This window comes from Rhyacophila brunnea, unplaced genomic scaffold, assembly GCF_057557595.1.
Source record: "Rhyacophila brunnea isolate RB1 unplaced genomic scaffold, BYU_Rbru_1.0 scaffold_15, whole genome shotgun sequence".
NCBI classification, from domain to species: domain Eukaryota; kingdom Metazoa; phylum Arthropoda; class Insecta; order Trichoptera; family Rhyacophilidae; genus Rhyacophila; species Rhyacophila brunnea.
In genome coordinates, this window is record NW_028232806.1 from 3,459,055 (window position 1) to 3,747,412 (window position 288,358).

Below are 288,358 nucleotides of genomic sequence, written 5' to 3' on the forward strand. Positions count from 1 at the left end.
ACTTTGAAATGATATAGTATACCTAATAATCATAGTATTAATTACGCACGTACAATGTTAACATTGGATTTATCTATATTCTCTGAATTTTATCTTACAGAATATGACACCGTTAATGTTTGTAATTAGTCAAGTTGGTAGTCTTTTTGTTTTAATTTACACAAAGATTTCCCGCGCTGAAAACATCACGTTATTTCAATACTGAGAAATTTTCAGAGATAATTACTTAATTTAATATGTGGAAAGAAAAACTTTACAATATTTCTACGGGGAAATCTGAATTTTCAGAACGACAGTATTTTCTGCATCATATTATCAATTTTTTTCCGACCATGTCCGATCCTAATAGGATCATAATATGGGCCTCCACAGAGTAGAGGTTTGTATTAACAGATTTTGTTTTTTACGAGAAATGGATGTCAGCCACTTGCTCAACCTATTAGGTCCATACCCTGACTCACACACAAATTGAAAAACAATATGTGTACTTGCCAGACCCAGGATTCGAACCCACGGCGTGATAGTCCAACGCTTAAGCCGAGCGGCCACCGTCCGTGTCAACTTATATATTATATAAAATAATTTCATATTATCAATAGACAGAGGAAACGGATAGATCAATAATAATGAAAAACAACAAATATAGTATTTTTAATGAGTATAAACGTGTTAATAAATTATTTGTATAATCAAAAGATAATTAAAGTTTAATACAAAATATTTTAATGTTTTACTGTCAATTCTTGGTGGACAATTTGACTGTAGACAGAAAAAAAGGGCGTAACCCTCGGTTTTTTCAAAATATGTTTTATTGCATCATTACATGATAACGTTGCACACGACTAAAGGAGCGCCTAGTTTCAAATCCCCTTAAAACGGTTTTTGAACATTTTTGAGGTAGATAATAATATGTATTTAGACGGATATTTTTGTTACCCATATGATGATGGCCAAATATTGAACTTTAAAAAAACGCCAAAAACCGTCAATACGTATGATTAAAAATTATGGTGAATTTCAAAACCCGCTAAAATTGTTAGGTGTGCTTTTAAAATACCCCTAAAACGGATAAGCCAAAATACTCTTTAAAATGTACGAATAAATAATAAATGGATACATAAAGTTCACAGATTTAATAGATATGAGTTTTTTCTCATTTTTCTCAAAACTACCTAAAATTGGGGTTTTATTAAATTTAATACACGTTGTGTCCACAGGATGTAAGCTGCAAATGCCGATTTGTTATCTAAATATAGCTAGCATTTTAAAAACAAAAAGAAGGAAGTGAAGTAGGAAAACCGACTTAACCATAATTTTTTAAAATTAGCTCAATAATTAATATCAGATTAAAGATATAAAAACCAAGTTATTAATTGTCATGCACTTCAAGGTTGTCTATTTTGTATTTTAACTTTTGCCCGAAAACCATAACGAAAACGTTTTTGTGCCTTCTGTAAAATTTGATTTGTGTCGATTACGCCCTTTTTCCTTTCCAAAGTCGACATACATTGTATAGTTAGGGTAAAACACAATATTATATTTATTATGTATTAATTCCACTAACTTGTTTAATAATAACTGAACCCACCGAGGATACACCTCACCAGTTGGCAGTGCCCCTTTGGAGCGGATAAAACCATTTCGAATTATTATATTAAACTAAGAGAAATACAATTAGTAATACATATTGTGTATATTTTTATTAATTAAAGATATTCCACAATGAAAATAAAATAGTAATCCATTAATAAAATGTCGTAAACTATGTACGTGGAAAAGTGCATAATTCTCCAAGAGCAACGTTCGAGTTCAATGGACCAGATCAAAAGCCCTTGAAATTCATAACAAAATTCGCTATATTACATCATTAAATCTAGCTCAAAATGGACTCGTTCTTTTCACTTTTATGCGTTATGGGATCTTCCCGTATCGTCTCTGGACCCGTCGACTTGATTTCAAGACTACCCGTTGAGATAGCATCCAATATATTCAGGATGTTGGACCCCAGAAGCCTTTTCACTGCTTCTGAAGTCGATCATGCCTGGAGTAATGTCATCAAAGGCGACAAAGTCTTGCGGACCAGAATGCGCAAGCATGTGAAGATTGCTAGATATGATCCACTGATTGCCCGAATCAAAAATTCAAACAGTCGACATGTTTCCTCCAAGGAATGTAACAATGGCGGAATTCCCATGTCCTTCTTTGCAAAGAAGACTTTCGTTATTGAAAAGGGTTTTCAAAAAACTGCGGTCGTCAATTTTTGCAGACCTGCAAAGAGAATGAGATCTGAAGAAACTGATTTCGTCGCTCCCAAGAGGAAGTTGATTAGGTTTTAATATCCAATTTTATTGTTTTTATTTGTGTATTATTATTTGTATTTATGGTGACAATAAACTTCTATATTATAATATGATAATCTGTATTTTCTTATCAACATTATTTTTATGACACTACAACCCTTGGCCTCCTTCAAAAACTTCCTCCATCCTTGACGATCCAGCGTTTTAAATCTCCCGTGGCACAGCCATCTCGGTTTCCTTTCTAGTATTTTCTTATATAAACCTTTTATTAAGTCATTCTTTACACTTACAAAATTGTATTTTCTCGTGTCCAACCCGATAAAATACAATTTATTTCGATAAATGGGATATTAGTAAGGACCGTGATTATTTTGCTGTCGAACATCGTTTTCAACTCCGGTTGCTGACACGTGAGGCCTGAGAGACAAATCAGCGCGAACGACACTAACGATCCTAATAAGTATGGCCTAATAATTAGTAAATAATAATTAAAAAATATAAATTATTAAGCATGGAAGCACACCAAGTGGACCCTATTTTAAAAATTTATAAAACAATGTCCACCTATGCTCATCCTCACGTGGGTGGAATATATCAACATCTGAAGTGATTTGGTTGAACAGAGTTATTGCCCTCCCAATTGGCTGATGCCAATGGCAGGTTAGTTCTGCTCCTCGACAGAACTAAGAACTGATACTTAGTTTCAGGGACACACAAGTCAATACTACCAAGAATGGCAGAGTTCTCATTTACATCACGCATAAGTCGAAAAAAATTCGTGGCCAAATATTGATATTATCTTACTACAGTATGTAAGCATACCTAAGAGAAAGTCAGTTGATTAAATATAATAATATAAATATACTATAATAGTATCCATATAACCTCAAATAAAGGAGTCTCAAAAATTTCTTTTCAACTCGCTCCACCATACAAGATAATATTTCAACTGATGCGGGGCCCAAACAATCTACCCACTATCAAGCCGGCTTCTAACTAAGGAATTATGAAGATTTTTTAATACAGTAACATCCGAAAAGACCCGGGAAGGAGAGGACTATCTGGGTATGTATGTACATGGAAGTACACGCGGGGTAAACAAGGAAATCAGTAGCTACTGTTAGGTTAGGTTAGGTTACAATGCACAAGTCATTGTAAACATTACATACCCCCTTATTAATTATTTGTGTAGAAATATGCAATAGGTAAATATTAATTATACGTAGGTTATTTAATCCATTCACAAATAAAGTAGGTAAATAAATGTTCTTTGCAAAATTACTTTTGTAGTAATGTTAAAACATGTGGTGTAAAAAAGCTCTGACCTCTCGATTTTAGATGGAATTATTTTGTTCGAAAGTGATAGAAGTTAACCTTACAACAATAAACTATTGGCACGCCACGCATTATAACATTTTTTTTTGTTTTTTTTGGCACCTAAGCATAAAAAGCTTTATTCTAGTATAATGATGAATGATGATATAACGATGGCTGCGCGGCTTAAGCGTCGGCGTTTAGCGTTGTGGGTCCCCGGTTAGAATTCCGAGTCTGGCAAGTACACGTCATATTGTCTCTCAATTTGTGTATGAGTCAGAGTATGGACCTAATCGGTTGAGCAAGTGGCTGACATCCATTTCTCGTAAAAACGAAATCTGTTATCACAAACCTCTACTCTGTGGAGGCCCACATGATCTTATTAGGATCGGACATGATCGGAAAACATTAAATACCCACGTCAAAAATTATAAATCTTTACCTGTGTAGACTGTAGAACATTGCTCGAAATGGATTTTATTGTTGTTATTATTAATTTAAAAAGTTAAGTTTATAATAAATATTACGATGAAATTTCATAAATATTGTGCTACAGTGCATTTATTCTATACACAAGACTGCTTACGGCCTCTACGGCAGCTATCTAGGGTAGGTTTTTATCGAAGTGTTATCACTAAATTGTAACAATTACATTACGTTAGTTGTAACTGTTACAATAAGTGCTATGTTTTAATAGCACCTCTATTGGATATGGTAAATTTTACTGCGAGATAGACAGTTTTGACTGCTAACTTATTGTAATTGTTACAATAAGTGTTTATACTTCGATAAAACCTACCCTAGATAGGTTCCGTAGCCGCCGAAAGCAGTCTTACGTTTAGAATAGGTGCGCAGGTAGAGGTTTTGATTTTCTTCGAGATCTGAGAATTCTCGTCTCGAAATCAAAAATAGTTGTCTTCGAGATTATTTTTTCGATTTCTCTAGAAAATTAACAAATTCCATTCACAATAAAAGTCGAGATTTTTAGTTCTTTCGGCCGAAAAATGTTTTAGGGATTTGAAAAAAACGGATACCTAATAACTATATAATCAAATATCGCGATACCTAATAACTGTTTACACGTAAAAGTGCTGACTGTCTCGTCAATCTCAGTCTTCAAGAGTAAGCAAAACGTGATGTTGTCATTGTATGGTACTTGCTGATAAAACCATTTCGGATTATTATTAAACTAAGAGAAATTAGTGATGCATATTATTGTGTATATTTTTATTAATTGATGATAATAAAAATATTCCATAATGAACATAAATAATTACAAGATAAAAAGCACTTTTTATATACAACGTTTTTAATTTTTCTGCTGAATCATATAAACTTGACTTGACTAGCTTAAACTACACTAATATTAATTTCCATAGTAACGCACGTATACTAATTAATTAATAATTTAGTTGTTAGGACCTAGCAACCAATAATAGTGGATTGGATTACGGATTTCTTCTGAAATAACTTTATGTTTGTATTAAATAAATTATGTACGTGTAAAAGTGCATAATTCTCCAAGAGCAGCGTTCGAGTTCAATGGACCAGATCAAAAACCCTTAAAATTCATAACAAAATTCGCTATATTACATAATTCAATCTAGCTAATTTTACAGACATCTCAAAATGGACTCGTTCTTTTCACTTTTATGCGTTATGGGATCTTCCCGTATCGTCTCTGGACCCGTCGACTTGATTTCAAGACTACCCGTTGAGATAGCATCCAACATATTCCGGATGTTGGACCCCAGAAGCCTTTTCACTGCTTCTGAAGTCGATCACGCGTGGAGTAATGTCATCAAAGGCGATAAAATCTTGCGGACCAGAATGCGCAAGCATGTGAAGATTGCTAGATATGATCCGCTGATTGCCCGTATCAAAAATTCAAACAGTCGACATGTTTCCTCCAAGAAATGTACCAATGGCGGAATTCCCCTTTCTTTCTTTGCAAAGAAGACTTTCGTTATTGAAAAGGGTTTTCAAAAAACTACGGTCGTAAATTTTTGCAGACCTGCAAAGAGAATGAGATCTGAAGAAACTGATTTCGTCGCTCCCAAGAGGAAATTGATTAGGTTTTAATACCCAATTGTATTGTTTTTAATTTGTGTATTTTTTTTTACTTGTATTTATGTGTGATAATAAACTTCTATATTATATAATCTGTATTTTCTTATCAACATCATTTTTACACAACCCTTGGTGGGTCTTGGCCTCCTTCGAAAACTTCCTCCATCCAGCGTTTTAAATCTCCCGTGGCACAGTCCAGCCATCTCAGTTTCTTTTCTAGTATTTTTCTTATGTGGACCTTTTATTAAGTCATTCTTTATGTGGGACCCGAAAAAATGCAATTTATTTCGATAAATGGGATAATAGTAAGGACCCTGACGATTTTGCTGTCGAACAACCTTCTCAACTCTAGTTGCATTCTACGACACGCGAGGCCTGAGACAAAACAGCGTGGACGACACTAACGATCCTAATAAGTATGACCCAATAATTAGGCCACGCGCATTTGATAACTACTTGTGAATGTTCGAATTTATTTATTTTAGATACCGTGAATATTACAAATTATAAATTTAAGACGTTTACGACATGACATTTAAGAACGCAGTGTCACAAAAACAGTATGAAAAGTAAAGTAATAGGTACACAAATTATGAATTATAAAGCATGGAAGCGCAGCGATTGGACCCTTTTTTAGGAATTTATAAAACAACGTCCGCCTATACTCATTCTCACGTAGGTGGAATATATCAATATCCGAAGCGATTTGGTTGAACAGAGTTATTGCCCTCTCAATTGGCATCACCACAGGCAGGTGAGTTCTGCTCCTCGGGAGAACAAACAACTGATGCTCCCGATTTCTAAGTTTCCAGGAATGGCAGAGTTCTCATTTACACCACGTATAGGAAGTCGAAAAAAATACGTGGCCAGATAATGATATTATCTTCTAGCATTTAAACTACAGTATGTAAGCATACGTAAGAGAAAATCGGTTAAATAAAGCCAGGGATTGTATCCATATAACCTCAAATAAAGGAGTCGAGAATATTTTCTTTTAACTCGCTTCACCATAAAAGGTCATATTTCCACTGATGCAGGAATTATAAAGATTTTTTAATACAGTAACATCCGAAAAGACCCGGGAAGGAGAGGACTATCTGGGTATGTACATGGAAGTACACGCGGGGTAAACAAGGAAGTCAGTAGCTACTGCCAGGATTTCCCACTTCCCACTTTAAAAAAATCAATACCTAATAAATTATTATGGATAATTTTTCGAAATGGATCCCCCCATACCATTTTTGTGTGTGCGCCTGATTGCAATATATGAACGAAAATAAAATAGCATTTCATTTTTAAAAACACATTTAGGGATCTTGCATAGGGTCCTAATATTTCTAGCTACGCTACTGAACAATGCACAAGTCATTGTTAATATTACATACCGCCTTATTAATTATTTGTGTAGAAATATGCAATAGGTAAATATTATGTATACGTAGGTTATTTAATCCATGCACAAATAAAGTAAGTAAATAAATTTAATGTTCTTTGCAAAATTATTTTTATCGTAGTAATGTTAAAGCATGTGGTGTAATAAATATATTATAAGATAGTGTAGTTCAGCGGCAGTGAACCTACGGCACCGGTGCCACGTTTGGCACGTCCGAAATTTCTGTTAAAATTATCAAACTTTAAAGGACACCGAGTACCTACCGCCGATAGGTAACAAACGTTGGAAATTGACTCGAATTCTGGTCGAAAACAATTTTCGTTGATGAAATGAGAAAACTCTTTTTGAAAACAAAAATACCTCTCAACCTGGATGTATTTTATGAAAAATTGTTTAGAGCATCAGAGGAGAGAAAGCTTAAAAAATAAAAAGCTCTGACCTCTCGATTTTAGATGGAATTATTTTGTTCGAAAGTGATAGAAGTTAACCTTACAACAATAAATCTATTGGCACGCCACGCATTATAACATTTTTTTTTAACTTTTTTTGCACCTAAGCATAAAAAGGTTTATTCTGGTGTAATGATGAATGATGATATTACGATGGCTGCGCGGCTTAAGCGTTGTGGGTTCCAGGTTAGAATTCTGAGTCTGGCAAGTACACATATTGTCTTTAAATTTGTGTAATCAGAGTATGGACCTAATCGGTTGAGCAAGTGGCCGACACTCGTAAAAACGAAATCTGTTATCACAAACCTCTACTGTGTGGAGGCCCATATGATCTTATTAGGATCGGACATGATCGGAAAACATTAAATACCCACGTCAATAATTATAAATCTTTACCTGTGTAGACTGTAGAACATTGCTCGAAATGGATTTTATTGTTGTTATTATTAATTTAAAAAGTTAAGTTTATAATAAATATTACGATGAAATTTCATAAATATTGTGCTACAGTGCATTTATTCTATACACAAGACTGCTTACGGCCTCTACGGCAGCTATCTAGGGTAGGTTTTTATCGAAGTGTTATCACTAAATTGTAACAATAATTACATTACGTTAGTTGTAACTGTTACAATAAGTGCTATGTTTTAACAGCACCTATTTTAGCTAGAAAGTTTTGACTATGTTACTAACTTATTTGTAATTGTTACAATAAGTGTTTATACTTCGATAAAACCTACCCTAGATAACTGCCGTAGCGGCCGAAAGCAGTCTTATGTATAGAATAGGCGCGCAGGTAGAGGTTTTGATTTTCTTCGAGATCGAGAATTCTCGTCTCGAAATCAAAAATAGTTGTTTTCTTCGAGATTATTTTTTCGATTTCTCTAGAAATTTAACAAATTTCGTTCACAATAAAAGTCGAGATCTTTAGCTCTTTCGGCCAAAAAATGTTTTAACCGAGGGATTTGAAAAAAACGGCCAAAGTAACCAAGATATCAAATATCGCGATACCTAATAACTGTTTACACGTAAAAGTGCTGACTGTCTCGCCAATCTCATTCTTCAAGAGTAAGCAAAACGTGATGTTATCATTGTTTGGTACTATTTGACAGGTCGTGAATATCGGTTAACCTCAAAATGAATCTCTGCGCGGTGTAGTTTGTTTTTTAACCGGTAGGTTCGCCACTATCTTTCTACTGCGCAGACACAGATATAGCTCAGTCCAATTGACGTGTGAAACGATAATCCGTATTTACACGTGCATTTTTTTGTTATGGCTGTGATAATACGTAAATTCATGCACGTGTAAACGGGGTATTAAAGCCAAGAGAATCTATAAGTAAAAGGTGGGGTAAATGTGGAAGTCAATTGCACCTGCCCCCTCTCGCTGACTTAAAAATCAATAAAAAAATATTATGGCTATTTTTTCAAAATGAACCCCCAAAACCATTTTTTCTGTATGGGCGCCTGCTTATATTGGTTTTTGGAAAAAAAACAACTGTATTATTTATTCAAGTATTGAAACAATAGACTAAAAAAACAAAATATTAGATTAGATATATTTTTATTCAATGATAATATTAGGCATTTACACAAAAAGCATAGGTATTATACACAGAGTATAGAATAATATATTTTGTAATATATGGAGGCAATCTAATAATAAATAAATATATTTATTATGTATAAGATATTATATTATATTATATATTATGTACTTAAAAAAGTTAAGGGGGGACATGCTCGTCGTAGGTCAAAATTGAGTTTTTATTGTATTTTCAAACCATGATCCTGGACACTCCTTAAACGTTGTAGATAATCTATTTATATAATTTTGAAGCCTTATTATCATTTATATTAATTTGAAACATTTGATGACTGCATAAAGTATTTTTGTTACATAAAATAGTATTATTTTAAACCTCTCGCTCTACTGTTTTAGAATATAGTCATATTTTGGTACATCGATGTGCAGTGGTGTTACGATTTTGTACATTTATTAATTTTTAAACGCATTTATAAAACCATTAGTATAATTTATGACGAGATAATTTTAGTAAAATATTCACGATAAAAAATTATATTGATAATCTCTGTGATCCCAAATTTGACAAGAATTAGGCATTTTATTATTCAAAAAATCGGCAATATTAACACATTTGAAGATAATTCTAAAGATAGCCATTATAAGCTATGTCCTTGACTATTCAAGTGTGATAAACATCCTACGAATAATGATTGCTTTATAATAATTATTGACCCAAGTATAAGGTAGTGTTTTTTTAAAATACGCCATTTCTTTTGTCATCTCCCAGTGGTTAAGCTACAACATACAGCCGTAGCCATAAATTGACAAACTAAAACTAAAGTAGGGAGTAAGATCATGTTAACGCGCGTGTTTGAGCATTCTCATTTTTCTCAAAACTACCTAAAATTGGGGTATTATTAAATTTAATACACGTTGTGTCCACAGGATGTAAGCTGCAAATGCCGATTTGTTATCTAAATATAGCTAGCATTTTAAAAACAAAAAGAAGGAAGTGAAGTAGGAAAAACGTTAAGTCGTTAATAATTTTTTAAAATTAGCTCAATAATTAATATCAGATTAAAGATATAAAAACCAAGTTATTAATTGTCATGCACTTCAAGGTTGTCTATTTTGTATTTAAACTTTTGACCGAAAACCATAACGAAAACGTTTTTGTGCCTTCTATAAAATTTGATTTGTGTGGATTACGCCCTTTTTCCTTTCCAAAGTCGACATACATTGTATAGTTAAGGTAAAACACAATATTATATTTATTATGTATTAATTCCACTTGTTTAATAATAACTGAACCCGCCGAGGATACACCTCACCAGTTGGCAGTGCCCCTTTGGAGCGGATAAAACCATTTCGAATTATTATATTAAACTAAGAGAAATACAATTAGTAATACATATTGTGTATATTTTTATTAATTAAAGATATTCCACAATGAAAATAAAATAGTAATCCATTAATAAAATGTCGTAAACTATGTACGTGTAAAAGTGCATAGTTCTCCAAGAGCAGCGTTCGAGTTCAATAGACTAGATCAAAAACCCTTAAAATTCATAACAAAATTCGCTATATTACATCATTAAATCTAGCTAATTTTACAGACATCTCAAAATGGACTCGTTCTTTTCACTTTTATGCGTTATGGGATCTTCCCGTATCGTCTCTGAACCAGTCGACTTGATTTCAAGACTACCCGTTGAGATAGCATCCAATATATTCAGGATGTTGGACCTCAGAAGCCTTTTCACTGCGTCTGAAGTCGATCATGCGTGGAGTAATGTCATCAAAGGCGACAAAGTCTTGCGGACCAGAATGCGCAAGCATGTGAAGATTGCTAGATATGATCCACTGATTGCCCGAATCAAAAATTCAAACAGTCGACATGTTTCCTGTAACAAGGTCGGAATTCCCATGTCTTTCTTTACAAAGAAGACTTTCGTAATTGAAAAGGGTTTTCAAAAAACTGCGGTCGTAAATTTTTGCAGACCTGCAAAGAGAATGAGATCTGAAGAAACTGATTTCATCGCTCCCAAGAGGAAGTTGATTAGGTTTTAATATCCAATTGTATTGTTTTTAATTTGTGTATTATTATTTGTATTTATGTGTGACAATAAACTTCTATATTATATAATAATCTGTATTTCCTTATCAACATCATTTTTATGACACTACAACCCTTGGCCTGCCTGGTTGCTTTCTACGACACGCGAGGCCTGAGAGACAAAACAGCGCGGACGACACTAACGATCCTAATAAGTATGGCCTAATAATTAGTAAATAATAATTAAAAAATATAAATTATTAAGCATGGAAGCACACCAAGTGGGCCCTATTTTAAGAATTTATAAAACAATGTCCACCTATGCTCATCCTCACGTAGGTGGAATATATCAACGTCCGAAGTGATTTGGTTGTACAGAGTAATTGGCATCACCAATGGCAGGTTAGTTCTGCTCCTCGGGAGAACAAACAACTGATGCTCCCGATTTCTAAGATAGTTATCAGAGACACACAAGTCAATACTACCAAGAATGGCAGAGTTCTCATTTACATCACGCATAAGTCGAAAAAAATACGTGGCCAGATAATGATATTATCTTCAGGCATTTAAACTACAGTATGTAAGCATACGTAAGAGAAAATCGGTTAAATAAAGCCAGGGATTGTATCCATATAACCGTAAATAAGGGAGTCGAGAAAATTTTCTTTTCAACTCGCTCCACCATAAAAGATAATATTTCAACTGATGCGGGGCCCAAACAATCTACCCACTATCAAGCCGGCTTCTAACTAAGGAATTATAAAGATTTTTTAATACAGTAACATCCGAAAAGACCCGGGAAGGAGAGGACTATCTGGGTATGTATGTACATGGAAGTACACGCGGGGTAAACAAGGAAATCAGTAGCTACTGTTAGGATTTCCCACTTCCCACTTTAAAAAAATCAATACCTAATTATGGATAATTTTTCGAAATGGATCCCCCCATACCATTTTTGTGTGTGCGCCTGATTGCAATATATGAACGAAAATAAAATAGCATTTCATTTTTAAAAACACATTTAGGGATCTTGCATATGGTCCAAATATTTCTAGCTACGCTACTGAACAATGCACATGTCATTGTTAACATTACATCAATGACATTATTCATTGCATTACATACCCCCCTTATTAATTATTTGTGTAGAAATATGCAATAGGTAAATATTATTTGTACGTAGGTTATTTAATCCATGCACAAATAAAGTAAATAAATGTTCTTTGCAAAATTATTTTTATTGTAGTAATGTTAGCATGTGGTGTAATAAATATATTATAATATAGTGTAGTTCGGCGGTAGTGAACCTACGGCACCGGTGCCACGTTTGGCACGTCCGAAATTTCTGTTAAAATTATCAAACTTTAAAGGACACAGAGTACCTACCGCCGATAGGTAACAAATGTTGGAAATTGACTCGAATTCTGGTCGAAAACAATAATTTTCGTTGATGGAATGAGAAAAATCCTTTTGAAAACAAAAATACCTCTCAACCTGGATGTATTTTATGAAAAATTGTTTAGAGCATCAGAGGAGAGAAAGCTTAAAAAATAAAAAGCTCTGACCTCTCGATTTTAGATGGAATTATTTTGTTCGAAAGTTATAGAAGTTAACCTTACAACAATAAACTCTTGGCACGCCACGCATTATAACATTTTTTTTTGTTTTTTTGGCACCTAAGCATAAAAAGCTTTATTCTAGTATAATGATGAATGATGATATTACGATGGCTGCGCGGCTTAAGCGTCGTCCTTTAGCGTTGTGGGTTCCAGGTTAGAATTCTGAGTCTGGCAAGTACACATATTGTCTTTCAATTTGTGTAGTCAGAGTATGGACCTAATCGGTTGAGCAAGTGGCTGACATCCATTTCTCGTAAAAACGAAATCTGTTATCACAAACCTCTACTGTGTGGAAGCCCATATGATCGTATTAGGATCGGACATGATCGGAAAACATTAAATACCTACGTCAATAATAATTATAAATCTTTACCTGTGTAGAAAATTGCTCGAAATGGATTTTATTGTGATTATTAATTTAAAAAGTTAAGTTTATAATAAATATTACGATGAAATTTCATAATTATTGTGCTACAGCGCATCTATTCTATACACAAGACTGTTTTCGTCTGCTACAACAGCTATCTTTGGTAGGAAAGTATCATAATATTAGCACTTATTGTTAACAATTACAATACGTTAGTTGTAATTGTTACAATAAGTGCTGTTTCAACAGCACCTCTCTTGCCTGTGATAAATTTCAGAGCGAGATAGTCAGTTTTGACTGTTTAGACGGCTAACTTATTAACATAATTCGATACTTTCCTACCCTATTTAACTGCCGTAGCGGACCGAAAGCAGGCTTTTGTATAGTATAGACCCGAAGGTAGGGGTTTTGATTTTTTTTTTGATTTCTCGAGAAATTTAACAAATTCCGTTCACAATGAATGTCGAGATCTTTAGATCTTTCGGCCAAAAAATGTTTTAACCGAGGAATTTGAAAAAATCGGCCAATGTAACCAAGATATCAAATTTTTTTGGGCAGCTGGGCACACATTCTCGAGAATCTCATTGATGATTTCGCCGGATTCGAGATTGGCCTTTACTGAATATTTCTCTAGACATTTCTCAACCACAACCTAGTCTATTTTCAGGGTTTCATAAGTTCATTGTACCTATTCAATGTATTGATAATAAAACAAACAATGGCGTATGCCCTATCTATATGTACCATGACAACGTATGAAAATGATTTAAGAATGTGCACCTAAAAAAATATTGTTGGGAAAGATTTTTTATGAGTTTATGACTTTATAGCGCCTGTACACGTGCATGGATTTACTAGCAACAATAGTGTGTATTTTAAACTATCGCGATAATAACTGTGTACACGTAAAAGTGCTAACTGTCTCGCCAATCTCATTCTTCAAGAGTAAGCGAGATGCGATTTTGTCATTGAATGGTACTATTTGACAGGTTGTGAAAATCGGTTAACCTCAAAATGAGTCTGCGGTGTAGTTCGTTTTTTTACTGGCAGGTTCGCCACGATCGTTCTATTGCTCAGTCCAATTGTCGCGTGAAACGAAAATATGTGTTTACACATGCATTTTTTTGTTATAGCCGTGATAATACGTACTGTCAGCAGTAAATACATGCACGTGTAAACGAGGTATTAAAGTGACGAGAATCTATAAGTAAAAGGCGGGGTAAATGTGGAAATCAAGTGCACCTGCCCCCTCTCGCTGGCTTAAAAATCAATAAAAAAATATTATGGCTAATTTTTCAAAATGAATCCCTCCCCAAACTGTTTTTCTGAATGAGCGCCTGCTTATCTGGGTTTTTGGAAAAAAACAACACTGTATTGTTAATTCAAGTATTGAAACAATAGACTAAAAAAAACAAAATATTAGATTAGAAATATTTTTATTCAATGATAATATTAGGCATTTACACAAAAAGCATATTATACACAGAGTATAGAATAATATATTTTATAATATATCTAGGCAATCTAATAATAAATAAATATATTTATTATGTATAAGGTATTATATTATATACTACCATTAAAAGAATATATTATATATTATGTACTTAAAAAAGTTAAAAACCTTCTTCTAAAAAATTTTTTGGCAGTTGGTTGTTGAAAGGCATTTAATTTAATCGAATTTTTGTATCCAAATATTAAGTTGAAAAATACATAATATTTTTTTTTAATGTAGAAAATTAAAGGCCTCTTTTTAATATCAGATATCTTCAGACGTGAAGTCTTTCTTTGTAAGGCCCCAATTAAAATTTTGACGAAGATTAAATTGTTTTTTTTTTTATTTTTATTCGAATTCGAATAAAAAATTCAAATTACGAATTACGAATTTTAGGAGTTATACTTTAGTGACAAACTGACTTGATTTCATGAAACAAAAATCGAATTTTGAAGATGGATGTTGTCAATGTATTAATATTGAACAGAACATACAAATAAAATATTATATAACATTTACATATATGAATAAAAATTACCTAATTGTCACGAAGGAGAGATATAAATAGGAAATGGAAGGTGGATAAGGTTTCAATTATATTTTGCTAGGAGTATTGTATGGAGAGTTAAGATGTAAATTGTTGCAAGTTAATGTTCACTAAATGTTGCATTGACTGCATTGACGTCAGAGACACATTAGCTATTCAGTGGCTGCCATAGCTCTGCAATGTCGAGTGGCTGGACACTTTGATGTCTAGACACCGGTATCCCGTGTGAAACGGGCCTATATATAAACATCTATTCTCTTATGGTAGATATATGAAGTATCCATCATATATCGTGGGTATTCTGCGAATAAGCATTAAGTCAAAAATACTAGTTTTGAGATAATCGAGTTTGAAAGTTTGGACGGTCTTAACTTTTTTTATATATATAAAAGGCAAATTCCTTTCTGCGATATTGCTTTGAGTATGACTTAGTGCAGTTTCACACGCAGAATTTTGTGAATATAGCCTGAGAATGAGAGAAGCAAATGCACTAAGTCTATTTAGTGCTTTTTCTCTGAATAGATGTATGTCTTTTTGACTTATAACATAAATTATCTTCGCCAGTTTTATAGATATAACTGTGTGTTTTTGTGACTATAGAGCGTACTCTTAATAAGATTACCTCATCATTAAGTCAAAACAGCAAAATTTTGACTTAGTGCTTTTTCGCAGAATACCCACGATATCATAACTGTGAAATTTTTGATATATTACATTATGTATATAGAATACTAATGAGTGTAGGGAGAAACAAATTGTAGCAGTTGGATGGTATAACTCCAGATCTTAAGAAATCCAGGTTACACAATGAGTGACGTGATGGTAATTAAATCATATTATATTCATCACATTATTTTAGACATGACAATTATTTATTTTTACAATATGAATAAAAGATGACTTGCATTCTTTCATCCTATTATGTGCGTTTATATTTTTAATACAATTAATCTTGTTTACCGTTATATTTAATCTTTTAAACTTATAATATATAAACAGTAGAAAAGCCAATGTAAATATTATAAATATAAATGGATTATGTAACGCATATCATAATACTAAATACTATAATGAATCGTTAGAATACAATAATGTTTGTTGATAAGTAACATAACCTAACTTTTATATAATAGAGTAGTAGTATATGGGGGGGATTAAATAATTTCTTTTTACAAATTGGTGTTCCTGTACCTATGACAGTGGACGAATAAGTTTCGTTAACGAGAAACAAAAGGTATCATTATGAGTTCGTAGAACCAGAGTGATCAAAACCTACGCACAAAGACGGCTTTAGAGCGATCTAATTATTGTGCTTTTTTTTAACTTTTAAAACATTAAACAGGAACCTAAAAAACTATCTCATCATAATATGAATACATGTATTAATTAAGGCGCTAAGTACTAAAAAGTAGTATTGCCTGTGGTTACAAAATACAGAGTTATTGCAGTAAAATTGCATGAAGCAGACATTTTGAAAAATGTGGTTTCAAAGTGTGAAGAACTCGCATGTGTCAACACACCGTCGTTAGCCATTTTATATTGAATGCTGTTGACCACTGCAGTGTTACTTACACCATTATAAATAAAACACGCCAGCGGACTTACGTCGCAAGATTTTAATATTTTGCTGTATTTTTTTGACTTGCTTGAGGCACATAGGCCATAGTTGACATTATTGACGTTCGTACATAGAACTTTATTTTAAAAAAATGTCAAGTTTTAATTTTTTTGGTACTTGGCGCCTTAATTAATACACATATTCATATGTAATGACGTAATGTCGAAAGGACATTATCTTCTTGAGATTATAACTTGTGTTAAGTATATGATTTTAATGAATTTTATTTTATTGTGTCGTAAAACATTAGTAAACAAGTCTGCTTTGATCCTCTGATGCTTAGAACTTCATATTATATATTATAATAAATAAATAAAAAACATATTAGAGGGTAGATATAACACTAAATATTAATAAGATAAATAACTAAACCATAGTTTAGGGTTTAATTTCATTCATTATGAAAAAAATCTTCACTTTTAAATAATGTAAATTATACTTTATAATTATTGTTTGGTTACTAATAGATTCCAATATACATAATATTATCAATAATTTACCTTCTCAGATTCCTAATAATGTATTTGAGAAGACCCTCATCCTAAACCGGATAGCGGCTAATAAGAATATTTCTACAGTTTTTAAAAAATTATTAATATACTTATATGGTTTAATTTTATGTACTTTGAGAATTATGAATTCGTGCAAGTAGGCACTAAACCAATCTGGATAATGTCGTTTTCCAAACTTTCCTGAAAAATAAAATTTACACAAAATATTAATAAATAATAAAAAATAAATTGCGTACATAAACAAGTGTGGAATAAATGTCATTGTGTTTGCTCATAAGTTAATGTGTATAAAAAAATAGTACCTATGTCGTATATACCAATATACAGTAAAGTCCGTTAATACGAACACGGTTAATTCAAAATTTACTGTAAATCAAAATATTTGCTAAAATTCACCAAATCTATTTATATCCATTTCCATTAATTTCGGCGAATTAACCATATAAGAAATTGTATCGGAAATATTAACAGTTTTACTGTGTTTTTTGCCATACATTTTGTATACTGTAATTCAATTTTCAGTCCCATCGATTTCGAATTAACGAGGTTTTACTGTAGTTATTTTTTTAAATCTCTTTACGGCTTTTATTTTATGTATTCTCAAATTCTTGAAATCCTGGCACATGACCCTTTTTAAACGGTATTGTATAAATAACCGAATTCCTTACTTAATTGAATTGCATGACAAATAATACGTTGTAAATCAACACGATTTCCATAGGACTTATTGCATTTGAAGAAACTGCAAGGAGCCAAAAAATTAAGTATTCTCAGCTAATGACAGATGTTATAACATTCATATTACTTTAAAAGATTGCTATACACAGCGAACCTTTTATATCATGTTTTGTTAATAACAACATACACAAGATACATTAGGGACACTAGGACCCATTCAATCCACCTACGCATCGGAAACCTGGACATTAACTCTGCGAAATGAACGAGCTCTGAACATCTTTGAAAGAAAAATTCTCCGCCGTATATATGGACCGATCAGGGATGGCACCAATTGGAGGAGAAGATATAATGCTGAGCTCTACGGGCTGTACGAAGATTGCAGCGCAGTTCAATCAATTAAGATTGGGAGACTGCGATGGCTAGGTTATGTGCACCGTATGAATGACAATGACCGGCAAAGAGAGTGATGTCCAGCAATCCAATAGGACATAGAAGAAGAGGGAGGCCAAAGATTCCCAGATGCCAGTGACTGCCGTATTGTGGGGGTACCAAATTGGAAAGCGGCCACACTGGATAGGGACAGGTGGAGGGAGCTGTTGGAGGAGGCCAGGACCCACACCGGGTTGTCGCGCCCCTGATGATGATGAGGACCCATTCAATCAATTCTACAGGATAAGATTTGTAAATTACTAATAATAATTCGTTGTCCACCAAAAATAATGATCTCTAACATCGTCATGAAAGTTTTAATTGATTGAAAATAATATAAAACGATATAAATGTATTGTGTACCTACATAATATTCTTTCTGGTTCGGCGCGGTGTTCTGTTATGGTAAAAATAAAAAGAAAATAAAAAAACCAAAGATATTTTAAACACATTTTATAATTAATAATATAGCAACATTTAAGAATATATTCCATATTTTTTGGTTATAAAATGATTAGATTTTGTTAAAATTATTTCATCAGAATTAATTATTATTTTCGTGTACATGAATAATTTTGGTTCTAATATACAGGTTTATTATAACTAAAGTCATAATCATACAATATTATTTAAAATCGTTACCATTGTCGTAAAAGAGTTAAATTGTTAAATGGGTTATATTAATAATAAAGCACATATTTTTTGTAATGATTTTACAAAACAAAAACATACCAATTTACGTCAATATATATAATATTATTTTACTATAATTTATACAAGGCAATAAGGGTTTATATTAATATAAAATTCAACTACAAAAGGCAATATCGGCAATCTGTATAACATTAATATTACTTAACAGAGAACAATTTATTATTATAACATGTATTTTCGGTAAATTAATTTCAAATTATGAATTATAATTATTGAATATATAAGAATTCTCACTAAGAACCAATTTTATTTTAATATAACCTCATGGCACTGTCGAGGGATGGAGTTTGGCTGTGGAGATCCAACATAAATATTGCACACTAAACTTTGTCAGTCATACTTATTTGTTTTTAAAATTCAATTAAACCCTGCCTAAACCAACTATATAATATTATGGTTTGCTTTAGGCAGAGTTTAATTGAATTTTAAAAATAACCAATACATCTGCAATTTGTGCTCATAGCTATTTATGTCAGATCTCCACAGCTTACCTTTACTCTTCGCGACAGCTTTATTTATGGTAGTGGTAGAACAGAGACCATTTGAATGCAAAAGGTTGTAAATAATACCCATGAGTACACATAGGTCCTTTAGCATATAAAGATTTCATTTTAAAAAGTTCATATCTTTACACAATTCAATTTAATATATCCACTTTTGATTATAAGTGTATACCAAATACTACATAGTTATTTTTTACAATTCTTCCATAAAACTAAGAATCAATATACAATAATTCATCGAGATTGTTTAAAATGTATAAATATGTAATTTAACCCCCGATTATATTGGCGATGTAAAAAATGCTAAGAACTGGCAGTAACTAAATTTATTACAATTAATATTGCTGTTTCACCATTTAAAAAAAATTAAAAGTATGAAAAGAATCACTCTGCGACAAAGGAAACCGGCGTAAAAATGTAATAAAATAATTTCCCTTGATGCATTGTGACATTTTTTTACATACGATAAAGTGTGTCATCAAAAAATATAGGTACATTAAAATATTACAAAATATCAATTATTGGCATCTGCAAATAAAATATAAAAAAAATACATTATATGGACATAATTCTATTTCAATTAAGCACATTATTTTAAGCTGGACGAAACACTACATGGATTTTTCCACACAAGTCAAGTTAGCACCACAAAATCGGAGATACAGCATTTTTACAACTGCAATCATTACGTTATAATTCAGAACCGATAACGATTAAACTGATTTACATAGTGTCTCGTAGCATGACAATACATCAAAGTGAATATAATTTCTTTTCCAATTAAGTAATGTATAAAAAATATTTAATTTCTGAATATTAAGAAGCATGACTAACATATTTATAACACATAATATACCTAAACATAACAAGAATTTTTAAAAATTCAAACAAATAATTTTATATTTTTCACATTTTATAAAGATTTTTTTAAAGAATGTTCAAACAGATTTTCGAATTAATATTTGGACCGTTCCACTTCTAAAGGGTGTCAACATGTACTACGTAATAGCATGCTGACTTACAACATTTTACGATTAGTGTGGTTCATTAATTGTTTGTCATCGTGGCACTATCGGATTATAAACATTTATACATAAAAACATAATAAAGACCAAATGTCTTTGGCACATATTGACTTTTGCATTTTGTATCATTTGTAAGTGTGGCACTAGGTGTATTCAACGAGTGAAATAATTATCAAATATGATAATAAAAATATTCTAATAATATATAAATGAAGATTCAGAAGCAAAAGTCACTATAGTAACATACCGCTTTTTGTCAATATCCAAAATCATTGCTAAATTACAGTATATTATTTACATGTTAGGTTACATAGTAAATTCTGTTTAAACTTTCAAAAAAAAAAATGTTTATAGAAGGGGAAAAGTCATTAGTATGATTTACATTAAATGGCATGGCACAAGTTTTGCCTGCGAAGGCATAAGAAGAGTTTTGTTTCATCGGAAACAAAAAATAAAACAATTATTATTAGAATTGATGGCAACATTAAATTGATGGGTTCAAATTAAGAAATACATATTTCAATGAAAAAAATTCGTCGTTTAATTTTTAACATTTATAAAATTATGGATGGAGAATTTAAAGGCGAAATTTATTTCATTTTATATCTTGTGTAATCGTCAATCGATTAAATCTATATCTAAGGCATACGGAGAGACGTAATAACTATTGATTTACCATTTTAGGCACATAAAACTTGAAAGAATTCTTCCGAATACCCAAAATTCCAATTGCACTTAGATACTTACATGGATATTAAAAAGGCATTTAGGAAAACGAAAATACAAATTAAAATGAACCCTTCAAAGACTGATATTCACATCTACACATTGGAAAAAGTCAAGCTCATTTTTCATTACGTAAGCGGTCAAAGAAATATGATATACATCTCTATTTCACATAGAATTCAGATAAAATATTATTTCACTTTGAAGAATGAAGACAGTGTGACTAAAAAAACTTGAGATTTAATATAATTCAGTCACATTCATACTTCTTCATGTATAAAGTAGATAAAACTGTATAGGAGCATGACCGATTCCATAAAATGTAGACGGCAATTGATGAAAATTTATACAAAAAAATGACAATATCATCTACTGTTTAGAAATTGCCAAACTTTTTCGTGGTCGTAGAACTTGATTCAGATTTGCTGGATGTCGTCATAACTGTTTTCTTTTCAAATACCTCCGAAGAAATTGTCTGCTTTAAAAGTTTCCTTTCCATATTATCCAATTCCTTCGTCAGATCCGCCGGTGATTTTAAACTCTTCGAGACGGTGGTGGAACTCTGATATTCGCTGCCCTGCTTATAGTCGGTAGGCTTCAAGAAAGCCTTGCGGGCTTCGTCCGTATTGGAACTGGCCTGAGAAGTGAAGCTTTTCATCGTGTCTGTAGCCTGAGAGCCGTAATTCGAATTGAGAGTGTTATAATTCGAATCGCTATTACCGAATTCCCTTGTGAATTCATTCAAACTGTCAAAATTCGGTCGAACTGGAGCAGCAGTGGGAGAACTCTCATATTTTGTATTGGTACTCGTAATTTTCATCGGTGTAGAGCTGTAAATCTTAGTTGTTGTAACCTTTTGCGTTCCGTTCGGTATGTCTTTTACTTCTGTCATAGTTTCCTGCGAGTAATTTGGTCCGCCGTACGTGTAAACTTCTTTACCAAACATCTGTACGTTTTCGGTTTTGGGCGATTGCACAGAAGTTATCCTCGACAGCTCATTGCTCACCGGAATTTTTGTTCCCTTGTTTGCTGTCTCCGATCGGAAGCTGTATGATTGGTTGGTTTCAGAAAAGCCAGGCTGCGTATTAAACGACGGAGACTTGGGTGACTTGACCTCGTAGCGCGGCGAATACGTTGACCCTAAAGTAGAATACGGCGATTGTACGGTATACAGCTGTGACGGGTCTGACACAAAGGGTTTCGGTGAAACCGGACTCTTAGGAGCAAACTTCTGCTGATAATCGTTCTTTTTCAATGAACTATAGGTATTAGAATCTTGAACAGTGGAAGAAGAAAGAATATTTTGGCTGTAGTTATTTCTGGATAAATCGGACGATTCGAATTCTCTTTTCAGGTCGAATTTCGCATTAAATTTGGGACTTAAAGGAGAGCCGACTGGTTTGGGTTTCTCGAGCCCGCTCATAATCCTCGGTTGGTCTTTGGCGTACGAGCTAAAAGCGCTTGAATTGCTCTCGGTGAATGTCTTGTGCTCTTCTTCCAGCTTGTTTGAATAGTAATCGGGCGTGGTAATGATGTTGAGAGGGCGTGGCACTTCAAAGCTCCGAGTTTCATAGCTGCAACGAGACAGGTTAATTGTTAGGTTAATGTTGATTATTTTGTTGATTAAAAAGTGTGCTCTCCGAATATTAAAATTGTGTAGTTTAAATATATACAGGGGTTTTTAATTATTGTTGTTGAATTAAAAATACCAATCCGTTTTTATTCAAATTGTACAGAAAAAACTAAGTTAAAAAATATAAGGAATTAATTAAGAATCAAATTTCAATATTTAAATTACAGTATACCTAATACTGTTTAAACTATGTATTTTAAAAAGGGTTCGAGCCTTTATATCAATACGTAAAATGTTTATTATAAAATTAAATTCTTGTGTTGTGATTTGAAATAATATATTATTGTAGAAGGACACTTAATATAAATATGTAATTCTAAATAAATAATTGGTGTCTTTTATGGTGGTCACTGTCAATTCATGGTGGAAATGCATTGTATTATTAATTGATTCATAAGTGATGTCAACACTAAAAATTTTGGTTGATTTTTTTATTATTTTTGGTTCTTTCTATACATTTATAATATAAATGTGGAAAAAGTACTAATTATAAGAAATATAACTAACATGATAATTGGTGTTTGTCACTTCTTTTAATATTATGTCTTTCCACCAAGAAATAACAGTAAAAAAAAATTGAATCAAAATGAACTCAATTTTCCGGTATCATAAAGTCGTAAACTCACAAATCAGTTTTAAAATATCCATAAAATTATCAATTTAATTTTTTTTTGTGGTGATGGAATTGCAAACAATACCATTGAAACAGAAGTAAAACTCAGTAAGTACAATAGTATTACAATGCACTTAATGCGTTTTACCTCTGATACAATGTTCATGTATTTTTTAATTTTAAGACTGTCTCAAAACTGATCATTTGTACATCCTCGACTTACGTAAGAAGTCATTAAGTAACAAAATGATTATTTTTTTTACTTCGATACAATAATTCTTTAATGGCCTTTAAAGTAAGTCTATCTATCGTGTAATATATATTATATGCTCAAAAAACTCATGTATAGCCAAATGTCACTTAATGACTTCTTACGCCAAGTCGACGTAACTTTTTCTGAAGACACCGATATCAATGTTAATGCTTGTTGTGTTTTAGTCTCTCAAGTTATTGATCAACAGGTGTAAATATTATGATGTATTAATATTGATGTCTCAATTTGTGTTGTAATAAATATGATATGAAAAACCAAATAAAAAATTATAACATAATAAAAGCCATGCAGTTGTTACATATGTTCCCACTAATAAACCAACAGCCACCAAAAACATGCAAATATTAGTGAAACGAAAATAAATATTGAAAGTTAATAAAAAATAAAAAAACTTTTATAAAAAAATCACAGATGTCGACTTACTCCATGTAGTTTAACTTACGTCGACAAATATTTAATCAATACCTTGAACAATAAACTATTCAGGGTTCAAGGCAATACGAATCATGTTTCACCGTCGGTATTGTCCATAAATAATTTATTTTAACAGTCATCGTTCTCAATTTTTATTTAAATATTCAAGATTCGAACCATATTTTTAACTTTATTTGGAGGCATCTGGTTTTTGGTGTAGGACGTATTACATAAATTTAGACAAGAAACCCTTTGTAATGGTTTGCAAATCAAATCACTATTGCATTAATTTCTATGCGCGTATAAATAATCATTTATCAGTTGTGAGCGGAGCATGTATAAACTTCCACTGAGTAGAGGTGATATTAGCATACTCTCTAATAAGAATGGTTATTAGCCAATTGCCCAATCCATTAGGACTTTGGTGTAGATCAAATACACCATGTATTTTTCCCTAATTAGAACCGGACAACTTCAGAAACGGCCACTTTACCAACTTAGTGAATATAATTTAGGTAACTCGCGAACGTAATACTACAAGGTTCAAAGTGTTCATCCTTGAGAGGACAAACCGTCCCCTAACAATGAAGTAGTATTCCAAGCTGCCTCATTGTTGCTTTTGTTTCGCCAGGGAAAAACGTTTGGAAACTTTTAGTTCTCCACTCTCGAACTATATTATAAACAGGTTCTAAGTGTTTTTTGTCAATACACTGGCACATAATGCAAAACTCTCTAAACATAGATCATTATTTTTGACAATTATTTTTATTAAATTATACTGAAGTGTTTAGTAACTTATATGTCGATACCATGAATATAACGATAAGGAATAAAATATTCTGGTATAATTTGATTTAATTACTTACCAGAGACAAAATATTTGATTTGCAAACCATAGATAACCACATAGACCCCGACAGATAACAAAGATTAACAATTACTATTGAAAGAAAACCAATACATTACAGTGCTAGCTATTTGACGGCTTCTTAATAGAGGCGTCCCGTGGAGGTGGTTTGGGCTTTTGGAGGCTCCCGATTTTGGCACCCTGCGATAGCCGAGCCCTCAGGGCTTCCACCGCGGACTCATCTCCGGACTGGCCTTCCACGATCACAGCCGTGGGAACCACTCGAGAATAGACTGTGGTCTTGTAGACTACCGTTTCGAAGTCTTCAGTTTTACTTGTATTCTCTTCGGTTGTCACGGTTCTATTTATTTCAAACGGCATTTTCAATACGTTGAAATAAGATTTGTACATTATTACATGTATTGTAGTATTTTTCCATTAGTTTCATTCAATACATCATTTTTATTATAAAAAGATGTCAAATTTTATAGTTGCCATTTTGAATTATTTTAAATCAGCCATTTTGTCAAACAATCAGCCATTTTGTGATATCGATCATTTCGTGTTTATTCAATCACCACAGTGTAATACAATACATCCAATGAGATGAAGGCGCCAAATCCAAGTCGAGTTCCCAGCCGATGATTTGTCAAGAGAGACAGAATTGAGTAAAAGAGAGAGGTGAGAAGTGTTTTGATAGTCGGAGATAGGATAGAAAGAGAAAATAAAATAAAATAATTAGTCAAACGTTCTACAATACGACTGAGCATGCAATGCGTATGTTATTACGCTCCCGCCGCTTTTGGATACATAAAAGGCAATCATTTTAATAAGCAACTAAAATGCTAATTTTTTTAATCTATATCCAAATGCGTCAGAATACATTAAAATATTATATTAATTAGTTCAAAAACTAATATATTTATGCACGTATATCAAATAGATACTAATATACATATAATAAACACAAAATAAAGTAGACAACATTGATTACAAAAAGTACTAATGACACTACAACTAACATTATTACAATAAAATAAAAAATACCAGTTATTAATATTTTTAATGTCTAACTAAAGATTTTACATGACTAGTGACATCTAGTAACGGAATTACGATACAATTTAATACAATTCACCAGTCTTTTGAGTTAATCAATGGTAAAAACAAAAGGAATAGATATTTCTAAAATTCAAAAATAAATTTAAGCCTTCCGCTCATGAAGATACTCAAAGAAGACATGACCGGTTGGAAATTGATGAGACATAATTAGTGCACACTAAATTTTGTCAGTCATACTTATTTGTTTTCATTGACCTATGAATTCAAATTGCAGTTGGTGCTGGTTAGTTTTTAAAACTTAATTAAACTGCGCCTCACAGTGGAGGTAGGCTATGGAGATTTGACAAAATTAATTTACACATTGTCAGTCATATTTAATTGTTTTCGTACTGCTGCCTAAACTAAACCATAATAGATAAAAAATATTCTACTATCTATATGTTTGATTTAATAGAATACTTTTAGATATTTTATAGAATATTTTTTGATTATTATCTATTATGACTTGGTTACTAAATTTTAAAAACTAACCAACACAATCTGCAATTTATAGTCTTAGTAAAATGAAAACAAATACCTATGACTGACAAAGTTTAGCCTGCAAAATTTATGTCAGATGTTAACATCCTACCTCTACCCTTCGCCATGAGTCTGAACTTATACCATAAGTTACGTATTTCAATGTTTTCCTTTGATGTTTGATTGGCTTTCGGTTCGGTATTGCCACAAGAACATTGATTCAGTTTGTAACTGGTAACCCTGCGATTAGCATGTCGCATCTCTAGTGATAAATCATATATGAATGCATATTGCACGTTCCGTAATTCCTTCACTAGACATCTCTACTGGTACTACAGTATCATTCGAACATCGACGTGAGAAAGGAATCTATTGGTTTAATTTAAATTTGACATAATCGACATCATAAAAATTCGAATTCCCATTTTTATTGAAATAATCCAATGATTCTATTTTATTTTGTGGTTTAATTAAAATTTTGTATTACGTTGCGTAAACCCAAATCATATAGAAATCTATTCATGTGACAGCACGCAAAATATCTAACTTCGGTATAATTATTTAGGTAGAAATCTGTTGTTACCGTTTTTAGATTGTGAATGTTATTTTTAAGGCATAGATGACAGTATAGTTTATAATTATTATAAAAATTTCGCTACTCAAAACTAGATGGCAATGGCAGCAAAAAATAATAACAGGTGGTTTTTCTCAGTGAAACCACTAAGCAACAAGGTGTTAAGTAATTAATAAAGTTATGTAGGTAATTAACCCGGTGTATGGTATCACGTTGATTAATGTAACAGAAGGCCGACAAACAATATATTGGCATCTTTATTCCACCATTTTATACACATTGTTTTTAATCTCCCCTGGCCTATCAGACCAATGAAAGAGTATTGCTAGTGAGCTTCCTGCCTATCAGGGCGGGAGTGCAGCTTTGCGAGTGCATCTTTACCTATGTAATCTTTTTTCTCTACGTGTAATACAGGATTTGGGTATACACAACGTGGTAAATAATTAAACATCCATTCACCAAACCGAACACTAAAACAATAATAAAAAAAAAAAAAAAAAAAAACAAATTGAATGGCTGCTGATGCAGAGGAACAATAACTGGAAAAAAAAACAACAAAAAAACATACAGAAAAACCATGCTGAAAACAAAAATTGAACTTATAAACTTAAATACAGACAAAATGCATTTAATAAATGTAAGCAGTCGCTTAGTGATAAATTATTGGAAAGGCGACAAATCCGGACATTGTCGGTTTGAGTCCGCGTCCGACTTTCACTTACTTTTTGTTAGGTGGGTTAGGCGATCTGCGCATGGAAAGAGAAAAAAAAAAGAAAAAAAACAATAAAGCACAACAACCAGAGACAAAATCTTCTTTTTGTTCAAAAAAAAAAAAGCATAGACACAAAAATAAAGTCAAAAGTAAAGTGAGACCTTGCAATTCAACAGAAAATAACATCAAGATAACCACATTCGCGTGATGTAATATTTAAAACTAAAAACTACAATACAAATTAGGCATTTGAGTTTAATTAACAGTTAATAATGATAACAATAAAATTAACTTACAAAGAGAAGCAAAAGATTAATCTGTTACTAGGATAACTTGACTTTTTTAAAACGAATTACGAATTATTTCAGTTGACATTACCTTATACTTAATATATGTTTAACAAAAACAGAATTCTGTGTTGTTTACATACGGGAATATGGTTATGTATTTGTTCTATATTACGACATTGAATAAAATTAATACGACTACAGAATATAAAAAAACAATGTCAAACCTTATGAGTTGTGTTTTTTTTCTTTAATTGAAATTTCAATAACATAGAAGACAGAGACGTTTCGACAAGAATTGCTCTTATGCAAGGTTTTTTTTAAAGATATGAGAGTAACATTTCCAATGTTGACAGCAACAGTGGTCAAAAACAAAATACAGTAAAATTTTGAGTTACGTCACTGTCGCTTTCACGGTTTAAATTTTCGACGAAATGATTTTTTTGCATGACAACATTTATCAATCACCACATAAAAATGAAACACCAATCAAACAAAGGGGAGGAAAAAAACAATCAGATTTGTTTTGTTTTTAAATAAGCATGCATACATACATAAGCACAGAGAACAACATACATAGTTATTAAGCACAGTAGTTGAGACACACATCATAAGGCATCTGTAAACTCAAAGATATAGTACCTATTCCATTTAGAATTGTTTTGAAAAAGATGTTTAATTAACTATCTTTCTTATTCAACGAATAATTCACAAGATTTAAGAATGTAACATTCTAATTATTGAAATTACATAACTTTGAAAACACTTCTGAGAAAATATATTATAACTAATAGAAAAAATCTTTTTGGAAAAAGTAAGACACCCCACCCCGCAGGAATTGAACCTGCATCTCTCGGGTATCGCGCCCATGCACGTAGTCCACTATGCTAAAGGAGTCATACTTAATTATGACAAATTTTAACTAATGGCTTTTAATACTCACTGAAGCGCTTTCCAAATTGAGCTACTATTGGCGATCGGCTTTTGTATTTTAAATCAAAGTAGGTATCACTTTAATTACTAACCGATGTCACGGATCACTCAAAGATTTTTTGTTGTAACTTACTAGAACTTGCTAATAATTTTTAATTAACCATTTTTTTTATTCAACGAATAATTCACAAGATATAAGAATGTCGAAAAGCCAATCGCCACCTATTCAACATATTTTATAGATAAATGCATATTTTTTGACTGTTATCTACTACAGCTTGGATTAGGCAGGGTTTAATTGAATTTTATAAACTGACGAAACACTATCTACACATTGTGGACATGGAAACAAAAATGTTTGACTGATAAAGTTTAGTATGCACTATTTATGTCCACCCTTCGCCGCCAACATGCATTGAATTGAATGCGTTCAAATGAATTTAACTGAATTTTGAATATTTCCAACACAAATTGCGGGAAATAAAAATGTAAAACAGAGAATTAAATATATTAAGATGTATTAAAATGAAACAGGACTTTAGTAACTACACGTATATAGCGGGGGAAACGTGAATTCCGGGCAAGTAAAATCGTGGTTCCACTGTAGAGTGACGATACTAAGGTGTTATTATACACTATAGTAATTAAATCCTTTGAGTTTACAGATAGCCATTCACAAAATTCAACATGAACAATAAATACCTACTGCAACATAGAGGTACAAAACAGTAAAATCATAAATATTATAAAAATACATAAAACAAACCACCTGATAGAAATAAAATATAAGTTGCCTGGTGTCAAAGATAAGACTACTCTAAATATTGTATATATATATGAAATAGCAGAAAAATATATAATTATTTTAATGTAATGATTCCGACGATGAGTTAATCATTAACCTTAGATAATATTTTTTGCGACAGGTAACGTCTTGAAGTTGACAATAAAGACATGCTGTAAAGTAAATTATTGACAAATAAAAATTTATGTGTATAAATAATTATGTTCCGCTTCTCAATGAGATATTGTAAAGCAAAATTTTTGTTTACTGTGAAATGAACAATACCGTGTCCGGAAACTTGTCCGTATGCAGTTCGCCGTATCACACTTCACCGTGAAATGTTGTATCGGAAATATATGGCCGTATATTAAAGACCGTCCAACCTCTTTACTGGATTACAGTAAAACCTTGTTAATACGAATTCCATGGGACCGAAAATCGAAAAAAAAATCGAATTACGAAATATGAAATGTATGGGGGAAAAATATAAAAATTTAGAATTTTTTTTTGTTTCCGATCATAAATGTGCCTACCAAATTTCCTATACAATTCTTTCAAATTAAAATCTGTGCAAATACCATGTGTCATTAATCCATAAATTGAAATTACCAAGTAGCTAGAATTATAGAAAAATATGAAATATTTTTTATTTTTCTAATTTGTCAACACATTTTTCCGATTTACTGAATATTTTTGTATGCCAGGACTCTGAAATCATTTCGAATTACGAAATTCGAATTAAAGTTATGGTTTTATATGAAAATAATGTTCAAGGGACTTTTTTTTCGCGAAAATGTCGAATTACGCGAATTTCAAATTATCAGTGTTCTTACTAACGAGGTTTTACTGTATTTGTTAGGTTAGGTTTTCATTCTTGAATTCATAAATTTTGCCAAAATCAGCTATGAAAATTGAATTAATGTTCATATTGAATCTAATAAAATTGGAGACCGTATAGTATACGGTCATCTCTTTTTGATAGAAAGCTCACGGCGAACTGTGCCACGGTGAAATGTTTTACGTACAATTTACATGTAACCGAAAAATACAAATTAATGTTTCTAAATTTCTATTAAATAATAGTATATGTATTATGTAAGACAAACATTTATGCAACGGAAAACGATAACAACACATTTAAAAAATCTAAACATATTGTTAAAACATACACACACCTTGTTGTTAATGTTAATTTCCTGCAGCCAATCACGTGTTAGGTTCACATATTATTCAGTTATTCACTGTGTGTAAGTTTTGTGTTTTTATTTGTGTTATATTTTTATTGTCCGCCTACAAATCAGTTAGTCGTACAATGTTAGGCACTTTATGGATAAGTCGTGTTCAAAAGGGGACAACTCCAAAATGTTACAATGCATTAAAGACACATATGTGCAGTGTGGTAAAAAAAAATATTTAATTTGTGCGAGACAAAAATAGAGAATCAAAAATTCATTTTTTTGTTAACGAATTTCGAAAAGTTTAAATTCCATACTAAAAATGGACGTTAAGGCCATTAAAATTGACGAATAAAAGACACAATGTTTATTTATCGTAAAAAATTTAAGGCAATTTTTCAATATAGAAAATTGATTTAGACATTATTACGAAATTTCTCTCAGAAAAGAAATGTATCGTCAGATAATTTTCATACAAAAGTGTATAAAACGTAGCGCATCTTATATATTTTAGACGGCGTCTTTAAATGTGTAAAAGTAAGTGTATTTTGAAAGTTCATCTCATCTGTCGTAACATAAGTTATTTGTAAGGTATTTTGTAATGAGTCGTTTTAATGAAATTATCGTACAATCCCACCCAAAGCAGCATTCCAAGGAAAAAACAAGACAAAATGAGAAAATGGTGACATTATTATGTTATGTTGTCTTTTTTTTTTCAAAAAAAGGAATCGTAAATTGAAATATAACACTCTCCGACACAAAAATTAATAATTTTCCGACTGCCACTGGAATACAGTGGTGTACTAAAATATTTTATTGTAAAATAACATAATATTATATCCTCATGACATACCTACTACTATAAAATTAATTAAAGTACATAATATTGTGTCAGAGAATGTTAAAATAAAATTAATGTTTGTTATTCACAGTATTTTGTAATATTTTTAAACAGCAATCTGTCATGATTTAAAAAAAAAAACATACTAAAGCCAACTACAGGTGAAACTGCATACTCGGTCAGTGTACTTGCATAATTTTTTGTATAAACGATATCAGTTTACGATTGTACCACATCTTTAAAATCAACAATGAAAAATATGTGACAGGTTCAAAAACTTACGCAAATCTCTGCTGCACACATTCAGTTAAGCCGCATTTAGACCAAGCGAGCGTATGTTTGTTCTTCCCTCACTCCAGCGAAATTCTCTTGACTTAGGACTCTTTTTGTTGAGCGAGCATAAGAATTTCGCTGGAGTGGGGGAAGAACAAACATTCGCTCGCTTGGTCTAAATGCGGCTTTACATCTGTGCATGTATACAATATAGAAAATTGAACATTTTCATGTCGCTTACACAGTCAAATGACTTAATATCGTTCTAATGCATACTTGTGTAAAAAAATTGTACAAGTATCCCCGCTCAAGTATGCAGTTCCGTCTGTAACCAGCTTTATAGATTTGAAACAACATAATATATTTTAAATACAGTAAATAACAAACGGTCGACATTAAAAAATAATTAAAAATGTATTTAAAAAAATAGACGATTCCGATGATGCCATGTCTCGTCCATACTGTCAAAATATGATTAAGTAAATATATATTAATTAATAAAAATGTAATTAATCAACACCATCTGTCCGCAATAATCTAAATTAACATATTAATAGCATAATTAATTTTGTAAATACCATCTCTGGGTCAATGGAAAAAGTAAAACTCACCGAGTCGTAAACGCCTCGTAATTCTGTGCGGGGATAGTGGTTGTGGACGTTTTGCTATAGTCGTCGTTTTGTCCCGAGTTTGAGACGTTGGTGTTAATACTCCTGGTGAAAGTGGACAGGTTGGTAGTCATTGGTGGCGGCGGATTGGGAGGAGGCGGCGACGGCTGCTTCACTTGCATACCCTTGTCGGTCATGGTAGAAGACGAGACAGTCTTTGTAAAGCTAGTATTGTTTTGTCCGAAGCTTGGATTGTTCTGTCCGAAACTGGTATTGTTTTGTCCAAAGCTCGTGCTGTTCTGTCCAAAGCTAGTATTATTCTGCCCAAAGGTTGTATTATTTTGCAAGTAACTGTTATCAAAACTGGAGTCGGTCATCCCGGATGTATTATTGGCGCCGAAACTGGATCTGTTTTGTCCAAAAGAACTATTGTTCTGTCCGAAGCTTGTAGTGGTGTTGTTTTGTCCAAATGAGGTCATATTTTGTCCAAAACTCGTAGTATTCTGTCCAAAGTTGCTCGAGTTTCTAGCGCCTTGAGTCGGAGAATCGGATGTGTACCCGTCTTGTCTCATGGATTGCCTGCTCGAATGCAAGATTAATTCGTTATCGGTCTCATCTCCAGACGTGTCTCCGCCCTTAAGTTTGTACTTTGCCTGACGTATGGCAGCCAAACGGCCTCTGGCTTCGTCCAGCTGTTTTTCCATTCGTAGAACATCAGATCTAAGCATGAAATAAAACGAAAAGCATTTTAATAGAATGATTCGTTGGTCGATTAAAAACAAATGATTTTTAAATAAGTTTCCAAATATTCTGTTTGTCGATTGCTCACCTAGCGTTAATCTCCTGGGCGATTCCTCCAACCATTCGCCTGTTGAGGACAAGACACCTATCATCCTCATGAGAAATGGCATTCTGGGCAGCCTGCACCAGATTGTCGGTGGACTTGATGACTGCATTACCAGCCGCTTGCAAACGGCGGGTGGATTCCGAGTTGGGATCAGCCTTTACCTGCATATTACAAATTACAAAATCGTTAAAGCTTGTTTCCAAAAAAACTGTGGTAATATCAGAAAATTTGATAAAAAAAACAAACGTAAATATGTCTTGCATGGCAAAACCGATGCATACATCGGCCAGGCCAGGGAAAGGACAGCTGAATTTCTCTATGAAGTGATCACATGGAAACAGTGACAAGATCAGAAACAGCTGGATATTTTTAAATGAATAGCTAACCACAATAAAGGGCATAAAACAAACCTTGCATGCGACCAACAGCTGAGCAGTAGAAGCGGCGACCTGCTTGGCGCTGGACACCAGCCTCTCCTCGGTTGCCAGACCCTGGACCAGAGCGTTGGCACTCTCCGCCAGAGAATGGGCGGCGGCTGCGGCTAAACGGGCTGCAGATATTAATCCCTCCGACCACTGACCGTCGTCAGAGGAATACAATGGCCGACGCGCCACTTTACCCTGGAATAAAACATTTCAATAATTAGGTACCGTAAAACCTCGTAAATTCAAAATCTACAAGACTAAAAATCGAAAGGCAATGCAGTTACTGTCAATGGAGAACGCTACAGAAACATGATTACTAATTTTTTCTGGCATGAATTAGATGATTTTGATCTGGACGATATGTGGTTCCAACAAGATAGTGCAACATGCCATACAGCTCATGATACAATCAACTTATTGAGATATATCTCTTATTTGATAACCATATACATTAAAAATTGCAGTGACAAATACACTCTTTTATATCCACACAATCTTTAACATGTCCATTCGATATCAACCAGAAAAATATAACTGTATGTTTGCTACTTTTTGATACAATCGTCAGTCTTTTATATTTTGTGTGCGTTCGCTTTGAGTCTCATGCATTGTTACCTGATCGATAAGTTCCCTCTGTGCGCCACTCGCGGCCTTGACCAAAGCGGATGTCGCCGCAATGATGGACTTAGCAGCTTCCAAGATCGCCTCGTCAAAGTTCATTGTCTCGTCCGCCTCCTGGTAACAAATATAATATAATAATTAAACGATTTGATTATTACGATACGATTTTCCACAACAATACAATATCGCCATTTACTTTGACACCTTGTTAACTGTCAAAATTACAATTTACAACATTTTTTAATGTCAGATAGACCACATTATGTGTAACAATATATCTTACGATCGCAGCACTCAGGAAGGTTAGTTGTTAGCATTGCCCACTGTAGGAATATGCTTGATTCCTGGTTGATTATAAAAAAACAACCAAGAATATCAAACATATCTCACAGTATGACGACAGATTTCTTCTTCATCCACGTTCACCACGTTCAGCATATAATATAGTCACCACGAGGCATCTTCAAGTCTTCTGGAAGCATTCATATATCAACAGGATACACCATTCCGTATATTATATAAAAAGAAATATGGGTACTTTTCCCAGAAAGGATTATAGACATCTGTAATGTACGTAGAGTATAGTAAGTACATATCGTCACTGTTCTGGCAGAAGACACTTATTCGAAAAAATGACATATATTATACCAAAGGGTTCCTTATTTCAAACTTTAAAGTCATCCTTTTTACGATTACTTAATAAACTCACATAATAGACCATTTCAAACATTTTAACAACTTCAAAGTCAAATTACTCAAAACTAGTATTCTCCAGTTAGTGTGTTCTGCCAGAACAGAGACGATATATGTATTTATAAGATGAAAATCTGATGTTATGACAGACGCAAAAAACCATAATGGTATATACATATTAACGAAGTGTAGAAACTGACTCTTATTACATTGCTGATAGAGTTCATTCTGACGTCACTTTCTTTTTCATCCCCTTCATCTAAATAATAATACGTTAATGTTTGGAAGCACCACTGAATACATCTAATGATTTTTTCCGTTCTTCAAGGACGCTAGGATGTGACACACATCCGAAAACCAGGTCTCATGTCGCATACAATACAATTTATCTCTCGCCTTCAGACACAGGCATATCCACTCGCAAAGGTCAATATAAACATTATCTTTTTTTACGAACAGTATTGGTAATCCTATCTATTCCTGCAGCATCCTTCGGAGGAGCCAATATAATAATACTCCAGTCAGATCGCCGCTGGATTGTTTGAATTGGTGTAATAATTACCTTGACGCTTCTCCTCGGCCTAAGAGCGGCCAGTTTATTGGCAGCCGCATCAATGGAAGCAGCGGCTCCCAGCAGTTCATTCTCAGCAATTACCGTTGGGTCGTCTGGGTCCACCCAGTCGGAGCCTATGAGACAACAAAATTTAATAAAAACAACATTGAAATACATACACAATTTTCTTTATGAATTATTTTTAATACTTTAAAAAAGATGTACATATCTCAACTTAAATCAATTTTATTGAAGAAAGTGTTAAAACAGGTGGCTAACGTATAGAAGAAGAAGAAAAGGTGGCAAAGAGGTAACAAAGAGTAAAAAGAGATAAATAATAGAAAAAGAGATCAAAAACGATCTAAACGATTATAGAAGAAAAATTGTGAATATAAACAGTTTCAAAGTAACGCTTTTTCTCTTGAAAGTGCATTGAACATAAAAGAGAATATCAAGCAACATAATATTGTAGCAAAGACAAAAAAAAATTAAAAATAGGTATTAAGTACATGTGTGGAATAGAAAAAGGACCCAACTGACAATTTAACCGAACTCATTGTTTTATAAGTTGGATTCTTTTTCCAGGCAATGTAAAAATTACACAAAATAAAAATCCTTTACACTTATAAATATACATATTAAACAATTAATTTTGGGTGCCATATTGGAATAAGGTATGTATAGTGTGAAAAAGAGGGACGTGTGTACGCAATTCGTTGCGTCTTACTTTGTGCTATGGAAAATATTTTTCCGTTTTGGCAACAGCTGCACCGTCAGAGAGTGACGCACCCTCGACGTTTCACAATCACTGAGGGATTTAAAAACAATGGAAATCGCCTTTATTTCTAACATATTAATTACGCATGCTATTGTTAATGCAAACATTTCTTCTAAGAAGTGGGCATACAATGCTACTACCATTCCTACATATCGATACGCAGCGGAACCCTGATTTTACATGACCGGAATTCGTTTTTCATTTTAGGACATTTTAGTACATTTAATTCCCAGTTTTACATTTTCATTTTCCTGTAAATTACGTCTAAAATATTTTATTATGAAACAATTTATTTAAACACATTAAATTCAATGCTTTGAAATGAATTTTAGATGCATAAGTGCATTTATATTTATAGACGTGGCTCCAATACCCAAGACCAAGTTATTTGTTGTTTTTTATTGTCTGAGTAAAGAAAAATATAGTCAATTACAAAAAATAAACATTCTCGAAAAGCGGTGAAGAAACAAGTTGACATTATATGCTCCAAACAAATTTGCACGATTTTTAATTAAAAATATATATTTTTTAAACTTCTAATACCACACCAGTGGCGAAGGGTGGAGGTAGGCTGCTAATATCCACCATAAATAGTACACACTAAACTTTGTCAATCATACGTATGTGTTTTCATTGAAATAAGACTTAAATTTACAGATGCTGTTGGTTAGTTTTAAAACCTGCGAAAACCAAGCCATAATAGATAACAGTCAAAAAATATTCATCCATCTATAAAATATTTAAAATTATGCAATTAATCATACATAATTTTGGATATTTTATAGATAGAATAATATTTTTTATCTATTATAGTTTGGTTCAGGCAGGGCTTAATGAATTTTAAAAAGATAACCAACAATACCTATGTGTAATATTATGTATTCTTAAGGGCGGACGTGCTCAGCGTGGGTCAAAATGGAGCTTTTTTTCTATTTTAAAAGCATGATCCTGGACATACCTTAAGTAGTCATATTTCAGTATAATAATGTCGATATAAATTATACTGATGGTTTTATAAATGCGTTTAAAAATTAATAAATGTAAAAAATTTTAACACCACTGCACATTTGTGTACTGAAATATGACTATATTCTAAAACATCAGAGCGAGAGGTTTAAAAGAATACTATTTTATGTAATAAAAATATTTTATGCAGTCATCAAATGTTTAAAATAAATATAACGGATAATAAAGCTTCAAAATTATATAAATAGATTATCTACAACGTTTAAGGTATGTCCAGGATCATGCTTTGAAAATAGAAAAAAAAGCTCCATTTTGACCCACGCTGAGCACGTCCGCCCTTAATCAACGAAGTATGAATGAAAAATTGTGCACAGTCATATCGTCCAAAATATACCAAAACTATTATGGTTTAAAAACTAACCAACACCATCTGTAAATTGTAGTCTTAGTTCAATGAAAATAAATACGCATGACTGACAAAGTTCATTGTAGACTATTTATGTCGAATCTTAACAGCCTACCTCCACCCTTCGCCACTGTACCACGCCTATAATTTCTATCTACGTTTTTTTTTGTTAGCCCCATCGTAAACGTAAAATCAGGATTACACTATATCACAATAGAAAGACATAACTAAAGATATAAAATGCTACATTTGACAAATTACATTACAACTAATCATTCTTATATGAATGTGACGTATCTAGTGATTTCATGATATCATAATATATCACTTTATTTCACTTGCACTAGTTACTAAATTAATGTTTTGTGTTAAAAATAAATCTCATGATAATATTATAGAAAACTGTATCTCTTCGCTCTATGAAGAACTTAAAATTTGATGTTGGTTTTTACATAATCATAAGTACATAGTTTCAAAACAATGTTTAATTTTATAGACTAAAAATAACCAATTATTCACTTCAATACACAAGTCATATGTTTGAAAGAGAGTTGTATGTAATAATAAAGTAGTGATCACAAACCTTTGAGGGCTTCAGCGGCTGCGACAATATCAGCAGCAGCTTGGGCCACCGCTCTGCCGAGATCGGGGAAGGATTGCCTGGCGGCAGTCTGACCCTGGACTGATTTCAACACGGCTATGAGGAGTTCTCTGTATGAAGAAGCAGCATCGTTACCTGCTTTCAAGGTCCTGGCTTTGAGTTCTTGGGTTTCGGCGCATTTAAATGCGGCACCCTGTGGAAAGTGTCATTAAAAATATGTTTTCATAAGGTTCTCAATCAGTTATATTATATACTATTAAATAAATATTACTAAATATATTATATGGTTGATTTATCATAAGTGCAATACTGATCATTTTCATCACAAGAGTTTGAACCTTTATTTTCGCCATTGCAATTCAATGGGATTGCATTGGGATTCGAACCCGGGACCCTTGACATTATAAGTCGACGCGGTAACCGCTCAACCATCGTGGGCGTCATTCATTGCAAAAAAAAAAAAATTACTTATACTGACAGAACGCATTATTTCAGTTATTGCTGTTTTTCTGTTTTAAATGGCAAAATGTATACAATTTTACGCTCTACATCCTGGTAAAACGCACAAAGGCATAGGATATAATGGTGATAAAATAGAAACATTATTAAATTATATTGTTATTTTTTTATTCTGATAGAAAGCATGATAATGACCTAATGCGTTCTGCGTATACGAAATAGAGGTCTTGTAACATGTCATATATTGTGTTTACTATAAAGGTTAGTCTTTATAATGTAGAAAAAATGTTTTTAAATCATAAAAAAATCTACGTGGGAGAATGCTTTGAAAAAAAAATTAAAGTCCTTTTTGCGATTACCTCAGAACTTGTTTTAATGAGTTAATGCTTTCTGTCAGTATACCCTCGAAATATTAAAGTAGGTACACAAATATTATATTCTGCAAACATTCAAACAATATTGTGTCATACATATACATAATTGAAAACCATATTTTTGGAAACAAGCCAAAGAATTTGAACTCTAGATAGAAAACAAATTTCGAGTGTATTGTGTATTCTGGCTTATTGGTATTTTTCAGTGTGGTTCCCAATGGCCAGTGTGAGGGAATATTACCTTGCATATGGCCAACATATCTCCGATGGCCCTGCGTCCAATATTAGCCGCAGCGATGACATCGTCCTGCTTGGCGGAGTTTCCGGCGGCCACCGCCTTGGCAGTTGCCACGGTGATGGCTTTAGTGCATCTCACAAGTTCTTCGGGAGTCGCTGTGAGTTTTGGAGCTCCAGGAGACAGTAGCACCTGCAATTAAGCAAAACACAAATCAATATTAAAGATCATTCAATTTATTGTGTGTGCTCGCTCACGCAGTGAAAAAGGGTTATAGTATTTTATCAAGGTATACTTGTATCAAAGGATATTGAATCCATAAATAATATTTTGAACATAGCCAAACCTGCAGAACATAAAAATTCTTATAGAAAATACATAGTGCCAACCACTAAAAACACGCGATTTTTTTGAAATGTGTCTGAAATGTGTAGGCATGTAGAAAATGATAAAAAACGTTCATTGAGTCATGCGGGTGTCGATGCTGATCGGCAGATTTTGCTGACAATGTTCGTTTAAACCTCAAAAGGGGTTCTCAACCTTTTTCTGACAGCAACACATCTCAGAATTTGTATAATACATAATAATGAATATTACCAAATATAAATTGGGAGTTTATACAATTACTAGGTATAACATGGGAGTACGTTTCTCGCCCTATTGGCTCTACAATTTGATGTGAATCTTTGCGTCTCCCTTTTAGGGTTAGGTTTTTAGCACATTCTTATTTATGAGAAATCGGTGTTGGTCACTTGCTCAACCTATTAGCTTGATACTATGGATTCAAATACACATTGAAAAACAACACGGAGTCACTTCAATTCAAATTATATATAGTTGCTATGAAAATAATAATAATTATAATCAAAAATAAAAAGATATAATCAAATTGAGCTTTGCCAACACCTCAGTGAGTAAAAATTATTCCATACAAAAATAAATATTAACTTACATTAATTTCTTGTGCTATAGCCTCAATGGTGGACTCCAAAGCCCTGGTTCCTCGGGTGTGCTCATCTTCAACGGCCTTCACGGTCTTCAGCAGCGAGGTGACATTCGTGACCATCACCTGCGGAAATTCAAAACAGACATCGGTTAGATACTCGGCAATTTTCATTTTACACAACTGACAATTACAATAATCATTCGATAGTATTCAGATACCGACGACAGAAGACCAGGCTGCTAATCGATATACAGTAGAGTCCCGGTTACCCGATCTCAGATTATTCAACATTTTGGATTATTTGACCATAGTCAAAATGTAAAAAAATACATATAATAACGATTATAAGAATATGTTGTCATTGGCAAAAGTATAAACAGTTTAAAAACTGCAATCACAATGTTTGAATTATTAAAACAACATATTTTCAATGTAATAATACTATTTTATTTTGTTCTACAAAACTTCATAAGTTGTTTACAGCGGTTCTGGATTATCTGTCGTTCTAGATTATCCGATCCTTTCATATTGCCGTTTAGATCAGATAATCGAGGCTCTATTGTATATTTATGGAAATTAATATCTTTTCACGTTAATCACTATAGGATGGAGGCATTCCACAGTATCAAAGTTATTACATAAGGACACTGATTCAAACTGACAACTGACGCAACGCATGAATCAACCATTACTAAATACAGAAAAAACTAATTGACTGATTTAAATATAAACAGAATAGACAATATATCAATGGGCTAGTGCACATAATATGTCCAGTTTTCTATGTTTTGGATCAATAGAAGATCGAAGGAATATATACTATTTCTTTTATTCAACGAATAATTTGACAAAAGATTTGAGAATGTAAGATTCTTTATATCGAACATTCACAATTTGAAAATACCTCAGATAATATGAATTATTAGTAAGTGGAAGTATGTTATAACTAAAATTTAATACACGATTGCCAAAATTAACGCAAGATATGTAAAAAGTACTAGTTAATTTAGTCATAGTTAGATAGGACACCTGTGGCTTAATAGGTAAAGTACAATTGGCGTAAATCCAGTGGATAAGGGTTCAAGTCCCACCGGGTGTCATAGTTAAGATTTTTTTCAAGTAGGTATAATATATCTGAGATGTTTACAAATTATGTAAGTACGTTTGAACGGGATATGTATGAAAATGAGACAACATCCTATTTAGACAAACAATATTTTAACAGTATAACGATATAATGCAGACTGGTGTTGGTCATAATGCACTAACCTATCAACACTATCATAATATGTTCGTTAAGTGATACCTAGTACACAAATATTAATTACGGTCAAACGTCTACTTCAAGAAATTTTTTTATGTTATCAAATCTGATGAACCACACTAAATTATTATGAAAAATAAATAAATAATTTATTTAAAAATGAAATCCCGATTGGAAAGTCTATCTTCACAGTGAATCAACGAAAATGGAAATTATCACGATTAAATTACATTTATTTTTTAAATAGAGTTAAATCCTTTTGCCTATTATACCAAATATTTGTCAAAAAATAGGTATTATGATAACTTTACATGGTTCAATAAATCTGTGGTCCTTGTTTAGTTTATGATGATAAATGAAAAACTGATAATCTCCATTAAAAAAATTTGAATCTTTAATTTCTTCCCGCAAACCGAGAAAAGAAACTGCAACTATTATTGAAATTATTTTGGATTGACAAATTTCGAAATTACAACAGATATCGCCATGGTAATACGAATAACGATTGTACAGCCTGTCTTCTGTAACGGCATGTCACGACACCACACCGCAAGCCCTCGCGACATTCAAAAACACGTACCTTCCAAAGAAAGCCATACTCTTTTGTTTCAGGTTTCCATAAATTTAACAATTTTTTTTATGTATCAATTCATTAAGAAAATGTGAAATACCTTAAGTCTATAAAACATTGTCAAAACCTACGCAAAGGAGATTTTATATGTCAATGTTCCATTATAAGTTCCATTATAATATACTAAGCAAATTTGGGGTTATGTCAAAAGGGTCTATCTACAAAAACAGTTTTGATTCTAAAAAACACTAGACAATAAATTTTGTGGCTCATGGATGTAAAAATAAACCAAACTGCGAACAGTATTTTTTCAGTATGCCCTTAAGAGCACAAAAATGACACGTTTGATATAGTAATTAATTCAACGGCTTGTTTTAACAAAACGGATAATATAAGTTATATCAAATTATTCTACAGTTTGTTTTATTAGTTGACAACTGTTTCTGATGTCACAACATTATCAAGACTTAGATATCGGTATGGAATTCTACTAAGTAAATTAATAAATATCTATTTTAAGTTTACTATACAATTTCAGGGGACTATCAAGATATTCTCAATATGATCTAATGTTACAAATAAAGTAACCAAATCCTTTCTAATAAATAAAAAAACTATATTATGTAGAGTTTTGACAACATTTCTCAACTTAAGGCAAATATTATATATTTTGTTTCATTTAATTGAAGCTAGTGCTTGGAGAGAGACAGAGACAACGAGAGATAGAAATGCAAAGGGTGCGTCTTTTAAAAAAATATCAGCATCAATGGTGTACATATAAAATACAATACAGAAAAAAAAATACATATATATTTGTAGAGATATGTGCAAATGTAGCCCCATAGAATATATTATTTTAGCCAAATGGCAATATGCATTAAGTCTTTCCACCTCATTCAGTGCAAAAAAAATCAACCATATCGTAATACATACATATTATTCAATAAGGCATATAAGCCAAATGGGACATAATAATCTCATTTTCATATTGGCCTATGTCCATCCAAAAGTGACGCCTTGACTAAAACATGGGATATTTATAATATAATTATCACCTATCAATCATGCATTATCCTTATGCTCAATTGTATTGCCAACACGAAGGATAAATTAAATCTTTTACACGATAAATTCAGAGCTAGCAAAATATTTCAATTGACACCATTGATTTTGACAATATTTCATTTTTATATTATTTATAACGCAACATGGTGATATGTCACATTATAAAACAACGTCCCATGCGGCAGTGTTGTCCCTTTGCATTAAACTCTCGGTACGTTATTTGTGATGCGATACCCACTGCGTAATAGCGTTATATGTACCGCACGATAAGCCACAAACTCGGTAAAGCGAAGTGTGTAAATATCTGATGATGCGGCCGCGATACGAGCTAGCTCCGTAGCACCAATTATTCGCAAAACAAACACAATGTCTTCCGTTAAGCGTTTTATTAATCAACTATTTTGGAATTATATGATATAATATGTATTAAAATAAATTATATTACTAATCTGACAATGATTTCAAGGTCGTAGAGCTCAACAAAGTGCACGATTGAAAATAAATACACCTTCCTTGAACAATATTGTAATGCATATTCTGATTTAAAAACATGCAGGTAAGGACCTACAAACTTATCTGAAGAATCGGATGGGGGAGCCACTGCCGAAAACTACCCAATCGAGACTCGTAACTGGACAAAATCTGACATACAAATGGCGTCATATGGTAGTTCGTAGTTTGATTTTTGACCATTCTACAGATAAGTTTGTAGGTCAGTAACTGAAATTGATTCCATTTTTGAATACCAACAAAAAATCTTATAGCGGTTTTATATTTGGACTAATGTAGAATTACAACATTGTTTGACACGAAGGTATAAATATATATGTATATATTTATTTTACAAATTGCAGATATTATCCATCACTGTTACATAGAAAATGACAAATAATAAACAATGGGAAACAAATGAAATGACAATGCCATTTATTTCTTACATCAACATGTTCAGTCGACGTGTAAATTCAAAATTTTTTTTTTAATATTCTCAATATTATATAGTTTATTGTTACAATCGTGAATACAACATACTTGTTGAGCTCTAATAAAATTAATATATATAAATAATATGTGGATGATCTGCGTACATTAAAAAAAAAACTTAAAACACCTCATCGGTCATTCCAGTTCAAAGCAAAATAAATATTTACTTATTCATTTTATTGAATTTAAACTTTTGACATTTTATGTGCCCTTTTCGTGCAAAATTGTCACATTGATTGCAAAAAAAAATGGCACATCTACGCCAAAATTGGCGTATTGCATTTTAGTCAACATTCCTGAAAAACTTTGAACGGAAATGACAATAATATCATAATAATAATAATATGTAGGCAGTAAAAATATATAAAATAATTCAAAGCTGAAACGAAACATAATCAACCTTTCGACCCGTTACAAAACATACTTAAAATAAAATTAAACAAATGAATAATTGAAATCATTTTTTTTATGCACGCAGACCTATAAAATTCTCGATAATAAATAAAATAATAAATACTTTTAATCAATATTGGACTCTCACAATACATTATTAATTAGATTTCAGATTTATGAATGAAAAAAAAAAACATAGTGCTTGTTAGTTATTTTGATGTACAGAGGGGTCACAAAAGCCAAGCAATGAATGACATGGCGGTTTTAATTCATGAATATTATTAAAATGATTTATGAATGAGTTAACAAACTATCACATCTAATGACGACCAAAACACTTCGTAAAATCTATTGAAACATGTGATTCAGTTCGACGAATTATCAATATATGGTCAAACAATTAGGTTATTTATCTATTTACTAAATCTACAAACAAATAAATTTGATACAAATTTATAATTTTTCTAAATTTAAATCCTTATAGCCTGTTTACACTTGCATGGATTTACTGGTGGCAGTACATATTGTCGCAACCATAACATTAAAATGCATATGTAAACTGCATACAATGGATCAAGAGTTTAGCGACTTCTGAATTACCACTCGATAGTTCTAACTTGCATGATGTATCCGCAATACAACGAACTATGCACAGTGCATTTTGACATTTAACAATTTTCACTCTGTCAAATAGCACCATACAATAACAACAACGCGTCTCGTTTAACGTTTGAAGAATGAGATTGGCGAGACATTCGGCACTTTTGTGTGTAAAAAATTATTATCACGATAGCATAATTTACAGACTATTGGTACCAGTAAATCCATTCACGTGTACAAGTGCTATTATTTTTATAAATTTTGTTTTTTGATTAATTCTTCTTTTCTGCGGAGTGTAATTACGACAACGTGACACCAATACAATAACATTCGTTTTGTGTTAGTACACAACACCTATAGGAAACAAAACGTGAGTTTGTATGTGTGTAAATAAGTCCTCTGCGTGTGTTTGTAATAGAGTAAATCCACGGCACATATTTTATAAGATATTACAAAATGTCCCAATTCTTTGAAAATTTTACATAACTCCACTGCTGGAGAAATTCTACTGTTCTGTGATTGTCGTAACATTGTGATAATTTGACTGACAGGCAGTGCTATGTGAAATGTTGGCATTCCTGCTACCACAACCGTAAATGTGATACGTGATGATTTGTTTAAGAATTAGGAAATATTAGAAAAACGCCACCAGATTATAAAATGAATGAAACCATTTTTAACTATCGACAAAGCAATGAATTATCATGCTGATTTGATTCCAAATTGGAGGGTACCAAAATTTTAAAATTAATGAATGAATCCCAATGAATTTAAATGTGCGAAATAGACCCAAAAATATAATATGTCACATTGATGACTGAAATGAAGACAAAGAATGAATAATAGATATCCATCTAATTTTGTCATAAAAAGGATTGTACCAAATTTATATATCAATAACTTTAACATGTGCCAAGATTGACATCATATTTATATGATTAATAATTTAGCCTCACCGTATGTGTGGTGAACTTTTTGGTAAACTTAATATCCCAATTTTGATATGAAAAGTTGTGCCAAAATTGCACATCATATGACAAGTTGGCACAAAATGGCACATGAACAGGAAAGGATCAAAATGACTATCTAATTTCCAGTAGCGAAGGGTGGAGGTAGGCTGTTAAGATCTGCCATAAATAGTGCACATTAAACTTTGTCAGTAATACGTATTGGTTTTTATTGAACCTAAGACTACAATTTACAGATGGTGTTTGTTAAATTTTAAAAATCAATTAACCCCTGCCTAAACCAAACCATAATAATTTTGGTATACTTTGGGCGATACGATAAAATCGTGCACACTTTTTCATTCATACTTATTTATTTTCCTTGAATTAAGAATACAGATGACTGACACATGTTGTTGGTTAATTTGTTTAAATTCATCAAGTCCTGCCTAAACCAAACTATAATAGATAAAAATATTGTTCTATCTATATAAAATATCCAAAGTTATGTATCAGTTAATTGCATAATTTTAGGTATTTTATAGATAGACGAGTATTTTTTGACTATTATCTATTATGGTTTGGTTTTCGCAGGGTTTAATCGAATTTTAAAAACTAACCCACACCATCTGTAAATTGTAGTCTTATTTCAATGAAAACAAGCATGTATGGTATGACTAACAAAGTTTAGTGTGCACTACTTGTGGCGGATCTTAACAGCCTACCTCCGCTCTTCGCCACTGCTAATTTCTAATACCACTCATAATAATAAAAAGACTTGTTCTTTTGACAAAATGTAATTGAAAAAAAAAAGTATTTTGAAGAAAAACTAAGAAAGAAGTAATGAAGTGAAGGTGTTGGTGTTGGTGTATGAGAGTTACGTCTGCTCGGTGAAAAGATGAAAACTAAAACACGAGTAATTGAAAAATTAATAGATAAATAACAGAAGGATAGGGAGAAAAATACAAAAACACCCAGCAAGCATCAGCGTCTGTAAAAATTAGCAGAACCAAATCGTGAATGATTTCTTAGACTATTATCAAACCGGCTCATGTCGCGTGACGGTGTGTTCGACCCATCCCCTCGTCCTGCTCTCCTTCAGATCCTTGCCTTCCGATTGGTGATGACTGCCAACCCTTTTGTTACTAGTGTCCTGCATGTATCGTCGTATTATATTCTCCCGGTGATTAGTGGTCATCTCCTTTTGGCTGTGGACCCTAGAAATCTCGCTCCTTCTCTGATCACATCTGTTTTGCGGTTGCGAGTAACCCCTGACTTGCCGGGTGATAGTCTCGTCGTTGTTGTGAGATCTGGCGGCGTTTTCATAGTGACTCCACCAACGATCCAAAGATCCGAATTGTTTAGCTCTGTTATTGACGATATCACCATAAATCGACCACCAGTTATTGGCGTAAAATTGCATGGGGTAATTCATGCTACCGTCATATTTAATAGGTTCACCGTACTGATTCTCCAAATATCTATTGGTGGTGTTGTAACTATTATTGATAACGTTTTCAGAATTAGTAACAATGTTTCTAATAATATTGGTATTATTTTCAACGTTTGTTACAATATCTTTTCTGTCTTCAAACCGAGACGTGAGATTCTTTAATACCTCCAATGTCAACCGATCGTCCACACTGGTGTCTTTGTAAACATCATCGGTTTGCGTGGATCTTTCGACATCGACGACGATACGTTTAACTTTTTTGTCTTTGACTATTTTTTCAGGAGGCTTATCTAGTTTTTCCAATTTGACTCGCTTAAGAGACCCTTTGGTATTATTGTTGGACCTACTAGATACTCTACCGGTGCTAATTTCTTCTTCGTAGTATTCTCGATACAGTCGTTCAATCTCTTCGTAATGGTCCTCCATTTTGCACAACTGTTCAAAAGTCAAATCGGCATTTTCGATATCTGAAGCATCAGCGTAAATATTATCAAACGCTTCAGCGACGGAATTATCCGGTATTTTTTTGTGCTTCAAACGCAGAGCTCCTATCTTCAACAATTCTTCAATCAACGGATCGAAGCCTTTATAATTAAAACTCCTCTTGGAAATATCTTCCAAATTGTGAATGACGTCGTTAAACGCACCGTCTAGCACGATTTTACGAACTTCAATGACGCTTCCCAGCGGTTCGGTTTCAATAAACTTCGGTCTCTTTTCCGGAGAAAGCACTTCTTCGATTTTCAGCTCGCCGCTGAACTGATCCAGCTTTCGTTTAGTCTCCATCTCCCGCTCGTGGTTCTTAATCATCAATGCTTTCCAAATTTCTGCTTCCACGCTAAACATCTGCCAGAATTCTTCCTGTGTTCGTATAATATCGTAATAATTCTCCACGTTGACATTATACTGTTCGTTTCTGATATTATACTGTTCGTTTCTCATTGGCGAAAGTGACACGCGTTTCCTTCTATCGACCTTCAAATCTATGACATTCCTAACAGTCGGCACATCATCAGCGTCAATAAAATCAATCTCATTCTCGATCTCATTCAAAGTCATGACAATATTCTGCATTTCCGAATCCAATTTCTTCAAAGTGTCGAAATTTTCTGACACATTAACAGGCGTCTTTCTCATCTCCTGTTCATTCAACTTGGCTACGACTTCTTCCAGAGCCCTGATCTCATTCAGAACAATCATCTCTGCGTAACCCAAGATCCTGAACTCCATATTATCTTTCCACATGATCCTGGAAGAATAACTCTCCTGATTGATAGCGTTTTCTTCGTCTGCGGATTCTTCTGGAGCAATTCTATAACTCCACTGTGTGTGACTACTGTTCAAGCTGACAACCGAATTATCTTTGTTCTTATTGAGGTTTCCTAACTTATCGACGTTAGTAACTTCCAATTCGTCTTGGCTGGAGTCTTCTTGGAGTATCTTGATCAATTCTTCTTCTTGATCAGATATAAACCAGTCTGTCTCCGAATCGCAATTCGATAAGCTTGTCTTAACGTTTTTGTGCCTGCTTTCGGGGCCCAATGACAGGCTACGGATGCCCGGCGAATCGTTTGCGCCGTATCGGTCGTGATTTGGAAGGCTCCACCTCCTCAAATCGTCACATCTGCCGACCTATTCCGTCACACAAAATTGTCTGGTTAAATAGAACAGAGCCAACTTTTGCTACCATTCTCTCTCTTAACTAACGCGTCAAAACAACAAGATACTAACGCCCTGATTTCGAAATTCAACAATAATCTTTTAAAAACCTTATATCGTTAAGATGTTACGAAGCTTAGTTTCGAAAATATATAAGTTTATATAAATATAACAGTTAGAATATATAGTAAAGCAATCGACAGGACTCAAATCTCAAAAAATTTGAATTACGAAATACAAAATGTATGGCAGTAAAACTTTGAAAAAAAAAAATTGTTGCAATTTCTTTGTGGTGGCTATTATGGTCCATTCATCAAATTACTGTAAATCACAATAAATAGATTTAATAGTAAAAATTTCGATTTACGGCGAATTTCGAATTAACGTTGTCGGTTTTACGGGGTTTTACTGTATTATCCAAATCAAAATGATTGGATCAACAATATCAAAAGTAGGAAACAACTAAGATTTATTTAATATAAAAATGGTTACATAGAACGAACTTTTATATAATTTTACAAAACTGCTTCGGATTCTGGCAATCTATTTATATACAAAATAAACAAAATTAGAAACGACTAAAATAATTTGGAAATCAGGGCTGCGTACCGTTTATTGGTTTGTTTCTTTTTAATATTCACAACATAAACAATCGGAGCACCATGCCGGACCATCGTTTCGTCCAAAAATCAAGATGTCAGCGGCACCGCGCGCGCGGCAAACGGTCGTTTTAAAAAATACATTCAGAAGATTAGAAAAAGTCATTACAAAAGAAATAATAATATTTAATAATCATATGTTTGGTGAAGCAGCATATTAATGTCGTTACATAAAAGAGACAGTCCAATATTGATGTGGTTTTTTTTTTGTTTTTGTTTGCGAGAATTTATAAAATTGTTTTCTAATAAACAAACAACAAAAAAAGAAAAAAAAAGAAACAATACATAATAACAATATCAAAAATAAAAGACAATAGTTCATTCATTCCGTATCCTTTGTATACCCTACAGAACATAACACAAAAAGTCAAAACAAATCAAAGCGAATCTATCTACTTTAAATTAATATAGTAATGTGTGAATTATTTTTACATGAATGAAAAATTTGTTGACAACTGTAGAAAAAAAAATTAACAATTAGTAAATAAAACATCAAAAAAAACTAAAATATTTGCATCAGCAGAATGTCAATGTGTCATATGACTGGTATAATAATATATATTATAGTAGATTCCAATACTAGTAGAAATTTTATATTTATCAAATTAGCTGGACAATGAAGGCGAAATCACTCTAATAAATACACATTTCCTTATATGAATTTTGTCCAGAAAAACTGAAGTAAATAGTAGGGCTGAAAATACAAATAGACTAGTCCACTTTTCGTCAAAAATTGGTTAAGTTCCGGTATTCCTCGAGATACGACCACCTCGACTTATGAAATTTCATACTTACGATGGATGCTTTACAGTTGCAACACACGCAGGCGTAAAAATAATACATTTTTGCACTCAATGTGACAATTGAGATGACGGATGCAGTATTTCAAACCGTATAAAATATGTACATTGTAATTGAAAATATTTGTTGATTTGTATAATCAATATCTTGTATGTGAAAATTCTTTACACTCGAATTTTCTTTAGAATGACAGATCGGAAGACAGTATTGCCAACGATGTATGGAATTTGAAGGTTATGAAGATGTCAACAAATTTATTTTTCCCAAAGTTAAGAGTGATATTAAAACACCAAAAACGGAGTTTCTGGGAAAAAGTGAACTTCCTATACAGAAAATTTACCCAAAAAGTGCATACATATTTTGAATGATTTTTTGGCTTTTTGATTACTTGTACTCAGCAACATTCCGACCATGTCCGATCCTAATAAGATCATATGGGCCTCCACGGAGTGGAGGTTTGTATTAACAGATTTTGTTTTTACGATAAATGGATGTCAGCCACTTGCTCAACCTATTAGGTCCATAATACCCTGACTCAAACACAAATTGAAAAACAATATGTGTATTTGCCAGATCCTGGGACCCACGACGCTATAGACCGACGCTTAAGCCGCGCAGCCATCGTGGGTGTTAATATTACAACATTACATTATTAAAAATGCACTTGGTCTAAATATTTCCTCATGTAAACTTGGTACGGAATGAATTTTTTTTAAGATAATATTAATATTGACTTGTCAAAATATCTGTGACAAATGAAATTTTGGATACACAGTTGAATCTAAATTAAGGCGATGGCGATCCGGTACGGCTGGCCGGAGATAGGAAGATGTATGGCAATTTGGTCACCAACCGTAGGTAGAAGATGACACCAAAAGAAGAAGAAAATAAATGTATTTAAATAAAGCTCGCAAATGCATTTGCCCTTTAAATATGTGTAGTTTTAAAGCCATTAACTTCCTTTGAAATGAAAATGAAATTAAAAAGATATTACAAAATAAAATTTGTGTTTAAGTACATCAATCACGTTTTATAAAAATCATTTTCATAAGTAACTTTTTGGCACATGGTCTACTTGTATTTTCAGCCCTTAAAAATTCAAGTGCAAATATGTCAACACTAATTCTAACACCTGTGGCCCAATGTCGGCCGATTGTAAAGAGTCTTGCAAAGAAACCATAGATTAACAAATTGTGATAGTACAGGAATTCCTTCAAACAGACGGTCACTCAACATTCATATATGTGATATCGCAAAGCATTTCACACGATAATACATATCATACACCTTCAGTCTTGACGAGAATTACAGTACACATTTTCTACGTTAATACCTACTCATTTATTTCTCTAAATACATCGCTTATAATATTGTATTGTATCGTAAATAAGTTACTTGGCGTGTCATAAATATCTAGTTACTTGGTGTGTCATGAGTAGTTACCGTACCAGATTGAACCGAACCCTGGAACCCCTTAATTATTTTTGACCCAGAACAAGAGTACTTGATTCTGAATATCGAGAACTCCGAATCAGAACCCTTTAAAAAACATGAATCCAGAGGTTCTCGTTTATTAATTTTATAATATTTTAATTTCTCATGTAATTATTTTTTTTACTAATATATTTACAAATTGTGGTATCCATATAATACTCCATCTGATAAGGATATCTTAAAAAATTATTAAAGATATCTACTTGTTTAGTATCTATGACCAAACATTGAACAAATCGGTGGTTCGGACAACTATGGTAGCTCATAATAGGTATGTATGTCACAAGTGGTTACTTAGTGTGTCATGAGTTTCTGGGTGTGTCATTAGTAGTTACTGTATGTGTCATCAGTTTGTAATTACTATGTGTGTCATAAGTAGTTACTAGTTGTGTCACAAGAATATTCTCAAAAAAATTAACGTTGATTGGACTTAATATCAATGATATCATTGATTAAAATAGCTGATATTTCTAGTGGACTAAGAATTCATCAAATTCATTCGATGTATACCCCAATATTTTTTTTCGTCTGTCCATAAAGGACATGACTCTGAGTGGTCTAATCATACATGGAAGTATAATTGGCTAAAAATGAATATTGTAATTCTCTTCACGACACCTTTACCGGTCTTCTCCAAGCACAAACCGGTGACAGAAATAAATGAGAGACAATGTGTGAAAATTCTCCTACCTTGGCCGAGTCCTTGAGGCGCGCCATGGCGGGATCGCCGATGTGCTTCCCACTGGCGTCCTTGGTGGCCTGGATGAGGTCTCGCAGAGCAGCCGCCACGTCTCGCACCGAGTGGATCAGCATCACTTGCGAGTCGGGGTTTCCACTACCCAGCGACATAGCACCTTGCTTCACCACTGATGACAGTTGCACTGTACCAAGAAATCATTCATTAGTATGGTATTTCATAAATAAAGACACTTATTGGGTGAAGTAAGTGAATTGTAGAACTGTGATTATAAATTAGACTTACCGATAGTGGAAACAGCATTCTGCGCAGCACTGGCCAGCTGTTCCTGGCTGCTAGCCGCCCCTCCAACCAAAGTCTTGGTATCCTCCACCAGAGCCTTTGCCGTTTTCAAGATGGACTCCCGGTGCAAAGCGAATATATCATTTTCATCATCGGCATGGAGTGTACCTATAACACAAATCAATGAGCCATTTTGATACTCCCAAAGAAATCTTATATGTATATAAATCATATTTATCAAAATTCTACATCATAATGTCGAGGAATTTGGGCTATAAAAATTATTCTATGATATTAAGGTTATTTCCTGTGTATTAAAGGGAAAGACCTATTTTCTTTCTGTTATGACATTTGATATTATTTTGCAAGCACGTAAACTATGGTTAAGTTGGTCAACTCCACAAATATGAATATTGTTCGGTTGCCTTTTCGATTTTCTTATTCATGCATTATCTACTCATCGTGACGAATTGTCTTTTTATAGGTCCTTCAAATTAATAAATAAATGTCATAATAGAAGTGTGAAGTTCTCTTCAAATGAGCTTGCAATGCGAAGTCACTTGTAGCTAACTTCATATGTAGACAAATGGTTCTTTTTTGCTTCAATTTCATACATTTAGGCTCCATCTTTTTATAGGAGGTTTTCAACATCTTTGGTTAATGTAATCTTTCTGTAAGTCATTAATTATTTTTATATGCATATATACCATATGCTTTTGAAATGTTTTGAAAGTAATACATCATTGCATATTGGATGAAATCACACGTAGAATATGTATATTTTGTTAGATTTTGACAATTTGCAGACTTCAGATCGGTTTTTAGAAATACACGCCTAATAATATAACATTGATTTTGCTTCGTAACATTGATCAGAATAAGTGAAATACTAACCAGCGCTTGCAAAGAGTATAGTAGTGTCGAGATCTCCAATAATGGCTGCCACAGTAGCCGCTGCGTCGATGCAAGCCTGAGTTCCCTTGGAGCCAGCTTGGAGTGCCGACAGGACTGATCCAACCTGAACAAAGGTTAGTAGCTTACTTAGATCAGCTTTATAAGGAGGCAAGCAGATATTATGTTGATTATGATGTAACACCATGATCATTGTAATAATTACATAAACATTCCTGAAAGACTCTATTTTGATAGATTGAATGATAATCATAATTACCTTTTCCGAAACTTGCTTGGAACTGTTGGCCACTTGGGACTGTGCCGTGGAATCCTTGCTGACCTGGCAGAGACCGCCAGATTTTACCAGCGATATCACCGAATTTCCCAACTCCACCACTGTACTACGGATTCTAAAAACATAAAATAAATTCATTGTTTACATTCAATCGGGTTTGCTCCCTAATATTCTCTAGATGGCGCAATCACAAATCGCAGGAAGTCACAGGTTTCATATATAATATGCAATTATTGTACATCTCTCAATCTGGTGATGGAAGGATGCTCAAGGTATGAAGGGTATAGCTGACCTCACATTACGAACCACGACATTGACGCAACACGTGATCGGCAAAACTGCGATTTGTGATTGTGTCTAGCTGTCCTACTTCTGTTAGTAATGCAAATAGTATTTAACATCGTTCCAAGAAGGAATAGGTATAGTTGAGACTCCTCAGTGTATGTAGCATATTATATTATGATAATCATGGCAAGAAACAAGATAAATGGATCAAATCGATGCTTTGCGTTAGGAGAAATTTAACCGGTTCTCTGCCTTCAGCGAGTTTTCTCGCTCTATGGGGCCTTGATCGACAGGCCACACATACAAATTTCGTGAGTTATCTCGTCCGACTTTATACTAAAATTACTAGCCACTGTCGATTGATTTGCAAAAAATTAAACACAAAGTGACATCTGTTTGAATAATTAAGAAATACTAGGCCACAAATTATCGGTATTACAGCGATTTTAGTAAAGTTTCACTCTACATTCAACGTGTGTCGTTAAAAATCTGCGGCCTGTCAGATATTGCCATAGTAATATCGTGAGGTATAAAAAAGGTAAGGGTATTTTTTACTAACCTTTGAGCGATGTCATTGTTAGTTGTAGTAGCGGCAGCCCCGATAGAGTCCTGAGCCAACTGGTTGTAGCGATGCGTCAGGTCACCGGCCAGAGTTGCTAACTTCGAGACGTCTGTTCCAGATTTGGCGGTCTACAATGAAAATATTAACAATAATTCATTCTATGGTAATTGATTGATATACATTAAATTTGAAAAAATTAAAAAGGAGGAAAAAAAACTCACCATTTCAGTGGCCAATCGCGCAATCTCCTTGGCGGCACCGACCATTCTGGTCTGATAATCGACAAATGAATCGGATTCATTGAACGAACCAATCAGAGACATCCTGCAACAATAATAACAAGAATTCCAGTTTTAGTTAACATAGTATAAGAGCTACAAATATTTTGCAAACTCTCTTTTCTGAATAATCCTGCAAAATTAAGAGCTTTTTTTAATATATCTAGTATTACGATATTTGTGTGACACTTGTAGATATATATAATATGACTTAATCAAAGAGTCTTGACTATAATTGAATAGCTTACTTTCAAAAGCCACTAAAACGGAGTATTTTGAGTTGGATATATATTTTGATAAGTATATAAATGGTCTGAGTTTTAATTTAAAAACTCAGCTAAATACGTCAATATTAATTATTAAAAATCTAGCTTAGTTTCAAAATCGGCTAAAACGGTAGTAAAAGATATATGTTATTTCAATTTATCTCAAAATTGCATAATACCGTTTTAGCCGCATTACAAAGTAAACGCTTCAATTGGTAGCCATAGAAAAATTAATATTCTAAACATTGGCACATTGAAAAATGTTAGTCATAGACATTTGTGGCTAGATTTGATGTTTCATTATTAGAATAAGCCCCACCCCGTTAATATGAACACGATTAATTCTAAATTCACCGTAAATCGAAATATTCACTAAAATTCATAAAATCTGTATATGCGTAGTGAAATTTAAAATAATTTGACGAATGAAACATAATAGCAACAACTGTTTCTGAAAGAAATTGTATCAGAATCGGAACCAATGTTACAAGATCGCAATAAAAAAAAAAGTAAAAGCAAACCCGTCGCCCTGGACCAAGGTTTTGAAGCAGGGTATTTTATAAGTCAGGCAATGACATTAATATGGACGAAGCATCTGGGAAAAAAAATGACACTCACTTTTTTGTCGGGTCTGCCGAATGGCATAATCTGTTCTAACGCCATTACAATAAAGGTGATATTGCTATAAATTCCCGATGCTTTTTGTTGGGTCTGCCGAATGGTTCGGTTCGAACGGGTTCGCTCAAACGAACATTGATACTAGAAACACTGTTCTAACGCCATTACAATAAAGGTGATATTGCTATAAATTCCCGATGCGTGATATCGCATAATGGATATTGCGTGACGTCTACCTATGCACGTGCGAATGTCGCTATGAGTAAATTCACTTGCTAGCTACTGTACTGAGTGCGTCGTCCATTAATAATGTCATTGCAGTCAGGTCATAAAACCCAAGTAAAACAAAGCATGTTGATTTTCCTCAAATATTGAATGTAAGCTACATAATAACTCAATAGAAGAATTCTTCATTTGTATAACATAATAAAATCATTCATTCGCAAGACAATAACCTGTGATCGGTGATCCTGGTGACAGATCTGGAGATGGAATCCAGCAGTCCGGAAACGATTCCTCGCTGAGCAGCCAGAGACTCGGCACTGGCGAGCAGATCTGCGGCAGCGTCACGCACGCTCTGACTGTATTCGTCAACATCCGGGTGGATTGATGTTGCCTGGAAAAAAATTACAAATTATGAAGATATGTATATAAGAAACTAGCGACACTATTAAATACTATGAAATTATTAGGTGGGAAATTATGTTAGCTGAAAAAATTGCCTCGCGTTACTATATACTACAGGCATATTATAGCACGTTAATCACTGTCTGTTTTCGTTTAATCGACATGCCAACGTAATAACAAATGGGTACAATATTATTATATAAGAAGATAGCAGCACTGACCCCTGGATTTCCGCCCGCATCCTTGGAAGCTAGCACCAGCTGAGTGCATCCCTCGAGGACGGTCTTGGTCTGGTCCAGCACCTTCATTTGCTGCTGGGTGTCCACCATGTTGGAAGCCACGCCGATCGAAGAGCAGGTCAGCGGTTCAATGTAAGAGACCTGAAAGTCCAATTAGTACTCATGATTATGTAAGGAATATCAAGTTATCTTATATTTACAAGTTATCTTATATTTACAAGTTATCTTATATTTACAAGTTATCTTATATTTACTTGTTAGGATAGCTCATAACACCATGTGCAGCTATATAATTATATGCGATGTAAATGAGAACTCTATCATTCCTCACAGTGTTGATCTGTGTCGCCGTGATAACTATTGTAAAGATCGGGAACACCAGTTGTTTTTTCTCCCAACATGCAGAATTAACCTGCCATTGGTAATGCCAATTGGGCAGGCAATAACTGTGTTCAACCAAATCGCTACTGATATTGATATATTCCACGTGTGAGGAGGAATTTAAGTGGATGTTGTTTTATAAATTATTAAAATAGGGTTTACGTTGCTCACTTGCTGAATATGTATTCTAATACTGTTTCTATCTCAGTTTACTCATGTCAAGTTGTAAACATCTTGAATTCGTAATTTGTAAAGTTCACGACGGGTAAATAACTAAATTTTAATTTCAATACTGAGGATTTGACATTGTTTCGCAGAAGAATTAGTTTGAGGAAACATAAACAAAAGCCTCCGCACCGTTCTTTTGATTATATGCAATTTAGAAATTGGGTTTTAAATCACAGATAATTCCAGTAAACATGTCCGCCCCGCTTTACGATGGCTCGTAACCAAAAGAGAATAAATAGATTACGGTAACGGAAAAATGGAAATTTGCTATCGTACAATACCATCTACGTTTTCCATTTGTAAACCTGTCGCAGTGTTCCCCACATAGACTAAAAAAAATCTATTATAATATGCACAAACCATTTGGTTGACTGAATGTCCCAAGTTTTCTGCCTCAAACTTAGCGGCGGCTCGCAGTGGCTCGAGTTTGTCGAGCATTTCTGTCGCGGAACTCTCCATCTGTTCGGTATACCCTGAGAAGAATAAAAAAAAAAATAGACATTTTGCTCGATATCCCAAAATCACGGTTAATTCGAAATTCGCCGCAAATCAAAATATTCACTATAATTTATAAAATCTATTTATAGCATGATTTCTACTAATTTAATGAATGGATCATAATAGTAACTACTGATATTATTAATCTGAAAGAAAACGTATTGGAAATGGAACCAATTTTACAATATTGCAAACAAAAAATAATTTTGGTTTTAATGTTTTCTTGTCATACATTTTGTATTTCGTAATTCGTTTCTTATTTAGATTTACAGTCCCGTCAATTTCGAATTAACGGGGCTTTAGTGTAGTGCAAACATGTCCAACGAAAATCCAACAGATATCTCCAAGCTGTTTCACAAATGTGCACCTTGCTTCCGTATTTTCACACTGCATTCATTATTATCGGTCACTATAACTATAGTATAATAATTGTATTATTGCCACGGTTTAAGAAGACAAAACTTTACCTTGCAGGGTATTTCCCTTCCTGGCGGGCAGATTCTGCGAGACAGCCTGCAGAGAGACCTGATCCAGCTCCCTAATCTGTGAGCTGAGGATATCCAGAGCCGCCAGGCATTCGCTTTGGCCTGGAGCCTTGTCCCTGTGGAATAAAAAAAAAACATATAAATGAAGTGATAAAGATTACATTTACAATATAAGCATTTAAATACACTTATATATATATATATAGTAGGAAAGTATAGACGATTCCGCTTAATTGGGCCACCGGGTAATTGAGGCAGCTTCTTATTTGGACCAAATCTCAAGGAAAGGAAACCAAACCAAGGAATAGTAATTTACATTGCTTAATTGGGTCAACATTTCGCATGTATTGAATCGTAAATTTTAAATTTTAAATCACAATACATATTATTATGTTACACATAAAATATGTACAAACAATGTAATAAGATGTGATCTCATATTTATAACAGCAGTTTAATTACATGTTGCATTGTTTTAATCAGATATCACAAAATGTTTACTGTCGCGTCGGTGTAACACTGTGCCGGTCGTTAAATCTATAGAAGTCTACCATTACCACTACCGTACCGTATTCAGTTAGAGTTACAACGCCTCGCATGTATGCCACACAGCCTCGCGTGTATAATGTATGTGTAAATTTGCTTGACACTAACACTTGATTACACTATTGTATTGTACTAATTATTTTATTTTAGAATTTATTATTCTCCTGGCTTTTGCATAAAATTATTGGATTATTTTGAAAGAGAATTTTTATGTGGAATTCGCTTAATTGTGGCAACCGCTCAATTGGGCGAAAATGCCCTACTTACCAATGTGTCCCAATTAAGCGGAATCTACCGATATCTAAAAAGTCTAAAAATGAATAATTTAGGGTCAGAATGTGTGTAAAGCGCCGGCTAGACGGCAGCAACTTGGATGCACGGTATAGTTTGTGCAAAAAATACGGAACACTTTTCGGTTTACGTGAGCTACAGTTTTCCCATCCATACACACGGGCTTCCCGATAGAAACCGATTTGCGCAGGTAAGCTTGTGGTAAAGCATCAGTGTCTAGCCGGCGCTTAAGTTTCAAAGATCTCTAAACTTTGAATGCAATCAATACAAAGATTGGAAGCTATCACAACGGAAGTTTCAATCTGTGAAATAACTAACCTGATATTATTGACGAGAGACTTGATGCTCTCAGTCACTGTCTTGCTGTGCTTGTCGAGGTTTCTCCACTGCATGGTATCGTTGGGCTCCACCGCCAGGCACTTGGCTGACTCGATCATGGAGCATGAGCCTTGGATGATCTTCCTGCAATGCAAAATAGAAACAAATTATCATCGAGCGACAGAGAATTAAACAATCAGAAGTGAAATAAAAGTTAAAAAATCACCTAGGCACAGTTTCCACACCACATACCTTATTTATGCGCAAAATACGATTAAAACATGTAACAAAATTAATTTTGTAAAAAGTTACGTACATATGTGTTTGACGCCAGAGTATGGACATAATAGGTTGAGCAAGTGGCTAACATTGAATTCTCGTAAAAATCTTCACTCTGTGGAGGCCACAGAGAAAAAAGGACGTAACCCTCAGTTTTTTCAAAATATGTTTTATTGGATAATAACGTTATGCATGACTAAATACATGTTGTGTCCAAAGAATGTAAGCTGTAATTTACAGCTTAATAATGAACACGTTATTTAGCTGGCGATTTTGAAAAGTAGGAAGTGAAGTGGGAAAAATGACTCAACCATCATATTTGTTGGTTTTTCTTTAGAATACTTAATTTCTTTACGATAGATTTTTTTAGAATTATCAATAACCATGTCCTTGCTTTTTCGTACAAGGTGGTTGTTAGTAATTTTGAACAAACACGCAGACTTTGAGAAAATCACATATACATATTGTGTCTTCACTGGAAATCGAACCCAGAGCTCCTGGATGGAAAGCCAGCGACTTAAGCACTGCACCAAGAGAGCCGCCTACTTCAAGGTTATGTCTATTTTGTATTTTAACTTTGACCAAGAACCATAAAAATGTTTTTGTGCCTCCTGTAAAATTTGTTTTGTGTGGATTATGTCCTTTTTCCTTTCTACAGTCAATATGATCTTCTTAGGATCGAACATGTTAAAAAAAAAATACATATAATATATTGACAGTACAATGCTGTGTGTCGTTTTAACAATTTATTTAAATGAGATAGACAAGAGGCGTTAATATTAGTGAGGAGGTTTTGTGTCCATTGAACATTTTTTGTTAATTAATATGGTGATAAAATGACATACCTTCCGCTGTCCAGGATGGGGTCTTGAGCCCTCCTGGCCTGCTGGCTGATTTTGGCGGGCACCGACACAAACTCGGGACTGTTGGCAAACTGGCAGAGGCTGTTCACAGCGTCCATGAGGGGCACCGTGGCCTCTCCGCAACGCATTCTGCTGGCCTGTATCAAACAAGATAATACATTGTAAAATTGATATTCGAGACTCAAAACAGGGAATTCTACTGACCAATATTCGATAGATTTATTCTTCAACCAAACATTAAGAGAAACGTATAGATACATCCTAGAATTATTATAATTATATATCGAAGGCCAAGACACACGTTAGGTTACGTTGAATGAAAGTAACAGTAAAATGCCATGCACATATCGAAATAAAATAACAGCTGCGAACATATTAGTGTAGCAAGATCGCATTTCATTTTTCGCTACAGAGTCATTTGCATATTTTCAATCGTATATTTTTTTATTGCCATGGCAAGAAATTCATATATTATCAAGATGGTGTCTGTTTACACAAGTAGATGAAATTAATCATAAGACATATTAAATACTGCTAGTCTTTTGTGTTTACGTATACCCACCAATACTCTAAATAATTGTCCTTTGTCGGAGACAAATGCAGTCATACAGTGGTACTCAAAGTGGTACCTAAAGCTCACTGGATCGGTGAACTCTTTAAGTTTGGTGGATATACATGGCAATGAAGAACTAAGTACCGAGAAGAGTGGAAGGAGCTAGGGAGGCCTTCATCCAGCAGTGGATTGACCCTGATAATGATTATATGAAGGCTCCATGACTATGAAAGAAGATTTTCTTCAATATCTTCAAGGACTCGTAGAGTTTTAGAATTATAGTATGACTTAATAAAAAAATCAAATACCGGGGAATAATCGCTATCCAAGGCCTTAATCTCCTTCACGAGGTGTGCGGTGGAGTTGGCCACGTCCTTGGCGGACTGCACGAAATGGCGTTTGGCCACGGGGTTGGTAGTCTTGGAGGAAGCGACACGGCACGCGTTGCAGAGGGCGCTGGTGTGCTTGGCAATAAGAGTGGCTGCAGAGAGGACCTGCTCCTCATTGCTGGTGGGATTCACCATGTTGTTACACGCCTGCTGGATAACTTGGGAGGCGCGGGCGAATTGGGCTTGATTCACCAGTCCTGGTCGACCGGCTACACTCGACGGGTCGGAAACTGCCACCTGTTGACAACAAAATAAAACATTTAACTTATTAGTTAGGCTGCACACAGCAATTGTTTCTATGCAGAAGCTTACTTAGTAGCGTCCCTAAGATACGCGTCTATATTTAAGAGGACAATATCAGGCAACTTAGATTGCGTCACCTACGGTATCCATACATGTATTTCATAATATGGCAGGTAGTAAATCTACGGAAAAGAAAAGCGGCAGTGGCCCAGAACGAAGCCATTTAAAATATGGTCAAGACAAGCCCCGATAACTCTGGATGGTGTTTATTGCTAAGTTAATCCAGATCGTTCTCCATTGTGCTCTGTGGCATAATCAGACACACCACACTTGCACCGTATTTGTAACCTTGATATTGTCCACTAAGGAAGATAAATTTAAAATGTGACTATATCGTTGCACAAAAAAATACTTTACTCACCAAATAAGCAGACTGAGCTGTGCATTCAATGAGTCCGCAGATGGAATCGGCAACAGACTTCACTGACTTGCCGAGCAGGTCGTGCTCCGATTTCTGAGCATGGTTAGCCATCCCTGACATGCCATCTTTTCCTACAACAAAAGTAAATAAAATTGTGTATACAATTGACTCTAAGGATTACTTTGTTATTAACTTTCAATCAGTCAGGCAAAATTCACAACAAATATGGCTACTAATCTTACCAAGAGTTCTGGAGTGTTCGATGATGGTATCGATGCACTGGTAGTACCCAAGTTCATTGACGGGTTCCGATGGATGCTGAAGGAGTTGCTTCACACTCTGGATGCTCCTTACGGCGCTGTCGCATTCTTTTTGGCCTGGCGCAGCTGATGTGCACACATCCACCTGGCAAATATAATATATTTCAATATTATTACACATGACGTCATCATAAAACTGTTAATACAGATTGGAACTGAATTCAGGGTTAGGCTATACACAAGGCTGCTATTGGCGGCTATCGAGGGTAGTTTATCATATTTATGTATTGAGGCAGTTAATTGTTACAATAAGTTAACCATCTGAACTGTCAAAAATTGTTGTTTTATCAGCACCTACCTCTCTTGGCTGTGTTAACTTTTAGAGCGAGACAAGACAGTTTTGACAGTTTAGACGGCAACTTATTGACAATTTTAATATAAATATGATAAACTACCCTCGATAGCCGCCGATAACAGCCTTGTGTAAAGAATAGATGCTCAGAAGTGATTTTTATCAATTGCCGCCACTTAAGACAATATCATCTATCTCGGATAACAATTAATGTCTATAGACGGGAGGTATGTATGACAATATTCCTCGCAGGACCAAATATGCATTTGAATAGTATTTAAAAGTGATCTCTCATAGTGTCTAAAACTTAAAATGTTCAACCAATGCATGCTATCAGTGATCATGAATGCATGCGAACCATGAACCCTCCATGTAGAGTTCAAAAATTAAATCATATTGTAAAATGCATGTTGGGCAGAATGATAAAGAAGTAGCCAAAAATATACTATGTGATCGATGTCGCCAAAATGATGAAATGGCAATGGGCCAGTCGGCGAGTCGATGACCGTTGTATATATAGTCATACAGTGGTAACCACAGACCACAGAGCCGGCTTAAAACTCACTGGATGGAGAAACTTATTCAAGTTTGAAGAAGATAATTGATAGCGAAAACTATAGACAAAGGTAAATAGAACTTTAGGAGGCCTTCATTCAGCAATGGATTGACCCTGGCTGATGATGATTGTAATGCATTTATAGATAAAATATATCTTTTACCTTTCATATAGTTTCCGTTTGGCACAATGATGATTACATAAAATATGTCTCAATCAACTACATATTTCATCATCAGTTTCTTTATCTCACTACTAGATGGCATTCATACCTCTTTTCTTTTATATATATTATATATAACTTGGTCCGTCAATCGATAACGCAATGCAAAAAACTCTGTGTGATAAAATTGTTATGAAGATGGAGTATATTATCTTACCAAATAGTTGATGCTATCGGTGATAGATCGTGCAGCGGCCGACAGCTGATTCTTGGAGTTGGGCTGTGAGGGATCGTTGGAGACGTATCTTGCGGTGGTGAGAAGTTTAGCAGAGACAACAGTCACATTTTTCATGGAGATAACCATCTGGTTTTGCACCTCGTAATCCTGATGAAACATAAAAATATTTATACAATCATAATTATGAAGATGTTTAAGTCGATTGTACTTCATCATGTGAATACGTGTATTAATTAAGGCGCTAAGTACCAAAAACATAAAAACTGACATTTTTATAGAAAAATGTTCTACATACCAACACCAATAACTTCAACTATAGTCTAAGTGCCTCAAGCAAGTCAAAAAAATACAGCAAAATAATTAAACCTGTCGACGTTGTAAGTCCGTTGGCGTGTTTTATTTATAATGGTGTAAGTAGCACTGCAGTGGTCAACGGCATTCGATAAAAAATAGCTGACGATGGTGTGTTGACACTTGCGAGTTCTTAATACCTAAAATTATAGAAGCTGCCGTGATTGCTTCACACTGTAAAACTACATTTTTCTAAAAGTCTGCTTCATAAAATTTTACTGCAATGACTCGGTATTTTGTAACTACAGGCAATACTACTTTTTGGTACTTAGAGCCTTATTCAATACACGTATTCATGTTATGATGCAGTCTTACCATTGTGTGTTTATCAATGAGGTTAAAGCTATCGATCTATATCAGTGATCAAGGCCTTGTATAGTCAGGTCGCGACACAAAACTGTAAATTTCAATCATAGTGCTAGTTATTGCTTATACTTTGAATGCAATATGTTTGTAGAAAATGATATTGTTTCATATTGAAAGAAATAGTAATATGTTAATTAATATAAACGAAATTTGTAATCAAAAATCTTCATTTACTGCAAACAGATTATAGATTATTGCAATCAAAGTTGAGTAATAACTAGCACTAATAATATTTCCTTCTCTTTCTTCATGTATGTATAGAAAATAATAGCATCTTTTCTTCATTGACTCTACAATCCGATGTGGATTACAATGAATCGTTCTCAACTCACTCAAACAATAAGGTCCATGCTCTGAACCAGGTATTCAAACCTACAGCACACTGCTTCAGAAGCGGACACTCTACCACTCGTCCATCCCTCGCATATCTATATTACATTCTTTGGTTTGACTTGCATCACCCACCAACTTCATACTATTTAAACATTAAAATACAATAAAACACGCTGGGAAGACTATATCTGGGTACTAATACTCATAAAACAATAATAATAATTTTCTAACATAATAAAAACAAAGGAATCAATTTGAAAAACTCCTTACGGTGGTCTGTCCAGCCATTTCCATGGAGACTCCGAGGAGTTGGTTGAAAGCGGCGCCGAACTGCTTGCTGGTGTTTCCGAGTTGGGCCGGTGATGACGCGGCCTGAGCCGTCTCTCCCGCCGCACTGCTCAAACCTTCTGCAGCCACATTCAACTCCTGCTGCAGTTGGCTGGAGAGGAAAGGACAAGTTCAGTTAATATTAATCAATCTGACAACTGACATGATAGAGAATTGTAGATAATCAATCATTCATTACAAATTCAATCCTTGGCTATAGGTCATTATTTTATAAATATTTAAATGGAAAACAGTTTAGTTTTCTTACTTGTAGCTCTTGCTGGTTGGCGGGAATTCTCCCATGGAGAGGATCTGAAGAGTCTCGTTGATGCTCTCGATCGTCATGTCCACATCTTGGTGACCCGGCATGGAGTTCACTGAATTGTCCAACGCCTGAAAACACAGTAAAAACCTTATGAACAAAAATTCAAAGAGTCAAATTAGCAACAAATTACTGTAGTCGTTTCAGTGTGCACCAGTATGCATTAGAAGATGGGAGAGCCCCATTTTAAATGCAATACTGCACTATTGAAACACATAGTACTTACCACGGAGACATTCTTGGCAATGGAAGACAGTTTAGTGTAGTCGGCAGTCTCCGAGCTGGCCAGGCATCTCCTTACTTCCTCCACTAGTATCAGCGAGTGAGTCATCACCTCTTGAGTGGAATTGATGACCCTGCGAATAAAGTGAAACATATTTAATATAATAGGATAATACAATTAAATGTGATATAGTTATTATCGATTAATATGTACTTGTTTATTTATCTCCAAAGTAACCATGGTGTCAATTCTATGCATATAACAATTCTCATTATTTACAAATATCGATTAATGCATAGTGTTATAGATCTACCAGTACAAGTTGTCCGCTAAGTGAGGGGCACCGCATGCTAACATTTATCATTCAATACTTTTTATACTGAGTTGAGCTTAGTTCTAAATTCGAACACTTGACGATTTATGATGGTAATAATTATTGCACTTTGAATTAAGGCAGGATTTAGATTTTCAATCGGTTTTGTCTATGTACAAAATTACGATATTCGAACCCGCGGCTGCTCAAATAAATGCAGTTTTTTTTTTTTCAATGTGTAATTGATCTAGTGCAAGAACACAATGGATTGGGCGATTAGCCAATAACTATACCTTGTAACCATGTCCGATTCTAATAAGATCATATTATGAGCCGCCACAGAGTGGAGGTTTGTATTAACAATTTTTTGTTTTTACGAGAAATGGATGGCAGCCATTTACGTCCATACTCCGACTCAAACACAAATTGAAAAACAATATGCGTATTTGTCAGACCCAGGATTCGACGTTTACGCTACACGGCTATCGTGTGTCTGTTAATATAATCTCCACCCAGTGGAGGCCCACTTTTTTAGTTTGGATTTAGAGAGTGGTTTCAAAAATACCAGCTGCCCCGGGCCTCTCATTTTTTTAATAAAACCCATCTCCATGATATCTTAGAAGCACTTAAATCAGCCATTATTAATTTGATATTGTAAGATATTTTTAAAAATTCAACGGTGACATACGTTGTAGCAGAGTTGGGTTGCGTGGCAGCCAAAGCCCTGGTAGCCCCGGCAGCTCCTCGTAGCGCCTGTGCAGTGTCTCTGGCCGCTTTGCCGGCGTACTCTGTGCTTCCTTGCTGTGCAGCAGACACTAAACGGGACACCGCATAGGCTGCCTCCCTGTTCGAAGAACCCAAATCTCTAGATGCGGATTCCGCCTGAAAAAACATAACACAATTAATCTCATTGCCTTCTAGTCACAACTTCTAGACAGTCGCAAGCCAAGTGGTAATTTCGGGGAAGGTTTTGACAGGATTTTATACAGGAGTGACAACACATGAATCATTACGGCAGTGAAAGTTGTATATGAGCAAGCACAGTGTGAACTGCATACTTTACATTTCCCGCACAACTTGATCTGCGACTTGTCAAAATGTTCAGTGGGTGATTTCTGCGACAACATTTACTTGGAAAAATTCCATTTCAAACATATTAATTTTGAACAGGCGTTATGCATATTATGTAAATCATATGATATATCCAATAAATGTGTTAATTTTAATCTAATAATTTCAACATATTATATCATCAAACAACTGTGGCATACAAAAAGAAGAATTCTCTTATTACCGTCTCTCCTGGCAACGGCCTCAGTCGGCAGTCCCTGGCAGCCTGGTCCACCTCAGATAGCTCCCGTTGAAGAGATCGGATAATCTGAGAGGCGGCATCCAACTCTATACCAGAGCATGACGTACGGGCACGGCTCACTGCCGATCTGTCGGAACAAAAACAAATTTTACAATCACACAGAAATATTAATATTGTTTGGTGGAATAGTTGAAATGTTGAACGGTTATAATATAGAATTGGCAATCGCATAATATCCTAAAGTATAAAAAAGTACTAACCTTAATTCAGAGCAGGTGGTGGCCAGCTGTTGCGTGGTGTTGTTGAGATGTAATGCAGAAGCCTGATCTTGGATGGTCGGCAGGACAGCCCTGGCCGCCTGAGCAGCGTGAGCTCCCGGCTATAACCGCAAAAACCAATGAATTAATCTTCTGTTTTGAATTGACTTGACTTGACCAACACAATTACGCATTGAAGAGAGAAGGGGGAAATTTTTACCTGCAAGAATGCCTCGGAGGCGTGGATGAGGTCCAGCTGACAATTGGTGTCATCGGGATGGTTCATAGTTCCCTTGACGCCCTCGACCAAACGTGGAATGTGTTCGGCCATAGTTCTTGACTCATGCACCAAGGTTTCCTGTGAAAATAAATCAAATTCAATATTAATTTAATAAATTGTGCCTGATTTAAGGTACCTAAACCAAAGTGAGGTTAGGTTGACTTTTTCTTTCATTTTGATAACAGCAGTCCAGGATCAAAACAAATATATAATTCAAACATACCTTGTGTCAATTTATATATTATGATATTTTAGTTTAGTTTAGTTTTCGCGAGTTATCTCGTCCGACTTTAAACTCAAATTACTAGCCACTGTCGATTGATTTGCATAATCTAAAAAACTAACCACACAGTGACATCGATTTGAATAATTATGAAATATTAAGCCACAAATTATCGGTATTACAGCGATTGTAGTAAGAGCTTCGCTCTACATTCAAAGTGTGTCGTTAAAAACCTCCGGCCTGTCAGATACTGCCATAGTAACATCGTGAGGCATAGAAAAGGTTAATTAAAAATAAGTAGTTTGGTCAGAAACATACCATTACAAAAATCTTAGACCAAATGTGATTCAAACACATATCTTTCGTTTGGCGGGTATATGCTCTAGTCACTGAGCTATCTCAATCAAAAGCCTGACCTACAGATTTGTCAAACACATAACATTATGACCTATGTGTGTTTCAAATACTGTCAACAGAGCCACTATCTTTGTAATTAGATCAACGTTATTACATATTTGATTCATTGATGACGTTAGAATTGAATAAAATTTAGACCAATGTAGTGAAATGTAGCATTATTTAGAAACTAACAGTTTTCTTCTTCATCGTCATCAATGGCTACAGGATGTTACTACAGAAGACAGCAAAGGCGACACCATTTTCCTCAGCTTGTAGTGTTTCATTGAAATTCATGTCTTACATGCAAATAGGTGTTCTATGCCTTGCATTTCACCGCACTTACAAGCTTTATCATTAGACAATCTCCATTATATAGCTCCGAGTGCGCCACCCATAATTCTCAGTCTATTGAGGGCTTTCCATGTTCGGTACTCGAGACTCCGTCGGAAAGTATACGCATTGCTGGTCTTACCCATTCTTTCTTTTTGGGTAAGACAGTCAAAGGTGTCCTTGTTGTCTATGTGTTAGCTTATCTTAGAATTAATCATTATTTTGCACATTTGGTACCACATGTATGACATGTCACAAATCATTCTTTTCAGCAGTTTTTTCATAGCGTTGGATAAAAGAATGAGCAGTCCCAAAAACTACAGAAATTTTAGTGACAGGCGTAGGCTTTAGGTACCCTAAATCCGACCCGGCATATTTTCTCGGGCGTAGTATCCCAAAAGTTATAATACGGAGCTAACTTCACTATTCTAAATATTATACAACATGGCTTACCTGAGACTGGCGGTTGGTGATGTGGGCTCCAGCGTTTTGAACGGAGGCAATGAACTGGGTTCCTGTGGAAGCCGCTTGCTTCGCTATAGTCTGCAAAAATAAACATAACATTTAATATTTTCAAAAATAATTAATATTGAAAGAATTTTATAACAATATCTAGAGAGATAAAGATCGAGTCATGTACCCTGAGGGCAGGAGAGAGATATTTATACTACATTCTAAATAAAATTGATACTTGCCTCAAGCCTGGTGAAGAGCTGTCTCTTGACATCAGGTGCAGATGAAGCGTAGTCGACTGTGACATACTTCAACTCTTCAGCCGCCCTGCATAAGGCATCTTGCTTGCTCCTGTCCTGGGGAGAGCTTGCGCATTGTCTGGACAAAAACAATAAAAATGTTAGCACTTTGCCCAAAATCACTTGGCCAAATTGGCGCCGATTGTCTTCAATGGGTCGGTAAGATTTTATGTTGGTATCAATATAAGTACTGTCATGAAACCAAAACCATTCAGATAATCTGGGTCACTACTCAGAAATGTTAAAAAACCTTGACTTGAAAGATAGAAACGAGTTAGTTACCTTGCAGCCTCTACCATTTTGGCTGTGGCGTCCGCTAGAAGTTTAGCTGCGGCCATCAGGCGGCGTTGGGTTTCCGAATCGGGTTGTCTTTCAGCCTCCAGCTAGTGATGACAAAAAAAACATATACATCTTGATAACCGTGTAATTAATATACGGGCAAGTTAAGTTCAGTTGAAACACAAAAAATGTTTTTTAATATTTCTATATTACAGAACTAAAATCGAATTAAATATAGTTTTGTAATTTCTAAATCTTTCCTGCAGATTTTAAGGTTTGGTGTTAAACATGATTTTTTAATTTGAATGACAATATGGACATTTTATTTTACTGTTCACTTTTTCTAAATGTTTACCAATATGATTTCAAAAAGAATATGAGGCGTCTAATTACAAAAAGCGACAAGTCCACAATTCAATATTTCAGGGAAACAACGTTTTTATGTTTCAAGCTTCAATTATTTGTTTTAACGTGAGATTATTTTTTCCGTTGTATTCTATGTCAAAATTAGAACCAAATGGCAATTTGTTTTAGCCGATAAACTCTTAAATGTAATAATTATAGGCAAAATAAAATTGGAAGTAGCGCTATTTGTACTTCACTTTTTAATTTACTCCGCATAAGGCACATATTTCCGCGGCACTGTCATGAGTTTACCAGATGCTATAGCATGGGAGACGCCCTTTTCAATATTGAACGTTCCCTTATTGGTTGACTTAAACACGCGCAAAATCAACCAAGCTTTAAATAATATGAAACACGAACTTGGCGCTTTTTGTAATAAAACGAGACTTAAAATATTTTTTTTCGAAGGGTTATTTATGTTGCGTTTTGGAATTTATAGATCAATACATATTGTGTAAAATTATACGAAGAATACGTGCATATTTTTTTCTTGATTTTGACCAAATGTGGACTTATCGCCTTTTGGAATTAGACGCCTGATATATTCTATTTTGACTCCTAAATGCGCTTGGCTTTTTTTTTGCGGTTAGCGTTCAACTCAACTCAATCCATTGCAGGCCTTGGTAAAAGGCACACACATTACACAGTTACGCACACAAGTCTAAATTAACATCTTTATTTAATCACACCATAAGAACCCTCACGTATTTTACTGGTCACCCTTCAACCAATCCCACAATCTCCAAAATGGCAGAATATGGAGGTTACTGACTTTAAAACTAACATAACCATATGAGCATCACCCCCCTAATGTCACATTTGACTATGATTATACCTACTTCAAGTATATAACTGATAGTGGATGCAGAATGAATACCTTGATGTTCTGAATGAGCTGGGCAGTAGCCTGTCCAAGAAGGCGAGCCTGGCGCACCATCTCGGCGGGATCTCCCTGCGACGAGAAAAGCCTGTCTGTTGTCGTCATAATGCTTTCCACCGACGTCTCGTGGATTGTCTCGCGGGCTTGTTGTCTGCGATCTGTAATGGAAAATAATCATCAAATACAATCATGATAGAGCCTTGATTATCCATATTTTCTAACTGTGGAGATCTGACATAAATAGTGCACACAAAACTTTGCCAGTCATACATATTTGTTTTCATTAAAATAAGAATACAAATTGCAGATGGTTTTTGAAATACGATAAACCCTACTTAAACCAAACCATAATAGATAAAAAATATTCAACTTTCTATAAAATATTTAAAATAATGTATGATTGAAAAATGAGTAAAACTAACCATACGCAATAATCGCTAAGAAAACATTAATATAGTCATCATCAATTCTACTAACTGGTATTAACGTGATGCATGAGCTGATCCAGTGCGTTGGCAACATCAGCAGCTGCAGCGGTAACATCGGCAAGTCCAGGTCCCTTAGGAGCGGTTGACTCACACTCGGTCACCAGCTTGCGAACAGACATAGCCACTTGGCGGGCGGCTCCCGATAGCTGGTCGCGACAAGCCGGGCTTTGCAGAGTAGGGGCGACAACCTGGTAGAATAGATAATAATTTAATTTCAATTAAATAATAACAATTGAATTTCAAAATGACTAATTCTTTACAGCAAATATTAGTGAAAACAAAACAAACTATATACGTTGTATAGTGATTCCCCTGATGTCACACATGTGAAAGTGGTGCGACTCCATTGAACAGGCCATGTCTCAAGGATAAAAGACACCCATCCACCCAATAAGCTCATCTTCAATAGACCTGTTGGACTGTGTAGAAAAAAACACAGTAACCTTGGGGCTAAATCAGTGGAGGGAACTTGGAGCAAACAGCGAGATGTGGACACATTTCCTGGCGGTGGTTAAGACGAATATCCGATTGTAGTGCTGATAATAAATATGAAAGTAAAACAAAGAATCTATTTACCTTTGCGCATGCAACCAGTTGGCTAGTGGCCAAAGCGCACTGCGTGGCAGCTCCGATAACTCTGTTCTGAGCTTGCTGATCATCCTTGCAGGTGGCCGCGACATTCTTAGCCTTGAGGACCAGGGCAGCGGTGGTGTTAGCGACGGCTTTAGCCAAAGCAAGAAGCATGTCCTAAAAGAGAAAAAAACATAACCTGAACAGCGATGTCTGATATTACATTTTTCTTATACTGTGTATGCATCATTTGACAGAAATGGCAAGTGAAAATTTTAAATCTTGGTTTTTATTAATGTTATATTATAGTCCAGCGAAATAACTCAGAAAATTCGATGAATTGTGCACTTCTGTATACTTTAGCACACGATGAACAAGCATATCGTAAGTGTCATTTTTAAGATATTGAACTGCACAATTTACCCAGAAGACCCTAAATTTTAAAATGGCTGAGAAAATTAAAATTGTCTATAATTACCATCTGATTTGATAGAGTTTCGGTTTATTTTACGATGCAAAATACTAATTTGAAGTTTAATATGACATTTTTCAATTGAAAGCGTATAAAATACCAAGATGGTGGTAAAAATTTAAATTTTATATAATTACTGTCTAGTTTGATTGATTTTCAATTTAAACTGAGAAAACAGGTGAATGCTATTCAACTGAATACCTGAGACAGCGAATAAGCATAGAAATCCAAAGAAGAAATGCAGTCACTGTTTTAGGTACTCTTGAGATATCCAGGGGACTGGAGGAGGTGTTTTATATACTTAGGGAAACCTAGTATATCAATAGTTTTATGTAATTTATTTGTATGCAGATTATAATATATTGTTTCTGTAGTATTATTAATAAAGTTATCATATTATAACGAATTAGACATGTATTCTTTGAATAGTAATTTGAGTATGACAGTTAACAAAATAAAAGATACTAATTTGAGGTTAAACTTGATATTTTATAATTGGAAGCCTATAAAATACCAAGATGGTGGCCAAAATTTCAATGTTCTATAATAATTAGTCTGATTTTCAGTTTACAAACTCCATCAGGGCAACATGGATCTATATTTTTGACTACTTAGATGTTTAATTAAATATTTTACTGAAGGTAATGTCGCCCAGTTTACAAAATTTCGAAAGAAAAAAAAAGTAATTATAGCTGAATCAAATAATATGAGAGATCTACACAAATTCGTCAGCGTCATATTTCATCTGTCATAATGAACATCCGTCTGAATAAAAAAATACTTTTGAATATTGTCATAGAGCTGCAAAACTTCAGATGTCACAAAATTTTAAATTTACAAAAAAAAATTGTTTTGTAAGCACAAAAATAAAGGTAGACATTCCATTTTATTATGTTTAGTTTGTGAATAGTTTGATTTTTTGCTTGTCATCAACAGGTGTTTGTAATAACTTTTATGTGATGACTACGTACATTGTAGGGTATTATATAATGTTCTTATTAAAATGTGATGTCATGTTAAATCGGAATTTTGGTACTGTTCGGTTATCAGAAATACAGCGGAAAACACATTTTGAAAATAGCCGATAAACTGGATTATTTGTTAGGTTAACCTAACCAAACCTAACCTAACCCAACCCAACCCAACCCAACCCAACCCAACCCAACCCAACCCAACCTAACCTAACCTAACCCAACCTAAACTAACCCAAACTAACAAATAATCCAGTATATCGGGTATTTTCAAAATGTGTTTTCCGCTGTATTCCTGATAACCGAACAGTACCGGAATTTTCTATAATTAATTACATTTTCCATATTGACAAAATTGTCACATAAGAGGTAAGCAAACTATTGTCTTTAATTATATTTTGTATAATATTATAAGCCGTCTATTCAATTCTAAACTATCCAAAATGCCAATTTTTCGAAATCGATCGATTCTCTATGAAACTGCCAACATTTCTGTATAAACCTAAATGCATAAGGATTATATTGAATTTAAGGAACAATTATTTTCATGCCACTTCTTAAGTATCCTAAGTGACATTATTTGCCAATCAATGTATTGAATTTTTCATAAATTTTAAATTGGAAAAAATTCCACAAAATTAATTGTAATTTGAAACACAGAAAATGTTTTTTTAACATTTAGATATTACAGAACTAAAATCGAATTAAGTATAAGTTTGTAATTTATTAATCCTGCACATTTTATGGTTTGGCGTTTAGGATAGTTTAGAATTGAATAGACAATCTTTTTGTCCACGTATCAAGATTCTTCGGCTCGAATTTATCTAAGAGTCTTATATAAAAAGGGACAGATCATGATATATTGGAGGCCTTCAATAATGGCTGTTTGATGAGATTTTTCTGAGCTGATCACATCATCAATGAGGAGATTTTAGGACAAACAAGAGAACTTATAGCTAAAAAAACCTGCAAAAGCTCTTTATCAAAATTTCACGCAATGTGAAATGTGATTTACTACAATTCAATGCAGAGAAGGTTGAGGCACAGATGGAAAGATATTCAACTGGCCCAGGACAGGGAGATGTACTGCAATTTGGTCGAGGATAGAGGCACCAAGAGAACAGACTCAGAAACACAATTTTACCCTTGTGACACAGTGTGTAAATGAAAATTCTGGAACTCCGGAATAGAAGAATCCGTAGGTTCTTGAAGATAATTCAAAGTTTGGTGAGGTACATCATTTCTTCAAGTGGATGAACCAACCTGCCGATGATGATGAGGCGGAAATCTGATACGTTGGACATCAATACCCCTGCTCGGTCAATATTTGTATTGCTAATTAGTGTCAAGTCAATGAGACATTACTTTAGACAGTTTTAAATACAGTAAAACCCTGTTAATACTAACACAGTTAATTCAAAATTCAATGTATCTTTAACTCGAAATTCGCAATATGAAATAATTTACAACTCCATCAAAATTATAGATATAAGTACTATCATAAATCGTAACGTGTTCGAATTTTCAAGAATGAACTCAATATAAAAAGTATGAAGTGATATGTCAAATGTTAGCAGTGGACAACTTATACTGGTGGATCTATCACTGATTTTATTTTGTCATGATTATGTCATAATATATTTTGTAATTTGTAATTCGAAATGTTTTTTAATTTTCATTTCCATCAATATCGAATTAACGGGGTTTTACTGTATCTCTTAATGTCAAGACACCAGCCGCAGAGGACTGCCGATACAAAAGGAAACAGACAACTGCTGCCAGCAAACTGACATTTTCATGCAGATCCGTTACACACGGGACACCTGTGTCTAGACACCGGGTGTCAAGATGCCGCATTTACATATAAATCAATGCGACACTCGTGTGTCTACATCTGAACGCACCCATTCATTTATGTGTAAATGCAGCCGCTCGACACACCGGTGACTGGACACAGGTGTACCGTGTGAAATGGCTCTCAGTCTCTCTCCGTGAATATACGGTTGGGTATTCCGTCAGTATCGACCGCAATTTGCATCTAGTCTTCGACTGCTATTCCATTATTGATTTTGATTTATAATTAATTTTTATAATATTACAATCGACGGTTTAGTGCAAAGATATTGTATGTCCAATTTTGTATGGTATGAGAAAATCGTATTTTAAGATTTGATATGCATGAGAAATGGACATATACATTGTATTTACAATATCTTCTCAAATATCCTATTTGAACGTAGTCTTTTTACAACATAAATATACGCTGCAGACAAACGTTTTGTGTATGTTAACTCAATTACGACAAAAACTGGACATACAATATTTTTGCACTAAGACATCGACATTTTTTTTATTTTGCATTTTTGTGTAAGTACCTGAATTCTTTTTCGACATTAATATAGAATCATAAATTGATCCTTGCGAATTTTAAATAGTGTTATATTATTAATATAAATATTATTTTAGGACAAGTGAATAAAAATAAGTACTTATTAACTTTTCCTCGTAAATGCTCTCTATAGTAATTTATAAGCTTTTACTAGAATAATGTCAAGTAAATACTTATTTTTAACTCACTTTCTCCGTCTGTTTAATCCAAACCAAGCACCATTTTACAAATTAAATATAAGATCTTATAATATTTCTCTAAGGGGGGGGTTTTAGTAGCTATTTTTTTTAAAGCGACACTCGAAAACCTTAAAATTAAATCTATTTTTAAACACCGTTAGTTGAACAAATACAAAGACATTTGTTTTTTTTTTTGTATTGTAACCAACAATTTTATTAACAATTTTGTGTTATAAACAAGAAATCTACACAAATTAATACTAAAATAACAAATAAGGCCAAACCCAAAGAAATAAACTATTTATTTAGGTACCTAATGTACCATACCTAATTATTGCTTTGATGATTTTAAAAACAGGATTTAAGTATCCACGGCAATTATTGTAAACAAATCATTTTATTCTAACATTTAAAAAAAGAATATTTCATCCAGTAGCTAAATAAAAATTGATAAATATGTTTGACTACCACAAAAGAATGAATTTGTTACATTTGAATGAATATATGCACACCCCATTTAGTAAAATAATAAATTAATTAAATCTAATTAAAATTAGGTAGTTACATTACAATGTAATAAATAATTTAGTGTCATTCGTATGTCTTATTATTTCACTCTCATTAAGACTAGATTCAATTACTCAAATAAATTAATTTGAACGGACTAGAAGATGAATATTAAATTATTCTGTTAAGTATAAACGATTTACTTTAATTAACATTGGTATTTTTTAATTAATTAATTTGTTATTTGGATTTCAATGTAAACATTAATTAATATGTAACAATTTTATTCGAGCATCCAAAACCAATTAAGAAAGTGCCTTTATTGAGTACAATTTTAATCAAAAAAATATATTCAGATGTCATTTTTTATCTTATACCTAAATTATTATTCAGCGGGTTAATAAATTGTGTCAAAAAATAGCTACACACCCCCTTATAGAGAAATAATAATACTATAAAAAATATAACAATGAAAATAAAACACTATGGTTTATTTTCGTTCAGTTTACATAACATAATAAAAATAACAAATAAATATGCAGAAGTCTATAAATTATCACCATTTGAATGAAATAAATAAATAAATTATTAAAATAATTGTCAAAAATATAATAAAATATTTGGTTTGAAATTAAATAAAGATGTCAAAAAATATATAATTAATCATAAAAATTATCGTAAATAAGTACATAATATATGAAAATAAATTCATTTAACTGTAAAGATCAATATGGCTCTTTGGCAAAAACTAGATGTCTATATTTCAACCAATATATAGAACTGATTTCTTTTACATGAGGTTACTGGCAAAAGTTGATAAGTCTCAATATCAAGTTATGGAGTAATTGCAATTGAAAAATTTGTCTGCCCTCTAAAATCAGGCATAATGGTAATTTCTTTGTGCTTTATGTGCAAGTTCTATAAATCATATTTACATAATATAGACACATAATTCGTTGTTGATTCTAAATACCTTAATTATCGACTTACCAACATTTCGCAGACCAATTTTAGAGAAGTGTATGAACAATTAATTCTGTGTGAGGAAGGAAAAGAGATAAGTCTAAATAACTACATTTCGTATGTGAATTTACTAATTCAGCAGCGTTGATTCCACCCATCCCTTTTTCTCATTTACGAACAACATCTTATGTATCTTGTAAATCCAAAACAACATTAAAAACAGTCCAAAATCCGTTTCGAATGGATTTGTGGATTGAATCTTAAAATGATTATACATGTTATACGTGCAAGAATTAATCATGAGGTGTATAAGACCAATGATGTATAAATTACAGTTAATTTGGCATATTCAACAAATTTTTCGCTTTTCCAGACATCTTTCATTTTCTCTCACACACAAAATTGTGAATTTAAAATCAATTTTCATTAATTACCCTCCTTGGTCGATAAGATGAACAAATAAAAATATCATAGACCTGTATTGCAATAATATCAATAGTTTTACAGCAGAAATTTAAACTAAATTGTCAAATAAACATCAATTAACATAGGTATTTTCCGAATGTAATCAATTAGATTAAAGATATATAAATCCCTCCAAGACCACAGCTTAAAATAAGCGTTGAAATTACGTCTCCCAGAACACAACAAGCGTAAAAAAACTGATATTTCTATAGATAATAATATTATCAATTAAAATCTCCATCAGTATAAATCTTTCCGTTTCTCCTATATCTTCTTTTATGTAATACTCTACTCAAAAATAAAGCCTGCCATTCATTCAACCGAAGAACATGACGTAAAATTCAGATATGAGGCTCAACAACAGAACAACAAAGCACAGAACATACACCCAAGCGTCGTCCAAGCACTCATCGCAATAATAAATCTGATTCCGCTCGCCGTAACATCTGTGGCAGACGTTTACAACTTCAACGTCTTCCACGGTACCGTTATCAGAGACAGTATTCACCGCTTCAAACGTGGGATTATAAAGAATTCGAATTTCCGTTTTACTTTTAGGGGTGTCTCTACTGTCGGTTACGCTCGTAGAGCTACTACTATAAAAAGATTCACTTCTTTTGATAAACTTTTCAAATGTCTCATTCTTTTTGACTTTCCTGACGGTTTTGCTGACGTTGCTTTCAACTTTAGCCACGATATGCTTACGCTTCAAGTCGGCATTGAGTACTTTCATGTCCAACGAGCCGAACACTTCGAAATCGGTGCCGGTGTTCAGCACATCGTTTTTAATGCAGCAGCATTCGATTTTAGCCGAATCGTCCGGTTTCTTAACAAGCTTCTTGACTTTACTTTTAATAGTCTTAAACAAAGATTTCTTTTCCGTATAATTATGCGTTCTAGTAGTAGTAACTTTAACATTGTTTTTTTTAACTGGTTTACTCTTACTTTCTGCGTTTTCTAAATAATCTGCGCAATTTTCCAAAACATCTTTTACATTCAAAACGTCATTACACTCAACATTGTCATTCTTATTCCTAACAAATCCAACGTTCCCTTCGTTAATCTCATTCTGAATCGATTCTTGAAGCGAATCATTCTCGGATACAATATCAAACTCTTCATCCAAAGTTTCATCAATAACGTCTTCAATTTTATTTTTATTCTGATCGAATTCAAGATTTCTATAATAATCACTCTCTCCCTCTTCCAAAATCACATCCAAACTCTTTCTGTGTTCATCAACATCGCTTGCGTCTTTCCACCCAGAAAGATCCATCTCTTCATACAGATCGTCTTCGTCATAACTTTTGGTATTTTTCGGATCGAAATCTCCAAAATTAACTTTGTAAACAAATTTCTTTTTATCATCATCCAGACAAGCTTTATCGCTATCTTCGAAATCGTCACCGAAATCCACAGTAGCTACCACAACGTCATCGTAACCTGTATCAATCGGTTCATAATCAACATCCTCAGCGCTATAATAATCACTTTTTACGCTCAACAAATCCGTATCAACATTTTCATACGTATGACGCTTAGTCCTTTTATCATCTTTAACAAAATACCCTATACCCTTACTACCGTCCAAGTAATAACTTTCCTTTACATCGTCGTCATCAAAATACGCACAATCGATATCTTCAAAACTAGAAGTAGGCGAACTCTGATTAGTGCCGCACCGGCAGTAATCGATTTCTTTACCGTCAGCGTTTAAAACTTCCTTGACATACTTCTCTACAGCTCCTACTTGATTGGTTTTCTTCAAACCTCGACAGACCTGACAGAATCTACCGGATATGTCAATTTTCTCCGGTTCTCTGTCATCTATGTTGAAAAACGCGTTGTAAAAGTTTTCGTAACAGTAGTTGAACTTGCGGTAAAAGTGCGCGTTTTTCGACGGGTTTCTGGCGGCGCGAGGGGGTAAAGTGGCCGATTGGTTTACCTGAATCTCTCGGCTCTCCTCTGACTCTTCGCCGATGGTGTACAGGACCTGAGTGGACGCTTCGCCGACGCGTGATGCGGCGTTGAGAAGATTCTGGCGTGGCTGCAAGAAAACAACGAATATTTCTTTAAATACAGCTAAAAAAACAAAAAACCAAAAAGTAAATATCAATAATCAATAAAAGAAATCGTTACCTCTTTGGTTTCGGGCTCAGCAGCCTTGAGCAGGTCGCTGAACGCGGTGCACAGGCGCCTGGTGGCATCCAGGAGTCTATCTCCATTGTCGTTGTCCTCCATCAAGGCAGCAATCATAGACACACCTGCACATTACACAAAACAATTAAATTAAAAAAAAACATTTTGTAGATACATTTTACAATTAGAATTCAACTCAAATTGTGACAATACTTAATGGGTTGGTTACTGACCTTTGGTGACTTCGGGCAGGTTACTGGCAATGGTAGTAATCGCAGCTCCGACAGCTGTGTGGTCAACCTCATCCGTTGGTCCTGCAATAAAAGAAAAATATAACATTAAGACGCTATTAAATTATTTTCTTCACTTCCTTCCAGAAGACGATTAGCCAAACAATCAAACAGGTTTCAAACTGCATTTCATGACTTTGTCAGATTATATCATCACGATCAATATAACTGAAGGTCGAACTATTGCTGGTTGAAAGTCTTCCTTCACAAGTTTTTATCAAAATTAATCGATTCACTAATCCAGCAGTTTTGAGTGAGACTTTGTGTCATTCCGTACCTCCGTGCTACCTCTGTGTGGTACCCAGTTTACTATATAATTATAGATTCAACAAAATTCAAGACAGTATTTTTATACATATATAATACTGTATTGCATAGACTATAAGACGCATGTTTTTTCCTATTTGTATCTTTGAATTTGGAGTGCGTCTTATAATCGATAGTGTCGTATTGTCAAATAGAACATGGAGTAGTCTTTTAAGAAATACTTACATCATTTGAAAACAAAGAGATCTTCAACCCTGCGTTGAGAAGTGATTTAGAAAAGTCAGAAATTGACTCTGAAGTTATTATTATTTGAATTCAAAAATAAGGGTGCGTCTTATAATCAGGGGATTAATCAAAATCAATTAGCACTAAACAAACATTGCTTCCATAATTCACAATGTCACCAAACAAAATAATGTATGTATCATACATTACCTGAAGTTAGCGTGACGACCTGAGCCGTGGCTGCGTTCATGGCAGCGATCTGCGAGGAGACGTTCTGTTTGTTGGTGTCCATCGTCACCTCCTTCCACTTTATGGAAGCTGCGTCCGATCCAAGCTCGGGCAGTTGCGCCTAGACCAAACCACAATACTATAAGATTCTTAATAAGATGAAATCAACGGGTTAATGCGCAAATTTTTCATGTCCAATTTTGGTAAAATGGATGTATTTAAATGAGACAATATTTACTTATTAACTTGACACGAATGATTTAATCGAAGATTATAGCAACATACCCTGACTAACTCTTTCTCGGTGATTCTGATGACCTCCTGGCCAGACGAGATGGTAGTCAAGAGAGCTCTCTGAGGCTCGCTCATTACCGTTGTTACTTTCTGTTGTTGTACCTGTTGACAGAAAAAAATACATTAAATGCAACTCAAACATCTCAATAATTAAACAGTCCCATGCCATTATCAAGTTAAATACCATTGAAAGTCTAAAATAAATTTGATAATCATTCTGAATCAAAAAATAAAATAATCATGCAATGTTGTTCTCACACCGAAATGACTCGAATGGAATACGAAAAAATGTTGCAAAAATAATCGCCCAGAGAAATGACGATTCGTTAACCACACTGGATTGATAAAATAGAAGAGTAGAGGCAGAAAGGAGACGCCTTTATCCAGCAGCTGATGAGGAGTGACTGATATTGGAATTTTTTCTACATACATAATTTCATAGATATGCACTCTGGCGCTTTTGCCATCATTAGAGGGGACTACAACAAACAACTAACAACACAATCAATCACTACACCACCAGTTGCCACAAGTCGGTTGTAGGTTTTAAAGCGATCGGCTTAGCGGGAGACGTTTATACAAAATTCATGCAAAACCTCGAGAGAGTTACACAAGAGTGATTTTTTCATGATCACATCTGAGTCATGTTAAATGGAGAACAGCCTAAAATTATGGAATTTCAAAATATTAAGATGTCTATTAACAAAGATACACGATTCAATATTTATGGTATGGTTCATTTTTTGTCTTTCGACAATAAATATTTTTTTTTTGGTTAATTTCTTTATTCCATCACCTTCAATATGAAACAAATAAAAGAAAAATAAAATTGGACATATCGGCATTTGATTGTCTTCTAATTCATCGATATATCTCAATCTTTCGTCAAACTCATTAAAAGTCATTCAGTTCATTAGAAGACATTCAATTCATTAAAAGACATTCAATTTATTAAAACTCATTTAATTATTACACATTTTTTCCTATGCTTTCCTTACATAGTACAGACACCAAGAACATCTGTATACGAACAATATTTTCCATCACCGTCAGAAAACAATGTGAAAAGAAGGTATACATGAACAAATTGTATCAGAACATGTTAAATAATGTTCAGAAACAATTTTGATATAACTTTCAAACAGTTTGTATACTGTTCAATGTTCACCGAAATCATGTATCTTTGTCCGGACAAGGAATTAGATTTTAACCACACGTGGACGTTATTAGAAAGACTCATCTCATATCTAATTAATACGATAGCTTATTTCTATAGGGAAACAACTCAAAATACATTGTTCTAAGATAAGTAAATGTTTTTATTTTTTATAATATTATAATTCAAATGAACTAAGAAATGCACAATGAAATTTTACAATTTAATCATGTAATAATGACATTTCCATTTATAACTGAATTAATGACCAATCCCAGATATGGTTATTCGATTTTATGACCCGTTAATTTTTGATAATTTTTTTTATCGAATTATAAACAAAATACCTTTCTACATCGAATGGCATTACTCACAACTTTGAAATTTTGAGTGGTTTCCCTATGGAACTAGGGTATCGTTTATAATTTTATGTTGATTTAACATAATCATTCTGTTTCCCTTGATAATTTTATATACAAGATACAAATTAAGTTGGCCCCTTTTCACATACATACATAAAGTCCACCCGCATGCCAATGAATAATATATACAATGACGGTTAATGAATGAAAGTATAGAATATATACCTACACGTCTGGATCTAGCGTTCCAATCTTCAGTTAATAAGTGTACATGCAAGACATGGAAAGGAAAGTTATACTTGTATTGTTAAGAAAGTTTAACAACATTTTAATAACAATTAAGGATTACGTATGATGATAATGAGACACGCATTTTTGTGAAATTGAACGTTTCATTGAACTAATTTATACACATATTACATTTCACGGAAACAATACAATACATATGTACATATTTCCGACACAATTAATTTAATAACGAAGCCTTCCTCGAAATTGTATTAGTACAAAGGCAGCAACAAAAACCACCACATGACAGATCAACAAAACATTTAAAGCATCTAAAAATTTGTCTCTAGCCCTCTCTGATTTGTCTAATATCAATCAGTTCATGTGTAAGTGTGTAAGTGTGTCGTTTTATATGATTCTGTCGGATGATAGGTGGTTGCACCATTCGACCGCGTGACAATCTGAGCAAATCAGATGATCTGTAGCATTGTCGATCGGGCGAATGTGTAGCAAGTTAATAGGATCATATGGGCCTCCACAGAGTAGAAGTTTGTATTAACAGATTTTGTTTTTTACGAGAAATGGATGTCAGCCACTTGCTCAACCTATTCGGTCCATACCCTGACAGACACAAATTGAAAAACAATGTGTACTTGCCAGACCCAGGATTCGAACCTGGGACCCACGGCGTACAAGCAAAAATAAATTGGGCGCAAACTCTGTAGGTTACATCTGATTTGGTCAAGCTGACTAACACAGACACAGTATATCACCGATGTAACTATAATTTATAATCCGATAACAAGAAAATTATTAGCCGATTATGATATTTTAATACATCAATCAACAGATTTTCTCATTTGTAACACAATGCAGCAAAATGAGTATAGGTAAATCATTATACAGTGGCACCATGGGAATGGCAAACGCGGCTTGCAGTAGTAGTGGTATTGTTTGGTAGCATTGAAACATGCATTGTTGCAAGCAATCCAACACACTCAAGAATCGCCTATGGTGCCACTGTAGAATGATTTACCTATATTATTAATTACACTGGCATATACGTGGTAGGTTACCAATGGTTTTGAAAAATCGGCGTATTGTAGTGGATATCCACAAAAAAATTAGTCCAATCAAATATCCAACAGTTTTGGATTTTAAACTTGTCTCATATTTCCCTACTTAAAAAAATTATCATTGGAGAAATTCATAACAAATTAAGAGTAAATATTAGATTACAGCGTATTAGTGTATGCTAAACTTATTCTATGTTATTCATAAATTATTAATTGTATTAGTCGAGAATGCACCACTGAAAATAAAGTCAGTTGCCGATATTAGTCTTGGAGTGGGTTGATGAAATTCAAGCGTTAAGTCGGATGAAAAAAATGGAAGGGGAAGAAAAAAAAATTGCGTCATTTCGCTGTACCGTTGGCGCCGCGTGGCCCACGTTCACCTTTCCTGAAACGGTCGTGAACTGCGCTCCTCCCATATGGCCCTGCGCGTATGGTTTCTGCCCGGCTAGATGTCAGAAAGTGGTGTCATGTCAGTTGTAATTGAATCGGCTGTTATTTAAAAAAGGCCTGAGTCACGTGCGAAAAGACGCAAGTCAAAAGACCAGTTGATTCTGGAATGCCTGTTGGCTATGTGCACAAAACCATATTGTTCGAGGAACAAATAAAACTCAACTCAAAATAAAATGAAGTGCAGTAAAACCCCGTTAATAAGAACATGGTTAATTCGAAATTCGCCAAAATTCATAAATTTATTTAAATCCATTTTGTAAAATTAATTTTTTCAATTGTTAGTGTTTTTTGCCATACATTTTTTTATTTCATAATTTGACTTATTTTATCGATTTTCGGTCTGTTCATTTCTAATTAACAGAGTTTTACTAGAACTAGGTTGACTACAAAGTTTAATACGTTAATAGCCGACGGGTGCAGGTTCAAGTCCCACCCGGAACCAATATTCTTTCTAAATATAGAATTGGAAAATTTTCAATTGAAAAAATGAAGTATTACATTATGTATAAGCACATATCAAAGATATTGAAGAACATATTATATTATTGAATCGGGCAATGTAAAAAGTAAACCATCACATTCGCTCCTAGTTGAAACATATAAGCCTCAACAACGTAGAGGTTATTTTAGCAGACTTTTTACGAGGAATAGCTGTTAACCATCCGCCCAATCCATCGGGTCCTTGCGCTGGATCAAATATACATTTAACATGGTTTTTTTGAACAGCCACGAATTTGGACCCGTGACCCGCGGCTTCATATTTATACAAAGACTGCTGCTCTAGCAACTAGGTCAACAAACATAACTGAAAACTGCCAAAAGATGCACATAGCAGGATTCGCAGAATCAAGAACGATTATACATACAATTATTCATATTTATAAATCTACCGAAGTGAGATATTTAATGATTTTAAATATTATCAATTTAACTGAATTCTTATGTTTGCATTATCGGTAACTCTGGCCGTTTTTCATAAAAAAGGTGATTCATTCGTGCATATTGCGACATCATCAATATACCTCGCTCTTTCAATGGGTCATGGATTAGAACATCCACGAAAACTAGACCTCTCTAATATGCCATGAGAGTAGTCTTATAGTTGAATGGACTACGGTATATTTCCGTGTATGGCGTAAATATGTTGTTGATAAGTCTAACAACATCAATTCTCACGGCAGCTATTTGTATTATGTGGCTTTCTGTGGTAAATCAGATTATAATATCGACTGTGTTTAGGAAAAAGGGCGTAACCCTCGATTTTTCGAAAAGTGCTTTTATTAGATATTAACTATGTATACAACTAAATACATATTCTATAAAAAGAAAGTAAGCCGCAAATGCCGAACTATTATCTAAATTCAGGTTTTAATTAAGATTAAATAAGTTTTAATTTAAGGAAAAAAGCATTTACCCTCAATTTTAATGATTTTTCTGTAATAACTTCATTAATTATTATTAGATCGAAATCATCAATCATCATCCAGCCAATGTCTGTGCCTATTTTTTAAAAAATATTAAACTAAAATCATTCAAAAACGTTTTTTGCCCCTCCTGTAAAATTTGTTCTGTGAGGGTTGCGCCCTTTTTCCTAAACACTGTCGAATGTGTTTAAATGTTTTGAAATTTTAGTAAAACATTTGTAAATTCTCAATAAACTAAAATTTATAAACATTCCTGAATTGCCAACCTTACAAATAGGTGAGAATTGATGTTTTTCGACTTATCAACATATTCACATCAAATACAGATTTAATCGATGATATTACAATTTACAAAAATAAACAAAACATGAAGTATGAAGGAGACAAACGAACGTGTGTTTCATGATGTTGGTATGAAAATTATTGTCAGTGGTCAAAAAAAATAAATTAAAAAATGAACTCTGAAACAGTCGAAATGAAAAATGTGTTCACAATTTTAAATAACGTTTCAGGCATTGAAACAATGGCAGGATTTTCTCTCACATATAACTTCCAACATTAAATTGGACACATTTTAATCTGCAATAATCACTTTTATTGCCATGTACATTGAGATACTTTTTCAACCACAATCATAAATATTTATCCGTACAACCCGAAGAATACTATGACTGGATAAAGAAAAATAAAGATGGCGCATCCGTATAAATGCTGAGCTCTGTGAACAAATTAAGTCCAATATCGTCATTGTCTCTGAGGACACGAAAACTCAGATGGCCGATCACGTCGTTAGATGCGATGGATCCGGAGCTCTCCACAAAGTTTATAAAGAAACCCCTGTAGGCACGACAGCCCCGGAAGAGACGGGCGGATAACGTCAAGGGGGACGCAGAGAGGCTAATTGTGACCGACTGGAGAGAGAAGAGAGCTCAGGATACAGATGGTTGTGGTGTCGTCCATGGACCTGAATGGTCTGTAGGGCCAGTTTAACAACAACATAATAAGAAAGAATGAAAATTGTATGAAACCCTAACAGATCCATGTGTCTATGAACATGGACAGATAGTATTTATGGTCACGGACATTTATGAGGAACCACCTGATACGCCAATGGTTTCAGGCAGTACATTAACGGTATACGGAGGTTCATAGTTAAAAATATTACATACTTCTTTGACTTCCTATATTCGAAGAGTAAGGATATAAACAGTATAATTAATTACCTTCGGCTCCGGCTCTCATGATGGCCGGTTTAGCCAGAGATTCGGTGTTAACTTTGCCAAACGTAGAAGTCTCGTGTTGAAGAATGGTAGCCCTGCGTAACAAAATCAAAACTTCCTTGTTAGACTCATCAATAATTGAAACAGTATAATAAAGCTTGGAACAATTTAGTATACTAAAGGAATTTTTTATAGCTTGTTTTTAGTATGGTAGCATTTGTGACCACAGAAAATTTAAAAATATTTTTTATATGTTGGCGCATTGAAACATGCTTGTTGTTTATCATGACAGTTGACTTTCAATAATATAGGAAAATAATATTAAGCGTCCAATAACAAAAACTGAAAAGTCAACAATTAACCTTACTAGTAAATTATGTTTTTATGCGTCAAGTTTTTATATATAAATCAAATATAAATACCCCCATTTCTTTTAGCTAGCTAATAACCCCCTTTTTGCAATAAATAAATACATATATGAAAAATTTAATTAAACATTTATTAAATAATCGGTTTCAATAAATCGTTAAGTTAAAGGTGACAGGTGTGTTAGTCTAACCTTTTTAGATTTCTAACTGGTCCATTCACACCAATTAAATCAGAAACTTAAAATATATACGAATATGTAAAAAGATGTTTACTTCAGTGGCGAAACAGAGTCTTCAACCATAGTGGATCCCTCGTCTCCCTCGATTCCAAAGTGGTCCTTGACCTTCTGCTTCTTCAAGATGATGTCGATGTATCCGGCGATCAGTTGGAGGATTTGCTCGGCTTCCGTTGTTTGGACAGAGTAGTATTGATCGCTGAAAAAAATAGAATTAACTGTATTTGCATCAATGGGTTTTACTGCAACGTCACTATTTTTATTGCGAAGGGCACACTTTGCTGAAACTGAAATGCTAAAAATATGATTTGAAGCAGGTATGGTGATCCTATGACATATTGGAATACAGTACACTTTCAGTAATCCGCCGCTCGATTATCCGACAGCTACTATAATCCGCCGTTATGTTTACTAGTTGAAAGCACAAAATCAAGCTCTATAATTCGCCGGTATTCAATTGTCATATTCAATAGTCCACCGCGTACAAGTATACAACGCAGATGAGACGGGTTTATTTTGGAAACTTCTCCTTCGTTAAACGTACGTTCATCGTGAAGAAAGTAAGGTACCAGGGAGGAAAGTGCCCAAGGGCCGCTTCACAATTGTGCCGTGCTCCAATGCAACCAGGACATACAAACTGAAGCTTTCGGTCATAGGGAAAGCCAGGAATCCTAAGCCATTCAAGACTATCTGCCTCACTGAACAATTGGTTGTGTCAAGTGATTTACTGTTTTAATATTTTGTTAATAAACTTAGTTTATAAATATATATAATTTAGTAAATACTTGATTTTGATTATAAATAAAATCGTAATTTGCTAGTACAAATTTCTCAAAAAAAAACACTATTTTTACGAAATACCTGTGAAATTTTTGCCTGTAAAACCATTTTTGTGAAATACCACTATAATCCGCCGCTTTCACTAATTGGACACTTGTCTGGTTTTTGGGGTGGCGGATTACTGAGACAGTACTGTAATACAATGCATGGCAAAAGCTTGCCCAATAAAATACATTGATCCATTTGAAAGAATGATAAAAAAATAGCCTAAGTACAAACAAATATTGCAAGCTGACTAACCTGTAATCTCCAAAATCCAACGTGAAGGTGTTAGGACTGGCACACCACCTCCTGACAGTGGTAAGTGGCCAGGTCTGCAGGATTTCCTTGGTCCTCTCGTCCAGCCTCAGAACGGAGTCTTTCGTCACGCCCAGTAACCGGGGCACCAGCTTGTTTTTGCCCTTCATTTTTTCCTGCAATGGGACACAACATAGATAATTTACCATTCAAACAGAAATATTATAACAACATAAAAATGTAAACTATAGATATATGTACGATCATAAATCGTCAGGTGTTCGAATTTAGAACTAAGTCAGTCAGAAGAACCAAGAACTATCATCACAGTATAAAAAGTATTGAATGATATGTCAAATGTTGGGATGTGGCACCCTCTCTCAGTGGACAACTTATACTGGTGGATCTATACATAATATTATTAGGTATGTTCGTAGAGGGATTGATATACACTGTTTGTATCACAGCACTTGTAAGCGCAATTGCAGATTGTTTTGAGTACAGTCGAATTGATAACTATAGAAAAAAATATTACTCTGCGTTGGCAGTATTGAACCATCTATGTCTGTATGTATATATAGGGAAAATCGTTGGACAAATTTAGTCATCCAGTGGTATCCAAGAGGCACAAAACATCCACAAGGTAGACCTAGAGGCCGCTGGATCGATGAAATGATAAAGTTCTGCAGAAGTACATGGCAACGCACAGGACCGAGAGAAGTGAAATAAGCTTGGAGAGGCATTCATCCAGCAGTCGATAGATTCAGGCTGACGATGATGATGATGTGTGTATATGATTTTCTCAAAGTCTAGGTGTGTTGCTCAACTATTTTTTGCTTCAACCGTCAGAAGAATCACGTAATAATGTGTATTACCTTGACAAGGAAGAACGCTACTCCGTAGGTGCTCAGGGCTCTGGCGGTCTTGGTGTAGGTGACCTTGGCGTCCAACTCGGAGTCGCCGAGGTGGTTCTTGTGCGCCTTGAACACTTTTTTCTCCACACTCTTCACCTTCATGTATGAGGCGGGCAAGAATTCCTTCAAACTGTTGGAAAGAGAATAGGTTATAATATAATGCAATGATTTTATTCACAGGTCTTACGGCCTTTACAAACAAACATTCGTGGTGACCACAATTTAATCTGACCTCAGAAAAGCGAACAAAACTGCTTTTCAATCGCCCACAGAAACAATTTATCTACGCCAGTCGTAACGTCAAACTCAAAATGAAAAAAATTAAAAAAGAGAAATAGTCAGAAATATTGGATCCATCCATCCATCAATTACGGATATGTATACAGATGCGGTGTTTCAATTATAGGAAGGATATTTCTGTACGACAGACAGGCCACCGCCAGCAAATACGGGAATCATAGCTGATAGCAACCAGGTATGACCCCGATTGTTACGAATTTGGTGCGTTCTGATTAACTTTTCAATTCAGTTTGCAAGCGCCAACTACTTTTTACAACCAAAAATGTTGAATCGACTCTGTGTACATCAATACATTAAGTTATGTGTGTTTTGTAGATGTCAACTAGATCGAATAAATAAAATTGACAAGTTGCCATCGCCTCGAGGTTTAAATGTGGCGAATGAGGTAAGAGTTTCAAAGTTTACAAATTGCATCACACCTCGATTTTAAAAACAACAATCAGTATCCTAAATTTAATAATAATTATTCACTCACTCTAAAAATCCAGTCGTATGTTTGTCTTCTTTGTGATCTCCAAACTGAATTTGACACTGGATACCAGCAAACTCGCACGCTGCAATAACAGAAGATCAGGCATAAAACAGTGTTTCTTTTCTCCGTGTAAGGTTAAGTTCTCTGCAATGGAGTCAGAAATGAGAAGATAAACAGAAGCATACCATTCAACTTTCTGTCACATCTAAAAAAGTTCTCCATAGATGCAGGATAAACCTGCCATTGGTGATGCCAATTGACATAATATACAAATAAACCTTTATTTCTCACCTTTGTCGAGCGTGACAGGGTGAGTGCCATCCAATATAGCATCTCTGGCTTGCACGTACAACAGATTAAGCTGGACAGGATCTCGGGAGTCTATGTTTTGGTCGGAGAAGAAGTACTTTCTTCTAAGGAGAACGGTTTCCGCTTCGTCCACTCCTTGCCCGCGCAGTGTCTTTGACGGGTCTATCCAGTTTACTGTTGACAAAAAGAAAAGGGTTAATTAACTCAATATCACCATGTAACTCGAAGAAGAGGTTTGTATTAACAGATTTTGTTTTTTTACAAGAAATGGATGTCAGCCACTTGCTCAACCTATTAGGTCCATACCCTGACTCACACACAAATTGAAAAACAATATGTGTGTACTTGCCAGACCCAGGATTCGAACCTGGGACCCACGGCGTGATAGTCCAACACTTAAGCCGCGCGGCCACCGTCGGCGTCAGAAACAAAATCTGTTAATACAAACCTCTACTCTGTGGAGGCCCATATGATCCTATCAGGATCGGACATGGTCGGGGAAAAAAAAAAGAAAAAAAAACTCAAAGAAATATTTAAGTAGACTTCAAAGAGAAAAATCCTTAAAAAAGTCTTGGGACTGAGTTGGAAGTATTATCACATGAGACTATTGGTTTCACAGTCGGTCACCTTCACAATCCGCCATTTCGAGATAATCACACTATACCGCCAAGCACATTTTAGGAGTACAAATGGAATATTTTGTTTTATAATTAGAAAAGGCGAATGTCACTCACACATCATAATTTCATTATTAGAAAACCACAGTATTAAAATTGGTCGACAAATGATTATAATGGCACTTGATGAATATAACAAACATCACAACCAACTTCTGTAATATCATTAAAAAAATTTAAAAAAATGGAGGTAACTAACATGCAAAGTGAGCAAAGCCTCACATGTCAAAAGCATTTATTTGCCAGGCATGCGACAGATGTGGATTCAAATCCCACTCTGATTCAAAATATTTTCAGAAAGACTACGTATCTTATTAACCAAAAAATATTTGCAAATCACTGTAGTAGTGGAATATCGTCGGTGTTTTGTAAAAAGGGCGAATCAAACCAAAATGCTACTTTACAGGAGGAGGGTTTTTAACTTTTGACATTTATTTGTTTTTTACCTGTAGATGATTATAAATATCTAACAAGTTTATAATAAAGCTTAGAAAGAATACTGTCATTATAATAGGTATTTTTATATAATATTTTAAATGGCCTAATATGTCACATTTGCTTTTTATGTCGTAATTTTAATCGTTTATCGTTTATTATTATCGTTTTTAAGTACTTTCCTGTGGAGATAAAAATTCGCCGTTTTTACACAACAAAATTAGTGGGGTACATATTGTATTTTCATTAAAAACTCGATTTCGCCAAAATGGTTGATTCGCCCTTTTTACAAAACACCGACGATATATTCTCTAGCACTAATTTATAACATAATAGAAACCAAATATATTTTTTTTAAAATACCTTCATCATCTGTTCTGAGTTTCTTCCTGAGCTGATCCATCTTGACGTCTCTCTCCTTCTCGGCCTGCTTCCTCTTCAGCGTCAGTGTGCCGTAATTGGGTTTGTTATCCGGGTTGTCGACCTCTTCTTTGATGTCATCTCTCACCTGCAAAATAATAAAAATGAAAACTCACATAATTGAAGACTGACCTGTCACGGTCTGAACGAAGACTGAAGCGCAGTTCATAACAAGATTAAGTGACTGCGCTGGCTAGGTCATGTGCGCAGTATGAACGACATTCAATATAGAGAGGGAGTAATTCGAGCAATTCAATAGGACGCAGAAGTGGTAAGTCAAAAATTCGCTTGATATATTGAGCTACCAATAAATGCCGTATCACAAGCTGGAAAATGGCCATTATATACAGAGACAGGTGAAGAGTTGGATCACCCTGGACTATCGCGCTTTTGATAATGATAACATAATTAAAGGAACATAACTTGAAATTTTACTGGGGCCACTCCCAGAAAAGTACAGTTTTACAAGGATGCTTCTCACCCGTTATGCTAAGGCAAAATTCCTAAAGGGTGTGGAAACAAGATTTGATAGTAAGAGTTGATTTTATAGAGGTCGGAAATTTGGTGAAATGTTCGAAGAATCATTGGATAAATGCAGTCATACACTGGTACCCAAGAGATAGTAAAATACCACAGAGTCACCTTAAACCTTAAAAGATAATTCAGTCGACTTACCAAACTGTACTCATCGTAATTGGTGATGCCGATCTTTGTGCAGATGACTACCATCAAATTGGCTACGTTCTGACTATCATCCACCATCATTGTCTTTAAGGTTCCTGCGAGAAAAAAAACAACAAACCCATTAATAACACAGTTGTGCTTCAACACTATAAACATGCCAGAGTCAAGAAAAGGTGCAATATAAACTGGTTGCCACAACTTTCAATCTCAGACAAAAGGTTCAATTCCGGGATTGTGAAATTTTGGGATTATGAAAATTCAGTAAAATGTTATGCAAGTTTTTTTTATTCTGGTACTGATATATAATATGAATTTATACCAACAGACAAACTTGTTGGCTCGGTGACCAAGTTGCATGAACTGAAATAAAGTTAAAAGATGCAATTATAAATTCTACAGAACTGTTTCTAAGATTCTGTAAGTGATGTCTCATTTTCAAATGATCCTTCTTCAGATATTTCATGAAAAAATCTTGATATTTCTTTATTTTTGTTAGTTTTAGTGTTTGAAGTCTTAGCCCAGCCAAAATATTGAAATTATATACGGTTACTATGAAAATAATAATGTCATCATGAACGTCGCCTGATATACTCCAATGTTGACAATAAAATGGTAATATTGTTTCATACAAAACAGAATACACATGTTTGAATCCTGTTTCATGTATAAATATGTATGAGGTGATGTGAAAATTGATTCAAGTCATGTTTATAATTGCATATCACTTGAACTTATTTAATCCTCAGTAATTATTTCCAATCCCGTAATCCTAATCAAAGTTGGAAAATTTATGGCATATTTCTGATGATTTATTATTATTCTATAATCCCTTTTCATTAAATAACACTTCTTTACTGGACAAAACCATGTCTTCCAAATTTCAAAAATCATATAAAAAGTAATTCCAAAATCCCAGGATTCCAAATTGTTCAATCCCGAGATTACAATATATTCAATTCCGGGATTCAATTTTTTTTATATCCCGGGATTTCAAACCCCAGTTTTAGCCTAGTCAAACCTCCAATAACATACAAATATTACACACAATTTTGCAGTACAGAATCATTATTCATTCAGTAATACAACTGCCCACTAAGACAATACGAAATGACAAACTCGACTTTATAACTGGTAATTAAAAAAAAAAACAACTCACCGTCAAGCATTCTCACTCTCAACGTCCTCATCTTCTTCTTGTATTCGACGAGGTCTCCATTCCTGAGCATGTAGAACTCCAGATTTTTACCAGGCTCCAACCAGACACCTGTTTTGTTGTCTTCTGTCGAGGATATGAACATTCCGTAGTCTTTTGCTGTAATACAATAAAAACACATGACTATCATTAATCGGTATTGAATGATATCTTTCACATTTCCAGTCATAAAAAAATTACTTATGCTTCACACAAATGTAGGGTCTCATAATACGCCCGATGAAGATTAACTCCAATATTTTTGGGGATGAGCTATCTGTGGGATTGCTTCAAGTCCGGATCTAGTTATCTACTATAATTAGGATGTGTACCAACCTTCGCCCTGGTTGGCTTCTGTGATCTTCTCCCTGACGATCTTGCAGGCGTCGAAGGTGGACATGAGCGGGTCGAACTGCATCGTCTTGGTCACCTTCCCGTCCATCAGGGATATCTTCAGCGATAACGTCGCCATTTTGAATTAAGTTTCGGTACACCGTCTGAAATAAAGCAGCAGTATTAATATAACAGCATATGAGCTTGAGAAGTGGGAGTTTTGTACATATTATCTACATCTAAAAAGCCTATCGCTACAGGAAATATCAATATGACCAGAATAGCATAATTGGCAGTGTGCACAACTGCCAATCGGTGGGCCTCATCTTTGACCCCAGTTGCTGCCAATACATTATTTTAAAGTTTTTAAGTCAACCATGACGCCTTATTTGTCACACATAAACAGAATTCACTCTATTGACAATTTTTCATGTTCCGCACGAAAAAATGTTTTACTTCAATAAGTCTTCTACTATAACAACCCACAACACGAGGTGGGGCTGACAGGGCTCTAGCCTGGGGGCCCGGGGTCGACCTGATAAGTGCGATAAACACATATGACAAAGTTGCCCTAATGGGAAAAAAAGTCTATTTGGCGCTATTTTGCTTGAAGAGTATTACATTTTTTAAGTATCTAATTGTGTGATGCATCGATTATTGTGTGTCGATATTCGACAACTACATATTAAATCATGTGGATGGAGAGGCCAAAGATCCTGGCCTGGGGGCCCGCTTCAAGATGTGGGGGCCATGATAACATTCAATCTTTGGAGGCACATAATATTATGCTCTGCTTAAGGGTGAAACATGGTAATTGACTTTTACTATCAAACATATTATAACGAAAATCGACATAATTTTCGGGCTCCACTTCTAATGAATGCAGCGATAAATCTACTACTACTACCTATAACATTTTTTTATGGTTGCAATTAAGGACACATAAAATTTCATCAAAATCAGATAAGTACACATATGTAGATTTTACATCTAGTAAATATATTGGACATATTATTAGAAATTATCTCATAACTAAAGTGATGTATCAGATAGTTGAACTGTCAAATGTTTTTCCATATAAAAACACAGCATAGTAGATATTGTGCTGAGTATAAATGGCGTTTGGCACTATACGTCACCCAAGTACTCTTTCTTATTAGAATGACATTAACTAATAATATTCATACAACTGGTCATTGTATCAATGCATTTGCAGACGAATGATATATTATTGGTACGTGTGTTTTTAAATTGAAACCTGGGACATGCTTTGTACACAAATAGATAAGTGCTTAAGATAGGAGCTAAATCTATTGAAATCTGATCGGTTTACCTATTATAAAATATTACAGTAGAAATAAGGATTCGGGATGCGAATATCGATGCCAGTACAGTGGAATATTTACTAAACCTCAGTGGCGAAGGGTGTAGGTAGGCTGTTAAGATCTGACATAAATAATGCACATTAAACTTGTTATGTAGTCATAAGTATTTGTTTTTATTGAACTAAGACTACAATTTACAGATATTGTAAGTTAGTTTTTAAAAATCAATTAAACCCTGCCTAAACCAAACCATAATAGTTTTGGTATACTTTTGGCGACCCGACAAAATTGTGCACACCTTTTCATTAATATTTATTTGTTTTCGTTGAATTAGACATACATATTACACATGTAGTTGGTGATTTTTTAAATTTATTAAGCCCTGCCCAAACCAAACTATGATAGATAAAAAATATTATTTTATCTATAAAATATCCAAAATGATGTCTGATTTAATGGCATAATTTTAGATTATTTATAGACAGATGTGTATTTTTTGCCTATTATCTATTATGGTTTTGGTTCGCAGGGTTTAATTGAATTTCAAAAACTAACCAACATCGTCTCTAAATTGTAGTCACATTTCAAGGAAAACAAATACGTATGACTGACAAAGTTTAGTGTGCACTATTTATGGCGGAGCCTAACAGCCTACCTCCACCCTTCGCCACTGCTAAACCTATGCAACTGATAACGGCATATCCCAATGATATTGATATCATTTATGATATCATCATAAATTTTGTCAGAATCGGCACTGAAAAATGCATTCACAGCACTGGAAGTCACAATGGACAAACAGATAAACAAGACTGTAAACAAATGTTTGTACCTTTGTACATACATGTTTGTACAGTCAATTGTTCCATCCATCAATCTACCTTGGATCTCTCATGAACCGACTAATGATATCAAACAAGATCATGTCAGTGATCTAATATTACTAATGTACAAGTTATGCTCCACTAAGAAACTCTGGAAAATCAAATGACTCATTGTTGAAAGGAAAATTCACCGCCATATTTAACCAATCATGGATGGCAACAATACAAACATCCAATTAACCCGCTTTGCACGACATCCGGTCTTAACCAGGGGCTCTATATTCGGACGAGAAACAAAGACGAGACTTTTATGCCAGGGACGGCAACAATATGGAGAGAAGTTACAATGCAAAGCTCGACAGTCTGAATGAGGATTACAGTGCAGTTCAATCAAGATTGGAAGACGGCTCTGCCTATCTCATATGCACCGTATAAACGACAATGTCAAGTAATGCAATAAAACGCAGACCAGGAATCCGCTGACTAAAGGAAGCTACTAAAGACTGCCATAACCTTGACATATCGAACTGGTAACCTACCACTCATGATAGGGACAGATGAAGAGTTGTAGGAGGAAGCCAATACCCACCCCGGACAAAAGCATAGACAGTATTGAGGTGACAAAATGCATACATAATGCCGTTCAATTACGGTTAAATCAGGAGACTCACTTGTGAATTACAACCCGGTGTCGTCAAGAGGGTCTGGTGGACCCCTCGAAGCGGAAGGACTTCAGCTTCCTAAGGCAGTCGTGCTTCTCCTTCAAACGGCAACTGAAACAATCGGAAAGAAAGAAATCGTCAAAAAACTGTAGAAAAAGGACTGCAGATTTCAAAATTGTAGTCCCAATAAAGGAGGACACCCAACATTGAAAAGATTATTTTAACTAAATGGATTATTCCAATCCAAAAACAACAAAACACATACCTGCAAGTGAAGCTTCTTCAAAAAAGTGGTTAACAAATTGTGAAAGTAAATGAATTCATATATGAGATCATGCATTGCTCCTCAAGAAACTAGCATAAGAATATACTGTAGTCCTAAATCCTAAGTCCTACTACAGTTTAATTAAAAAGACACTTCAGATGAAGACTTCTCATGTTGACAAATGGATCGAAATCCTAACCTAACATAACCTCACCTAGCCTTGTACGTGACAAGCAAAGCTTCGAGACACATATAAAATATAAAAATAATTTTATCTGCTTTTTGAATTTTAAAAATATGAATAAACGAAGGCTACCCTCGAAAAAGGGGTCTATATGAAACAATCGAAATTTTACAGGGGAGACGAAACACACTTGAATAAATAAATAAATAAGAAGAATTTCTTAACTTAAAAATGTTACCAAGTGTTTTCCTCTCTCCTGTAAAATTTAGTTTTTGCATATAGACCCCTTTTCAAGGGGACACCTTCATTAACGTATATAAAATATTAAACCTAACCTAACCTAATCAAGGGTCTGACAAGTACACATATTGTATTTTCAATTTGTGTAAGAGTCCGAGTATGGACCTAATAGGTTGAGCAAGTGGCTGACATCAATTTCTCGTAAAAACAAAATCTGTTAATACAAACCTCCACTCTGTGGAGGCCCATATAATCTTATTAGATCGGACATGGTCAAAGAAGAACCTAACCATAAGAGATGGGAGGAAACTGGATTAAAATGGAAGATATTGTGAGAAGGAGCAGTATGAGACGAAGATGCCACAAGGCGAGGAAGGTACAAGCATGAGCTTAAGTGATTTTTGGTCACATTTTAAATGCCTTTAATTAACACAGTTAAAACTACCATACTATAGTGACAATCATTGTAAACATGGTGGAAATGTTTAAGACAAATATTATAACGACAAATAATTACATTCGACCAATATCCAAGTGCAAAGCCTCCCCTCTCGAACCCTCCCAATTCGGCAAAAGCAACCCTTCTTCCTTCAGTGGCGTTAATAATGTCCAAAAATTCGTCACATCACGTCTTGTCGATTTGCATACGCGATTAAAATTCTCAGACCCCCCGCGCGCCCCCTAACTATAAAAACCGGCACCGCACTGCGCCGTTTCGCCCGGTCAGAATGCGTCGGCGGAATTTATCTCGCATATAAAACTGAACAATTTCGCATAGCTGCGGACAGTGGCGCGACCGGCGGGGGGTGCACTGCAGAATTGTATTAACATTTGCCGAACGACTGGAATACCTAACGCGTCTGCCACTAAATGCCGTTAGGGCCTATTATTTCACGTAGGAGGCGAAACCTTCATTGTCTATGGATTCTGGTGTAAAGGAAGAAGACAGGGCACCAACCACCCAAGGATAATCCCTGACTGTACCGTCAATATCTACAGAATCTTTCCAGTTATTGAAAGTCAAGGAACAATTTTTATAACTTCACATCACAGTGGTACTCAAAAAGCGTGCCGCGAGTAAGTCGAAGAGGCGCCGCAAACTGAATTTAAAAAATCCAAACACGAATTCAACCCTAAGTAATGCGCAATCACAATCAAGGCCCACTATAGTCGGCCCGTGACATGAAACTGTAAACATCGACGATATTCCTAGTTATTGCTAATACTTCGAATGCAATATGGTAAACTATGATGATTGTTGAATATTGAAATAAATTTTAATAAACTATTTCTTTTATTCAACGAATAAGACACAAGATTTCAGAATGTAACATTCTATAATACTGAATATACATAATTTGAAAACATCTCATGCATATACACACTAGAAAAAATTGTTTTGTAGAATAAAAAAATACGACACCCGGCGGTAACCCATGACGCAATTCGATAAGCATTTCATGTAACAACTACTAGTTAAAATCGTCGTAATAATCTAAGCGCCCGTAGTTTAATTAGTAAAACATACTGGCGCGAATCCAGCAGATACAGGTTGAAGTCCCGTCGGGTGTCGTATTTTTTTTCTACAAAACGATTTTCAAGCGTGTATATTATATGCATGAGATGTTTTCAAATTTTTGAAATAAATGGTAATAATTTTCAACGGAATGTGCAATTGAAAATATTCATTTGTTGAGAACAGGTTCAAAAATGATGTAATAACTAGCACTACCATCGTAATTTGCAATTCAGTGCCACGACCTGAAAATAGTCGGCCTTGATTACAGTGTTTGCGACAAATGCGACGACACGTCTTACCACTACGTACGATAGGATCGAAGAATTTAAATTGCCACGAAAATTATGCATCAAACCCGGAAATCCCATATGAAAGGCCAGTGCCTTACGCACTGACTACGAGTGTTTCTTCTGCTTCGCCTTCCCTTGAGGCTACTCAACATCACCAGTCTCCAGATTACCATAAAAAGTGGAACATTAGTTTTCTCCATATATTTACACGGTGTCAAGTCATGGACCCGATGGCAAGTGAGTGAAAGGCAATTGATGCCTTCAAAATGTGGCGAATGCTTCGTATTTCTTAGACAGAGTATAGGACGAACCAGTCAATCACCCATAGAAGAATGTCTGAGACGCATTCTGCACTTTTTATGGTAATCTGGAGACTGGTGATGTTGAGTATCCTCAAGGGAAGGCGAAGCAGAAGAAACACTCGTAGTCAGTGCGTAAGGCACTGGCCTTTCATATGGGATTTCCGGGTTTGATTCCTTGTGGTCACAATGGATTTATGTGATTTTCTCAAAACCTGGGTGTTTGTGATGTACGTATGCAGTTCGCCGTACCACACTTCACCGTAAAATGTTGTATCGGAAATATTATATGGTCGTATATTAAACAACCTCATTGGGGCATATAATAAGACCTACTGACATAAAATTCATGTCTAAATAAAACACGGTTCCTGTCGGTTTACACTTTAGACTTAGAGGAAGCTAGCAGCAAACAAATTTCGAAAATAGACGATATTTGTACTGGATTATTTGTTAGGTTATATTAGGTTTTCATTCTTGAATTTATGAAATCAGCTAAGAAAATTGAATTAATGTTCATATTGAATCTAATAAAATTGAAAACCGTACAGTATACGATCATCTCTTTCCGATAGAAAAAGCTCACGGCGAACTGTGCCACGGTGAAATGTTTTACGCACAATTTACATGTAAACGTTTGTGATCGTTTCACTTATATTACTGACTACACTACTGGGCCTCATGGCCTGGTGTAGTGTTAAAAAATAAGAATAATAATACCTAATCAAATAGAGCGTCGATATGTGGAGCGTCAAAGTGAAGGAGAGGACCTTGCGTCGCCAAATTGGCAACCAGCTGCAACACACAGCATTGCCGCCATGCAGATGTCTTGTAAACATCAGTGGGTAGTAAAGGGTCTGAACAGTAACGAATACCCGGGTATTCATATTATATATATTATATTAATAGTCATACTGAGACAGATACAATCATAATAGAATATCAAAGAAAGTGGAACACGGCTCGGGTTTGTTGCCATGTATCCAAAGGTACTAAAAACAGTAGAATTCTCTTTCAGCTGGAGAGAAAAAGAAGGAAACAATTTTCGAAACGGTGGCGCGCAATCGGAAGCTCTGAGCCGGAAGTGACGTCATCCTGCGCGCGCATCGCTTTTTAGATTTAAAAGGTGCATATACGATCTGAGCTCCGCGGTCCAGGCGACGTCTGTCAAATGTGTTTCAAGGGTTAAATTGAACTGACATGTTCAAACCACAGAAGTTAATGGACGCCGCCATTGATATAGGTAGGTACACGCGGCGGCCACGATGGGCGAATGGTATAGTCTCCGCTTTCGAACTCGTGGAACGAGGATTCGAATCACGCGTCCGCTTGGAGCCAAGGCACGAATAAATTGAGCAAGTTACCAACGTCGACTTGTCGTTGATTTTTGTTGTTAATGAACGTCTTTCCACAAAGAAGAAGAAGCATAACATGTAATTTGTAAATCATGGAAAGGGGGGATACAAATGGAATAATAAAAGTTAAAAAAAAAAAATGATTTATGGCATATACATCATGGTGTTTGGTGTTTTATGGGCTTCCAAATTGCAAAATATACAGTTTAACTACAAATTAGTATTCAACAACATACAATAATTATATCACAATATCGAAACTGACGATCATTTCAGATGGAAGTTTATTAACTCTTTTTTATTCAAACGAATAATTCACGAGATCTAACATTCTTTTTATTGAACATACATAATTTGAAAAAATTGATTTAAAATACAAAAGCCGATTGTAATAGTAACGCAATTCAGAAAGCGCTTCAGAGAGTATTGTAAGAACCATTAGTTAAAATTCGTCACAATTAGATAAGATTCATATTATAACATAGTGGTCAATGCACGTGGTTGCGAATCCCGAGAAAAAAGATTTTTTTCTAATGGTTATATATTTCTCAGAAGTGTTTTCAAATTATGTATGGAAATTTATAATAGAAAATTGAAATTTCGGCCGCCATCTTGGAATTTAGGGGTTCCTAGATAAATTTCAAAATGACTCAATATCTTAAATAGTATGTCAAAGTTCATGGTTCCATACAAAAGTTCAACAATATTTTGCTATACCGCTGGACTAATAAATGAGAATTAATTAATATAAAAGCAATTACGCATGTATACAAACCCTGATAATAATTGTCTAAGAATACTATATTATGTTAAACCTATTTAATGACGACTACAGTCCGTAGTTGATCACTTAATGTCATTTCACGAAAATAGCGCTCCAGCGGAAATAGCGCGCCGTCGATTTGTTTCGGTTTCCGTGTTTAAAAATAAAAGATGGCGGACGTTTCCCGCTAAAATTGGCTCACGTCCACCAAACGGAACTTGGTAACAATATAACAAATCCACTTTAACGTTAAATCTACCGAATTCTGAATGAATTGGTGACGAATCACAATGATGGTTGAACGACGCGCAAAACAAATTCCCAGTATAGATAGATAGTGAAAGTCAAATGATAAGTACGAAATACATAATAGATATATGAGCCAATTATAAATTTTACATTGAGTACCTGCACCTAAAAACTGCACCTAAAATCCTGTATAAGAAGAAATAGATTTAATTTAATAGTCATAAATATTCGAATTATAATGTCGCATTCTTTGTCATTGATTTTATTGTGAGATTGTGTACTTATAGATACATATCTCATTCGCAGAACTTTTCAAGCATGGAATGAAATCTATATGAATAATTATTTATACCTTTTTTTTCTTTCGACCATGTCCGATCCTAATAGGATCGTATGGGCCTCCACAGATTGGAGGTTTGTATTAACAGATTTTATTTTTACGAGAAATGGATGTCAGCCACTTGCTCAACCTATTAGGTCCATACTCTTGACTCATACACAAATTGAAAAACAATATGTGTACTTGCCAGACCCAGGATTCGAACCTGGGACCATCGACACTATAGGCAGGCGCTTAAGCCACGCGGCCATCGTGGGTGTATATCTACTACAATTTATATTTACTCAAAATGGTAATCAGCGCATTTATGCCAGTTATGCTCTCACCCCCTGAATTATTCAAAATATATTTATTATAATATAATACCCCGTTTAAACGTGCATGGATTTGCTGCTGACAGTACATAATTATCGCGGCGATAACAAGAAAATGTACGTGTAAACATCATGGCCTCCACATCCTGACGCGGGCCCCCGACCAGGATTTTTGGCAAGCCCCCCTACCTATCGCTAAGGCAATTAATTAAAGGCAATCTGACGCTCTATATTGTTTCCAAATAGTGCTCGAGGTCAAATAAAATTCAGTGTATTTTTAGCGAACATATCGAATTATGGAGTTGTTGAGTATCAACACATCAACCAAAAATTGCATCGTACAACCATATATCTTAAAAATGTAATAACCCCGATGCAAAATATTTTTTACTATTAGAGTAAATTTAAGATGTGTGTTTATCTAATATATCTTGTGGACCCGCCACGCCGGCCCCGCCCTGAGCACGGGCCTCTCTCTAGGCTTAGAACCCTGTTGGCCATGGTAAACATGTATTATCCTGCAGTTTTTATTTCTAGATGCATTTACTATCGAGGTTTCTTTTAGGACGTTGGCACGCAAACTACTCTACTTGATGCTAGTCGAATGAAAATTGTGCCGGCTGATAAATGTGCCTTATTGAAAACTATTCTTCTACCCGCATCGGGTAAAAAATATTATCCCGCAGTTGCAAGATTGCATGCATGAATCAAAATGTTCGGAAGCTTCTGAATAATTTTCATGTGACACTTGGTTTTTTTTCGATCTGCGCATGCGCAGTAGAACGATAGTGGCGAACCTGCCGGCAGAAAAACGATCTACACCGCGGAGACTCATTTTGAGGTAAATCGATTTTTACGGCCTGTCAAATAGTATCTACCGTAAAATGACAACATCGCGTCTCGCTTACTCTTGAAGAATGAGATTGGAGAGACAGTCAGCACTTTTACGTGTAAACAGTTATTGTCACGATAGTTTAATATACACACTATTGCTGCCAGTAAATCCATGCACGTGTGCAGACGCTATAAGGCGTATTATACCTATTCAATATACAGTTTTTGACCACCGCGCCACATATTATAAAAATACAGTAATAATTATGAGAACAGAAAACATTAAAACTACCAAGCCACGTACCTTCAGTGCGAATAAATTCTTACGCCTACACCTTACCTTACCTCCTACAACGCGGAATATTGCTGAAAGAATTAAGCACTCGCCCAGAAAGCAAATGTTGTATTTGATGGATCTAGGATCCACTATATTCGGGATTAGGACGGAACCAACTATGAGTAATATTATAACTGAGAGCTAGTTTAAATAGAATATGTAATAATATTAAGATTTAGAAATTAGTTGGAGGTATGTTATGTTTCTATCCAAATTGGAAAAACTGTAAGATTGTAAAATAAATACATTTAGCTGAATGCCTGCCAGTGAACCATTTCCGAGAAAGGTCACACGGGCATCAGCCAGCGACGGCATTATACAAAAAGAAAGCCAACGATGAGTGAGAGGAGGTGATGGTTCCTGTCGATTAACAAGCCAGCACCGTATGCCGTCTGCATATCAATTAATATTCATACATATTGTAATTCCGCAAAACTCTTAGTGATTATTGGATTCTTTCACCCCCAGCCTACATTTACGGAACTGTTCAAACATAATATACATATAATATTAGTACATGTTAGTAGCGAAGGGTGGCGCGGTAGTAAAAAGTGCACATTAAACTTTTGTTAGTCATACGTAGGTATGTTTTTATTGAACTAAGACTACACCTTACAGGTGGTATTGGTTAGTTTGTAAAAATCAATTTAACCCTGCCTAAACCAAACCATAATAGTTTTGGTATATTTTGGTCGATACGACAAAATTGTGCACACTTTTTCATCGGATTAAGAATACATATTACCCACTTATTCTTGGTTCATTTTTTTATTTCATTAAACCTTGTCTAAACCAAACTATAATAGATAAAAAATATTATTCTATCTATAAAATATTCAAAGTAATGTATGATTTAATTGCAGAATTTTAGATATTATATAGATAGACGAGTATTTTTTGACTATTATCTATTATGGCTTGGTTTCATTAAATTTTAAAAACTAACCAAAACCATCCGTACCTAAATTGTAGTTTAAGTTCAATGAAAACAAATACATATGACTGACAAAGTTTAATGTGCACCATTTATGGCGGATTTTAACAGCCTACCTCCACCCTTCGCCACTGGACTACATATTATATGTGCAATGCATTCGCCGATTATCAAATATACTTTCATAACCAGGCAATATAACCGAATTACATCAATAGAAAAAAAATCTTCCATACATGTAATTTCAAATCAGTCAAATCTAAGTTCATTCAAATTACGATGAATTCCAACAAGCGAATAATCGCCGGAATCAAATAAATGAATGCGCACGCGGAAAGTGGTCCATTTTCCCGGCGGGGATTCGAGCCCGGGCTCCTCCGCGCGTCATTCAGCGCCGCGACGCACAAGACCGGCGCTGATTGGCGTCCCGTGGACCACAACACGCGCAGCGGGCGGCGAACGTCGCTCCAAGAAGGGGGGGATAAAAACATCGTTGGCATTTAAAAACATATTCCGTATTTTTGTCAATACTGAAAAGGGCAAGCGGATGATTGACTTTCAAAAATAATTTCATATATTCTCTGACATTAGAGATTAGGTTTGGATTTACCACAAGGCCGACTATAGTAAGGCCGGGCCACTGAACAGCCAGGACAGTTACTGTTCTCTTACTTTTCGCAGTAAATCAAGATTTCGTTAAAATTGATTAATGAATTACCATTATACACCACGTTGGCCGCGCGGCTTAAGCATCGGCCTATAGCGTCGTGGGTCCCAGGTTCGAATCCTGTGTCTGACAAATACACATATTGATTTTCAATACGTGTTTGAGTCAGAGTATGGACCTAATAGATTGAGCAAGTGGATGGACGTTCATTTCTCGTGAAAACAAAATCTGTTACTTAATACAAAACCTCCACTCTGTGGAGGCCCGTACGGTCATTTTACGATCGGACAAGGTCGAAAAAGAAGATTACACAACAATTATCATTTTCTAGACAGTTTATCATATTGCATTGGAATTTTGAGCACTACGATCGAAATTTGCAAAATCATGCCCTGGCCTGAATATAGTCGGCCTTGATTTGCCATAGGCAACGGTCAAACGATTAAATTAGGTATCAAATAACTCCAGAGTCAATACAAATCAATATTCTTATTGAATCTAATAAAATGTTAATATTAATTACTGTCGTCGAACAATACGGTATTTTATGATCTCACTGCTATACGGTAATCTATTTCCGGTACAGCAACTCACGGTGAACTGTAATACGTGTATAATTGATATGTAGCCCAAATGGTTTAATTTACATAGAGGATTAAAAATGAACATAGAGGAATTACATACCTACGTAGTCATTCTCTACTTTCGTCATCATATTATGGTTTTATCAATCGAAGACAAAATCACGTAATAAGGGACATATTGACAAAAACATGTAAGTACTTAATTATTTGTGAATAAAAGATTATTTAATTTTATAATAAATGTCTGGTGAAAAATTTATAACAAAACCAATAAAAAAAAATTCAAATTGCTCTCTCTCCGGTAAAGTTGGACATTGTCACTTGCGTCCTTTTAAAAATCAAATTAGAATAAACACGGTAACATAACACACAGAGGCGTACTGAGTACACAGTGGAAAAATAAACCAGAACAAATTTGTTTGCACAAAAACATGGCATTTGAGATGAGTAAAAAAAAAACGTAACCTTTTATACTTACAGAGGCCACTTGAAAGACATCATGCTCGGGGACGGACTGTGAACTGATTATATCGATGTATATTTACAATTAATAATTACTTTTTTAATTAATAATAATTGACTGCACACTGTATGGATAGTATTTAATTAATATTAAAAAAATAGCACTGAATTTAATACAAACATTTCAGAATAGTCGGAGAGACGTGGGTCTGGTTAGTGTTAAATTTGAAGTAGGTAGGTACAATGGGTACTTTGCAGAAAGCTGATTACTCGTAAAATTAAATTAAATAATCACAAAATTTGAAGGACTTCGATTTCTACTGTCGTATCAATGAATTTATTATATATAGACGTGCAATAGTGTGTGTTGCAAACTTCAAATACGCCAATATCGAATGAGCGTCAGCGCATAAACCGAGAGCAGTTATCAGAACGTAGGACAAGTTTAGAATGACGTATTCTTGACACGTGTTTAAGTTTATCTCATATTCTTCCACACTCGAGATCGGTTGCCTGTTACTCCACACCAGTCAGGTATTTCAGTTCCCATAAATTCTGTGCTCCCTGGTCGAAACCTTAATTATAAAAGAGAACCGGTAGAAGAAGATGCGAAAACGTTCAATTAGTATATAACATAATGTTATTATCAAGAAGTCACCATTTTTAAAAAATGTATAGGTATAAAATAATATGGCATTTCATTTCTACATCTTGCTTGTAGTTAGTTATTAGATATTATAATAGTTAAATCTCTCTCACAACCAATCGATTAAGTACATCAATAATTAATTGTATACTGGGTAATAGGGCAGTTATTTGGATAGTAACCACATCGCCCCAAGACTATGATGTGACAACAGAGTTAGATGAACGAATTATAAATTAATTTACTATATATCTATTCGCTATAATAGGTAACAGAAAAATCTGCATCGTCACAAGTATTCAATAATTTTATTTTAACATTAATACTATCGACGGAGGGTACTTGATGGAATTTGAATTTAAATTATAATGGATTTAGGTTGTGCACTATTCCATTTAAGTCGTTTTTTGCGACCCGGGTTTCGCCTCTCGACATCTTCCGACACATGCGCACTCACCAATGGCAAATACACACTGACAACGAATGCAGTTAATTCTAACTTATGTAATTAAATACAATAAAGAAGGTAAAAACTTACCTACCTATCAAATCAATGCTCACACTAAAAAATATAACAAACAAATCATAAATAGTTAGGTGATTAAAGTTATTATAGTATTAATTTATTATGTAAGTTAGAATTAACTGTATTCGTTGTTAGTGTATATTAGCCATTGGTGAAAGCGCATGTGCTTGAAGATGCCAAAAAGTGAAACCATGGTCGCAAAAAACGACTCAAATGAAACAGTACAAAACTACTAAATCAATTAGTATTAAAACATTTTCAAAAAAGATGAGACGGCGAGTTAAATCATTATTCCGACCCTGCCGTTTAGCATCTCTATCAAGCCTTCAGCGAACAGATTAATCTATCAATATAAAATAAATAGATTACAAACGACAAAGTTAAAAATTGCTCGAATTAATAATTCGCATCTACAAAAGAGCAGTTAAATTGAAGTATCAACAATATTAAAACACAACGATTGATATAATTTGTCAATATTGTGTTATACCTATAACATTTTCGGATAGACAAAACAGCAATACAAAGTTATTTGTATATGCCTAAAATATCTATAAACATAGTGATTGATATTATTTGGCAATATTATTATATTATGCCAGTAAATACGGCCTATGCGATGAACAACATGGGGCACAAACAAACCATACATTAAATGAATACATTGTAAATCGTATGGTGAAAGAAAAAATCGATTTGCAATAAACAAAACACTAGACTAAACAGTTGTCTATTTTAGCTTGATTGGCTGATAATTTGTCACCACAAAGTAATATGATATTATGACATCTCTGCAATTTATCAGTATTGAATTAATCGCGTTTTATATAGTAGAATTCTCGATATTGAAGACTAACACCGATTCCTTTACTTACAACAGGTTAGAAACGAGACGACGAATCGAACCGAGCCGTGAACTTGTAAATCAAGTGACGTGAAATACTTTGGTAGCAGAAACAAATATTAGATTTACTTAATTTAATACAAAATTCAACAGCAAAAATATAAAATTCTCGTTCATTTGATAGAGTATTATTTTAATGAAAAGCTACTGCGCCGATTGTGTGCGGATATTACCTAAGAAATATTATATGTATAAGATATACTTACAAGTTTCGTATGTCTAAATTATATTATACCAAATATCAGTCAGTACACATTTGCTAATAATTATTAGAAACATAGCTATTGTCTCTACGAAAAAATCGTAGCTCAATAAGCGTATCTGAAAACGTATGATTATGACATTAAAAGAAAGATTTCGCAATATAAAAATAATCAATGCATCATTAAGCGAAAGTGATAAATATATTTCAAGTTAATTTAATGCATTATGTATCACATTACAATTCTGAAAATCAACTACTTAAGTAAATAAAAATATAAAATACACATATCTATATATTATTATCGAAATAATTTTACCGATAAGAAATGCGTCAATTACACAATTTAAACGGTAGAATCAATGGTGAATTTCAGACTGGATTGATTGCTGAATGGTAAACACGTGTTTAGGAGGTGTCAGTGATTGTAATATGGAAACGTAGAATCTGATCTAGCGAAGGAAGCTGATTGAGGCAACCTATCTCTAGAAATCGAAGATAATAATACCCGAACTAATGATATGACAGATGACAGGTATCTCACTTATTAGTTTTGAGCCAATCTATTTCGAAAATTGAATTCAAATATATGCGATATTGGTATTTAGTGTAGTGTATAATTCAAGGTAGCAACAACGATGACGAGACACGAAAATTAAACACATTTTTGATAATTGATACTAGCAATATTCAAAGAGATGAAGAAATTACTTATCAAATTCATCTCACAGTTGAATTGATTGCAAAAAAATTAACAAACCAAACTGGTATTACGAACATGCACAAAATTAAAATAATGTTACTTAATAAAAAAAATATGATTATTAAAAATACTTTATTTTGATAATGCTTTGTGATAATAGTTATTGCCTTGTTGCCTATTGACTACCATTTTTTGGCCGTGTCATCAGTAATAAGTAATGTATCAATAATTGTTTAATAAGTAAAATTATAGCGTAAAAAAATATTTTAAAACATTAACATTATGTACTATTTAGTTTAAATAAAATATATGACAAAAATCGACGCAGGAGTCGAGCAATATAGTCTGGAATTGACGAGAACCGTGCATCAGTTTACGAAGTGCCAAAATAGTAATTAACAAACGAATAAACAGTTTCATACAGTTATTAAAGCGAAAACTAAAAAAAAAAACGACAGTTTAGTTATAATACCTTCTCGCGAAAAGGATGCCAATTGGAACTACATTTTTTTCACAGCAATAAAAAAACTGACATACTACGACAATTATTCGAAATAGACGTTATCTTCTACCACTACTTGGACGGTATCCAAATAGACAGAAAGCCCGAAATACAATATCAAAAAAGACCGTGTCAAAATATTGTAAATACTAATGACGGCCAAACACGTGAGAATATGGTGTACAAACAACGTTTTTTTCAGCTCAAATGTTTCACTGGCACATGCGACGTGATGGCTGCGGAATTCGGAAACAAAATTGTACAAATTGGAGACAATAATATTTATTACTCATCAGTATAAAAATGTGAATGAAGAAACGGATTGCGAAATACAGTTAATTTTTATTATACCAAAATGAAGTATAATACAGACAAAATTAAATAGTATAAAAAAACCTTGTTCATAGAGATATTATGTGATGTTTATAAATTACAGAGCCAACAAATAAAACATACGCGAAATAATTACAATATAAAAAAAGTGTTCTAAATTTAAATCGAAAACAAGTAAATAAATAACGAGTCCGATAACTGTTTCGTTTACCCTTTACGTTAATCGGCGGATTTATTACACGAACAAAAAATAGTGTATTAATTTTTATCAGATTTAAGGCTGATGAACTTTAAAAAATGCAGCCTGAATATTGAGTAATCTGTCGTATTTACGAGACACGATAGTTTACAAAAAAAGAAGTGTGGTAACACAATAATAATTCTGCTAATCTAAACAATACCAAGTCAACGCTGAAACAAAGTTACCACAACACGTTTTGTAAAAAGGGCACGTTTTATAATCAATGTAATACGACGATAACTCTAAAAACAATCTCATCTGAATTAAAAACGTCACGTATTGATTATTAGTAAATATTCTGTGACTCATTTCTACTGTTATATATTTAAATTCACTAAATATGATTGTTAAATTAATACGAGCAATGTTTAATAATTCGTAAATTCGTAATTCGAAAAACTACACCAAAAATTAAAAGATTTACCATTGATATTAGCAGTACCGAACACTTTACGAGAATATGCCTAAAATGTATAAAAACTACGCGACAATATATAATAAATACTGGTTTATAACTATCGTATTAGTATTATACAAATCGTACATAAATTCGCACTAATCGGCTTAACTATTTTGGACGTAACATTGCTTCGAGCATAGATAGAACATGTAAAATAGTGTGAGCAAAAAATATGAGCTAATAGCGAAAACTGACTCGATTGCTGCAAAACCCCGGATTATTCGCGCCAACCGTACCTTGCCAAATGACCGCGCCACCTCAAACCGTGCCGCGCACTTTCGAAAACCGAAATCGGAGAAGTGCAAAGGAATTGCGAAGACTGAACGTCCTGGCGCTGGAATCCGTCGAAAATGCTGAGCCTACCCCGCTGGTGCGAACCAAAGCACTAACTAGACCCACGTCCTACCGGGCTAGCGGCCCACGGCCGAATGAGATGTCGGCAACCAGCATCGGGGTCCATAACCCACACCCCTATCGCGCGATAGATTGGGGAAGGGATGAAGCGTTGGAGGGGATTCTGGGGGGGTTCATAACGGGGTGTCACGGGGGAGGCGGATTGGCGCCAAAGGGTCGCTGGTTCTTCGCGGCCGTCTCCAGACTCGCTAGGTCTCCTCCGGCGGCGCGTGGCATGGCACCAGCCACCCGCCGCCCCCGCGCCTCGGGAGGGTGCGCAGGCGGATATGGGACATTCGGGAAGCGTTGACATCGGGATTAGCTGATATATCCGATGGGACCGGCGGACGCGGAGCGGAACACCATTTGACCACTCGCTCCAACGCCAATAACTCAATGCGACCGCGGTTGGCATCGGGCGAATATAACACAAATAAGTTAAAACAAACAAAAAAAAAACTATTAAAATGGGCTAAGACTTCGTCCATTTTTAATGCAATCCATTAAACTACTTTACTGTCCCCATAAAGAAAGGGGCAGCTTTACGACAAAAATCACAAATTGAGTTAGTGTACAGATCAGTATTTAACAAAATCAATAAATATTTATTCTCTCAACCAAGTGAACATGACAGACACATCAGTATAAGTACTCTATAGAATAATGACAGGTCACCCATAGACAGCGGGAGGGGCAGGAAAAGTCGGACCACTCGTTGTCGCCTAGTTTCCGAATACTTCGGCTTGTACTTAAGTCGGCTTTGGTTTCTCACAATTAAATATCGGTTAACTTTTCATCCGATTATATTCTGACCCCAGTCCGCATACATAATTGATTCTCCGGATTAATAAAATTGTTACCTGGTAAATAGCTTCGCGGCCAATAATTATAATCCGATTAAGCTGATAAACCAAAAACCCCGTTTATACCTTCGGCTATCAGTAACTTCAGAAAAGTTAATTATACAGCTAGCTAAATGTACCAAATACTATTCACAAGCTACAATAAATGTATACAATATTTCATAGATTAAAAAAAAACATTCAAGATTTTCTGCCTCGTTACACAGAATATCATTTATCATCGGCACTGCAGGACAATATGGGTTTTGGCAGCGCTTAGGAAACATCTCTAGTCTACTGCCCTAAGCGCGGGAATACTGTGTCTTTCTCTACAGTCCAACCCATGGCCCCCACGAGGGGGGAGGGGTTGACAGGGCTCTAGCCTAGGGGCCCGGTGTGGCGAATCGATCAGCCATGTGAGATAAAAACACAACAAAATTGCACTAATAGTAAAAAAAATTCGCACTATTTTACTTCCGGCATACTAACATTAAAAAAATGCAACTGTGCGATGCAATTTTTGATTATTATTTGTCGATATTCGAAATCTCCATGTGGGTGTATTAAAAAAAACAAAAATCCCTGTAAAACAACCTAAATTTTACCTCGAACACTATTTGGAATACACAACTGTAGATCGTGACACTACCTCTAACCTTAGCGATAGGTAGGGGGCCCGCCGAAGATTCTAGCCTGAGGGCCCGCTTTAAGATGTGGGGGCCATGGTCCAACCATTGCAGTGGGCAGTTTTAGGGCGGCTCTCTGGTGCAGTTGGTAAGGCGCTCGCCTTCCACCCGAGAGATCCTGGGTTCGATTCCCGGTCATGACAAAAACATTTATGTGTTTTTCTCAAAGCCTGGGTGTTTGTGATTGTTCAAAATTACTAACAACCACCTTGTACGAAAAAGCAAGGACATGGTTATTAATAATTCTAAAAAAAAAACCATTGCAGTATGAGTTATGATAAAAAGAGCCTCTTGGGTATGTGGATATTTGTACATGGCCTATCCTATGGAGTACTTACACATTCATGTGTGAGATGGCAGGGAGATCGCGTATTGTTCGTGGTTATACATTCCAGCGTCACATCAACATTTAATATGTCTCTCTATAAACATTAGTAGGATTTTTTAAATTAAATAATCACTTTGCATGGTTATAAGTTATAACAAACTAACCAATGTTGGGTGTACTCTGTACACTTTATTAATATGATTAAACCCTTTTTTATTAAGTGAGTCTTTTATGATGCTTTTTGACGATTTCTTTCATTCTGATTAGATAACTATCAATTCATCAACTTTTGAATAAAAGAGTAAAATATATTTTTTTAAATATTATGTTCACTGCATTAAACAGTCATACTGTAGTAAACACCGTGCAAGTGCCGTCTTATTATGCCACATGCCTAATCCTACTGACACGTGCGAAGCAGTAGACGTACCTTTGAGAGGAATCTGTTCAACACCTGTTATCGGACAATTACCATCCTCGCGTTGCTTAAATTGATAACAATAAACTTAACACATGTCAAGTTGCAACACACAACATTCTCGTCATTCTTGATAACAAGACAGGTCGAAATAATTATATACACACCGATTAAAAAAAAAAAAAAAAAAAACTAATCTATAAAGAGACACTTTTAAGAAACCAAGACACAAGATATGAATTTGAAATTAGAATAAAATTAATTCGCAGTTAAAACGAAGTATATTATCGTCTCTGTTCTGGCAGAACACACTAACTGGAGAATACTAGTTTTGAGTAATTTGACTTTGAAGTTGTTAAAATGTTTGTGAGTTTATTATGTAATCGTTAAAAGGATGACTTTAAAATAAATACTGTTTATTTATTAAGAAGGTTTCCAGACGGTAAAGTTTGAAATAAGGAACATTTTGGTATAACTAACTCAATATGTCATTTTTTTCGAATTAGTGTCTTCTGCCAGAACAGTGACGATATTATAGAGTTAGATTGCGTAGGCCCTAGGGAACACTTTATTAATGAGAACTGGCTTACCCAACCGGTTGTGCCAGAACATACTACGGATCTAAAATTTCGATAAATAAAATAATAACAATATGTTATTTTCATAAGATAAAACGCGCATTTACTATTTGAGAACAGTAGGCGTGCTGTGTTTAGGCTTTATTCTCACAAGGTGCAGAACCAACCTGCCACTGGTAATGCCAAGGGCGACGACTATGTTCAACCAAATTGCTTCAGTTGTTGATATTTCCACTTGCGTGAGGGTGAGTTCAGGTGGACGCTATTTTATAAATTCTTAAAATAGGGGCTCCTTAGTAAACTCGGTGTACTTCTTTGAACTTCTATAGATGTACTGAAATTGAATTGTTTTATCGGCAACCCCGAAAACAAAATGAAGACGTCTGGTCTGTAGTATGTTGCTTTGTTCTTCTCTTTGTATTTCTCGGTATTTTACGTCATTATTCATCTTAAAAATAATGTTCAAGGTATTATACTTGGCTACCTGTATAAAATTAACGAGGAAGTATCTTTCCACATGTATTTATAGCTTATTCAAATGTCTGCTTTGATACGGCAATATGTGAGATGCACGAAATGTCATATCGAAATTGATTTAAATAATTATACACTAACCAACCAATCCTATGAATTAAAATATTCAAGGTTTATTTTGCCTATCACCATGTTAGCCGCGACTTGTCAAATGTCATTGACAAAGACGTGTTAACCGTGCTAAAAATTATTGTAATAGGTAATAACCGCCTCGAAGATGTAATTGCTCCGAGTGATATCCGTGTTATTTTAGAGCGGTAGAAATTACCGTGTTAACTATTTAGAATAGCCATGCAGGGTCCTTAAGGCCATACCTCAGTTGAGACACGGTCTAAAAAGATCGTCGCTAGGCGATGCGCGGATTGCGGGTCGCGGGTGCAAATGAGGAATGTCAAACCAAATATAATTTGTCTTATAAATCCAACATGTGTCCATTTAATGTTCTGTTTATTGTTTTATCAGTAACAATAATAATATATTCATTGACATGTTTTCTTTATAAAGTAAATGGGTAACGTTTTAAGTCATCTTTACACGATTTAAGAATTATTACGGCCGTCGCCATCACGAAGCAAAATGACGTGTTTCCAGCTCTACATTCTCTCTCCGAATGGGAGCGAGTGCAAAATTTCGGCGCGCCTATGGTTGAAAATTATTTGCCATTTCACTGATGAATCACCTTAAGCTTAATTTATCTACATTTAGGCTCCACCTCTAGAGAAGAAGGTTCTTTTCAACATCTTTTTTTGTTCATCTGCGTATTCATCACAATAATAGGTACTATGAACAATATGCATTCTAAAAATATTCCGTTAGACTATATGATAGAATATATCAATTAGTGCCGAAGGGTGCCTGTAGAAGGTACCTAAGAAGGCTGTGGTAGATAACTGAAAACAAGTCATAAGACAGCCATATTTACAGTATTCCACATATTTTACTGAGAAAAAAAATATGCTAACCTTTCTATATAGGTAATAGATATTACACGAAAAAAAGACAACAGGCACTAAAATAGATATTTAAAAAAAAGTAATGCCTAACCGCCTCAACTTCAATTCGAACTCAAACTAAGAAATGGTGCTATCACGAGAGTCGAACGCTCAGACCACGAGACTACGGGACAAATCCAACCCATGAATGTAAACCAGGGTTCTGTGATGTAAACATATACAAAACTAAGGACCTGTTGGGCTTAATACAAAAAGCTTCAGGTCACGTGATAGTATGACGCTGGTTTTGACATTCTGTATATCGATGACCTTATGTTAATATCCCGTAAGTGACTTTTTACATATTGTGCAGGAAGCTAAAAAACTAAATATTTAATATCCCGTTTCCGACTGTTAATAGTTCACACGTTGTAACTACATAGCATGCCAATAACCCGTAACGTAAAAAGTGGTAAAGCAGATCAAATAACGCCTAATATAATGATAACATCCAATCATATGTGACATTATAGGTAAGTATAATATAAAAAGATAAATATCCAAATTCGTTATATTACTTTCTTACTGTTTTACCTTTTAAATAATTCGAAAGTGACATTCATGAAGCTGAATTCAACACACGTCATGCAACACGCTTGACAGCTTAGAGCAGGGGAGGGCAAACTGCGGCCCGCGGGCCGCATGTGGCCCGCCGGGTATTTTTTCGCGGCCCGCCATCGATAATTGTACTTGTGATTATGAATAACTTTTTTATAATTTTTTAAAAAATATTGACAATAGATCATAATTTGAAGAATTTGTTGTTTCGTAAATGTATTATCTCAGTACGTATTCCTTGCGTCTCGTCTCACACTATGTAACCACGATTTTCTACGTTGAACATCGATTTCAATAGATATTGATAGTGTACCGACAGAGCTACAACTTGAGATTATTAATCTGCAGTGTGACACTGGTTTAAGAGAATTGCATCGTCGTGAAGAAATCTCCAAATTTTACAATGCCCTTAATTCAGACAAAGTCGACCAACTTAAAGAGTAGGTATGCAAGAAAAATGTTCGTTATTTTTGGATCAACCTATATATGTGAACAAACATTTTCGATCATGAACCTCAATAAAAATTCTTTACGATCAAATATCTCCGATGCCCATTTACTAGCAGTTTTAAGAATATCAACTACAAAATTAACACCTAAATTTAAAAAAATGTTAAAAAAAGTACAACAGTTTCATTCTTCTCATTATTTTTTTGTAATGTTTATTTTTCGTGATAATAAATAGTGTATTATCTAAAAATGGTATTTAACTTGCGGCCCGCCGCTCATTTTTAATTCTTGAATTTGGCCCTCCATCCAAAAAGTTTGCCCGCCCCTGGCTTAGAGGCAAGATACGGGCCATTACAGGTATATTCCTGCAATGTTCAGATACGGGAAATGACTAAAATAGCTGTATGTATCATTTTTGTTAAAATAACTACAGATATGGGAATTTCGCAGTTGATGGGCAGTATTTTTGTTGTTTTTAGTATATTAAAAAGTAATTTTTGTCATATAGGTCAGATACGGGGTATTGACATTAGAACATCGATATGTGTTTTTCACAATACGTGTGTATAATATAGTAAGTAATTGTTTGTATGATTGTGTTGGTTTTTGCTACCAATACTATTGGCCCAATAAGAGTAAGTAGATAAATTATTACAAGTCACGGCAGTCAATATAATATAATACATTCCCACATAAATACGACAGATGTCGTTGACAAATTATATTATTTTTGTATAAGTTATTATTTAAATAATTATTTTTCTTAAGGTTGACTTTAATTAATCTAATAGTATGTAGTAATGGAGTCTTCGCCACATCTGATACCCATGCAACAACAGCCAAGCGCTGCTCGGCTAGGGCCAGAGGACGTCCTTTCGGCAAGGGCATAAATAAAATTCAGCGATGGGGGTGTCAGCGTCGGGAGGCGGCTCTCGGGAGCCGGCGCTCCGAAGACGGATAGCGGCGCCGGCCGGTCGCGGGTTCGAATCCGCGCGTGCGCCGCCCTATCAGAACCATAACACACGCGCGATAAGAAAACAGCGCGCCATCATACCGCAATAAAATAAGCACACAGTGGAATCGGGAGAATCTATCGAAAAATCATAGACAATTCTTTCGATCGTAGATTCGTAAATCGGTAACATTGACAGCTGGAAACGTTTACGAGACATCAATACGTTGAACGAAATATTAACATTATCCAATGATGTGCTAGGACAGGCATTTATCGAAAGTAATTTTGTCGTGCATTTATGTTTTAATTCATGCAATATATATACAAATTGAGATGATGAGGATTAAATGAATATTTTTTTAAATATGATCATTTTCCACATCATCACATACCTACTTACCTACCTGTGTATTCGTGAAACTGCTATTTTTTTCAATTTGATTTGTCATTTATTATTATATGTATTTTTTTCTCTTCAAATGCGTGCCTTGCAAAATCATCCATAGAAGCGCCACCACTCCTACAAATGGATCCAAAAATAATGAACCTGACTGGACAAACATTTCTAAAAAAAACTTGTTTTCCCATAAACGTCCAAAACTACACTTCTATTGATACAATATTATAATAATATGCACTTGTCATACGTTGTGGTGCATTGGCCAATGATGGCTATGCAGTCATATTTTCTAAATAAATAAAAAAACATATAGTTAAGTAATTTCTTGGCACTAGTGGAGTGTTATTATTTTTTTATCGATGTGAAAAATCTACATCATATTTAACTCCACAACTATTCAACACAACAATCAGAAACATTTAAAAATTAATTCAACCGCTTTCAGTAAAATTCATATCATATGGGGTGCTCAGTTGTAAAGTAAACTAACTCCCCTAGAGTTGTTTTATAGAAATGATGATTGAAGTGAAAATTTAGGTTCCATGATTAAGCAGAACATAAAGAACGGTGACAAAACAGAACATGAAAAAACAGAACAGTCACAAAACGGAACAGCGATAAATAAAACTATGACCTTTCAGGAAAAATATTAAAATTATCGTAATAGTGTAAATCGTTTTTTAATAACACAGGTTTTCAATACGCCGTCATCAAATTATATAATTTCTGCATTTCTAATCGCTGGAAAGCCTCGATTAAACAAGACTTAACTCGGTGTTGCCGGCAAGCTAGGTATATCTCGTCTCAACTAATCTAATATTATGTTCAAAATGCTTGGGTGACTAAATTCGAAATAACGAGTTTAATAATTCTGGGGAATTGTGCATGATTATCAAAATAAGTGGATAAATTGAGGTTTATACGCCAAATGGCCAACATGCAGTGATTATATAATATATTTATATATATTTCAATAGTTATAATCTTAAGTTTTATAAGTATTCAATAAATAAATAAATAGATACGATAAAAATGAATGTTTTATTCCTCCAAGGCTGTTCTGTTTTGTCACCGTTCTGTTTCTTCGTGTTCTGTTTTGTCCGGTTACCAAAATTTCAAATCTCCATACTACTATTACTATATAGATTGTTAGGTAGGTACCTATATTGATTGGAAATAATGATTTTTTTAATAATTTTACTTGGTGATTTTTCAAACAAAACGATATTATGGAAAGACATATTCCTGCCAAATTTCTGCATTAAAATTAAATTTCGTCATATTATTATATCGAAGGAAATCGCAACTTAATGATAATATTTTTCAGTTACCTTGCGAGGTGGCATTACTAAATTTCCAAAAACTGGACTTGGTTCGTTTTAGAACTGAACACCCCATAATATGACTACATGCGTTGTAGCGAGAAACAGTTCGTCACCTCATTGCTATCTTATCGTAAGGGAAATCCACTTTTTAAATTGTTATAGCAATCACATACGTGTGTAGTTACTGCCTTTCTACAGTCTACAAACTATTTTTTACAAATTCTAACCAAATTTCAATGGTCAAAAATGAAGACGGAAGGGTCGAAGTATAAACAATAAATACACTTTATATGACATTTATTTATGGCACTATAATGCAATATATTTTCTCACCGAATAACCATTAAAATGCGTATACAGGTATCTTATTTTTATACTAACTATTAATATTAGCTTAATGCAATTATATTAAACTAGAAAAAATCACCAGAGGGTAGTGCCACCTGTCAAAATTCTTGAATGTGGCTTAGTTCTGCAACACACATTATTTTGATTAAAACCACACTTCGATTTTAAAATCTCTTACAAACGATTATTCGAGAACTAAGTGATTCCTATACGTGTGTTTATTTTTCAAATTTAGAATCTGCGTTTACGTATATATTTTCTTTCACGTTGCCCCATTTAATACGAATTCTGTGTCTCGCTCTCTCCTAAACATTTAGATGTTTTCTCCATGCGTTACAGATCAATCAAGATAAATATATGAGGTAATATCTTCGATTCATACTTCGTTTCATAAGATTGTGAACATACGTTTAATGTAATGTTTTACTTTATATTGGAATTTGCAATTGATTCGAAATTTTTCGTATACATACTTAGTATTTTAAATATTATTACGTTGAAAACTATTTTCCATTTGTGATCTGTATGCGATTGGATGCACTAATTACTATTATGATATGCAACTCTTTTTGTCCATTTAGGTTAGTTTATGAAGTTAGTCGTAAAACAATATTTAACCACGCATCGATCGCCCCCAATGGAAAAATTTGTAACATAGCAATGCACTCCTTGCGTGATTTTTGTATATGGGAAAAATATACTCCAGCTACGCCACTGTGGAATCTATCAAACTAAATACGTGAAAGAACATTGCGAATGTGATAAGAAGAGAATTATTATGAACACCCTCATTAATCAGACCTATCGCCGAATTGATTTACAGTGGCGTCTGCCAGTCGTATAAATACGAAATTTCCATTTTAAAAATAACAATATTAATGCGAACGAATGAGCGGTTTCCCAGTGTGGGTTGATTCAAAGTGATAGAATTAGCACTGACGCCAATAAACAACCACTGTGTTTACGATGTATTGTAATTTTAGCACACTAGAATTCTGTTAAAATATTATCTAATATTATTTTTCAAAACCAAAAATATGGTTGTATCAAGAGGACCGGACAGACCTTGCAGTGGCGAAGTGTGGAGGTAAGCTGTTAAGATCCGACATAAATAGAGCACATTAAACTTTATCAGTCATTCGTATTTGTTTTTAATGAACTAAGACTACGATGGACGATGGCACCCACGGTGGCCGCGCGGCTTAAGCGTTGGACTATCACGCCGTGGGTCTCAGGTTCGAATCCTGGGTCTGGCAAGTACACATATTGTTTTTCAATTTGTGCGTGAGTCAGGGTATGGACCTGATAGGTTGAGCAAGTGGCTGACATCCATCTCTCGTAAAAAACAAAAATCTGTCAGTACAAACCTCTACTCTGTGGAGGCCCATATGATCATATTAGGATCGGACATGGTCGAAAGAAGAAGACTACGATTTACAGATGGTGTTAATTAGTTTTTTTTTAATCAATTAAACCTTGCCTAAGCCAAACCATAATAGTTTTGGTATACTTTGGGCGATACGACAAAATTGTGCACGCTTCTTCATTAATACTTATTTGTTTTCGTTGGATTAAGAATAAATAATACACATATTGTTGGTTATTTTTTTTTTTAATTCATTAAGCCCTGCCTAAGCTAAACTATAATAGATAAAAATATTCTTCTATCTATAAAATATAGTTATGTATGATTTAATTACATATTTTATAGATAAACAAATATTTTTTTATTATTATGTACTATGGCTTGGATTAGACAGGGTTTGATTGAATTTTAAAAACTAACAAACACTATCTAAACATTGTAGCCTTAGTTCAGTGAAAACAAATAAACATGACTGAGAAAGTTTATTGTGCACTATTTGTGTCGCATATTAACACCCTACCATCACCCTTCGCCACTGAGACCTTGTGATAATTTCAGAACGCGAAACAGCTTTTTGAAACGGTTAATAATAATTTCGTGTACCCGGCGTCCTCTATTAACAGTGAGAGCATCCTATAAATCGAAATTAAAAGAATAATTGTACTGGCTGACAAATGTCGCTTCGGTCTAATGAAGGTACTACGTTCCAGAGCATAGAACTGACACTAAACTTGAAATGCATCTTGTACAAAACACTAGTAAGACCAGTTATCATGTATGGCACGTGTTGAAACAGTTTTGGGCTCATTTGAGTGGAGCATGCTGGATGGTATTTTCGGACCCATCAATGAGACAGTTGGGGTGGAAACTAAGATACAATTACGAGCTGTACGTTTTGTACAAACGGCATTAAATTGTGCCGCCTTAGATGGCGTGATGGACGAGTCACGCATGAGAAAGAAACTTAAATCCGGGAATAAGGCAGACTAGTAGAGGAAGACCTATTTGCCATCGTACAAGATGGAAGGAGGGATAGTATCGAGTTGGATTTAAAGACCTTAGGGGTGCTAAACTGGAGGGAAGCGGCTTTGGACATACCTGGATTGAAGTAGATGCTGGAGGAGGCCAGGAAGCACACAGGGTTGTAGCGCCGGGAATATTTCTTCTCTTATGAGAAAAATATTTCTAAAGCAGTATTGAAATGAAAACGTTATTAAAACCAACTGGACGTACCGCATGGCTTGTAGTGTTTAAAAAAATGGCCAGAATCTCCGACTTGCTTATTTGACTTCTGTCTTTTTTTTATTGAAATATCTATTGTAAAAAGTAAAATATAATATTTTTATATTCAGTCAATTAGTTGACTGAACCTTAAACATTATTCAAATCCCGCAAATACGACTATTCTAGCACTTTTTTGTTACCCAAAGCCTACCTTCAACGTCATTGTGTGTATTCGTCACCACTGCCGTGAATTAGCGCATAGATATAAGATTGTCTGCTATAATTACTTTTTCCAAACAGCCTACCGCGGCACACACTTTGAAGACCACTGCGAATTCGGTATAAAACAGGTAGGCAACATCACTGCATCAAAAATTAGTATATTTATAATACAAAATATTATTGTTATTAGATACACAATCGTGTATTAATGGCCAGTGGTCTGTAGAAAATAAACCATCTGATAACGACTTCTACTCGAATATCGTTCCGTATAAATTAGCCACTGCACCAAACCGGGCTTCAGAAAAATATAATCCGGCTTGGGTTGAACGCCCTCACTGAGGGGTTAAACCCGGCAGAGAGGGACGGCGATGCAGAAACCTCGCACGCCGGGCAGCGCGCGTCCCTCTCGCACGATCCAACCCCTGCGCGTGCGTCGTCGGGCAGAGTGCACATTTTCACTTGCCGGCTGCGTGGGGTGGACATTTTCATGCGTTTATTTCGCGTTGAGGCAAATAATTCCACGATAACGGCGATGACGCCGATGATAATTGGTGAAATTAAAAGCGTGGGGAAGCATTCATCGAGAAGTGGAATGGCATGAGACAATTTTGAAAAGTTCTGGTAATGTGACGCAGTGGCGAAGGGTGGAGGTAGGCTGTTAAGATCTGACATCAATAGTACACAATAAAGTCTGTCAGTCATACATAATATTTGTTTTCATTGAAATCGAGTCTACAGTTTACAAAAACAAAAACTGGCGTTGGTTAGTTTTTTTAAATTCAATTAAACACTGCGACAACTAAGCCATAATAGATAATAGTCAAAAAATATTCGTTTATCCATAAAATATCTAAAATTATGCCATTAAACCATACATCATTTTGGATATTTTATAGATAGAATAATATTTTTTATTAAGTGTGGTTTCGTTTAGGCAGGGCTTAATGAATTTAAAAAAAACTAACCAACAACATGAGTAATTTGTATTCTTAACACATCTTGAGCGGGAAGGGTATTTCTACCCGCGCGCCGGACCGGTGTTCGTCGGCGGGACGGGTAGAAATACCTTTTACGCCGGCTCTACTTGAAGTGCGGGAAAGGTATTTCTACCCGATTATTGCATACGAATATTTTATGTCAACGGTTTGAAAATGTTTCAAACTACACACACATCTACAAAAAAAAATTATTTACCGTCGATTCATTTAGTTACACACACACTCTTGCGCAGCCCATATGAGAGCTTGTGCGTGATCAGGAAATTTGTTTAGAGTCCTAAATCAGCGAACTATATTTCTGTAGACGGTAAGAATGCTAAAACTATATGCGTCTTCTTTTTACACTTGTTTATTTTTTGATGGGTGAGCAGGAAGACAACATTTTGTGAAATATCGATGTATTCTTTAAACATGGTTTGTTCGCTGTACTGTGAATGCGATTATATGTATATTTTTATGATGTGTGATAAATACATAGGCCTCCTTTTCATACTATAATATTATCCTTTGAGAGCGAGTGTAAAGACGACAATTTGTGATAGAAGGAATGCATTCTTCGCACGTGTTGTAAGTGATATTGTGCGGTGCGATAACGCAGGTATGCGAGCGGAGCAATAAATTATAACATGAGTGGAAACCAATGTTATTTAGATGTCTGTAATCTACTACGATCTATATTGAATATCAGTATTGAATTTTCAGTCTTGAAATACGGCGCTATAGAACGGGTGTGTTTTTACAAGTGAAATATATTTAAGTAATCGATATTTTATTTAATCTTTAAAAAATGGCTTCAGACAATTATGAAAGCGATGACGAAATATTTGCCGATAATTTGTCTGCCTATTCTGGTGAAGATTTACCAGAATTAGGCAGCGACATTGATAGCGACAGCGATAGTGAAGAGTTCCCTCGCACGAGAAGGGTACCAGTGATACCGTTACAAATCAGTGATTCTGAAGACAGTGAAGTGGAGGAAGAGGAAGTCATGGAATGGTCTGAAATAGACAACCCACCGCATATTGAACCATTTTTAGGCAACGTTGGTGTTTGCGTAGCACCAAACAATTCTGAAAATGTGATGGATATAGTTAGTTTATTTATTGGAGATGATTTACTTAGCATGATGGTAGAAGAAAGCAATCGATACCGCACACAAAATGAATCCCGAATCAAGAAAATGAAGAAATCTATCAAATGGAAGCCTGTAAATCTTGGTGAGATGAAAAAATTCCTCGGACTCATTTTGCTTATGGGACAAGTTCGAAAAGACACAAGAGATGATTATTGGTCTACTGATCCGAGTATAGAAACACCAATATATTCTAAAACAATGAGTCGTGATCGTTTTAGACAAATTTGGCAATCGTGGCACTTTTCAAATAACGATATCATTACGGATTCCAGCGATCGCCTTGAAAAGATTAGGCCAATTATGACATACCTAATACCGAAGTTTTCTTCGGTTTATAAGCCTCAAAGGGAACTTTCTTTAGATGAAGGTATTATACCGTGGCGGGGAAGACTTGTATTTAAAGTATATAATGCATCTAAGATAATAAAATACGGTATCCTAGTGCGCATGGTCAGTGAAGCCACTACGGGATACATCTGTAATATGCTCATTTACAGTGGGCAAGGAAGACCACTATTAGACACCATCCAATTGCTTCTTGGTCCGTATTTAAATTTGTGGCATCATGTCTATATGGACAATTATTATAATAGTGTAAAAACCAGTGAAGCACTTTTAGAAAATAAAATTAGGACGTGTGGAACAATGCGAATAAACTGAGGCTTCCCAGAATGTTTTAAACACGTCAATCTTAGTGCAGGACAGAGTATTTTCCGTCGGCGAAAGGATGTATTGTTACAACTCTGGAAATCAAAGAGAGATGTTCGAATGATTTCAACAATACATCCATCTACCATTTTAGAGAGTCACAACACCGATTGGAATACGAGACTACACATTTGGAAACCGCTATGTGTTATCGAATATAATAAATATATGAAAGGGGTTGACCGTGCGGATCAGTATCTCTCTTACTACTCGATCATACGAAGAACAAAAAAATGGACAAAGAGAGTTGTCATGTATTTGTTAAATTGTGCTTTTTTTAATTCTTTTAAAGTTTATAAAGTATTAAATCCGACCAAAAGGCTAACTTACAAACAGTTTTTGCGTAGTATAAGCAAATTTTGGATAGCCGACCATATCGTTGAAACCGACGCAATTTTGGAAGAAGCAGGGCCATCTACATCACGATTACCAAGAAGAGTGGGTAAAAGTGATCATCCTGGTAGGTTATCACTCGATATGAAGAAGCATCGAATGATAAAAATTGTTACAGATGGTAAAAAAAAATACCCACAAAGACAGTGTCGAGTGTGTTCGGTGCACAAAAAGAAAAGTTTGACTAGTTATATGTGTACATTTTGTGACGTCCCCCTACACAGGGGTGAGTGTTTTCATAAATATCATACTTTATCCAAATATTAGAATAATAATTTTTGTGCGGGAATTTATTTATAGTGAATGGAATATTTTTTACGAAACCTTCCTGTAAATATGTGATTAGCACCATGTACTTATGTTATTTTAAACAATTTGTTCTAAAAAGAAACACAGCACTGAGGAGCAATATATGGTGAGTGTGAATTCCAAATTTCATTTAAAAATAACTGATAGTTTGGAAGATAGAGCGATTTTTGTAAAATTCGATTTTATTTCAATTGCCGCTGGTTTTCGCCCGCTGCGTGTACCTGTGAATTTGTACTGAGGCCCGCGCAAAATGTGTTAATTCAACGAAAACAAATAAGTATAGACGAGTATTTTTTGACTATTATTTATTATGACTTGGTTTCGTAGGGTTTAGTTGAATTTAAAAAACTAACCGACACCGTCTGTACCCATATATTGTAGTCTTATTTCAATGAAAACAAATACGTATGACTGACAACGTTTAGTGTACGCTAATTCTAAATTTGAAAAATAAACTGACACGAAAAATAAAGGAATCGTTTATTTTAATCGGGTCGTGAAAGAAACCCAATGATACAAAAAAGTGAAAGTCCTAAAACATCGACAAAATGGCGTTTAGATGAGAAATTAAGTGTGTTATACGATAAACAATCAATAAAAAATTGTAACATTAATTTCGACAAGTTGACAGTTGGCACTGCCACCTGATATTAGTATCTAGTAATTTAATAATTTTCCCAAAGTACCGCCTATAGTACACCAACCAACACAGATGCATTCGTAGGCTATTGCAATAGAGCACTCGATGTATTATCAGCGGTGCTACAATATAGCGATCAAGCGCCACGGGTCTCACATGGCGATGGACCGTGGGAAGAGGCGCGGCATCGTACTTGCCGTAATCTCCAATAATGGAACGTACCAGGGTGAAATAAAAGACGTAGTAGTAGTCTTAGGCATAAAGTCCACTAAAGCAGGCTTGCGGGGCGGGGCGCTCGCGCATTTTCTATGTGAATCATCGAAAATACAACGTAATCAAATATGCCAGCGCACACTGGACTTGACGACGCATTGTGCCCGCCTGCCCCATGAGTCACCATTTTTGGCTTCTCAGCGATACGAATTAACGAAAATACAACGTAGTCCATTCATTGAACACGGCAAGCAAAATCACGCTCCTCGAAGCGTCGTCGATAGACGGACGAGAAGCCATTATTTAAGAACAGTCAACTCTTTGTTTAGTTATTGCGTGTCCGATATTAATTACAAACCCCGAGAAATTTAATAATATTTTTATTTCTTTGTTATGAGAGACGCTGATAATAATAATTATTTTGTGCTCCTTGAGCCCCTTATTACATAGGTGAAGGGTAATGCGCGGGTGGGAGGGGGCCTACTCAGTAGTGAGCGCACCGAACGCATTTTTGGTGGGCTTTATGCCTTAGGTTCCATCTACTGGAATATTTCCAAAGGCGATCGGTAACATGAAAGATATAAGATATTGTAATGCTTCAATTCCAGATCACACTTTGCAATCAGCTGTTGAGCACATTGTATAACATGGCAATGATTGAGCAACAATGACCGGGCAAATCGGGTGACAGGCCACCGGCCGAGGTCTGTCAACATTGCTATTGCTTCCCATAGCGCTGCAGTAAGTAAATCGCGCCCACGCGAATCACAAATCAAGACTTCTCTCTCGGCGCAGAGGTCGACAACGGTTTAATCGTCCAAACCTTGGATACAATTTCCGTTTAATGTCGCACCATAAAATGTACATACAGATCACCTGCTCTAGAACCAGAGGCTCTCTTTTACAAGAGCCGACCCGTCGGATTTTATGGACAACCATGGCAAAATATAAAAATCATTTTTTCCGACCATGTCCGATCCTAATAGGATCGAGAAATGGATGTCAGCCACTTGCTCAACCTATTAGGTCCATACCCTGACTCACACACAAATTAGAAAACAATATGTGGACTTGCCAGATCCAGGATTCGAACCTGAGACCCACGGCATGATAGTCCAACGCTTAAGCCGCGCGGCCACCGTGGGTGTCAAAAATTATTTAGGTACAATGCATAAAATTCAATCCTTCGTGTTAAAACGCTTTAAACAGGCGAAAATAAGGAACATTGTTCAGTATGAATAATCTGAAATATAACAATTGGTTAGTTAAGGCAATATTATATTTGAATGACATGGCTAATATTGTTATAACGTTATTTTGAATAATGTTCCTTATTTTCGCCTGTTTAGAGCGTTGGAGCGGACCCTTTCTTGAGTTGCTCCGCTCCGGGACCTAATACATGCTCCAGCTCCACTCCGTGGTCTGCTCCGCTCCGGGTGAAAAGTTTTAATAAGTATTAAGTATATGTATACAAATGTTAAAAAAATAAGTAAGTAGTTTCAAAATAATCGTCATTTTCATTATTAATTCTATTAAACAAAAACTGATAGCAAATCGTCTCTCATTATTTGCCTCTTCAGTCAAAAAGGTGAGGTTATTTATCACTGGGCAGTGTTGACATATTTCAAATAATTCCAGTGTTGCAAAGTGTCAAAATATATCTACTATTTTCATTAGATTTTAGGACGAAAATTTCATAATAAAAAAACAACCGGAGCAGTGGAGCACTACAAAGTTTTGGTGCTCCGGGTAAAATCTAATTGCTCCAGTACTCCGTGCTCCTGCTCCGAGCTCCGCGCTCCAACGCTCTGGTTTTTACACGAAGGATTGAATTTTATTCATTGTAAATGACTTTTATATTTTGCCGTGGCTGTCTATGAAATCTGACGGGTAGGCTCTTGTAAAAGAGAGCCTCTGCACCCTGGTAGAACAAATTCCAGATGTATTGAATAGTAAAGTTGTGAGTGTGTAGCTGCAGAATAATAGCATACATCTATTGTTTATAAAAATATCAAATTACTTTGCAGTGATATATTCCCAGCGAATCCATTTCCAGTAAACAACTCAGCTAGACCAGCAAGTCGATTTACGAAATTAGAGACGGTGTATTATTACATCATATCACAGCACATTATACCATTACGGTGTATTAGCTGAATAATCATTTTTATAGTATTATATTTTCGTACGACTGCAATAACAAATAATATTTCTTTTCGCTGCTCAATTTAAAACGCTGACTCTATATTTAGTTCAATATGATTATGTAACAGAATTTAATGTTAATGTGTTAATTTTTATTGTATAAATAACGAAGAATAATTTATCTCAATGTCACTCGAATCAGAGTACTTAGCTCGTAACTATCATGTATAATATACTATTGTACCGATACGCTGCTAATAAATCTCACCCTGCTACATCGTAGACTTCATCATCATCGTCCACTACCTACACATCGAACACCACACGAGTGACCCAACAAGTGATATACTGATCAACGCAAGCAAGAGTGACACGGTTGTCAATGACAATATATCAAAATAAAAGTACCTACCTACGTAGCAAACCAAAGATAAAATATCTTATTTAAAACTAAAGTATGTAGGAACTCTAATTGTTTTCAAAATTATTAAAAAGGTTTCCCACGACTGCTCTTAATATCTCCTCAATTGGCGATTGAAGATTGCCACCATTCAAATAAAATAAGTGGGCCGATAGCGTCGCGCTCAAAACATTATTAGAGGTATCAAACATGGCGTCACTTTCGTAAATACCGAATTGCCAATATATATGCGAGTGACGAAAGCAGTTAACAGTATTAACTCCGGCAATTCCTTTTGACATATGGGTGCGAGGACACCAGACCTGTCTTCACAGCGCCTGGCAATGGATACATCGGCCTACGTCAATTTCGCACTCATAAAAAAGATATCACCACGAGCAATTGATTATAATTGATTACCGATTGATACAATAACATTATCAAAGAATTCTCCCAGGTAATAGGATTGATAATTATTACATTTCCGCATTTAACGGCTAACCTCAGATAATACACGCTACCTATTAAAATTAGTATCAACTCCATATTAGGTGATAAAGAGGAAAATAGTCAAACCCACAATATACTCAATATTGCCTAAATATATCTTAGTGGCCGTAATATATACAGTACGACTTTTATAATATAGTCTTCTACGTCACCAAGGAGAAGGAGCAGTGGAGCAATGGGGTTTTACCCGGAGCACCGACAATTTGTAGTGCTCTACTGCTCAGGTGTTTTTTTTTACTATTATTAAATTTTTGTCCTAAAATCCAATGAAAATATTATATTTGATAGTTTGCAACTCAGAAGGTTTCAAATTTTCAACACGAAAGGTTATTTTCAGCACTAAAATTAATTCGAAGTGGCAGATAATGAAAGACGATTTGCTTTCGGACATTTTGTTAAATAGAATTAATAAGAAAATAACGAATAATAGACCTTATTTTAAAACTACTTTTTTTAACATGTACATATAATACCTATTTTTTTCCCCTGAGCGGAGCAGATCCTAGAGCGGAGCTGGAGCAAGTATTACATCCCGAAGCGGACCTGGAGCGGAGCAACTCAAAAAGGGGTCTACTCCAACTCTCTGGTTTCTTTCAGTGTGTGTTAGCTATCGCGTGGCGATGCCTAAACCTTTACGGAAGTAGATGAAATGCATTGTTTCAAATGCATAAGTATTGTGAGGAGAAAGAGACAAGAATGCTTTTAATTCCTCTCAATACAGTATCTGCTATGACAAGTCAGCGCTGTAATGTAGAAGACTAGGTATAAAAGTCACACTGTAATTGAAGGGTTGAAAATCTATATATGGTGTAAGTGCCAAAAAATGATATAAGAAGTTTTTACTTCAATACAATCTACATGCCAAGCCTAATGATATTCTGAAAGGTCTAAGTTCTTAACTACCATTTATGTAACACAAATACATTGAAATATGGGCGGGTTATATGTGCCCCTACATACTACATAGAACGTTTCAATATTGCCCATATTTAAATATTTTATTCTTCCTTTGTTTATTTTATCTTTAGAAGTATGTAATCTTATCATAATATACTGAAGTTATTCTATAACTTTGTAAAAATAAAAATGTTTTCATATATGTATGGTTTTATTCTTTTTTTTGTTATATCTTAGTTTAGCATTTTTGGCACTTAGATCCTATATAATTTCAACCCTTCAATTACTAAATTATTTAAGAACGTAGAACTAATATGCATCATAGATAAACTGCCATATTTTCTGCAATTAAATGATCTACTCCAGATCACGATACAGGGAGATATGGATGGCACTAGAGACGTAGGCAAAATGAGATTCTCCAGGCTATGCAACTGGCAAAGCGTCCAGGGCGTTCGTGATCTGACGCGGCCGGCCAGGATAAGTAGATGTACTAAGTAGACCTACTGCATTTTGGTCGATAGAACTAATAGGTCTAATTTTAAAGAGAGACTATATATAACTTAGTTAAAAAATAATCAACTCGATTGCAATAATATTACTTACTAAGAGGCTATTTTAAAACTGCTTTCTCAGCGAAACCGGTTATGGAATAATTTTATATATTATTATGGAACCGAATTGCTGTTTACGCCGGATATCTGCATAATAAATCCGTTCGACTCAACAAAAATTTTCAATGCCACGTAATACATAATCTCTTCTAAAAAACATTCAAAACAAAAAAACAGCCTTCGGCTATTACCTACCGATCTGCGATCGTTAGTTATAAGGACATTAACGGAGTAAAACCAACGAAATCTCAACTGTTATTAAATTTAGCACTTAAATAAACAAGACACAATTTCCATTCTCCCATACATTACAATATTGTGTGGTATGGGAATATGTGCATGCTGGACATAATGAATAAGGACCAAAAGAACAGACTAACTCGCGCCGAGTGCAAGGAAACTTTAGAAAACATCAAAGATTAATATAAACAATGTGGTAATCCTCTTTGACGCCATACTACGAAAGTCAATACCACCTGACCGAGGCATACCTGTCGGTGAAGGTCTGCGACATGGAATACGCTGTCCTATTTGACAACTCAATCGAGGGCATTCAAGAGACAATCGACAGGCCGCATGACAATTCGTCTCGCGTTGGTTTAAAAATCAACTCAGGTCCCGATACCCGGTGAGGTTACAACACATATAAGTAATATACGATTTTCTAAAAACCTGCGTGTTAGTGATTGCTTCACTGCACAGAACAGATAATAAATATAATTCCGATATACCATATACAATAAATTTTGCCGTAGGGTCTTGAATGTGTGAGTGTCCTATGAAAATGAACCACGCATTATAGACGTGCAATAGTGTGTGTAATGCAAGTGCAATGCAGAAACCGAGAGCAGTTGTCAGTATTCGACGTATGACGTATTCTTGACACGAGTTGAAATTTATCCCGTATTCTTCCTTACTCGAGACCGGTTGCCTGCTTCTCCTTACCCGTTAGGTATTTCAGTTCCCATTATTTTTGAGTTCCCTGCTTCACTGATATTACTACACTATTGCCATTGGGCCAAGTGGCCTATTGTAGCGTTAAAAAGAATATAGTATACACTAAGTATATATACTTATATATTATTTTATTATCCTACTTAATATTCTGCTTTATCGTACGAGAAGACATTACAAACATAGACCCCTACAAACTAAACCATACCGCCCCGCATCACTCGGTCTTAATAGAACGTATCTCGAGGCCCTACATCCAGCAATGCCTCAGGAGCAGATACCCAAGACTGAAGTCGCCACTCACTCAAGTGTACTTTGACTGAGTTGACAGAGATCTCTGATGAAAAGTGCCCATGGGAGAGAGGCCCACGGTGAGCTAACAAAAATAAGCGATTCAAATTAATAAATAATTAAACGCAACAAAATTGGCCTTAGTGGCGACAAGGGTCGGACGGTCCAATGGGCTCAACAGCTGGTTGGACCGATTTAAGCATATCTTTCCTCTCGGAGCGCATTCTCAGACATTCCCAGAGGATGTGGTGTGCAAAGTAATTCCCCGCCACATAGACAGACAAAAGACAGGCTACGAAAAGACAGTTTAAAAGTTTTGAATATTAAATCATTATAGTATGAAAATAATTACAAGATAAAAAGAACTTTTTATATACGTTTTTAAATTTTCTGTTGAATCATATAAACTTGACTTGACTAGCTTAAACGATCAAAAAAATATGTACTTGATAGAAATAATACTGAAATGTCATTTTGACATGTCATATTGATTTCCATAGTAACGCACGTAGGTATATATTAATAATTTAGTTGCTAGGACCCCAGACCCCTAGCAACCAATAATGGTGTCGAAATAACTTTTCATACAAAACAGAATTAACTGAAAATGAATTCAATTATACTTAAAGATGGCTAAAAGTATTCAAAAAAATGCATTGGCATCGTGTTCTGATATATTCTAAAAGTTTCAAATGTCTAGCTAGTCGGGAAGTTAGTTAAAAATCGATTGCAAGATTTGGACCGGACAAAGAACCACCGGACAAATAAGAATACGAGCTAAGAAAAACGTTGTAAAATTAGACCTAGTGTTGAGGTTGGTTTGTCCATCCAAGTATACCTCTCCGTTGTACATCACGCTGGTAACACTATTGTTAAGTTTACACTAGCAACTTCATTGTTAATAATTGCTTAGCAGTTAGCTGGTATGTTTTATAAGTAACACAAGACCGTGAGCATAACATACCAAACAAAATGTTATTTCTTCTCTAGGGTTCCGTGTTCGATTCTCTATGAGGTCACAATAATGGCCCCTATAAGAGGGGGGCTGGCAGGGCTCTACCCTGGGGACCCGGATCGACCAGATAAATACACGCCGCAAATTTGTTATAATTGTAAAAAAAACGCCTGCGAATATCATTTGAAGAAAACTGCTGTAGAAAATCACACTACCCTTAAACTTAGCGATAGATAGTGGGGCCCGCCAAACATCCTCGTCTGGGGGCCGACTTTAGGGTGTGAGGGCCATGGTCCTAGCAACGCAGGGTACTTAGAGCTAGTGGGTATATTAATTACAAATGTCATTTAGACTCTCTTACCTTCAGGTCAAAGTTGTGCAAAGTGTCTTCTTTCTTGAAAACTGCCCAATAAAAATGGTAAAATATTTTTTGTAAGAATAAAATGCTTTTTCTTTAATTATTAATATATTATTCAATTTGGTAAATAAAATTTAAGCGTACTATATATTTATTTTATATCACTGTTTTCTTTTTGATAATATATTTATTTCTCTGTTACACTCGTTGGCACCGGTGGATCTGTGAAAAAAGGTAAACAAATATATATTAATAAAAAAATATTTCGCTACTTCAAAACAACAGTAAGATAAGTCAAAAATTGTAGTTTGGAGATAATGGAACTATCATATTATATAATATGTATCATACAAATCAAATCATTAACTTCACTATACGTTTATTTTGTTTTTTATGCGGTTTATAATAAATAGATAATAATGGTATTATTTTTGTGTAACATTATTAACAGCGGGTTATTTCAGTTATTCCACTGTTGCTTTGAAGTTAGATGACATCTTTTAATCATGGTCCCCACATCTTAAAACGGGCCCCCTACCCATCGCTTGGGTTAAACGCAGTGGGACTTTTTACACAATAGTTTTCTAAATGTTGTTTTTTTGTATTATTTAATAAATCCGCTTGAATTTTATGGAGCTGTCGAATATTGACACACAGTAATCAAAGATGGCATCACACAACTAGACATTTTAAAATCTTATAAATGAAATAGCGCCGCAGGCGATTTTTTTCCCATTAGGGCAAATTTGTGATGTGTGTTTATCTCACTTTATCAGGTCGACCCGCCACGCCAGGGCCCCAGGCTAAAGCCCTGTCAGCCCCCCTTTGTGGGGGCCATGCTTTTAATAAATGCAACATTAGTATTTTTTTAAATCTCATTGATTCATTATGTAGGTAAGTATAACTTTCAGCAATCGAATTGGCATAAAAACCATAAATTTCAAAATTGGGATAAGAATACCCGACCTGGGTATGTGCGAGATTTTTACAAATAAAATTTAAAAGAAACATTCTGACATCCATACAGGAAAAAAATGCTTAAATTCTGATATTCGGATTCTTTTGGTCGGAAGAACAAGGTGTAAAGGAGTGTGCGAGTATTATAGTCTACTAAGGGTGCAAAACACAGTAAAGGTTGGAAACAGCTGTTCTACATATAGAAGATTTTCTTCAATATATTCGTGTCACATAGTAGTTACCTATATTGTAATCGGTAAAAGAACATAATATCTAACTTATAACTAGGGCCCGGATTTATATGCTAGTGCATGTTTTGTTAGGGTGTATGCACAGCTATGGGAGTCGCACAGAAATCCGTTTCGAAAGACGCAGAATCCAAAAATAATATTTTATTGTGCATATAAATGCATATTTTCTAGATGCACTTGCATTTTTAATGGCATCCCCGAGCATTTCATTAATTTATCAGAAAAAGTGAAGTTACCCGGGCACCTTTATTTAAATTTTGCGCTATCACCCCTGTGGACGTTGAGAGATCATTTTCCGCATATAAACAAAAAACTGTCAGATATGCGGAAAATTTAATGCCAGAGAATATTGAAAAAAATATTGTAATTTATTTTTTCGGACAGAGCAAATAGTATTTAGGAATAGTTAAGTGTGTCGTTTTTGTTTTTTTAAGTTGGGCTTAGTTTCCATAGTTTACATTTACTTTTTGCATTTCTTGTTGAATTATTTGTACCTACCTACTTGTAAACTAACTCTTTTGAAAATTGTATTTGATTAACTTTATATTGATTATTTGTGTTTTTTTTTGTTATTGTAGTATATTGCTTAAGATTATTAATTTGTTATTCTATTTTTTATCGGTAATATTGGGTGAAGTGGGTATTTCCAATATTTTTCCATAAAAATGTAAATTTTTAACTGCATATTTCTTTGGTTTTAGTGCATATTTCAATGATTTTAAGTGCATATGTGCATGCATATAATCATGTTTTTTGTTGCATATAAATCCGATCCCTACTTATAACATATCTTGTTATTACTTATTAGTATTCTGGGCCAACATAAATAATATCTTGTCACTTACATACATTTTTCCCGAGAAGAAAAACCACCAACGCCTACCCTTAGCAGAGCTGAACCTTCTGAGGTTTGCTTACATTTGAAATCACAACCCTCTCGCGGGAATACAGAGAAATAAAATTACTGTAAACGAGGCAATATTATGATAGATACATTATTATTAACCTCCCGTGTTTGCAATCCAACAAAAATATTTTATTATTATTGAAGACTGCATAGTCCAGTAGCGAGGGGTGGAGGTAGGCTGTTAAGATTTGACATAAATAGTGCAAACTAAGCTTTGTCAGTCATACTTATGCGTGTTCATTAAACTAAGAATACAATTTGCAGATGGTTCTCGTTAATATTTAAATTTAATTAAACCCTGCCTAAACCAAACCATAATAGTTTAGGTATGCTATTGGCGATCCGACAAAAATAGTGCACACTTTTACAGTCATACTAATTATTTATTTTCGTTGAATTAAGAATACATATTATTTCATTATGGTGGTGCGTTAGTTTTTTAAAATTCAGTAAGCCCTGGTTAAACCAAACCATAATCATTACAAAGAATCTAAAAAATATCTAAAATTATGTATAGTTTAATAACGTATTTTTTTTACTATTATCTAATATGGCTTGGATTAGGCAGGGTTTACACACTATTGTAGTGTTAGTTCAATGAAAACAAATATGTCTAACTAACAAAGTTTAGTGTGAACTATTTATGTCGGACCTTAACAGCCTACCTCCACCCTTCGCTACTGAAGATACAAATTATAATATCATTTTTAGAATGGAGTGTAGACGATCAGACCACATCGCCGGATAATTCTCATCCTCCAATGGTATCCAAGAGATGGTAAAAGACGAAAAGGCCAACCCAATCGATGTGTAGGTAAACTAAAGTGTAGCAGGAGACCGTTGCAGCGAGGCTAGTGGAAACGAGGAGAGGCCGATGGTGATGGAAAACAAATAAGTATGACTGACAAAGTTTAGTGTACACTATTTATATCGAATCTTAACTGCCTACCTACACCCTTCGCCACTGCGTATTTCCACAGTAAACATAACACAGCAATTACAATATCTAATATTAAATTCAATTATATTTTATTTAACATGCATGACCACAACATAACAATGGTAATTTAACCGGGTCATACATTTGAATAGATAGGACGTATGTCCAGAATCCTGAACTCATGTAGACGTGTGACAGCTGATAACGCTATCACATACCAGAATACTATATTTATAAAACAGAAGCTCGCATCCCAACTGAACATAATACATATTATAATTTTAATTAAATGAATCACTATTTGCGGTTTGCACTACGCAGCTATCAGGGTTTTGACCTGGCATAATAAATACATTATAAAACCATCGTATTCAATACAAAAATAACGTTTGATCAATTTACGTTTTACGTAATTTCTTCTTCTTTTTCTTTCGACCATGTCTGATCCTAATAAGATCATATGGGCCTCCACAGAGTGGAGGTTTTTTGTATTAACAGATTTTGTTTTTACGAGAAATGGATGTCAGCCACGTGCTCAACCTATTAGGTCCATACTCTGACTCATACACAAATTGAAAAACAATATGTGTACTTGCCAGACCCAGGATTCGAACCTGGGTCTGGGACCCGCGACGCTATAGTAATTATTATTAAACTAGCAAATACAGCCAGGTGGCAGTACCACATGTCAACATTCACATACGTTTTCTACATGTCTTGCACTCTCTCATATGTTTACGTGTATGTAGGTATATTTTATATTCATGTATTTAAATAAAAACAAAGCATACTTAAATTGAAAAAAGCTGGTCTTAATCAAAGTCAAATAAAAATACCTACACATTTGTACAATATTTAAATTAACAAAACATAAACAATGTTATACTCACAATAAAATAAAATTTCGAAAACAAAATACACCAGTGGCGAGGGGTGGACGTAGACTGCTAAGATCCGACATAAATAGTGCACACTAAACTTTGTCAGTCATACGTATTAGTTTTCATTGAACTAAGACTCGCAGATGGTGCTGGTTCAAAATCATCAAACCGTAATAGTTTAGATATGCGATGGGCGATCTGACAAAAATAGTGCACACTTTTTTGTTTTCGTTTAATTAAGAATACGTATTACAGATGGTGTTGGTTAGTTTTTTTTAATTCATTAAGCCTTGTCTAAAGCAAACCATAACAGATAAAAAATATTCTTCTATCTATCAAATATTTAAAACTATGTATTATTTATTGACATACTTTTAGATATTTTATAGATAGACAACTGGGTATTTTTTGATTATTATCTATTTTGGGGTGGTATACGCAGGGTTTAATTGAATTTTAGAAACTAACCAACAATATTTGTAATTTATAGTCTTAGTTCAAAGAAAACAATTACGTATGACTGACAAAGAATAGTGTGCACTGTTTGTGTTGAATCTGAGAAGCCTACCTCCACCCTTCGCCAGTGATACCTATGTATCGTATGACATGTAGGTACAGGAAACAGATTTTTTAAAATAATGTAAAACAATGTCTAAAAATTCCATTATAATATTATGTAAATAAAAACAAAACATATTTTTTAATATATGTGGCAAAGAATTTTCCAGTTGAAACATTACGCGATAAAAACTGCGGTCAAAAAAGTGTGGACAAAGAATGTTTCGAGACCCGATAATTATTCCATTCGTCTTGACTTTTCTCCGTACATTAACATACGCGCTTATGGTTTGACACTGAAACTAGATGGCTTATAAATCGACTGAGGGTTATGTTCACTTATGTATGAATACAAGTACATATATACCTGTGTTATAAAAGATAACGTAGGTATACAAATAATATAAAAGAAAAACGGACGTACGCGCAGGAAAGCGAGGGGTCCGCAGATAGAGTAGTTACCAAAAACACGGATCGAAGAAATAAACGGAAAAGTGAGGCAAAAAGAAAAAATAAAGAATAAAAACACGCGAGAGAGTCTGACAGCGGAACATAACTCGAGATGCTGAGAAGTAGGCGTGCGAGCGGGGGCCGGGGTGGCAGGCGTCGATCGGGACGTCGTTGCCGGCGTCGTCGGCGCCTCGGCGCCAGCCCGGCAGGCGTCTGCAGCGTCGGACCACCGCACCGCCCCCCGCCGCACGCTGTACCAACCCCCGGCGACGATTTTTCAACCCCGGAACGTGGATACTGTATAATCTGATGGACTCCGCTTCGATGAGGCATTCTGGTAGTGTTTGGAATCTCCGCAAGACTATCGAACTCGATTTTATACGCACGAGATAATATTTTAACACATTCAACTTAAAACGCTAGTTTTACAATATGTACGAGTAAGTTTTGAGAACTTATAAGAAAACACTTGTGCAAGAACAATATGGTTGAAAACGCGCGTGTGCTCATTAGTTAAACAGTTAAAGTGTGCGAATCGAACAAATCATTGTCAAATAATTTAGCTTGCCTTTTTTTATATGAAAGAGAGTAAGTAGATCAGTGATCGCCAAACAGTCGCTCGCAAGCTACCGGTAGCTCGCGTGGGATATTTTAGCATATTTATATATTTGAAATGACATTGAAAAACTGTATCCAGCTGTATCGTCGAAAATTTTCAAATTGATGGAATTCCATCAAAATCAATCAGAATTGATAGAATTTCAGTGTGATTTGTCGCTTAATTGTGTTCCCTCGACTATAGGATCTGTATGGCCCTTCGTCCCAACAGAAGAATATCAAATTTTAGTTCGAATTGCGCTCAAAATGAAGGCATTGTTTTGTTCTACCTACGTATGTGAATCAACGTTTATCAATATGACAGTGGTTAAAAGTAAATATAGAAACAGACTCAGAGATGTACATCTTGATAATTGCATTCGGACTGGAGTGACAAGGTGACCCATCGAGAATTGAAAAAAATATGGAGGAAAGACAATGCCATTCTTTTCACTAATTATTATTTCGACTTTTACTCACACTTATTTCAATAAATAATTTGTATATAAATAATTATAATATGCATTTTATGTTTTATTGGAAGTCCGGTGTCCTAATTTATGTTAAGTACTTAATATAATAATATTATGTAGGGTACGATAAAGGACGATGATAAAAAAATATAAAGAAGGAATGTGTATAAGTAGCTCACCAGACAATATCAATTTCCGAAAGTAGCTCACATCATTATTGAATTTGAGACCACTGAAGTAGATTATTGACAAAATTTTTATTTTATAACAACAACTGTCTAATTTCCACAGTTAACAGATCGATTCAAAGAGTGACCGGAAGGTCGTGTGAAACGGCCTCTACGTCAGTGCCATCTCGACAAATATCGGTCGGCGCGACACATATTAAGATAACGCCTTGGCTTCAGAAAGACTTCGGAGTAATCCGCAAAATTATTTAGACCGAAAAGAAGAAGCATTGAAACAACTGCATCTGTCACAACCCTCGAGAAGAGTACTCGGGAGCCCTCAGTTTGGCTATGAAACATTGTTAGCGAAGCCTCATGAAATAACAAACAGCAGTGCTATTCTAACATATCACTCTAAATTTGTATTCCTCTAAAACAGGGGGGGGCAAACTTTTTGGATGGAGGGCCAAATTCAAGAATTCAAAATGAGTGGCAGGCCGCAAGTAAAATACCATTTTTAGATATACACTATTTATTATCACGAAAAATAAACATTTCAAAAAAATTAATGAGAAGAATGAAACTGTTGTACATTTTTTTAAATTCAGGTGTTAATTTTGTAGTTGATATTCTCAAAACTGCTTGTAAATGGCCATCGGAGATATTTGATCGTAAAGAATTTTTATTGAGGTTCATGATCGAAAATGTTTGTTCGCATATATAAATTGATCCAAAATAACGAAAATTTTTCTTGCATAATCTTTAAGTTGGTCGAATTTGTCTGAATTAAGGACATTGTAAAATTTGGAGATTTCTTCACGACGATGCAATTCTCTTAAATCAGTATCACACTGCAGATCAATAATCTCAAGTTGTAGCTCTGTCGGTACACTATCAATATCTATTGAAATCGATGTTCAACGTAGAAAATATTGGTTACATAGTGTGAGACGAGACGCAAGGGAGACATACTGAGATAATACATTTAGGAAACAACAAATTCTTCAAATTTTAATCTATCGTCAATATTTTTTTAAAAATTATAAAAAAAGTTATTCATAATCATAAGTACAATTAATGATGGCGGGCCGCAAAAAAATACCCGGCGGGCCGCAGTTTGCCCTCCCCTGCTCTAAAATAACACTGATTTCACTCAGAGCAATACCATAAACAAGACGGTCATCTACAATCATTGATTGTCATCAGTTGCATTTGGAATCAAGTAAGACGCGTTAACTGTGTTATTCAACGAAATTTGACAGGTTGATCCCAACGCGGTCATGTGGGTCTATTCTATACTTATCGACCGCTAAAGTGATAAAGTGATAAATAGTATCAAACTTAGGGTAGGTTTGTATCAAAATATTAGCACTTTTTGTAACAATTACACGAAGTTGGTTTTTATTGTTGCAATAAGTGCTATATTTTAACAGCACCTATCTTGCTGCTGTTAAAATATCGCACTTATTGCAACAATAAAAACCAACTTCGTGTAATTGTTACAAAAAGTGCTAATATTTTGATACAAACCTACCCTAAGTTTGATACTATTTATGACTTTAGTGTTTGATATGTATAGAATAGACCCAATGGTCGGTCTTGTTAAATTATATCACGCTTGACAGTTAACTTCCCGGGATAATTAACTCCCTGAAAACAACATAGAATCATATTTATCACCTTTTTTATTGATAACACTAGTTGTAAGTGATATGTTACAATAGCTGGTAGGTATCATTAATTTGTAGCCAGAACGTTTGGCTTCGTTATTATATTATACAGAAGTATAATAAAAACACAAGATGATTAAAATAAGAACAAAAATCTGTTATTTAATCGTATCTTATAATAAAACTATACAAAAAAAAAAAAAAAGTTTTACCACTTATGTATACCTACACAAGATCATTAAACGATAATTCATTTTATTTGCGGCCCAAGGCGATTCCTCCAATTCACTAAATGTGGCCCAGGGAAGACAAAAGGTTGGGCACATATGAGATGGAGCCGAAATTTTATGTGAAAGAGAAGATATTTATAATGACGGAAGACACATAATTTGTATTAAAGTCCTAGGAAAAAATGTACGGACGTGTATCACAATCCGTTACAATTTGAATACGTGTATTAATTAAGGCGCTAAATACCAAAAAATAAAACTGACATTTTTATAGAAAAATGTTCTACATACCAACGCCAATAACTTCAACTATAGTCTAAGTGCCTCAAGCAAGTCAAAAAAATACAGCTAAATAATTAAACCTGTCGACGTCGTAAGTCCGTTGGCGTGTTTTATTTATAATGGTGTAAGTAGCACTGCAGTGGTCAACGGCATTCAATATAATATAGCTGACGATGGTGTGTTGACACTTGCGAGTTCTTAATACCTAAAATTATAGAAGCTGCCGTGATTGCTTCACATTGTAAAACTACATTTTTCAAAAGGTCTGCTTCATGAAATTTTACTGCAATGACTCGGTATTTTGTAACTACAGGCAATACTACTTTTTGGTACTTAGAGCCTTATTTAATACACGTATTCATTTATATCCATCCATGCAGAAACTTCCGAACTATGCATTTGAGAAATTCTTTAAAATTTCGTTAAAATTTGTGACGATATTTTGTAAATGAAAATCAAGTTATTTACCCACTAGGACTAACCCACTGTCATACCGCGTCATAAGTCAGTGTATTACAACCTTTATTCATAGACGGCGTCAGGATCACTTCAAGTGTAATTTCTAACGTAGTTATATTATAACGTCACTGTACAGTGTGTACAGGCAGCGTAATCCTCACTTTTCACTTAAGTGACATTTTGATGGTAATGGACTTATTGCATGCTCTTACACGAACTGGCCAAGTATCATAAATCCCAAAAAAATATTTCATATCAAAATAATTCAAAACTATTTTTTAAGCCATTTGTAACTTGACAAAAAATATTCCAGCCAAATGCTGTAACCCTCTCTAAACGTAAGCCACATGGTACGTACAGAGTAAGCCACTCAATTTCTAATAAAATTTATTTATTTATTTAAGAATACAAAACATTGTGGACATAACAAATCTAAATTCAAGACGTACACAACATGAGATTGACATTATAACAAATATAACAATAATAATAATAATAATAATAATAATAACAGAAAAACAAATTAAATCAAAACATACAATTTTACAGAAAATTTATTATATAAAATAATAAGTAAATCCAATAATGCCCACAGTTTTTTTTCACTTCCTGAACAATTTGATATTTGAGGGTTGACAATAATAGGCCTGTACAGTGACAATATTATACAAACTAGGTTTAAATCAAGGTATTTTTGACTGCGACCAGCTATCAAATCGTCGCTTAAGGCTATACTTCAGCTAGGGCACAGTCTAAAACGATCGTGACTACGCGACGCCAAGATTGTGCAAACGACGCGTGCAGAATAAAACATAATTTGTCATAAAAATTCAACATGCGTCCATTTAATGTTATGTTTATTGTTCTTTTAGTAATAATAATAATAATAATATATTCATTGACATGTTTTCTTTTTCAAGTTAATGGGTAACGTTTTTTAGTCATCTTTACACGATTTAAAAATTAATTCCCCCAACGCCATTACAAAACAAATTGACGTGTTCACAGCTCGACTTTCGCTCTCCGATTGGCAGCGATTCCGAAATTCCGTGGCAGTTATAGTTGAAAATTATTTGCCATTTCACTGAAGTTTCTCCCAAGTCAAGGATTTACAGACGGCTACAAAATTTTGTTTTAACGTACGTGCACACTTGCCGATACTTTTGTACCTAATTAAACTATTTTAACCTCAGAAACATACATAATAGAAAAAGACATAAGTATAAAAACATTTATTATACAAACAGAATGCTTAGATGAGCCAGAATGGTAAATTTCACCGATCAAATTCTGATGAATGTGTATTGAAAACTAATCGGTATTTTTTTTTCTTCGAATAAGTATATCTCTGATAATATTGCAAATTTTATAAGATTATGTATAGTCCTGTCTAGGGAATCCAATCCCGAGCCAAAATTCTGATCCCGGGATTTCGGGATTACAATTTGACTATCCCGGGATTGGCATTTTTTTTCCATTGTTAATATAAAAATTTTATATTTACAAATAACATTGATAAAATCGGTCAAAAATAAATCTAGTATAATTTATACTATTGAAGACATTTATTCTTAATATTGTATACGTTCAATCTTGGAAATACACAAGTTTAATGGAGTAAATAATATTGTAATATAAATAATAATGTGAATTTAATATGAGATTGCTGTTTCTGATAGTAAAGACATAATGAATGGATTAGCGAGATTTAAAATAGTAAAGCAAATAATCATGGCGTACGTATGGCCTTTCCGCATCATAAATCTAATTAGTCAGCCAAATATGAAACTGCCGTAAAACGTATGATATCATGGTAGAATTACTTTGTTAAAAGTGCGAAGCATTGTTTTTTCCAATCTTTCTCATTTTTAATAATTCATGTGAAAAAATTAAATGAATCGGCAACCTACACATGGGTATAAATCAAACTTCATTCAAACTCAGTTTATTTCTAATGTAGTTATTTTTTATTAAAAGTATGTTTTATTTTCGCTTTTATTTTATTTTCCATAAAAATTGATAAGAAAATCAATCCCGAAATCCCGGGATTATGTTTATCAATCCCGGGATTCATAGGTATTGAAAATAGCTCGGGATCCCGGGATCCCGGGATCCCGGGATTGGAATCCCTAGTCCTGTCAGTTAAATCAAATGAAACAGAAGTTATTACCAACTATCGAATTCCACAGTAAATTATGTTTCAAATTCGTCTGAAATACTCTACAAAACCAAACTGCCACATCGATACCTACCAGTAAAAAATATTACAATAAAAAAAACTATACCACTTTACTATTCATGGATTATGCAAATCTTGGCACAGTTAAAATTTTTACCGCGACGAATCTTCGTGGGCAATATAAACGCGACCGGCGATCAAATGCCCAGGAATCCGGTTTGAATATTAAAAAGTCAAACAAAAATGAATTAATATTATATTGCATTATTATATAATTTTAAAAAAATCAGTTTATGGACTAGTATAGATTTGTAATGAAGACCTTCGCGAGCCTGCCTGATCTAAATCATCTTCTTCTTCCCTTGGTGCCCCCGCTTATATAGAAGGTTTGCGACGATACTACAGTACAATATCTCCCTATCCTAGGCCAATCGTATCAAATCACCAACGCCGTGGAAATTGCAATAGTATTTTCTGCCTACAACTATTTACTAGTGGCGAAGGGTGGAGGTAGGCTGTTAACATCCGCCATAAATAGTACACATTAAACGTTGTTAATCATACGTATATTTGTTTTTATTGAACTAAGACTAGAATTTATAGATGGTGTTGGTTAGTTTTTTAAAATCAATTAAACCCTGCCCAACCAAACCATAATAGTTTTGGTATATTTTGGGCGATACGAGAAAATAGTGCACAGTTTTTCATTCATACTTATGTATTTGTTTTCGCTGGATTAAGAATACATTATATTATTACACATATCATTCGTTCATTTTTTTAAATTCATCAAGCCCTGCCTAACCAATAGATAAAAATATTATTATATCTATAAAATGTCCAAAGTTATGTATGATTTAATTGCATATTTTTAGATATTTTATAGATAGACGAGTATTTTTTTCACCAAGAATCAAGAATGATTAATAAGTGAATCAAACAACGAAGCGGTTTCGTAGATACTTCCAATATATTACTATAATATAGTCATTCAAAAATAATTTACGATTCTGGCTTTTATTACGATAATATTTCGACTCAAACTTTTGATTTCATTTGATAGTTTGAAAAAAAAAGCTAAACCAAAATTTGAAAAAAATATTTAGTTAAAAACGCATATTTTCTTTAATTCACTATTTTTTTTACGATGTCAGATACTAAGATCATAAATATGCCTCCACAGAGTGGAGGTTTGTATTAACAGAATTTCATTTTTACGTGAAATGTATGCATCACGGCCTGACTATAGGTAGTGAGCCTTGCTTCTTTCCGGACGCTAGTGTCGATCTGAATCATTGACAATACCTAACTGAATAAATATTTTTTTAAATAGGATGCATACATTTGTTTATTCTCTAAAAATACAGAAAAAACTAGTTAAATGAGACAGTTGCCGTGTTCAACCTAGCGCTTTTTAAATCGATATATTCCACTTGCGTAAGTAAGAGTTTACTTGTTTTATAAATTCCCAAGATACTTAATGCTGTAGTGTGACTTCGAAAAGAGAACCATAGATGGAGCGGCCCATTGACTGGACGCCGCAAGACGGACGGATTAGGATTTAACGCTATGTAATTTTTATCGCACAGTCTTACAGCCAGTCAGTTTAGTCTAATTAGCTCCGATCCTTTTGATGTCCTCTATTTTGAAACTAAGCACCTTACACTATCAAGATTCGTTTCTAGTGCTATGTGTGGTTTCTAGTTGTCAAATGTGATACCTACCTGAACTGAACTAATTCTTTGGCTAGTTCATCTGGTTATTTTGTCGAGCGAATCATCTTATCTTGTTAATCTATTTTCGTGTACCGTTTGAACTATTCTCTGTTATTATTGATTAAATCTCTGTTAACTCTAAACCGGAAGTGTTTCTATAAATATACTTAAAAAATACTATAATGCATATTTTTATTATGTTCATTTTAACACCACAAAATGCTACGAAACCCAATTTTTCTTAGCGGGTAAACACAACACAGAGACACCCAAGCTTGTGTTTTGACCTCGCTGGGAATAGAACCAGAAACCCCTGGTATAAGAACAAAGCGCATTAAATTACTAGTACTATTTCTGTATTATCCCATTTTACTTACGTTACTTACCATTCATAAGTATTATTTTCATAAACTTAAAATAAATTAATGTCCGCACGTAAAAACAGATAAATCTAAATACCTAGCAAGTCGCAGTGATCGTTTTATATCGAATACATCATCATCTGTGCTTTCAGTAACAAAGTCAAAGGTATAATAATAAAAAAAAAACTGTATGATCCTCAAAATAACTTCGACTCGGAAAAAGACTGTTCTAAAAGGCAGATAAGTAAACACTGGAGACGAGAATAGACACAGACGCTCTAGCAGCCGGATGACTCCTGACTCACGAGTGGCATACCTACAATATTAATAATATATTTCACAACTCGACACCACAAATTACTTTTTTCACCTGCCAAAGTTTAAAACGAGCGTGAGTTCTTTGTAGCCAGTCAGCATTTTTTTTTTAGACTAACAATAATACTGTTATCATAATATTATGTTTGACAAACGCACAAGTACCTACCTCAAAATAGATAAACAAAAAAACATATCCGATACCTACCGAACTACAAGCTCCAGATGGAGCATATATTATATCGATGGCTTAATGTTAATATCCCGTAAGTGACTTTTTACAAATTATGCAGGAAGCTAAATATTGAATATCCCGTATTTGACTGTTAATAATAGTTCACACATGATGTAACTACATAGCATGCCAATAACCCGTAACGTAAAAAGTACTAAAGCAAAGCACATAACGCCTAATATAAAGATAAACATCCAAATCTGTTATATTACTTACTGTTTAACTTTTAAATAATTAGAAAGTGACATTTTGAAGGTGAATTCAACACACGTCATGCAACACGCTTGACAGCTTACAGGCAGGATACGGGCTATTAAAAGTTTATTCCTGCAATGTTCAGATACGGGAAATTACTAAAATTGCTGTAAGTATCATTTTTGTTAAAATAACTACAGATAATATGGGAATTTCGCAGTCGATGGGCAATATTTTTATTGTTTTTAGTATTTAGGTATAGATAAATCATTCTACAGTGGCACCATAGGCGATTCGCGCGTGTATTGAATTGCTTGCGACAATGCCTGTTTCAATGCTAGCAAACAATACCAATACAACTGCAAGCCGCATTTGCCGTACCCATGGTGCCACTGTAAAACGATTTACTTATACGTCAAAAAGTCATTTACGTCATATAGGTCAGATACGGGGTATTAACATTAGACCATTAATATGCGAAATAGAAAGTGTTTTGTTTTAATATTCTTTATTCGCCAATTAATAACTTGGCAGTTGTTTTAAGTCGATATGTAAATAAAATATCCCCGCAGTGTGTTCAGTACTTAACTATAACTATTTTCGAATGCATAACGAAATAGGTATGTAACGTGAAATGGGGTGAGATTAGACCAATGCTATTTTCAATCAAAATTAGCCAGTGCCTAGGGCCTTAGGGCCCACTGAAATGGGGGCTTATTTTTAGGTCTTTCAGGGAAAATTTGAAGTTGTGAAATCATACATTAAAATTAGACAATGACATCGCGCGCAATGCATACTGTAATGTGATTTAGAAATAGGAAGAAACCATCATTGCATTGAACGCATTCGGACGACTGAATGGTATCTTCAAAGACGAGTATTAAATGTGATACCAGCGGACATGGATCCTTAATGTATGATAAACCCAAAAAGAGTAACCCAATGTGACATAGAAAGGATTATAAGGCAGTTTGACAAGGGTTGCACAAGCTGATAAAATGGGCTGACCACATATCGATCGCCGAGTAAACAACCGCTGGATAAATGCACCAAACTCAGCAGGATCGACGAATCAGTCAATTTTGGCAGAACTACGTGGCAGGGAATACTGGAACCCAGAAGGTGGTGGGTCTCCATCCAACAGTGGATCGCCCCAGGCTAATGATATGAAGATAGGTACAATATATAAACAAAACAAACAACTTTACCTACTATCTAATAATAACTATGCGTGTTGATGCGGACAGGAAACGGACAAATCGGCCATAGAGAGAGATAAGTATTACATGTTTTGTCATTTTACGAGTGTTATTGTGTCACAGTAATGAAATACAAAACCAGTCTAAAAAAAATACTATTTTTTACCTGCTTACAGGTTTTAATACACCTATAAATATTTAAAAAATGAATTCAACATCAATAATTTTAAATATGTACAGTTTTATATTTTGTTCTATGTTAGTGTATTCCTCCTTGCGTTTAAGGTTTGTTGCAGAACCCATTCTCAAGGGATAGTACCTAATATGGTAAAGTGTATCGTATAACTGATATGCGATGTAAATGAGAACTTTTCAATTCTCTGGAGCATCCGTTGTTCTCACAGGGTGCAGAACTAACCTGCTATTATTGATCAAAACAAAACATTTTTTCATAGTGAAATTTACACGTTACGTTCTACGTTAGTGTATTCCTCCTTGCGTTGTTGCAGAACCCATTCTCAAGGGATAGTAATATAGTAAAGTGTATCTTATAACTGATACGCGATGTAAATGAGAACTTTTCCATTCTCTGGAGCATCCGTTGTTCTCACATGGTGCAGAACTAACCTGCTATTGATCAAAACAAATCAATTTTTCATAGTGAAATTTACAAATTGTAAATTTAAGACGTTCACAGCATGACATTTAAAAACAAAGAAATACTATTAAAACAGTATATAAAAAATAAGAAATAGGTGCAGTATTATAAAACGGTAGAAAGAGTGAATACAAAACTTATGAATTAGATACAAGCAAGTACACCGAATGATGTAAGTAGGCTCTATTTTAAGAATCTATAAAACAATGTTCATCTATACTCAGCCTCACGTAGGTGGAATATGTCAACATCCGAAGCGATTTGGTTGAACAGAGTTATTGCCCTCCCAATCGGCATTACCAATGGCATGTTATTTCTGCACCTTGGGAGAACAAACGACTGATGCTCCCGATGTTATCAAGGACAATATTACCAAGAATGGCAGAGTTCTCATTTACATCGCGTGTAAGTCGGTTGATAATGCAAATTGGAGAGCGATAATCGTTTCGAATATTGATATATTCCAGTTACGTTAGAGTGAGTTTACAATAGTCTTACAATAGGGTCTAGTTATCTAACTCTGTGTACTTTCATGATTTTGTATGTGTCTTTTTTTCCCGATAAAATACATATTCAAAATTGACAGTGGAAACAATTCTCCCAAAGACCCTCTATTACTATTTAGATCCTTACATATTAAGATGTGGAATTGGAGAAGATAGAAGAATCAACTGAATCTACATTTGGAGATGTTGATGTCATTTTACGTATAAATGGGAATACAAATTCGAGTACCAAATCAGGGGGGCTTTGGTAAATTACACACCCTGTGTATCGAATTTTGAATCTCTATATAGATATATAGATAAATGTATATGGGAATAAGATAAAAGGTGCTTTTTGAGTGCGACAGAAAACGTTGCAGATTTTAGCTTATGTTTTGTGAAAAATAATTTGGACATATCGCAGTGTACGGACTAACGAGCACGAAGTCAACATTGCGTGCGTCCGTTTAAGAAAATAATGTGCATTTACGTACGAAATTAATAGGGTTACATGAAAATTGTACGTAAAACATTTCAGCGTGGCACAGTTCGCCGTGAGCTTTATATAGGAAGAGATGACCGTATACTATACGGTCTCCAATTTTATTAGATTCAATATGAACATTAAATTCAATTTTCATAGCCGATTATGGCAAAATTCATAAATTCAAGAATGAAAACCTAACCTAACCTTAACAAATAATCCTGTATATCAGCTATTTTCAACAATTGTTTGCTGCTGGCTTCCTGTAAAGTGTAAACCAACAAAAACCGTGTTTTATTTAGACACGAATTTTATGTTAGTATCTACTATACGACCCAAAGAGGTTGGACCGTCTTTAATATACGGCTATATTATATTTCCGATACAAGATTTCACGGCGAAGACGTGTGATACGGCGAAATGCATACGTACAAGTTTCCGGATACGAATTAATAGTAATGTGTCTAAATCTAAAATGTATTTTTTCGACAAAAAGAAGGGGGCAATCGGTGCTGTGAATAGGGCCGTCGAACGGTTAAGTCCGCCCCTGATTCGAACCACCTACTTACCTACTTATTATGATTTCATTAATAGATACTAGGTAAATACAGTCGAACTTGGTTATTACGAGGAAGATGGGACCGGCTAAATATGCTCGTTATAAGCATTACTTACTTGTTATATCGTTATATAACATTCTCGCGCCACGTTAAGCATAGAACATAAAAAATCTGAAAACCATCGTAAAAATCCCCGAAACAAGAATTGCATTCATAAATTACAAAAGAAGTTGTCTATTGTAATGAACGCTGGTAGTTACCTACTGACTTCACAAAGCTTGCATTTTTACATACAATTTCAACCATATGCGTGGATACTTTTTCAATGTTGTCGGCGAAAACACCAATTAGGTACTAAGGCACTTAACTAGTGTCATAAACGTAATCAGATCCCGGCAGCATCGGTCTAGTTAACTGCCCGATCGGATTTTATTGCTTAGGATCGAAAATGTTGTTTTTAAACGATCGACACATTAACAGTTTTAAGTAAATTTTTGACGATATTTTTTCTCGGTACACCCGAGAAGTAGCTCGTTATAAAACTGAATAAATGTATGGAGAACATCATAAACTAATATGTCAACGAATGTTTCCTCATTACATCCGAGATCTCGCTATTGGATCGCGTATTGGAGTTTAATAATTGAGAAAATAATGAGAAACAACGTTGTTTTAAATCTAACCAATTTCAATATAAACACCAAAATTTTTAAAATAATATTATTAATATGTTTGCAATATTTATTCTTTGCAAAAATAAATATTTGCCCAAAAGGTCGGACTATGTTCAGAGGCGGGAAGTCCCAACAGATGATTATAATAATAATGTAAATATGTTTGATTTGGGTGTATCAGGATATTGGTCATTGAGTTTTTTAATATCCTTATTTATTTTATGGCTAACGCGTTAATACATAAGTGACAGTAAAATTGTGATCATATTGTGATGCACCTCGCACACTGTCACGCTGTCACGGCGACAAATTTAGTCAACGGTTTCGTCATTTTGCATAATATTTTGAACGAACACGATCTCTGTAAATTCAGTGATGGAGTAACCTAGTAACGAGTCTTTAAATTCAATATTTTGAACAGAACCCAACATATACCATAGATTTTAGACAAAATTCTTTTAGAAAATACATAATGCCAACCGCTAAAAACAAAAAAAAAACATGCCATTTTGACACGCGTCGAAAATATTTAGGCATGTATAAAATGATAATAAAACGTTAATTGAGTCATTCAGGTGTCGATGCAGTGCGGTACAACGTGAGGTGACCTCGTTGCTGTTCTGGTGATTTCGGCAGATTTTGCTCACTGACAATGTTCGTTTAAAGTTTAAAGGTTCAAAATGTGCTACGGGATGGGAGAATCAGTCTGATAACACTTTAAACAGCAAAAAAAAACGACGTTACACACTTCTTTCCCGAAGAGGCAGCTTACTGTGACGTCGCGTGATAGTAGGCGACGTGCAGCATAATATAATCATAACTTAAGTGACACTATAACTAAGCGCGGCTCTCGTGGTGCAGTGGGTGAGGCGCTGGCCTTCCGCCCTTGACTTCTGGGTTCGACCCGGTGAGGACACAATATTTATGTGTTTTTCTCAAAGCCTGGGTGTTTGTGATTGTTCAAAATTACTAACTACCTTGTACGAAAAAGCAAGGACGTGGTTATTAATAATTCTAAAAAAAACTAAACATTAATAAATTAGGAGCATTTTTGATATCACATATTTAATCGTGAAAGGGGATTCAATTGATACGTAACTGATATAATAATAAAAAAACAAGTGTCTTCAATGAACATGCCAATAGGGGTTAACATGTCGAACATGGAACATATTTTTAAATTATGGATTTACATTAGAGATGGACGACAACCAATTTAATAAGCCATCGATTGTCAATATTGTCATGGCATACTTTAAAAATTAACTATACAATAATTAAATAAGATGCCTAAAACAGCTGGCATGCATCCGGAATAACAATAATATTATGTATGATAAACAGTGTCGGTCTGTTGATGTCAGAAATTAATATTTATCAGATTATAAAATATGCAAGTAGTGTATTATAACAACATCTTACGGCTCGTTCTTTTGGTCAGACTCGGAACAAAAATTTAGCTACGTACTTACTTGTAAGTTTGTTATTTATATTTAGCGGCACAGCGAAAATAATACAAACATAAATTAAAATCGAATAGTCTCAGAAATAACTAAAAAGAGGTAAATAAGTACATAACAAATAAATAACGTAAAGGTAAAGGTTGATAAAAAAAATAAACACCTGAGCTACTTCAACTGACACGTAGGTATTTCGAAATTCTCATAAAAACCGAGGGTACCGTCATAGGTCCGAACATAAGTTTGCGTCATTTTATACCGTCATCTTTTAAGCAAGAATGTCTCGCATAATACAACAGACATAAGAGTCATAATAAATACACGACTCATCATTATTAACAAAAACTTTTAAAAAGGCGTACAGTTTTGCATGAAAATGTTTCAATACGAGGGCGTAAGAATTAGTGTGGTCTACCAGATTGGCAACCTATATGGAAAGATAATGAATAAACTACGAATATTTAACCTATTACACTGTCAAGAATTATTAGGGACTTATATGATTATATAGTATATACTGTCTCTAACTCGACATATGGCAAAAAGGACTAGTTCGAGTTTCAATCATTATCACAAATGTGTAATTCTGGTATTCTCTTAAATCTCGACAAAAAGTTCCAAGACTGGGACTGGACTAGAGGGCGGAGGAGCTGTTTCAAAGAGTCCAATACCGAGATGAGTTCTCCAAAGTGATTGCCAACGCCAGGAGACAAGAAAGGGTACTTTAGAAAGTGCTTTATCACTGTGGATCGATGTGGATCATAGCCGCCTCCCGAGAAGTTTTCCTAACAGTTTTTATAACATTATTGCTGAACCAACTGAGAAAGTGACATGGGTACGCCCTAGCATCGTCCTAACATCGTCACCATCGAATACAATATATCCGGGAAAGGTATCTTTAGCGGTTATAAAGTCAAAGAGGGTAAAGTATTTATAATAATGTATGTATCATGTAGAAGTGATAAATGTAATAATAGTGTGCCGATTTGATAAAATACTATCATTTACTATAAAGAACACGTCGCTTCATTCAGAACCTTATCTTATCTACCGATATACCTACTTAATGTACAAATTTACAGAATTGTATATTTGCCAAATATTGGGAAACCATGTGGGTTGCACATAATATTATCTTGATGCCTAGTAAATAAATTTTACGTTTGTAAAAAGGATTATTTATCTTTGATTCGGTTACAGTATACCTAGTATAAATAGGTATATTGTGAACTGCGTCCCTCTGTCGGGTGGTGATGGAAATTGTAGGGCTAACCTTATCGATATTCTACGGAGACAAAATAATTGTATAAACGGGTAAGCAAGTAGACGGGTGCATGGTACATCACTATTATCGAATTAGATTCAAATCATTTCTCAAACGTCAAATTTTAAACACCACTAATTTCATTATAATATTGTTTGTGCAAATGGTTGTAATGCCAAAAGCTGGCAATTACTCATTATTCTTGCCGATGATTGCATATCGCAAAACCGTATTCAATAATATTATGTGAATCAAATCTGTGTCTATTTAAAAACACTGATGTCAGAGAGTAACCGAGAAAATAATACACGGCTGCAACCAAGGACGTGAATTGGTTTCAGGCAAAACACTTTCAAAATTTGGACAAATATAACACAAAATGACTAAAAATCGATAAGGTTATACAGCTAGAAGATAACATATTCAAATCCGATGAAAAAAACCATGTTTTACTACACAAAAACTGACAATATCTTATATAATAAACATCAATAGAATTAAATTTTAGTAGTGTATGAAGTAATGTTATTATTAATAATAAAAACAATGATAATTTGGATAGTTTTAAGGGGTAGTTTTATACATTAAAGTGTTGGGGAACTGTAGGATGCGGTAATGTATTAAGATAGTGGTATTTTCTTTTAATTAAGAGGAAATAAACTGAGAAACAGACTATAATTCTATTTCAGCATAGGCTGTCAAGTTTATTTTGGAGTGGGCAGTGGAGAGTATATCGGGAGGGTGACGCCTATATTTCGATGCAGGCATGTTTTTTTCAACATCACCCATTCATCGGAAGGAAAATATTAAAGGGTGCTTTGCAAGAATCGATTTTCGGACCTAAAAATTGCGTACAGAGACAAGATGGCGTATTACTCAGTGCGCTGATTCAGACAGATGTAGATTACAATTGCAATTTCAACGGCCGGTAGACAATTACACGACGGGAGATTAGACAGATACAATAACAGCACTATTAATTATCATTGCTTACCGTTTTTATCCGCCATCAGCGAATGTTTTCGCTAAAAAACACTTCTTCTTTGACACTTGGTTGCACTACACGCCCATAGATTTGTTACTAGCACTGGAAGCGACTGCGGAGGCATCTGGCGGTACAAACTCGAAAGTATCGCCGAGATAATCTCACACGGATGAATCTGGAATGAATAGAAATTGTACACAAAATAAATGACAACATACCTAGGTAAGTACTTAAATTGTTGCAAAACGTTGTTCTATTTTTTTTTTTAAATTAAATATAATATACCCAGCAAATGACACTAAAAAAACGACATCGAATAAATGGAAAAGATATTATTATACCCAAATGGAAGAAGTTACCTAATGCCGTGTCCACACCGGCAACAAGTTTTTTTTAAGAATTTTTAATAACCATGTTCTTGCTTTTTCGTACAAGGTGGTTGTTAGTAATTATGAACAATTACAAACGGCTTTGAGAAAAACACATAAAAATTGTGTCCTCGCCGGGATCGAACCCAGAACTGTCGGTTGGAAGGCTAGCGCCTTACGCACTGCACCACGAGAGCCACCCACCGGCAACAAGTTGCTAGCAACCTCATTAAATTTTACGATAATTATCATAATTGCTTAAAAAAATTAAGTAATTAAAATTAAAAAGAGGTTACCAGCAACTTATTGCCAGTGTGGACACGGCATAAGGTTGACACGCCTTGTCTTGGTATATTATATAAAAAATGTGTACCTATTTTATGAAGGCGACCAAATTTAGGGGGCGTCCAAAAACCTGTCATTAAACAATAAATATTACGAAGGTATTCAATTCTTCAAACACTACAGACCGCCGCCATTCTCAAAAAATATCCTCCCTCTGCATTTCAAACATTGTCATCAAAATCACTTTTTTTTTTAATATAAAGGTTATAGATAATATATTGACTAAGCTAATAAGCAACTACCCCACCCCCTTCATCCTTACATTATCGCGAACAAGATATCATCAGCTATAATATGGCTTACATCGATAGGAATGCGACTATCTTAACCAAATTGATTACATACATTCAAATGGCATTAATTTTACCTTTGCGATGATCGCATGGGATCATTGCAAGATGTTTTCTATGCATTTATTAAAATTGAGCCAATGTTGTCAAATAACAGTGATTAAACATTTTGGCCATTTTACTATGAATTTTGGCTACAATATTGCAATGCGGAGTGGTCAATTTTACTAATGCAAATGACATAGCAGTACATGCCGGTTGTAGTGCAATAATTTGCTCATTAAATTGGTTTGATTTTGTAATATTCTTTTTTTTTGTATTATTAAACGTGTATATATATTCAAGCAGTCAAGCATTAAATATATTTAACAAAACAAATAAAAAAAAAAAGTCGGAAGCAAAAACGACCATTTCTATTTTCGTAAAATCCACTAAAATGTTTTTTTTCTATATGTATATCTTCTGTAAAAAACCTTAAAATCTAAAATTGTATTTTTTATTACATGCGACATTTTAGAATATATTTTTTAGAAGATAAATAGAAACTGCCGTTCTTTTTTGCAGAGCTGTCAAATTCAATGTGATGAACGCCATAAGTAAAATGACACCAGTAAATATTTTTTTTTTTTTTTTTAGAATTATTAATAACCATGTACTTGCTTTTTCGTACAAGGTGGTTGTTAGTAATTTTGAACAATCACAAACACCCAGGCTTTGAGAAAAACACATAAATGTTTTTGTCATGACCGGGAATCGAACCCAGGAACTCTCGGGTAGAAGGCGAGCGCCTTACCAACTGCACCACGAGAGCCGCCACCAGTAAATATTTAAATGTACTTCATACCTATGTTTTATTACATATTGCAGAAATTAAATGCATGCTGAACTCTCATAAGTATTTATATTCACGCCGTTTCAACATGGAAATAGACATAGTACTCGTATCATGGTTCCAAGTCCAAGATACTTTAATTTAAAATACCTTGAAAAATAATTGATTTTTTTTTGTGAAGTGTTATGCCGGCGCTCCATTGGCACGCAAGTCAGACGATTTACAGTCTTCGGACTTTTTTTTCGCGTGGAGCACCCCAGGTCTGCGGACTTTTTAATCCGCAGACCAGGCTCGTTGGATTTCAAACATGTTTGATATTTTACTCGCCGAGCCGCTGAAATTCGTACGTTCACCACGCTTTACCGTCACATTATTTATATCTATGCCGACGGACGACAGCGCCATCATTATTTTACTGTCATTCAAAGTGTTCGGACATCTCACATCGATAACAACAATGGTAGATCTACGAGTGCATTCGAAAAGTTTCTTGGAAGATTTTATTAGTTGTTTTAAAGACAACCCATCGTTGTGGAAGACGACCAGCCCACTATACAAGAATCGTGATGCCAAGTCCTTGGCGTATGCGGAACTTTTGGAGATTTTAATCAAGGTGGAGCCGCAGGCAAGGGTCGACGATGTTAAAAAGAAAATACAGACATTGAGGTCGGGTTACAGAAAGGAGAGAAATAAAGTAAGGACATCATATCGAAGCGGAGCCGGCACAGACGCAGTTTATCTACCCAAACTGTGGTACTATAAAAATTTGGAGTTCTTGAACGACCAAATGGAAGGTACGTAGGAATGCTTTAAAGCTATTTATTATACACGTGCAGATTATGAAATTGTCGTACCTAGCTCTGAAAGTGACATCGCATTAGATTAGCTACTATTAAGCAATTAAAACATACAGCTATGAATCATTTCTAGTCACAATAAAATTTCTTATTCTTTGCCGAGGTAGGTAATAAATAATAATAATATATAGGTACGAGGGAATGCTTTAAAGCTATTTATTATACACGTGCAGACTATGACATTGTCGTATCTCTGAAAGTGACATCGCATTAGATTAGCTACTATTAAGCAATTAAAACATACAGCTATGAATCATTTCTAGTCACAATAAAATTATTTATTCTTTGCTGAGGTAGGTAAGAAATAATAATATATAGGTACGATCATGGCGGTGGAAGCGCGGCTTATTGAGTCGTGGTCGGGTCCCAGGTTCAAATCCTGGGTCTGACAAGTACACATTGAATTTCAATTTGTGTATGAGTCAGAGTATGGACCTAATATGTTGAGCAAGTGGCTGACATCCATTTCTCGTAAAAACAAAATCTGTCAATACAAACCTCCACTCCGTGGAGGTCCATATTATGATCGGACATGGTCGAAAGAAGAAGAAAAGAAATGATCATAAAATCAAAAATCGCTCGAGTTAGGTTCCTTCAGAGACAATCAATAAATCGTCAATCATCAATCAAAATTAATGGTACAGTTTGGTTATGAGGAATACAGCGGAAAACACATTTTGAAAATACCCGATATACTGGATTACACCAATTATACCAATATCAATATTAACCGTATGAAGGAATGGGTACTTAGGGGAGAGATAATAAAAAACAAGTTTGAGTATTATGTTGTATTTTAACAATTTACATTTTGTTTTACAGAATCGAGCTCAATATCCAGCATGGTGGACGATTTGGAAAACATGTCTCCTGATGAGAGTTACTCCAACTCGTTAAACAACGAAGATTGTATTGAGGTAAAACATTTTAACTAAATTGTTACATTGGTTTAATTTATCTATTGCTTATCATACTTTCTTGCCATGTGACAGCCCCGGTAGTATTAAAATATTTTTCGAAATCTCCTCGCGCTTTCTTAGCATTGGCAGTCGAGTTCCGATTAGTCGTTGCTTCCAAAGGCGCTAAGGTGTCCTGTGACCTCAGTCCGAGCTCTATTAAACCTGTCTCAGGATTTTCCCTATCAAGGTCATGAGAAGGAGTATAAGTATGTGTTGATTTGCGACGAAGAAAGTTGTGCAGCACACAGCAAGTTAATACAACTGTATTGATATTTTCAATTTTCATGATTATTGGAGCTTGAAAAATGCGGAATCTAGCAGCTAAAATGCCAAAAACATTTTCTATAATTCGCCTGGCTCTGCATGTCCGATAATTATATATTCGTAGTATATTCTTGGGTTTTCACCGTGTCTCCTTCTTCCTTCTTTACTCGACGTTTCGGGCTCGTTGCAGAGGCCATTATCAAGAGATATGTTTTATGATGAAATGTGGTGTAGGTATGTGAATGTAAACGTTGCTCTAAGAATGTCAAAAGGAATCCGATTATCTAAGAGCAAACGTTGCTCAGAGTAATCTGTCAATCATTACGACCGGAGATACTGGCTCGAATATTAGATTTTGCTGATAGTGCCGGAAGCCATGACGTTTTTAGTCGTAATCCATCATCCCTATTAATGTTTTCAGGGTTTCTGTGGATTTCAATGGCCTCCTTTACCAAACGTGCGAAATATCCTTTATTACGACCCAATATCTTGGTCTCGAAGTCAAATTTGTGCCCTGTATCCATCGAGTGCTCGGCAATTGCCGACATCGTGTAATGTTTAAGACGGTATGCTCTCTCGTGTTCACTCACACGCTTCTGTACCGTTCTAGAAGTCTGGCCTATATACTTTTTTGGGCATCCACGACAGCTTATCTGGTATACACCTGCCGAGTACAAAGGCTGTGAGTCCTTTACTGGTCTTAGCATATTTCGGACCTTTGTCGATGTTGAGAATATTGTTTCAATATTATGTTTCCGAAGTATCCTGGAAATAGTATCTGTGGTGTTTTTTTTGATGTAAGGTAGATAGGCCCGGCCTTTGAACTGTATCTTTTCCTCCTGACTTAGGTCAACCTAGTATCTGTGGTGTTTTTGATGTAAAGGTTGACCTAAGTCAGGAGGAAAAGATACAGTTCAAAGGCCGGGCCTATCTACCTTACATCAAAAAAAACACCACAGATACTATTTCCAGGATACTTCGGAAACATAATATTGAAACAATATTCTCAACATCGACAAAGGTCCGAAATATGCTAAGACCAGTAAAGGACTCACAGCCTTTGTACTCGACAGGTGTATACCAGATAAGCTGTCGTGGATGCCCAAAAAAGTATATAGGCCAGACTTCTAGAACGGTACAGAAGCGTGTGAGTGAACACGAGAGAGCATACCGTCTTAAACATTACACGATGTCGGCAATTGCCGAGCACTCGATGGATACAGGGCACAAATTTGACTTCGAGACCAAGATATTGGGTCGTAATAAAGGATATTTCGCACGTTTGGTAAAGGAGGCCATTGAAATCCACAGAAACCCTGAAAACATTAATAGGGATCATGGATTACGACTAAAAACGTCATGGCTTCCGGCACTATCAGCAAAATCTAATATTCGAGCCAGTATCTCCGGTCGTAATGATTGACAGATTACTCTGAGCAACGTTTGCTCTTAGATAATCGGATTCCTTTTGACATTCTTAGAGCAACGTTTACATTCACATACCTACACCACATTTCATCATAAAACATATCTCTTGATAATGGCCTCTGCAACGAGCCCGAAACGTCGAGTAAAGAAGGAAGAAGGAGACACGGTGAAAACCCAAGAATATACTACGATAAAAAACAACCGTGAAAGCCTCAAACATTATATAATTATATATTCTTTTACTGTGATTTAATTGCCTTTGTGAATACGGCTTTATGAAATCGTTACGTAATGCAAAGGCTTCATCGCCAATATAAACAAATGGCAGTGCATCAGAATTAGCAGTAGGTTTTTTTGGTGCAGGTATTTTTAATCTGCCTTCGTCTAAACGTTTGAAAAAATCAGATTTTCTCAGTACGCCTCCATCAGAAATACGTCCATTTGTTCCAACATCAACATAAATAAATTCATAATTAGCATTTGCAATCGCCATCAAAACAATGCTGTGGAAATGTTTGTAATTATAAAAGTGGGAGCCGGCGCCTGCAGGTGGCACGATTGCAATGTGTTTCCCATCAACTGCGCCCAGGCAATTTGGAAATTGCCATTTACTATTAAATTCTTCTGCAATCGTCTCCATTTCTTCGTGCGTATCAGGGAACTGCAACAAAAAATAATCAACATTTTATTTACAGATAGAATATTCGCCTTCAACATCCACGTTGTCGACTACTCCAAGGTCGAATCTCAATAGAGCACCAGAACCCCCATCGTTCAAACGAAAAAAATCGAATGATAGCGCCAACAAAGTGTTAGAATTAATCATTAAGCAAGACTGAAGATGAATTTGATGTTTTTGGCAAAATGATGGCCATGAAACTACGATCGATGTCACAGGGACAAAGATTGCTGGCCGAGAAGCTGATGCATGAAGTTGCCTTTATGGGACAAAGTGACAAAATAACGCCAGCAACTACTGTTCATACTCAACCAGTTTATCGTATATTAAGCAAAAATGTACAAAAGCCGGTATAATAAATTAATGTTTTTTGTATGAATAAATATCTTGTAAAAATATTTGTTTTTTTGTTTGTTTTTATGCCTATAAACCTTAGCTTAAGCGATACAACAAATGGTAAGTATTTGAGCTATGTTAGCAAACCTATATTATTATGTGGCCTCATTTAGAAATCAAATTCCATGCTTGCTTTTCGAAGAATATGACTAGTATTACAATACATTCAACAGGAATAATTAAGCAGCTTGCTTACAGCCTATATGGAGAGTCCTGGCTAGGTACAGCATTCTAATGGTCTATTGAATATTTAGCATGTCAACGATGGCCTTATTTGTGACTATATATATACCTATCTCAAATGCATCTTGTCTGCCATTCTTATGATGTTGCCGTCTATGATTTATATAGGTAAAACAATCCACTAAACGTTCACTTTATAAGACCAACCAATGTCTACTTGTTAATGATATATTTGTAAATTTGCCCAACTTTATTAGATGACGTATAATATAATACACACCTTGAAATATTCTCCTTTCAAAACGTCAATGATGACTTGGCAAGTTTCGGGAATTATCTTGCCCAGAGTTTGTCTTCCAATCGCAGTTCTATAATGCAAGTCAGTGAATGTTCCGCCGGCAGCCAAAAATCGCAGGGTTGCACATAATCTATCATGAGGAGAAATAGCTTCCCTCATCATAGTATTTTTTTTTTTAATAAATGGGGAGACCAAATTATACAGTTCTGTGTATACATCCTCCGACATTCGCAAATAATTGCGGAAATCGCTCGGTTGCAAACGCAATTCTCGTATTAAATTTGTGTGGGATAATGTCGTTCGTTTCCTTATCCAATGTTTCACCCAGTATTTGTGTACCCTTTGCTTCGTTATTACATTATCTGCCACCCAATAACCCAAAAAACATAAAACGTCGGTATCATTTAACGCCATCACGATTTAACTGTCAGATATACGTATATTATCTATGCTGTCAAAGTCGACTGTTTTACTCGTCAAATTAATTATATACTCGTTTCGTTGAACGTCTGTTGGCCAGTAGCAGAACGTAGAAAAATCTGAAGACTTATTGTCGTCGGACTTTTGGCTCGCCAATGGAGCGCTGGCATTACACATTTACGATAATAGAGGTTTTAATGTTCAAGTTTTTTGTCGGAGTGTTTCGCGAATAATTGTGTAGTACACAGAAACATTAATTCACAACTTGCGCGAATATGGATCCCTACACAGTATTATTATTCGGTCAACTAGTATAAGTAGATGATTAAATAAATCACATCATACTAGGGAACTCAGAAATAATGGGAAGTGAAATACCTAACGGGTGTGGAGCAATGACATTAATATGGATGAAGCATCTGGAAAAAAATGACACTCACTTTTTCGTCGGGTCTGCCGAATGGCATAATCTGTTCTAACGCCATTACAATAAAGGTGATATTGCTATAAATTGCCGATGCTTTTTGTTGGGTCTGCCGAATGGTTCGGTTCGAACGGGTTCGCTCAAATGAACATTGACATTAGAAGCACTGCTCTAACGCCATTACAATAATGGTCATATTGCTATAAATTTCCGATGCGTGATATCGCATAATGGAAATTGCATGGCGTCTACCTATACATGTGCAAATGTCGCTATGCGCGAATTTACTTGTTAGCTTAGTACTGAGTGCGTTGTCCATTAATAATGTCATTGGTTTGGAGTAACAGGCGATCGATCTCTAGTGTGGAAGAATATGGGATAAACTTAAACACATGTCAATAATACGTCATTCCTTCGTTCTGACAAATGCTCTCGGTTGTTTATGTACTGACGCTCATTGAATATTGGTGTATTTGAAGGTTGCAATACACACTATTGCACGTCTACAATGTGTGGTTCATTTTCGTAGGACACTCACACATGCACAAAACCTTGCGTCAAAATGTAGTGTATTTGGATTTAGCCTATCAGAATTCTATTTATAATCTGTTCCGTATATCATACCTAATGTATTTCTAATGACAATTTACAATTGTCGAAAAAACGTGACACATTGTAATACGGCCTCCATCCTTTCCATACTAATGATGTTTCCATACAAATCCATTAAACCACAAGGAAGTGGTAAAAATGTAGTTTTTATCGTGAAAATTCGTCACACCTATCCTGGAAACCGGAAGCACCTTTACGAATGCATATTCCCTATCGATTATTTCTTACGCATCCCGGATTAATATTGTACATTTCAACAAATAATGGCAGGTTATTTTGTAAAAATGAGATCGACAGGTTAGAATTTGAGTGGGTGTAACCAATGTTACCATCAAGATCCGAGAAGTGACCATTTTAGGAAGGACGGCTATTATGGTAGGTATCGCATACAACTGTACAGTTGCTCAACACGACATTTTATTTTGTTATCTTCCATTCAAACGGATGGCTATTGTAGCTGTACTTATATCATTTTGAGACATCGTTGAAAATCTGACGAGTTGCGAATAACATCGCCCAGTTAGAAGTTGACTTATTGGAATCTAATTGGATTAGGTGTAAATGAAAAATCATCATATTGTTATCGGCTGCGTCGACTTTTTAGCACCATTATAATTATTCATAACCTATTTAACATTGCATTCAGTGACGTAAAGGCCCGACGCAATGACTGATTTTGAGACCCCCTACTATAAAAAATAAACAATCTAATTTTAATTTTCCAAATAAATCAGAGTTACATGTAAATTGTACGTAAAACATTTAACCGTGGCACAGTTCGCCGTGAGCTCGGACAGATATTACCTACCGTACACTATACGATCTCCAATTTTATTAGAATTTTATTTTCATAGCTGATTTTGGCAAAATTCATGAATTATTCAAGAATGAAAACTCAACCTAACCGTCGTAACCTAACAAATAATCCAGTATATAGGCTATTTTCAAAATTTGTTTGCTGCTGGCTTCCTGTAAGAGGGCTCGCACATCAGAACTCGCCGCATGCGTCTTACGACGAATTCGTCGATGTGACGTCATCGTAAACCAAGAAACAAACGTTATCAAATGGACCTTCGCAGATTGGCCGATGCAACTGCAACTCTGCGACCCTGCGACATTCGTCTAGTTGCAATGGCCAAAGCGTGCATGTCGATCTCGGGAATGTCGCCTCCGCGCAAGCGCACAGCTGGCGGCCATCGGTCATTTCTGTTTTTGTCTCTGTCTACAATGTCATTGCTCGCTCACGCCGCCGCGTTTGACGTTTGTTCATACAATCAACACAATAAAAATGGCAGACGAAAGACTTCTCTTTTTTCGTGTTTGACGTTTGCCGCTGGGCAGATGTGCGAGGATGTACGATGCAACATTCGTCGAAATTTTGTCAACTTTTGATTTATGGCCGTTAGGCACACAAGGCGAATTGTGATGTGCGAGCCGGCTTAAAGTGTAAACCGACAAGAACCGTGTTTTATTTAGACATGAATTGTATGTCAGTTCAGTACAATACGACCCAAAGAGTGGACGACATGGTCTGTGGTGACTATAGGTTTCGAGGCATACTTGTGAAAAATATTTCCTGTGCGATAAACCGCCATTACAATATGTATTGCAATACGATAATAGTTGTATTGTCAGGATTTTTAAGGCTTCGACTAAAATGTCGTTATTTTCTTGTAAATTGACAACATCATTTTCGTTTTCATATTTGTATCAGTTCCTTCATTTCGCCGCCCCTATGCAATGCATGACCAACCTACCTCAACCCGACGTCACCATGTCCCCCACAAGGGGGAGCTGATAAGTCTCTAGCCTGGGGACCCGGGTTTAGGGATAGCCCGGCGTGACGGGTCGACCAGAAAACACAAACCAAAAATTTGCTCGAATAGTAAAAAAAGTCATGACATTTTAAAATATATGACTGTGCGATGCAATTTGATGTGATATGGCTATTTGACTAATGTGGCGAAGGGTTGCATGTTACTTGGCTACTACAAAAGGAGGTCGCGATCAGTGCTTCATAATAATATAACGATGAGTGCCGAAAACTCAATAGATCAACAGGATTTATTTAATAAATAATTACTGAACATACACTACATCTATCTGGGACAACAAGTGTATATATATGGATGTATATTCAATGATATTGTTCGCAGAGTAAAGCTTGGCTGAAGTGCTTTTGGCCGCTTGAATAATGTCTTCAAAAGTGACCTTCCACTGTGCCTAAAGCGCAAAGTGTTCAACCAGTGTGTGCTTCCCGTGATCACATATGCGTGTGTAACATGGACCCTAAGTAAAAGAGAGATCTAGAAACTTTGAGTAGCACAACGTGGTATAGAGAGGTGCATGCTGGGCATAACGCGAAAGGACAAAAAGAGGAATGAGTGGATAAGGAAGCAGACAAGGGTTTGTGATGTAATAGAGTTTATTAAAAGCCTTAAATGGAGATGGGCTGGACACATAGCTCGAAGAAGAGACAATCGTTGGACAAATCTAGTCATCCAGTGGTATCCAAGAAGTACACAACGTCCGCAAGGTAGACCCAGATGCCGCTGGATCGATGAAATGATAAAGTTCTGCGGAAGTACGTGGCAACGCAATGCATAGGACCGAGAGAAGTGGAAGCAGCTTGAAGAGCCCTTCATCCAGCAGTGAATAGATTCAGGCTCATGATGATGATGACTGTCGGCTTCAGTATGTGGGGCCATGGACGTCTATGTCTGCTTGTGATATTATTTACCTCCGCTATGTATAAGGTTTTCTTTGTATTCTCTGGAAATACATCCCAAGTGGACCTTTGCATGTCATTGTTGCGGCCCCAAGCAAACTTCTCCGCTCTGGCCGGTCTTCCGCGCGCCTACTTCAGTCGATCATTCCCTGTGCTAGTGAGTCTCATTGTTAAAATTGATTAAAAAAATAATCCTATTTCACAAATCGATATATTTTCACCAACAAGTTCACATTATTCTGGTAGACAACGTCAGTATCATAACAAGTCAAATGACGGATTTTCCAGGGTAAAATAATAGAATGAAAATTCACCTCAGAGAACCGTCTAGCAGTGCTCTCAACAGATGTCACTGTTTTATTTATCCAGGTGGTGTGGATATTCGCTATTATAATTATAATATTTTGTGGTTGAGCTCTGTCTTATTATTTTTATAATAAAAAATGTATAATAATAATAATAAATTACAATAATCATTGACGACATAAGCAGACTTAGAATGTCATCCCTTTTCGTTTTTAATTTCAAATTGTTTAAAAGTTCGATCGGTTATATTAGGTTAGGAACTAAGTTATTTATTTTATTATTTTTTCGGCTATCTAGTATAAACAAACAAAAATACATAAACTAAAAATCTTTAAATTTACATAGGTACACACTATCTACTGAGAATTAAAGCATTTATATTCTCTAAATAATCTCCGCGATTGGTACGAGCAGTGACGACCCTAGACAAAATGCCGCCTCTGGGCAGCGCCAAAATGTCGCCCCAATTTTTATACAGTAGGTATTTTGTATCATCCGTGGATGGTGTCGTTTCTCGTCACCATGGACGTCGAAGAGTAATGGAAGTAAACTAGACATCGCGAACTCGACAAAAAAAGCACAGTCCTGTTAAACCTTTTATGTCAATTAATACATTTTGTTTCCAACCAGCGATCTCATTTTTTTAATGGAAAGATATTTTCGTTATTACTAAGTTTAGATAGCTATTTCTATATATACCAAATTATTCCCCACGATTTGCCGCCCTTCGAGTAACCGCCGCCCCCAAGCGACGCTTAATCTGCCTACCCCCACGGGACGTCACTGGGTACGAGTGCCGAATAACAGATATGTTACGTGCAATTTGTGGTTCATTCGTGGCTTGAACACCAACGGATTTTTTTTACAAATCATGCGTTTAATGGTGCCTTATATAAAATTCATTATTTGTATAATAACATTATTATCACTAAAATGTTGATAGAATTCCTCGAAGTCTTTGTGTGATTAATATTTTTTTTAGATCGGTGACGCAGCGCTCGGCTATTGAAAATAACCGCGAACTGTCATTGAATTCTGTGATGTAGGTGGATGACTTAATATCAGTATAATATATATTTTAATGTGGGATTATTCTTTTTAGATTTTAACCATTTATGGCGCTAAGTGATTAGATTACGTATTTATAAGTAGGTAGTCGGCTTTGTTAGACTGCTTTATGTAAACTAAAATATGGCTCCATCTACCGAGACTGGAAGAAGGAGGGTACGCATGCGCAACGTTTCTAAAGCGCGAATTATTATTATGGTGCATGTTGCTGACTATCACGTGACGTCACAGTAAGCTGCCGCTATGGGGGGAAAATGCGTAATTTCGTTTTTCTTGGTGTTTAAAATGCTATCAGACTGATGCTCTCATCCCGTAGCACATTTTGAACCTTTTTAAACTAACATTATCAGTTGGAAAAATCTGCCGAAATCACCAGAACAACAATGAGGTCACCTCACGTTGAACTGCACTGCATCGACACCTGCATGACTCAATGGACGTTTTTATCATCTTCTACATGCCTACATTTTTCGACTGTCATGTAAAAAGCACGTTTTTTTGTTTTTAGCGGTTGGCACTATGTATGTATTTTCTATAAGAATGTTGTCTATTATCTATGGTCTGCAGGTTGTGTTCTGTTCAAAATATAATCTATGGATGTCATGTTGCACGTAATTTTAACTTAGCATGAATAATTATTAATAATAATTCAAATTATTACTAATACATTATAGTTGGCACTCTTCATCAGTGTCATTCTTTCGTGAATTTACAGAGATGGTGTTCGTTTAAATTATTCTGCAAAATGACGAAACCATAGACTAAATTTGTCGCCGCGACGGCTTGACAGTAGGCGACGTGCACCTCAATTTGATTCGCGCTTAACCGTTATAGGTAGTAACATGGCACATACATAGTGAATCGAGCTTCAATATTGGGACCATACCTAAAAATAAGATATGATATAAATAAAAAGGATTTCAAGTTATACACATTTATATTTTTATAAAAATCGATGTTTTTTGAAATTAAAATAAAAAATATTAAAACTATGAATTAGTCAAAAATCTCTTGGATAAAACATAGAAAACTTAATAAACTAAATTTTAATAAGAAATATGACCATAAAATAATATGTAAGTAATAATAAGATGGGATCCTTTAACAAATTCACATTTCATAACATTTTTTACCATTGGAAGTTTATCTTTGACTTAAAATAAAAAATAATTTTCTTTTTAATGTTTTAGATACATATTTATTAATTAATATAGTTTAAATTGTAAATTATCAAAAAAATATCTCAAATTGTATTTTTTCCGCTAGGTGCCACTGGCAAGTAGAGGTACCGCCTTAATTTCAAATCAAATCAAATTTATTTATTTTACATAATATAATAAACAAAACAAATTATAAATTCAAAGCATTCACATGACATAAAAAATAAGTGTTAACAATCTTTAAAATAAAAATAGAGAGAAATGTGAGTTAATAATACAATAACTAATAAAATAACAAAAATAAAAGTAGATGGAAGCACACAGAGTGAACTATTGATAAACCATATCTTAAAATCTTATAAAACAACGTCCACCTAAATTCACCCTCACGTAAGTGGAATATATCAATAACCGAAGCGATTTCGCATGGTTAGTGCTCAAACAGCTAACACAATATGTTAAGAACGTACTTCAGTGAAACGGCAAATAATTTTCAACAGTAGGTGGGACGAAATTTCACACTCGTCGCCTGGACTCGCCAATCGGAGACTGACAGTCGAAGTGTACGCACGTCGATTTGTTTTGTCATGGCGTCGGATGAATATATTCTTAAATCATGTAAAGATGACTAAAAAACTTTACGTAAGTACTAAAAAAAGAAAACATGTCAATGAATACACTATTATTATTAGTAATATAACAATAAACATAACATTAAATGGACGTATGTTGGATTTTTATGACAAATTATATTTCGTTCGGCACGCGTCATTTGCACAATCCGCGCATCGCCTAGCCAGGATCTTTTTAGACCATGCCTCAACTGAAGTATAGCCTTAATATTATGGAAGCAGAACCAAGTGAGAATTTTGACTATACGTATAAGGAGCATCATAGCGCCTGTACACGAACAAGTGAATGGATTTACTGGCGGCAATAGTGCGTATTTTAAACTATCGTGGCAATAACTGTTTACACGTAAAGGTGCTGACTGTCTCTCCAATCTCATTCTTCAAGAGTAAGCGAGACGCGATGCTGTCATTTCGTTGTGTATATTTCGTTTGGCACGCGTCATTTGCACAATCCGCGCATCGCCTAGCCAGGATCTTTTTAGACCATGCCTCAACTAACACCCGTAAAAAGTATCGTCTACATTCAATTTGTCGCCGTGAAGTTTTACGTAAAATCACGAGATTACGATGGTACACATTTTTTCTATTCCTGAATATTTCAGCGAAAGATTAAAAAATATATTCTCTTCTTTCTCGGCACTACATCCCGGGGCGGGATTTGGCCTCCTCTACAATTGTCCTCCACACGCTCCTTTCCCTGGCTGCTCCTCTCCAGTCTCCAGCCCTCCCCATCTTTCTCCAGTCCTCTTCGATACAGTCAGCCCACCTCTTCTTTGGTCTGCCCCTAGACCGTTTCCACTGTGGGATCCACTTGGTCATGATTTTTGGCGTCCTGTGCTCAGGCATTCTCTCAACGTGTCCAGCCCACCTTAGTCTTTGGGATCGACAGAATTTCACCACCGTTTCATGTTTTATTAACTCTTCTAACTCGTGGTTCATTTTTATCCTGTAACTTTCATTTTCCAATGTGGGCCCGAAAATTCTCCTGAGGATCTTTCTTTCGAATATGGCCAGTTTATGTTCTTCCCTTTGAATGAGGCACCATGTCTCACAGCCATAGGTAGCTACTGGTCGAATAACTGTTTTGTAGATAAGCAGTTTGCTATTCTTGCTTAGGATTTTCGAACTCAGTAGACCCTTACAGGCGTAGAAGCACTTATTAGCAGCTATGAGTCGTATGTTTACCTCTTCTGTTATTTTATTGAGTGTGTTTAGGTTAGAGCCCAGGTACGTGAAGCTCTGAACCTCTTCCCATACCTGCTGCTCCACACAGATATTTCGAGGTGGACCCTGCTCTCGAGTGGATACCATGTATTTTGTTTTGCAGGCGTTTATTTCTAATCCAAGCTTTTCCGCTTCCTTTTTCAATGTTGTGGCATGGTTGATCAGTCTTTGTTTGGATCGGCTATAAAAATATATATTATATTATATAAAAATCCAACAATAATTATAATATTAAGTATATCGTTTTACATGTGCGGTGAATTTTCCGTTAAGTATATTTTAATAATTAATATATGTAATATATTATTATTATGCATGTTATATAGGTACCGTAACTATATTCATTTTTAATTAATATGCATCGTAAAAATCCTCAGTCTGGCACTGCCCATGTTACTCAGTTACTTAGTAAAATATCGTAAAAGTACTCACATTTATGATTTATGCCAGTATCGTAATGTCACCCACTACTTCCATTACTTCAATTGGTTGCTGTTGCTAAACCGATGCCGCACTGGTTGTCAAAATGTTTTAAAAAAAATACTCGGAACAGTTTAGTTAAACAATGCAAAAGATTGGAGATACTTGATAAAGATTCGTTGGTAACCGAATGGCCCCCACATCCTGAAATGGGCCCCCTGGCAAGTGACGTCCCTAGACAAAATGCCGCCCCTAGGCAGTGTCAAAATGCCGCCACATTTTTTTATACCTACAATACTTTTTATCATCCTTTCGTGAATCCAATATCTAAGAAATGTGTTGTATGGATACATTACTAACAAGATATACCTATACCACTAAATCTAATTTCAATGCCATCTCTGCTTTAATAGACAATATTGCGAGTCTCTGTTTCCAACCAGTAAGCTGATTTTTTTAATGGAAAGATATTTCCGTTATTACTAAGATTAGGTAGGTAGCTATTTCCATATACCTCTAACTAATGCAGTGCTCGAAATGGAGAAGTTTACGAACCGGAGCGCTCGAAAATTTTCCGAGGATATTAACAAGGTTATCAAATTTTATGTGTATTATATAAACATAAGTGTGCTAGATTTTTTGTTATATCTATGGCATATCTAGCTCAGACGGTCAAATTATTTTGCCCGTGAGACGGAGCGATAACTTTACAAATTTCACGAGCCGGAACGGCGCTCCGGTGCGTTCCGGTCCATTTCGAGCCCTGAACTAATGATTCTGTTCGATTTGCCGCCCTTTAGTTAACTGCCGCCCCCAAGCGACGCTCAATCTGCCTACCCCCACGGGACGTCACTGCCCCTGGCCACGATGTTTGGCGGGCCCCCCAATCTATCGCTAAGGTTCAGGACAGTGTAATGTTCTACAGTAGTGTTCCCCAAATGATAATCCGTGGAACTCCAGGTTCCGTCTTTTTGTTTAGCAATTTTTGGTATTTTTAAATAAATCAACTTGGTATCATATTATGAAGCACTGATCACGATCCCCTTCTGTGATAGTCAAGTAACATGCGACCCTTCGCCATATTGAATAAATAGTCATTTTTATAAATCAGGAAACACGCTAAAAATAATTATAAAATAAAATGTACTCATGAAATAGCGCCGGGTATAAATATAAGTCCGGGCCCCCAGGCTAGAGCCCTGTCAGCCCCCTTGTGGTGACTATGGGTAGTAGTAAATTCATACTATATCTAACAGTAAAGTAAGTCATAGCTTTAAAAAATCAGTAATTACCCGTTATAAAAGATAATAATAATGCATTTTGATATTGATGCCCTGCGCACTTACCTACATAATACAACTAACATACGAAAGCTCACATGACGTTGTGATCTTTTCAAAATAATCAGACTGTTTTACTGCATTATTTGTACACATAGACTTATTATTATAGCGGATTATGACAGTTTGATTTTTTTTGTTGATCAACTAAAATCGAACGAAAATGACCGTCTGAAACTTATATTTCATAATATATTTCAAAGTAATATGCGGTTTATGTACGTTAAGTCAATATAACATATTTTTTAACAACATACCAACCAAGGCCTGAACAAAAACGATGCATAAGTGCGAGTGAGAAAGTATTTGGCACCCTTATAATCTCTGCGACACGCGCTTGAGTAAGATAAAATGTTTACAGATGTGTAGAAGATTTTGTTGTCGGCGTAGCCGCCAAATCTTAGTTTGTTGCTTAACTAAGCGTCAATAATCTGCGAGCACGTATTGCTAAAATTTATATTTTTTGTGTTAAACAATAAAGTCAATGGTAAATATTTTTAGTTAATTAAGTAGAAAAGATGGTTCTGTGTGTTGTCTTAAAATATGGTAGCCGTACTGATAAGCAAGACGATGGTATTACGTTTCATAGGTAAGTTGATACATGTTCGTGATAATTTATTTGTATTTTATTATATATTTTAATATCAGTGACCTAGTGTTTCTTTAAAATAATAAAAAAATAATCGAATAAAATCTCTTAAAAATACTATATAACGTAAAGAAATAGAAAATTATATTTTAATTCTGAGCGTCTAGTGCGAGCACTTTGGGCGAGCACTATCGAAATGGTCTATGGTCTCAAACATTTGTATACGAATGCGTTCGCTCGCCCACAAACCAAACGCACGACACGCAGCTTCATTTAGCAATGCAATGGGTGGCGTCTAGATGTATCTATAGTCTAAGATACCAACGGATATTGTTACCGCTCTGGTGCAATGGACCCCCAACACTCGCTCGGTGCAGCCCTGTCACCGATCACCCTCCTGACCCCTTTCAATCTCAAGCAACTCTTCTCCCAGCGCTCGAAACAAAAATACGAATCGTTAAGGCTATACTTCGGTTGAGGCATGGTCTAAAAAGATCGTGACTGGGTGACGCGCGGATTGTGCAAATTACGCGAGCCGAACGAAATATAATTTGTCATAAAAATTCAACACACGCCCATTTAATGTTATGTTATTGTTATATTAGTAATAATAATAATAGAATATTCATTGACATGTTTTCTTTTTCAAGTAAATGTGTAACGTTTTTTAATCATCTTTACACGATTTAAGAATATATTCCTCCGACGCCATCACAAAACAAATTGACGTGCTTATACCTCGACTGTCGGTCTCCGATTGGCGACGAGTAAAAAATTTCGTCCCACCTAATGTTGAAAATTATTTGCCGTTTCACTTATGTATTGCTCTTAATATTTTCCGAATATGGGTAGATATACAAATTAATGGTTGTGATATTTTTTTGAAAAATAGCTACTTAGATCAGACGGTCAAATGTACCTAAGTGACGGATGCTGGGTGATATGACTTTAGAAGTACCTACCTAACGAGAGCGAACAATGCAGCCACTCATAACGCTGAGAGTGAAGAGGCGACGTTGGACCTGTCTCGGCCACATACTGCGGATACCAGAAGAGAACTTCAACCTGGTTTGCCTGTTCTTCATGCAACCCAGATTCCAGCGTCCCGGAAGGCTAAATACTATCTATAGAGTGTATACGGTGTAGCTACGGGACTAAGATTGCAATTTACAGATAGATGGTGTTGGCTAGTTTTTAAAAATCAACTAAGCAAAACCATAATAATTTTGGTATATTTTGATACGACAAAATTGTGCACACTTTTTCATTCATACTTATTTTCTTTCCTTGGATTAAGAATACATATTGCACATATTGTTAGTACATTTTTTTCAATTTATTCAGCCCTGCATAAACCAAACTATAATAGATATTATTCTATCTATAAAATATCCAAAGTTATGTATGATTTAATTGCATGATTTTAGATATTTTATTGATTGATGAGTATTTTTGACTATTATCCATTATGGCTGGGCTTCGGCAGAGTTTAATTGAATTTTAAAAACTAACCGATGCCATCTATAAATTGTAGTCTTATTTCAATGAAACAAATACGAATGACTGCCAACGTTTAGTGTGCACTATTTATGCCGGATCTTAACAGCCTACTGTTACATTCCCAAATGGTCCCCATTTGGAGATGTCTCTGTGAATCTGGGCAGGCCCAAATCGGTATCGAACCAACAAATAGTAAGGGTTAATCACAAAAATAAATAATAAAGCCGGCAATGCTGTAAATCACGGCCGTTTTAAAATATCTGCAACGTCGCCATTGTCGCCGGTTTCGACAACGCTTCTCGCTGGGAGCAAAAAACATAAAATGGCGGGTAATACGCGGCAGACGGCCAGACAGTAAACATTGTTAACTAAATAAAAAAAATACATAAAAAAAAATTATAAAAAATGTAACCATTAGTAGATATAAATGTAAATAAAACTCGTCGTTTCTGACCACATTTCCGGTGTATATTTGTCCACCTCCAAGTCCTGAATCCAGACGAAAAATCATACAAAAATAAAAGTGACAGCATCTCACCACTTTCGAAAATGGAGGGAGATGACACTACCTGCACCCTTCGCCACTGGTCAGCACGGCATGTGCTTGTTATTACCATGTTTTTACCATGAGCCTGACAAGTTTTGTATAGCCTTTTAAATATTAAAAATTTAATCATTCACAAACCGAAACTCAATATTTTCTACGGGACGGAGCGATATTCTCGAGGATTTTACGAGACGGAACTGCGTTCCAGTGCGATTTATTCCATTTCGAGTCCTGTGACTTATCCTGCAATTTCAAAAGACTCCTCGAACACTTCAACAGACACAAGCATCAATGAATCAGTCCATTTCATAGTATGGGGGGTTCCACAAAAGACTGCGTCGATAAATATTAATTATTTTAACTCGCGGCACAGTTTGAGGGTGGTTTATCGTTAGGGGACGAAAGTTGGTGACAAGTAAATATAATTTATCGGTCTACGCTAAGTCTGAACAGTGAACAGCCTATCGACCTCCATCGAGGATATCTACTCTGGTCACAGTTTCTAGCGGAGAGCATTGCATTGCATTTTTCTACCTTATTTATTTTAAGCCGTTGAATAAAGTAAATATAATATTATTAAATAATTTGTTGAATGACGCCATTATACCTGTAAAATATTTGTGATAATCAATTGCTGAAAGCTATTCCTAGTACCTACATTATTAATGACTAAAGTTGTAATACCCTAAAAGAAAATAATTACAAGATAAAAAGAACTTTTTATATACAACGTTTTTAAATTTTCTGTTGAATCATATAAACTTGACTTGACTATATAGCTTGAACGATCAAAAAAAATTGTACTTGATAGAAATACTGAATAAATATAGAATACTGAAATGTCATTTTGACATTTCATATTGATTTCCATTGTAACGCACGTATATATAAATAATTTAGTTGCTAGGACCCCAGACCCCTAGCAACCAATAATAGTGGACTGAATTACGGATTTCTTCCGAAATAACTTTTCATACAAAACAGAATTAACTGAAAATGAATTCAATTCTACTTAAAGATGGCTAAGAGTATTTAAAAAATGCATTGGCGTCGTGTTCTGATAATATATTCTAAGAGTTTCAAACGTCTAGCTAGTCGAGAAGTTAGTTAAAAATCGATTGCAATATTTGTAACGGATAAACAATCACCTGACAAATAAGAATATGACCTAATAAAAACATTGTAAAAATGCCACTTATTAAAATCCCATTTATTAATTACTTATTAAAATTATTTTATAATATCAAAGCAACAGTGGGAGCACAGAAAAATCGGTATGTGTGTACTTATGTACGCGCGTTAGAAGTTATACTTCTTTGGCGTAACAAAACCAAAACAAAACTTGTGATAAACTAGATTCTTCGACTAGCTCTTAATTATCTTGATAAATTACACACTTAAGAAAAAGGACCGCTTATTGGAACGCCGTTGGTATATTTCTATACACTTTAACTTATATTACTAAATTATATAATTATGTATCGTTGTTTTTATTTTTAAAGTAACAACTTTACTGCCACTATGACGTTTAATACAATAATAAATTCGCTGCCTAGCAACGGAACAATTCTAAACTATAATATTAGGTATACTGTATAATCGTCACGATTGAAGTATCATTCTGTGGCGTAATGGCTGTGCGTTCGGCTGATAACCGAACAATCGTTGGTTCGAATCCAATCGAGTGTGTTTTTTTTTTTGTGTGAAAAAATAAATTATGTGTCACACGCCAAAAATACACTCTGATCTGATTTTCCAAACGCGCCTAAAGAAGTATAACTTCAAAAATACTACTATTATCATCCATTAATTAATTATAAACCGCAAAAAAAAAACATGGAGTTTACTAAGTATTTAAATTGTATGATAATTATAAACATTAATGTTCAATTATCTCGAAACTAGTATTTTTATCTATCCCATCGTTGTTTTCAGGTAGCGATTTGTTAATATATTATTTCCACAATTAATAATTAATGAAGTTATCTAAATGGCCAAAATATCTTCTAAAATCTATCAATAAAATTTTTTCATGTTTTGCACTTTTTTAAGGAACCACCGAAATCCACGTAAAATTTAATTAATAACTATTTTTTCAATGCGTAAGCGACAGCAACGCTATTATCGAACATATTAAGTATATAATTTAGAAAAACACTTTCTGAGAGAATGTATTATAACCAATAGAAAAAAACCTTTTTTGAAAAAAAGTAAGCCAACCCGACGAGGAATCGAACTCCGTATCTCCCAGATTTACGCCCTGATCCGTGCATTACCACTATGCTACGAGGTGACATACTAATTGCGAAAAATTTTAACTATTGTTAAATTATAATACCTACTCATCAGTGCTCTTCCAAATCAAATCAAGCTACTTTGGCAATCGATTTTTGCTTCTTAAATCAAAGTAGGTAACTATGATATATTATATTCTATATATTAATATAATGATATATTCTTAAATCTTGTGAATTATTCGTTGAATAAAAGAAATAGTTGATTATAAACGCTATTATCATTTATTTTGTTCATCTGCTATCGATTAACAAAAAATAAATGGTTCTGTGCGACCCATGCTCATTTCACACTACATTTTTTGGAAAATGTAAAATTTAATATAACTAGGTATCTACTTAATTTTATATTAGGTATATTATAACTACTTAGATGTTATATTTTTGTTTGACCTTGTTTGATCCTAAAAAGATCCTACACGATGGAGGCTTGTATTAACAGATTTTTGTTTTTACGAGAAGTGGATGCTAGCCACTTGCTCAATCTATTAGATCCATACTCTGACTCCAAACACACATTGAAAAATAATATGTTTATTTGTCAGACCCAGGATTCGAACCCGGATCCACGACATTATAAGCCGACAAGTTAGCCGCTCGTCCATCGTGAGCGTTATATGGTATATATATTATATAGTGTAGGTATATTTAAATTATTTTTTATACAAGACTGACCCGAAGACTTGACAAGAATGCAAGATAATTTTACTGTAGAATAAAATATATACAAGTAAGATAAAACAGCCCAATCTAATAAATAAAACAGATATTCCATTATTTAATAGTTATGGTTTTTTTACAGTTTAGTTTTTCGATTTGAATTTCAGAATTTCCCGCGTTTTTGTGCCTAATTTGTATTTTTAATATTCACCAATCGCTCGATTTTCCGTCAGGCGGACGACATGGCTACCATATAGCAAATCGGGAAAATAAAACCGCTTTTCCGTAATCTGTAATCTGTAAAATGTTGCCACCCCAAGTCCGTAACCGCCCTTAACTGACTTCGTGAATAGCGACATGACGTCATCGGTAATAGACAATAAATCAAGATGGCGGACGGGAAGATAAGCGACAGAGAAAAACAAATCTTGTCTGTAAGAGGGTCCGGGAAAACATTTCCTTTCAAAGAGAAGTCGGAAAAATATTTTTCCTTAGTAACATCTATGTACATATAGAAGTATAGACATATAGAAATAAATAGGTATGTAAAAAAATCAAATGGATAGCAAAAGTAAATAATAATACCTTACTTATATACAGTGGCGAGGGGTGGAGGTAGGCATTTAAGATTCGATAAAAATAGTGCACACTAAACTTTGTCAGTCATACTTGTCTGTTTTAATTGAACTAAGAATACAAATTTGCAGATGGTGCTAGTTAGTTTTTAAAATTTAATTAAGCCCTGCCTAAACCAAACTATAATAAATAGGGTATGTTGTGGGCGATGCGACAAAAATAGTGCACACTTTTTCAGTCATACTTGTTTGCTTTCGTTGTTTTAAGAATACATATTACAGGTGGTGTTGGGCAGTTTTTTTAAAATTCATTAAACCCTGCCGTGCCAAACCATAATCGAAAAAACTATTCTTCTATCTATAAAACATCTAAAGTTATGTATTGTTTAATGGCATAATTTTAGATATTTTATAGATAAACGAATATTTTTTGACTATTATATACTGGCTTTGGTTAGGCAGGATTTAACTGAATTTTAAAAACTAATAAACACAATCCTACACATTGTGGTCTTAGTTCAATAGAAACAAAATACGTTTAACTGACAAAGTTTAGTGTGCAATATTTATGTCGGATCTTAATAGCCTAACTCCACCCTTCGCCTCTGGTATTATAGGATAGTTGAGTAAATAATAAATACTTTTTGAAGATTTCTTGAAAACTAGGAAAATAAAACGGTAGATATTGTTTTCAATTGAGTTCGACCTTTTTAGCACAATTTTAATTTAGGCTATAAGTTTGTATAATTGGTCTAAAATTATAGTAGACATATCTTATTTTTATACATTTTTTCTTCTTGGTCGTTCCCTCATGGATGATAATCGTGAACATCCTTAAATGCATTGATCTTTTGAGTCTGCTTCTCTCAGGACAGGGTGAAGGCTATCCCCAGTAAGATCCTTCACTTGGTTGCTCTAGATCAGTGCTCCACAACCTTTTCTCACCCACGGCACACCAAAAGTCTTCCGAGAATTCCACGGCACACCACACGTAAAACAATTTATACACCAAAACATGGACCCTACTTCCTGAAGAGAGACCCCAAGCCAGGATCTTTGGCGGGCCCCCTACCTATCGCTAAGGTTAAAGACAGTGTGATACTCTAAAATAGCGTTTTTCAAATGGTGTTCGAGGAAAAATATTGGTATTGATTGTATGTTTAGTGATTTTTTGTATTTATTTATACATCCACTTGAATTATGGTTAGCTGTCGGGTTGAGAACAATTTTATTATTTGTTGAGTATTGACGTAATAATAAATTGTATCTTACAATCGCATGTTTTAAAATATTAATATCAGCGTAGTAAAATAGTGCCGCAGGCGGCTTTTTTTACTTTTTGAGCAAAATTATAATTTGTGTTTATCTCACTTATCTGGTTGACCTGCCATGCCGGCCTCCCCTGAGCCTGGGCCCCCAGAGAGCCCTGTTAGCTCCCCCTTGTAGAAGCCATGCACCATAATTACATTAGTTTATGTTTTTTTATGTGATAAATAATTAAATATACAAACAACATAACACACGACGAAGAACTAAATGTACAGATTGCCATGTCTTTGTATTGTCAATAACTAATTAATGTGATAACTTAGATTTTTTCAATGAACGTAAAAGTTTTATATATTTTGACTTGATATTTGAAAAAGTAACCCGAAGCCGTCGGTCAAGACCCTTCAAGCAAGACTGCTAATTATTTTTAATTATAACTTGCGTTGAAAAACTTTGCTCACCTAGATATGTCGTATAAAATGGGAGCTGAACTGCGATAGCCTTGTCGGAAATCCGAGGATATTTTTTATTAATCGAAATCCTGAAAATAGCCAATGGAACATCGGCGAAGTTCTGTTTTAGCGTCCCGTCGTTTCTCAATTCAACCAATTCCTCTCGAATTTATAGGGAAAGCGCTTCTATAGAATTTTCGGCATTATTTGTAAAAGGGTTTCGAATCCAGTCGTATTGATTTTATGAAAGTAATGATAAAATTTCTTTTGCAGCAAAGTTAAATGTTTTTGAAACGGATCCAAAATTAATTGCTTGTCTCTAATGGTGATCTGGTAGGTCCTTTTGTGCATTTGTAGAGATCCTTGTCTTAAAATTATTTGTATTTTTTTTGGGAGCAATATACCGCGGCACACCTAGCATCGTCTCACGGCACACCGGTTGCGGAGCACTGTTCTAGATCACTGACACTTTTCCTCTGCTTCTCCTCCCCTGGAGGCTACCCAAAATCATTATTCTCTTCAAGTTATCCAGTTCATGCCAAATGATATATTAAAAAAAACCGCAAAATACGTCACGCATATATTGTCGAGAGCCGTTCCTTTATCTGGAGTCTCATGATGATTGACTGGTTCGTTCTGTGCTCTGTCCAAGAAATACGAAGCATTCTTTGCAACACTAATATTTTCACAAGCGTAATAATTTTCGTGCCAATTATAATTCCTCAATCCTTCCATTTTATTGACCATACACAAACACCTGAGATAATAATATATACCCACTAGAAAAATTCATATTTGAAAAAATGCCATGCTCGTAGGTCATACATGAAATGCATATTATTAAATTGAGTTATTATTGACTATCGGTTTTTGTGTATTAAATGAAGGAATATTAATTACCTTAATTACTAACCGAGGCACGGCTTCAGAGAGTATTGTAAGAACCATTGATTCAAATTCGCCGCAAATAGATAAGATACCTATAGCATAGTAGTCAGTGCATGTGGACGTGATTTCCGTGAGATGCATCTTTGTATCCTGCTGAGTGTCGTATTTTTTTTTTCAAAAATATAGTTTCTATTGGTAATATATTTCTCAGAAATGTTTTCAAATTAGATATAAATCTTAAAATCTAAACCGTTTTTTAATATATTTGTATTTTACTCAAAAAAGTTATTGTACACTATTTTACAGTAATTGTACACCCTTGTTACAGTTATTGAACACGATGGACGATTTTATAGTCACCTAAAGACTTAAAACCGGTTCGGACTGGTCGAGTGATTTAGTCGAGTTGTGAGTGATTTAGTAACTACAAAGTGTCCGAACACAGTAGGTACATTAGTAAGTGACGTGTCAAAATGAACAGAGCACATTATAACAAAGCAAAAATGAACTTTTTCTTTTATCCAACAACCTATGATTTAAGAATAAGTATTACATTCTTTTCATTGAAATTTTTATAATTAAAAAAAACAAATAAGTTAATAACTTCATATATTATAAGAATTGGAGGAATAAATTCTACAACAACTAATGAACTTGACTAAACATAACGTGTTCAGACTTAGCTCGTGGCTTGTTTAGTATTTAGTGAGAGGTGGTAGGGGTCGCTACCCGACCGAAAAAATAGAATAAAATGGATCGACTCGACTAAATGATTTTACTAAATTACTCGCCACTCGACTAAATTACTCGACTAGTTCGGACCAGTCTTAGCTCCAAATAAGATCAGAATGTATTAACCTAAAAACTTAATTTGATTTTTAAAACTGAATGACGTCATGTTCCGTCAAACTCAGTTGGGAACCTTTAAATTCTTGCAGTATCTAACAGTATGGCACTCATAAACAAACGAGAATTATTATTTTCATATATGCGTAATAAAAACCATATATGTGGAAATTTTATGCCGACATTTTGCGCTAAACAGTGCGCGCGTTTTGCCATTTTTTTCATTCCGCTGAGCAATGAATAAAATGAAATTCACGTCGCCAAAAAATATGTAAATCAGTAGCCATATAAAGTGAAAACTTTTCTTTATACCATGCAATAAAATACCAATACATTATCCTTGTTTATATTTTAGGGGAGGGCGAGTGCCTCGTTGGTACCAATCTCAGTTAAGTTTGATTAAAATAGTAAATAATAATTATAAAATATTAACCACGATGGCCGCGTGGCTTAAGACGATACATCAGTGAAACGCCAAATAATTTTCAACTATAGGCGCGACGAAATTTTGGACTCGCTGGCATTCGGAGAGAGAACGTCGAGCTGGGAACACGTCAATTTGTTTTGTGATGGCGACGGGGGTATTAATTCTTAAATCGTGTAAAGATGACTAAAAACGTTACCCATTCACTTGAAAAAGAAAACATGTCAATGAATATATTATTATTATTACTAATAGAACAATAAACAGAACATTAAATGGACGCCTGGACATATTATATTTCGTTACACCCGCGACCCGCAATCCGCCCATCGCCTAGCCACGATCTTTTTAGACCATGCCTCAACTGAAGTATAGCCTTAAGCGCCGGTCCATAGTGTCGAGGGTCCTAGGTTCGAATCCTGGGTCTGGCAAGTACACATATTGTTATTCAATTTGTGTATGAGTCAAGAGTATGGACCTAATAGGTTGAGCAAATGGCTCGGTAAAATTCTCGTAAAAAAATTAAATCTGTTAATACAAACCTCCACTCTGTGGAGGCCCATATAATACTATTAGGATCGCACATGGTCAAAAGAAAGAAGAACTTTATAGAATAAAAATAAATAATCAAAAATAATTAATATTTCAATGTTCTTTTCCTTTTATCGTTTACTTGCGAGAGATGGCGCTTATACCTTGTCCAAATGGCGTATGCATCGCCGCGATTCACCGCGAGTGAATGTGGACACCTCAATGAGGTCATCTGTACCTCGATCGCGCGCGACAGTCGTCACGGCGCGAGTGCGTGTGGACGACTCAATGAGTTCACGTGTACCTGGAATGCATGCGAGTCAAAACGCTCTGTGTGGGCAAGGCCTTAGACTTTTCCCAACTATACCTTGGCCACCCTGATAGCCGTGTCATTGGCTTCAAACTTATCATTAATGCTGTAGCTGGTTGAACTTGACTGTTGGACTGAAATATCTAATGGGTGTGGAGTAACAGGCAACCGATCTCGAGTGTGGAAGAATATTGGATATACTTAAACACGTGTCAAGAATACATTAAATTTGTATTTTGTTCTGACAGCTGCTCTTGGTTTATGCACTGACGCTCATTCAATATCAGTGTATTTGAAGATTACAACACACACTGTTATACGTCTATAATGTGTGGTTAAATTTTCGACATTCACACGTTTAAACCCCTACGTTAAAATGTAGTCTATTGGGGTATAGCCTATAGGAATTATATTTATTAATCTGTTCTGTGGAGCTGACAGACCATCACATATTCTGCAGTTTCCTCAGCACCACGTTCGTAGTTTGAAGGATTTATTCGTTACCAACATAATATCTACAATATGATTTATATACTCATATAAGTACATTGTTAATCATATTATATTTGCATACATCACTAATTAAATTAAGCATGCACACCTCCAATCTATCTAGAATAGCTTAACCAGCTAATAAGATGCAATTCAACTAGTCACTACGTAACAACTGTATAATTTGTAGCACCTGAACACGTGCATGGATTTTACTAGCACCAATAATGAGAAGGTCACGAGGAACCTCAGCTAACGACGGCTTCAGGTAAAAGAGTAAGCAAAAAGATCGCTACAAACGGGCCACTCGGCTCCTGTCTTTGCATGCCAAGCATGTTTGGGCTGTTGCAGCGCCAGAAATAACGTCTCTTTTCTTCGAATGCTTTTCCAGTGGTATTTTTCCGGATTGCTGGAAAATACTTAGGATAATCCCTAAAGCCGGCAGCCGCCCTCCCTCTGATCCTAAGGCCTACCGCCCTCTGACACTCTTGCCTACATTCAGCAAGGTAATAGAGCGTCTTATGTGCACACGACTTGAGACTCACCTCGCAGAGACTGCACCACTCTCCCTGAACCAATTTGGCTTCAGGCCGGGTAAATCCACTGAGGATGCGATTCGAAAAGTTATCAACTACACTGAAACAGCAACAAGTAAATACGTACTAGGCATTCTTTTAGATATAGCGGGTGCTTTCGACAGTGCCTCCTGGCCATTAATATTGTGTAAACTTCGATTAAAACGTGTTCCGAGTGACATATATGTACTAATCCAAAATTATTTCAGCGACAGATCTATATATGATACCGGCAATACAATAATATCTAGGAAATCTACAATGGAGTGTCCCCAGGGATCAGTTCTTGTTTCCTTCTATGGAATATCCTTTTTGATGACCTTCTGTCGATCCCGCTTCCAAACGACTGCAGTATTATTGCCTATGCGGATGACGCGCTTCTTCTTGTGAGTGCGAACAGCCGCAATGGTCTTGAGCTAGCTGCTAACGAGGCTTTGGAAACCATTATGACCTGGGGTTTTACTAACAAACTCACTTTTGCTCCGCATAAAACAGAATCCATCCTTCTCAAGAGAGCAACCAACCTCACTTCAAGGTCGCCCACCATCCATATGGGTAGTACTTTAGTTAAAGTCAAAGATAAGGTTACATATCTAGACATTTTACTGGATGACAAATTATCATTTCTGCACCACGCCAAAACATCGGTGGCTAAAGCCAAAGCAGCTTACCATCGGGTCTCTTGGCTTACTGGAAGTAATCGGGGTCTTAAGTTCAGACCTCTTAAAATAACTTACGTTGCAATCTTTATGAGTATCGCTGGATATGCCGCCAGCACGTGGTATCATAGATGTAAGTTATTGACCATCCGGAAAACTCTGCTCAGCGGTCAACGCTCAGCATTACTTGCCCTCACTAAGGCTTATAAGACGACTTCTAACGACGCGTTGCCTGTCCTTGCTGGAGTGCTTCCGTTAGACCTGCACATTCAAATCCGTGGTGCCACGACCGCCTCGCTCGGAGGTCTGGGGGCGGAGGTTGGCGGTATCTTTATATCGCTGCCTTTAGGTCTTGGATCCATGAGCCAGTGCGCTCGAAAAATTATTGTACGCGACCTGGCGTATGACACGGCGCTGCGTGCGTAGCAGGGGCGATGGACCACTTCTTCCAAAGGCAGACAAACGCATTTGTTTTTTCCTAATATAAAGTGGCGCATGGAGATAACCAGATTGACTCCAGACCATTGGACTTCTCAGTTCTTAACCGGACACGGTGGTTTTGCCTCCAAGCTCTGTCAGCTTGGCCTAATAGAATCTCCGACTTGCTTATGTGGCGAATTGCAGGATGCCGATCACATCCTCTGGGAGTGTCCCCATATGTCGGTTGAAAGGGAAGAGCTTCTCAAGTCGTTCCGACCCTTAGTTGGACCGGTCGGCCATTGCGACTTGGTATCTACGAAGGAAAATTTCTTAGCTTTTAAAAAGTTTGCGGCATTATACGGCGAGCGAGAAGGTCTTTTCTCATCGAGAATTGACCGTAATGGAAGTAGGGACCACGCACACTCTAGTGCACGCCAACCAAGGTCTTGGGAAGTTGCTCCTGGGACACTTTCGGTACAAATTTGAACTGCGCCTATCGTTCGTTACGCCTCGGTATACGCCTGCATAACGGGTGTGGAGACGTGGCGGGTGGTGGAGGGAAAAGCAAGCAAGTTAAATCACTATTCAGTGGCACCATAGTCATCGTAAAAGATGCTTGCAGTTATAGTGGTATTGTTTGCTAGCATAGAAACAGGCATTGCAGCAAACAATTCCAATACACCCACGAATCACTTATGATGCCACTGTATATTGATTTATATGTTTATATGATGAGCGGAGAATCTAGAACTCCCATGTGCGGCCACCAACATTATTTTATGCGTTATTGGAAATGAGCCATGACCAAGGACCTACTTAAAAACCATTTTAGTATTACCACAGTTGAAAAATTTTGGTCGATTTACACGTTGACCAAGAATCAAGTCAATTCAAAGAATTGGCAACATTGCTTAATTAATATTGTCGATTTTTCCTACTACTGTATACTGTGAAAGATCATTCAGTGTAATGGACTTCATAAAAAACAAATATCGAAGCCAGTTGACAGATGTAAACTTAGAAGCAGCCGTGCGGCTCGCATTGGAAAAAAGGAGTTTTGAAGAATTTCTATTTGCATTATTTTTAAATAAATAGATATGTACTACAATGTTCAAATGTCTTTTATTAAACGGACTTGTCTATAAATAAATTGATTCATTTTTTTATAGTAAGTAAAATTTAGCTTTAATTTTTTCAATCACAACAAAAGTGGAATTTGGTGCGGCCACCAGACATTTCCATAGAACTGTCAATGTCAACTGTGCGGCCACAGTTAAATTTCACGTCAGAATAACTGATCTAGAAGTTACTTACAATAAGAGGCCTTCATCCATATCTGCATCTACACTGGCTGATGGCTGGGTACACCAAAAACATCCAACTATGACGTCACTACGTCTCCATAAAGTAAATCAAGATACCCACAACTACAAGACAGTCGAAAGGGGAACACTCCTCAATGGAGTGTATCACTTACATTGGGAAAATACAAAATGATTTTATAAAGACAGTGGCTGTCTGCAAGGGGGGACAACTAAGTCTTACAATATTATTGAAACTGAAAGTGTAAAAGAAGTAGTGCCAGGGGTGGATTTAACCATTCATTTTACCAGTATTCATTATATTAGAGGTGGGAAAACTGGTCGATTTTGAAGACTAGGTATACTTACTACCAGTTTAAAAAAATACTTAGTATCAAAACTTGTTCCAAAATACTTACTAATATTTAGAATACTGTATAGAGCAGTTGGCGTGCGTATGCGACATAAGTCTCATACTAAACTGGAACTAAAACTAAACTCCATATTAGTGTTCCTATTTGTTCATACATTAGAAGATGTCATTCGCATGCATAGACTAATAAATTAAAATATAATTGTATTCAAGTGCTACCTCGCTCGCGCGCATTTAATGTCAACAGTATTGAAAGTCTACCAACTAGCCAGCGACTCGCGATGATTTCATTACAAGTTTTTTGGAACAAGTTTATTGGGCCACACGTACTGAGTATGGGTTGTTTCATCCGATACTTGAGTACATAAACTGGTGGCAGTATTTCCAACTCACCTCTACATTCTCTAGATTTTTTGCGGAGTCTCGTGGTTGTGGGACAAGTCCGCTGTGCTTGGGGATGACCAGGAGGTGTAGATGGAGAGTCGTCAGGGGGAGAGATGAGAAGTCGAGATTTGGTGGTGGTTGCTCCGATGGAAGCAGGAGCGAGTTTTATTTGCAGCGTTGGTACAAGAGTATGTTACAAGAGCGTTATGTTACAATACTTATGATAATGTTCCGAGGTCTGAACTCGGTGGAATCGAATGCTGATTCCGGATGATCCGTGTAAACGCACATTCATCAACGAATCGTCGAAAGTGATCATCCGGAATCAGCTTGGAGATGCTTTCATTCAAAAGTTGATTCATCTAGATTTTAGATTCTAGACTAAGGATGGCGAACCTATAACACGCGGACAAAGCTAAAATTTTCAAACAAAAGTTCCAATTAATTTATCAAAAATCAGCTGACAATCTATTACTTAGCAATATATATATGTGAATAAAAACGTAAAATTTATTACTCCATAAAGTATTTTTAGGAGAATGGAAAAATTTAAAACAATTATGTTCACTATCTAATAAACATTATTATAACTGTGAACGACTATTTTCGTCGATGAATATTTTTTAATTGTAAGTAAAACATTGCCTTGGAAGTAGCTTTACTTACACGTGTGGGGGTTATCTTATAAACCAACCACTAATAAATAAATTCATATTATATAACAGACAAGTAAGATTAATCTTTCTTGGGAAATTTATTATAAACCGTTGCGTAAAATAGTTTGGTTATTCAATTTTATTTATTTGACACGTCACTATTTTTATTAAGATTTTGAAAATCTAATTTAACACCATTAAATTAACTCTTTGGACTTCTATAGATGTATAATTAATTGTATTTACACTGCTTCTGTATGTTTATAATATTATGTCCTCTTTTTATATTTTCATTTTTATCTTTTTATATTTTATTACTTTTTTTCTTGAAACTTAATTATGTTTCATGTTATGTTGTGAACGTCTTGAACTTATAATTTGTAATGTCTACAATATGTTAAAAAAATAATTGAGTAGGTATCATTATAAAAACTATAGCAAAACTGCTTGTATATTAAATTGTCAATTGATACCAAGTTGTAGAGGTGAGTTGGAAATACTGTCACCAGTTTATGTACTCAAGTTCGGATGAAACTACCCATACTCAGTATGTGTGACCCAATAAACTTAAATTCCAAAAAACTTATGATGATATCATCGCGAGTCGCTGTTCTGTGCACTCGCCAGTTGGTAGACTTTCAACACCATTGACATTAAATGCACGCGAACGAAATAGCACTTGAATATAGGTATATTTTAATTTATTAGTCTATTGCGTTCGAATATATGAATAATAGGTCATAAATTTTGTGTCGCAGCACAGTGGTGAGATGCCGCACAGGCTTAGGCTTGTTATATGACCGCTCAAAACATTAAAATTAAAAATAAATCACTGTTATTCATTTTTGTTAACAAGAATATTGTAACCTAACAGAAAAACAACTCATAAATTTAAAATGTGTTTAAAATTTTATAATAAATGAGACTATTCGACAAGCGGAGCTCAGCGTATTTTTAGCGATTCTATTGAAGCCGATACACAGTCTGAGTTCCCTGAGCCGATACATATTTCAAATACTAATATGGAGTTGGTTTTAGTTTCAGTTGAGTATGAAACTTTTATGCACGCCAAACGCTCTATATGGTATTCCAAATACTAGTATTTTGGAACAAGTTTCCATACTAAGTATTTTTTTATACTGGCAGTAAGTATACTTAGTCTTCAAAATCGACCAGTTTTCCCATCTCTACCAAGTTGTGTTTAAAATATATACGTCACTTTAGGTGAGTTAGTAATATTTCAGGAATATTTTTTAACTTCCACCCTCCGCTGTATAATAAATGCCTCGCCACTGCCACCTAACCAATACGATGTCCCGGGATCGAGTCCCCGATAAGGAACAAATCGAATTAGTTTTGGATACTGCGGGCGCAATGGATGCATTTTGATTTATCGCTGAAAACGAATTGGAAACTTTTGTATCTATCTGATCTGTGGTTTACATCTTTTATTGTACAATTTATGTATTTTAGCTTTGTAATACGAATTTTATTACAATGAATAATGTGCATACACTTTTATAGTCTTATCTCCTCACTGACTATGTTATATTATTGACAAAATATATTTAACATTTATTCTTTTGGTCGTTCTCTCATGGCTGAGGATTGTGACCACTAGGGATTGCAATACCGGTATTCCAGTATTTATAAATACCGAAATACCGGTTTTAAAAATCCAAAATACCGTAATTTTCGGTATTAAGAAAGCACACTCGTTTACGTTTTTGAAAATGAATTATTAGTTATGTGCTGCTAAAATGTAAATATATTGAGAGAATCCGAAAGAGGTGAAAAAATAATAAAACAAATTTCATCAAAAATATTTATATAAGTATAATTGTAGCGATGAATTATCATAATATTATTTCGAAATAGAAAATATCTGTGACAAAAATATTCAATTATTCTATAATTATTATTGATGACTGACAAGCGTTGAATTTAAGAAGCTTTTCCTGCAGCCGGACTTATTTGCACTTGATGAACTTTTGAGGGCTTTAGTTAAAATTATCAATATATTCAAATTATTTGTAAAAAATCACTAGTTCTACAATTATGATCAATACATATTTTAAAATGTCAACATAATAAATGTATGTATGTAGTTTTTTGCTATAAAATAATATTTTTAAAAGATTTTAATAGCTATGTTTATTGATAAGCACCTACTTCAGTTTTTTTTAATGTTTAAAAAATACCGGTATTCAATAAGAAATACCGAAAAACCGGTATTGACATTTTCATTCGGTATTGCAATCCCTAGTGACCACCACAAAAATTGAAGCATAAACGATAATTATTAGTTGCAAATAGTATTGGTCTAATCTCACCCCATATCATAATGCAATATAATAGTTCGTATTACTGATCACAATGAAAATGATCGTTAAAATGATATTATAAATAATATTAAAATATTTTGATATCAGGTATCGATATTTTTTCTCTAGAATAAGATACTTGTGTTCCTGCTTAATAGTTACGTCTAGATTTTTTTTGGCTTCTCTGTTTATTGTTTGATATAATTTCATAATTGAATGGAATAAAACAAAATCCAATGCATTACCCAGTGTCCTAGGAATTCGTATGGCGGATTATGACATGTCAACCGAGGCTTAGCTTCAAAGCAGTCAAGTGTGAATACAAACAGATCATGTGAACGTCCCCTTACGTTTAAAGTTTCCCAAAATTCAAATAACACACTTACAATAATTATTTTTATATACTTCCGGATCTGTGTTTATCATTGGAAGTTGTTCCGTAATAATTTCTACTTATTTTTAAATGATGTTTAAAAGTTTTTCGTGTATTTTTAAGCCTGTTTTACTAGGTAAGTATACCTTGACACAAATTTCTCATTTTACCATCTACAGGCTCTATGTACTTACCTATAATTTTTTATATATTCATTTTAACACTACAACAGGCCATAAGGAAGTGTAGTGAAACAGTAGTGTATTTAGTAATAGAAGTGAAACAATCACAAACATTTAGGCTTTGTGAAAATAACAAAAATATATTGTGAACTTATCGGAAGTCGAACCCGGAGCCCACAAAAGGCCAGCGCCTTACGCATTGGACTACGAGGGATGTTATGTACATATATCTTGGCGTAAACATTGTCTTGTGTACCTATGTAATATTCCTAATACAACGTTCCTAGTGATTGAATATGCCAAAAAGACGAAACCCGTGTTAAAATGATTCATAATATGGAAGCGTACATAAGTTAAATTAATAATAATTTTAATTCAAATCAACCCAGTCCAGTGGTGCAGATATATTTGGAGCAATCCTTTGAAAATGTTTCCTAGGCGATAAATAATTGTCATGGGGTGTTCAAAATATGCAATCTATAAATTTAAATATTAAAAATACTTTAAGATGTTGTACTACCTGACGAGAGGTTGTGATCGAAATTTTCCGTCAGAAGAATTTTCGAGAAATAATTTTTCAGAAAATTCGAGAAACCGTTATCTGAAATGAAATCTCCTAAATTCTCCCGAGAATATTTTTGAACAAGAAGGTGTACATTTTTTTAAGCAAGAAAGGGTAGATAATAAATACTCTCGACTTTGATGTCAAACGGATTTGGCGACAGGAAATTTGGACCGAATGAGCTAAAAAAAGAATTTTCGAGATATAAATAAACCATAAACATTCTTGAATTCGAGAAATCACAACGATTGACGAAGCGAACTGACGCAACTGCTTCAAGGATAGCATTAATTTTCATAATACAAATATTCTGGAATCACTACAAATTGTGTGAATACAAAAAACTGTTTTTACCTTCATTATAATAGTGTAATCTTTTAATTTATTTTATTATAATACAAAAGTTTGAGAACTATATTCTATTACTGGATATCTGCAACAAGGGGTGTAAAAGTGCATGCGACTTAGGCCTTAATTCAATAAAGAGGTTATGGATATCTTCACTTTGCTTGCTTAGTACAAACCACTGATCAAGCGAGCGTCGATTGCTTTATCTCTCTATTTGACGTGATGGTGAATTTTAGGATTAATAACGTAGGTTATAATTTGAATTCATTTAATTGCAGAGAAAATGGTAAGGTTAGTCTTAGAGCGACGTTTGCGTTCAGATACCTACGTACACTTCATTAACATATTAATATCTCTTGAGAATGGCCTCTGCAACGAGCCGTAAAATGAGGAAAGAAGGAGGAAGATCAGAACATGCGATGAAAACCCAAAAATATATTACAATAATAGGTTGAGATCTTTATGGGGCATTCTATAGGAATTTGAGCTTAATATTCCTGGATTCTCCTTCTGACATCTTTAATATCCGTATATATTGTATGATATTATTAATTCAATTAATTAAATGATAAATTAATAATTAAAGCACTGAAGTCACGCGGAGTAGATAATCTATACACTGCTTATATGCGACAGATAAAGTAAAGAAAAATAATAATTTTATTGACAGCATATTTCCTACCGCCTACGGACTACCTACCTGACCGCCTATTCGACGCTTGCATTCTGACAGTGCTGTTTTACGGTAGCGAATCATGACACCTTACAAAGGCTCAGTGCAACCGTATACTGAGCTTCGAAAACAGATGTTTGCGACGAATACTGGTATGACTTTAGGATCAACGAGGAGATAAGAGAACGCACCTAGGAGCCTCTCCTCACGCTGATAGTGAAGAGGCGACGTTGGACCTGGCTCGGCCACGTGCTGCGGATGCCAGAAGAGAACCTCAACCTGGCTTACCTGTTCTTCAAACCGACTGGATTCCGGCGTCCGGGAAGGCCGCTAAATACTATCTATAGAGTGTATACGGCGGAGCTACGGGATGCTGGTTTGACCTGAAACGAAACAAGAAGACTGGCGAGTGACAGGGATTCTTGGAAGCACCGCGTGGTGCCCATATGCCCCAATTAAGGGGCGGTTATGGCCAAAGAAGAAGAAGAAGCATATTTGGTAAAAAGTTGTTTATTTCGCCTACGGCGCTGAAAAACGTTGCCAGCTTAAATCTTTAGCAGTAGTGCGTATCAGATGTCTACAACCTGCTATTGTATTTGTTTGTCTATTGTAGTTAGGTTAGGTGTATAAAAAGGTATCATAAAAACTCACACACTTTAATATTTTCGGAAAATTATCGAACGCTCTGGTTCATATACGTTTCTATTTTGAACGCTGCGAAAAATCTCACCGAGGAAAGAGTTTTTTTATTTAGGTAGATACCTACTTAAAATTTCAATCATAATAATGAAAAAGATATAATAGTATGTTTCTCGAGTCGTTAACCATATTTTTTACCACGTTTTTCTTAGCTCGTATTCTTGTTTGTCCGGTGGTTGTTTATCCAGTACAAATCTTGCAATCGATTTTTAACTAACTTCCCGACTAGCTAGACATTTGAAACTTTTAGAATATATCAGAACACGATGCCAATGTATTTTTAAAATACTTTTAGCCATCTTTAAGTAGAATTGAATTTTCAGTTAATTCTGTTTTGTATGGAAAGTTATTTCATAAAAATACGTAAAAAGTAAAAGATTATTATTGGTTGCTAAGGGGGTTGTCTTAGCAACTAAATTATTAATATATACGTGCGTTATTATGGAAATCAAAATGACATTTCAGTATTATATATTTGTTTGTTTGTTGCAAAATGGCAAAAAAAATGATTTGTTGACAATTGCCTTATTTGTCCTAAATTATTAATACATAGAATTGTCAAGTATATATGATTCTGTTTGTATGTTTATATGATATTGACATTTCAGTATTCTATATTTGTTTGTTTTTTTTTATTTACTTCATATCCAGTAGAAGTTTGAGCATATTATTGAGCACAATAATTCAACAGAAAATTTAAAAACGTTGTATATAAAAAGTTCTTTTTATCTTGTAATTATTTAAAATAGACCCTAGAGGCCCGACAAAAATTGCAGTATATTTGTATTAAAACAATCACAACGTCAAAAGTAAACGGCAACCAATTAAATAAAGCGATTTTAATTTAAAACTGCGACACTTATGATTATAAATATCATTTCATAGAGCGATCATTTATAAAGTGTATTTGGTAGAGTAGTTAGTAGGGATGGAGGTGGGGGCTGTTAATTCTAGGGTCGTAACTCTTAATTTTGTCGCCCATACACTTAACGTCTCGATAAACTTTTGCGATGCACCCTCAAGTGAATGAACACTAAAATAACCATGATACATTCAACGAATCAAGTATGATAAACGGGGTAGGATATAAATTCTAACTTATTTTACATTTCAGCTTTATGCCTAAAGATAATAATATCATGACATGAAATCTGTATAAATATCAGTGACGAAGAGTTGAGGTAGTCTGTTAAGATTAGGGATTCCAATCCCGGGATCCCGAGCTTTTTTAGATACATATGAATCCCGGGATTGATAAACCTAATCCCGGGATTTCGGGATTGATTTTTTTATCAATTTTTATGGAAAATAAAATAAAAGCGAAAATATAACAGAAAAAATACTTTTAATAAAAAATAACTACATTAGAAATAAACTGAGTTTGAATGAAGTTTGATATATACCTATGTGTAGGTTGCCGATTCATTTTATTTTTTTCACATACATTATTAATAATGAGAAAGATTGGAACAAAACAATGCTTCGCACTTTTAACAAAGTAATTCCACCATGATATCATACGTTTTACGGCAGTTTCATATTTTGCTGACTAATTAGATTTATGAAGCGGAAAGGCCATAAGGCCGGATAAGTACGCCACGATTATTTGCTTTACTATTTTAAATCTCGCTAATCCATTCATTATGTATTTACTATCAGAAACAGCAATCTCATATTAAATTCACATTATTATTTATATTACAATATTATTTACTCCATTAATCTTATGTACGTCCAAGATTGAACGTATACAATATTAACAATAAATGTCTTAAATAGTATAAATTATACTAGATTTATTTTTGACCGATTTTATCAATGTTATTTGTAAATATAAAAATTTTATATTAACAATGGAAAAAAAATGTCAATCCCGGGACCAGTCCCGGGATCCCGGGATTATCAAATTGTAATCCCGAAATCCCGGGATCAGGATTTTGGGTCGGGATTGGATTCCCTAGTTAAGATCCGACATAAATAGTACATACTAAACTTTATCTGTCCGTATATCCGCCTCAGGATCTTTTTCTCAAAGCAGTCCACCATTTCAGCTGCTTTCATATTTAGCGTCCATGACTCGCACCCATATGCAACGTCTATGCATATGAAGGTTTTATAGAGCCGGTCTTAGTTTTTCTGTGGACATTTCTGGATTTGAATAAGGGCAGCAATGAGAAGTACAATTTATTTGCAGCGGTTATTCGGGCTTTCATTTCTTCCAGTTCATCGTTCTCTCCCATGAATGACGGTGGGGAGTGGAGAATTAGGTACAACACGGAACTATACCGCTTATACCAAGATTCAAAACTCTCCACCTTCATAAAACTCCAGAGGCTAAACTGGGCAGGCCATGTCCAGCGCATGCCTGAGTCACGGATACCGAAGAAGATCATCGAAGAAAACCCAGGGGGGAAAAGGCCAGTGGGAAAGCTACGCACACGATGGGGTGATAACGTTACTAAAGATGCCAACCAGCTGCTAAAAATCAGGAACTGGAAAAGACGTGCGGAAGACCGTACCGGCTGGAGGACGGCGGTGGAGGAGGCCAGGGCTCCACTTTAGCTGTAGCGCCATCGAAGAAGAAGAAACTTTATCAGTCATACGTATTTGTTGTCATTGAACCTGGACTACAAATAATAGGTAGTGTTGATTTTTTTTTTCAATTAAACCTTGTCTCAACAGAACCATAATAGTTTAGGTATGTTATGGGCGTTTCGACAAAATAGTGCACACTTTTTCAGTCATACTTATTTATTTTTGTTGAATTAAGAATTTATATATTACGGATGGTTTGGTTAGTTTTTTTTCTTTTAAAATCGTTAATCTCTGTCTAGGATAAACCATAATAGATAAAAATATTTTTCTATAAAATATCTATAAAATACATCAATTATGAATAATTTTTATAGATAAACGAATATTTGTTGACTATTATATATTATGGCTTGGTTTACGCAGGGTTTAATTGAATTTAAAAAACTAACCAACACTATCTGCAATTTATAGTCATAATCATAATCGTAATCAATCAAAACAAATACGTATGACTGACAAAGTTTAGTGTGCACTATTTATGTCGGATTTTAACAGGCTACCTCAACTCTACGTGTCCACAATGTTTTGTTTTCTTAAGGGGGGACATGCTCGTCAAAGGTCAAAATTGAGTTTTTATTGTATTTTCAAACCATGATCCTGGACACTCCTTAAACGTAGTAGATAATCTATTTATATAATTTTGAAGTCTTATTATCTTTTATAGTTATTTTAAACATTTGATGACTGCATAACGTATTTTTGTTACATAAAATAGTATTCTTTTAAACCTCTCGCTCTAACGTTTTAGAATATATGTCATATTTCGGTACATAACTGTGCAGTGGTGTTAAGATTTTTTAAATTTATTAATTTTTAAACGCATTTATGAAACCATTAGCATAATTTATTACGAGATAATTTTTGTAAAATATTCACGATAAAAAATTATATTGATAATCTCTGTGATCCCAAATTTGACAAGAATTAGGCATTTTATTATTCAAAAAATCGGCAAGATTAACACATTTGAAGATAATTCTAAAGATATTTATTATAAGCTATGTCTTTGACCATTCAAGTGTGATAAACATCTTATGAATAATGATTGCTTTATAATAATTATTGACCTAAGAATAAGGTAGTGTTTTTTTGAAATACGCCATTTCTTTTGTCAATCCCCAGTGGTTAAGCTATAACATACGGCCGTAGCCATAAATTGACAAACTATAATTGAAGTAGGGAGTCAAATCAGGATAATAAGGCGTCAAAATTATATAAATATATTATCTACAACGTTTAAGGAGTGTCCAGGATCATGGTTTGAAAATACAATAAAAACTCAATTTTGACCTTCGACGAGCATGTCCCCCCTTAAATAAATACTCTGTAGTATTCATTTTATAAACAATTTCTTCTTCAGATTCTAAAAAAAACTAGTCAACATGCGACTTGTATTCAATGCACCTCACCAAATATATAATTGTACATATATTTGGCATCGTTTTGGTCGCATTAGGGTTAAATTTCGCAGTCACTGTCTTTTTGTGTGTGGGGGGTGGCATATTTAATGTTCATCGCTAGTTTTACAAGGGCCATCTCCAAACCCCCTACAATTTCGCAGCCCCCTTTTTCTACAGCGAACCAAACATAGAGAGTGAATTAAGTAGAAACGTATTCATTAATCATAACTGAGTTGCTTTTATGTATCTATTTCATTTCTCCGCATCACAATGGACGCTAGAGGAAAGTTATTCTTTTATGTTGCAAAAGTAGGAATGTCTGAAGAAGGTTTTCATTATTTTCCTTTCTCTGGTTACATCATTACTGGACGGTTGTAAAGAAATGTAATTCGCAAGTCATTTACGAAGTTTTCTTTCAGCCATCCATTGTCTGGCTAATCAAAAAACATCTACTATAATTACGAATTGTTTTAATAGATGGCATTGATCATTATTTTTTGTCTTAGTAACGATTGTAAAAGCAAGACGTTTAATAGTATAATTTTTGAAGTTATACTTCTTTTGACACGTTTGGGAAATCAGATCAGAGTGTATTTTTGGCGTGTGACATGTAACACATAATTTATTTTTTCACACGAAAAAAAACGCTCTCGATTGGATTCGAACCACCGATTGTTCGGTTATCATCCGAACGCACTACCTTTACGCCACAGTATGACACTGCAATCGTACAATATTATAGTTTAGAATTGTTCCGTTGCCTAGGTAACGAATTTATTATTGTTGGCCATTTGCACTTCCTTACGTAAACAAACGATTAAACGTCAGTTAGTAATATAGGTTAAAGTGGATAGAAATAAACCATCGGTGTTCCAATAAACGGTCCTTTTTTTGAGTGTGTAATTTAACAAGATAATTAAGAGCTGGTCAAAGAATCTACTTTATCACAAGTTTTGTTACGCCAAAGAAGTATAACTTCTAACGCGCGTTCATAAGTACACACACCGATTTTTTTTTCACTTCCTTTCTTAGTATTATGAAAGTTCTTTTAATTGTCAATTGAGCGTAGTTATACACAAAGCAGCCAGGCCACAGTTTTGAAAAATATTAGTTATTGTTTTTTTCCATAATCTCACAGATTTGTTTTACGTTCTGCACAAATCAGCCAAGCTGTTATCATACAAAAATCTCATATAAATGCGTTTTAAAGTTTTTTACGAATCGCAGAATATTATATTTTTGATCTGCATAAAGCAACCACATCATAATATTATGTAATTATTAAAGTCCTGACTGTATTATGTGTATTTTTCTACATTAAATTAATAAACATTATTTTCTCAATTACATTATATGTTTTTCATTTTATTGTATTAATATAATATATAGATTTTTCATGTAAAAATTAGTGACAGGCAGCTTAAAATTAATTTATAATTTACATGTTTTTCGAATTATTTTCAGAACTTTGAAATTCCCATAATACTTGAGTAACTTAGAAGGTTTTTTTTAAAGAAAATAGATGCAAAAATAAAGATTTTTCTCAAACAAATAAGAGTAAGGTGCATTCCAGAATGAACATTCTAAAAATTCGGTTTTGCACAAGACAGCCTGGACTGCTAAAACACCAAAATTTCATAGATTTTATGCTTTTATCTCTTTAAAAATTACACAAAATCATATATATTTGTAATATCTATCATTAAAAAGGTATAAACAGTATACAGACATATTGTGGATTTAAAGAAACACAATTTACATAAAAGTGCTTCTATCTCTGTTTGAGGTTTGTGTGGACTAGCTGCTTTGCGTATAACTACGCTCAATTCAGTGTGGAACTGCATTGTATTATTGATTAATTTAATAATAAAACGCAAAATTATTTTAGTACTTATTCCAGTTTTAATAAATAAATCTGGACCGGTTTCGTCCGCCTCAGAGGGACATTTTTAACTGAATAATATTAATTATAAAACAGGTATTTATCAAAACAAATTTAAAATGTGACACAAATGAAATACCAATATGTACATTCAATTATCCGTCCAATAATACTTTGACAATCACAATTAAATTAAAATTATTGAAATTAGATATTGATATTTACACCATGCATGTACGAGTTAAACTTCCACATAGATACCAGTACAGACATTGACAATTTAAAATACGAAACAAATATTCGACTTGTACTGGAACAAAATCTTTCACATTATAATTCAATTATTGCTTATCCGCTTATAGTGTCCGTGAGACAGCAGATCGCGTCAATTATTGTATAATAATTACCAGTTGAACCTTAATTATTAAAAATATTGTTATAAACAATCACACCGAAGATAATAAAAAATTCTCCGCAAGTGTCGCGATAGTAGTAAGTTCAGAAAACTCCATATTAAGTTGTGATTATATTGAGATGCACGTCGCGTACTGTCACGGTGACAAATTTAGTCTAGGTATGGTTTCGTCATTTTGCAGAATATTTTGAACGAACACGATCTCTGTAAATTCAATGATGGAATAACCTAACCTAACCGGCAGACCATAGATAATAGACAACATTCCCGTAACGATCCCGTAGCACATTTAGAACCTTTAAACAAATATTGTCAGTTAGCAAAATCTGCCGAAATCACGAGAACAACAATAAGGTCACCTCACGCGTACCGTACTGCATCGACACCCGCATGACTCAATGAACGAATTTTATCATTTTCTACATGACTATACATTTTCGAATCATGACAAAATCGCGTGTTTAGCGGTTGGCACTGTGTATTTTCTATAAGAATGTTGTCTATTATCTATGGTCTGCGGGTTAGGTTAGGTTATTCCATCATTGAATTTACAGAGATCGTGTTCGTTCTAAGTATACTGCAAAATGACGAAACCATAGACAAAATTTGTCGACGTAGCGTGACAATACGCGACATGCATCTCAATATAATCACTGCTTTATAGTTGCCACTTCATAACTTTGCACACTGGCTCTAGAATGAAAATGATGTAAGTAATATATTCGCAAACTATTTTTTTTACAAATTATCTTTTTATTTATTACAACATTATTATTTTAATATAAGTAAATATCATTTGATCTAATTGTATGTGAGGTAATCAGACAAAAAAATATATCAGTGTATTAAAAAGTGCAAAGTAAAGTTATAAAGCGAATATTCTACTCCTTGGGACCTAGCATATTATTATATAGATAGCATTTTCCTTATACCCGATAAGGTCTATTTATAATAACAACTCGAATTTCTTTGCAATTTTCTCCCATGTTATTGTGCCAGCCTACAATAGTGCACTTTGTACAATCTTTGCGAATCTAACTGCCATTTGTCGCTCCATTCTGTATTTATTATTGCTTTTATTACTATCAAAACGGGGGACCGAAGGCATTTTCAAAAAGAGTTTCCCCCTTTTGGATGAGTCTTTTCTTCGGCGGGCTTATAACATGAAAGATGTGACTATACTGAGTTAATTTTGAAGTTGCTATGGCTATCAACAGAAAAAACAATTTGCCATATAAGATTATTTAAGTACTTACCACGAAAAAATAGCAGATTTTATTTATTTAAGAAAACAAAACATTGTAGACATAACAAATCTAAATTCAAGACTCTCACAATATGAGATTTACATTATAACAAATATTACCTTCACAAGAGAGAAGAAGAGAATATAATATTATAATAATAAAACATTAGTACAAAGTATAATTTTATACAGAAAAATTAAATTTTGTAAACAAAAAATATACAATTTTATACAGAAAAATAATATTTCGAATACAAAATACATAGCACGTCACCGAAAATGTCTTAGGGTAGCGCATTGACTAGTCTTGCACCCTCCGCTAATAGTCTTGACACGAGGAAACGGTTCCGATCCAGAATAAATCATGACTGCGACCACGTAGGCAATCGATAGGCGCATGTAAATTCAAATTTATTAGGACACAAGGATTGGAAACCATCCCTCGCGATAACAATTGTTTCAAGAGCAGTAGAGACCTACGAGATTCAAGAGAGTGAAAAGTAAGCATGCCTTGTAGAGAGGCAGTAGGAAAATAATCATTTGTCGAATTATCGAAAGGAATATAGTTATATGTCAAGACATCGAAGAAATTTCTTCTAGGCGCGTTCCAAAATAAGCTTATAGGAAACCTCAAAAGGACCCAGATAATCGACCCATATTCAAGAATGCTACGCACTAATGAGACATAGAGTGTACATAATTTACGGGGGATCCATATCTCAAAATGAGACAATTGCGTGTTTTGAGATTTTCTCAATGTGAAATTAAATAAAAACCATAATTAATCACACCTTTAACTAAAAATAATTATGATCGAGGACTACTCAATGATGACATATAATTTATATTAGTGGTTTTGTGGTATACAACTACTACGTATCTGTTTGAGTTGTTATGTTATTCAAATTCAAATGTATTTATTTATTTACATATAGTGAACTGTACAAATTAAAAATTCAAGACGTTCACAACATTTAAAAACAAATAAATATACGTAGTATTACAAAAATAGTATAAAGTGTAAATGAATGAGCTAAGTAGACCCTATTTTTAGAATTAAAACAACGTCTACTTATACTCATTCTCAAGTGGAATTTATCAATACCACCCCCCAAAACGATTTGGTTGAACGTGGTTATTGCCCTCCCAATGGCATTGTACACCTACGATGGCCACGTGGCTTAAGCGTCGGCCTATAGCATCGCGGGTCCCAGGTTTGAATCCTGGGTCTGGAAAATACACATATTGTTTTTCAATGTGTATAAATGAATCAGACATTTATCAATGGAGTCAGAGTATGGACCTACTAGTTGAGCAAGTGGCTGACATCTATTTCTCGTAAAAACAAAATCTGTTAATACAAACCTCCACTCTGTATTGTGGAGGCCCATATTATCTTATTTTAAACTGAATAAACGGAACGATTCAGCTACCAACTCGATCGTGTTAGCGCTTGATTTGATTGGTTCATAATATGCGCTCAGTAGTTAGTGTGAACAGTTATTATAAGTAAAGCAACAAAATAAATTTAGACAAAAGTAACGAGTTGCTAGTTACATTTACTTGGGTATTTTTTTTATTTAATATATTATTGTCTGTTAAAATTATGAACAAAGCTAGGCAGCCTTAGTTATGTAAACGTCAAATATGTGTTGTTACGTCAAACGCAAGACAGGACACGCTCGCGCTGCCACTCTTGGAAACCCAAGGTTAATCGTGCCTAAAAAATAGGAATTGTTCCAAATCGGTCACGACTAGGGATTGCAATACCGGTATTTCAAAACCGGTATTCCAGTATTTATCAATACCGAAATACCGGTTTTAAAAATCTAAAATACCGAAATTTTCGGTATTAAGAAAGCACACTCGTTCACGTTTTTAAAAATGAACTATAAGTTATGTGCTGCTAAAATGCAAATATATCGAGTGAACCCAATAGAGGTGAAAAAATAATAAAACAAATTTCATCAAATATATTTATATAAGTAATTGTCGCGATGAATTATCATAATAATATTTCGAAATAGAAAACATCCGTGACAAAAATGTTCAATTATTCTATAATATTTTTTTTTATAGAATTTTTAATAACCATGTCCTTGCTTTTTCGTACAAGGTGGTTTTGTTAGTAATTTTGGACAATCACAAACACCCAGGCTTTGAGAAAAACACATAAATATTGTGTCCTCACCGGGAATCGAACCCAGAACGCTCGGGCGGAAGGCCATTGCCTTACCCACTGCACCACGAGCGCCGCCCTATAATAATTATTGATGACTGTAGGTACAAGCGTTGAATTTAAAAAGCTTTTCCTGCAGCAAGGCTTATTTGCACTTGAGGAACTTTGAAGGCTTTAGTTAAAATTATCAATATATTCAAATTATTTGTAAAAAATCACTAGTTCTACAATTTTGATCAATACATATTTTTAAATGTCAACATAATAATTCTAGGTATGTAGGTTCTTCCTATAAAATATTATTTTAAAAAGATTTTCATCGCTATATTTATTGATAAGCACCTACTTCTGTTTTTTTAATGTTTAAGAAATACCGGTATTAAATAAGAAATACCGAAAAACCGGTATTGACATTTTCATTCGGTAGTCACGACTCCAGGGAACGACTCAAATGAGACTTCATTAACCGATTCGATCGACCCAGACGGTTGACCTAAGAACCTGTCAATGTTATTTGAGCTTTACAGTTGTATTGGAACATTGTAGGCTCTGTAACAATCCTTAGTCTTTCCATTGGGTAAAATAATACCGCACCGAATTGTAGAGTCAAGGGTTCAGTTCTACAACACTAAAAATGAACTAAAAAAATTGAGAGATTAATGTTTTTTTATCTATTTAATGTGTATGACGTCTCTATGATGGAAAAACCTCTCTATCTCCGTGGGTGACTAATCGTATTTTTCTTGTCTATGGCACCGGAAATGCGTCAGCGTTGTCGGAAGCTGCAAGTTCTCGCCGGAAGCGCGCCGCATGTCCGGCAGAGCGCAAACTTTCCGAGACGACATCTATTGATTGACAGTGGACAACTCTGACATGCCTAATAATAATAATTTATGAATTTTTGTCAATATTATTATCGTCATTTGCATTATTGTCTGAAGAATTTCGATATAATTGTAATTTGTGAAAGTTACACGGGTTTTGCCTACCTGTCGATACTAGCTACTCCAGCGCATCTATTCTATACGCAAGACTGCTATCGGCCACTATCGGCAGCTATCGAGGGTAGTTTTGTATCGAAATATTAGCACGTATAGTAAAAATTACAATACGTTAGTTGTAATTACGGTGCTATGTTTTAACAGCACCTCTCTTGGCTGTGCGAGATAGACAGTTTTGACTGTTTAGTTAGACGGTTAACTTGTTGTAACAATTATAATACTTCGATACAAATACATGAAAAACTACCCTCGATGGCTGCCGATAGCAGTCTTGTGTATAATAGAATAGATGCGCAGAGCCTATATTTTTTTGAATTTATTCATTTCTAGAAATATCTTTATTTCTTTACGTTTACTCACCCAGCCTGAGTTTTCTGCCATTTAAGATAAAATTCCAGAGCTTTTTTAAAGCATTTCTTGTCAATTTTACTTTGATTGACAAAATTGTAAAAGTTAAGAGCTTTTTTAAAACTTTAATTGTCCATAGCTTTTTAACGCCGAAGTAGCCTTTCTTATCCAATCAGCAAGAAACATATTCCGTTCCATCTCAGATCATAGTCGGCGGTCTTCTTTTGCTGTTTCATATCCTTTAGTAATTTATTTTTACTTATTTTTTTCTTAGTGGCAATTTTTCGAACTCGCATTCTCGATATTCATGATTCAATTATTTTACTGATTATTTCTCAAGAATTCTCGAAACGAGATTTATCAATTACACGCTCAATATTAACATAGTTCATAACGGAAATAACTCAAAAACTTTATTAACATAATGACTGCGGAGCTTTTAATTACTATTTAATTACCGCATTTAAATAACATGCCAATTATATCGAATGGCCAATTAAATAGTGTACAACAGGTGTGCCGTCCGAGTTGAAAAGATTAAAGGATGGTTTCTGATATTTTTGCATTCGTCACTGTACAGACCAATAATTGTCGTAACCCTAAAATATCAAATTGTTCAGGAAGTGAAAAAAACTGTGGGCATTGGATTTACTTATTATTTTATATACTATTTATTTATTATTTTATTACAAATGGAGGATTTTCTTTTATTGACACACCAGTGGCTTACGTTTAGAGGGTTACAGCATTTGGCTGGATTTTTTTTGTCAAATTACAAATAATGGCTTAAAAATAGTTTTTAATTATTTTGATATGAAATATTTTTTTGGGATTTATGATACTTGACCAGTTCATGTAAGAGTACCTATGCAATAAGTCCATTGCCATCAAAATGTCACTTTGGTGAAAAGTGAGGGTTACGACAATTGGCCTGTAGAGTGATGAGTGTAATCTCTTTGCATATTTTTTTGTATTTAAAAAAACAGTGAAAATAATGTCTTCCTCATTGTGATATTAAAGAAAATTCATCGGGACAGTCCCGTTTTCAGGCGGCATGTCCCGGTGTCCCCGAACACAGTTCCGGGACGCCAAAATGTCCCGTTTTCGAAAAGAAAGAAATTTGTGACCAAGATACAGAAATATTTGATGCGTATTCACATTTTTCTAATTACATGACACCACAAAAAGTTTCTGAATGGAACACTGGGAATGTTTCAACCGAAAGTCATTAGGTGGAGTTGTTCAAACACTTTCGCGCCAATAATTTGGATCACAAAAATTTTACGTCTGCCCGGCAATAATGCACCAGTAGAAAGGGTCTTCTCCCTTATGAATAAGTTGTAGACAAGTGAAAAAACACAGTTGAAAGTAGATGTCCTTAAAGTGTCAATTATAAAAGTAAATTCGAAAAAATCCTGCAAAGAATTTCATTCGTTTTTTAAATCAACACCAGATATAGGTACTAAATTTGTTCTTCGAAAAAATCATGGAAAAACATAACATCAGATAAATTGTCATGACGTATTCATTCATACTTGTGTGTACTTTTCAATAATAAATAAAATAATATGTACTATTACAAAATATGTAGGAACTCGAGCGTTGTATGCCCCTACTCAAACATACCTACTGATAATCTTCAAATAAATAAATAAAATAGGTAACCTAATATGACATGAATAAACATTACTATCTTGTCAATTGTATTGTATGAAAGTTTGAGGCGCCTAAAATGGATAAGTACCTACCTTTTTTTAGGTGTACCGGTTTGGGGGAATATAAAAAAATAACATTATACGGATTGTATACAATAATAATTTTAATTAACTATTTCTTTTATTCAAACGAATAATTCACAAGATTTAAGAATATATCATTCTGATTATTGAACATTATATTATTTAGAAGAACACTAACTGAGAGAGTATATCACAACCAATAGAAAAAACTTTTTTTTTTGAAAAAAGTAAGCCAACCGGTCGGGAATCGAACCCGGCATCTCCAACGGGTAAACGCCCCAAACTAGTCGCATTCAGCCATTATGCTACGGAAGACATACTAATGACGATAAATATTTAAGCTATTGGCTATTAAATACCTACCACTCAGCGCTCTTCGAAATCATGTTACTTCGGCAATCGATTTTTGTTTATTAAATCAAAGTAGGTAGTTATTTTACTATTACAACGATTACTAACCGACGTCTAGGAATTTCTCCAATATTTTTTAAGCAACTTCTTGTACTTGCTAATAGCAAGTACAGTAGCAGTAATAGCAAGTACAGTAGCAAGTACAGTAGCAAGTAAGTAGCAAGTACATTAGCAAGTACAAGAAGTTGCTTAAAAAATATTGGAGAAATTCCTAGACGTCGGTTAGTAATCGTTGTAATAGTAAAATAACTACCTACTTTGATTTAATAAACAAAAATCGATTGCCGAAGTAACATGATTTCGAAGAGCGCTGAGTGGTAGGTATTTAATAGCCAATAGCTTAAATATTTATCGTCATTAGTATGTCTTCCGTAGCATAATGGCTGAATGCGACTAGTTTGGGGCGTTTACCCGTTGGAGATGCCGGGTTCGATTCCCGACCGGTTGGCTTACTTTTTTCAAAAAAAAAAGTTTTTTCTATTGGTTGTGATATACTCTCTCAGTTAGTGTTCTTCTAAATAATATAATGTTCAATAATAATTTTAATTTCGTAAGGTCTAAGAACACATTCTAACTCTAATATCAGTAGATATTATGTAGCAGAATTGCCCGCGTTCGCGGGGGTTTTTAGTAGTACATATATGCTATTAATTGTAATAAAAAAATTTAGTACCTACTATCTATAATAATATTTACAAGGCAAAACAAAACGATGCGTTTTGACATTTCGGCATTTCGCGAAGACTTTCCCTCTCGCAGCGATATTATCAATCATAATAAAATTCCTTCGACTGTAAAGCAGTGAAAATTTCGCGAGGAAGAAGAAGGATATTCGCGAGTTATAAAATAAATTGGGATGATTTATCGGGAATTCGCTCGAGCGAAGGACGACAAAATATCGGGGAAGACCCGGCCGAGATAGGATCGAGTCTTCTAAATTCAAAACATGGTTTTCGATCAAATTAATATTATGAAAGCTTTGTCAAAGACAATTTTTTTTTTATTTTCATTTATACTACATTGAAACCAGAGAATCCGATAGGACAAAAATCGTCGCTTTAAAGATGTAGAGCAGGGGTAGTCAACCTGGTCCCTACCGCCCACTAGTGGGCGTTCCAGCTTTCATGGTGGGCGGTAAGGGTTTTAAAAATATTTCCATTATGTTTTCATAAAATTCCCCGTGACAATTTAAATTTCAGAAAATATACTATTTGCAGTATTTAGTTTCGCAGCATCAGCCTCAGGGATCTCATTAATAATTTGATTAATTAAATGTAATTTCATCAGACTTCATGCTTCTAAGCAATGACATTAATATGGACGAATCATCTGGGGAAAAAAATTACACTCACTTTTTGTCGGGTCTGCCGAATGGCATAATCTGTTCTAACGCCATTACAATAAAGGTGATATTGCTATAAATTCTCGATGCTTCTTGTCGGGTCTGCCGAATGGTTCGGTTCGAACGGGTTCGCTCAAACGAATATTGTTACTAGAAACACTGTTCTAACGCCATTACAATAAAGGTGATATTGCTGTAAATTCCCGATGCGTGATATCGCATAATGGATATTGCGTGACGTCTACCTATGCAGTGCGAATGTTACGTTTGAATTTACTTGCTAGCTACTGTACTGAGTGCGTCGTCCATTAATAATGTCATTGCTTCTATGTATGCAAAGTATAAATAAAAAGATAGATTTAACTTCAGTAAGTTGTTTTATAAAGCTTTATTCTTCTAAACTAAACAAAAGTAACTTGCTGTAACTCTGCTTTATAAATTTTATAAAGTAAAATTACTTCCCTACTTTATAAATCACCATTAATGTGGAACCGGTGGGCGATTAGAAAATTTTACTACTAACAAAGATATAAAAGTGGACGGTATGTATAAAAAGGTTGACTACCCCTGAGTAGAGTATACTACATATTCCATGTGAAGAAATGTCTCTATATTAAAATCGTCTTCTGTTAACAGCAGTATAGTGCTACACAAAAACGTCTTGAGACGATGATTAATTACAATATTTTAATTAATCCTTACGACCATCTTAAAATATTGTGCTTTGAGAATTTTAAAACGTAATCGGACAGAAGTTAGCCATGTGATCAGTATAAGCGTAAGAGGAGCTTGACGTCGGAGAAGACGAGGTAAAGCTCTCTCCTGTTACACAAATTATGACGGAATTAAAACGCTCGTATCGTATAAAACATTTCTGTATGTGAAAAAAGATGATTTCCTAGTGCTAAAAACACAAAATAATTATTCTGTATTTCTTTTACACAGTGATAACCCAAACAAATTAATATAGTATAACTTTTGTAGTCCTTCATATTTCGACACGTATTAAATGCTTAATTATTTTTTAATGATTATTATTAAATAAACTATTTCTTTTATTCGACGAATAATTCACAAGATTTGAGAATGTAACATTTGAAAACATCTCATATGTCACTGATCTGGCAGAAGACACTAATTCGAAAAAATAACATATTGAGTTAGTTATACCAAAATGTTCCTTATTTCAAACTTTACCGTCTGGAAACCTTCTTAATAAATAAACAGTCTTTATTTTAAAGTCATCCTTTTTACGATTACTTAATAACCTCACATGATAGACCATTTCAAATATTTTAACAACTTCAAAGTCGAATTACTCAAAACTAGTATTCTCCAGTTAGTGTGTTCTGCCAGAACAGAGACGATTATATTATATCCACTCTAATTCAATATATTATGTTAGATTCTAAAATATTGTGAATTATTCGTTGAATAAAAGAAATATTTTATTAAATTATTAGAAATACATTAGGACTAAAATTTTTGGGGCGACCGACCTCGATTTAATCTTATACAAAAACCAATAGCCAAACTTATTAAGGCGAAGTCTTCACTGAGCCTTTTTTAAATAGGCACCTAGCGGAAAAATACGAAGCTTGCAATTTGAGACATTTTTTTGATAATTTACAATTTCAACTGTATTAATGAATACATATGTATCTGAAAACATTAAAAATAAAAATATTTTTTAACAAACTTACAATTGTAAAAAATGTAATAAAATGTGAATTTGTTCTATCGGTCCGCACCCTATTATTACATATATTCTATGGTCATATTTATTATTAAAATTTAGTTTATTAAGTTTTCTAAGCATCACCTAAGCGATTTTTGACAAATTCATAATTTTAATATTTTTTATATCTATTTTAAAAAACATCGATTTTTATAAAAAATATAAATGTGTATAACTTGAAATCCTTTATATTTATATTATTATAAACATTTTATTTATATTTATAAAAATAATTGATTTGATATGAATAAAAAGGATTTCAAGTTATATACCCTTAGCATAATTAGAAAAGCATATCCGAATCCATCCAAACCCGAATCCAGGATATTTTTTCAAAAAAGATTTTTTCATATAAGATATTTTCAAATTATGTAAGTACACACAAGTTTTTATCTATCTAAAAGTTTACTCAGTTACGTCCTGATTAGTACGTTAATATGTTTGAAATATTATAATACACTTATAGTCATCGACACAACTGTACACCCCGAAATGTAGTTTAAATGTTAGCGGGGATTTTGCGGGGTTATTCTGAGTAAGTATGTAATATAAATCTGGGATTATATGCCATGTTTTATTGTTTTGTATTCTACCAGAGCGATTATAAAAATTGTTCTCTCATCCATGAAATACGTTACAATTGTCACTGATTTTATGTTTACATTATTTCTCATTTTAATTTTACCTCGCAGAGAAAGTTATATAAAAAATAAATAAATCTGTTGCCTAAAGGCATACAGATTAAAATAGTATTCGTATTGATTTATCAGTGGCGAAGGGTGGAGGTAGGCTGTTAAGATCTACCATAAATAGTGCATACTAAACTTTGTCAGTCATACATATTTGTTTTCATTGAAATAAGACTGCAATTTACGGATGGCGTTGGTTAGTTTTTTTAAATTCAATTAAGCCCTGCGCAAACCAAGCCATAATAAATAACGGTCAAAAAATGTTCGACTATCTATAAAATATCTAAAATATTGCAATCAAATCAGACATAACTTTGGATATTTTATAGATATAATAATATTTTTTATCTATTATGGTTTGATTTGAGCAGGACTTAAAGAATTTAAAAATACGAACCAACAATATGTGTAATATATATTCTTAATTCAACGAAAAGAAATAAGTATGAATGAAAAAGTGTGCAAAACTTTGTCGTATCACCCAAAGTATCCTAAAAGTATTACGGTTTGCTTTAGGCAGGGTTTAATTGATTTTTAAAAACGAATCAAGACCATCTGTAAATTGTAGTCTTAGTTCAATAAAATCAAATACGTATGACTGACAAAGTTTAATGTGCCTTATTTATGGCGATTCTTAATAGCCTACCTCGACCCTTCGCTACTGTTACTTATATTATATAGTAAAACAGAATTAAATCGATACAGCTATTATATAATTTTCCATAGTAAAGGATTATCAAATTAGTACTTATAAAAGATTTTTAAAACGTCATAGCAGCCATTTAAAAAAATCTAAATTGACATTTTTTATGTTTAGTATTGTTTGACAAATCATCAAGGAAAGATATACTTTTGTACAGTGTTTATAGATTGTAAATACATATTACAACAGTAATAAGTCTATTTGAGCAATGTTTCGGGCATCGCGTGAAATAAATGGTAAAAATAATCAAGCTACAGAGCTTACTATTTGCAATTAAATTGGAAAATTCGAGTCAAATGGTAATATTTGCGATGTTAAGAAAATATCGATGTTGTGAATCAAAGTGTGGGTGAAAATCCAAAATAATCAATTACGCGTTTTCAAGAACTTAGACTTTCTTATGGCACTGCATGGAATATCATTCATAAATATTTGCATTAAATTAAAAACATAAACGTAGGTACTGCTGATAATATCGATGTTGTGAATTTAAGTAAGAATGAAAATTCAGAGCCACAACATGGACTTATATCACTGCATGGAATATGGTTACATGTAAGTTGTACGTATGCAGTTCATCGTGGGACACTTATTCGTGTGCCGCAGTACGTGAGTACTAGTTCGTATAAAATTTTATCAAATGACGAGTTCTTAGTTGAACATTTCACCGTGGAATACATTTGTACGTATCTTATAAAATGCGGCGATAGTTTGCAAATAGTACTGTTCCGATTAGATACCTAACCCACACCTAACCTAACCTAGTGAAGACATTTCCACATGTTGTAGCATACGTACAAATATACTCCACGGTGAAATGTTCAACAAAGAACTCGTCATTTGATTAAATGTTACACGAACTCATGTTTCACGTTCTACGGCACACGAATAAGTGTCCTGCGGTGAACTGTTTACGTACAAATTTCCGGATACAATGGAATATTCTTCATCTTTATTTACATTTGAAGACGTATAAAATACAGTTAGCATGATAACTTAAGACGAATGACCATTTTGTGCGTCAAAATTTGGCTGATTAGGCTTTAGAGCAACTTTATTATTATAATAAAAATAATACGTCCACAAGTAATATTGGTGGAGACATTAATATAATTCCTCCCCACTTGCCAGTATAGACGAATCTTAAATTATAAACGACGTATTGGTCAATTCAAGTTCTTCTATTTGGAAGACCAATCAGTTTTCAATCATTCGAGAAACAGTAAACCACCACTACTATCGACGAACTGATCACGTATGTAACAGCAAATAACCAAAAACCGAAATAAGCTCGGGGAAGCCTTCGTTCAGCAGTGGTTTGATCCATGATGATGATTTACGAACGCCAACGGACGGTGAAGCATTACATAATATATTATATACTATAGTAAAACTGAAGAGATAGTGGATTGTAGTCTGCACAATAATTGTAAAAATTCTAGCAATTCCACTAGGGGCGTGTTATGGCTCGGTGGCGTAATAGTATATTTATTGCTTAGGCTGTCTGGGGTTCGACACTCGTAAACTTTCTGAATTATTGAGCGATATCTCTGTTAGAAAGGGAGATTTTATAAGGAGATACCTACAATAATAAAAAGAATCTATTCTTGAATGCCATAATACAAAAATATAGCAAGTGCATATATTATGAAACAATTAAACAATCATAATATACTTGTATCTTGTATCCATATTTGTATACGGTGTCGAGTCATGGACCCTGAAGGAAGGCAATTGATGCCTTCTAGATGTGGTGTTGGCGCTGAATGCTTCGTATTTCTTGGACAAAGCACAGGACGAACCGGTCAATCATCTAGAGACTGCAGATAAAGGAAACGCTCTCGACAATATGTCTGAGACGCATTCTACAGTTTCTTTGGACATATTTTCTGGCATAGACCGAATAACCTGGAGAGACTAGTGGTTTTGGATGGACTCAAAAGAAGGCAAAGCAGATAAAAAGCAGCAGCAAGTGAAGATCTGACTAGGGGCACCATTCATGCTGCCCTGAGAGAAACGGAAGATCGAGAGGGATGGAAAGTCTTGGTCGCTCAAAGGATGACAAAATTCAAAGGTGGTCACGATGTCATGAGGGTAGGACCAAGAAGAATAATGTACCTATAAAACGACCACATAAGCGTGATAGTGAGACCAGACATAGTGGGAGGTGAAAGTGATCCACTGGACATAATATAAGTAAAGTCGACAATAGCAACATCGATGATGATCACATTAGCCCTGCCTAGAGCTTGTAATTTCTCGACATTTTTCATGTATCGAGATTTTCTCGAAATCAACATTATCATGAAATGACATCCAAAGTCAAGACCTTTTTTTTAGCGAATTTCTTTATTTGATATTAGGAGTACAGAAACAAGAAAATAGAAGAGCGGACCATGCAGCCTATAGCTACATTAAAGGCTATGACGCTGGTCCTCAATCTGCGAAGTCTTATGAATTCCTCAAAGAGTCTCAACCGTATTCCAGCATCCTGAAAGCTCGCTAAATATCATCCACGGACTCTAGGTCTACGGTGAAGTTACGCGATACTGGCATGACCTGGAAAGACTCAAGAAGACAGAAGATTATCAATTTTTCTATTCACTGAGCATACATAATTTTGAAAACACTTCTGAGAAAATATATTATAACCAATAGAAAAATTAAAAAAAAAAAAAAGTAAGACCCCGCAGGAATCGAACCTGCATCTCTCGGGTATCGCGCCCATGCACATAGACCACCAAGCTAAAGGAGTCGTACTCAATTGCGACAAATTTTAACTAATGGCTCTTAATACTCTCCAAACTATGCTACTATTGGCAATCGGCTTTTGTACTTTAAATCAAAGCAGGTATTACTTTAATTACTAACCGAAGTCACGGATCAATCCAAGATTTTTTGTTGTAACTTACTTGAACTTGCTAATAATTTTCGATTAACTATTTTTTTTTATTCAACGAATAGTTCACAAGGTTTAAGAATGTAACGTTCCATTTACTCTTTTTATTATACTGTTTATTGTTTATATATATTTTTTTCCGACCATGTCCGATCCTTATAGGATCATAGGATCATGGAGGCCCATATTATGGGCCTCCACAGGGTAGAGGTTTATATTAACAGATTTTGTTTTTTTACAAGAAATGGATGTCAGCCACTTGCTCAACCTATTAGGTCCATACCCTGACATCTCACACAAATTGAAAAACAATATGCGTACTTGCCAGACCCAGGATTCGAAACTGAGACCCTCGGCGTGATAGTCCAACGTTTAAGCCGCGCGGCCACCGTGGGTGCATATATGTTATATTGTTTGTATATTACTAACACTTATTTTCTTTGCTTTTCTATATGTTGTGAATGCCTTAAATTTGTATTTTTTTATGCTTATTAATCACTATAACGTGAAAAAACTTAAAAAAACTAAAAAACAAATAATTTTAATTTGAACATAGGTACATAACTGAGATAACCTAGGAGGTTCGTAGCATAATAATTGGTTAATGCACAGTTGGCGCGATACCAGTGGTTATACGGGTTCAAATCTCGTGGAGCATCGTATTTTTTTTCAAATATGATTTTTTCTAGTATCTACCTAGGTGTTTCCAATTTGTGTATGTTACATTCTCAAAATCTTGTGAATTTATTCGTTGAATAAAAGATCCGGTTTATTAAAAATTTCAATTTGTAAATAGAAAAAAACGAAGAAGATTAAAACTACTAATGAATTAGTATTTTTTTCTTTCAGTTTGCTTTTGAAAAAAACAAGAAACTAATTAAATTAAAAACGGCGAACAATAAATCCGTGAGTATATTTTCGTGTAAAATATTTTTTAGATGTAAAACAAACTCAGTCACAGAAAAAGATTTCCCCCCAAAAAGAAAACGGATATGGCCATTTGTTAGTTCTTACTTCCTGTCTGGGAGGGTTCGAATGCGAAATGTTTTGCCACTGGATTCCCCTTCGTAAAAATAATAATATTGTTGTCTCAAAAACATGTAGATATATATACGTATAATATATAGCTATTTACAACACAATACAAAATACATACATTTGAGAATTAGAATATGTTATGTATTTTTCCAGCACCTCAAGTGTTTGTTTTACGACAGTTTTAGGCGAAGAGGAAATGCAAAAAAATCACTACGATACAATATGTCCACAATTAAAATATCGTTATCACCCGGAAGCAATATACTGTCAGATTTTTTTTACATATTGTGGACCTTATAAATTATATGTTTAAGACGTTCACAACATGACATGAAACATTATTATAAAGAACAAAGAAAAAGAAAAGTAATAAAACGGATAAAAATGAAAATATATAAAGAGAACATAATATAAACATACAAAAGCAGTGAAAATACAATTATAAATATTATAGAAGCTCAAACGAGTTTTCTAATGAGAGCCTATTTTAAGATTTTATAAAATAGTGTCCACCTAAACTCACTCTCACGCAAGTTGAATATTGTTGTTTAAATTTAATAATACGCAGTTTTTTTTGTAGTACTTATTTCACTTTTAATCAATAGATTAGGACCGGTTTCGTCCACCTCAGAGGGACATTTTCAACAGTTGACAGTTGAAAATGTCCCTCTGAGGCGGACGAAATCGGTCCTAATCTTTTGATTAAAAGTGGAATAAGTACTACAAAAGAATTACGTTTTATTAAATTAAAACAACAATACAATGCAGTTCCACCATGAATTGACAGTTAACAAAATAAGTTGAATATATCAACACCCGAAGTAATTTGGTTGAACATAGTTATCGCCCTCCCAATTGGCATTACCAGTGGCAGGTTGGCTCTGCACCTTGGGAAAGTAAACAACTGATGCTCCCTATTTCTAAGATAGTAATCAGGGACACACAGGTCAACGCTACCCAGAATGGCAGAGTTTTCAATTAATTTTATACCTCGTATAAGTCGAAAAAAATACGTAGCTAAATAAAGATCTCTTCTAAATTGTAGACTGCAGTATGTAAGCATGCCTAAGAGAAAGTCAAATAGATAAAGCCACGGATAGTATCCATACAACCTCAAAAACAAGAGTCTCAAGAATTTCTTCTGAACCCTCTCGACCATAAGACCATACTTCAACTGATGCGGTGCCCAAACAATAGACCTACTCTCAAGCGTTGGTTTCCACGTAATAGTTTCGTAGAACTATCTTTTCAATTCAGCGGCATCCAGGTCTACTTGACGGCATAATCCCTTTTTGGGAGCCACTGGATTTATAGATTTGTACAGCGATTATTTTTCTCTTCGTATCTTGTAGATTAATATTTAAGGTTTTTAGCACAGAACAGATTAATAAATAGAATTTAGATAGGCTATACCCGAGAAGTGTTTTGAATATGTGAGTGTCCTACAAAAATCCATGCACGTGTACAGGCGCTACAAATTATACAGTTTTTACGTAGTAACTCGTTGAATTGCATCTTATATCTGGTTAAGACAGTGGTTCTTAACCTGGGTTCGGTGAGTCAGTCTCAGGGATTCGGCGAAGGTCAAGACACACACACCAAGCTGAGCAATTCTAGTCTAGCACTGGCAAAACTAAGAGAACACTTCCTTAAGCTGCATGGAGATGGAAAATACAAGAACACAACGCTCGCTGAATTCAAGGTGAAGAGAGCTAGATTCGATGAAAATGCTACTCTGCCTGTTCTCGGCTTTGTACCCATCAACAAACCGATCCTCACAGCATCGTACGAAGTTGCTTACCTGATCGCAAAGTAGGGCAAACCACACACCATTGGTGAAACACTCATAAAACCAGCTGTGTTGAAGATGGCGAATATCATGCTGGGGAAAAGCGGGTGAAGTTAAGTTATCCCAAATTCCTCTTTCAAATGACACCATCAGCGACAGAATAAAGGACATGAGCAAAGACATTTTGGCTCAAGTAGTTACAGATCTGATTTCAAGCCCGGGAAAATTCAGCCTTCAACTCGACGAGATCACAGACGTTTCCAGTCTTGAGTGATTCAAGTGATGTTAATGCACGGTTCATTTTGTGCACCAGTAAAAGATATACCTACGTTTTGAATTTGAAAAAAATCATATTTTATTTTTCCAATTAAGAAGGGTTCGGTGAATGCGCATATGAAACTGGTGGGGGTCAGTACCTCCAACAAGGTTAAGAACCACTGGGTTAAGAGCTATTCTAGATAGATTGTAGGTGTGCATGCCTAATTTAATTAGTGATGACTGCAAATATATGAGTAATAATATTGAGTATATAAATCATATTCTAGATATTATATTGGTAACGAATGAATCCTTCATGGTGCTGAGGAAACTGCAGAATATGTGATGGTCTGTCAGCTCCACAGAACAGATTCCGATAGGCTTACCCCATTACACTACATTTAACGCAGGATTTTGAACGTGTGAGTGTCATACGAAAATAAACCACACATTATAGACGTGCAATAGCGTGTATTGCAACCTTCAAATATACCAATATTGAATGAGCGTCAGTGCATAAAACGAGAGCAGTTGTCAGAAAGAAATACAAGTGTATTCTTGACACGTGTTTAAGTTTATCCCATATTCTTCCACACTCGAGATCGGTTACCTGTTTCTCCACACCCTGAGTTCCATGGTTGTCAGCAATCTCCCGTCAAAGTAAGACACCCGTGGAGTGTCGGTTAGTAATTAAAATAATAAATACTTTAATTTAGAATACAAAAACCGATCGCCTACCGTAACTCAATTTGGAGAGCGCTTATGAAAAATGTAAAACAGTTTAATACTTCTCATTAAATTGTTGGCTATTAGAGAATCGTTTATTTTTTTAATGTTGAAATGATTTTTTCATGATAATAATAATTAATAATGTATGTCTAAATAATTACAAGATAAAAAGAACTTTTTATATACCACGTTTTTAAATTTTCTGTTGAATCATATATGATTGTCAAGTTTATATTATAAACTTGACAATTTGACAATTTGAATGAAATAAAATCAATACCGGTATTTCGGTATTTCTTATTGAATATCGGTATTCATTAAAACGTACAAAAAGTATCTATAAATAAATATAACTATAAAAGTCTCTTTCAACATTGTATAAAAAAGATATGCATGTATCTACACAACATTATATTAACTGTTAACTTTAGAATAATTACAAGATAAAAAGAACTTTTTATATACCACGTTTTTAAATTTTCTGTTTAATCATATATGATTGTCAAGCTTATATTATAAGCTTGACAATTCTATGTAGTAATAATTTTGGACAAATAAGGCAATAATTGTCAACAAATCATTTGTTTGCTATTTTGCAACAAACAAACAAATATATAATACTGAAATGTCATTTTGATTTTCATAGTAACGCACGTATATATTAATAATTTAGTTGCTAGGACCACCCGCTTAGCAACCAATAATAGTTGATTTGATTACGGATTTCTTCCGAAATAACTTTTCATACAAAACAGAATAACCTGATAATGAATTCAATTCTACTTCAAGATGGCTAAACGTATTAAAATAATGCATTGGCATCGTGTTATGATATATTCTAAAAGTTTCAAATGTCTAGCTAGTCGGGAAGTTAGTTAAAAATCGATTGCAAGATTTGTACTGGATAAACAACCACCGGACAAACAAGAATATGAGCTAAGAAAAACGTGGTAAAATGGTATTTTACTTGCGGCCCACCGTTCATTTTATATTTCTAATGTGGTCCTTCGTTCCAAAAAGTTTGCTGAAGCCTGCTCTACAAAATACATTAAAAAAGACACGCGTTGTAATATTGAAATTTGGCAAGATTTTTTATTTCACCCGGCTATGAATCGAATCGAAGACCTTGTGCGTGTAATTTAGATACTTTATTACCATAAACAAAATAACCATTGATTTATTTATGATTCAGAATAAAATTGTAATAAAATATTTGTCGTACCATATTCACCAGTCGCCGCCGCTGTGGCATTTTAGCGAGATGGCCAAAAATAACAATCTCGCATCTTCTCTTACAATACAGAAGGAATGAAAACATTTCTACACTGATAACTAATAGCAGTGGCGTAGGTTCAGTTTATAATATTCGTATCATCATCATCATTATCCTGAATCTATCCACTGCTGGATGAAGGCCCCTTCAAGCTGCTTCCACTTCTCTCGGTCCTGTGAATTGCGTTGCCACGTACTTCCACAGAACTTTATCATTTCATCGATCCAGCGGCCTCTGGGTCTACCTTGCGGACGTTTTGTACTTCTTGGATATTACTGAATGACTAGATTTGTCCAACGATTTTCTCTTCTTCAAGCTATGTGTCCAGCCCATCTCCATTTAAGGCTTTTAATAAACTCTATTACATTGCATACCCTTGTCTGCTTCCTTATCCACTCATTCCTCTTTTTGTCCTTTCGGGTTATGCCCAGCATGCACCTCTCCATACCACGTTGTGTTACTCTAAGTTTCTGGATCTCTCTTTTACTTAGGGTCCATGTTTCACACGCATTTGTGATCACGGGAAGCACACACTGGTTGAACACTTTGCGCTTTAGGCACAGTGGAAGGTCACTTTTGAAGACATTATTCAGGCAGCCAAAAGCACAATATTCGTATAATTGGTATTAAATCTAGCTTTCATTATCGTATATTAAGTTCTAAACTATCCTAAACGCCAAACCATAAAATGTGCAGGAAAGCGAATTTTGAAATTACGAACCTATACTTAATTCGATTTTAGTTCTATAATATCGAAATATTAAAAAAAAATATATTTTTTGTGTTTCAAATTACAATTAATTTTGGGGAATATTTTCCAATTTCAAATTTATGAAAAAATCAATACATTGACAAATAATGTCACTTAGGATACTTAAGAAGTGGCATGAAAATAATTGTTTCTTAAATTCAATATAATCCTATGCATTTAGGTTTATACAGAAATGTTGTAAATTTCATACAGAATTGATTTATGTAAAAAATGTATTTCGAAAAATTGGCGTTTGGGATAGTTTAGAATTGAATAGACAGGCCTTAAAAAGATATATTTAAAAAATGTAAAAACCAAAAAACTTTAAAATGATCTCTTCACGAAAATAACATACTTACTAGTAAAGTGGTAAATTATAGTGATGGGGGTGAGGTGAGGATAGAGGAACGCGCCTAGATCTAACCGTTGTGTATATATCCATTAATTTGAAAGAAAAAATAATTACAAGATAAAAATAACTTTTTATATACCACGTTTTTAAATTAAATTTTCTGTTGAATCATATAAACTTGACAATTATATGAATTAAGAAAAACATTTTTATTGTACTTAATAGAAATACTGAATAAATATTATAGAATACAGAAATGTCATTTTGACATTTCACATTGATTTCCATAGTAACGTACGTATATATTAATAATTTAGTTGCTAGGACCCCCTTAGCAACCAATAATAGTGAGTAGTAAATATTACTTTTAACAATTTTTTTCCGAAACACACAAATCAAAATTAACTGAAAATGAATTAAATTCTGCTTAAAGATGGACAAAAGTATTAAAAGAATGCATTGTTGTCGTGTTCTGATATATTCTAAAAGTTTCAAATGTCTAGCTAGTCGGGAAGTTAGTTAAAAATCTTGGACAAACAAGAAAAAATTGTAGAGCACAAGAAAAAAATTGTACCGGACAAACAAGAATACGAGCTAATAAAAACGTGGTAAAAACAATAAAATCAGTATATTTCTACAATATTTAAATATGTTACGTACCCGAAATCGCGGGCGATTTCTAGTTATTATGACAAATGAATGCAACTTTCAGTAGGTACATAATATTATCTGGAACGTCAATGGGCCAAATACAATCATTCCCGCCAAACGGACAGTTGAGAATATACTCGTAAAATGTGTAGGTTTGTACGACTGACTCTGACGCCAAAAGTATCGAACGGTTGGCAGCACTGCCGCATTGAATATATGGCTATATAATCATTTCGTTATGTGCAGTTCAACCCCCAAATATACGTATTAATACAAATTATTTAAATATGTTTTTTAATTCTTATAATGTTCATGGTAAACTTCAAAACAGACAATTATAAACGATCAAAATAACAATAGATTTTTAAAAGTAAGTAACCATAGTAACCATAGATTGTAGTAACAAAAATGTTGTCTGAAGTATCCCCAATCAATAAATAATAACTAAAAATCATCACTGCCTCCCCAAGACTTATCATATACACCAGTGTTTCCCAACGTGGGGCGTACGCCCCACCGGGAGGCATTTTGAATGTTTTGGGGGAATGTGCAAATCATTAATATTTTGGTACGTTTTTTTGTTTTTTTTTTTATTGCAATTATGACTTTTCGAAAAAATTACTGTAGCCATTCCCATCATAATATTTAGTTGAATGCGGCGCTTTAGCGCTATGAATGATTTGTTACTGAGAAAAAAAGAAATCGTTTTGATATTACAAACTGTGAAGATTTAAGATTAAAATTGACCAAATTAGTACCTCACATAAAAACTCTTTGCAGCTCACATCAAGCCCAAGGATTGCACTAATTTTCTTCCGAGTTGTACATCTAATTCTATTCTAATATAATAATTATTAAACATAGGTACTTACTTACAAAAGTAAAATTTAAAATAGTATTTTTATTGCCTATGTGCATTTTTTATTTGAAGCAATTTTTTTTTTTTTTTTAGAATTTGTTAGTTAACTATGAAATTTTGATAGGGGGCATATAGATTTTTGAAGCGTTGAAGTGGGGCAAGGCACAAATAAGGTCGGGAAAGTGTATCGATATCGATCTTAACTGATTCATCAATTACAAGAATTGCTTGTAACTTGTAAGTAATGACATTAGAGAAATGAACTTAAGCTGATACTGAGGCTAAGAACAGGACATACAATGTGTAAAAGATTTGATGTCCTCGTGGAAGAAGTGATTCGCAGCTCTGCGATGAATGTGATGTTTTGAAGGGCATGATATATATAGCAGTACAATGCCCAAAATATGACCAACACAGAGTACAGCTGCAAATTGAGAATGCCGACGAATTATTGAAAGGTGTCCTGGCGGTGTGTAGGATGGAAAAGCTTGGCAGAATTGTAAAGTTCTTTAACAGAATAAGGTGTGAGGGCCTGATCGACGGATCCTCTTCTAGATGAGAAGAGGCGATATGACAGCGAGTCGCAGTCAAAGCCTTGGTAAAATCGAAATAAAAAAATCGTTGTGTGTACTTATGTACGCGCGTTAGAAGTTATACTTCTTTGGCGTAACAAAACAAAATAAGCCGTTACCTGAAGCTATTAATATTACAGTGGATTTGGTTGATGAAAACGTACGCGATTCATCTGTGTCTCATATAGCACATGATAATTGTAATTTAATTATTGTTTTGGATCAAAACTCATCGTTGCCATACAGCTGTTATAATCGATTCAGCAGTGCCCATGATGAATTAATAAAAAATCAATTTTTTATATATTTTTTGAATTTTTTACCAACTCAACATTCACAAAATTTATTTATTTATTGATATATAATTTTACTCATAAACAATACTTACATACCAAAATAAAGCCTGAAATCTTTATACACAATCTTTACAATGGAAAATAAATAGACACTACAATATAAATTAAGTTTTGTGAATATAAATTAACAGTGTAGAAATATTGGTTATGTTTACAACACGTGCTGTTTACTTGGTTTTATTGAACGACTAACTAAATGACACTATGCGCATGCGCATGTACCCTCGAGACCGAAATGAATATACTCATAATAATAAATTGTGTTGCATCAGCGCGCGCAACTTCCGTCACACGCCAAATGTGTTACATCGACGCGCGCAACTTCGTCACACGCCAAAAATACACTCTGATATGTTTTCCCAAACCCGCCAAAAGAAGTATAACTTTAAAAAATCATATGAATTCCTCCACCTATAGTGTAAAATCTTTAGGGGTTTCCTATTTATCGACCAATGCGCCCAGAAGTTAGCGTGCAGGGATAAATGTGATTTGGCAGCAGTAAAATGGAATTTAATTCGAGTTTTGTGGGTCGTTTCGAGTCGACGCGAAATAATAATTCTGTTAATGCGTTCTAAGGGTGGCCACTTGGCTGATTTAGGGGTGAAGGCCTGCCAATACTTTAACGAAGTCTACCTACTGACTTACCATATAGCCACTTCCTATTGCAATGTCCAAAATGAAACATGCTACAGTTTCGTAACTCACTTTTGATAACCTCACATAAATTTTATGTATTACATTAATTTCATCGTAGCACAGTTCGTCGTGAGCTTTCCAATAGCTTACTATACTATACGGCAGTGGCGAACGGTGTATTAAGATCCGCCATAAATAGTGCAAATTAAAACTTTGTCAGTCATACGTATTTTTTTTCATTGAAATAAGACTACAATTTTACAGATACGATTGGTTAGTTCTTAAAATTCAATCAAACCCTGCGAAAAGCAAGCCATAATTAATAGATAACAGTAAAAAAATACTTGTCTATCTATAAAATATCTAAAATTAGCAATTAAATCATAAAAAACTTTGTATATTTTATATATAGAATGATATTTTTATCTATTATAGTTTGGTTTAGGTAATGCTTTACGAATTAAAAAATTGGACCTAAAATATGTGTAATAATAATATTATGTATTCTAAATCCATCGAAAACAAATAAGTATCATTGAAAAAATGTGCACAATTTTGTAGTATCGCCCAAAGTATACCAAAACTATTATGGTTTGGTTTAGGCCAGGTTGATTTTTAAAAACTAATCAACACCATCTCTAAAGTGTAGTATTAGTTCAATAAAAACAAATATGCATTACTAACAAAGTTTAATGTGCACTATTTATGACGGATCTTAACAGTCTACCTCCACCCTTCAGTACTGCTATACGGTCATCTCAATAGCACCGAGATGAAAAAAATATACGTTGTTCTATATTTGTATTTTAATTACATACATATTTTCTACTGTCTTTCCCCTGTATTTCGGATTTTAGGTACAAGCTGTTTACAGGAAGCCAGACAGGAACCGCGCCAATTGTCATGGCCTATTTTGTCAAAATTCATAAATTCAAGAATGAAAACCTAACCTAACCTAACAAACAATCCAGTATATCGGTTATTTTCAAAATTTGTTTGCCGCTGGATTCCTGTAAAACCGACAAGAACCGTGTTTTATTTAGACATGAATCTTTCACAAGAGAAAAGAAGAAAGTAATAATACTAAAAAAACATAAACCATTTTATATTTTATACAATAAAATAAAGTTTCAAAAACAAAATGCAAAGTATGTCATTGAAAATGTCTATGTCTTTAGGGAGCGCATTTACTAGTCTCGTACCTCTCGCTAATGGTGCCTGATAGGGTTACATGTAAATTGTACGTATTACATTTCACCATAGCACAAGTTCGCCGTGAATTTTCTTATCGGAAAGAAATACGGTCATCTCTATAATAGTACCGAGATGAAAAAAATACGCGTTGTTTGTGGAGCATTGTAGACAATAATTTTATTAGATCCTAACCTAATCTGACCTAACATAACTTAACCTAACCTAACCTAACAAATAATCCAGTATATTGGCTATTTTACTTACTGTAAAACCGTCAAGAACCGTGTTTTATTTATACATGAATTTCATCTCAGTAATATACGACCAAAAGAGGTTGGACGGTCTTTAATATACAACCATATATTTCCGATACAATATTCCACGGTGAAGTGTGACGGCGAACTGCATACGTATGGACACGAACTTTTGAACCTCTTGGCAGCGTTGTTGGAAGAGCGCTCTGAAGTCGTTGGTGCGGGTTCGATCTCAATCATTAATGTTTCTAGATCCCTTTATTGATAAGCCGCGTATCAGTGGCGAAAGTTGGAGATATGCTGTTAAGATACGCTATAAATTTATAGTGCACACTAAACTTTGTCAGTCATACTTATTTGTTAATAATATCTTATTAGATCGTCGATATGTGATCTTATCACTGATAACTTTGTTTTTGGGCGGGTTGTTTCTTCTTCGTCTCTATCTTCACTTCCATCTCGAGTGCGAGAGGTATGACGTGATTATCATAAACGTAGAGTATTGATTACAAGCAGAGACACTTAGATTTAAACATGTATAACACTAACAGGGTATTTTTTAACAATTTTTACATTTGACCGAATATTTTGTCCGTTATATTCGAAGTCGGTTAAATCGAGATTCTACTGCAGGGGGGACGAACTTTTTCCTGTCAGAAGGCCGCATTTATTTATCTTAAATCAAATATGGCCACATTTAAGAAACATACCTACATAGAAACGCGTATTTTTTTCAAAAAATTCAATTTTTTTTTTTGCTTTTTCTCGACCACGTAAATCGAGGGATGAGTGTACTACTTTGTTTTTTTCCCCACCACTACTCGTCATGTATGTACAGCCGTGGATATGCAGGGCCGCTTTCCATGACGCTATAAACGTGTCTGAAAGATCTGATTTTAAGTGCTCGATGAGTGTACTGGCATAAAATCCATGTCTAAATAAAACACGGTTCTTGTCGGTTTACACTTTACAGGAAGCCAGCAGCAAAAATTTTTTTAAAATACCCGATATACTGAATTATTTTTTAGGTTAGGTTAGGTTGTCATTCTTGAATTCATGAATTTTGCCAAAATCAGTTATGAAAATTGAATTAATGTACATATTGAATATAATACAATTGGAGACCGTATAGTATACGGTCATCTCTTTCCGATAGAAAGCTCACGGCGAACTGTGCCACGGTGAAATATTTTACGTACCATTTACATGTAACCGTTTATTCGGCAGTTTACATGGAACATACACTATTCATAATTCCAGAGGGTCTATTCTATATACATAAGGTGGCTATCGATGGTAGTTTAACATATTTATGTATTGAAGTATTATAATAATTTATTGTTACAATAAGAAGTTAACCGTTAACATAGCAATTTTTGACAGTTTAAACGGTTTACTTTTTATAACAATTAACCGCCTCAATACATACATATGATAAACTACCCTCGATAGCAGTGTATAGAATAGCTTCACTGGTGAAGACATTTTTGAAGATTATTTTTTACTATTATTACATTATTTTGTAAATGAAGAAAACAATGGAATTTATTAATTTACTTATTTAGGGGTTTACCCTTTAATATGTATACATACATTATAACATTATATTACATAATATTATATTTACACGGATATAGTAAATATTTAAAATCAATGAAAACTATTTATTAATTTGACAGCTTTTAATGACTGGGTTGTGTCTGCTTTTTCTTGGAAAGCATTGGAATATTTGATTGCAGCGTAGAGGTCCACTGTTTCAATTGATCCTCTAAATGGGTATCTGTCAATTGTCTTAGTCGTGTCTTAATTAGGGTTAGATAGGAAAATGTAGATTCCCAGCAATATGGGGTTGAAAAGCAGGAAAGCATTTTACTAGCATGTTGCTGAAGACGTGGGTATTCTACGGCATTTTTCCAAAGGATTTATTTTGTAAAATTTTGATTCAGTCAAAAAGCCGCACTTAAGACCCTAAAAGGCCGCAGGTTCGTCACCCCTGTTCTACTGTATACATTAAATAGCTACGATAATTAATAATAGGATGTAGCATGTAATAAATGTCAACAAAAATTTGTAGAAATGAGGTTTACTTCGATATTCATCTGCCCTATTCTTCAGTAGATTATCCATGTCATATGTGTTAAAAAAATGCATTTATCCGTCTACTCTAAACTGTATAACAAAAAATCGAATAGATACGTACACACTAAACCAGAAGATGTCACGAAAAGTCGAGGCTTTTGAGAAGGGCTGTATAATATAGGCGTTCTCAATCAAACGAAAAGTTATTCTTAGTATCAAAACCGGAAAACTACAGTACCTCATGAAAGGACAAAAGTGCAACATTGCCCTGCATACGACGACGCCGCATTCCGTGGATTCTTCTTCTTATTGTGCCATCCCCTAGCGGAGGTGGGCCACCATCAAGGCGATCTTATCTTTGTCGTCTGCTACCCATAACAGTTCGGTGGAGCTGCACTCGTACCAATCACGAAGGTTCTTAAGCCACGAAATGCGGCGCCGTCCTCTGCTACGCTTCCCATTGATCTTTCCTTGAATGACATGTAGGGGAATGCTGTATTTTTGTCCTCTCATAATGTGGCCGAGGTATTGTAGTTTCCTGGTTTTGATACTACGTAGAACTTCTCGGTCCTTCCCCATTCGATTGAGAACTTCAACATTTGTCACCCGGTCAGTCCAAGGAATTTTGAGGATGCGTCTATACAGCCACATCTCGAAAGCTTCAAGTCTCCGTGACATCTCTTAGTTTAGCGTCAATACTTCCATACCATAGAAAAGAGTTGAGAGCACATAAGCCGTGGATTAAGAACGTCAGTTATTGGTACGAGTGCAGCTCCACTGAACTGTTCGAAAGTAGCAGTTGACAAAGCAAATATCGCTCTGATGGTGGCCGACTCCGTTAGGGGATGTTACAATAAGATGAAGATTAATAGTGTTCTACCTTTCTGGAAACGTTTACTGTATGTACTTAAAAATAAATAACATAAGTTTACAATCATTATAATTATAGACACATAATTATACATACATACATACGTCAGTAAGTGCGTATGCCTATATAATATAGTATTTTCGCCACGTTTCTGCCTGTGTTACACAACTCTCGTGGCAGTGAGGTGAGAAGGGAGGCCCAAACCCTCTCCGGGTCCGGGAAAAGAGGATGCCGGGCACTCGGGAAAGTTTTTTTTGTATCAAAATCCATACAGCGAGGCGCCAGCGCGACTACACGGCCACGCCTACCAATTTCGCGGCAAATCGCGTCGGTTTCCCGCGATTTTGCGCAGAATGCTGCATTACCGACAATTCTGCTACAACTATATCAAATAGGTACTTAATTCTAAAGTAGATATACCGAAGAATCCATATAATGTCATTGGATCCAAATACAGTCGAACTTGGTTATTACGAGGAAGATGGGACCAACTGAATTTGCTCGTTATAAGCACTACTCGTTATATCGTTATATAACATTTTTCGCGCCACGTACTATTTAAGCATAGAACATAAAAAATCTGAAAACCATCGTAAAAATCCCCGAAACAAGCATGACATTTATAAACTACAAAAGGGGCCGGCGCTGGTAGGTACCTACTGACTTCACAAAGCTTGGATTTTTTACATGCAATTTTTACTTTTTCACTGTTGTCGGCGAAAACACCAATTAGGTACTTAGACACTTAACTAGTGTCATAAACGTAATCCGATCCCGGCGGCATCGGTCTGATTTTATTGCTTAGGGTCGAAAATGTTGTTTTTAAACAATCGACACATTAACAGTTTTGCTCGGTATACCCGAGAAGTAGCTCGTAATAAAAGTGAATAGTATGAAGAAAATCATAAACTAAAATTTCAACGAATATTTCCTCATTACATCCGAGATCTCGCTATTTTCATGATCGTAATAACCAAGTTTGACTGTGGATATAAGAATTGATTAACTCACCAATGAATAATTCTAAAACGATTTTGAATGTTTTCGTTAGAGGATCATGACTCAATATATGCACTACTTCAATTAAAAATTTACAGGAAGATATGGAGAAAATGAACACCAGAGCCTTCATTCTATCACATCCACCAGTGGCGAAGGGTGGAGGTAGGCTGTAAAGATCCGACGTAAATAGTGTACACTAAACTTTGTCAGTCATACATATTTGTTTTCATTGAACTATGACTACAAATTGTAGATAGTGTTGGTTAGTTTTTAAAATTCAAATACGTAAACCAAGCCATAATAGATAATATTCAAAAAATATTCGTCTATCTATAAAGCTTGTAAAATTATGTAGAAATTTTTTCTTAGGCGGGGTTTGATCGAATTTTAAAAACAATCTACAATTTGTATTTGTTCATTGAAAACAAATAAGTATGACTGACAAAGTGTGTATTATTTTTGTCGCACCTCCACAGCCTTCTTTTACTCTACTATTATGGTTTGGTTTAGGCAGGATTTAATTGAATTTTAAAAAACCATCTCCAATTTGTATTCTTAATGAAAACAAATAAGTATGACTAACATAGTTCAGTGTGCACTAGTTCTGTCGGATTTCTATAACTCAACTCCACCCTTCGCCATAGATATATATATGTTTTGATTTAGCTGTGACACATGAGTGGAAGCATTTAAACGTTTAGGGTAGAGAGATAATGAAATACATACAAAAATGCAAATTCTAAATTTTAAAAATAAACTGACGAAAACTAATTTATTTTAATCAGGTCGTGAAATAAAACATAATACTAATAGAAGCTTGCAGTACTAGCCTATCGAGTATGTAGAAAGTATTAAACGACATTACAATTAATTTGTGACAGATTGACGTAATTGAGTCTAAATATTGTGATTTTAATCAAAATACTTCATATTGTATAATTCAGCTACATCAAAGAATGTTGGCAGGTGGAAGCAGGGCCGAGAAGAGTGGAGACAGAACGGAGAGAGCTTCCTCGTTAGATTATAATATATTTATTTGTTTTTCTCGAAGCATGGATGTTTCTATGATTGTTTTTTACTATTACTACACTACCATAATCGAGCCACATGGCCTATTGTAGTTTTAAAAACTGAAAAAGAAGAAAAGATGATGATGAATGATGGTACATACATACAATGTAGAAGTAAGTACATTGTACATAAAGATATGTACATTCTTATTCAGCAAATTGCATCCCGCGGAAAGTACTCGCAATTTTTCGATGCTAATCTTTTCATCCCCTAATGTGTTTATCTAGAAGTCAAATAATATTGCACGGGGGTGTCTCGCTTCATTGACTTTTGCGTAAGCTAAGTACTGCAAGCAGTGGCTATCAAAAGAATTGATTTTGTATTTTTGTGAGGGTCCCTGATATCGAGATGTCAAAGATTCGACGCGATCCATTTCGCTTGAAATATTTTCCCTCTATTAGATAATTATTTATTTATTAGTTTGCAACTGATCATGCACTGATAAACTGATTTGCTGAAGCAAAAGCAATCCTCAAATCGAGAGACTCAACAACTACGTTTATCTTGGACAACAAATGTTAATTATTGATGTTGTTGTTATGTATGTATGAGGAGATTGCTCGCAGAACCAAACAGACATTGAGCGCATTTGGTTACCTGTGCTTATTAAGCGTAATGTGTTCAACCAATGCGTGTTACAAGTACTCACGTATGCATATTGTGAAACATGACCCTTAACCTAAGAGAGATCCAAAAAATACGGGTAAAATTTCTCATACAAAACTGAAGCACGGTGATTTTATTTTATAGCTTAAGTTTCTCGAAAATTTCTCTCCAGTTGTCCTCTCATCCAATTTTCCTGCACCAGGTCAGCATAGTGCAGTTCAGTTCTATTACATATTTTCTGGATTCAAAATGATTGGGATAGCTTTACCCGACTATCCCCAGAAATACCTAGTCAATAAATTAAGAAAAATCTTCCTGACAATGGCCAAGCTCCAATATGGGATGGCTCGAGAAACAGAAAGGTGCATGAGCGATTCATCATGATCATCATCAGCCAGGATCGATCCACTGCTGGATCTTCTCTTGTCGGTCACACTCTTGTCGGTCCCTAGTTCTTTGCTGCCACGTACATCCATCACATAGAATTATTTACATTCGTAGTCCGAGAGACACCAAAGCCCACTATAGTCAGGCGTAAAACGAAACTGTAAACTACGATGGTAGTGCTTGTTATTGCTCATACATCGAATGTAAAATAATTATCACATGTTGAAATAAATGGTAATAATTTTAACGAAATATGTAATTGAAAATCTACATTTATTTATTATCTTCTTAATTACTGCATTGCATTAGAAGATAGTCAATAGCTAACACTACTACTATTGTGATTCCTAATTCAGTGCCACGGCCTGGATATATTCGACCTTGGAGATGGACGTAGACTCGCTCATTTTGTGCGCCATTGATGAGGATCGCTTTTGGTTTATCATTACTTTTGTCTTCGAGACATTAATTATCTTTTCTATGTGGCTTTCATTTGCAAGCTTCTGCGTCCTGTTCTGTAGATCGTTTGGATCATTCGCGAAGGCAACACTATCGTCTGCAAAGAGCATGTGACAGAGGTGTTCTTTGTTAATGGCGACTCCACCGTTTTCCCAGTCAAGTTGCTTGAATAGATCTTCCAGAATAGCAGTTAATAAATCTTATAGTTACTATCAAACGCAAAAACTTGCATACCTACATCGATCAATTTCATAGAAATTCTACCAAGATATAGTGTAACAGATTTTCTTATTGAAAACCTACCCTTCGCGACAAGTGTCACCCTAACTAATTGAAGTGTCAAACATTACAATGCTCGTGTGGCAACAATTAAAATTATTACAACAGTTAATATTGAAATCACCCTCCGCGGTGCTATTTCAAAATTACAACCCCCTGTCACATTTTCAAAATAAACACTTATGAAATTGAATGGATGGGGTAAGTTTAAAGTGACTGCAGTATATGTGTATATGCTTGCATATTATATACCTACTGTAAGGCTGCATACTTCGGCCATATTTGTGCATTATCGGTAGAGAGAAAATATCATTTATTCTACAGTATAACCTCTATATTCCATTTTTTTTTACATACTTACAGTGAAAATTATAATTTATTAATTTGATACGTTTACAACATGACATTTATAAACAAAGAAATATTATTAAAACAGTAGTATATAAAAAATAAATATATCAGTATTAAATTATTAAACAGTAGAAAAGTGTAAATACAAAAAATATAAATTAGATACAAGGAAGTACACAGAATGAGCTAAGCAGACCCTATTTTAAGAAATAATAAAACAACGTCCACCTATACTCATCCTCACGTAAGTGGAATATATCACCATCCGACGTGATTTGGTTGAACAGAGTTATTGACCTCCCAATTGGCATCAACAATGGCAGCTTAGTTCTGCTCCTTGGGAGAACAAACAATTATTGATGCTCCCGATTTCTAAGATAGTTATCAGAGACACACAAGTCTATACTACCATCAATGGCAGAGTTCTCATTTATTTTACACCACGTATAAGTCGAAAAAATACGTGGCCAAATATTGATATCTTCTAGCATTTAAACTACAGTATGTAAGCATACCTAGTAATATAATATATATAACTACACACATATATATATATAACGGACTACTCCGGTTGAAGGGTTATCCGTTAAAGCTGTAATTCCGTTATATAAAAAGACAAACAAAATCCAGTGTTTTCATCTTCGGATGATATATCCATACACACCCGTTGTGGAGTGACGTTAATGTTCGATATCGACGCGTTTGCTTTCAGTAATCCTGATTTGAAAAAAAATTAAGTTTTTTTTGTACTTTTGAAGGTTATTTTTTATAATCAACTCTCTAAAATTACGAAAAATGCGTGTAATATAGTTAAATTTTGTTATCTGACGAATAGTCAATAAATCTTATTAGATCGTCAAGATTCGATCTTATCATTAATAACTTTGATTTTTGTGTGTAGTTTTTTCTTCTCCGCTATCTTCACTTCCATCATAATTTTCCAATATCATAACTTCATCTGTTATTTCAAATATAATTTAGAAACACCTCAGAAACAATATACATATTTAAAAAAGAACACGATGGAGTTCCCGAGTTTTTAAGAACCCGTTATAAATATTCTGACGAATCGATTGCTTAATGTGCGTCAAGACAATGATCCCATAATCATCAGTTTCCTCGGTAAACGGTCGATTTGCTCGTAATGACTGGGAGGAGTGGAGGCGGACCCAGCGATATGTCCAGTAATAGAGTTGCCACTTCATAACTTTGCACTTTGGGTCTAGGATGAAAATTATGTCTTATATTAAAAAAAAAATATTTTTTAAGTGAATATCATTTGATCTAATTTTATGCGAGGTAATCAGCCGAAGAGGAGTAGGTATCAGTGTAGTAAAAAGTGCAAAGTTTTAAAGCGTATACTCACTCGTATATTATTGGGCGAATAAAATACTGGGCGAATTTATTCAATTAAAAAGACTATTTTGTAACAATTCATCTCCCATGGTGACAATGAACCAATTTTAATGTGTTTTTTTAATAGTAGCCCTCAGTAGCTTTACCATGAAGTCTATCTTGATTTTCTCGAGAAGTCTGTGATTCTAGCGCACAAGGGCCCCGCGTTATTAATGTTTTATTTTTCTCCTGCCACTTTGGTGGATCTGCACTCGTACCAATTAAAAAAAGGTTAAAAAAAAAACAAAAAGTTACAATTAATCTTTCCGTGGATGTCAAATTGGGGAATGTCCTTTTGTCCGATGTACTGTAGTTTTCTGGTATTGATCGAAGAATTTATCGGTCATTTCCAATTCGATTGAGAACGTCTACATTAAATTTGTCATCTGGTCAATCCAAAGAATTTTGAGGATGCGTGTATACAGACACATCTCGAAAGCCTCAACTCTTCTTGACTATCTCTTGGTTCAGTCACGTTTTGGACTCAAATATTCAATTGAAATTAAAAAAAAAAACTAATTTTAATGTTCTGTTTTATTCTTCTTGTCTTTTTTTATATTTTCGACTCCCGAAGTCAGTTAAGATTAGTACAGACCTACAAACTTTGAACCTGGAACTACGAACTACCATAGAACGCCATTTTGAAAATTTCATTCGAATGTCAGATTTTGTCCAGTTACGAGTCTTGATTGGGTAGTTTTCGACAGTGGCTCCCCCATACCATTCTTCAGATAAGTTAAGTCTGCAGATTAATAATTAAGCAAGCGATTTTTTTAATTTATGAATAGCAAACAAAATAATATTCAGTGTTACATTGTTAAACAAAAGTATATAATTCTATTATAAATAAAGATACGTGTGCAAACTTTGAATGTAATCAGATAATAAAACACGCGGCTGTCAGCACTCTTGCAAATTGAAAAGAATTCGAAATTCAAATTTGACAAAAATTCATCAACGCCACAGTTATAAAAGGAATAGTAAAAAAGAGACATGAAAATAAATGTGGAGGGAAAGAAAAACTATAACAGTCGCCAGTTTTCCCGCGTTTTTATCGCAATTTTACTGGCCGTTTTGGCCATTTTACGATACGGCGGGAGTCATAGTCTACAGTCACACGCTTACGATTTTATAACCCTTTGAATATTCATAGTTTTAAATGGATTACCAAAGTGAATACCAATGCGTCCACCGGCGGGTTTAGGGCTCAAAGTATTCACTGACTTTGGCGCCTCCTACAATCAAAAATTAAATAATTAAAAATTAAAAACATAAATTGCAAATAACAAAGTAAAAACATCAGTGTAGGTATCTCTTTCGTAGAGTCACATCATGTAACGAAAAATAAATATTATTTATGATGGCAGTAATGACACATAAATATAATAGCGCCTGTACTTTTTAAACTATCGCGATAATAACTGTTTACACGTAAAAGTGCTGACTGTTTCGCCAATCTCATTCTTCAATAGTAAGCGAGACGCGATATTGTCATTTTATAGTACTATTTGACAGGTCGTGAAAATCAGGCGCAGATATATCGAACGAATCCAACTGTCCTGTGAAAATTCAGAAGCTTTCGAACTTTTTTAATTCAAGCATGCAATCTTGCAACTTGCGTGATAATACATGTTTACACGTGCATTTTCTTGTTATGGCCTCGATAAAACGTACTGTCAGCAGTGAATCCATGTACGTGTAAACGGTAAATAAGTTGTTTATTTTTTTTTATACAAGTACGTATGTACCATCTATTTAAGTTATATTAAGGCCATTTTCATGTTAGTTGCAATTTTGTTATGATTAGGGTAATATTTTCATTTTATTGTTTATATATAATTTAATTTATGAGAAATACGCATCTTTTAAAAGTTTTTTTTATGATTCAATAATTTTATTAGTAGCTTGAACTATTTCGAGGCACCTTTTTAAATCTTCTGACAAATCTATAGCGACATTAGCGTCAAATAAAATTGCCTAGTAATAATTCCATTGGCCTTCCCAATTTGTAAATATGTCACTGAAACCTGGACATTAAAGGTGATAAAGAGACAGAAACTATACGTATTTAAAATGTAATACGTACTGGGGGCGGATGTTGAGAGTCTCATGGACAGGATAGCGTATTCAATACATACTTTCGTTGGTTTCACATAGCTCATAAAGAAGATCACAATTTGTAAAAACGTGTGACATTTACTCAGGCCAAAGGTAGGAGATGATTGGGGACTCATTCCAGTTGGAAGAATAAAACCAAAACTACAGCAGGTTTACCACTGTCACAGACCATGTCTACTGGTGAATGCCGAGAATGGTAAAATTGAGCCGCAGATAAGACTGACCGACGGCCAACTCATTTGAGCCATGATCCCCAGTTAGGTTAGGTTAGGTTAGGTTAGGTTCAAGACGTTTATAATAATCAGCTAGGTAGAGTATCCTTCACATAACTTTGCAATTGTACACAGTGACAAGGATTTGTGTGTATACGTAGTCCGTATCAATGTATTTGTACCTAAATGCCAGGCAATTAATTGGTTTACTCACGTTTTAGTATTCAAAATAATTCAAATGATAATTTAAAAAAATCCAGGTATTCCAAATTGCAAGGTTACGTGAAGGGTGTGAAATATAAGAGAATATATTCACCACTCGTGGAAGGAACCCGAACTCAACATATCGGTAGTGAGAAGCACTAACCTGTACGTAACGATAAATGACATGAAAGGGTAAAAAATGCGAAGTCTAATTTCAATTCATAATTTGTCTATTGCTAATATTAATACTATCGACCGATGGCACTTGATGGAATTTGAATTTAAATTCTAATGGATTTGCTTTGTATTATTCCATTTGAGTCGTTTTTGGCGATCTTCAGGCACTGTGTACACTCACCAAAAGGCAAATAAACACAGACCACGAATACTATTAACTATAGCTTATATAACCAATCAATACAATAAAGTATGTAAAAACTCCATAACCTACCCATCAAGTCAAGGGTCACAATAAAAAATAACAAATAGTGAGTGGACGCCATGGATCCCATAAAGGGGGGGTCTGACAGGGCTCTAGCCTGGGGCCCGGGGTCTGCGGGGCCCGTCGTGGCGGGTCTACCTAACAAGTGAGATAAACAGACATCACAAATTTTCTCTAATGGTAAAAAAGTCACCTGCAGCGCTGTTTTGCTTTAAGAATATTAACATTTTATAATATGTGATTGTGGAATGCAAACTTTGATTATTGTGTGTCGACACTCCAAAATGGGTAGGGAGGACAAGGCATCATGGAAGTCAAAATACTTCACAAAACTTATCCAAAAAACTTATCCAAAAAATCGCTAAAAATACACTGAATACCCTTAATTTTACCTGGAACACCGTTTGGAAAAACGCTTCTGTAGAGCATCACGTTGCCTTTAACCTTAGCGATAGGTAGGGGTGCCCGCCAAAGATCCTGGCCTCGGGGCCCGTTTGAGGATGTGGTGGTCATGGTGAACACAGTGCCTAAAGATGCCGAAAGGCGAAACCCGAGTCGCTAAAAACGACTCAAAAGGAATAGTACAAAGCTTAAATCCATTAGAATTTGTCTATTGCTGTTAAATCATAAAGCAGTGATTAAAGAATATCCGATTTGGCGGGCGTTGCCATTTTGTTTTCATTGCGGCCATTTGCAGAGCTCTTTCGCAGCCTCACACCCGAGCGCGAACGAGCCCCCCGAACTGTTCCGACAGGAAGAAGGATGGGAAAGCCAGTCGGATCGGCGCCAGACGGATTTTCGGCGCGTTTTCACAATGTTCCAAAAATAAAAAATCTGATTATTCGCAAGGACTGGGAAAAGTGGAACAAAATATAAATATTCTTCAGTCACGCTTTCTTGTAATAAATTATTATGATTACTGACCCTTCACTACTCTCACAGGCCGCATAGTTATGTTAGTTTTTCATTTCCCTAATGCTAAAAAGTTTCGCAAGAATCGTAACATGGTTAACAGAGACACTTCAGATTAAGTCTTCACCCAAAGAAAACTAAAGTAAAATCTAAATCTAAACTCTAAATAACACTCAAGACCATATTTTTCTATGGATCAAAATGCTGGACATTATAATAAAGGGTATTGAGAATGATTTTCAGAACCGTAAATATACGAATATGTTTGACGCCTACGATGGCCGCACGGACTTCTTAAACGTTGGCCTATAACGTCATGAGTCCCAGGTTCGAATCCTCGGTCTGGCAAGTGCACATATATGTTTTCAATTTGTGTTTGAGTCACAGTATTGACTTAATAGGTTGAGGAAGTGGCTAACATCCATTTCTCGTAAAAACAAAATCTGCAAATACAAAACCTCCACTCTGTGGAGGCTTAAATGTTCTTATTAGGATCGGACATGGTAATATATTATATACAAATATAGCACGTAGCATGGAAAGTACAACAGATCAAGTTATAAACATTGTTAGGTTGTTTTGACGTTTCATTATTATATAATTACGTATGACATACCTACACAATTTTTTGTGATTGTTCATCTAAATATTCTAAATAATACTGGTTCAGTGTATTTAACTACAACAATTGATACGGTGTCCTTTGACAGGTAGTCTAAACTATATTTATATTAAAATGGTTGCACTCATTGAATTAATCTAAAATTGTCTTGAAAAGCTTGCGGTTTTTGACATGTAGGGAGGGCTATAGATGCGAATTTAAGAAATTAATCTTCAATGCGGAATGACTTGCATCTTATTTAATTATTAGTTCTAGTGACCGTTTTTCTACTACAATTTCATATACCTACTTATGCTCTGTCTATATAGATTATGGAGGTTTCTTTCAAGGGCTTTCGTTTTAAACACATAACAGATGAATACTATAGAATTATTAAACCCATGGACCGAGGTTTTGAAGCAAGGTACTTTATGACGGTCAGGCCGTAATACAGACGTAAGTAATTATTGGAAATGAGAGATTCTTTAACACGTGTTTAAGTTTGTCGTTATACGGCACCCAGTGTAGGGTAAGCCAGTTGCCATTAATTTTGTGTTCCCTGGAAGGTACGTCAACAAATTGTATTCTTAAGTGATGTCGGACTGAAATGTGTCGTGGCATCGGGGAGACCGAATCGTATCCGGAAATGTGTACGTATGCAGTTAGCCATATCACACTTCGCCGTGAAATGTTGTATCGGAAATATATGGTCGTATATTAAAGACCGTCCAACCTCTTTGGGTCGTATAGTACTGAAATAAAATTCTTGTCTAAATAAAACACGGTTCTTGTCGGTTTACAGGAAGCCAGCAGCAAATATTTTTTTAAAATAGCCGATATACTGGATTATATTTTGTTATGTTACAATCTAATAAAATTGGAACATTATTAATTGTCTGCAATACTCTATGAGCAACGCGTAATTTTTTGATCTCTTCCAATTCCGACCACTTTTTTACCACGTTTTTATTAGCTCGTATTCTTGTTTGTCCAGTACAAATTTTTTCTTGTTTTTCCAAGATTTGTATTGGACGATTGAAGATTTATAACTAACTTCCCGACTAGCTAGACATTTGAAACTTTTAGAATATATCAGAGCACGACGACAATGGATTCTTTTAATACTTTTAGCCATCTTTAAGCAGAATTGAATTCATTTTCAGTTAATTCTGTTTTGTATGGAAAGTTATTTCGGAAAAAAATCGTAAAAAGTAAAACACTATTATTGGTTGCAACTAAATTATTAATATATACGTGCGTTACTATGGAAATCAATATGAAATGTCAAAATGAAATTTCAGTATTCTATACGTATTCAGTATTTCTATCAAGTACAAAAAAAGTATTTATTAATACATAGAAATGTCAAGTTTATATTATAATTCAACAGATAATTTAAAAACGTGGTATATAGTTCTTTTTATCTTGTAATTATTTTATTTAGTTGTTCTTGTAAATGTAAACATCTTAAATATATCATAGTTCGGTATATTTTATTGCCTGTATAATGTAAAATAATAATTATCACATTTGCTTTATAATGAGAATGTTTTGGCCTCGGTACGAGTCGAGCATCTTTTCGTTTTCGAAATAGTGGATGTTTGTAGCAATAGGTACAAAAATTGTCGAAATAATTCTGTCCGTTCACAATATATTATGAGTACAAGTTTCTGATTTTTTCTTGTCAATATCAATACCACAGAACAGATTAATAAATAGAATTTCGATAAGTAACCCAATACACTACATGTGTGAGTATCCTATGAAAATTAACCATATAATATTAAGACAAGCAATAGTGTGTGTTGCAATTTAAAATACACCAATATTGAACGAGCGTCAATGCATAAAACGAGAGTAGTTGTCAGAACCAGAGGGTTGGAGTGGAGCCTTTTTTGAGTTGGTCCGCTCCAGCTCAGCCCCGGAACCTAATATTTGCTCCAGCTCCGCTCCAGGGATATGTATATAAATGTTAAAAATAATAAAATAATCGTCATTTTCATTATTAAACAAAACCGGCAGCAAATCGTTTCTCATTATCTACTTCTTCTGTCAAAAAAGTGAGGTTATTTATCACTTGGTTGCCGTATTTAAAATAATTCCAGTGTTGATAAGTGTCAAAATATACTATTTCATTGGATTTTAGGACGAAAATTTAATAATAAAAAAACATCCGGAGTAGTGGAGCACTACAAAATTTCGGTGCTGCGGCTCCTGCTCCAAGCTCCGCTCCAACGCTCTGGTCAGAACGAAATACAAACGTATTCTTAGCATATGTTTAAGTTTATCCCATATTCTTCCACACTCGAAATCGGTTGCCTGTTTCTCCACACCCGTTATGTAATTCAGTTCCCATTATTTCTGAGTTACCAGATCCACACAAAATAATCTATAGAATTGACTGCTTGAGTGAATCTAAAATTGTATTCAAATACTTGAGAATTACGGATGTAGGACGATGTAGGTGATAACGCTATGATTTGATATTATTTAAAACTATCGCAGTAGAGTTGTATCACATACCAGTTCAATAATTGATAGTTTCATGTTGCTTCGTGCCTCCTTATCTCCGGGGTCCAGATCGTTTTCAATTTATAATAAACATATTCTTTTTTACATTTACTACATTGCAAAAGTTCCCCGCTGTCGCGGCTCTGCAGTCTATCTGCCGCCTGATTTTTTCTCCCACAGTTTCAGGGGGATCCGGGAGACGGGACTGTTCGGGAGTATAGGGGGTTCCCGGACTATTCGGGACCTCCGGGAGAAAGGAGGATGTTGGGCGCCGTCAGAGTTAAAAAGTTACACCGCTATCTATAACTTTGTCAGGAAAAGTCAATTTGATTTTGTATTCGACGATGTAACCAGCGAGATAAGACGTATTGTCCTCTTCCTGGAGGATAGTTTGTAGAGGTTTACCCAACTCTACAACCGTCGTATTATTGTCTGTCGTCATTTGTATAGCACAGACAACAATACTAAGCGGAAATGAGATAACACAAATCAATTGTAATTTCGGCCTAGAACGCGCAACTCAGTGAATATCCAATACAATTAAAATCAAAATGTAAATCATACGTAACATATAATCAATACCAATGTGTCACTATTCTTTAATGCCGTGCATCAAACATCTCTAATCTAAAATGTAGTGCTACAATATAAACCCAAGAAAATACAACACTGTGTCTTATTTCTATTGTGCCCCGAAAATTATAATATCACACACACGACGCAACCTTCTGCATACAATTAATAAATGTTGGATCTACACACCAAACAAAAGATTCAATGTCTATACGTTTTTCAACGTTTGAAAGCGGTGCATTCTTGTAATTTGATAGACCCCTCCAAATCAACCCACCCCACACCACACTCGGTCTTAATCGAGCATATCACGAAGTCCTACGTTTGAATTTGAAACATCAGCCGTTGTTTACGCCCGGGAATGTATTCGTGGGTCTATTCTATGCTTATCGACCGCTAAAGTGATAAAGTGAAAAATATTATCAAACTTAGGGTAGGTTTGTATCAAAATATTAGCACTTATTGTAACAATTACACGAAGCCGGTTTTTATTGTTGCAATAAGTGCTATATTTTAACAGCACCTATCTTGCTGCTGGTAAAATATCGCACTTATTGCAACAATAAAAACCGGCTTCGTGTAATTGTTACAATAAGTGCTAATATTTTGATACAAACCTACCCTAAGTTTGATACTATTTATCAATTTAGTGTTCGATAAGTATAGAATAGACCCACAGGAGCATATAACCAAGACTGAAATTGCCACGCTCTCAAGTGAGTTTGACTGAGTTGTCTGAAATACGTAATCTAAAAAAAGTTCCATTGGAGAGAATGGCACGGAGACTTAACAGAAATAAATGAATTTAATGATATATCTATAATATACGAAAAACAAAGCTAAAATAATACGGATAAACAAAACTATGTGAAGAGATCTTCACGTCCGCAATAGGACGCCGCGATTTTTTTTAAATGCAATATAATTGATTGTTGTTTTTATTTAATAAAACGCAATTTTTTTGTAGTACTTATTACACTTTTAATCAATAGATTAGGACCGGTTTCGTCCGCCTCAGAGGGACATTTTCAACTCAATATTGCATACCAATAACTAGCACTACCTGAATATATAGTCAGGCTTGGTACTAAACCATCCTAAAAATTAATTATTGCAATTTTACTTTGTTTGCGGACCTCAGTTGATTACGCCATCTCCTTCCCTTACCGCCCCAGACCAGTTAAAATAGATATCTCCAGCGTAGTGCTGCCAAGTAGTGATACATGGCTGTTACATACAATCCTATAAGAATATGGCCCAGACTTGGCGCCAGATATTACTGACTGCGGACCTGCGCATCTCAAACATAATATATTTCAACTCAATTGAATTTATTTTGTATAAAAATGTGTTACGGCTTTTATATTATATTATCCTACCTAGAGCCCGCAATGGAAGCCGCCGGTCGTGGGTTCAAATCCGCCATCTGGAAAATTCTCATATTATTTTGTATAATGTGTTCTTAAACCCAAAACATGGACATCAGTGGTGAAGGGTGGAGGTAGGCTGTTAAGATCTACCATAAATAGTGCACATTAAACTTTATCAGTCATACGTATTTGTTTTCATTGAAATAAGACTACAATTATTTACAAATGGTGTTAGTTAGTTTTTTTTTTAATTCAATTAAACCCTTCGAAATCAAGCCATTATAGATAATAGTAAAAAAATACTCGTCTCTCTATAAAATATCTATAATTATGCCATTGAATCATACATAATTTTGGATATTTTATAGATAAAATAATATTTTTATATAATATGGCTTGGTTTAAGCAGGGCTTAATGAATTTAAAAAAAAATGACCAACAACATGTGTAATATATTATATTCTTAATTCAACGAAAACAATTATGACTGGAAAAGTGTGCAAAATTTTGTCGGATAGCCAAAGCATACCAAAACTATTATGGTTTGGTTTAGGCAGGGTTTAATTGATTTTTTAAATTGACCAACTCCATATGTAAATTGTATTGTAGTCTCAGTTCAATAAAAACAAATGGTACGTATGACTGACAAAGTTTAATGTGCACTATTTATGGCGGATCTTAACTGCTTACATCCACCCTTCGCTACTGATGGACGTAATAATTATGATGAGTAGTGTTGCCAGCCTAGCTAAATAATTGGTTGACCTAAACAGACGAAATTTTATTTTATGTATTCAAAATTCCGGACCTTTGGGAATATTAAAAAAATATTCTCCATACCATAAAAAAGGATTAAAGAACATAATAGCGAACCACATGCAGTCTTAGCCGGCTCTCACATCAAAACTCGCTTCGTCTGCCGCACAGCCATAAATCAAATCTTCCAACAACGTCGATCCGGTGTCGTATATGAAGATCGCGCACAGTCGAACGTAACCTTCGAAACGTATAGACTATAGAATATAGATATTTGAATGCGGCGATCGGCGATCCGGTATAAGAATGACCAATTCGTAGGTGTTTGTATGCGTCCTGACGTCTTCGACTCGCAACCCGAGAAGCATGCGACTTGTCGATTGCAACAGCAGATGTTTTTTTCAAACTAAACAGTCGCATTCGACCAATCTGCGGAGCTCCATTTGGCAACGTGTGTTTTGTGAATAACGATGACGTCACATCAACGTATTCGACACGTTGCAGGCAAGGCGTGTTTTGATGTGAGAACTGGCTTATTCCTAGGTCTCGATTACAAAAGAGGTGTCTCATTTTGAGAAAGGCACTCATCGCTATCTCAATTCTTGTTTTCCTAACACTGTGTATCATGATAGGTAGATTATTTTCTTCAAATTAACAATTAAATCTCGAATTTCCCGGAAACTTTGGGGAGCCTCTTTGCGCCGAAAATCGTAGCAGGGAATTATTTTTTTTATTGTTTGTCGTTTGTCTGTTGAGTGATGTCTTGAGCCGCGCTCGCGGGGACAGGGGCGCGCAGGAGGCCTACGCGAAAACTCGCCGCTTGGCATTATTTTGTTCGCCACAATAACAAGTCCCGGGAAATCAAAATGGCGCCGCAAGATGGCGCCGGCGGCCGCCATTACGTGATGCGGCGACGGAAGAGGCGCGGCTCTTTTTGAACTTTTACTGAAAAATCCAGGCTTTGGCGATCCTATTACAGAGGAAAGGAGAATCAATTGAACTTTAGACATATTAATTACCTGATATCAAATCAATACACTCTTAGTAGCTTGCTGTGATCAGGTTGTCTGTAGTTTAGAATCTTCACCGGTAGGCATTGCTATATTTTTAGTTTAGTTTAAATTTGTGATGTATATTTATCTCACCAAGCTGATCAGCCCCTAGACCCATGTCACCCCGCCCCCTTCCGCCTTGTAGAGGCCTCGATCTATTTATATGTACTTTCTCCGACAGTGGCGAGGGGTGGAGGTAGGCTGTTAAGATTCGACATAAATAATGCATACTAAACTTTGTTAGTCATACTTATTTATTGTCATTGAAATAAAATATAATTTGAAGATGGAGATGGTTAAATTTTAAAATTCAATTAACCCCTGCCTAAAACAAACTATAATAGTATATGTATGCTATGGGTGAACCAACAAAAATATTGCACACTTTTACAGACATACTTATTTTGTTTTCGTTGAATTAAGAATATATATTACGGACGGTGTTGGTTATTTTTTTTAATAATTCATTAAAGCCTAACCAAGTCACAATCGATAAAAATATTCTTCTATCTATAAAATATTGTATAAAATTATGTATGGTTTTAGATAACATGTTATAGATAAACGATTATTTTTTTACTATTATCTACTATGCTTTGGAATAGGCCGGTTTTAATTAAATTTAAAAAACTGGCAGATACTATTTACAAATTGTAGTCTTAGTTGAATAAAAATAAATACGTTTGACATACGTTTGACTGACAATGATTAATATGCACTATTTGTGTGGGATCTTAAGGTGATTCATCAGTGAAACGGCAAATAATTTGCGACGAAATTTTGCACTCGCTCCCATTCGGAGAGAGAATGTAGAGCTGGAAACACGTCATTTTGCTTCGTGATGGCGACGGCCGTAATAATTCTTAAATCGTGTAAAGACGACTTAAAACGTTACCCATTTACTTTAAAAAGAAAACATGTCAATGAATATATTATTATTGTTACTGATAAAACAATAAACAGAACATTAAATGGCCACATGTTGGATTTATAAGAAAAATTATATTTGGCTTGACATGCCTCATTTGCACCCGCGACCCGCAATACGCGCATCGCCTAGCGACGATCTTTTTAGACCGTGTCTCAACTAAGGTATGGCCTTAACAGCCTACCTCCATCCTTCGCCACTATTCTCCGAAGTCAAGTAAGCAGGCTTATTTTTTCGGTAAGCAACTGCACATGTAATTTTAACCTAGCTAAGTAATTATAGGTATTTGGAGAAATTCTACATACATTTCAAAAAGACTTTTTTAGTTAAGTAGCTCCCCCAATAATGATAATAAAGATTAAGTAACAGTTCATCGCTGAGTAGTAAACAAATTTAGTGAACTGTTCCAAATACCAAATTGCAAAATAAATTTTCTTTAAATGACTTTAAATAAATATAAAAATATATATATATAGACTCTCTTCTTTTCGTGACTTAACTTACTGATGTTAGCTCCGGTGACTTAATTGAACGTAGAGGATCTACGGCGTAGAGCTATACGCATTTGATTTGAGTCCGGTAATATAATTCTACTGGTTCCATTACAAAACAGAACAGTGACAAAACAGAACATGACAAAACAGAACATGACAAAAAAGAACAGTGACAAAACATTACAACGATAAATATAACTATGACCTTTCAGGAAAAATATAAATTTAATATTGAAATTGTCATATCTCTATCATGTTGATAGATTTTTAATAGCACAGATTTTCAATACGCCATAATAAATCAAATTATATACAGTGTTGCCGTACAATATATATGTGTCGCTACATTTCAAAACCACCCCACCTTTAGGTATTTTTAACTTTGTTGTGATTTGCTGAAGAGCTACTGCTTTTTAACATTTCTGCATTATCAAAATGTGGAATTTATTAATTTTAAATATTCTATACTCGAAATAATATAAACTTTCGCCCCTTGTGACTGTGTATTTGAGGAAACAAAAAGCTGTTTTTCTCCTATTCATCTATTATGGACTTGGCTGATTTTAAAATCTAGCGACACACTTATAGTGTTGCCGGCAAGCTTAGGATATCTCATCTTAATCAAAATGATTGGGTGACTAGGTACAACGAAATAATGACCTAACCTAACCTAACCTAAATAGATTCCACAAAAATTAATGTTTAATTTTTCCCCTGGCTGTTCTGTTTTGTCACTGTTCTGTTTCGTCATGTTTTGTTTTATGATTTTCAGTTTTGTCATGTCCTGTTTTGTCCGGTTATCAATTCTACTTTACGTCTTATTGAATTACTAATGAATAGGGATTGCAATGCTGAATGAAATAAAATCAATACCAGTATTTCGGTATTTCTTATTGAATATCGGTATTTATTAAAACGTACAAAAGGTATATATCAATAAATATAACCATAAAAGTCTCTTTAAACATTGTATAACAAAGATATATATGTACCTACACAATATTCTATAAACTATGTTAACTTTGGAATAATTACAAGATAAAAAGAACTTTTTATATACCTACCACGTTTTTAAATTTTCTGTTGAATCATAATATGATTGTCAAGTTTATATTATAAACTTGACAATTCTTTGTATTAATAATTTAGGACAAATAATGCAACAAATCATTTTTCTGCTATTTTGCAACAAACAAACAAATACAGAATACTGAAATGTAATTTTGATTTACATAGAAACGCACGTATATATTAATAATTTAGTTGCTAGGACCACCCCCTAAGCAACCAATAATAGTATTTTACTTTTTACGGATTTCTTTCGAAATAACTTTTCATACAAAACAGAATTAACTGAAAATTAATTAAAGAATGCATTGGCATCGTGTTCTGATATATTCTAAAAGTTTCAAATATCTAGCTAGTCGGGAAGTTAGTTAAAAATCGATTGCAAAATTTGTACTGGACAAACAAGAATACGAGCTAATAAAAACGTTGTAAAACATGTATAAATAACAATATAATACTGTTGATTTTTAGGGTTTACTTAGCAAATTCGGTGTACTCATTTGAACTTATATAATATGTAGATGTATTATAATTGTATTTTCACTGCTCGCTTCTCTTTTTATATTTTCATTTTATCGTTTTTATTACTTTTCTTCTTTATAATAATGTTTCATGCCATGTTGTGAACGTCTTAAACTTATAATTTGTAATGTCCACAATATGTTAAAAAATAAATTGAATTGAAAACCTTAAACCTTTAACCGAAATACCTTGAAATTGATTTCGTGATCGAATTAAATATTTATGATTGTATGTTTTTTGAGCTGTGCAATTAATGTAAGACAAATATCCGTCCGGTTTCCGAGGCTGCTGTTGTGGTTTCGAAACTATGATAACCAAAGTTAGATATTGGTGCATACAAGTGTGATACGGTCGACAGTTTCATGTACCTTGGTTCTCTTGTAACTCGACATAATGATATTACAGAAGAAATCAACAAGTGAATCGTGTCTAGGAATAAATGCGACTTTGGCCTGTTAAGACATTGTAAGTCCCGCATACTATCTCGCCGAACTAAAAGCACTCTTTACAAGACACTCTTGTAAAGCCAGTGCTCACCTACGCATCGGAAACCTGGACATTAACTCTGCGAAATGAACGAGACCTGAACATTTTTGAAAGAAAAACTCTCCGCCGTATATATGGACCGATCAGGGACGGCACCAATTGGAGAAGAAGATATAATGCTGAGCTCCACGGGCTGTACGAAGATTGCAGCGCAGTTCAATCAATTAAGATTGGGAGACTGCGATTGATAGATCATGTGCACCGTATGAATGACAATGAACTGGCAAAGAGAGTGATGTCCAGCAATACAATAGGGCGTAGAAGAAGAGGCAGGCCAAAGATTCGCTGGTTGGATGGAGCTGCCAGTGATTGCCGTATTCTGGGGGTACCGAATTGGAAAGCGGCCATACTGGATAGGGACAGAACGTGGAGGGAGCTGTTGGAGGAGGCCAAGACCCACACCGGGTTGTTACGCCCCTGATGATGATGAAATATCCGTCCGCTTCTCTTGTATCCTTATTTTTTTTTAATTAATTGATTATTGGTATATTAAAAAGCGCAATTTAATAGACAACAGAGTAAAAAGTAATGAAGAAATAAAATTATATTCATTTTTGAAAAAGTAAACTTATCTGCTTTTTTTGTTGCAACTGGTATTTCAGTACCGATAAATACTGGAATCCCGATTTTGGAATACCGGTATTGCAATCCGTACTGCCGAATGGCATAATCTGTTATAACGCCATTACAATAAAGGTGATATTGCTATAAATTCCTGATGCTTTTTGTTGGGTCTGCCGAATGGTTCGATTCGAACGGATTCGCTCAAATAAACATTGACATTAGAAACACTGCTCTAACGTCATTACAATAAAGGTCATATTGCTATAAATTCCCGATGCGTGATATCGCATAATGGAAATTGCGTGACGTCTACCTATACATGCGAATGTGCGAATTTACTTCCTAGCTACTGTATTGAGTGCGTCGTCCATTAATAATGTCATTATTCTGCAATGAAAAATGTGTCGTCTGCATAACTCAAATAGTTGTCATTTTCGCTTTCTCAGATGCATCTCTTATAATTTTATTCGCTATAGACAGGCATTACAAACGCTTCGATTGCGTGATGAATTTTGGTACATCGTACCATAGTAAAGTTGTAATAATTACAAGATAAAAAGAACTTTTTATATACCACGCTTTTAAATTTTCTGTTGAATCATATAAACTTGACCATTCCATGTATTATATATAGATAATAATAATCCAATTTTAATTTTCCTAATATATCTATGAATTCGAACAATAAATTTATCATTTGAATTTTGTATAAATTCTACAAACATGGTTTAATAATAGAAACAGTTTCTTTTCTTATAAATAAAACCATACATAAGTAGGTAGATACAAATTTAGTATTTAGTAAACAGCTTTCATTAATTTATATTTAAAATAATTGCAAGATAAAAATAACTTTTTATATACCACGTTTTTAAATTTTCTGTAGAATCATATAAACTCGACAATTATATGTATTAATAAATACTTTTTTTTTGTACTTGATAGAAATACAGAATAAATATAGAATACTGCAATGTAATTTTAACATTTCATATTGATTTCCATAGTAACGCACGTATATATTAATAATTTAGTTGCTAGGACCCCCTTAGCAACCAATAATAATAACTTTCCATACAAAACAAAATTAACTGAAAATGAATTAAATTCTGCTTAAAAATGGCTAAAAGTATTAAAACAATGCATTGTCGTCGTGTTTTGATATATTCTAAAAGTTTCAAATGTCTAGCTAGTCGGGAAGTTAGTTAAAAATCTTCAATCGTCCAATACAAATCTTGGACAAACAAGAAAAAAAATGTACTGGACACACAAGAAAAAATCTCTACCGGACAAACAAGAATACGAGCTAATAAAAACGTGGTAAAAATAAAAATAAAGTATCTACTTTCAGTTGTAATATAATATTATGATTCCATAACGATTTTGAAGGGGAAGCATATGACCATTCATATTATTGTATTTCCTTAACTAGATTACGTGATAGTCGTTTTCAAATTAACTACAAGGAAGCCCGCGTGTCGTCGTTGTATCATTTTATCAGTACTGCACCACTTCCGGCCGGTCGCAAGATTCCACTTTTAATCAATAGATCAGGACCGGTTTCGTCCGCCTCAGAGGAACATTTTCAACTGAAAAATTTGCTTTTTATTAAATTAAAACAACAATACAATGCAGTTCTACCATTAATTGACAGTTAACAAAATAAAAGAAATTAATATTCCTTGAGTTACTACACAAAAACCGATAGTCAATAATAACGCAATTTGATAAGCATTTAATGTATGACCCACTAGTTTGTTAATTTGTTAATAAATGTTAATTGTCGTAATTATATAGGAAGCTCGTAGCATAAATGATTAATGCACAGATTGGCGCGACACCGATGGTTATACGGGTTCAAATCGCGTCGAGTTTCGTATTTTTTTTTCAAATACGATTTTTTTTAGTTATATGTCTGAGGTGTTTTCAAGTTATGTATATTCAATAAAATAATTGTTTTAAAAATTGATAATATTAAACTATTTTTTCTTACCCACCGAAAAGCTTTCAAGTTGGAGAAAAAAACATGCTAATTCTCGCAGAGAATCGGTTGTGGATCATTGGGTTACATAAATAAAAAGTCAATGAAAATTACAAAATGTTTTTATTTTAATTGGTATAAAAAATATTCAAAATAACAAAGTTCACCACATGTCACGTCAATCAATAAATATACAAGTACACCTATAACTAATACTTGAGTCATGTCGACTATGCCTTGTTCAGCGAGTCTTTTTGAGGTACACATTTCGCCAAAGCGGTATACGTACATTGTCTCGTAATACTGTCAAAAGACAGTCCTTTGACGCATGAGGCGTGCACTGGAAGACCGGCCTCGCATCTCCAGAACTTGGCACAGTCCTCAGAGTCAGGCCAGTACGCCGTGGTGCTCTGGCAGAAGGCGCCGCAAGGGGTATCCGTGCCCTAGAGTGCAGCGCAATTAGCGTATTAGAAGTGACATTAGGATCGGTGGTCGACTGTGTCTTCGCGTTTACGATCAGTGCAATGGTTTGAATCGGATTCTGTGTAGACGTAATTTGTGTTTGATTGGCGATACATCCTTGGGGTGAAATTGGTACGCAGTCCTAAAAAAAATACATTACAGGTATAAGTACATAGTCACTTTGTCCAGAAACTGTTATCTGTTGATATTAGTCTGAAAATATTCTATCATTATAATATTTATAAGCTGCACCCATAAATTAATGGTTTTTGGAGATTTTTTAGTATTTAGGTCGTATTCGAACATCGAGATATTATTCTACACTTGATAACTTAGATACATAATCCAAATCAATTCTGAATAACAAACATAACACAATACTCGTCTTATAAAATGGTATTGGCATAGCCCTCACATCCTGAAGCGGGCCCTCTACCTATCGCTAATGATAATGGAAGTGTGACGTTCTGCAGTAGCGTTTTCCAAATAGTGTACGCGGTAAAATTATTGTGTATATTTATTGTTTTTTTTTTGTATATTTTAATACATCCATTTGAATTATGGAGTTGTCGAGTATCAATACACAATTAAAAATTGTATTGTGCAACCACATAATTTTAAATAATAAGACTAATGAAGGAAAATAGCGCCGCAGGAGAATTTTTGATGCGTGTATCTGGTTTACTAGACACGCGGGCCCCCCAGGTTAGAGCCCTGTCAGCCCCCCTTTGTGGGGGCCATGGGTATTGGCTTTATTATTGAATTATAATGTAGGTTTCAGTGACGTCCTGTGGGGGTAGGCAGATTGAGCGTAGCTTGATGGCGGCAGTTCTCTAAGGGCGACAAATCAAGGAAAATCATTTGGTATATATATAGAAATAGCTACCTAAACTGAGTAATAACAAAAATATCTTTCCGTTAAAAAAACCTGCTCACTGGTAGGACACAAAATGTGATAACACGACTGTACTTCTTTTGTCGGGTTCGCGATGTCTAGTTTACTTCTGTTGCCCTTCGACGCCCATGGTGACCAAAAACGACACGTGCACGGATGATAAAAAATACTGTATAAATTACAAGATAAAAAGAACTTTTTATACACCACGTTTTTAAATTTTCTGTTGAATCATATAAACTTGACAATTCTATGTATTAATAAAAACTTTTATTGTACTTGATGGAAATACTGAATAAATATTATAGAATACAGAAATGTCATTTTGAAATTTCATATTGATTTCCATAGTAACGCTCGTATATATTAATAATTTAGTTGCCAGGACCCTCCTAACCAATAATAGTGAGTAGTAAATATTACTTTTAACAATTTTTTTCCGAAACATACAAAACAAAATTAACTGAAAATGAATTCAATTCTGCTTAAAGATGGCCAAAGGTATTAAAAGAATGCATTGTCGTCGTGTTCTGATGTATTCTAAAAGTTTCAAACGTCTAGCTAGTCGGGAAATTAGTTAAAAATCTTGGACAAACAAGAAAAAATTTGTACGGACAAACAAGAATACGAGCTAATAAAAACGTGGTAAAAATGGGGCGCCATTTTGCCTAGCGACGACACTGAGGTTTAGTGAATGAACAAAATTCTCATCTCACCTGTACCACAGGGTCAAATTCGTTCCCTGATTCACACGTGTATTCTGTTGCCTGTCCACCCAAACATATGTAGAACTTGTTACATTCTGTCGGACTTGGGATGATTGAAATAGATGTCGTATTTTGTGGACACACTGGTGGTGGTGGTGATGGTGTGGTTGGCTTCTGAGTAGTTGGTTCCGGGGTGGTTGGTTCCTGGGTAGTAGGTTCCGGAGTGGTTGGTTCCGGGGTGGTTGGTTTCGGTGTGGTTGGTTCCGGGGTAGTTGGTTCCGGGGTAGTTGGTTCCGGGGTAGTTGGTTCCGTAGTGGTTGGTTCCGGGGTGGTTGGTTCCAAGGTGGTTGGTTCCAAGGTGGTTGGTTTCGGTGTGGTTGGTTCCGGGGTAGTTGGTTCCGGGGTTGTTGGTTCCGGGGTAGTTGGTTCCGGAGTGGTTGGTTCCGGGGTGGTTGGTTTCGAGGTAGTTGGTTCCGGGGTAGTTGGTTCTGGGGTAGTTGGTTCCGGGGTGGTTGGTTCCGGGGTGGTTGGTTTCGAGGTAGTTGGTTCCGGGGTAGTTGGTTTCAGTGTTGTTGGTTCTGGGGTGGTTGGTTCCGGGGTGGTTGGTTCCGGGGTGGTTGGTGGCTGAGTAGGTGTTGACTGAGTTGTAGACGCCTGGCTGGCATAGCATCCGTTTGGCGATATCGGTACGCAGTCCTGAAAAACAAAAACAAAAACAGATCACTTTACCGATTTGATTATACATTTTATCAGCTGAAATTTCAGTTTCAATAAATTGATTTGGAAGTAGTGCAGATTAAAATCTACAATCTCTATCAATCAATTTAAAAATTTGAATGAACAAAATTCTCATCTCACCTGTACCACAGGATCAAATTCGTTCCCTGATTCACACGTGTATTCTGTTGCCTGTCCACTCAAACATATGTAGAACTTGTTACATTCTGTCGGACTCGGGATGATAGAAATAGATGTCGTATTTTGTGGGCACACTACTGGTGGTGGTGGTGATGGTGTGGTTGGCTCCTGAGTAGTTGGTGCCGGGGTGGTTGGTTCCGGGGTTGTTGGTTCCGGGGTGGTTGGTTCCGGGGTGGTTGGTTTCGGTGTGGTTGGTTCCGGGGTAGTTGGTTCCGGAGTGGTTGTTTCCGGGGTGGTTGGTTCCAGGGTGGTTGGTTCCGGAGTGGTTGTTTCCGGGGTGGTTGGTTCCGCGGTAGTTGGTTCCGGGGTAGTTGGTTTCGGTGTTGTTGGTTCCGGGGTGGTTGGTTCCGGGGTGGTTGGTTCCAGGGTGGTTGGTTCCGCGGTAGTTGGTTCCGGGGTAGTTGGTTTCGGTGTTGTTGGTTCCGGGGTGGTTGGTTCCGGGGTGGTTGGTTCCAGGGTGGTTGGTTCCGCGGTAGTTGGTTCCGGGGTAGTTGGTTTCGGTGTTGTTGGTTCCGGGGTGGTTGTTTCCGGGGTGGTTGGTTCCAGGGTGGTTGGTTCCGGGGTAGTTGGTTTCGGTGTTGTTGGTTCCGGGGTGGTTGGTTCCGGGGTGGTTGGTTCCGCGGTAGTTGGTGCCGGGGTGGTTGGTTCCGGGGTGGTTGGTTCCGGGGTGGTTGGTTCCGGGGTGGTTGGTTTCGGTGTGGTTGGTTCCGAGGTAGTTGGTTCCGGAGTGGTTGTTTCCGGGGTGGTTGGTTCCAGGGTGGTTGGTTCCGCGGTAGTTGGTTCCGGGGTAGTTGGTTTCAGTGTTGTTGGTTCTGGGGTGGTTGGTTCCGGGGTGGTTGGTTCCGGGGTGGTTGGTTCCGGGGTGGTTGGTGGCTGAGTAGGTGTTGACTGAGTTGTAGACGCCTGGCTGGCATAGCATCCGTTTGGCGATATCGGTACGCAGTCCTGAAAAACAAAAACAGATTTCTTTACCGATTGGCTTATACATATTGTTATCAGCTGAAATTCCAGTTTAAATAAATTGATTTGGAAGTTGTGCAGATTAAAATCTACAATCTCTTTTAATCAATTTAAAAGGAAAGACACTTGACATGCAAAGAAATGAAAGATAAAAGAATTTTATAAAGATTGGAAAAGTAAAAACATTGCCATAATTATTTTTCAAACTGAACCAATAAACCGCAAAACATAATAAATATTGTACTAGCTTTTTGGACTGTCATCGCGTAGTCTACCTCCTTCATTCCTCAACGTTTTAGGCACATTGTAGAAGTCATTCTCAAGAGGTAATGTATTGAAGTGTAGTGTTGGGTGTATAAATGCGAACGCAGTGTGTCTAAAAGGAATCTACTTAGCTGCCAGTAAAAGGCTTTCGCGATCATACACCTCAGTCATGCGGCGATCATGGCAATTGTATACTAATATGGTACTATTATTGTACTTGCTTGGAAGGCGACTCGCGCACTGTAAAATAATATTAGTTTTTGTATCTTATATATCATTAAATTCAATTATTTCTGTTAAGTCTCCGTGCTTTTCTCTCCCATGACACTCTTTATTAAATTACGTATTTAATTAAATTCAGTCAAAACACACTTGAGAGTGTGACAATTTCAGCAGTCTTAGGTACCTGCTCCTGAGACATTCCCAGGCGTAAACAACTGCTGATGCTTCACATTCAAACGTAGGGCTTCGTGATACGCTCTATTAATACCGAGTGTGGTGCGGGGCGGGTTGGTTTTGAGGGTCTATATTTGTTTTGTAAAATATTTATTATGTATTGTTAATACACTAATGTTCGCAGTATCAGATTTATTCATCAGTTACGCGTCGTTATGTTAGTGAAAGTATGGTTAAATATTTCGGGACACACCCTGCGCCAGGTTGAGAATGGCTGATTTACTGACCTTAACTTCGGGATCAAATTCATTTCCGGCTTCGCATACGAATTCTGTTGCTTGTCCGCTTAAGCATATGTAGAACTTGTTACATGCTGTTGGACTGGGGAGAATTGTAATAGATGTGGTATTTTGTGGACAAAATGGTTTTGGTGGTGATGGAGTGGTTGGTTCTGGTGTGGTTGGCATCGGTGTGGTTGGTTCTGGTGTGGTTGGTTCTAGTGTGGTTGGCATCGGTGTGGTTGGTTCTGGTGTGGATGGTTCGAGTGTGGTTTGTTCTGTTGTGGTTGGCATCGGTGTGGTTGGTTCCGGTGTGGTTGGTGGTTGAGTAGTTGGTAACGAAGTTGAGGTCGCATGACTGGCATAACACCCATCGGGCGATATCGGAACACAGTCCTGAAAGTCCATAAATAAAAGGGTACAGGATACAATTTGAATTTAAATTCTAATTGATTTAAGTTTTATACTATTACATTTCAGTCGTTTTTTGCGACCCAGGGATTACGCCTTTCAGCATCTTCTTTGGTAAAATACAGTTAATTACCGTTTATATAACAAATTAATACAATAAAAGATGGTAAATCCCTAAGTCAACGATTATAAAAAGAGATTTTGAATATTTGAAGTGTTTTTAAAAACCCGTAGTACATTAGAGATACTCACTATTAATTAATACATTCAGTTAGCGCATTGAATTGTCATTGCAAATACAAACAATGGAATTAGGTAACGTTTAGGGAATTTAATAAAATTGGCTAATGAGAAATGTAAAAAAAAACAAATAAACAATTGTCAGTTATCATCCATAATCGGTAAACTGTATGCATGAACCGCGGTAACAAAAGTCAGGCTTTAAGAATGTATTTGACATTAGTTAAACTTGTGTATTACAGGCTAAGTCAGTTTACCGATTACAGATTATAACTGATAAATATTATTAACTTTTAAATTCTGTTAGTTAAAATCATTCACAAAATAATATACTATTTATTTTTTAGCCATAGTCTAAACTAAGCTATAGCTAGACCAATGGCTTACGAATGGTGCCCATTTTTCCCAGGGGCGGCGCAGGCCATTCGAAAAAAATCGCGACACAATTATTCAATTAGCTGATAGTTATTTATTTATTTAGAAAAAAAGACTATTGCGATATTGCATCCATTAGCCAATGCTCCATAATACATAATAAATGCAAAATATAAAAATGACTCAATTACAAATAACAACCAATAGGTAGGTATATAACATAAAAGTTGAAGATAGGCCAACTTCAGGCCGTAACAAAATTCAATCGTAGCAGCTCTCCCCCCATCGTACACGTTACGCATGTTGGTTAGGATAAAAAAAATATTATCTATTTTTTCGACCATGTCCGATATTATAATATCATAATTTGCGCCTCCACATGATGGAGGTTTGTATTAACAGATTTCTGTTTTTACGAGAAATGGATTTTAGCAACCTGCTCAACCTATCATCAGGTCCATACTCTGACACATAAATTGAAAAACAATATTTCGATACACCAGTTCAATAGGGGAACAACTCAAAATTTAAAGGTTTTGAGTTAAGAATGCCATTTGATGTAGAAAGGTCTTCTCTTTATAATTCAGCAAAAAAAATAATTAAAAATTTCTTCAATGTGTCATGAAATCGAATAATCCTTACTAAGATTAATCAGTAATTCTATATTCTATATAAGATTAAAATATAATCAAATTTATTTGTTAATTCGTTATTAAAATGTACAATTTCATTGTGCATTGATGAATTCCACTAAATCAAATACAAAAAAACATACACTTTCATCGACATCAAGGCTTTAAAATTAAAATAAGAATTACTGCAAAAAATTCAAACGCCATTATCTCGGAACAAGGTTTTATGAGTTGTTCCCCTATTGAACTGGTGTATCGATTTATGTGCTTGCCAGACCCAGGATTCAAATCCGGCACCACGATATTATAAGCGGAAAAATTATATTTTTATATTCATAGAATTGATACATACATACACTGAAAAAAGTATTGCTAAATCTAAATGCTAACATCCAAGACTGGAAAGAAAATATTCGATAGACAGATTTGAAGACCTTCACTCCGTGAAGGCCAATATGATCCTTTTAGGATCGAACATGGTTAAGTAGTAGTAAAAAAGTCCACAAATTTGATTTATTATTTTTAACTATTGTAATAACATACGCCCGTGATGACCGAGCGGTTAACGCATCGACTAATAAAGTCGTGGGTCCCAGATTCGAATCCGGGGTTCGGAAAATACTCATATTGTTTTTTAATACTGTGTGCTTGGAGTCAGATTATGGACCTAACAGGTTGAGCAAGTGGCTAACATACATTTCTCGTAAAAACAAAAATTTGTTAATACAAATCTACACTCTATGGAGGCCCATACTTCTTCAAATCCGACATGTTTTTTTTTTTAAATAGTAGACATAGTCTTATATTATGTGAAATTACCTGGTGTTCAGGGTCGAATTCGTTTCCATCTTCACATGTGTATTCTGTCGCTTGTCCACTTAGGCATATGTAGAACTTGTTGCATTGTGTCGGGCTGGGTATGATGGATATGGACGTTGTATTTTGTGGACAGACTGGTTTCTCTGGCGCAGCTGTTGTAGGATCGGGCGTAGTTTCGGCTCCGGTGGTTGTCTCTGGAGCTGAGGTGGTTATCTCTGGGGCCGGTGTAACTGTTGTAGCCTCAGTGGTTGGTGCAAGAGTACTTGTCTTTGAATAACATCCACCTTCAGTTGGCCAATTACATGTCTGAAAAATAAAATACGTTATTAGTCTCATTATTATAGTATCATGTTGGGGTCACCAATATGGATGTGATATATAGGTATTCAGCTGAAACACAGCTTAACATTTACAACGTTTATTCTACTACATTCTAATGCGATATAGATAAAGTTAAATGTGTGGATTTATGGACGCAAGAAATATTCTGACAAATTGTAGATAAACTAAACCGATAGATCCAAAAACAGAGAAGGATTTGACGCTAAATGTAGTCGTTTTAGTATTGCCAGTGATTTTTGAAAATACCTCGATGGATTTACTATTCCCCAAATTGCCACACAGGCTGTTATTATAATTATATTTCGTGGCCCTCGTAGTCCAATGTACTGGGTTTTCTTCTCTTATCGAGGGTTCTGAATTCAATTCTCGGTGTTAGCAAGGTCGCACATTAAAAATCGTCAAGACTGGGACAATAGTCATAAATCAAAACTGAGCGCAACATGCAACTTTCTTTCGTGCATACAGCAAGGCCGTGCAAGGACAGTGACGTCACCCGGCAAGCCGAAATGAATGCCGAAGTGCAAAACTTCGAGATTATACCTGCGCTGCATTATTTTGACCATATCCAAATAAGATCATATGGGCCTCTACAAAGTGGAGGAGTAAACAATATATGTATTTTCCAGACCCAGGATTCGAACCTGGGACCCACGACGCTATAGGCCAGCAGTGTGCGAAGGTCCATAAGATAATGTGTGTTTTGTGAATAACGATGACGTCATATCGAAGTATTCGACACGTTGCAGACAATACGAGTTTAGATGTAAGAGCCGGCATACTTAGAAGTGATTCATCACAGTAGCTGAACCTCGTGACTTGGTGTAGTCTTCAAAAATGTATATATGGATTGTAGTTATCGTGGCTTTCTACAAAGACTGCAGTATAATAATATGTGCCTTGATTTATTGTACCATTATATTGCAGATGACGGTAACTTGGTTACCGACAAACTGTCAGTCCATGGCCCCCACATCCTGAATCGGGCCCCTAGTCCATGATATTTGACGGGCCTTAGAAAGTAGATACTTTATTTTTATTTTTACCACGTTTTTATTAGCTCGTATTCTTGTTTGTCCGGTACAGATTTTTTCTTGTGTGTCCAGTACATTTTTTTTCTTGTTTGTCCAAGATTTGTATTGGACGATTGAAAATTTTTAACTAACTTCCCGAGTAGCTAGACATTTGAAACTTTTAGAATATATCAGAACACGATGCACGTGCATTCTTTTAATACTTTTAGCCATCTTTAAGTAGAATTGAATTCATTTTCAGTTAAATCTGTTTTGTATGAAAAGTTATTTCGGAAGAAATCCGTAATCCAATCCACTATTATTGGTTGCTAAGTGGGTGGTCCTAGAAACTAAATTATTAATATATACGTGCGTTACTATGGAAATCAAAATGACATTTCAGTATTCTATATTTGTTTGTTTGTTGCGAAATAGCAAAAAAATGATTTGTTGACAATTGCCTTATTTGTACTAAATTATTAATACATAGAATTGTCAAGTTTATATGATTCAACAGAAAATTATAAAACGTGGTATATAAAAAGTTCTTTTTATCTTGTAATTATTTTAGTATGAAAATGAAAATAAAGGGTATTCTGTGTATTTTTTAGCAATTTTTGGTATTTTAAATAAATTAGCTTGAATTGTCGGCACGCAGCATCATATGAAGCGTTAATCGCGACCCTCTTTTGTGATAGCCAAGTTACATGTGATCCTTCGCCATGTTGGATAAATAGTCGTTTTTATTAGTCAGTAAACACGCTAAAAGTAATTATAATATAAAATTCTTTTCGTCTTATAGTCATCTTACATTTTACTATCAGAGCTTATAAATTTACGGTGTGTCTATCTCACTTAACTGGTTGACCTGCCACGCCGGGCCCCCAGGCTAGAGCCCTGTCAGCCACCCCTTTGTGGGGGCCATGTGTCAGTACATAATTGTCGTCGTCATCCGGCAACCTAAAATAATTTGACACTCACTTGTGCAGCGGGATCATACTCTGTTCCAGCTGGACAATCGATCGGCGTGAGGAGTCCGTTGACGCAGTAGTAGAACTTGGAGCAGTCAGATTCGTGGGGGAAGAGGATGGCTTGGGTCTGGTTGAAGGGACAATTCGGTCTCGCCTTCAACACGTCGTATCGGATCAGATCTGATATGCATTTCTGTTGACAAACAAGACTTATTATCAGCAATCATTACTAATCTATTATTCAAGATAATAAACTAAAATTTGAGAATTTATAAATCGCCCATGATTCAAAATAAATAATGAGAATTAATTTTAGTAATATCTATTGTAGTTTATATTTCAATAATAATATTATATACCTAAGTATAATACAATAAAAACCGATAAAACAAAATAATATGGTAAAAATCTAGCAAATACTTCAAAATATAACTATTTTTTCGACCATGCCGATCCTAATACGATCATATAGGCGTCCACGGAGTGGAGGTTTGTTTTTACGAGAAATGGATGTCAGCCACTTGCTCAACCTCTTAGGACCATACTCTGACTCATACACAAATTGAAAAACAATATGTGTACTTGTCAGACGCAAGATTCGAACCTGGGACCCACGACTCTATAAGCTATTATCGATAACTTTGAAAGCCTACCAAAAACAGAGTAAAATTTTTCATTTTTTAACGACTTTATCATTTTTAACACGTGTGTCTACATATTGGTAAAAAATGGATGTAAAGCATCATAAAAAGCGAAAAAGTCATTGTATAAATATGGTGATCCAAAGTTCTGTTAGAAGTGAAAGCTCTGTAGTCCAGATACATAAAAGCCTAAAACCAAGGCCTGAACAAAAACGAGTGAGAAAGCATTTGACACGCTTTTATCTCCACAACATGCGTTAGAGTAATATAGAATTTCTACGGCTGAATTAAATATTTTTTATACACAGAGACTCTCCGGATATCGCGAATATTATTCAGGATATTCTAATGCCCTTGGTTGTAGGGATTGAAATACCGAATGAAAATATCAATACCAGTTTTTCGGTATTTCTTATTGAATACCTGTACTTATCAGTAAATATAGCTATTAAAATCTCTTTAAAACACCTACCCACCTACATTTATTATGGTGACATTTAAAAATATGTATCAATCACAATATTGTAGAATTGGTGATTTTTAAAAATAGTCTGAACCTGAACAAAAACGATGCATGAGTGCGAGTGAGAAAGTATTCGGCACCCTTATAATCTCTGCGACACGCGCTAGAGTAAGATAAAAGGTCTACATATTTTTGAGTCAGTTTCCAAAAGTATCGCTGGCAAATCGTGGTGAATCGCTTCACGTAATATCGATAATCTGCGAGTTCGTGTTGCTAAATTTGCTATTTTTTGTGTTAAACATAAAGTCAGTGGTATATATTTCTAGTTATTTAAGTAGGAAAGGTGGTTCTGCGTGTTGTATTAAAATATGGTAGCCGTACTGATGAGCAAGAAGATGGTATTACGTTTCATAGGTAAGTTGATACATGTTCGTGATAATTTATTTGTATATTATTATATATTTTAATATCAGTGACCTAGTGTTTCTTTAAAATAACTTAAATTATGGATATCTTTACCTAATGGTTGCATTTTGACCGCTTAAAAATACTATATAACGTAAAAAAATAGAAAATTATATTTTCATTCTGAGCGTTTAGTGCGAGCACTTTGGGCGAGCACTAGCGAAATGGTCTATGGTCTCGAACATTTGTAGGCGAATGCGTTTGCTCGCCTACAAACCAAACGCACGGCACGTAGCTTCATTTAGCAATGCAACGGGTGGCGTCTAGATTAGGGATTCCAATCCCGGGATCCCGAGCTTTTTTCGATACCTATGAATCCCGGGATTGATAAACATAATCCCGGGATTTCGGGATTGATTTTCTATCAATTTTTATAGAGAATAAAACAAAAGCGAAAATATAAAATACTTTTAATAAAAAATAACTACATTTGAAATAAACTGAGTTTGAATGAAGTTTGCTTTATACCCACGTGTAAGTTGCCGATTCATTTTATTTTTTCACGTAAATTATTAAAAATGAGAAAGATTGGGAAAAAACAATACTTTGCACTTTTAACCATAGCCTCATACGTTTTACAGCAGTTTCATATTTGGCTGACTAATTAGATTTATGAAGCGGAAAGGCCATAAGTACACCATGATTATTTGCTTTACTATTTTAAATCTCGCTAACCCATTCATTAAGTCTTTACTATCAGAAACAGGAATCTCATATTAAAATCACATTATTATTTATATATACTTATATATATACATATATATATATATATTATATTATTTACTCCATTCAACTTATGTATTTCCAAGATTGAACGTAGATATACAATATTAACAATAAATATATTAAATAGTATAAATTATACTAGATTTATTTTTGACCGATTTTATCAATGTTATGTGTAAATATAAAAAAATTATATTAACAATGGAAAAAAATGCCAATCCCGGGACCAGTCCCGGGATCCCGGGATTGTCAAATTGTAATCCCGAAATCCCGGGATCAGAATTTTGGCTCGGGATTGGATTCCCTAGTCTAGATGTATATATAGTCTATGGTCTGAACATATTGATAATTTCAACTAAAACCCTAAAAAGGATAGTTTATTAAGTGTAAATAAGCGCGGATGCAACAAGAGTTTCTTCAATTCAACACTTTTGTACAATCATCAATAATGTTATTATAGAATAATTTAACATTTATCACGGATATTTTTTATTTCGAAATATTATCGGTATCGAGACAATTTTATAAATGGGTATATTTAATGAATTGTGTTTTATTGTTATTTCACCTATGTTGGATTCAGTCAATGTTTTGTATTTTATCAGCACATAACACTTACACACTCAATTAAATAAGAAATACAGTACAAACTCATGAAGAAATAACAATTCATATTCAAAAACGTAAACTAGTGAGGTTTCCTAATACCGAAAATGTCGGTATTTTGGATATTTAAAACCGGTATTGATAAATCCTGGAATACCGGTATTGCAATCCCTATTGGTTGTTGACATCCCAGACAGATACTATCGATTCAAAGGTATGTGGTTTATCTGTCAAATAGAAATGATTAATATGTACTTCATGTTATCAGGCGCGATTAATATCATCATGAACAGATTTTCTTATCTGGCGCATTTTTATTGATTTAACTTCAAAACACGTCACAAACCAATTAAGTTATGATTATTTACAGAAGCTAGGTACGTCATATATACGATGTTATTTAAAAATGTGTACACGTGATTTGATAAATCAACTTTGTATTCATAAATAAACTTTTGACATTGCTTGGTCATTGTCATCAATAGCTCCAGTGATGACATTACACGGTGCAAGGACAATGTGCGATATCGAGACCCGTGGAAGCCTAATGCTCCGCCTACCAAAGGAACCTAGCTGGTAAAATGACGTACCCATGTAAAAACATTAAAAAGTAAAATATTTTTTGTTCAAAGTCAAAGTTATGAAAAATATTAATTATTATTTAAAGGATGCCATCTTATTACGACATACCTATGTATTATATTATTCTTCTTTTTACTGTGCCATCCCCTAGCGTCGGTCGGCCACCATAAAGGCGATCTTATCTTTGTCGTCTGCTACCCGGAACAGTTCAGTGGAGCTGCACTCGTACCAATCACGGAGGTTCTTAAGGCCATACCTTAGTTGAGACACGGTCTAAAAAGATCGTCGCTAGGCGATGCGCGGATTGCGGGTCGCGGGTGCAAATGAGGCATGTCAAACCAAATATAATTTGTCTTATAAATCCAACATGTGTCCATTTAATGTTCTGTTTATTGTTTTATCAGTAACAATAATAATATATTCATTGACATGTTTTCTTTTTAAAGTAAATGGGTAACGTTTTAAGTCGTCTTTACACGATTTAAGAATTATTACGGCCGTCGCCATCACGAAGCAAAATGACGTGTTTCCAGCTCTACATTCTCTCTCCGAATGGGAGCGAGTGCAAAATTTCGTCGCGCCTATGGTTGAAAATTATTTTCCGTTTCACTGATGAATCACCTTAAGCCGAAATGCGGCGCCGTCCTCTGCTACCCTTCCCATTGATTTTTCCTTGAATGACAAGTTGGGGAATGCTGTATTTTTGTCCTCTCTTAATGTGGCCGAGGTACTGTAGTTTCCTGGTTACGCGCGTTAGAAGTTATATTTCTTTGGCGTAACAAAATAAAAACAAAACTTATGATAAACAAGATTCTTTGAAGTATCTTGTTAAATTTTACACTCAAGAATAAGGACCACTTATTGGAACACCGTTGCTTTATTTCTATACACTTTAACTTATATTACTAACTGACGTTTAATCGTTTGTTTACGTAAGGAATTGCAAATGGCCGACAATAATAAATTCGCTGCCTAGGCAACGGAACAATTCTAAACAATGCAGTATGATACTGTGGCGTAAAGGTAGTGCGTTCGGCTGATAACCGAACAATCGGTGGTTCGAATCCAATCGAGTGCATTTTTTTCGTGTGAAAAAATAAATTATGTGTTACATGTCACACGCCAAAAATACACTGATTTCCCAAACGCGCCAAAAGATGTATAACTTCAAAAATAAATCAACCTTTATGGTGCCATCAAATAAGTTAATCGCACGATACACAGCATCATGAAACATAACATCCGTCCTGCGACGGCGTATCATGAAGACCGTAGAGTTACGAGTGATATTGGTGGGAACATGAAAATTAATATTTGCCAGTATATATATACAGATTGTAAATGAACCGACGAAGAAGTAAAAAGAAATGCTTTAAAAGAGCAATCACTCTTCGGGTGGACAAGTTTTGCATTGGTAGCATACCTAGAGAAAATCTAGTCGGAAATTTCATTTTATTATCATTATCATAGTTTTAATAAGGGAGCACAAAAATAATGTTAAGGGGGTTGCCTTCTGAGTGAGGGTGAAAAAAACATTTAAATATCGAATATTTGAGGATTCTCGGCACGCGTTGTGTTTCTTGAGATTGAAAGTCATAAAATTATCAATTGAATCCGGTCCACGGTGTCTGGCTATCGCATTTAATATTAATATTACATATTATGTTATGTAACTTTTAATGTAATATATATTTATTTAAAAAAAACTTGGGTTTTATTTACATCAAATAATATTAATATTGTGGCAATACCAATATTCGATTCGTAGTATTATTAACACGTTTTTCTTAGCTCGTATTCTTGTTTGTCCGGTGGTTGTTTATCCAGTACAAATCTTGAAATCGATTTTTAACTAACTTCCCAACTAACTAGACATTTAAAACTTTTAGAAAATATCAGAATACGATGCCAATGCATTCTTTTAATACTTTTAGCCATCTTTACGTAGAATTGAATTCATTTTCAGTTAATTCTGTTTTGTATGAAAAGTTATTTCGGAAGAAATCCGTAAAAAATAAAATACTATTATTGGTTACTAAGGGGGTGGTCCTAGCCACTAAATTATTAATATATACGTGCGTTACTATGGAAATCAATATGAAATGTCAAAATGACATTTCAGTATTCTATATTTATTCAGTATTTCTATCAAATCCAAAAAAAAAGTATTTATTAACACAGAATTGTCAAGTTTATAATATGATTCAACAGACAATTTAAAAACGTGGTATATAAAAAGTTCTTTTTATCTTATAATTATTGTAATTAATTTATCTTTTATTGCAATGTAGGTATCAAATTGCTAAATTATGACAGATTGCTTGTTTGTTTGTTAAATCTGACAATTTCATAATAATATGACAATATTATGTGCAACCAAAGCTCAAACTAAATATTATAATAAACAGGATTCACTAATAATGCCATCGTCGAGACGTTGTTTGTAATCCGATCAGATCTGGAGATTGCACGCAAAAAAAAAGAAATTTACTTGAGATTAAATCTATACCGTCTTATCTCTTGGGGCATTTATAGAATTTATCAATTAATGGCATCATCGTCAAATTTCGTCATTATACGTAAAATATAGTGATCTTTGGTCAAGCTATGATACATGCAATTATTGATCATATCGGTATGTGTACAAAGAAAAAACAACCTCTTACTCCGGATGAATATGATGTTGAATCGGAGGAACGAAAGGGTGAAATGTTTTACAGAGTGGGTCATGTCAGGATGAACACTGTTTCGGTTTGATTTAATGGCACAGTAAAAAAAATATTAAGCTATGTAAGTATAATATTTTGATTACACAACGCGTGCGCGAGTAGAAGTATTATATGTACCCCGTTTACACGTGCATGGATGTGCACAATAAGAAAATGTATGGGGAAACATGTATTATCCTGCAGTTGGCAAGATTGCGTGCATAAATCAAACAAGATTGGAAGATTCCGAATTGTGATGATTTATAGCGCGCAAGTATGATTATTTTCGAACTGCGCCTACGCAGTAGAGCGATAGGGGCGAACATGCCGGTAACAAAACGAACTACTCATTTTGAGCTGAGATAGTAGTATAAAATGACAACCTCGCGTCTCGCTTACTCTTGAAGAATGAGATTGGAAAGACAATCATCACTTTTGCGTGTAAACAGTTATTGTCATGACAATTTAAAATAAACACAATTGCCGACAATAATTCCATGCATGTGTACAGGCGCTATTAAGCTATGAACACATCTTATTTGTTTGACAGGGAGGTCGATAATCATTTGAAACTATTTTGAACCTACATAATTTTTGAAAATACTTCTGAGAATATAAAATATTAAAACCAATAGAAAAAATCTTTTTGAAAAAAGTAAGACACCCCGCAGTATTCGAAACTGCATCTCTCGGGTTTCGCGCCCACGCACATAGACCACGATGCTAAAGGTAAGTACTATACTTGACTATGACATACTTTAATTAATGGCTCCTATAATACTCTCTGAAGCGTTTTCTAAATTGAGCTGCTATTGGCTATCGGCTGTTGTATTTTAAATCGAAGTAGGTATTACTTTAATTACTAACCGACGTCATATATCACTCACTCAGATATTTTAGTGTTGTAGCCTTCCTTGAACTTGCTAATATTTTTTTATTAATATTTTTTTTTATTCAACGAATAATTCACAAAAATTAAGAATGTAACATTTTAATTATTGAACATACATCATTTTTGAAAACACAAAAAATATTAAAACCAGTCATACTTTTTTCAAAAAGATTTTTTTCTATTGGTTTCAAAAATTATGTAAATATTACATTAAATGTTACATTCTTAAATCTTGTGAATTATTCGTTGAATAAAAAAAGTAATTACTTAATTGAAACTATTTTATTTAAATGGTAAAGAATTCTGCGTATCCGGATATTGGCTTTACGATCGAGAGCGGACTGGAAATGCATCCAGAGGGGTGCCGTCATAAAACAGGTGATGTCAGCAGCTATACATTTCTACTAAATTTCGTGAGCTCGTTCGATTGGTCAATCTAAACTATTGAAATAATAATAGTATTTGATGGCATGACGACGTCAATATTATTGGATACATGTAAATTGTGCGTAAAACATTTCACCGTGGCACAGTTCTCCGTGAGCTTTCTTATCGGAAAGAGATGACCGTATAATAGGTATACGGTTTCCAATTTTATTAGATTCAATATGAACATTAATTCAATTTTAATTGCTGATTTTGGCAAAATTTAAGAATGAAAACCTAACCTAACCTAACAAATAATCAGTGTATTGGCTATTTTCAAAATTTGTTTGCTGCTGGCTTCATGTAAAGTGTAAATATAAAATAAACTTACCCTCGATACTTCGTCGAATCTTTCTCCAGCGGGACACCTCACAGGTAACCCTGGTCTTCCCAAAACACCAGCTATCAAGAGCGGCAGTACTAAGATGTATCCTGGAAACCAGACAACAATAAAGGATTATTTGAGAAAAAGACTTCATTCAGAAAATATTAAAACGATAAATTATGCGTATTATATAAATTTAAAATCTATATATTCAATCAGGGAACTCAGAAATGATGTGAACTGAAATAACTTTCGGGTAAGGAGAAGCAGGCAACCGATCTCGAGTCAGGGAGAATACAGAATAAATTTAAACACGTGTCAAGAATACGTCATACGTCGAATACTGACAAATGCTCTAGGTTTAAATGCATTGACACTCATTTAAAATTGGTGTATTACACACACTATTGCACGTCTATAATGCGTGGTTCATTTTCGTAGGACACTCATACATTCAAAACCCTGCGTCAAATTTTACTGTATTGGTATAGGTATAATCTTTCGGAATTCTATTTACGTATTAGCTGTTATGTGTATTCAATCAATAGTACTTTGTAGATAATATAATATAATATAAATACTAGATGAAAAGCCCATTGAAGGATCGACGAAAAAAAAATTAAATTCTTTTTTATTCTTAGGACCGTTGTGCTGGCATCAGCGGCGCGTTTTTTGACGTAAATGATAGGTACATAGGATTCATCATAAAATTTAAAAGGGGTCTTCCTAAGAGTTTAAACCAATAACAAAGTTAATAAATTATAATATTTTAATTGTTTAAAAAAAGTATTTTCCACATCACATTACTTCACAATATATTTGATGGTAGATTTCGTGGTTGTGAGAAGTTTTTCGCCTGCGGAGTTTACGTCACGTGGTACAGCATTATTGGAAGTTTATAATATATAGATATTGCTTGGTTACATGAATCTATATTACTTATTATTGTAATTCATATATTTTCCGTTAAATTTTTTTTTTTAATATAAATTAATGAAAGCTGTTTTCTAAATACTAATTTTGTAGGTATACTGACGTATCTTACCTACTTATATATTGTTTTATTTGTAAGAAAAGAAATTGTTTCATTTATTAAACCATGTTTGTAGAATTAATACAAAATTAAAATCATAAATCATTGTTTGAATGCATGGATTTATTTGGAAAATTAAAATCGTATTGTTATTTTTTTATCGTATGGTCTCTCAATTAGTGCATCAAATCTCTACACCGCTAAACACGCCATTGGCTGGCATCTATAATTTTATTACCATATGTTAAAATAACATAAAAATGTTCCCTAAAAAACCTAAAGTATATATATAAAGTTGGTATTTTCCCATCGTAAGTTTTACCACTGCAAAGGAAAATTGTTGTGCATACTTCAAAATTAATAATTATTAATGAAGTCAATAAAATGGCCAGAATGTCTTCTAGAACCTTCTATTAATTAGTTGTCATGATTTGAAAAATGTTTCCCATTTCTCGTAAAAAACTAAATCTGTTAATACAAAACTCTACTCTGTGGAGGCCCATATATGATCCTATTAGGATCGGACATGGTCGAAAAAAAAATATATATTACTAGCGTCTGTACCCAACTTGTCTGCTTGGATATTTTCCTTTATGTATTTTTATTATTCCATATTACTTTACGAAAAATAAAATATTGAATGTATAGTTTCTACATAGTTCTCTTTTTCAGAGTGTGGCTTTATAGACTCTGATTGTGCGTTTGTTTGGTTAGGTTACATTCTTTTCTTTAACGGCCCACGTGCGCCACGTAGGTCAAAATGGAGGCTTTATGGTATTTTCAGAGCATAATCCTGGACATTCCTTAAACGTTGTAGATAATCTATTTATAGAATTTTGAAGCCTATTATCCTTTATATATTATATATTATAGGACAAAAATTTAATAATAAAAAAAAACATCTTGAGTAGTGGAGCAGTACATATTTTCGGTGCTCCGGGTAAAATCTCATTGCTCCAGTGCTCCGTGCTCCTGCTCCGAGCTCCGCTCCAACGCTCTGTTTTCAACATTTGATGACTGCATAAAGAATCTACATTAATTATTATTGTAATTCATATATTTTCCGTTTAATTTTTTTTTAAATATAAATTAATAAAAGCTGTTTTTTCTAAATACTAATTTTGTAGGTATACTGATGTATCTACCTACTTATATATTGTTTTATTTGTAAGAAAAGGAATTGTTTCATTTATTAAACCATGTTTGTAGAATTTATACAAAATTAAAATCATAAATCATTGTTTGAATGCATGGATTTATTTGGAAAATTAAAATCGTATTGTTATTTTTTATCGTATGGTGCCTCAAAACCAATTAGTGCATCAAATCTCTACATCACTAAACACGCCATTGGCTGGCATCTATAATTTTATTACCTTATGTTAAAATAACATAAAAAGATTCCCTAAAAAACCTTAAGTATCTTTATAATGTTGGTATTTTCCCATCGTTTTTTTTACCACTGCAAAGGAAAATTGTTGTGCATACTTCAAAATTAATAATTATTAATGAAGTCATTAAAATGGCCAGAATGTCTTCTAGAACGTTCTATTAATTAGTTGTCATGATTTGAAAAATGTTTCCCATTATTTTAAAGAACCACCACAATATTATTATAATATTCACGTACAATTTAATTAAAATCTATTTCTCAGTGCGTAACTCGAATACAGCAACGCTATTTTCAATTAAAAATAATATATAAATAATATTACCCAATCACATACTATTATGAACTCTTAAAATAAGTATTAACTAACATTTTTGGTTAAGGTGGAATTTACGTTGGGAGTTTCTTTATTTTCCATTGTTTTAGAAAACTGCTTATAAAAACAAATTAATATTAAAACCATATACATTTAAACGTATATAGAAGTTGTATACTAAGGGAACTGTATGTTTAAAATATGGATACTTTATGTTTAAAAAAATATTAAAAATTATACATAGTAGAGGTTATTTTAAACATTAAATTTTTGCTATTTAATATTAATTGAAACGTAAACGAGAAGTTGAGGTTTTTATAGGCATTTTTATAAACATATTATATTAAACTAGCTGCCTGGTACCAGTAGCGAAGGGTAGAGGTAGGCTGTTAGGATCCGCCATAAATAGTACATATTAAACTTTGTTAGTCATACGTATTTGTTTTTATGGAACTAAGACTACAATTTACAGATGGTGTTGGTTAGTTTTTAAATATCAATTAAGCCCTGCCTAAACCGATCCATAATAGTTTTCGTATACTTTGGGCGATACGACACAATTCTGTAGACCTTTTCATTCATACTTATTTGTTTTCGTTGGATTAAGAATACACATTACACATATTGCTGGTTAATTTTTTTAAATTCATTAAGCCCTATCTATACAAAACTATAATAGATACAAATATTATTCTATCCATAAAATATTCAAAGTTATGTATGATTTAATTGCATAATTTTAAATAATTTATAGATAGACGAATATTATCTATTATGGCATGGTTTTCGCGGGGTTTAATTGAATTTTAAAAACTAACCAACAATATCTGTAAATTGTAGTCTTATTTCAATGAAAACACATACGTATGAATGACAAAGTTTAGTGTGCACTATTTATGGCTGACCTTAACAGCCTACCTCCACCCTTCGCCATTGCCTGGTACTACTCCTGGTGAATGCAAATATTATAGTGTGGTATGAAACTTGCTAAATTCCCTTTTATTTTAGTGGAACAGTGTCAACTATTTAACTAAATATTATTTGAAATTATGTCTATTTTTATTTATGTATTGTAAAAATTAACTTACCAAACATCTTAACAGCGTGGTCAAAAGCACTTTCTTTCACTGCCTGTTTTAACAATTTGACGCTGTTCTCAGATTTTCAATTTATTTTATAATAATATGTATACAGATAATACCTACATTATAAATACTTTGTTCTTATAGATAAGCTGATATATTATCATTTTTTAATTTTAATTCAGAGCGCGTCAAGCTATACCTTTACCTCAAATTGAATTATTGCAAAATGAATACCGGGGAACACAGAATTAATGGGAACTGAAATACCTAACGGGTGTGGAGTAACAAGCAACCTATCTCGTGTGGAAGAATATGGGATAAACTTAAACATGTGTCAAGAGCGTCAGTGCATAAACCGAGAGCAGTTGTGAGAATAATGACGTATTCTTGACACGTGTTCAAGTTTATCCCATATTCTTCCACACTCGGGATCCGTTTCCTGTTACTCTACACCCGTTAGGTATTTAAGTTCCCATTAATTCTGTGTTCCCTGTTTGGGGACGACGACGTTGAAGATTGTGATGTTATGATCACACAATATAATATTAATTATAATTTACCACTCCAATACAAAATCGTGTTTGTAATATTACTGTAATACACACCCACGGTGGCCGGCTTAAGGGGACGCTCTACAGAATTGCCCTTGAGAATTGAAAATATGATTTTTTTACATGTGGTCCGGAATTGTTGCTCTACTGGTAATATTCAAAGGTCGCCGACAATGCTTTGGTCTAAAGTAAATAATGTTATCTTAATTAAATTTAAATCATAAACACTGTCGAAGTGAATAAAGAATGGGGTGACCAAAAAATGATATCTTCTAATATACGTAAATGTTACTAAATTCAATTTGTTAATCAGCTGTTTGGTGGCAAGTAATTGCAACCACTATGATGGATAGCCACGATATAAACTTAATAATATATTAATAACAATTTAACCTGAAATTGTCCGAGAACTAAACATACGAAGGATGTTGAAATACATATCTACCTACATTTTTATTTCATGTGCTATCCAAAAAACATTATTAATGAATAGTATTTATTTTGAATGTGTAAGACCTATTACATAATTATTAAAAAAAATAGGTACATATTGTTTAATTCTAATGCATATTTAAAAAAAACACGTGGAATATAGTGAATTATAAAAAGAAAGTGACTTTTTATTACTTACCCGATTGGTTTAAATTTAATCTGATACTTTTACAAACAAGTAACGCAACTTTACTTTTAGTTGGTAGGTACAATAATTATTGTATTTTGTTGGTAAGTAAAGCCAATGCAAGAAATAATTTATACTTATAAAAAATGATTATTAACGTGGTCACCCACAGATTATTTTTTTATTCAAAGCTAGCGGATCGCCGAGAACAAGGCAAAGGTGCCGACAGTATCGAATCACCCAGTGCTGTCGAAGACGTCTTACTTGTTTTTATGATAAATTGTTTTTAATTGTGTGCAATTTGGCGGAAAAATGTAATATATACAGTTGCTTACCATTCGGTTATCAAATGAGCTGGGTTTTGTTTACTCTTCTGCCGACATCCTACAGTTTTATTTTTTATCTTGCCCATCTCGCGTAAGGCTATCTGATATTATAAAAGTCACACAGTACAACAGTGTTTAAATCTAATATGTAATTGCACCGGTTTAATTAAAAACTATAAAGAAATTAACATTTTAATGATTTACAGATTTTCTTATGTTATATCAACTTAATAGCAATTTTAATGAGACAAGATACATATTACGATATATCCAAAATACACATCATCAGATAATATGTGAAATATTTTGATAAGCAAAAAAATAAGAACAATACAAAAATAACATAACATAATCAGCTAGTCTTTTCATAATTATTTTAGATGAATGTTGTATGCCGTTTGACGCTTGAAAGTACGTAATTATTCCATCTGTACAGTAAGCTATTTTTAACTTTAAATTTGTAACTCTTTTAAACGTACAATTAGATTGATATTATTTTGACAGCCCTGTATTCCTTCGGCCGGCATCAGGTTACGTCGCATACATGTTATGTTTGAAGGTAATAATAATAATAATAATGATTATTCATTCGACCGAGAATTGTAATTAATAATTATTGCGTTTCTTAAAATAAATCCACGATGGTTAGAGGTTTTTGAGGTTAGACTGAATTAAAATGACGTCCTTTCAACGCTGAGATTACTCTCTGAATGAACTATGAATGACCTTGTGCTGTTCAGCTCACTCTTAAGCGTTGGACTATCACGCCGTTTTCAATTTGTGTGTGAGTCAGGGTATGGACCTAATAGGTTGAGCAAGTGGCTGACATCCATTTCTCGTAAAAAACTAAATCTGTTAATACAAAACTCTACTCTGTGGAGGCCCATATATGATCCTATTAGGATCGGACATGGTCGAAAAAAAAATATATATTACTAGCGTCTGTACCCAACTTGTCTGCTTGGATATTTTCCTTTATGTATTTTTATTATTCCATATTACTTTACGAAAAATAAAATATTGAATGTATAGTTTCTACATAGTTCTCTTTTTCAGAGTGTGGCTTTATAGACTCTGATTGTGCGTTTGTTTGGTTAGGTTACATTCTTTTCTTTAACAGCCCACGTGCGCCACGTAGGTCAAAATGGAGGCTTTATGGTATTTTCAGAGCATAATCCTGGACATTCCTTAAACGTTGTAGATAATCTATTTATAGAATTTTGAAGCCTATTATCCTTTATATATTATATATTATAGGACAAAAATTTAATAATAAAAAAAAACATCTTGAGTAGTGGAGCAGTACATATTTTCGGTGCTCCGGGTAAAATCTCATTGCTCCAGTGCTCCGTGCTCCTGCTCCGAGCTCCGCTCCAACGCTCTGTTTTCAACATTTGATGACTGCATAAAGTATTTTTATTACATAAAATAGTATTCTTTTAAGCCTCTCGATCTAATGATTTAGAATAAAGTCATATTTCAGTACATCCATGTGCAGTGGTGTTAAGATATTTTAGATTTATTAATTTTTAAACGCATTTATAATACCTTCATGTTTTTTTTTCTCAAACTAAACAAACAACACCCAAACATGTTAAATAATACTAACATAATATTATCGTGACTGTATGTAAAGCATTTAAATATTTTGTTTACTAGAATTGAAATCTTATTATTGTTCTCAACATTCTCGAAACCTAACCTAACCTACTATTATTTGATGTAATTTAATTTGATTTATTATGCTTTTATATATAATATAATTATTATACTTATTCTCTGTGATTGATCCTGTTGATTGACGTAAAAAAATTGACAATGTGCCCTTCTGCCGACTACCGATATGTGACCGCAGTCCCAAAATGATTTGATACCCCTGTATAAATTGCATACCTTCCACACCTGTCATTTTAGCATAACTATGATACTAATCAAATAGATAGATTACCTAATACAAAATATTAATTATTTCTTTTAATAGTATAAGTAATTTGTTATGTACCTGCTCACGTAATAAAATGTGACATATGATGACGATCATATTCGCGGAATCCCCTCAAACACTGATTTTAATTAATTACAAATTTAGACAGTTAACATGATCTACTTTCATGATAATACAATTGATAATAAACTCATTATCAGGTTCAAAGTAACGGTAGTGGACAGTATTTTACACTTACAGTAATCCCCTCTGTTACTCGACGATTACGTAAAACAGAATATTCGCGTAAAAGGTAGTGTATTTGCTAAAATGTGGAATTTGTACAGCAGTTTATCTAGGTCAGACTGGCAGAAGTATTATTATCAGGTATAAATAGCATAATATACATATTCATATCGCAAACCCTTGTCTGCGATGTGATAGAGTTCATTAAAAGCCTCAAATGGAGATGGGCCGGTCACATTGCTAGAAGAAGAGACAATCGTTGGACAAATTGAGTCATCCAGTGGTATCCAAGAGGTACAAAACGTCCGCAAGGTAGACCTAGAGGCCGCTGGATCGATGAAATGATAAAGTTCTGCGGAAGTACGTGGCAACGCAACGCACAGGACTGAGAGAAGTGGAAGCACCTTGAAGAGGCCTTCATCCAGCAGTGGATAGATTCAGGCTGATGATGATGATGATACATATTCATGGAAAATTATAGTATATAGCAGTGGCGAAGGGTGACTTTTGTAAAGAGGTAGGCTGTGGAGATCTGAGAAAAAGAGCACATATTATTTATTATTGACTTAATTTAATAAAACACATTTTTAATACTTATTCCACTTTTAATAAATACATCTGTGGGTCTATTCTATGCTTATCGACCGCTAAAGTGATAAAGTGAAAAATATTATCAAACTTAGGGTAGGTTTGTATCAAAATATTAGCACTTATTGTAACAATTACACGAAGCCGGTTTTTATTGTTGCAATAAGTGCTATATTTTAACAGCACCTATCTTGCTGCTGTTAAAATATCGCACTTATTGCAACAATAAAAACCGGCTTCGTGTAATTGTTACAATAAGTGCTAATATTTTGATACAAACATACCCTAAGTTTGATACTATTTATCAATTTAGTGTTCGATAAGTATAGAATAGACCCACTGGACTGGTTTTGTCCGCCTCAGAGGGACATTTTCAACTGAATAATCTTTGTAAAACAGGTATTTATCAAAACGAATTCAAAAGGCCTTTTGGCAGTTTGGACAGCCAACTTATTGTAACAAAAATACCTCAATACATAAATATGATAAACTACCCTCGATATCCGCGGATAGCCGCCGATAGCAGCCGTGTGTATAGAATAGATGCGCCGAAATAAAATTATAAAATAAATAATATTTTATATACATATATAATTTGAAAACACCTCAAATATACACCCACAAGAAAAATTCGCGCCAATGTGCTTTAATGACTGAGCAAAGTGTGTCCTATCTAATTACGACAAAATTAAATAGTAGTTATTACAGATTTAAGTACTTTACGAATTGCGTTATTTTTGGCAATTGGCTATTCGTCGGCTTAATTCTAACATATCGTAAGTCATCATTCTTCAGATTTCATGTTTTGGTGATTTAGATTTACAAGTATCATAACGCATCTTTTTAATTCATTTAATATCCAAATATGCAAGTGGAAGGGAGATAGAATCATGTAAACTAACATAATGTATCTCAGTAGTATCGGATAATACATATATAATATATATCTATGGTAGTGTCTCGACAGCTAGTCGAACATCACGGGAATGGGACGACTGGCCTCCGGACAATTGGACGCCGCACTGTTGTAGACACGTATACAGAACGTAGACGAGGTATTTTAATCATTTTCAATCTACTACTTAGTAGTTTGAATTCATTTTACTCTTAACATAATGTATTATTTAATGCGGATTGAGAATTACCATGCCTAAGGCTTTATATAAAATAAAAAAACTCTTTTTTCGTTGGAACTTAAACATATGCACGATTAAATCATTGTTTACGTCTGCATATTTACCTTTTCAACAACTATTAAATCATAATATAATGATTTAAATATAAATAATAATATTGAATATTTTTTTTTAAGTACCTAACGTCTATTTATTTTCGAATTCCGTGGCGTCCGGTTATCCGGTGCCAAATCGTCCTAGACCCAACATCACGTATGTCATAAGTTTGCAATTTGATTATCTCTTTTATTTCGAATACTATTGACTCGATAATAACACGTAAGTCAGTTCTAATAACATGTAAGTCCTGTAGATACATCATATTTTTTTTTAAATATTAAATATTTTGTTTAAAGTATAATATAGAAAGATTGTCCTACAACACAAAAAGTATATGCATTTGATTCCGTAAGTTGAAATAATTAGTTTTAACTGCCTCCTGAACACTTAGGTTAAACCGACTTACGATATGTTAAAATTAAGCCGACGTATTGTGTTTTTAAATTAAGGTATCAATAATAATTACATCTGGTGGCGTCGAAGGTAGGAGATCGCGAGGGCGTGCGCCTTCCAAGAACGCGACTGAACCAACAAGATCCGAGCAGGATCAGATGAAAAGAAATTGTTGGCAACGCTCCTTAATCCACTGATCACCATCACCATTAGCCTAATTACTAATCGGCGGTGGAATACCTCCAAATTTTAGTTACGTACTTGCACTTGCTAATAATTTAATAAACCATTTTTTTATATACAAATAATTCACAAGATTTGAGAATATATCATTCTTTCTATATAATAATTGGTTTCCACCGTGTCTCCTTCTTTACTCGACGTTTTGGGCTCGTTGCAGAGGCCATTATCAAGAGATGATATGTTTTATGACGAAAATGTAGCGTAGGTATGTGAATGTAAACGTTGCTCTAAGAGTGTCAAAAGGAATCCGATTAGCTAAGAGCAAACGTTGCTCAGAGTAATCTGTCAATCTTTACGACCAGGGATACCGGCTCGAATATTAGATTTTGCTGATAGAGCCGGAAGCCATGACGTTTTTAACCGTAATCCATCATCCCTATTAATATTTTCAGGGTTTCTATGGATTTCAATGGCCTCCTTTAAAAATCGTGCGAAATATCCTTTATTCCGACCCAATATCTTGGTTTCAAAGTCAAATTTGTGTCCTGTATCCATCGAGTGCTCGGCAATTGCCGACATCGTGTAATGTTTAAAATTATTTTCACATACCTACGCTATATTTTCATCATAAAACATATCATCTCTTGATAATGGCCTCTGCAACGAACCCGAAACGTCGAGTAAAGAAGGAAGAAGGAGACACGGTAGAAACCCAAGAATATAATACGATAAAACAACACAATTGTTCAAAAACCTGAAATGGAAATTGTTTAAAAAAAAATGATTTAAATTTTAATTATTGATTTAAGTGTTGTACCATTAGTCGTTTATTGAGACCTGAGTTTCGCCTCGTGGCATCTTCAGGCGCTATGCACATTCACCAAAGTGTCGCCCTTAACGGCCCACATGCTCAGCGTACGTCAAAATGGAGCATTTATGCTGTTTTCAAAGCATGATCCTGGACATTCTTTAAACGTTGTAGATAATCTATTTACATAATTTTGAAGCCTTTTTATCGTTTATATTTATTTTAAACATTTGGTGACTGCATAAAGTATTTTTAGTATTCTTTTAAACCTCTCGCTCTAATGTTTTAAAATATAGTCATATTTCAGTACGTCCATCTGAAGTGGTGTTAGGATTTTTTATATTTATTAATTTTTAATCGCATTTATAAAACCATTAGTAAAATTTATGTCGAAATTATTATAGTGAAATATTTACAATAAAACATTATATTGATAATCTCTGTGATCCCAAATTTGACAAGAATTAGGCATTTTATTATTCAAAAAATGGGCAAGATTTACACATTTAAAGATAATTTTAAAGATACTGATTATAAGCTCTACCTTTGACCATTCAAATGTGATAAACATTCTACGATTAATGTTTGCTTTGTAATAATTATTGACCTAAGAATAATTTATTATATTTTAAAATATTCTGTACTCTTATCTGATTTATAATTTAATATGGCTACCTATCTTAAACAGACAAATATGCTTAAATTCTTAAACTGACATACATACCACTACTGAGAATTATAGCGTTTTCACGGAACATACTCTCAAACAGCGGTGGCTTTAGATACCTTGAGGTCTGTGGCACTGACAGGTCTGGACGCACCATTGTAAAAATTGCGATATACCACCATTACAATACAACAATATGTCAGATGTTTTATGCTAATGAATCGACCGCGTTGTATTCTCCATTAAAAACCGCCACTGGCCTATAATGTAATATTTATATTCGTTCCTTTATTCACCGCCCTTTATAATGTGTCGCCCATAAGCAATGAATGACCTGCCTACCCCCACTACCCTAAATTACGTAGTGGCATGGTGAGTGTTTAAGGGAAAGCATGAATTAAGTTCAGTAGATGTTTGAAATAAATATTAATATTCATTTTTCAATAATCTTTTATTTTTATTGGTTAATCCAATTAGGATATAATAATGTCTAAAGTTTTTATAAAGCTTTCAGTTACATCTATTTGTTTACAGATTTCGATAGTAATAATGATATTATTATCCAAACTCCATTTAAAGTCAAAAATAATCAACAATAAGACGGAAACAAACTAAGTACTGCGAATCATTTAGGTACTTAACTATTTCTTCTATAAAGAAGACATAAAATTTAAAATTGTGTAGAATTGTTGCAAACTCAAATAATGTCAAAATATTCGAAACTCATGATAAAAAAAGGAAATTAATATAATTTTTACCAGAAATATGTGGTAAGGAGTATAGGAGGGCCTCACGTTGTTAGGAAAGTCGCACACCGTTTAATTTGGGAGGAACATCAAACCGAGTGAACATCGTGTCAGCTCAGGTTCTGATTCTCGCATTCCTGAAAGACTTCCCAGTTGTGTGGATCTAACGTTTGAATACGCATTGCAATTTAGACCTTCGGGAACAGTAAAGTTGATGGCAATGGTCCTATTACTGAATTCATGTTTATTCTCTGAACCATGGTTGTTTATACCCATTGATATAAACAAACAACACTGTGATCAGGCATGGTAATTTGTTGGATCTTGTCCAAATTGTGAATAAAACGAATCCAAATGTTTACCTATTGGATAATTTCGATTTGGGGTTTGACAAGATAGAGCTGACTAATTAGAAGATCTAGTTTGATAGTTTTGCGGCAATACAGTAAATTATTTAGATACCGTTCACCAATGCACTCGTACTTTTATGGGTTACGAAGTTAAAGTCCCTCCACCAAACCCGCCCCGTACCACCCTCGGTCTTAATCGAGAGTATCACGGGACCCATCAATTGGTAGGTGTTGCTCACTCATTAAATAAAACCTGCGATAAAATCGTAAAATCGGGTGACTGCGATGTTTGTGGTAATGGTTGTGCATACGGCCGAGGGTCGCTTTTTAGTAATGCGGGTGATGAATTAGATGTCTGTTCATCAACGAAGTTTCCGTTAGAATCATATATTTTTACTTTATATGCGTTGGGTGTTTGTAGTGCATTCGACAAAATCTGTGATAATTCATCTGAAAAAGATTGATAATTATATTCCAGTTCAGGGAGTGCATCAGCATATGGCAGTTCGCCAATTACATTTCCATAATTATCGTATATTACCAATACTTTGGATGTCTGAGATATTTGTGGAAACGGTTGCTCATTACTTGGTGATAATAAAGGTGGTGAATTAGATATCTGTTCATCAAATGTGTTACCATTAGACCCAAATGTTCTTACTCTATAAGAGTTGCGTGATTTTAATGGGTTCGACGAAACCTCCGAGAAATTATCTAAATATGGAGATGAATTATATTTCACTCTAGACCATGAATTAGGTGTCACTTCATTAATCAAATTGCCATATGAGTCATATATTAATACTTTGGACGACTTCGATATTTGCGGAGACCGTTGTTTATATTGTTGAGGTTTTCTTGGTAATGAAAGATATTTCCGTTCACCAATTAATTCTCCATTGGAGTCATACAGTTTTACTTTATATGAATGAATTCCTGGTGGTGAATAATTATATGGCCTTGAAATCTTCCTTGGCTGTTCACTGGAGGGGTTGACGTCTGTCCCAACGAAACTCTGTACGGATTGATCCAATGCAGTATTCTTTTCCGGGCATTCAGTTTTCTCAGCATAATCACAAACCTGAAATGATTTTTTTTTTTTAAATATCGTCATCTGTCAGTGTTGCCAATGTTTCTAAATTGTGAAATGTGCACACTTACCTCTACGTACCATGAAAATCCGAAGTAGTAAATATTTTTGACAAATGTAATTTTAGGATATTATCAACAACTGGTTAATTATAATAAATATTAGTACGCATTTAATGATTAGTTTTATTAAATGAAGTCTATTTTCTCGGTTTACAACGAGAAATTTTCTATCCAAACCAAGGCCTGAATAAAAACGAACCATAAGTGCGAGTGAGGAAGCATTCAACACGCTTATATATCCGCAATATGCGTTATGTTAGACAGGGGTAGTCAATCTGTTTTAATAATTTCATCAGACTTCATGCTTATATGCATGCAAAATATAAATAAAAAGATAGATTTAACTACAGTAAGTTGTTTTATAAAGATTTATTCTACCAAACTTAGCGAAAGTCAAGTATTTGGGAAGTAATAATTTTTATATCCTTTAACTTGCTGTAACTTGCTTTATAAATTTTATGAAGTAAAATTCCTTCCCTACTTTATAAATCAACATTACTGTGGAACCGGCGGGCGGTTAAAATTTTTTACTACTAACAAAGATACAAAAGTGGGCGGTAGGTATAAAAAGGATGACTACCCCTGGGTTAGAGTAAGGTATAATTTCCACGGCTGAGGTAAATATTGATTTGAATGACTACATTCATTTAAACTTAAACATCGCTGAAATTTATTGTTTTTGTGTTAAATATAAAGTTAGTGGTTTAGTTAATTTAGAAGAAAATATGGTTAACTATTATGCATTTAAATTTGGTAGCCGTACTGAGAAGCAACATGATGGTAGGTATAACGTTTCATAGTTAAGTTAATAATAATAAAATTGAGATTTTACTGTGCGTTATACGCAAAAAACACGGCATCATTTCGCCGAACAATAGTCACTATATTTATACTATTACTCTGAGATCCAAACTCTTCCAATGAATAATAAATTTTTAATACTTATTGCAGAAAGATAAATCACGCATAATTGAACGCATGAACAATAATTGATCGCCTAGGAAAATCCTCGATAACTATTAAATAAAGTATAAATGGTTTACGATGGGCGCTTCATAATTCAAGAATAAAAAAAGAAAATTTCACCGGTGAAACACGTTTGATAATAATTGACTGTAAGAATTATGGCAAAATATTAATGAGACTCAAGTATTAATTTTCTTAATTTGTAAATCGATCCAAGCGAGTAATTAATTACCCATGCGATCAATAATTTAACAGCATTAATAAAAAAATGTTTTTAACTTTTCTTCACTAGTTTATTGATAAAAGTATTCTTTGTTTTAACTTTGACTTATTCACTAAGTGCAATATTGGTGATATAACGTTGATTGCTATTGCAAGTGCCAGTGCTATCTTCGTATGGTGTGCGCGGTGCCAGTACGTTTCGCGAGAGGACACTTCAAATGGTTAGGGAAGTCACACACCTGTGGAAAAATTTTACTGATTGTAGTCCACAAAAAATAATTGCTACTCCTGTGGGTCTATTCTATACTTATCGACCGCTAAAGTGATACATATTATCAAACTTAGGGTAGGTTTGTATCAAAGTATTAGCACTTATTGCAGCAATTACAATAAGTTGGTTGTAATTGTTGCAATAAGTGCTATGTTTTAACAGAACCTCTCTTAGTTGTGATAAAATTTAGAGCGGAATAGACAGTTTTGACTATTTAGACGGCTAGCTTATTGTAACAATTATAATACCTCAATAAAAATATGTACTAAATACGAGTACTATCACTTTATCACTTTAGTCGCCTTGTGTATAGAATATACTAGAATAGCTGTACTCATAGAAACATTTTAAGGAAAACTTCTTTTCGTTACATTCTTTAATCATATTCGGTCCTAAGTGAAGCAAGCATACGTATGGCCCTTGACAGAGCTGCAGGGCTCGAAATAGACCGGTGCGCCATTCCGGTTTGAAAACTCTCCAAAATTATCACTGTCTCGTGAAAATTTTAATTTGACCGTATAATATAATAAAAAATCTAACATACTTATTTTTATGAAATACATTTATACTATGTTAATATTTCCGTAAAATTATCGAGCGCTCCGGTTTGTAAACTATTCAATATCGAGCGCTGCAGTGTTGATGTTATTTTAATAGACTCACTTACGAGGAATTATTGTTATCCATTGGCATAACCCATTGAATCTTTGTAATAAACACTCATTGCAAAATCAACTTTTTAACTGTTGCCAATCACGGATTTTAAGCCCGCTATATTAATATGTATATATATATATAATATATATTATAATAATGGCACGTAACGTTAATGAAATTAAGGGTGAGAGTAATACCTCTAGTAAAAGACAAATAAAATACATTAAAACTAAGAATTATTAGAACTTGCTAATAATTTTTAATTAACTATTTCCTTTATTCAACGAATAATAATTCAAAAGATTTAAGAATGTACCATTCTAATTATTGAACATACATAATTCTGAAAACACTCATGAGAAAAAATCTTTTTTCGAAAAAAGTAAGACACCCGGCAGGAATGGAACCTGCGTCTCTTAAGTATCGCGCCCTGTGCATTACCACTATGCTACGACTGCCATGCTTAATTGCGACAAATTTTAACTGTTGGCCTTTTTAATACCTGCTTATAAGCGCTCTCTAAATTGAGTTACGGTAGGCAATCGATTTTTGTATTCTAAATGAATGTATTTATTACTTACCTACTTACTAATAAATCGTCGTACAGAAGAAGAAGAAAAAACTTAATAAACTACACTTTAATTATGAAAATAATATGAAGTCATTCAACGTATGCACATTTTGTAAAAAAAAATTAGATTATTTTTAAATTTATTTTTTATTTAACCAAAAATCATACTTGTTTATATAAAATTACCATCAAAATATATTAAATCTGTCGCTAGATGCATTACTCTCACCATTAATCAAAATTATTAATTTTCAACCTATTTCTTTCTTGTTAATTATTCTAATTCAAATATATATATATATATATATATTCACAAACCAAATAGAGATCGAGAAAAACGTACCTTCTTTGTTCGGCTAAAACGTAGTCCTGGAGGACAGCTAACCTCCGTCGAGGTGCCAGATTTGCAGAACAGGAACTTGGTACAGTCAAGCTTATGAAATTCCACTGAAAACCCTTCCTTGGGACATCGAGAGTCGTTTGTAATGAGAGAACATCCCGATCTATATGGCCAGTCACAGAGCTGTAAATGAAACAATGGTTTTCTAAAACAATTTTCTATCGATGTTGAAGATTATTAAATATTTATTATCGACAAAAATATTATGCAGAGCTAGAAATAGAACCTGAACGGAAACCTGAAATTGCCTTAATTGTTTTGGAATCGATATTCTTTATTCCAAATCTTGAGAATCCCAAACCCTTAAAAGTGACGGAATTCCAGAGATCCATTGTTCTATTAAGTTTTGAGTACCTAGGAGCGGAATGCAGAAACATTTGTCATAACTAAAATTTCCTTAGCAGAAAACACTATGCAGAAACATTGTCCTTAGTTAAGATCATTTCTATTGAAAATAATATCATATTTAAAAATTCTCTTTCCTATAGTTTAGGTAAATTATTTTATAATTGTTAAACGATGACAAAAACATGACAACTGCATTTTATAAATGCAATAACTATAAATACATATTAATATTTAATTATAATACTCTTATGTTTCCGTTATAAGTCATTATTCGTGATTCCACAGGCACTGCAAGATATTTTTTTAACACTAGCGTCAAGTGTCATTCTATCACCTGGCATCTTGTATTTCTGCGGGCTGGCGTATAAAAGTAAAATAATATTCTGCAAGTACATGCCAAACGAATTAACACTATCAATATCCATATTGAGATACATTGTTAAATGAATTTGAGTGTATAGACTGTTTTATAGACATGCGAATTTATTTTGACAGCAGCTGTCAGTGGTAAATGGTAATACAGAAGGGGGCGTGTTCATAACAAAAGTAGACTATGGTTAAGGATTCCTTAACTCTATACTCCAGTTGGACTTGAGCATTTGAGTAGAACGCCCGTGTCGAATAGAAAGAAAATTGTTGTTACCAGAATTTAATATAAATAAGTGAAGTCTGAAAGAAAGATTATCAGGTGAAAAAAGACAGCCGAGATTTACAGTGTATATATTATTTAGTGCATACATACTGCACAAATTAATATATTATTAATATTAACAGTGTGCAACAGTGAATAATAATTATTGTTGCATGGGAGCAATTAGTGTGCCAAACGTGGTGAAGCGAGGGGTTGTCCACACTGTTATTTGTTCACACTGTTACGCGATTTCAAAGTCCGCGTGAAAGGCAAAAATATTAAAATTGATAATGCTTCAAATACACTCTATGACGATTGGTCATATATATGTCGAAAAACCCGTTTCTTATGTTGGCGTCCTGTGTCATAGGGTGTCACAGAGTGTAAATACGATGTCATAGCTGTCATACAATATGTTTGTATAAATGTTGGAATGGCATAGATTTGATCATAGACACTAAAACGCTCTTAGCATATATGTGCCCGATCGTCATATAGTCTATTTGAACCTTAACACTGCTGTGGACGTGAATGCAACCAAAAAAACGAAGAAGAAAAGAAACGATGATGAAGAGGAAGTGATTGGAGAAAAAGAAGAAGAATGGCAGACTGTGACCTCTGGAAAAAAAACCAGAAGAGACTCTGGGGTCGCTTCAAAGAAAAACGAAAACATCGTCATGATAGCGATGGGAAGTAAAATACCAATAAAGTTGAAAATAGCGCAGATGCTCCATAAGGCAGGAGTTAA

The 288,358-nt window shown here is 34.6% G+C and overlaps 2 protein-coding genes across 9 annotated transcripts; both read right to left on the reverse strand.

The window, feature by feature from the left end:
- Nucleotides 1–17,271: 17,271 nt before the first annotated feature.
- Nucleotides 17,272–157,736, reverse strand: rhea (Talin_middle and talin-RS domain-containing protein rhea). 7 transcript variants are annotated; one of them, XM_085943314.1, is made up of 59 exons: nucleotides 157,636–157,736; nucleotides 136,038–136,256; nucleotides 98,749–98,850; nucleotides 95,932–96,092; nucleotides 95,560–95,715; nucleotides 94,395–94,498; nucleotides 93,663–93,807; nucleotides 92,170–92,361; nucleotides 91,882–91,960; nucleotides 91,068–91,236; nucleotides 90,196–90,368; nucleotides 89,153–89,314; nucleotides 88,515–88,606; nucleotides 85,771–85,862; nucleotides 82,587–82,697; nucleotides 82,284–82,422; nucleotides 81,525–81,605; nucleotides 81,292–81,416; nucleotides 81,098–81,199; nucleotides 73,213–73,383; nucleotides 72,626–72,824; nucleotides 72,146–72,306; nucleotides 70,867–70,967; nucleotides 70,528–70,663; nucleotides 70,286–70,375; nucleotides 68,821–68,958; nucleotides 68,604–68,722; nucleotides 68,326–68,470; nucleotides 67,720–67,913; nucleotides 66,722–66,851; nucleotides 66,442–66,566; nucleotides 66,117–66,285; nucleotides 64,776–64,943; nucleotides 63,470–63,632; nucleotides 63,228–63,358; nucleotides 62,483–62,800; nucleotides 61,604–61,758; nucleotides 60,480–60,623; nucleotides 59,307–59,440; nucleotides 58,702–58,814; nucleotides 57,715–57,873; nucleotides 57,322–57,482; nucleotides 55,926–56,028; nucleotides 55,702–55,832; nucleotides 54,840–54,972; nucleotides 54,563–54,686; nucleotides 53,672–53,836; nucleotides 53,380–53,570; nucleotides 47,669–49,708; nucleotides 40,806–40,922; nucleotides 39,860–40,045; nucleotides 38,768–38,978; nucleotides 36,044–36,168; nucleotides 34,783–34,902; nucleotides 34,153–34,362; nucleotides 33,725–33,903; nucleotides 32,899–33,615; nucleotides 28,005–28,028; nucleotides 20,876–22,920 (listed from the first exon to the last, which is right to left on the reverse strand). In XM_085943314.1, the coding sequence occupies exons 4-59, from the start codon at nucleotides 96,065–96,067 to the stop codon at nucleotides 21,723–21,725; spliced, it is 11,556 nt and encodes a 3,851-aa protein (XP_085799440.1). In that variant the 5' UTR covers nucleotides 96,068–96,092; nucleotides 98,749–98,850; nucleotides 136,038–136,256; nucleotides 157,636–157,736; the 3' UTR covers nucleotides 20,876–21,722. The 7 variants fall into 7 exon arrangements, with proteins under 7 accessions (XP_085799445.1, XP_085799440.1, XP_085799447.1 ...); XM_085943316.1 differs by lacking the exon at nucleotides 28,005–28,028 and adding an exon at nucleotides 25,247–25,488 and having other exon boundaries at nucleotides 21,744–22,920; XM_085943317.1 differs by lacking the exon at nucleotides 28,005–28,028 and adding an exon at nucleotides 25,242–25,488 and having other exon boundaries at nucleotides 22,799–22,920.
- A 94,788-nt stretch (nucleotides 157,737–252,524) lies between these two features.
- Nucleotides 252,525–273,832, reverse strand: LOC147074810 (uncharacterized). 2 transcript variants are annotated; one of them, XM_085942875.1, is made up of 8 exons: nucleotides 273,760–273,832; nucleotides 269,939–270,039; nucleotides 262,109–262,291; nucleotides 259,776–260,081; nucleotides 257,308–257,694; nucleotides 255,341–256,345; nucleotides 254,492–255,178; nucleotides 252,525–253,022 (listed from the first exon to the last, which is right to left on the reverse strand). In XM_085942875.1, the coding sequence occupies exons 1-8, from the start codon at nucleotides 273,764–273,766 to the stop codon at nucleotides 252,660–252,662; spliced, it is 3,039 nt and encodes a 1,012-aa protein (XP_085799001.1). In that variant the 5' UTR covers nucleotides 273,767–273,832; the 3' UTR covers nucleotides 252,525–252,659. The 2 variants fall into 2 exon arrangements, with proteins under 2 accessions (XP_085799001.1, XP_085799002.1); XM_085942876.1 differs by lacking the exon at nucleotides 255,341–256,345 and having other exon boundaries at nucleotides 252,559–253,022.
- Between the last annotated feature and the right edge of the window lie 14,526 nt (nucleotides 273,833–288,358).

Coding starts and splice junctions, on each gene's coding strand:
- LOC147074810 (XM_085942875.1), bottom strand. Junction 262,292..269,938: donor GATTCGACGAAGTATCGAGG/GTAAGTTTATTT, acceptor GTTTGTCAACAG/AAATGCATATCAGATCTGAT. Junction 256,346..257,307: donor AATTTGATCCCGAAGTTAAG/GTCAGTAAATCA, acceptor TTTGTTTTTCAG/GACTGCGTACCGATATCGCC.
- rhea (XM_085943314.1), bottom strand. CDS start 96,067: ATGGCGACGTTATCGCTGAAGATATCCCTGATGGACGGGAAGGTGACC. Junction 91,961..92,169: donor CCCTGTCACGCTCGACAAAG/GTGAGAAATAAA, acceptor CTGTTATTGCAG/CGTGCGAGTTTGCTGGTATC. Junction 82,698..85,770: donor TGGGCCACGCGGCGCCAACG/GTACAGCGAAAT, acceptor TTCTGTCAACAG/GTACAACAACAGAAAGTAAC.